This window comes from Podarcis gaigeae (genome assembly GCF_964106915.1).
Source record: "Podarcis gaigeae genome assembly, chromosome: 8".
Taxonomy (NCBI): domain Eukaryota; kingdom Metazoa; phylum Chordata; class Lepidosauria; order Squamata; family Lacertidae; genus Podarcis; species Podarcis gaigeae.
This window is the reverse complement of record NC_139684.1, coordinates 58,862,996-59,128,808: the sequence shown is the minus strand read 5'-3', so window position 1 is coordinate 59,128,808 and position 265,813 is coordinate 58,862,996. Positions and strand designations below refer to the sequence as shown.

At 45.6% G+C, this 265,813-nt stretch overlaps 1 protein-coding gene and 3 long non-coding RNA genes across 15 annotated transcripts; 3 read left to right on the top strand and 1 right to left on the bottom strand.

The window, feature by feature from the left end:
- The first annotated feature begins 23,510 nt into the window (after nucleotides 1–23,510).
- LOC310851321 lies at nucleotides 23,511–27,434 on the top strand. The gene is made up of 2 exons (XR_014567708.1): nucleotides 23,511–23,608; nucleotides 26,910–27,434. It is a non-coding gene; the product is annotated as an uncharacterized lncRNA (long non-coding RNA).
- Nucleotides 27,435–82,438: 55,004 nt separating this feature from the next.
- Nucleotides 82,439–92,386, top strand: LOC310850443. 2 transcript variants are annotated; one of them, XR_014567317.1, is made up of 3 exons: nucleotides 82,439–82,710; nucleotides 89,452–89,543; nucleotides 91,234–92,386. It is a non-coding gene; the product is annotated as an uncharacterized lncRNA (long non-coding RNA). The 2 variants fall into 2 exon arrangements; XR_014567318.1 differs by lacking the exon at nucleotides 82,439–82,710 and adding an exon at nucleotides 88,316–88,455.
- On the bottom strand, nucleotides 87,315–251,093 carry ADGRB2 (adhesion G protein-coupled receptor B2). 11 transcript variants are annotated; one of them, XM_083751606.1, is made up of 31 exons: nucleotides 250,817–251,093; nucleotides 205,235–206,033; nucleotides 180,146–180,229; nucleotides 170,775–170,939; nucleotides 155,495–155,659; nucleotides 148,535–148,699; nucleotides 146,973–147,074; nucleotides 144,072–144,178; nucleotides 143,023–143,217; nucleotides 141,839–141,907; nucleotides 141,652–141,760; nucleotides 140,908–141,054; nucleotides 139,866–139,941; nucleotides 139,293–139,395; nucleotides 138,327–138,370; nucleotides 126,561–126,687; nucleotides 121,121–121,224; nucleotides 120,434–120,536; nucleotides 112,771–112,921; nucleotides 109,277–109,346; nucleotides 108,475–108,541; nucleotides 108,018–108,103; nucleotides 105,301–105,399; nucleotides 99,196–99,367; nucleotides 97,041–97,136; nucleotides 96,084–96,123; nucleotides 94,509–95,173; nucleotides 92,393–92,428; nucleotides 89,979–90,083; nucleotides 88,710–88,763; nucleotides 87,315–88,309 (listed from the first exon to the last, which is right to left on the bottom strand). In XM_083751606.1, exons 2-31 carry the CDS (start codon nucleotides 206,016–206,018, stop codon nucleotides 88,127–88,129), a joined length of 4,473 nt encoding a protein of 1,490 aa, XP_083607732.1. In that variant the 5' UTR covers nucleotides 206,019–206,033; nucleotides 250,817–251,093; the 3' UTR covers nucleotides 87,315–88,126. The 11 variants fall into 11 exon arrangements, with proteins under 11 accessions (XP_083607732.1, XP_083607733.1, XP_083607731.1 ...); XM_083751607.1 differs by lacking the exon at nucleotides 250,817–251,093 and adding an exon at nucleotides 249,322–249,806; XM_083751605.1 differs by lacking the exon at nucleotides 250,817–251,093 and adding an exon at nucleotides 247,965–248,150 and having other exon boundaries at nucleotides 94,524–95,173.
- Nucleotides 99,214–105,294, top strand: LOC310850457. The gene is made up of 3 exons (XR_014567335.1): nucleotides 99,214–99,319; nucleotides 101,755–101,887; nucleotides 105,176–105,294. It is a non-coding gene; the product is annotated as an uncharacterized lncRNA (long non-coding RNA).
- Nucleotides 251,094–265,813: the final 14,720 nt, after the last annotated feature.

Below are 265,813 nucleotides of genomic sequence, written 5' to 3'. Positions count from 1 at the left end.
CAGAAGGGTAGGGGAAAGCCCCTAGCTTAGTGGTAGAGCATCTGCTTTGGGCACAGAAGGTTCCAGGTTCAATCCCCGGCCTCTCCAGGTAGGGCTGGGAATGTCCCCTTTGAGAAATCCTGGAGAACCACTCCAGCTCTGTGTAGCAGCATTGCTCTGGACTTGCTCCCTATCCTGGGTGCAAAGGGAAGTCTAAGCTTGACTGGCCTGTATCTCACTAGGTCCAGCACCAACATATTCCTGGGATCTTGTACCCCTGTAGCAGCAGGACCTGGACCTGATCTGAGAGAACTTGGGGTCAGGGAACTAGGAGTAAGATCAGGACTATGCAATTTTAATGAGGGACCACGAAGGACACTCAAGGATTTCACTTGGTCTGCATTTTTATAGCAGACTTGATTCACACTTCCCAGGTCAACAAATGCATCAGAACTCTTTCTGAATTGTCATTTTGGTTTGGGGCTCTAAATACATACCAAATATTTAAAAATGGATTATTGATTCAAACACATACCCCCCAAAAGTGGGTTGTGGATAAAACATATAACTCTAGGGAAAGATGCATCTATTTATTTATTTTATTTTTATTTTTATTTTTTTAAACATTTTTTTATTGCTTTTCAAAAATACAGAAATACAGAAAAAAGAATAAAGAGTGGTTATAAGAAAAAAAGATATAAATAACAAATTTCCATATTCTTTTTTCATCTAACCTATAGGACTTCCCCACATCCTCCGAACCCTGCGTTCTCTGTCTTATAAAGCATCAGCAATTTGTTAACTTATTTCAAAACTTATTGTAACTTCCATTTTATCATGTTCCCTATTTTCAATTTTACTATCGCTCAATTCTTATATGTTTTATATTAAACACAATAAAGTTATTTCATTATTTTACCTCTGAATTCTTGTGTCTTAATTTTCATTTCATTAACTTACATTTGCTGAAGCTAGAATTTCCTGAAAGGTGCATTTTTTTTTAACATTCATACAGCTTATAGTGTTTTTTCAAATAGTCCTTAAACTTTTCCCAGTCCTCCTCAGTTGTTTCTTCTCCCACGTCTCGGATTCTGCCAGTCATTTCAGCCAGTTCCATATAGTCCATCAACTGCGATTGCCATTCCTCCAGCGTGGGTAAATCTTGTGTCTTCCAGTATTTTGCAATCAGGATCCTTGCTGCTGTGGTAGCATACATGAAAAAGGTTCTGTCCTTCTTAAGCACTCTCTGGTCCACCATGCCCAGAAGGAAGGCCTCTGGTTTTTTAGGTAAGGTAAATCTCAATACCTTTTTTAGTTCATTATGGATCATTTCCCAGAAGGCCTTCACTTTCGGGCAGGTCCACCAGAGATGAAAGAATGTCCCTTCCGCCTCTCCACATTTCCAACATTTGTTGTCAGACAGATGATATATTTTGGCTAACTTGACTGGGGTCATGTACCACCGGTATACCATTTTCATAATATTTTCCTTCAAGGCAGTGCATGCCGTGAATTTCAAACCGGTGTTCCATAACCTTTCCCAGTCTACAAACATAATGTTATGCCCCACATCCTGAGCCCATTTTATCATAGCGGATTTGACTGTCTCATCCTGTGTATTCCACTTGAGCAGCAAGTTATACATTCTCGAAAGTAGTTTACTTTTTGGCTCTAACAATTCAGTCTCTAGTTTCGATTTTTCCACCTGGAATCCAACTTTTTTATCTATTTTAAATACCTCTTGAATTTGCGCATAGTGCAGCCAATCTCGTACCTTAGTTTTCAATTTCTCCAAGCTTAGCAACCTCCAATTGTCTCCAGTTTTTTCAATTATTTCCCAATAGTTAGGCCAATGGGCCTCCATGTTGGGTCTCTTACGTGCCTTGGCCTCCACCGGTGAGAGCCACCTCGGAGTTTTACTCTCCAATAAGTCTTTGTATTTTATCCAGACCCTCCAAATTGCTCTTCTGACAATATGGTTTTTAAACAATTTGTGCACTTTAGCCTTGTCATACCACAAATATGCATGCCACCCAAACGCATTGTCAAACCCTTCCAGATCCAGGACGTCAGTGTTCTCCAATAAAATCCAATCTTTCAACCAGCAGAAGGCTGCAGATTCATAATATAGCCTCAAGTCTGGCAGGGCAAATCCCCCTCTTTCTTTCGCATCAGTTAATATTTTAAACTTTATTCGGGGCTTTTTGCCCTGCCAAACAAACTTAGAAATATCCTTCTGCCACTTTCCAAAACATTCCACCTTGTCCACGATCTGTAGGGCCTGAAACAAAAATAACATTTTCGGCAATACATTCATCTTTACAGCAGCTATTCGGCCTAACAAGGAAAGTTTCAATCTTGACCATATTTCCAAGTCTCTTTTGATTTCTGACCAGCATTTCTCATAATTATCTTTAAACAAATTCAAATTTTTGGAGGTCAAGTACACCCCTAGGTATTTTACTTTTTTAACCACATTCAGCTCCGTTTCTTTGGAGAACTCATCTGTTTCTGTAACTGTCAAATTTTTTGCTAAAACCTTGGTTTTTTGCTTATTTAACTTAAACCCCGCCACCCGACCAAAATCAGAAATTAATTCTAACACTCTTTTAGTGCTGGAGACTGGTTCCTGAAGTGTTAATACCAAGTCATCTGCAAATGCTTTCAATTTATATTGTTTCACTCCGACCTCAATTCCCTGGACCAACCGGTCCTTTCTAATCATATTTAGCAACACCTCCAGAACTGAAATGAACAATAGGGGGGATAGAGGGCACCCCTGGCGTGTCCCTTTTTCAATTTTAAACTCCTCTGTCACCACATTGTTTACTATCAGTTTAGCTTTTTGTTCTGTGTAGATTGCTTCTATACCATTTTCGAACCCCCGCCCCACTCCCATCCCTTCCAAATTTTTCTTCATAAACATCCAAGAAATATTATCAAAGGCCTTCTCTGCATCAACAAAAATCAAAACCGCTCTGGTGTTCAGATTTGTTTGTAGAAGTTCCAAAATGTCAATAATGTTTCTTGTGTTATCAAACAAATGCCTACCAGGGAGAAAGCCAGCCTGGTCCTTGTGAATCACTTCATTTAGTACTTTTTTAAGTCTATTTGCCAAAATATCTGCAAAAATTTTATAATCCACATTTAGGAGTGAAATGGGGCGGTAGTTCTTAAGTTGGGTCTTTTCAGTCTCTGATTTAGGTATCAATGTGATGAAAGCTTCTTTCCACGTTTCCGGTGCCCTCCTTCCCTCCATTATCTGGTTGCAAACCTCCATCAAAGGTTGTATCAAATAGTCCTTTAAAACTTTATAATATTTGGAGGTTAGGCCGTCCGGGCCTGGGGACTTGCCAAGTTGAAGATTTTGAATGGCACTTTCAATTTCTTGCTGTGTAATATTACAGTTCAGGTTTGTTCTCATTTCCAGGGGTATTTTTTGTAATCCATTAGTTTTAAGAAATTGATCCACCTCTGAGGCTTTTTGCGGCCCTTGTGTATAAAGTTCTTTGAAGTACCTCTGGAAGCACTTTCTGATTTCCTCGGGTTTCTGAACCATTCTCCCTTCGATCTCTAGATTTGTAACCGTATTAAGCTTTTGTCTCTTTTTCAACTGCCAAGCTAGCAGTTTCCCACACTTATTCGCCGATTCGAAGGATCTTTGTTTCATTTGTTTAATTTTCCATTCCACCTCTTGGTTTATCAGTTTTGAATATTGCGCCTGGAAGAATTTCACTTCTCTTAACACGTCCTTCGACTTAGGCCTAGATCTTAATTTTTTCTCTCCTTCTCTTATTTTCTCCAATATCTTCTCCTTCTTTTCATTCCAGAGCCTTTTCTTAATCGTGTTTTGTTGTATTAGAAACCCCCTCATAACTGCCTTACTTGCGTCCCAGATTGTTCTTTTTTCCACAGTAGTATTCAAATTTATCTCAAAATAGTCCTTTAAAGTTTTTTGGGCCTTCTTCACAATCTCCTGATCTCTTAATAAAGTGTCATTCATTTTCCATCTAAAAGAACCGGTTGTGTTAAGTCTCAATTCCACTTTCAAAGCACTATGGTCGGAGCAGGTTTTTGGGCAGATTTCCACTTTTCTAGTCTTAGGTGCCAGTCCTCTAGTTGTCCAGATTTGGTCGATTCGTGTCCATGTCAGATGAGCTTCAGAAAAGAAAGTCCCTTCTTTCCCTAGAGGGTTCTTAACCCTCCAAATGTCTACTAAGTCCATATTGTCTGTCATTTCAAAAAAAGTTTTAGGTAGTCTGCCGTCTTTCGATATGTTGGCACTTTGTGACTTATCCATATTTACAGACACAACCCCATTCATATCACCCAGCATAATGATGTTACTATAGTCCAGATAATCCAGCATAGTCTCATGCAGCTTCCTGAAGAATTCCGACTTTCCCTCATTTGGAGCATATATTCCTAATATCAAAATTTTTTCTCCTTGCGTCTGTATTTCAATCGCCAAAATTCGGCCATATTCATCTTTGAATAAAAATTTCGGTGACAGGCTCTCCTTTGCGTAAATCACCACTCCTCTCTTCTTAACTTTGTCCGAAGAAATAAATTCTTGGCCTAGTCTTTTGTTAATTAACACTTTTCTATGGAGCCTTGTCACATGTGTTTCCTGTAGGCAGATAACGTCCAGTTGTTCCTTTTTCAAAATGTGAAAGACTTTCCTTCTTTTTTCCGGGGAGTTTCCGCCATTTATGTTCCAACTAAGAAGCTGTAGAGACATCCTGAATCAATTGACGGGTTCTACAATGGGGTATCTAAGCTTCCTCCCGATCCCGGGGGAGGTAATGCTGGTCCTGATCCTGGTGGTATAACTCTTGGAGATGGTCCCGGTGGTGGTGGAGGCCAAGAAGCTGCAGCTCCTTTTTGCAGGTCCTCCTCGTGGTCGTGTAGGAACTTCTGCTGGTCTTCAGGTGATTTAATCTTTATTTTCCTTCCTTTGTAAGTAAATGAAAGTCCTTGTGGAAACTCCCACCTGTAAGGAATTCCGTTGTGTCTCAACAATTTGGTCAAATCTATATAGGTAGTCCTAAGTTCCAAGAGATATTTGGGTATATCTCTGTAAATTTCGGCCCTTTTGCCTTCTACCTCCAAAGATTTCTTAAAATGTAGGCCTAATATCTTATCCCTTTCTTCTCTTGATCTCAGAGCAACCAAACAGTCTCTGGGCTTGTCTTTCTTTACTGATTTTCCCAGTCTAAAGGCTGTCACAATTTTAAAGTCCTTTTCTTCCTCAATTCCCCAGAATTTGGAGAACAAAAGTGTCAAAAATCCCTCTAAATTATTTTGTTCCAATTCCGGGATAGCCCTTATCCTGAGATTACTATCTTTACTTTTCAATTCAACCAATGCCAGGTAGGCTTGTTGTTCCCCTACCTGCCTTCTCAAAGGTCTTACCTCTCCTTTAATTTCATCCACCTTTAAATTCGCCTGTTCTGCTTTTTGGTTGGCTTCCACAGCTAATTTATAGTTTTCTGCCGTAGCTCCTTGCAATTTCTCAATTGCCTGAGTGTGCTGCGAAACCTGTTCAGTTAATTTGCCAATAGAGGATGTAGCTTGGTCAATCTTTGATGTTTGATTGTCCACTTTTTGGTTTAAAACTGCCAATTGTTCCAAAATTTGTTTTAAAACTGTTTCAGATCCTCCAGTTGCCATGTCTTCTGCAGCAGGCTGCACTAGTTCCACCTCCTGTGCTGTCAGCACAGTTGGGACAGATGATCTGCGGTGATGAGTTAAAGTTGTTTGCAAAAGTTGCCCAGATTTTTTCTCTTTTTCTTTATCTTTAGCTTTAGCTGCTCTTGTTCTCCCTGTGCCGCTCATTCCACACCTGCCTCTGTTCAAGGTCAAATGGTCTTTTGTCCCATGGGAAAAACAAGTCCCAAATATAAATAAAAAGAACCACAAAAAGTTTCAATAAAGCTCAGTTCCCATGCAACTATATTTCCACAGTCCTATAGGGGGAGTATTTCAAAGTTTCAAAAAAGAAAGGAACTATTTTCCGCCATTGAAGTTCCTCAATTCCCCATATTGAGTTTTGTAATTCCCAAACACAAAAGGAAGGTTTCCAGAACTTCTAATCTCTTAAAATCCAGCCATAAAGTATCGATACAGGTCCATGCAACAATGTTTAATGTTAGTATCTCAGTCTATGCAACAATTTCGATCTCTGCAACAATGTCGTCAGTTTGACAGCAGTTTGACAGTTCTTTTTCTATGCACTGGCAGCCCGGTGACGGGGTTATCTCTTTCAGCCCCGTTTAGCCCAGAAATTGGAGGATAGTTCTAAAGAATAAAAGTCTATACAACCCACAGTTCTTTCCTTTTTATCTTCAAAATGCAGAGTCTCTCAATGCACCCTTTCTTCCACTTTTACAATCCCTTTTTAAATACTTCAGCTCGTTTCCGAGCCCTTGCTTTGATCTAATTAGCAGAGTCGGGAGGCGGACTTCCTGTTACTCGCCTCCCGCTTTCAGCCGAATTTCTTCAATTTAAGTTAGAAAATTTAGGTCCCTTACTCACGGGTATGTTGCTCCAATTCCGATAATTTCAAGAAGAAAGGTCAGCGCTCATCAGCAGCAGCAGCGCGGCTTTGCTTCCACGAAAAGAGCGATGAACTCACAGCGCCGCTCCCCCTTTCACGTTCCGGAGCCTCTTACGAGGCTCCTTCCCCGCTTCTGGGGGGGCTCCAGGCGCCCGCCGAGTCCCACGGCCGCAGGCTCACTCTGCCTGCGGTTTTTCTTAATGGGTCTCCACTTTGCCGCAGCGGACGACCCTTTTTCGCGGAGCCCCTCTTCACAACGCAAAGAGGACCGCCATTGCTGTTTCGCGCCGCCTCCGGAAGTCTTATTTATTTAATTTTTAAAAAGTAATGTGAGCTTTTCAGTTTTTAAAAGATTCACAGATTGTTTTGGAAATGGAATGGACTTAGAAATGAACAGCTGTGAAACAGACAGGAACCACAAATAAGGCTCATCTGTCCCTCCCTGAGGACCACTTTGAAATATCAGTGATGAATGTTTGCCAGGTGAAGATGTGGATCCCAACTGGGTTTGCCCACTAGACTGAGGATGTGGGGAGAAAGTCTGTTTTCCTGGGGTTCCATTCCCAGTGAGCACACGAAGGGCACAGACACCAAATCGGGAGCAACCCCCCCCAAGCATCTCTAGTTTCCATTTTGCTCCTGTTGTTGTTGTCTCTAGAGCCACAATGGGCACAGAAGGCCTCTCTGCAGCCTGAGCCCTTGCAGACCTGGAGAGGAGCCTCCCTGTCATTCTCCACCAGATCTCTTACCAGAGGCTCAAGAGCAGAGTGGGGGGAGCATCTAGGTTGCAAGGCTTGCAAGGAGCAGGGAGAACCATGCATTTCCTATACAACCATGCATTCATTCACCATGACATTATAGGGTTACCATACATCCAGAATATCCCAGACATATCTGGAATTCTGTGGTTGGAAGCAGTGTCCAGGCGGAAATCAGCAAAATGTCAGGGGAAATCCATGGCAACCCATGTTGACAGTGTTGTTTTTGCCAATTTTCCTTAAAAATAGTTCAAAGGTTTTGCCCCCAAATCTCAACAACTTTGGGCAACTTTTTTGAAATATTTCAACTTATTTGAAATATGGCAACCCTAGTACAGCAGGACAAAAAAAATATTACTAAACTGCAGTTCATTAGTTTGAAAAAGACAGATTACATATTTTGGGGCAAATGCCCTCTTAATCAAACAGTTCTGAATACACTGGTTTTGATTCCGACTGGCGGGTGATATGCTCATTGCGAGTCTTTAAAACTGAGAGCGCTGCAGACAAAAGGGTTTCAGTGGCCCCTCATCTTCCCACTGCAACATCTTTCTCCACACTCTGCCATGGCTTGCTGAGCATACAAGTCACGAACTAGCAAATCAAACGAGCGCCAGTTCCTTACCCACGGTGCGGTTCCAAATGCAGCTCCCATGCCAACCAAACACCTACACACACACATGCACACACACATATGCACACACACACACTTCCAGCCACCCTCTGCAATATGTCCTGAGATAGAGGCCAAGTTCCTGTTCTCAGAGAGAACCCACTCAGTGCAAGAGGGGGCTGTGATCTTCCACCAACACAAGGTGCCATTTCATTTGCCAGGTCCCATCTTATCCTCCCACACACTTACTTGCTTGCTTGCTTGCTTGCTTGCTTGCTCGGCTGCCTGCCTGGGCGCTTTCCAGGTCCTTGAGGGGCTCCAAAGCTCATCTCTTGGCTGGAGCAGTTGCTGCTTCAGTGCTACATGCCAACAGCAGAGCTCCCCCCCCCCCAAAGCCACTCACTCGGGAGAATTCTTCTTAGGTCATTAGAGAGGAGCCCCACATGGGAACACATAGGAAGTGCCACCAGGCCCACTTCCGCAGAAGGGGGCATGTTGCAAAAATGTTCAAGCTTGGAGGAGAATGTGGTTGCTCCACATGATTTGCATCTGGAAGCAAAATGAGGCTTGCCTCAAGCAGCCATGGAAGGAGATCACAAGTTTTCCTGGAATCCCCATCATGTTTCGCTGGATCGCCAAGCTCAGCGGTGAATGAAATGCTTCTCCGGAATATTGTAAAGTTTTGCCAGTATTCCATATTGTCAGCATCAGACAAGCCAAAACAGAGCCAAGATCGGGGTCGATGTAGCAATGGAGCTCTAGGGACCATTGACTAAAAGGCTAAATGTGGTTTCCAAAGGCCCACTGGACAGGGTCAGTGCTGACAGCCTGAGTAGGACCCAAGATAGTAGCAAAGCAGAAGGCCGTTTGGAAGGAGATGGAAAGCCAGGCAGGAAAGGCCTAAACAGGGCTTTTGTTGACCGTGAAGCATTTCTAGCTGGGCCAGGTTTAAAAGGGGATCACACAAGGGCTACTAGCTGAAATGGCTGGCAGGGACAGACCTTGGTAAGCTGTGATGAGGGGGTTCTTGATACAACAGAACGCTGTAAAGAAAAGGACACAAAATGAAAGGAAAGATAAGATTTTGCAGAAAATCAAAGAACTGGAGAAGAAGTTAAGATTAAATCCGAAGTCACAGCCGATTCTGAGAGAAATTAAACTTCACCCAGCACAATATTCTAAATTGATAAACCAGGAAATAGAGTGGAAGATTAAACTAATGAAACAAAAAACTTTTGAATCGGCAAATAAATGTGGGAAACTGCTAGCATGGCAGTTGAAGAAGAGACAAAAACTAAACACAGTTACAAATCTAGAAATTGAAGGAAGAAATATTCAGAACCCCATGGAAATCAGAAAGTGCTTCCAGAGATATTTCAAAAAATTATATATTCAAGGGCCGCAAGACGAGGCTGAGATTAAACAATTTTTAGAAAAAAATGGACTAACAAAATTGTCACAAGAAAACAGATCAATCCTGAATAACAAAATAACACGACAAGAGATTGAACAAGCCATTCAGAACATGCAACTGGGCAAATCTCCAGGGCCAGACGGCCTGACCGCCAAGTATTATAAGACATTAAAAGACTATTTGATTCAACCAATGATGGAGGTCAGCAACGAAATCATGGGGGGGAAGAGGGCGCCGGAATCGTGGAAGGAAGCTTTCATCACATTGATACCAAAATCGGAAACTGAAAAGACACAACTCAAGAACTATTGTCCCATCTCCCTTTTAAATGTGGATTACAAAATATTTGCAGATGTCTTGGCAAGCAGACTTAAAAGAGTTTTAAATGAAGTAATCCATAAAGACCAGGCAGGCTTTCTCCCAGGTAGACACATGTTTGCCAACACAAGGAACATTATTGACAACTTGGAACTTTTGCAAACAGACATAAATACAAAAGCAGTGTTAATTTTTATAGATGCGGAGAAGGCATTTGATAATATCTCTTGGAAATTTATGAAGGGAAATCTAAAAGAAATGGGAGTGGGACGGGGTTTTGAGAATGGGATTGATGCAATATATTCAGAACAAAAGGCTAAATTGATAGTTAACAATGTGGTTACAGAAGAGTTTAAAATTGAAAAAGGAACACGACAAGGCTGCCCGATTTCCCCTCTGCTATTTATATCGGTTCTGGAGGTGCTCTTGAATATGATCAGAGGGGACCGGTTGGTGGAAGGGATCCAGGTCGGAGCGAAACAATATAAACTTAAAGCCTTTGCAGATGACCTAGTTTTGACTTTGCAGGAGCCAGAATCTAGTACAAAAAGAGTATTGCAACTGATACAAGACTTTGGTCGGGTAGCGGGATTTAAATTAAATAAACAGAAAACCAAGGTGTTGGGGAAAAATTTGACAGATACAGAGTCAGAACGGTTTCAGAGAGAAACAGAACTAACTGTGGTTAAAAAAGTAAAGTACCTAGGGGTAAACATAACAGCAAAAAATCTGAGTCTATTTAAGGATAACTATGAAAAATGTTGGTCTGAAATTAAGAGAGATTTGGACAGTTGGACAAAATTGAAGCTTTCTTTGCTAGGCCGAATTGCTGCTATTAAGATGAATGTATTGCCAAAAATGTTGTTTTTGTTTCAAACACTACAGATTGTGGACAAGACGGAGTGCTTCCGGAAGTGGCAGAGAGATATCTCTAAATTTGTCTGGCAGGGCAAAAAGCCCAGAATTAAGTTTAAGATATTAACTGATGCGAAAGAAAGAGGGGGCTTTGCCCTGCCAGACCTAAAGTTGTACTATGAAGCCGCAGCTTTCTGCTGGCTAAAAGACTGGCTACTTCTCGAAGACACTGATGTACTGGACCTGGAAGGTTTTAACAATGCTTTTGGTTGGCATGCATACTTATGGTATGATAAGGTTAAGAGCAATAAGGCCTTTAAGAACCATATTGTCAGGAAAGCAGTGTTTAATGTCTGGACAAAATACAAAGACTTATTGGAAAACAAAACTCCAAGGTGGCTTTCACCTCTGGAAGCTAAGGCCAGAAAAAGACCCAATATGGAGGCCAAATGGCCAAAATATTGGGAAATATTAGAAAAAGATGGAGACAATTGGAAATTGCAGAGTTTGGAGAAAATGAAGGATAAAGTGCGAGACTGGTTACATTATGCTCAGATTAAAGAAGTCTTTAAAAACGACAAAAAGCTAGGGTTCCAGGTGGAGAAATCGAAGTTGGAAACAGAATTGTTAGAACCAAAGACTAAGGTACTCTCAAGAATGTATAACTTGCTGTTAAAATGGAACACACAAGATGAAATGGTTAAATCAGCTATGATAAAGTGGGCACAGGACATTGGGTATAATATCATGTTTGAGGACTGGGAAAGGTTGTGGACCACTGGGTTGAACTTCACTGCATGTAACGCTTTGAAGGAAAATGTAATGAAAATGATATATAGATGGTACATGACCCCAGTTAAACTTGCCAAGATATACCATTTGTCTGATAATAAATGTTGGAAATGTAAAGAAAATGAAGGAACATTCTTTCACCTCTGGTGGACCTGCCCTAGGGTGAAGGCCTTCTGGGAAATGATATATAATGAGCTGAAAAAGGTATTTAAGTATACCTTCACTAAGAAACCAGAGGCCTTCCTTTTGGGCATTGTCGGTCAGAAGGTGTTAAAGAAGGACCGAACATTTTTCATGTATGCAATAACGGCAGCAAGGATACTCATCGCTAAGAATTGGAAAACTCAAGATCTACCCATGCTGGAAGAGTGGCAGATGCAACTGATGGACTATATGGAACTAGCTGAGATGACTGGCAGAATCCGAGACCTGGGAGAGGAGAGGGTCGAAGAAGATTGGAAGAAATTCAAGACTTATTTAAAAAAACATTGTAATTTGGTTGAATGTTAAGAAAGGATGCTAGATCATAAATAATTGTGCACCACTAAACTAGATGGAATTAAGATGATAAGTAAGTTTGAGGAAAAATTATAAACCTATTGGAGAACTAACAGATTATATTTAAATGAACCTGACACAAGAGTGTAAACAAGATGATAAATTGCGGGCAAGAATTGACAATGATGCAAATGGGAGCGGGAGGTGTGAGGGAGTCCAAAGATGTTAAGAAAGTATGTTATGATATATGTTATACTGTTTTTTATCTTTGCATTTTTATTCAAAAATCTTAATAAAATATTTATATATATATATAAAAAAAATGGTGCCCTGTGAAAAAGCCAGAATTTGATACACCCACACTCCTTGCACGGCCTTCCCAAAGCCAGGTAAGAGAGGTGCTGGGCTTTGGAAAGAAGGTCCAAGGAACAAATTGCTGGGATTCACAAGTGGCAAGAGCGCTGCGGTGCTCAGGGCGGGCTTCCCAGAGGCTGCTGTGAGAACAGGATGCTGTTCTTATGTTCTTATTGTAGATCAGTACAGTAGCCCTGAACTCAGTTACTGGATCCTTCTCAACCTTCACCAGCTCCATCCCCAGACCACTTGTGGCATCACTTCAAAGCCTTAAAATGGTATTTACTAACAGGTGCATTATGAAACCCTCAGTGCTGCTCCTTTCTCTCTTCCTTCTCTTCTGTCTTTCATGACCCCATTCGCTGCCCAATCTTTTCCTGTTCAGCCTGTGAAAGACATTTTGGAGGAATCTGAGGCCACACAGAGAAGATGACATACGAATGCTCCACCCCATTCTCTGGGTGCATCAGTGGAGGGGATTCCCTTCCACTTTGTTTAGAATTAGCAGAAATGCTGGAAATTTCCTAGAAGCTTCTTGGTTCAGACCACATGACAGAAGAACAGGAAGCCATGGAAGTTCTTTTTTTCCAGTGCCAGAGGTTCAGACATGAGTGATAGAAGAGTACCTCTGAACATGTACAGAGCACCTTTCCTGCGCTATTGAAAACAACATTCAGGACGCAACATCCACACGGCTGTCTAAATAGGGACAGCTGGGATACAGGCAGCTTGGGGGGTAGGCAAGGGTCACTTTTGTACTCTCAGGCCCAAAGGAGGCCGGACGTTTGACAAACAGGCAGAGGCTGCTCTTCAGCACAAGACACCCAAGCAAGGATTGCAAGTAAAAGAGGAATGGGGAACTGGAGCGGGAAAGTTTTATTAGGAACAAAAAGCTAGTAATGGGCCCAAAATAGCTAGGACCTGCTACTGCTAGTGCTGCTTTGCGGAGGAGACTGGCTCCAGGCTGTGCCTGGCTTGGTCTCCCTGTGTGAAGAGAGGGTGGGGGGAGCCAGACTCACGAGACAGGCTCCCATCTGCAGCCAAGATCCACAACTCCCCAGCAAAAGGCCACAGTCTGGCCAAGGACATTAAGAAGCAGAAGGCCCAGTGTTGCTGACGTTTGGCTCCTGGAGTTTTTTGTAGCCAAACTGGCACACTTGCAAGCCGATACTCGTGTGCCAAGATGCTCACCCTGACATGCCCAGCCTTCAGAACTTGCCAACACTGCCCCCCTTTCCTCCTGCCCAGGGCACCCCATGTCCCTCCCCTCCTCACACAGGCTGCCTGACTCATGCACGCATGCACACACACCCTCTCTCTCTTCTCGTGCGCGAAATGTTTGAGTTGTTGCTGCTTTTTCAAAGGCCAATTCCCGTATGCAAGAAGAGAGGCAGCAGAGAGGGGAAATTCCTGGAAGCTGATCTGAAGAAGGCATCCATATAACGAAGAAAAGATGAAGATTAAACGCTAACGTCCCCCAGCGGGGCTGTGAGGATGCCATGCCGAGTCACAGCGCTAATGCGGCAAAGTCTGGGACAAAATGTAAATTGTACACGAATGCCGTGCGTGGGTGGCAGGGACCATTTCCGTGGACGATGCAGGCTGGAACTGTTCCGAAACTCCCTTTCGCATGTCCTCAACCACCCCGTGTTGGAAGGTGACAAACAACAACCAAACACTTCAGCCCAGGCCCAAAGTATGAAAAAGGTATGGAAGAGGGAAGAGGTCTTGTGGCCTCACAGCACATGCCTGCTGTCTCTCCAGCTCGCCTGCTGTCTCTCAGCCCCAGTTTGCCACTTCCTTCCAGTGTAGCAGAACCAGGGATAGGAAGCTTGAGCCCCCCACCCATGTTCTTACACACCCACTCCCACCAGTCCCAGCCAGTGGTCATAGATGATGGGAGCTGGGAATCCAACATGGCCCCCGAGTTATGCAGGACGGCTAGCGGTTCACAGTAGTTTGGTTTCCAGAGAAGAGCTTTCCCTCGAGCCAAGACTCAAATCCAGGAGGGCCTGGGTGCTGATGGCAATCTCCCAACCAGGTTTGCATGCAGAAAGTTGAATCCCCCATCGCTCTATTATCAATTGAGAAATTTTCCAAAATACTGCAAAAGACCTATGAATTATATATAAAGTTTAAAATATTATTTCTGAGCAGTATGCTGCAATTTACCAGCATTAATAATATAAAATAACACCGCAGCCAAGCCTACCCACCCAACCAACCCCCTAAGGAACAACATACAAAATACTAGCAATATTTACCGCTAGATGATTTATTCAATTGCATACATTTTGGATACCCAGAGAAGTGGAGAGGAAAACTAATAGGGAGAGAAAGAAAAGAGAGGCCTCTCTGGTTAAAACTGGGGGGGGGGGGGGGAGAAACCTCAGGCCTGTGGGCCAGATGTGACCCTCCAAGCCACTATGTGTGGCCCTTGGGACTGTCTCCAGGCCATTCCCCTCACAGACCCTATTTTGCAGTCTCCTGGAGCATTTCTGCCTGGCTGGAATGTATCCTAGACCTCTGAAGATGCCTCTTGCATGCCTGGATAAAGGAGAGACAGGGAGATACGAGTGTGTGAGGAAACTGGCTTATGGGCGATATTTGCCTCTGGCAGTGTCCACCTCTGGCATGTGGACCCTGGAAGGTTGCTCAGAAGGGAGTATGGCCCTTGACCCCATCCCAGGTAAAAGCTCAGGGAGTAAGACTAGGGGAGAAATGCTGGATTAGGCGCTCTCCTAGGTGTGGTGCAGGTTTCAGGTACATACCTACAATTGCTGGGACAAAGAAACTCACACAAGGGCAAGGAGATGCTGGGGAGAGACAGTGAAAACAGAAATGGGAGCGGAAATTGCCAGAGTTTGCCAATTCATCCCATGTCCAAAATGGATCTCAATCCAGCAAACATGATTAATATTCATTGCTGTTGTTTTCAGCCTGCAAATGATCTGTAACAATATATAATTGATGTCTCCTCCTCCAATTTGCATACTGGTTCCTTTGCATTGAAGCAAATGGTGTGAAACATAGCATAACTATTTAAAATTTCACCATAGCAAAAATGACATAGTCCCCCCCCCCCCCCGAACTGCAGCGGAATGGAAACAGCACTGCATGTGACGAATAAAGGACAAAATTCACAGCCTTCTGATATCCCTCCCCAAGGACTGAGTCCCTGTTTATGAGAACGTAAAGCTTTAGCAGGGGAATTTTACACAGCCAAAAACAAAGCACACTCAATCCTTGCCAACACAACCCTTCTTAAGTGGAGAGAGCTGGTGGCATTGGCATTCCAGAGATTATCTCTGCATCAGGAAACCACCATCATTTTAAACACTTAGTACCCAAAGGGACGCGGGTGGCACTGTGGGTTAAACCACAGAGCCTAGGACTTGCCGATCAGAAGGTTGGCGGTTCGAATCCCCGCGACAGGGTGAGCTCCTGTTGTTCGGTCCTAGCTTCTGCCAACCTAGCAGTTCGAAAGCACGTCAGAGTGCAAGTAGATAAATAGGTACCGCTCTGGCAGGAAGGTAAATGGTGTTTCCATGCGCTGCTCTGGTTTGCCAGAAGCGGCTTAGTCATGCTGGCCACATGACTCGGAAGCTGTGCACCAGCTCCCTTGGCCAATAAAGCGAGATGAGTGCCGCAACCCCAGAGTCGGTCACAACTGGACCTAATGGTCAGGGTTCCCTTTACCTTTACCTTTTACCCAAAGAGAGGCATTTGCTGACCATTAACCAGGCATCCTGGCCCCTTAGCAGCCTTTTATCCAAAGCCCAACTGCATTCACAGCAAACAGAGAGCAAATTGAGAAGCATGGAGCCTGGACAGGGCTGGTACATTCACCTAGTCTGCCCTTTGCTGGTCTCCAAAGATTTCAGCTGGACTATGACAGCTCAAATGTAGACCTGTGATCCTCTTTTCTGAGTTGTTGTTTTTTCTTTTTCTAAATACTAAGCAACCTGAATGGGTTGCAAATCTGAATGGCAGACAGAGGCCCTCACGCACATAGACAGACAGTCTCTTCAAATCTTTCCCTCCCTCTCCCTTTCCAGCTGAAGATCACCCACCTTATGACGTTTTTAACCTCATAGTGGCAGCGAGGTGAGAGAGGGACATGCTGAACCCCATGGGCAAATGACTGGTTTTTCTTGGGGGGGGGGTTTAATTTTTATCTGGAGGCTAGTGGTGGAAATGACCAGGCAGGGGAAAGCCTCTGCATGTTGATGCAGCCTGCTCTAGGTTGCTCTGAAATGAACCTGCAGCTGTATGAATGATGGAAGCCCATTGAATCAGTCGTCTGAGCCGAGGGTCTTCTCCCTGTGCAAGCGGCTGCATTTGCCCCTAAGAGCCACTAGGGGGCAGCAGCAGATTACTGATTTACATCAAGGTGGGAGGATGGAGAAATGTGGGGGGAGGGGGAGCCTTATCGTTTCCTTCTCTCTCCATCTCTGCAATTGAGCTGGAGAGGCAATTTCTGGAAGGCAGTGGACCAGGTGTGCCTCATACCTGGCCAATAGGCCGAGGCTGACGATGTCCCCCAAAAGTGCCAGTGCTTAGCTGGATATGCTAAGGATGGTGGCAGCAAGAGAAGCCACAGAAGAGATGAAACCTCCTACTTTGAAAATGAATGCTCGGGCAGCTGTCAGATGCCAGTATTTACAACAAAGAAAATTTTAATAGGTTAGCTCCAAGCCAGTGCTTATCCAGGATAGGCAAGGAGCATTTTGTGGGAGCCTGGCCTGGCCTGGATAGTCTGGCCTGTGACACATCCCAGGTGACCAAGATGACTGTCCATCAACTCATATCTAGCCTTTAACAAGGACAATCAGAGGAACACCATTTCGACGTCCCTTCATGGACTAGTAACCAGTGTGAATCTCGTAGGAATCCCTGAAAAGGGTATTGTAGAATTGGGAAAGGTGCAGAAAAGGGGTGGTCAGAATTATCACGGGGAAGGAGTGACTTCCTTATGAGGACTTTTTAGTTGAAAGAGACGTGAATTTTATAAAATTCTGCATGGCGTGGATAAAATTGTTCTCCCTCTTTCAAAATACTAGAACTCATGGACATCCAATGAAACTGATCTTTCTTTCCTTTCCCCTCCCCCTTTTCATTTTTCTCTTGCTTTCTCCTTTTTTAAGATTTCTCTGTTTCTTGTATTTTCTTCCTTGTGGCATTGTCCTTTTTTATGATTAAGAAGCTGTTTTATCTCCGTATTTTATATAAAAAGTTAGTTTTCCACAAACAGGCATATGTTTCTGTATATCCGAATAAGTATCAACAAATTAAAAAAAGAAGCTGAATGTTGGAAGACCCAAGAAAGTACTTCTTCACGCATTGCATAGTTAAACTATGGAACTGGTTCTTGCAAGATGTAGCAATGGCCACCAACTTGAATGGCTTTCAAAGAGGAGTGTCCGGATTCATGGAAGAGGCTGCTATCAATGCCTGCAAACCTTGACAGCTGTGTTCTACCATCACAGTTGGAGGAAATATTTGCCTCTGAATACAAGTACAGTCATAACTCGGGTTGAATGTGCTTCAGGTTGAGCGCTTTTGGGTTGCACTCTGCAGCAACCCGGAAGTAACGGAGCATATTACTTCCAGGTTTCGCTGCTCACGCATGCACAGACATTCATGCACATGCGCAGAAGCGGCAAAACGTGACCAGAGACACGCAGAGACATGCCGTCGCGTCTTACGTTCCATTCAGGATGCGAACGGGGCTCCGGAACAGATCCCGTTCGCATCCCAAGGTACCACTGTAGCTGGGAATCACACGTGGGTGGGGATCAGTGCTATTGCACTCAGGTCCTGCTCGCAGGCTTCCCAGAGGAGCATCTGGGCGGCTACTGTGAGAACAGGATACTGGACTTGGTGGGCCATGAAAAATGCGAAGAGCCAATGAGTTCTTTGAAGCAGCCGCTCAGCCAGAGCCTGTTGACAGGCCTTATATGGTATCAAAGGCAGGATTTTCTCCCGCGAATTGTACCTGAAGCAAACATATGCACGAAAACGTGCCCTTTGTTGCATTTGCAGTCGGCAGTCTTTAAGTGCACACGCAAGACAAGAGTATCACATGTGAAGTGGCCATAAGTGGCTTGAAGGTTGAAATCTTACATGCAGTTCCTTGGGGGTGAGCCCCCTTGAGCTCAGAGGACCTCACTCGCCTTGAATAAGATAGAGGATAAATTCAGTTTTGACAAATTCTGCCTCACTATGCGCTTCCTGAAATGACACAGGCTAGAATACCACTCTCTGTTGGAAACTGTGCTCCCCTGAACTTCGTTGCACAGTTCTTCAACCAAAGAAAGGTGAAGGAAAATGCATGGATTAGGAGAAAGTGTGCATAAATATCCATATCCATATCAGTGACAATATCAATATCCATATCAGTGACAAGAACACACACAAAAGCTGCATTTGTCTGTCTACCTCAGTAGCATCCACACTGACTGACAGTGCCTCTCCTGGATTTCAAGCAGGGAATCTTTCCCAGCCCTGTCTGGCAGTACCAGGATTTGAACTCAGACCTTCTGCATTCAAAGAAGATGCTCCACCACTGAGCCACATCACTTCTCAAGAGAAAGGTGTTTGTAATTTGTATATATATTGGGTAAAAGTATATTGGGCTGAATTTTTTCTTCTTGAGGACTTCTCTCTTTTTTTGGAACATAAAGTGCAATGTGGTGAACTGTGTTTAAGATTGGGGGGAAATGAGAAACAGAGAGAATCTGAAGCAGATGCTTTCATCCATCCCTAAAGGTAAAGGTAAAGGTACCCCTGCCCGTACGGGCCAGTCTTGACAGACTCTGGGGTTGGTGCGCCCATCTTACTCAAGAGGCCAGGGGCCAGCGCTGTCCGGAGACACTTCCGGGTCACGTGGCCAGCGTGACATCGCTGCTCTGGCGAGCCAGAGCCGCACACGGAAACGCCGTTTACCTTCCCACTGGTAAGCGGTCCCTATTTATCTACTTGCACCCGGAGGTGCTTTTGAACTGCTAGGTTGGCAGGCGCAGGGACCGAGCAGCGGGAGCGCACCCCGCCGCAGGGATTCGAACCGCCAACCTTTCGATCGGCAAGTCCTAGGCGCTGAGGCTTTAACCCACAGCGCCACCTGCGTCCCTCATCCATCCCTACTCCTGAGTAAATCCGCTTAGGGTGGTGCTGCGTGACTGCCTTGTAGAGGAATCAGATCCACCTGCCTGCTCCCCGCTTGCCTTCCCCCTTCCCGTGTCTCCCTCCCTCTTTGAGGAGGCGCTATCAGACCACACACACCAACTCAAATCTTTCCACAGCAATTTCTGGGTGACACGCGGAGCCCAGAGGGATGTATTATTTCCAATCAACTCCAAACCAGGCCCCCTCAGCATGGAAATGAACCAAATAGGGAGACAATATGTTCAAATGACAAAACCTGATTGAGTTTTCAGCATGGACCTCGTGCGCAGAACCGCCGTGCTGTCAAATTGCCGCCCGGATTTCTCTCCAGTTTATTTCATGTTCCGATCTAGGAGAGGAAATTGCGCCTGATTAATTTCTGTGTGTGTTTCTGTGAATTAAAGAGCTAAAACAGTTGCACGGCTGCAAAATGCTGCTGTAGGCGCAGAGCGTATGAGAAACAGACCGAAACAGCACTCTTGTACACACAGGTCCTGCTGAACTCGATAGGACATAGAATACAGTCGTATCTTGGGTTAATTCGTTCCGGAGGTCCGTTCTTAACCTGAAACTGTTCTTAACCTGGGGTACCACTTTAGCTAATGGGGCCTCCCGATTTCTGTTCTCATCCTGAAGCAAAGTTCTTAACCCGAGGTACTATTTCTGGGTTAGCAGAGTCTGTAACCTGAAGCGGCTGAAACCCAAGGTACTGCTGCAATAGACAAATAGAATAGAGTTGGAAGGGACCCAGAGGGTCATCCAGCCCAAACCCCTGCAATGCAGGAATCACAGCTACTTCTGTGTAAACATGCATAAGAGTACAACTATGAATGATAAAACTGGGGCACCCCCCCTCCATTGAAACTCAGTGTCACAGGTGCTCTAGCTCAGGGGTCAGCAAACTTTTTCAGCAGGGGGCCAGTCCACTGTCCCTCAGACCTTGTGGGGGGCCAGACTATATTTTGAAGGAAAAGAAATGAACAAATTCCTATGCCCCACAAATAACCCAGAGATGCATTTTAAATAAAAGAACACATTCTACTCATGTAAAAACATACTGATTCCTGGAATGTCCGCGGGCCGGATTTAGAAGACTATTGGGTCAGATCCAGCCCCCGGGCCTTAATTTGCCTACCCATGCTCTAGGTCAGGGGTGGGGAAGTTTTCCAGCCTGAGGGCCACATTCACTTCTAGACCACCTTCTGGGGGCCACATGCCAGTAGTGGGCAGGGTCCAGAGGCCAAAATGGGTAGAGCAACAAATGTTTTTCTTACTTTTGTGCTGCAGGCTTGTTGCCACCCCTCTCTGTCCTCCGGCAAGGCAAGAAGTAGTTTCAGCCACTCAAAGAGTGTGCACTGCAGGGAGGATGGGGGGGGGGCTGGGGCTGCATAGAGAGGTCTGGAGGGCCACTCTCTCTTAGCCTCAGTTTCCTGTCTGCAGCATGGGTATAATGCCCACCCAACTTGCAGGGCTGATGTAAAGATCATGGCAGGATAATAAGGGTATGTGCTCAGAACAGCCAAATTCCAAGTGTTACAGTATGGAGCAACGGAGTGGCTTTTCCAAAGTGGAATCTTCCTGCTCCAGTCCCACCACAGGAATGTCTGCATTCTGCTTCTAGGGTTGCCACCTTTTAACTGACCCTGCTCTTGTGCTCTCAAGAGCAACCTCAAATGCCCTCAAGATGCAGAAATGTAAGATGTCATTGCACAGGCCATAAGAGAAGTGTGTGACATTTGTGAGAACTATGCGGGTGTAAGGCTTGCCATTCATTGTCCCCCCCCCCCCAGAGAATGTTCAGAAATTTTAGTTCCAGAGTGAGTGGAACAAGATTATGATCTGAACCCTTGGTTCAGGGTTCATACTTGAAGCCCTCAGAAGTCCCAAGTCAAAACTGGCCATGCGAGCAGAGTGCTTCTGGCCAAGCTTGAAATGTGGCACTCGTAATAACCTGAATAATCCCTTTTTAAGCCCACACACCCTCGCCATAAATTGTTAAAACCTTGTCAATAGCTGATTAGACACACTATAGCAGCCTGCCAAGGTGTGACCGCCTAGTGATTTATGGCCAATGCATTTTATATTATGCATTATAAAAAGTTATTAGAGAAAGTGGCTCAGACTCCCGACCCATTCCTGAAATATTAATAAAGCGTTAATAAATGTGAGCTGCAATTCCTAGCACTGCCACCAAGGCAACATCTCTGTGGGCCTGATCCAAACAACCCAAACAATAGCAGCCTGCCTACAATGGAACAAGGCTATTATTCTTCTCACCGCTGGAGAAGGGAACAGGACTCAGTCTGGTGTGCTTTCAACAGCAGCAGTGCATGGTCACAAGACAGAACTCTGCCTCTTTAAATTCATTGCATCATCACTAAAGGAAGGAAGCTCTGGCTGTCAACATACCCTGCTTTGGGATGTGAGGGTCAAGTCTGGTTAGATTCCTCCAATTTGGTGCCCCCCAGATGTTTTGGGCTACATCTCCCATCAACCTCAGGCAGACCAGCCAGAGGGCACCCAGCTGGGGGAATCTAACCAACACGTTAGAGTTTGTTGGAGCAACTCCAGTCTCCAGGAGCTCTCCCAACCCTTGCATTGCCAACTGCCTTTTAAATGCATCCCGGTTATCAGTTCCCTGCTACTGTGAATAGCTTGAGGTGAATTAAAGGCAATTGTTATATTAAAGGGTCTTGTTTTATGGGGATGCAGTAAAATTCCTGCATTTAGAGATGGGAGGACATCTCTTTTTCTCTTCTTTTATTGCTCCCCTGGTTCGCTCTGCCCTGTGCTTTGCTCCTCTTGAATTCTGGTTTAACTAGGATGTCTAAGATTAATTCTAAAATTAGAGCATCGACCGTTTGCTGCAGAGCTGCCGCCTCCCTTGTTCATTTGCATCTTTCCTGCACCTCCACATTACTGTTGCTAGAAAGCCAGCAGTGATGCAATCCTCCTATGAGAGCATCAAGATCCTTTGTGTGTTTAACTCGGTGCTTTTTTTGGTTTAAAAAAACAAATCACAAGCTGCTGGTACTTATATCTTGATCAAGTACCATGGGTGCCAGCATTTAATGGCTGTCAAGAGCAGCAAAAAAATAAATAAATTAAAGAAGTGAAGCACTTCATGCCAGAGAGTATCATCACAAATAAAGCACTGGGATGCATACATTTGCTTCTGCATTTTGGTGGAAACCAAACACAATTAGAATCTTGAAAAATCTGTAGGTACAATCACATCAAATTGGGTTTAATTTTTTCCCCTGTGGTGCCTTACCAAGGCACCATAAGGACTCCTGGCACACATATTGGTGAAACACCACAACAAAGGAATCTTGAATCATACCAAAGGATGCATTAAGGTAGCTGCCTCCGCAATTTTTTGCAGCGGTTTTTTTTTGTCTTCAGTCGAGGATTAACTCAAATGAGTAAAATGTCAAGGAAGAACTAGAAGCAGGCACAGTGGCTTCTTCCACTTGTTCGCATGACGTGAGCACGTTGTGTGGCTTGAGTGCACGTCGCTGAACAATATTGAGGGGGCCGGCCCCCACCTTGAAAATTTTGGCAGGCCCTTGGCCCCTCCCCCCTCCAAGATGGCACCCCTGACTAGAAGCAAATGAAAAATGCAAACAATTTCCCAGGCACAATGCTGTGTGCGAAATTCAGACGTATTATTATTATCATTTTAAATGGGAAATTCTTAAAGTATTGGTTGCACCATGGAAACAAGAACATTTGGCCATCCAAGGCAGGCAAGTGGGATTGGTGGGGCACTGGCACCATCTGCCCTAACAGGCCAGCTTCCTTTGTGCTATTTATTTGGTCTGCCAACCAGGCTTGGGTTGAGTGGCCACAGAGATAGACAGTTTCTGTCCAGGCTAGTTCCCATCATCCATGCTGAGTAGATATGGCAATGAGGAGCCCAAGGGACACTCAAGGGGTGGGAGAGATTTCCCTCATGGCTTCTTCCTCCCATGCCTGGCCAGAGCGATGTGGGTAGGAGCTACAGGGAAGTGTCGCCCACGCCACTCTGTTTACATGCGAATCGAGCTATAGGCAGTAATAGAAATGCAGGAGGCTTCTCTTCTTAAAAGAACGGAGAAGCTGGAGGCTGATGCCAAGTATGATAGGAAGCCAATTTTTAAAAAAGAAGATGAACTCAAGAAGGGGGTGGTGATGAGTTCATTGTGACAGGAGAGTAGGAGAGTTTTCCGGAAGGCAATGTGTCAAGGAGAGCCAGGGAGGGGGAAGCCGAGAATACTGAACTGCTCAGGGAGGAAAGGGGTCCCATTTTCACTGCAAAGGTCAACATCCACAAGTTGGTTGGGTTTTATTCTTTCTCCTTGCATCATCGGCTAAACGAATCTCTCCCCCCAGGGCAGGAAGAGGGCTAAATATGACTTCTGCAGCCTGGATCTGATGACTGGGCCCAGGTGGGCTCTGCCCAATCCCATCAGGGATGCAGAAGCCAGCCGTCAGTTCTCTTAATTAGGCTCCCGCCAGCAGTAGCAAGAGGCTGGCACATTCTTCTGTCACGGTTTGACGTGCTTAAGGAAAGGTGATGCATCAGATCTGATAAATCCTCATTTGGCTGCTGACAGGATTTTCCCCAATGCATTTGTTGAAGTAGGGAAAAAACGACTTCATTAGGCGGCCATGTTGGTTTGCTCCTTCAATCCAACAGGCCGAAGCACCACACCAAAACCATCTGTTAGACTCCTCTTTGGCGAGGAGGTGGCTACTCTTCTCTAGCCATTCAACAACCTCCATTCCCCCCCCCCATCCCCTCAGATGGATAAATGTGCTTTTCTGAGGGGAATTTGAGGGGTGGGAAATGGTGCATCAGCCACCATTATGAATGTCAGTAAGCTGTGATGGCTTTCCTTCCCACATACCTCCAAACCACCAAAATTATACCCCGTCCCTCAACTTTGCTACCTTCAAATAGGGTGACAAGATTAGATGGCCCCTAGCTAGCCCCTGCTGTCCTGGTATATATAGTACAGTATGCAGTGATTGTTGCTTTTCAGTATTCACGGCAGTTGTACAACGTATTATTCCATCGGACGGTATTCAGTGCTTGTTGTTTGAACAGTTTGTGCTGTACAAGGCCAGTAACAAATGTTTATTATACTGACATGTTTCTCAGTAGCCCATAATTCAAGTTAGCTTCCCCCACCCCATGCCCACCCCCAGGCAACTGCACGGCCTAATTAAACCTCCGCATCTTTTCTTGCCTCTGCAAAGTTTCCCTGCCAGAAAACACTCCCCGAATCTACCTCACCCCTCTGCTACCCCAAGCATGAATCAATGATATTTCACAGGCTGGCAGAAATTAAATATTGACTTTCTCCGGGTTTGAACTTCTCTGTGCATCCCTGAGGCCTTGCTGGCTCCGTTCGCTTGGGGGTTACAGAGACCCGCACTGAGTTAAGGGAAGTGACGTCCAGTCCCCTTGGAAACGCGCGAGGGAGCAATGGCTTGATGGGCCTGGGATGGTGGGCTCTCAGAGGAGTTATAGCCTGAGTGTTCTGCTCCTAGAAAAACAACAACTCTCAGTTCTCCTCTCTGCATCCGACACACCCACAGGTGTTTCCATCCTTCCAGTGGAGTGAATGACAAAGTGAAGACTGACTGGTTGGTTTCTATACTGCTTGTTCCATCCTGAGACAGGACATAGCTTAATATATTAAAAATATATCTAAGCGGTGTACAAAAACCTGAAGCAACAATAGCCAACAAAACATTACAAAAATACAGAGTTACATATTAAAATGTTACAGGGTGTGTCAGAAGAAAAATGCATTGATTAGATAGATGATAGCTAGCTAGATATGAGGATAGATAGATGTATTTTTCTTCTGACATACCCGCCATCTCAGTCTCCGGGTTCTCACCCACAAAAATCTCACAGTGAGAAGAGTTCATGGAAACAGCAGACATCAACCTAGTCTGTCCCCCTAGTCTTGCTTTTTTATGGTCAGGCAAAAGATAAACTGTGCAAGTCCTGAGCTGTGACTTAAATGACTGAGAATCTACAAAGAGAGTAGAGATCTTTACTGTAACTATTTTGTAAGTGGTTGCCACTGAAATTGGTGGGAGTCAGGTCTCCTGGAGCCAGGACTTTTGCTTAGAAAATTGTGTGTGTGCATTCGTTAACTTTGGCAAATATTTATATGTTTCTGTCACACATGACTGTGAGCTCACGGTTTTCCTACACAAAAGTCATAGGTTTACAGGAAAATAGTTGTGTGTAGTACAGTGCTGAGCTTTGCTGAATTCCATGTGGGAATAAATTACCAATGTGCATCGGGCATGCAAAGAAGGGGGGGGGGGGATAGTGCAAATGAACAGAAGGGATTGAAAGCTGCAGGAAAGTGCACATGCTGCTGTTCCAGAATTAATTTTAGAGATTCTTCTAGTTCAGCGAGAATTCCAGAGAAGTGGGGCAAGAGGCAGAGCAGGAAATGCACAAAGCAATCAAAAAATGAAATGGGGGGGGGGGGACCTGCTCATCTCGACTTCCTCCCTAAATCCATCAGGTGGTGAGTCAGAAGGAAAAGTCTCTGCTGGGAGGAATTCAAATCAGTTCACATTTAAAGGCAAACCTACCTCATCTGCACCTTCCAAAACAATATGCAAACCAAAACATGGTCATCCTTGGGAATTCACACTTCTCTGGATTCTGCAGTGCAGTTCTCCAGCCAAGTTATGTGTACATAAATGTATATACTAGGCTTAGGTTTGCCATGTAAATGCAAATACCAGGGACAACAGCATACAAAAGCTAATTACGTTAGGGGGAAATGCTTTGTGAAGGTACGCGTAGTTGGCTAAATTGCATGGAAAAACATGTATCTTATAAGAAATTCGCAGCAAAATGCTAGTGAATTTTTACAAGGTTTTCAAAAATAAGTAAATCATAAACTGATGTGGACATGGGGAGAACTGAACTAAGGGCTGGCAAACTGAAAGGACCTGAAATTGACAGCCTTCTCCATTGCTCATTAGACCTCCCTCCTTCCCCTTCTGTTTTCTCTCCAGCATCAAGCAGTGTAGGTCTGGGATACATCCCCCCTACCCATCTGCAGGTGACTTGGGCGCTTGTGAAGGTCACATCCTACAATCAAAGGCACTAAGTGCACAGTTCAAAGTGTTGGTGCTGACCTTTAAAGTCCTAAACGGCCTCAGTCCTGTATACCTGAAGGAGCGTCTCCACCCCCTTCATTCAGCTACTGAGATCCAGCGCTGAGGGCCTTCTGGCAGTTCCCTCATTGTGAGAAGTGAGGTTACAGGCAGAGGGCCTTCTCGGTAGTGGCACCCGCCCTGGGGAACACCCTCTCATCAGATGTCAAGGAAATAAGCAGCTATCCTGTTTTTAAATGACAGCTGAAGGCAGCCCTGTTCAGGGAAGTTTTTAATATTTAATGCTGTATTGTTTTTAACACTTGATTGGGAGCTGCCCAGAGTGGCTGGGGAAACTCAGCCAGAAGGGCGGGGTATAAATAAATTATTATTATTATTATTATTATTATTATTATTATTATTATTATTATTCAGTTTTCTAATTATTATTTTTAAACCCCTTCTTCCCCTTCTGCACAGACCCTTCTGCAACAATACGAAACCTGCAGGGTCCTGAGGACTGCGGCCCAGGATGGGAGGGACGATCACTTGCTGGATGATGAGCCACTTCTGGACCGCAAGCCTTTTCATCCCTGGGACAGATGTTCTCTCCAGCTGCAGGCAGATTCTGACGAGGCCTCTCTCCCCCTCTCTCCATGGGCTGTCTCCCAGAAAATAATGGCTCTTTTTATCATTTTTAAATTTCATGCCTATTCTTGTAATTATTTATACATGTCCCTAGGCTGTGTCGCTGAGTCACTGTGCTGAGTTAGACTAATTAACGGAAAGGCGGAGAAGGCGGCAGTGAGCTGGGTCAGCGGCAGGCTTCTGTGCTCATTAGATGGGCAGGCAAATGCGCAGAGAGAGAGGGACGGGCAACCTCGCCGGCTGGTTGCTAGTTTTGCCGTTGATCGCCGAAACCTTCATTTCAGGGGGCCTCAGGAAGATGATTGTTAATTATTAAACACAAATAAACTGCCCTGTGTTGTGGTCGTGGAGTTCCAACAGCAACAACTGATGCATCATTGAGGAGGGAGGAAATCCAGGTGTGTCTGAGACAGGAATGAGACAAGGCTGTCAGGAGTTCAGCCTACACCTGAGTAGAACCCTGGCAGAGACACATGCCCGACTGGCATGTTCCCTCCCTCCTGGTTGATCGTTCAGGAGCTTCATAAGCTTTCTTCAGCCCGAACATCACAGCGACTGATGCCAACTGACACTGGCACACTTAGGGATCCACAGAGTTTGCGCATCATGCGTGACAGAACTCAGCATTTTGGCCAATCTACTCTATTTACATATAAACACACACAGAGCACTGCAACATGGCTCCCTCTCTCACTAGCATCAGACAACAAAGAGAAAAAACAAATGACAATAGTCCCACTTTATGGAATACAGGAACACAAACATCTTGTCTCCATCACTTCCCATTTTGTGGAGACAAAACATATACCATCATGTGATAGACAAAAATCCCATGACTGCAATCATGGAGCAGGAATTCTAACAAAGACTACATGTAGTGGTGGTAGTGGGAGTAATGGTTCATATTTATGTATTTATTTAAGAAATTTACATCATACCCCCTTTTTTCAAAAGACCACAGAACTTTTTATAATATTGCAGCATAATAAACAACACAATGTATGTAAGTACATAACGTAGTATAACAAAGAAATCAGAACAGTTGGATAATTCATAATAGGCATCATCTTCAAATAATTCATCATTATTTCATTCATTTCATCCAAAAGGCTACTGGAAGAGGTATGTTTTTGCTTGTTTCTTAAAAGAAAACATTGACATTGCTAGACTCACCTCCATGGGAAGAACCTTCCACAGACATGGAGCCACCACTAAAAAGGCCCTTCCGTGGATTCTGGTGCTTTGTACTTCCTCTCGCACAGGGGCAAGCAGTCACTCCTCCTCTGATGATCTCAAGGTACAGGCAGATTGGCATGTGAGAAGGTGTTCTCTCTCCACCTTGTTCACTGCTTTATGAAGTCTTGTTGGCCCTTTGACACGACTGTTGAGGACTATGCTCCATTACTAATACATCTGATCCTCAAATTCACTATAAAATAAATAAATATTGCTATCTGTTCCTGCTTTGGAATATCCTTCTTGTCTTCCAACTCCTCTCAGGGGACCGTTCAGCAACTAATTTTCCAGGAGGGCCACTTTGAGAAGCCAATGAAGTTTGATGGGCCGCTCAGTGTCATAGCCCCCCTCCCCACTGCTTCTAAGTCAGGGTGGGGAACTGGTGGCCCTCCAGATATTGTTTCACTCCAGCTTCCATCAGCCCCAGCCAGCACAGCCAGTGGTCAAGGATGGGGGGAAATGGAAGCCCACATTTGTCCTATCCTTGTGACTGGTTACCTTATTAAGATACCTTATAGTATCTTATTTTTGCCATGGGTTCCATATCACCAAACCTGTAACTAAAAGAGCATTGGGGTGGGGTAGTGGGAGGTGTGTATTTCACCAATGATTTCTGCTTCTTATGTAAGCCCTTAAAAAAGGCTTACCACCTCCCCTCCTGGCAAGCACTGGGATTATCACTTGTGCCAAGCTGAAGATGGTCCTGAGGCAAATGGGATAGTTGGTTAGCTCACTTGATACTTGAATCGAGTCACACAGGTGCTCCACTTACAACAGCACAGCTGAAGCAAAGTATTACATCAGTTGGACATGTCTGTACCAGCAGGTGTTACAACAGGGGAAGAGCCTAAATAAATGAGCGAGGTGAAGAAATTTAAAGTGGCAAGTGTGCTAATGTTCAACTTGGAAAGCCGCCGCAAATGCAAAGCGAGGTTTCTGCTGAGGAATGGCAAAGAGGAAGCATAAATTATATCAGGGGGTGAGTACAGGCGGGTGTCCTTGACAGCGCTTGTGATACATGTGGCAAGGCCCACTGTGTGATTGAGATGTGCCTGCAAAGGATGGAGAGGCGGAGAGGAGGAGCCCCAAATGGATGACTCCCAAGGCTCTGTGGCCAGTTGGATCAATACAGCAAAAAGCATCTTCCTTGTAGTGCCATTAGCAAAAGACACTGGAGCCTTGTCAGGTGGTTAAACAAACAGCTTCCCCCACTTAACTGTGCGTCTCCTGGTACAAGCGCAGAGTTCATAAAGCAGAAGAGAAAGCAAACATTTCCAGCAAGCTTCATAGAGAAGAAGAGGTGCAGGGAAAGGAACAAGGTTGGTTTTTAAGAATTTATTTTTTAAAAAACCAAAACATTCTTACCCAGTACATGCACACATTAATGCACCTTCCTTTCTTGGGCGACGGGAATTGACTACAACACATGGCACATACCACCTGCTGCACATCTGCATAGCTAGCTAGATCACGTTGGTACCTTTCAGAGAGTTTACTGCAGATTGCTGAAGTCAGTTGTAAAGGTAAGCTGCTGACACCAGGGGAGGAGATAAAAGGGACGCAGCTCCGTTTTCTGGCAGCTGTCCAAACAACAGCCCTGTGAGGTAGGTTAGGCTGAGAGGAAGAGCAGCCGCCCTTAGGCCACCCAGTGTGTTCCATGGGCAAGTATAGATTCGAACTTTGGCAGGCCTACCTACTCCTGGTCCAGCCTGCTAACAACTATGCCCACACTAGCTGACTCTCCAAATTTATCCTAATGTACACATTTTTGTAGGCAATTTCCCCTAACAGATACATTTCTACAAAGCAATTTCTCCTAATGTAATGCATTCCTAAATCATATTTTCATCAATATATGCCTTTTTAAAGGCACACTTTCCCCTAGTATATGCATTTTTAGACGCAGTTGGCTGAAAAACTGCATTGCAAAATTTCGGTAAGTGTGATTTTGAAGGATTGTCTGAAGGATTGTTGTTTCAGAAGGTACAAATTATGTCAGACGCCGTAGTACAGAGGTGCTGCTTGGTTAGATTTCGGTTCTCCAGCTCTTCCATCACCTGCACTGGCAACCAGTGTAAGACTTTTAAAAAGTAAAAATGAGCAGACTGGTAAAACAGCAGGCAGGCTGTGACCCTATTACACGGTGGTTCACCTCGCTTGTTTGAAATGAGAGATTTGCCTGCTTGCTTCAAATCAATATATGAAATTCAGCCCTCCTCACCTTTCTCTTCTCCCCTTAGGCTCAGTGGGAGCCCCTCTGCCCCCAGCCATCTTAGCTCATTAGCCCCAGAGCCTCCGTACAATGCACAGTTCTGTGCAAATAATTCTCCTCTCTCCGCTGCTTCCTTCTCTGTGACTGCCTCTTTGGTTTCCTGAATCAGCTTCCTGAATTCATCCAAAGACTTAAGGCTCTGCTCAGCTTTCCCTCTTCCCATATAGTCTGGTCCCTAGTCTGTATGAAGCGTTTCTCCCATACTGATCTTCCCTACACCTCTCAAAAGGTATTCCTGCTTTATCAACACACTGTAACTGACCTGAAGCAGTTAACATGTTTGTGAACATTCCACAACGTCACAGAACCTCAGCCAGTAGCTGAGAGGGGCTTGCAGAGAAATGTGGGGAGGAAGAGCACAACCACACTGATTGGTCTCACCTCACTGCCACATCCCCACTGCCCCTGTCCCATTCTCCACATGTTGGGGGACATGTCTCTAGAGTTGAGTTTGCTCTGGACTCTTGTTTTGGCAGGGCTCCATAGGAGTGGTAGAGCCTATTTGCAAAGAATATGCTCTTTAATTTAGACTTGCCCTTCAATGTGTGGGACAGGGCCAACAATGGGGACAAGTTGGTAGGGTGGGGCCAGGAAAGCAGTCGTGCTCCCCGTGATGGTTATTTGCAAGGATAAGACTATAGTGGATGAGTCATCCAGTTTGTAGACACACAGAGACACTCATATACTATACTGTACTGTACTATAATAATATCATCACTAGCTTTTCTCACACATACCTGGCAAATGCCATTTCCACACATATAAATAAAGCAAGCAGTTAAAATCCTGTTAACAGCATTAGTCAAATTAAATTTCACGAGTTATCAGTTACTACAGATTTATTTACAGACGCTTACCATAATGAAAAATGTACGTGCATTTGATAAACCACTGGCCATAATCCAAATGACAAGCAAAATATATCTTTTTAAAAATAGCACTCTTGGTTTAAAAATAAAACTGCCCCTCCCATTCTCTTTCCTTTTTCTTTCACTCTCCTTTTCGCCTCCCTGAAGGCAATGTCTAGGATGCAATTTTACTCAGGGAGTTCAGCAGATAACTGAGTCCCTGACAAAGTTTAAAAAATTAGGGGCACAAATGGATGGGTTTTGTATTTCTGATTTCCAACGGTGCTAGTTTCCCTCACATGGTACAAATTGCATGAGGAGGAATGGGGATGAGCGCCCTTAGTCCACTCCCTGCTGTGCCTGCTCCCACATGTTAGAGGGCAACCACCTGCAGCAAGGAGCAGCACCTCAAAAGAAGGGCAGGTAGCTCAGTGGCAGAGTGTTTGCTCTGCGTGCAGAAGGGTTCAGCTTCAGTCCTTGGCATTTCCACTTGGGGTTCGAAAAGTTCCTTGTCAAAAACTCCAGAGAACTCACTGACTCAGCATAAGACAGCTTCTTACCATGCAAAAGTTGTTATGTCATCCATTCTGGGGACGGGAATAGAGCTCACTAGTAGAACACACATCTGCTTCCTGCAGAAGGTCTCAGGTTCAAACCACAGGTAGTGTGGGTGTCCACAAAAATAATTCTAAGGGCAGCTTACAACTACCCCCCCCCCCCCGAAGGGAAGCAACAAGAAATGATGGTGGGGTGGTTTGCAGTATTTGGGGGAAAATACTATTGCATGCCACTGCAATCTCCAAGCGGTGTAAGCTTCCAGGGTTCCAGGTGCTCACCCAGGGTTCATGCTTCTTTTGAGAATGAGGCACAGAGGACCCCGTGGTGCCTTTATGATCTATGGCTGATTTACAAGTGTATACCACCTGAGCCTACGATGGAGGAAATCACAGCACGGACACCCCAAGAGGGTCTTGCTTCTCCCCACAGCCACAGCCCTGGATTCAAACAGAAATCAAGCATGCTTCTCCCTCACGGGCTCCAGCCTGCTTCTTCCTCCAGCTTCAGGCCACACATACACACAACTCTGGCCTTTCCCTTTTCTAACTGCCTAACCTGAGGAAACCATCTTCTAACAATTTGTTGTTGTTGATTTAATAATAACCAAGCAAAGCACTAGAAAGACATACAGCTTTAATTTGTTAATTGAACAATAATACTGTAGGGCTTTAAACCAAACTTTTAAAACCCTAAGGCTGAATTTCACCTTTTATGCAAAATCTACCTTGGCTGTGGTGAATACCAGACATAAGGTATGAAACCAGTCAGACTTTTGGTTGTTTGTTAATTCTTGTGCTATATAAAGGAAAATATAATACAAAATGTATCACTCTTTAAACAAAAACTGGAGCTTTCAAGGATCTTGGCCAAAACAGTCAATGACTTCTTTCTCCTTGGAATAAGTCTTCAAATTTTTCAATGTACACTCAACAAACACAAGGCAGATACTTGATCTTCACTCATTGTCAAATGTAGCCTTGTCTTCATCTTGTGCAAAAGTACGTTATCAGCAATATGCTGATGACACACAGCTCTACTTCTCCTTTACATTTGCAGGCGAGGTAGTGGATGTTCTGGACCAAAGCTTTGCCTTGGTAATGGACTGGAGGAGAGCTCAATCCAGGTAAGACTGAGGCCCTGCTAGTGAAACTTTCCCCTAGATTAGATGGATGGGAGGTAAAGGTAAAGGGACCCCTGACCATTAGGTCCAGTCGTGACCGACTCTGGGGTTGTGGTGCTGGGATTAAACTCCTTCTGAGGAAGCAGGTACGTAGCTTGGGGGTACTTCTGGATCCATAACTATCACATGAAGTTCAGGTGGCCTTGTTCGCATGGAGTTCCATCCATCAGCTTTGGCTGGCACCCCAGCTGCGCCCCATCTGTACAGGCATAGCCTAACTTCTGTTGTCTATGCTCTGGTAATCTTTTTGTTAGATTGCTGCAATGTGTTATATATGGGGCTGTCTTTGAAGGCCATTTGGAAACTGCAGCTGGTGCAGAATTGAGTGGCTAGGCTGCCACTCCATCACTGGGGCAAAATGGACAGAGCACAAAACGTCAATCCTGGCCCAACTGCATTGGCTACCAATTAGTTTTCAGATGCAATTCAAAGAGCTCGTTTTAACCTATAAAGCCTCTTTGGCTCAGGACTCCCAAACCTCAAGAACTGCCTCTCTCCATATGAACCAGCCTGGACCCTGCAATGGTCATCTGAGGCCCTTCTTTGGGAGAGCCAGAGGTTGGCAACATGAGAAGGGGCCTTTTCAGTTGTGGCTCCCTGCTTGTCCCATAGGAGCCTCGCCTGGTGCCATCATTACATATCTTTCGACACCAGGCAAAAGCTTTCTTTTTCTCCAGGCCTTTGGCTTTTCATTATCTGTGGCCTCCTTAAGTGGGTGTGTTGTTTTAATCCTACCTTTTAAAAATAAGATTGTCTTCTGGATTGTTTTTATTTATGCTGTTTTAATGTATGTTTGTTTGTTTATAGATTTTCAGGCACTTTGAGTCATCTTGGTAAAAAAAAAAAAGTGCCCTGTGAATTTAATTAATAAGTAAAGGATTCCTCAGTTGTGCATGTTGGAACCAGGAGGGAAAGTGCTCTAAGGCAGTGTTTCCCAACCTTGTGCCTCCAGCTGTTTTTGAACTACAACTCCCATCATCCCTGACTAGCAAGACCAGTGGCAAGGGATGATGGGAATTGTAGTCCAAAAACAGCTGGAGGCACAAGGTTGGGAAACACTGCTCTAAGGTGTGACCTAATAATTCATTTAGGCTCATGTTGTTCACACGATGTTGGGTATATTTCTTTGGTAGGTCTGTTTGCCCAAAACTCATACCAAGTAACAGATTCACCCCAAAACTTAGTTTCAGCACACTGTAAGCAGGTTACTTCTCATCGCTGAAATAAGTCCTCAGTGAAGTAATAAGCAAATCCAGGTAGAGAATATAGATGGACCACTGGTAGAAGTCTTCTGAGGAGTAGCTAGGATGATTGGCAGAGTTCTTCTGTTGCACCGCTTGTTAGGTAAGACAGTTTCACTTCTCTCTTACTGTGCTAAGGGTCTCCTCACTAGCTTCTCTGTTTCGTTCTACTATTCCCAACAGCTCTCGTATATGTGCTTTCATTTCCATTAGACCTAACTGCACAGATTGCAGAGCTTGGGTTACCGGTCCCATTAACAAAGAACATTTGCTTCTGATCGCAAGGAAAGCAAGTTGATATCCATGATGCACACAACACCTGGTACGAAAATTGTCTTGGTGTAGCTTGATCCTGCTAATTACTTCCGTTGCGAGACAATACTGGGGGGAAATTTTCTGCAGGCATTCAGATACTCCTGTATTTTTGAGCCAACCCACAACATAGCTTTACACGTAGCCAGCCGTGTGTGTGTGTATGTGTTCCTACAATGTGCTCAGCTAGCTGCCGCCTCTCTCCAGACAAGCCTTGGAGGAAATGCCTTATAATGAATATCGGGAAGGCAGGCGTGCGACACCAGTAGGAAGGAGATCAAGGTTAGTTTATCAGAGGGTTCCAGAGAGCTGCCATCGTGCCAACAACATGCAGGCAGGCCAATGAATCATGACTGCAATTTTTTATTTTAGTGCTCCACTGCTTCAGAGGATGCCAGGAGTAAATTAAACCTGCCACTCTTTGTTTTTCTGGTTGCTGCCAATATTAATTACAGGGAGGCTCAAAATCCAGGCTCCATGTAAGCCCAGGCCATGCTGTAACCCTGGGCTACACATTAAAAGGTACTGACCAGCATGAACATGTATGTACCTGAGTCCCCCGACTGCAGGCCACTTGGAAGATGGAAAGCAGCAGGGCAGTCTGAGCATCGCCAGCCTTGGCTGCTGGAATCTGTGCACCTTGGAGATAGTCAAGGAAGGGCCAACGCCTTCACAACGTTGTGCTTGTAAGCTTCCACTCCACTGCTAGAAACAGGATACTGAACTAGATGGATCGTCAGGAGCAGGGCTCGAGGAAGGCATTGTTTTTTCGTTTTGCCCTGTGTTCATTGTACACAGTGCTGCAGTTCACTTTCCACCAAACATTACACAATTGGCAAAATGAAATAACTTACATAATTAAATAGTAGTAATGGTAGTAGCAGCAGTAGTAGTAGTAATAGTAATAGCAAAAATAATAATAAAAATATTTATTATTTATACCCTGCCCATCTGGCTGGGTTTCCCCAGTCACTTACCGTAATTAGGCAAGTTATGTAAGTATATCATGTTGTTCCACCCCATTCATTTCAATGCAAAGGAAATGCAATACAAATTGGGGGGAGGGGGGAGGACCCACAGACAGACAGACACACACACACACACACACACACACACACACACACAATTTACAGACCAAAAGCAACAACAGCAAAAACCACTGTATTTGCTGGTTTGATTTCCATTCTGGACTTGGGATGAATAAGCACTCCTGTTTCCATTATTGTTGCAGTTTTGTGACATCCCTATTCAGGAGGGCTCTTATTATGTATCTATATCTACATCTAAACCTATATATCCTACTCTTGGCTGATTGGTACCATGTTGGCTAAGTAAGGGTTGGCACTTGAATCCCAAGTTCAGCTTTTCACTTATTTATTTAAAATATTTCTGTGCTACCATGGAGAGCAAACTGTTTCAAGGTAGCTTGCAATACAATGTGGTTTTTTTAATTGCCACGAATTTGAAAAGTACCATAAAAAGAAAAGGTAGAGTATACAGATTTGTTAATGCACCTGTATGAAACAGTGGCTTGTAGGGAAATAGCACATTTCTAGACATCTAAAGAGGATTTTTCAATTCAGCAAGGGTACTACAGGATATGGCAAACAGCATTAGCTGAAATGTTGACAGGCAGATGTAGAATGGCCCCCGGGGGGTGGGGGGTGGGATATACAGCCGGATAAATTTCATGAAATCTGGTTCCCATTTGTGTTTGTATGTAAATCATCACGAAGAAGAAATGCATCCCTTGGCTTCCCAGTACTCTTTCGAGAGAGATACGCTTGTATAACCTGGTAATAGGGTCTGGCTTCTGTTGTGGCTGCGTCACACTGTTGGAGGCATTGATTGTACAGTGTACATTTTGCAGACTTGACGCAAACAATTGTTGCTGTTGTTGATATTGTTTTTAAATAGTTTTATTGATCTGTTAATGAAACAAAACAAAAAGTGCGAACGTAACAAAAAGAAAGAAAACAGAGAATCAGAAATATATACCATAAAGCAACACAGCCTAAAAGGACAAAGACACAGCACAAAAGGATAATAAAGAATTAACTCATACAAAGGTTCCCTTTACAAGTAATAAAGATATATGAAAATAAAGGTTTTCTCCATCTGTGAGTTATATCATTATTAAGAATAAAGGTTCTGTACAGTCTTAAATGAGTGAGACATTTACATATACTGGCCATGTGCTTCAATATCTGGGTAAGAAATAAAATCATGCCTTATGTAAAAATTAAAATAAAATTGTCATTTGAGCTCTTCCCTTTAGATACTTATAGTTTGTGAGATACCTTCTCAAGAAGGGCCATTTTCCAAACCCTAGAGTACCAGAAACCCAAATAATCATTGTTGTTTATTTTTGTTTTTAAAATTCCAGTAAAATATAATTGCAAAACAACACTGGGTGGGCAGCCCAGAACTAACACACACACACACACCTTACCCAGTTTTCTGCATGCTAGTATACACACATTTCCATATTGATGGGGAACGAGGTGAAGGGAATATTCATTTCTGCCGTATGCTACTGTTACTCCATTTGCACAGGCATGAACAGCTTATGAAATTATGGTGTGTGTGAGCAGAATTGAGTAGGTACTGGAGTTTCCTGCCTGCCTGCCTGCAGAATAGAAGACTTTGATTGGGAACAGGAGATGCTTCCTTGTCCATGAAGGAGATACTATCGGAAACGACCGCCAATAATAAGAGTTCAAATACGACTTTTCCCAATTTGATTACTAAGTCACTGTGCTCTTAATGCCACATTAATTGGATATAGGTGACAGTGGTGCAAAATGCTGGTTGAATTTTAATGCATGAGGCCACTGCTGGAGCACATTTATTTAACACACAGTAATTGACTTACAAGACCCAAAGAGATAATCTGCTTCTCCCCCCCCCCCCTCTGATTGTTAAATATGTATCTAATAATGACCCTTCTGGCTCTCCAGAGAAACAAGCAGGGAAGAATCTATAGCAGCTCTTTGCATCTTTGAAAATGTAAGCAACATCTTATGGGGAGAGGCATCCAAGGAGACATTAAGGGAGCAGGAATTGCTAAGTTGTTTAAAGAGGTATGTTTTTGGAGATCTCCACTCTGGTGAAACAAAAACAGCACAGCTTGAACAGGAAGAACTTTTGTTCAACACAAGAAGTGCACAACCCCAGCAGCTCAATGCTTTCCCCCAGACCCCTCTATCTGGACCTTGGGGTGCTCTCCAGCCCTGCTCCTTGCCCTCCTTGAGTGCTTTTTTCCTGGCTAGAGTGTGCACTTGAACTGTGAAAATGCTGCCCCCCTGCTTGCCTGGACAAAGGATGGAGTGATGTGTCTGTGCTGAAACCTGTATTGAATGTAGTTGGTTGTACAAGTATAAGCCAAACCTGTAGCTCCACCCACATCAAGATGGAGGAAGGTTGCCCATGGGAGAATGTGGCCTGGAAAAAGGTTCTCCACCTGTGCTGAACACTCTTCTGATTCAGCAATAGAAGAAGTTGGTCTCCTGCTATCAAAACAATGGACTGTAGCCTTGGCTTGCTATTTCAAGGGGAAATGGATCAAAGGGAGATGGCTCTTTGTGTGCTCTTATGGGCAACATTTAGGTCAGGCTCTTTCTTGCCTTCATGCCAGTGGACTTCGTGGATGAATCTGATTGGCCACTGTGTGAACAGGATGCTGGACTAGTTGAGGCATTGTCCTCATCCAGCAGTAAGGTTTTTCTTGTATTCTTATGAACTGGGTTTCCCCAGGACTCAGGCACAACTAGGAGGGCATTGAAAAGCCCTGCAAAACCTGTTTGACTGGGCCCTACAGCAGGATAAAAGAAACAAAGGTTAGCAACTGGAGCCACCTTGGCTCCATCATAGTACCACCAACACTCTGAAAATGTTCTGCTTGTTTCCACACAGTGTCAGGGAAGCTGCCATTTTGGGGCACCCTTAGGTCCAGTAAAATGCCGCCACTGTGACTGTGTTTAAGCAATATGCAAACAGCAACTTGGTTGCTGTGGAGAAATAACTGACATAAAACGCTCTGAATCTGCCATGCTACAGATCCTCAGGGAAGCCTTATCTAGCTCGCAGCTCCTCGTCAAATGCATATTTTGTGCTTCTGAAGGCAATCGCTCTGTTAAATAGCATTTTGTTTCACTTTACACATTATAGCATGAAATCTGGTACAAGGAATGAGGCAGGGCAGCTAGTGCTGTTGCATATATAAGGAATGTCACCCCGGGGTTTGAGCCCAGCTGTGTGTGTCCTTACAATGTTGCTATGGCAGCCTAAAGGATCACTGGATCAATTAGCTAAATTGATTGCTGTAAATTATCACACACAGTGCGCTAGGGTTGAAATAATGTTTGGTTGGGTATGCAGATTTCCTTGCATACATTGAAAAGGGTATGGAAGACATATTGGACCACAAAAAGCTGTCACATTCACTAACCCATGTGCACATCTTCCTAAAGCTTTTCTGTATCTCTGAGGACTAGCACCTTGTTCATTTTGAAGTCCAGGGGAACTCCAGTGGGGCTTTTTTCAGATAATTGTGGACAGCCTGGGAGGCTGCAGGGAGATTGTTGTAAAGAGACATCCACATCAACAGCACTGTATAAGCAAATGTTAAATGTGAGCTGTAACAGAATGTGGAAATCTCTTCTCAGAAAATCTGCACATTAGTAAAATAAACACTTGGGACATCTATCAAAATTCTTGCTGTTGTTTTGCCCGAGTAGTTCCCTCCAAATTTCCCATTATTATTATTATTATTATTATTATTATTATTATTATTATTATTAAATTCAGTGTCAACTCTAATGATAGATGATTCTGCTTGTTCCCCTCCCCTAGGAATGGTGCTGATCTTATAAAAATGCTTGTGGTGCCTGTCAAAACTCCTGCTAATGTTTCACCTGAATTCTGCAACACAGTTTTCCCACCAAAAACCATGTACAAAAATGCACATAGTAGGGAAAGAGTGCACAAACATGCATAAACAAGTGGCGATAATGCACAGAAGAATTCTGTATTAGGATAAATTGCTTGGAAAAATGTACCACATGTCTCTCGTGTGTGTGTGTGTGTGTGTGTGTGTGTGTTTGTGTGTGTGTACACCCACCCACCCATTAAAATGCTGATGAATTTTCACGAGGGCTTAAAAGAGAAAATTTGCAAACTGAAATGAGGCGAACTCAACTTAAGGTTGGGGAAATGAGAAACGGAACCAGATTTGTTCATCCCTACTTCTGAGTAAGCCTGCACAGGATTGCATGACAAGACAATAATTCCACTAAATTCAAGAGCTGCATCTGAAGAGGCTACAGTTGCGCACACACAAATGCACTCTGTCTTGCTCTTTGCAGCTTAGATGCTAGCATTAAACCCTGAACCTGAAGCTCCAAAGCCTGTTACTTGAAGCATTGCCTCGGCTAACTCATCACAATCTATCAGCATCCAGCCAGGCACTTGGGGATTCAAGGCCTAGACCTGAAGAGGCCTTTCAAGACAATGAAGTTAACAAAACCACTCAAACTTGCGGCTGACGGGGAGCTGCCGCAGCTGCTGAAATATAGAAGCCGGGTTTAATTAAGTCAGCGTTCTCCTTCTTGAGGAGAAATGCATTTCAGCGAGGCGGAGATGAGCCATCTCTGCCCTGCTTCTCTGAGTGGGAAGAGTGTTACATCTGACTGGATTCAGATGGCCCCCACTCTTGCAGAATTGCTTCCTTAGCACAGCACAGCACTGCATCTGTCTTCATTAACATGTATTTATTTAAATAACCCATCAAGAAAACCCCAGTAATGAAGACAGGGAACCTGAGCCACCTGGTTTCTCAGCCTGCAAAATCTTCCTCCTCTCTCTCTTGCAATGCCTCACTTCTAACGAATTTAGTTTGCACAAACCAAAGGAGTGCCAAGATCCGATGGGATGCTTTTGAACTCAGCACAGGGTGGCTGTGTGTGTCCTACTTTATGGCAGGAAGCCTTCTTGAAAGGCTGGCACAAGACAGTCCTCTGCTTCGGGCTTGGCCTTCCATGATGCTGGACTCCAAATCCCATCAGCCCCATACACAGTGGTGCAGTTATGGAGTTTTAGACCAGGGGTTGCCAACATAGTGCCCATGGCCATGCATGCCTGCCAGCGCCTCCTGCAGCACCCAGAAGGTTCTTAGTAAATATCCCCTCAAAAATGCACAGTGCACCCAGGGCGGGGTGTTGCTACATGTCACGCATGTGCGACGTTGCTACGTATGACGCATGCGCCGTCTGTAGCAAAGCTGCACATGTGCTGTACATAGCGGTTTGCCAGCGGCAGTGCTCCAGCGCCATACAAACAGTGCCAGGATCCTCTGCTCGCAGTTGCAGCCATGAACGGAGGATCCTCTACATGCGGCTGTAGCAGCGACAGAGGGATCCCACCACCGTCTGTACAGCGCTCGAGTGGCGCCAGCAGCAAACTGCTATGTAAAGTGCATGTGCATGTGTGCGATGTCACACTGTTCGTGGCTGCAGCTTCAAACGGAGGATCCTCCACATGCGGCTGTGGTGGTTTGATGCCTGCTCACCTCGCCGGGGCAGGGCGAGCCCCTGTGGGTTGCCTTCTTGCCATCCCCCCAGACATGGCATCCGAGGTGCACCACACACACCCCCACACCCCCGTTGCAACGCCATTGCATGAAAGATGGTTTGCTCTTCCTGCTCAGTTCCTGTTTGCAGAAGTTTGGCCTCTCCTCCACTGAGCTTGCCCATGTTCCTTTCGAAGTCAGAATTGGACACACACTCTCGTCCCATTCAGAACAGAGGGAAGGTAGAAAGAGCTCTCAGAGAATTAGCACAGCAGTAGCTGATGCAGACCTCCACACAATTTTGTGGTCTTGTTCCTTTGTCATATCTTTTAGATGTGGCAGCCATTTTATGTTAAGCCATGCCCCCATAGCAGCCATTTTGTGACTTGCACCTTGAAATTATTGTGTTTGTCACTCTCCTTTGTTCTGTGCTTGAATTACCTTTATGGATTGTTATATTTGCCCTGTGAACACTTTCAGTGCTTTATCTGTCACTTAGAAAATCCTGCTCCTTCCTCTCCTCCTCTGAGCATGATCTTTGCGCAAGATCTCTTGGCTGAGCATCCATTTTGCATGCAGGAGGTACCAGGTTCAATCTGTTGCACTCCCAGGTAGGACTGGGAGATGACTCGGTCTAAAACCCTACAGAGCCACTGCCAATCAGGGTAGACAATACTGAGCTCGGTGGATCAGTGGTCTGACTCTGTATAAGGCAGCTTCCTATGTTCCTATGGAGACAAAATTCATGGAGTTGGAGAGTTTTTCTTTGGTCAGATGTTGTTGTTTTTTTTTTTTTGAATAACAGAAGCTCGAGGGTTGGGCTTGTTGCCTTCATGCTTTGCTTATGGTCTTCCTAGAGGCATCTGCCAAGCTATTCCCCAGTAGTTGAAGAAGCTGAGAGATGAAAGGCCTATGCACCAGCCACAACCATTGCAGGCAGGAAACAACAGACCAAAAGAGGGTGGTGGTGAGCCATCTGGAAAGGATTAGAGGAGGAATGGCTGAGAGATTGCTAAAGAAAGTGCAGCCGGGCAGGTGGTTTGGCTGGCCGCTGACTTTCATATCACAAGTGTTTTAATGTGCTCTTTGCAGAATGAAACCTGATGTCCAGCTGCTTCTGTCCATCTAGCATGTTGGGTGGACAACCTGTATCTGCTGCCCTGGGTCAAACTGTTCCCATGTGCAACTAAGGAGCTGTTTTAGTCACTGACAAACATGGCAGCTGTCCTCCTCAGTGAAGTCCTGCTTGCTGTGGAAGGAGAAAGGCTGTCATAAACAAGAACCTCCAACTCCCTCTCTGAGCTGTGGTGCTGAATGTAAGACAACGGTGTCAAATGTTTCGCAGTCTGCGCATTGATGCATCAACAGTGCTCCACCCTCTTGCCCTGGCCCCAGAGAGAATGGGGGGCTGGAGAAGGAAGAGCTCTTCCTAGGCACTTGGTGATCTTGTGGAACAGCTCCTGGTCCCCCACCAGAAGGTGGCCTCCCACTGTATGAGAAATGCTGGTCGAGAGTATCACTCTTGTGCTCTTCCGGGCAGTCCTGTTAAGTATTTATTAATCAAGCATTGATACCAAACCTCATATCTTTGACCCAGGAAGTGGAAGTGTTTAGGGAAGCTTTTAATGTTTAACAGACCACTGTATTTTAATACTTGTTTGGAAGCCGCCCAAAGCGGCTGGGGAAATCCTGCCAGAAGGGCGGGGTATAAATAATAAATTCATTTATCATCATTGTCATCATTTTTTCTTCATGTGATCTCCACCTCCCCTTCCAGCCACCATTTTATCCTCCAGTCCCAATCACTTTCTAGTGTGATGGCTGCAGCTTCTTTTTCTTTGTGAGCTTTGCTAAGTCTGGCTGCACTGATCTTGTTGCCACTCTCAGCTGCCTTTCGAAGTTGTCATCTGTCAGTCTGGCACAAGATGCATTTTGGCCTGAGTCAGCTTTGAAAACAATGCCTCACAGCAGGAGATTGTCCCAAACAGAGATGCTATTTTTGGTACTCATCTCCCGTTTGCAACATATTCTTCCACAGACACAAACAGTTTGAAGAATTTCAACATAGTTATTCTGGAATTATTTTTTCACCAGTTCAGTGTCACTTTGCAGTTTTATCAGCTCAAGCTGAATTTCAGGTGGTGCATCTGCTGTTTTGAAATGGAAAGGCTTCTGAAATAGGTCTAGTTGCTGATTCAGTTTTGTTAAATATTTATTAATTGCATATTTTATTCAAAGGTCTTACAAAAAAATGGAAGTTTTTGCTTTGTGTGGCCTCCATCTCCCCTTCCAGACACCCCTAACTGCCATTCATCAAGGACACATTTCACTCCAATTTCAAAGCAACAAAATAAAATCAAACATCACCCCTGTACCTTGAACACTACCATCTCAGAAATCCTCCTTGTATAATCTAGCAAGATATAAGGTTGATGGCCACATCCTGCCCAAACCCACTATGCCTCTAGGGGGCCTAAGTGTGTTATGCTGTAAACTGCTTTGATATTTTTATTAAAAATATAAAGCAATAAATAAGTAAGTAAGTAAGGCAGTCAGGAACTGGATAAGCATTACCTGTCAACACTGCCTCTTCCCTGCAAGATTACAGCTGTGCAGCTAAGGGGAAAGCCTCCACATGCTTGGCCTACAGAAAAGTCCTGGTTGAACCCCTGACTTTGCTCTGTGTAATAGGATCTTGGGCCTTGGGGCCTTGGAGAGCTGCTGACAACCAGAAGTGAATAATACTGGTCTGAATGGACCAGTGGTCTGACTCAGGATAAGGCACATAGATGCTCACAGGAATCCTGCACTTCTGGTCGCTAGGTAGCTGGCCTGAGAGGGACCATCCATGAGGTTTTAAGCACTCCTGATACCAGATTTACTGTATTATTTTCCCCACAACCTCTCCTTGCACAGTGGGAGTCTAGAAGGTTTGAAGTGCTACGAGCAACATCAGACCCTTCAGCTCGTTTCCCAATGGGCTCAGAACATTGTTGCCTCAGCAATCACGTAACCACACAGAGCCTGGAACCCAGAGCCATACCCACCACTTTTGGAATCCATACTAATTTAGTTGCTCTCTTCTGGCCCTATTTTAGCTAAGCAGGCCAGGTTGCCAATTGTCCTCCAAGCCCTGCTCCTATGCTTTTTCAAGCAGCCACACATCCAAAAATTATGCATAAGATGGTCACATGTGCTTTACACATGAGTGAAAAAGAAGGGATTTTGGCAGATTTCTGGTATGCACCTGCCAAATTCCCTCTATTAATAATAAGATTAAGAATGTCACCACCCCCACCTGCTCTGCCCCAAAGACAGTGTTGAAGCAAGGTGGAACTACATCAAAGAATGCCATCAACTTTCAGGCATGTGGCAAAGCCCCAGGACAGAACGGAATCACAACAAAAGTGCTGAAAGCCAGCCTCCATTCCTCCCTCATGATGCACCTCCACAGCCTTCTCCTGCAATGTTGGGGAAAAGGATATGTGCCATAAGACTGTGTGACCCCAGCATTATGACCCTCTATAAGAACAAAGGTGACTGCCACAATTGTAAGAACTACTGTGGAATCTTCTTGCTGAGCACTGTGGGGAAAAGCCTTTGCCTGTGTACTTCTCAACAGATTACAGTTATTCGCTGACAGGGTCTGTCCCAAGTCACAATGCAGCTTTAGAGCTCAGAGGTCAACAGTTGACATGTTTTTCTCACTGTGCCAGCTGCAGGAGAAATGACAAGAGCAGATACGCCCCTTGCCTTCATAGACCTGGTTAAGGCCTTTGCCCTCGTCAGCCAAGAAGGCTGCTCAACAAGATAAGGGTATCCACCTAAGCTCCACAAGAGCATAGAATTGTAGCGTTAGAAGAGACCACGAGGGTTATCTAGTCCAAACCTCTCACAATGCAGGAATCTTTTGCCCAATATGGGGCTCAAACCGATGACCCTGAGATTAAGAGTCTCATGCTTTACAATCTGAGCTATCCTTCCAGGAGAACATGCGTGGCACCCTCCAATATGACTGTTCATCCTCAGATGCCAGTGTGAAACAGGGCTGTGTTCTCACCCCAACTCTCTTTGGCATATTCTTCTCCCTGTTGTTCTCCTGTGCCTTCAGCTCAACTGTGTGTACTGGTTTTGACCTATAAAGCCTGTAACTGCTCAAGACTGCAATATCTCAAGGATGTCCTCTCTCCATATGAACCAACCTGGGCAATGCAATCATCTGCTAATGACCAATAACAAAATGAAGGTCTACCAGGCTTGTGTATTGTGCTTTATGGTGTGGCATTTGAATATAGACTGCATTTTTAATCAAGACTTATATTGGCTTATATCTTGATCAGGTTCCTAAATTAAATGGGCTTAGATTTTCAAATGTTTCATGCCAGGCAGAAAGAACCTTGGCAAGAGGTTTTTCTCCTAAGACAAGGGGGCCCCATTGATTTATAGTAGAAAAACAATTCTCAAAGTCATAAAAAAGGGAGAATTACATATGCTGCCCCAAGGCTGAGAAAACACAATTAAAGGCAAGGGTAAATAGTAAAATAATACCAATGTGCCTCTCAGTAAAATGAGCCAGATCTTCTTTCCAAGGTTGAAAGGCCAAGAGCAGTGAAAAAGGCAACTGGCTTGGCTAGAAGAAAAAAGAGCATTTTTGGGAAATTTTCTAAAGCTGTTGGGAAGAGCTAATGGGAGAAGCATCTAGCTGGCTGGGAAAGGAGGGGGAAAGGGGGGAGGTGTAAACTGAAGAGGCTTCTTTTTAAAAGCTGTTTTTTACTGAGTTCCTTTTTACTTTACAAAGGCTTTATTCTTTTAAAAGGCTACCTATGATAAGTGAATGAAATATATTAGCTTAAATATATTGGCTTAAATGTAATTATGCAAAGGATTTAAGGAATGCTAGATTCTTATTTCATATGGTTGTAAGAGTTGTATTTATCCTGAAATTAAGTCAGCCACCAGCCTAGCCCCCCTGCTAGACAGAAGACGCCATCCAAGCACTCTTGATATATATATGGTTGTCAGGCATTTGTTTAGAAACTTTCAAATGAAGGAAATCTTTCAATATTGATGTGAAACTCAAGATCCTTGACATCTGTTGAACATAAAAATGTAAGATTAAACATTTGTTTTAGAAGGCAATAGGGCAAGGAGGGCAAGGAGGGCAAGAGGTGAGCTGGTAATTAAGATTCCATGTAAGATATATTATTACTTATTTGTCATTTATATATAGCTCTTTGTCTCCCTTATAAGGGCAAGGAAGTGGGTGTATCTTTTGTGGGTGTATCTTTTGTGATTGGTTCTACCAAACAGCCAATAGGAATTTCAACCAGGCTGATTGGACAGAGGCAGCCACAGGAGGAGCAAAGGGGGCTGGATTAAGGGAATATAAGTGCTGGCCAGGATGGCAAGAGGCCAGGCCAGAGCTTGGTAACCATATACCACTGAGCCTCTCATTTATTTGTCTGACAAATAAATTATTATTTTAATTTCTCTATTGCTGCGTTGAATATTTCATTCCAGCTAAGCGTTAACCACAAGCAGGGTGCTACATTTTATGGTGCCACTGTGACTCGGATAAGTGGTCTGCTGGAACGCAGCCCCTTCGCCCTACTGGGCAGGGTACAAGAGAGAGGACCACTGCTTACCCAGCGCGCACTGGTAAATTTTTCCAGGGGGAACGCAGAAGACTCGTCTGTCTGATACCCTGCTCACTGGCGGCGACGGACCGGGGGAAACAGGGAACCAACCAAGGGTAAGTGCACAAAGGGATTTTTGGCCCTCCAATTAATTGGGAGGAAGAGAAGTCTTGATCAAACTTCTGCGTCTCAGTAAGGGGAAACTGAGTACGCTAGGTGGTTGGGTACATCAGATGTTGGTCTGGTGGAGGAAAAGGGAAAATTGGGAGGTAGAGTGTGGTGAAGTATCTAGCGCATTGTATGTGTGAGAAAGTACAGAGCAATCTGTAGCTGACCTGAGTGTGGAGTGGGCAGTACTTCGGTTCTTAGTAAGGCGACTTCACTAGGCAAGGAAACCCACAAAGCGTGTGTGTGAGTGACTGAGTGGATACTTCACAGGGCCATACAATGGGAGTTGGAGGTTCAAAGGGGGAAAATACACCTCTTGAGTGTATGTTAAATAATTTTAAGAAAGCCTTCTCAGGGGCATATGGAGTCAAAATGACGCCAGAGCGCTTGAGAACGTTATGTGAACTAGAATGGCCGAAACAAAATACTGAATGGCCATCTCAGGGAACTTTTGATATAAATTTAGTAAGCAAACTTTGGTCTAATATCGCCAAAGAAACTGGAGGGTGCCCAGAACAATTTCCATATATAGATTCCTGGCTGAGCACATTAAATAAAAATCCTCCATGGATAAGGGAATGCAAAGTCAAACGATGCAAATTATTGGCTGTAAAAGCTGAAGCTAGGAAAGGAATCTTGCCAAATAAACTCAAACCCATTTTTGAGGGACCAGAGGAAGAGGTGCTTCCACCTCCACCCTATGCTCCACATCGAAGGGAGCTTAATTCAAACACTCCGCCAGTTGTAACCCCAAGGCAAGAAAGTGGAATGAATAATGGGAGTGGAGTCACAGAGCTTGATTCCTTGATAGATTATGATAAATATCTTCAGGAGGCATTGGAGTCCTATAATAAAGCCCAAGCAGAAGTGGTTATTCCACCTGTGACTCCTAATAGACCTGCATCTACAGTCTCCTTTAGTGGAACAACTGATTGCCCACCCCAAACCCCTGTACATCCAAGTCCCAGAGAAATATTACAGAAGTTACAGGGAGACCTTAATCGGTCAGCAAGCAATACAGCCAGGCGTATAAAGCTGCTAAAAGAACGCCTTGGGACAAATACCATCCCCTATGATTTGAGGCCCCTGGAGCAAAGCGAAGAGAAAGATCACGTAGTAGCCCCTCTTAGAAGAGTATTTGATGCACTTGAGGAGCCTGCGCTGGTTAACGGGCAACCCGGACCACGGCCACCTCGAACTTCGACCCTGCAATATATTCCATTCACAACTACAGATCTGATGAATTGGAAAACACACACCCCATCTTTTGCAGAAAAACCTCAGGCTATGATGGACTTGGTGACTTCAATAGTAAATACTCATAGCCCTACTTGGACAGATTGTCGCCAGCTCCTAAATACTCTTTTCACCACTGAGGAAAGGAGAGACATAATTGAAAAGGCACAGATATATTTGCGTGAGCAGGCCAGAGTGGGAAATATTTTTAATATTGACCGTCATCTCCAAGATAACTTTCCCTTGGAAGATCCTAATTGGGATCCAAACAATGGAATTCACCTGGCCAGACTTACCACCTACCGCCAGACACTTGTGCAAGGTATCCGCAGGGCATGCCAGAAGCCCACTAATATGTCTAAAGTCTCAGAAGTAGAACAGAAACCAAATGAGAGTCCAGGAGACTTTTTAGAGAGGCTGCAAGAAGCCTATCGTATATGGACTCCTTTTGACCCTGAAGCCCCTGAAAACAGCAGAATGATTACTGCTACATTTGTGGCCCAGTGCGCTTCTGATATTCGTAAGAAAATTCAGAAATCAGAAGGATGGGAAGGGATGCTGATGAGCCAAATTATGGCCATTGCACGCCGAGTTTATCGGAATAGGGATGAGGCTGAGAAGCAAGAGAAGAAGAAGTGGCAGAAGGAAAAGATGGTAATGCTAGCCACAGCAGTGAAGCAAGACCACCGCCCCTTAAATGGAGGGAGAGGGCGAGGAAGGAATCCACCACTGGGAAGGAATCAATGTGCAAATTGCAAGAAGGAGGGTCATTGGAAGCGGGAGTGTCCTGAACCCCTGAGGTTGGAAGAAGTACGCCCAGGCCCAGGCCCAGGCCCAGGCCCAGGCTCCGGCCCAAGAAACCAGGGACGGGGACGGGGAATGATCCGAAATGGAAGATATCAGAGACCAGGACAAGGACAGAATAGAGACAATTTCATTGGACTGGCAGAAGAGGATTTTACTCAAGACTAGGAACGACCGGACTCCATAAAGTTAGGCTTCCAGGAGCCCACGGTCACGATTCAATTAGGGAGCCATTTAATAGACTTTATGATTGATACTGGGGCTGAATACTCAGTACTCCCAGAACTATTGCAGAAAAAGGCATCCAAAAGTGTAGTCATTAAAAGTGCCACTGGACAGTCAGCTAAGAGGTCTTTCCTCCAACCTTTGGAATGCCAGATTGGGGGACATCGTTTAACCCATCAGTTTTTGTATATACCTGAGTGTCCAATACCTCTCTTAGGCAGAGATATGCTGTCCAAATTGCAGGCCCAAATCACCTTCACTCCTCGAGGTCCAGAAATGAAACTGCCATCAAAAGCAGCAGGAATAATTACCCTCTCAGTACCTAAGGAACAATCATGGCGCCTAATGTCAGCCCTGCAAGTCCAACCCACATTGGATACAGAATTAAACAAGCTCCTCCGAACTCTACAGGTGCCACCAGGAGTATGGGCCGAAAATAGCCCACCAGGAATGGCTAAGAATATAGCTCCAATTGTAGTAACCCTAAAACCTATGGCTACCCCCGTATCTGTAAAGCAATATCCCTTACCCCGGCGAGCAGCAGAGGGCATCCAGAAACATTTGGACCGCCTATTAAAATATGGTCTGCTTAAGCCTTGCCAATCAGAATGGAACACACCCCTTTTGCCTGTTCGAAAACCTGGGACAGATGAATACAGGCCAGTGCAGGACTTGAGGCTCGTAAACCAGGCTATCGAGACCTTGCACCCAAATGTACCAAACCCATATACCTTGTTGAGTTTGATCCCACCAGAAGCAACATTTTTTACTGTATTGGACTTGAAAGATGCATTCTTCTGTTGCCGGCTGGCACCACAGAGCCAACCTATATTTGCCTTCCAGTGGGAAGACCCTTTGACAGGAACAAAAGGCCAGCTAACCTGGACAAGATTGCCCCAGGGATTTAAAAATTCCCCAACTTTATTTGGCACTGCCTTGGCGAGGGATCTAACAAGTTACCCCTCAATACCGGGAGAAAAGGTGGTTCTGCAATATGTAGATGATCTTATACTAGCGGCAAAGGATTTTAATACCTGTAAAGAAGGGACAGAGGAACTGCTCCACTTGCTCTGGGAAGCTGGCTACCGAGTTTCCCAGAAAAAGGCACAGTTATGTTTAGAAAAGGTCAAATATTTGGGCTTTGACATCTCACACCAACAACGAGCATTGAGACCAGAGAGGAAAGAAGCTATTTGCCTTATCAAGGAACCTACCACAAGAAAACAACTTAGAGGATTCCTGGGAACAGCAGGGTTTTGTAGACTATGGATACCTGATTTCAGCAGTCTGGCCAAGCCCTTACATGAAAGCACTCGAGGTGCAGAAAAGGACCCATTCGTATGGGGACCTGAGCAGAAACAAGCCTTTTTAGTTATCAAACAACGACTTATGGAGGCCCCAGCCCTTGGATTGCCTAATTCGGAAAAACCCTTTCAGCTGTATGTACATGAACAGAATGGGATTGCAGCTGCAGTCCTGACCCAGAGATTAGGAAGTTGGAACCGCCCAGTAGCTTATTTGTCTAAACAATTGGACTCAGTAGCAAAAGGATGGCCTCCATGCCTAAGGGCAGTAGCGGCCACTGCAAGCCTTGTCAAAGAAGCTGATAAATTTACCTTCGGCCAGACGATGTATGTGAATGTACCTCATGCTGTTCTGACACTCATGGAATATAAGGGTAGTTATTGGCTAACGAACCCAAGGATGGCTAGATACCAAGGCCTATTGTGTGAAAATCCCAGGATTCATCTACGAGTAGTGAATATGCTCAATCCAGCGACTTTGCTGCCCCTACCAGAGGTAGATGATGAAGAATCACATGATTGTCTCCAAGTAATGGATGAAGTTTATTCCAGTAGACCTGATCTGAAAGATGAACCATTGAAAAATCCAGATGTTGTATATTATACGGATGGTAGCAGTTACCTGCATGAAGGTGCCAGACGAGCAGGATATGCTGTGGTCACCAATGAGGAAGTTGTGGAAGCTGAAGCTTTGCCTGCTGGCACATCAGCACAAAAGGCTGAACTTATAGGCTTAACTAGAGCTCTGCAATTGGCAGCTGGATGTAAGGCAAACATCTATACTGATTCTAAATATGCCTTCTTAACCCTGCATGCACATGGAGCTCTATGGAAAGAAAGAGGTCTAATAGGAGCCCACGGGAAGGCCTTGAAATATGGACCTGAAGTAGAAATCCTGTTAGAAGCAGTATGGGCTCCAGAACAGATTGCTGTAATGCACTGTAAAGGTCATGGACGAGGAAGGGATCCAATAACCAGAGGAAATCATGCTGCTGACAAAGCAGCCCGAGAGGCAGCCCAAAAGCCTGTGGGAGGATTTATAGCAGCCCTCATACCAGAGGTAGTTCCAGAAGAAGTTAAACCTCACTATACCCCAGAAGAGAGGAAGTGGGCTGAACAGGAAGGAGCGGTTGTGAAGGACGGTTGGATGATCCTGCCGGACAATAGGATTTATGTACCTCATCATCTAGCAGGCACAATTGTAAGAAATTATCATGAATCTACTCACCTTGGCGGTACTGCAACCAGAGAGAGTCTCAGTCGGAAGTTGTATATTATTAATCTATCACAATTAGCAACTTGCATTTCACAGAAATGTGTTCTTTGTGCTAAAAACAATCCCAGGCAGGGACCAGTACAACCTCCTGGAATTCAACATGTGGGATATGTCCCCATGGAAAGTCTAATTGTGGACTTCACAGAGCTGGTCCCTTCTAAGGGATTCAAGTATCTCCTTGTGTTTGTAGATACTCTTACCGGATGGGTTGAAGCTTTTCCCACCCGAACTGAAAAGGCACGAGAGGTAACTAAGAGACTCCTCACTGAATTGATCCCAAGGTTTGGATTACCTAGATGCATTGGAAGTGATAATGGGCCAGCGTTCATTGATCAAGTAGTACAAGATGTATGTCGAGTCCTACAAGTAAAATGGAGACTGCATGCAGCATATAGGCCTCAGAGTTCAGGGAAAACTGAAAGAATGAATCGGACTCTGAAAACCCAATTGGCAAAATTAACCCAGGAAACGGGATTGGGATGGGTAGATGTGTTACCCATAACACTGTTTCGTGTTCGGTGTGCACCCACAAAAAGACTTAAGTTGTCACCTTTTGAGCTCCTGTATGGGAGACCGCCCTCCTTTGTTCAGGATATTCCAGCTGACCTTAAACAAATAGGAGATCATGTGACACAGGGACAAGTGCAATCTCTCTCCCGTGTTTTTGTTTCTCTTAACAGGTGGGCCCTCGAACGCACGCCGTGCAGCATTGCCGAGCCGATTCATCAGTTCCAGGCTGGCGATAGCGTATGGGTGAAAGAGTGGAAACGTGATCCACTTGCACCAAAGTGGCGTGGACCTTACACCGTCTTGCTCTCTACTCCAACAGCGGTGAAGGTAGCTGAGGTGACCCCCTGGATTCATCACTCTCGTTTGAAGAAGTCCGAAGGCAGTTGGACGTGCAAAGGTGACCCCTCTAATCCTTTAAAACTAACTCTCTCCAAAAACCCCTGTATCTAGCCCTACCGGGAACGGGCTAGGTCACGGGCAACATTTGACGACCGGCCTGCTGCAGCCACAACCTGGAAGCTGGCTGACCTGCGCACGCCTGAAGCTTGAGGAGCGTCTGAACCAGCGACTGTGAACGGAAAGATTCTCTAATACAATTGATTGACTGCCCCCTTGTGGAACAATTATCAGAGATATTACTCATTGGGGATCCTCGGGATATATGTTTTGGTCTTGGTGGTACCCCATTTCTGTCACTGGGGGAATTATATTGGGGCTAATAATTATTTGCTATCACAATAAGGTAATCTTTTGTGGAAGGAATGCATATACTAGACATCAACATGATTTTATTATTAATCCTGATCCCTTGGGAAGGGGAAGGGTCCTTGAATCTGACCAAATTGGCTAAATATGGATTCAGCCATGACCACAATATGTGGGTAGGCTTAGCTGAGATGGTAGCCAATGTTGCAAATAGGACCAATTGCCTTGTTTGCTCTCTTGGGCCAGATGATTCAGAGGGAGGTATGCCCTTATTACCGATACCATTAGATGCCATTGGTATGGTAAGCGAAATGCCACACCAAACAGAAATACAGAATTTCCCCGGATGGAACTCAACTAAACCATTACGAGTTATACCTGTACAAGGGGAATTCTGTGTACATAAATCATCAGATGCAGCTGATTCTCCCATGATAGGCTCTTCTCATTGTCACTATACTTGGGATTATATTAAGAATAGTCATACCTGGGCACACGGTACTACCTATCGAACTCGGAATACCTTGCCCTGTGCACCTCCTTTTATTCACGCATGGAAAGTGGTGTGGAACATAACTGTGACAGAAAAAGGCAATCTAACATACTGCACTGTGAACTCTCTACCTCTTTTGGTATTTCGCCTTCTGTACTCCACGTACCAAAAACCTCAGACCCGATGGTTGTGGTGGATATGTGGAGAATGGGCATACAAAAAGCTCCCTTCCAAATGGAGTGGGACTTGTTTCTTGGGTTGGGTATTACCACCAATGTGGATTATGCCCACTAGTTCGGCCAGGCGAACACGAAGGAATGCTGATATTTCTCATATAGCAGGAGGAAGTACCCAAAGTTGGAGCGGTACTGATGATTGGCCGCCAGAGCGCATTATAGCCTATTATGATCCTGCCTCCTGGAATCCTGGTGAGCTCATACAAGGGGCACGGGATCCTATTTATAATCTAAACAGAATAATTCGATTGCAAGCAGTAGTGGAACTTGTAACCAATGCAACGGCCCAGAGTTTGAGACTTATTGCACAACAGTTGGATGAAAGTAGAGCCGCCATTTTGCAGCTGAAAATGGGAATGGATTATGTACTTGCCAGGCAGGGAGGCCTATGTGGAGTCTTGAACTTGACAGGGAATGCCTGTTGCTTTAACATTTCAGATAATGGTGAGGCAATCCGTGTGTTGGCCACAAAGATGGAGAATATAGCACATGTCCCAGTACAAACATGGGAAGGATGGGATATGGGATGGCTCACCAATTGGTTACCTAATGTCACAGGACTCAAAGGGATACTATTGTCTTGCTTGTTTTTCTTGACAGTAGTGGTAATGGTTTTGTGTATGATGCCATGTATCATTTCATGTTTTAGAAGTACAATTAGCAAGATGGTTTCAAATGAAACTCTACCTCATATCATGGCCCTATACAGAGCTTTACCTCAGGAATATGATGAAGGTCAAGCTATCAAGGACACTTGGGATGAAGGTCCTTGAGCTTGAAAGGGGGGAATGTGGCATTTGAATATAGACTGCATTTTTAATCAAGACTTATATTGGCTTATATCTTGATCAGGTTCCTAAATTAAATGGGCTTAGATTTTCAAATGTTTCATGCCAGGCAGAAAGAACCTTGGCAAGAGGTTTTTCTCCTAAGACAAGGGGGCCCCATTGATTTATAGTAGAAAAACAATTCTCAAAGTCATAAAAAAGGGAGAATTACATATGCTGCCCCAAGGCTGAGAAAACACAATTAAAGGCAAGGGTAAATAGTAAAATAATACCAATGTGCCTCTCAGTAAAATGAGCCAGATCTTCTTTCCAAGGTTGAAAGGCCAAGAGCAGTGAAAAAGGCAACTGGCTTGGCTAGAAGAAAAAAGAGCATTTTTGGGAAATTTTCTAAAGCTGTTGGGAAGAGCTAATGGGAGAAGCATCTAGCTGGCTGGGAAAGGAGGGGGAAAGGGGGGAGGTGTAAACTGAAGAGGCTTCTTTTTAAAAGCTGTTTTTTACTGAGTTCCTTTTTACTTTACAAAGGCTTTATTCTTTTAAAAGGCTACCTATGATAAGTGAATGAAATATATTAGCTTAAATATATTGGCTTAAATGTAATTATGCAAAGGATTTAAGGAATGCTAGATTCTTATTTCATATGGTTGTAAGAGTTGTATTTATCCTGAAATTAAGTCAGCCACCAGCCTAGCCCCCCTGCTAGACAGAAGACGCCATCCAAGCACTCTTGATATATATATGGTTGTCAGGCATTTGTTTAGAAACTTTCAAATGAAGGAAATCTTTCAATATTGATGTGAAACTCAAGATCCTTGACATCTGTTGAACATAAAAATGTAAGATTAAACATTTGTTTTAGAAGGCAATAGGGCAAGGAGGGCAAGGAGGGCAAGAGGTGAGCTGGTAATTAAGATTCCATGTAAGATATATTATTACTTATTTGTCATTTATATATAGCTCTTTGTCTCCCTTATAAGGGCAAGGAAGTGGGTGTATCTTTTGTGGGTGTATCTTTTGTGATTGGTTCTACCAAACAGCCAATAGGAATTTCAACCAGGCTGATTGGACAGAGGCAGCCACAGGAGGAGCAAAGGGGGCTGGATTAAGGGAATATAAGTGCTGGCCAGGATGGCAAGAGGCCAGGCCAGAGCTTGGTAACCATATACCACTGAGCCTCTCATTTATTTGTCTGACAAATAAATTATTATTTTAATTTCTCTATTGCTGCGTTGAATATTTCATTCCAGCTAAGCGTTAACCACAAGCAGGGTGCTACAATGGAAGTGAGTTGTGGGCAACTTGCACCCTCCAGAAGCAATGCCTGAATGCCTTAAATATACACTGTGTTAGGAAGATTTGGGGCGGAGTCTCAAATATAGATGTGCTCTCCCAAGCCCACATTCCCAGCATGTTCACACAATTCTGTCTCAGTGATGTCTATGCTGGTTTGGTCATGTACACAGAATGGAAGCTGGCAGGATCCCCAAGGATGTGCTCTGCAGGGAGCTGGCTTCAGGCACCAGGCCTGCTGGGAGACCAACTCTGAGGTACAAAGATGTCTGCAGATGTTCATAGTACCTGGAGGCATTCAGGTTGTGTATCCACAGCAGTGACCAGAGGAGGAATGACCGCTGGGAGAAGTGCAGAGAGAAGAAACATCATGGTGCATCTGCAGCAGCAAAACCAGATGCCTTCATCTGACCCACCAACAATAAAACATGTCTCTCCCATATCAGTCTTTACAGTCACAGCAGGTTCTGTAACTCTCCAATGGTTTGACTTTACCCCAGAAAATGCACTCTTCCATTGTCTCCTGAGACAGATGTATGCCAACAACTCACTGCACACAAATTTGCTGAATTATGAAAGATTTTCCGCTTGGATCAGAACTGTCAAAGTAAGAAATGCACCACTGCCAAGTGTGGGCCAAAGAACATGCCCATCAATGTTCACACTCCATATGGCCTGTTTCCTGACAGCCGTGTGTGCAGGAGAAGGAGGAGGAGATGGCTTCTCTCTCTCTCTCTCTCTCATTCTCAGATCATATTAGAATATTGACACCCTGCAGACAAGTCCTACCCATGGCTAGAAGCACGGAGCTGGAAAAGTTGATTTTCTGTATTCAGATGCGGTGTCTGAATATCAGATGCTTGAGGAGCTTCCTGGTGACATCTGGCCTAGCCACTCTTGCAAACAGCTCAGAATGCACCTTTGCTCTGATCAAGCCTCTCAGAGTCATTCCCCAGGCCTGCTTTCCTCTGGCTAACAGCCAGAGGTTGATGATGCTGAAGGAAAAGAGGCCACTGCTCCAGCCGCTACCATTGTAGGCAGGAAACAACAGACAGGGAGGCAGCAAGCCATCTGTAAATGGTTACATGAGGAACTGCAAGTGAGCATAAGCACAAAGGGATTTCTGCAGAAGGTGTGACTGAGCAGGTGCTTTGGCTAGCTACTGCCTTTCATATCACAAGTGTTTGATGTTCTCTGTACAGTAGGAAACCGGGCTCACAGCTGCTTCTGTCCATCTAGCATGCTGGGTGCTTTTGAAAAATCTGTGTCTGCCCTCCCTGGGTCAAACTGATCCGGCATGCAACTCTGCCATTTCTGTCCATGCCTAAGGAGTTCTCTTTCCTCTGGTGGACTGAAGACTGCATCTAGTTGCCTTCATTTTGGCTTCAAAGGACCAATGTTTTCAAAAGAGCACAAGCGTCAGGGTTTCAGAGGCACAGCCCTGAAGAATACTGGAGGATTTGTAAGGAGACCTCAGGAAGCTCAAAAATAACCTGAAGCAGTCTGCATTTAAAACTGGTCGTGGAAGACTCCTGACTTGGGTAATTGTGCAATGTGGATCATGTGGATGGAGGTGGATTTATATTTATTGCAAGGCTTTGGTATGCCATTTTCCTCAGGTGGCGGTAGCTAGGCAACACACCCCACCTATGTTGCTAAGCTGTGGTGCTGGAACGTGGGTGGCGCTGTGGGTTAAACCACAGAGCCTAGGGCTTGCTGATCAGAAGATTGGCAGTTCGAATCCCCGTGAAGGGGTGAGCTCTCATTGCTCAGTCCCTGCTCCTGCCAACCTAGCAGTTTGAAAGCACGTCAAAGTGCAAGTAGATAAATAGGTACCGCTCCGGCAGGAAGGTAAATGGCGTTTCCGTGCTCTGCTCTGGTTTGCTACCTTTGAAGGTGACCCGGAAACTGCAATTAATCCAGAATGCAGCAGCTAGACTGGTGACTGGGAGTGGCTGCCGGGACCACATAACACCGGTTATGAGAGATCTGCACTGGCTCCCAGTACGTTTCCGAGCACGATTCAAAGTGTTGGTGCTGACCTTTAAAGCCCTAAACGGCCTCGGTCCTGTATACCTGAAGGAGCGTCTCCACCCCCATCGTTCAGCCCGGACACTGAGATCCAGCGCCGAGGGCCTTCTGGCGGTTCCCTCATTGCGAGAAGTGAGGCTACAGGGAACCAGACAGAGGGCCTTCTCGGTAGTGGCGCCCGCCCTGTGGAACGCCCTCCCATCAGATGTCAAAGAGATAAAGAATTACCTGACATTCAGAAGACATCTTAAGGCAGCCCTGTTCAGGGAAGTTTTTAATATGTAATGCTGTACTGTTTTTAACACTGATTGGGAGCCGCCCAGAGTGGCTGGGGAAACTCAGCCAGATGGGCGGGGTATAAATAATAAATTATTATTATTATTATTATTATTATTATTATTATTATTATTATTTGCCAGAAGCGGCTTAGTCATACTGGCCACATGACCCGGAAGTTGTATGCCAGCTCCCTCGGCCAGTAAAGCGAGATAAGCGCCGCAACCCCAGAGTCGTCCACGACTGGACCTAATGGTTAGGGGTCCCTTTACCTTAAGCTGTGGTGCTGTCTCCTCTAGTGGTGCTGAATAAGGAGTGCCTCCTCCTTAGATAGCTATTTATTACTTCTTTATTCAATATGTGTCTATACTACCCTTTGTCATAAAACTGCACCACCACCTTAGAACTGCTTACCGATATAAAAGCATTAAAACTATAAAACACAGTAACGTGTTATATATAAAATAGAAATGATGACATTTGTGAACTTGGGGTTGAATATCAGCTAAAAGGACAGGGGAATCAGTGAGTTTTATCAATAAGGGGGGCGGTTCTGTCATATTGTGGGCCCCTGCTATCTCCCCTCCACAGCAGCTGCCAATTCTACTCTGTAACAATATTAGGAAAGGGCTGAGATGTTGGCAGGAGATCTACTGTGAGAACAAGATGTGGGAGCTATAGTTTGATACAGTGATGGCTTCATCAACAGGAAGGTTAAGATTAGGTTCAAAGATAGGAAGAACCCACTATGTTTAAACTGCCATTCCGTTATGAAATACACTGTTTTTGGGCACTTGGGGAGGCTGTGAGTAGAGATACCCAACAGAGGATAGAGTAGGCCCCTGTGAGAGATATACAGCCTTTTGGAGAAGGGGTAGATGGGCTGACCGGGTTCCCTTTCTGAATCTCTCATCCTATGTGATATAATTGTGGGTCGTAACAGATACAAAGCGGGGGGTGGGGAGAGAAGAGATGATTATTACAAACCTCCAGGGCTTAATTTGAAGCAGGGCTCAGCCCCAGAATCTGTTTTCAGTGCCAGAGCTTAACTTGTAGTCAGTGCTATTTTTCTAGAAAAGAGGTGCCAGAACTCACCACGAACAGCTCCCTTATTCTCTTATAATAGCAATGGTGCCCACCTGAGAAGTGCCAGAACTGAGTTCCGACTGGAAAAAAGCTCTGCTTGTAGTAGTAATAGAAGAAAATTCCCATCAGCTGGTGCAAAGTGCATTTTCCTTACACATATATAGGGAGGGGGCACAGCACAGTGGTAGAGGGCATTCTATGCATGCAGAAAGCCTCAGGTTCAGTCCTCAGCAACATCTCCAGTTTAAAAAGTATCAGGTGATGAGAAAGTGAGACCTCTCTCTGCCTGAAACCTTAGCCAGCCAGAGTAGACAGGACTGGACTGGACAGGACAAATCTTGTACTCCCATGAGTTGGCATTTTCCATTAGAGGAAGCATAGCGTAGTGGTTAAGAGTCTTGGATTAGGCTCAGAGAGACCCAAGTTCCAATCCCTCCCAGAGTCCTGAAATGCACCAGTCACTGTATCTCAGCCTAGCCTACTTCACACAATTGTTGCAAGGATGAAATGTGGTGGGATCTCCCTCTTAAAAAGAAAAATGGGGCAAAAGTGTAGAATAAATAAAAGCAACGCAGAAGGGATTGCCTTCCTGGGGAACCTCAAACTGCACCACCAAGCCCAATCCTGTCATACCTCTCCTGCCAACCAAGTTTCCAGAAACCCAAATCTCCATTTCCCTAGTTTAAAAAAAAGATAAAACCAAAGTAACTTCCATTTTGCAAATAAAATCAGCACATCCATATAAAAATAATTTTGTGTGCATGCTTATTGAACTTGCCAGTTTTATTACAGCAGTACAATTTGGTGCCATTTTCAATCACAGAATCATTAACACGAGAGCCTAGCTGAAATTCTTCAGAAGGCACTTTATCAGAGAAATCTAAAAGGAGTTTTGTTTTCTTTTTCAGACCCTTAGAAGAAGACAGCCGCTTTACAGAACTTTCTCTAAATATTCTTCACTGTATTTGTGGGGGTGGGGGGAGGTGCCAGTAGTGCCAGCATCATGCCTTAAAACAGGAGCGGGGAACCACAAACCTTGGGGCCAAATGCAGTTCTCCCAGCCTCTCTTACCAAACCACACCCTCTCACTGGCCCTGCTTTGTACCCATCAGTGAGAGTTTTTGCCTAGCTGTAATGTGCCCGGGACGCGGGTGGCGCTGTGGGTAAAACCTCAGTGCCTAGGACTTGCCGATCGCATGGTCAGTGGTTCGAATCCCTGCGGCGGGGTGAACTCCCATCGTTCGGTCCCAGCGCCTGCCAACCTAGCAGTTCAAAAGCACCTCCGGGTGCAAGTAGATAAATAGGGACTGCTTACCAAGCGGGAAGGTAAACGGTGTTCCGTGTGCTACGCTGGCTCGCCAGATGCAGCTTGTCACGCTGGCCATGTGACCCAGAATGTCTGCAGACAGCGCTGGCTCCCGGCTTATAGAGTGAGATGAGCGCACAACCCTAGAGTCTGGTAAGACTGGCCCGAACGGGCAGGGGTACCTTTACCTTTAATGTGCCCTTGAACTCCGATAATGCCCTTTGCATGCTCGGATGGAAGATGGGGCAGTGGTGGCTCCAGAAATTAGTTTACTTCAGCTCTAGCATGTTCTGACCTCTGTTTTATAAAGTCAGGTTCATACAACATTAGCCACAATTCATCTGCAGCCTGTTGCTTTTCAAGAAATACTGCTCTTTGATGTGCTTTCCCTCAAACCAGCTTCTGTGCAAACTGAAGACGGAAACTCCCATTGCATTGTGGTGTGAACAATTTAGGCAGCTTTTTTAAAATTATTATAATATTTTTATTGGTTTTACATAATTTTATACATTTCAACTTCAACCATTTCAAACATTAAAATAAAAGGTTCTTTTGAATCTTCAGACCTCCCTCCCTCCCTGTGTTCCATAATTAAAGTTTTCTGCGTCTTTTACCATTATCCATCTGTTATAAATCCATAGTTACCCTAATAAATTCAGGTGGCTTTTTTGCATGCGCAGATGGAAGCTTCACCAACTTGGAGGAAGAAATCACCGGGCAGTAACATCCCAGCCCCCATTCTGATGTGAACAGTAGTGGGAGAAAGTGACTTGGACATGTAGCTCCAGGAAGCAACCTCACGACATTTCAAGATGCTAATATGAACGTAGCCAGAAATTCCTATGATGCAGTGTGAGGCCTGCTTTGGCTGGTGGATGGGTGTGGACAACTTGTTGGGACAACTTCTCCATTATTGTGCCATTTTGAGCTTGTACTTGGACCCAGAACTTGAGAGCCTTGGTCTTGTTCATAGATCTGGGACAGGAGTAGCCAATTCCCTGCTGCCGAGTCTATTCTGTTACTCTGCCTTAATAAAATTTTAGATCTAACTTGGATTTTAGAGCATCCTCTGTTGTGATCTGGGACAGGAGACAAGACACCTTAGGACAAAAAGACGAAGCTATGCTGCTGTCACTATTAATGGTGACCCCTACCTTTGAGAAACTGTTGGAGAATTTATACTTCAGTGAAATCGTCCCTTCAATTTCTCAGTGTGCAAATAAAGGTGGAAGATTTCAAGAAGCCATCCAAGCATAGATCTAACTGACACACATGCAAAGCTGCAGGAGTTTCTAATATGTAGTGTAGGTGATACAACACACTGTACAGCCTCTTGCAGCAATGGAAACGACCACATAAAGGATGGAGTATATAAAATGTGCAATGAGGTTTCACAGGGCCAAGAGAAGCTGGGAAGTGAGATGGAATCCTAAAGTAACCATCAAAGAGTGTGGGGGGACTGGTGGTCACCCACCATCAGTCAGCAAGAACTTTAATGGTTGAGCAAAGCTGAACTGTTGGCAACCTCCAATGTTTTAAAGCACTTTCTTAAAAGGAGAATGGAAGCCTTCATCCAGGTTGCACAGTGTGCATAACAGACTTTGGGTTTCTTCACAAGAGGAGAGACAAAAAAGAGATTGAGAAGTGGAAGGTCACAAAGAGAGATGAGAGGGTTTCTTTGTTAAGCAGTGGCAGGGGTTTGCAAGCAGATGTGGCCCAGTAGCAGGAAACAGTGCACAAGAGAGAACGAATACTTTTGGGCCAAGCAGGAATTCTGAGCGTTGGGACAGAAATAAGAGGTGGTGGGAAGGCAAAGGAGGAAGGGTATCTCTTGGGGAAGAGCTGCAGGTCAGTGGTGGAGCATCTGCCTTGCACACAGAAGATTCCAAGTGCAATCCCTGACATCACCTTGCAGTGCTGGGAAAGATGCCCTGCCAGAAACCCTGGAGAGTTGCTGCCAGTCAATGTGGACAGTGCTGAGCAAGATGGACCAATGGTCTGACTCAGTATAAGACAGCTCACCGTTGGCCAGGGCTGCCCCTGCTGCCATCCAGGGAGCGTAGTGAGCTGAGTGAGGTGCGAGCAAGCACTGGTTGGGCGGCCATTTAGCAAGGGAGCCGGCCTCGGCATGGCCTGGCTTGGAGACTGAAGGGTGGCCTGGCCTCAGGAATGTGCCCTTGGCAGTGCAAGGAAGGTAGGCCTACTTTCATGTAACTTGATTCCATTGGTTTGGGTCCTTCCCTCCAGAGCAAGAGAGAAGTAGCTTGTTCCATCCTCCATGTGATAGCCCTTTAGATATTTGAAGATGGCTATCATATCTCATCTCAGTCTCTTCTTCAAGCTAAACATATCCAACTCCCTCAACCGTTCCTCACAAGACTTGGTTTCCAGACCCTTGATTATCTTGATTGCTCTCCTCAGCACACATTACAGCTCATCAATATCCTTTCTTAAATTGTGATGCACAGAACTGGACACAGTATTCCAGGTGTGGTCTGACCAAGGCAGAATAGAGTGGTATGATTACTTCCCTTGATCAAGACAGTATACTTCTGTTGATGCAACCTAGAATAGTATTAGCTTTTTTGCTGCTGCATCACACTGTGGACTCATGTTAAACTTGTGGTCCACTAAGACCTTAAACTTTTCACATGTTCTAGCGGCAAACCAGGTTTTCCCCATCTTATAATTGTGCAGGTGGCTATTCCTGCCTAAGTGTAGAACCTTATATTTGTCCCTATTGAAATTCATTTTCTTAGTTTTGGCCCAGTTCTCCAATCTGTTAAGGTCATCTTGAATCCTGATTCTGTCTTCTGCAGCATTAGCTGCTGTTTGGTGTCATCTACAAATTTGATGAACATCCCCTCAATTCCTTTATCCAAGCCATTTATAGAGACATTGAACAACAACAGGCCCAGGACAGAACTCTGTGGCACCCCACTTGTCACTTTTTTCCAGAATGATGAGGAACCATTAAGCAACCTCTTTGAGTTCAAGCAGTCAACCAGCTCCAAATTTACCTGACAGTTATCTCACTCAGCCCACGTTCTATCAGCTTCTCCACAATAATATCATGGGGGACTTTGTAAAAAGAGTTACTGAAATCAAGATACACTACACTAGCATTCCCCTGATCCACCAAGCTTGTAACTATAACAAAGAAGAAGAAAGAAATGAGATTCATCTGGCATGTAAAATGTGGCTAGGGCTAGTGATCAAGACATCTGGGTCAACAAGGCCCAAACTGCAGACAAATCCCATGCATTGCAGAATCATAGGATTGTAGCCAACTAAATCAATGGGCCCAAGTTAGTCAGTGGGTCTATCATTAGATAAAACCCAGTGAATTGGAAGGAGTTTTCAAAACCATCTAGACCACCCACTGCTCAGTGCAATCCATCCCTGACAAATGGTTCTCCTGCCTCTTCTTCCAGAGGGAAGCAGGGAAGGAAGAATGCCCCTCTCATTGCCTCCTGAGGGAAGGACCCCCCTACTTTGTAAAGCACCTCCTACCATGATGAATTTTCTTCTTGTCAACCACAATCCACTTTATATCCATTTCCACCTCTTGGTCCTTGTCTTGTTCCTCTGGAGCGACAGAGAACAAGCTTGCTCCCTCTTGTGTGATGTGCCAGCCCTTCAGACATTGGAGCAGAAGGCCTTTGTAGACATTTAATAAATCACGAAATTAAAATCCATTTCCATATTACCGAAACCTCCATATTTGGCGCCTTGGAGATATTGAAGGATGTGTAAGACAGCTTGAAATGAAATGGATTATTGAATTTTATGCTAATTGCTAATTGCTAAATTGTTTGGGCTTTTTAAGTTATCATTTTAATGGCGACTTATTTTCATTTGACTGAACAAGATGTGATTTTGTTGTTGTTGTATATTTTGTCATTTCTATGGGTTGTAAACAGCCTCGAGTATTACAATATAGAAAAGTGGTGTGGAAATTAAAAGTTTTATACATGTACGTGTATATGTGTGTGTGAACGTGCTGGGCATTGAAGCAAAAGAAGGGAAGGGCACCTCTCATTTTCTTTCCCATTCACTATTAGTTATGCACTAGAAACAAAATAACCCAAGACGCCAAACAAATGTGATCTTAACTTGAATTTAACATTTGCCCTCTGCAATTAATACTGGCCAAGCAACTTGAGCTTTTGTTGCTTGATTAAAATGATTAAGCCTCCATAAAGCACTTCTAGCCCAAATCAGCTCCAAAGGCAGGTTCTGCTGAACAGCTCCTAAACCCTGCTCCATGGTGACCTTGATTGCAAAACGCATTCTAGAATTCCCTATTGCAACCTAGTGTTTTCCACACAAGTGTAATAAATGACAGCTCAACAATTAAGGGTAAATTTGTTGAGTCCCTCTGACAATTAAGGCTATCTGAAGAGTCTGCCACCCCTCATGTAGATCTCTTCATTTTTATTGCTTTATAGCTTTGTGGGCCTCATGGGTGAAAAAGTAGGGTTGTTTTTAAACAAACAAGCAAATACACAAAATATCTGTGTTGATATTTGGCTGCTGTTTACCCTTGCTACAGCTAAAAAATATATTACAGTACTGTGAACAGTTCACTTCCCCCAGCTGCATTTGGAACCTGCCCAGGAGAACTTCCTCTGATGTTCAGAACTGGAGATCTGTAATGGAAAACTCAAAAAATCACTCATTATGAGGTAAGGCCACCACACCCAAAGCTTAAAAGGTAAAGGGACCCCTGACCATTAGGTCCAGTCATGAACTACTCTGGAGTTGTGGTGCTCATCTCACTTTATTGGCCAAGGGAGCCGGTGTACAGCTTCCGGGTCATGTGGCCAGCATGACTGATCCACTTCAGGCGAACCGGAGCAGCGCACAGAAATGCCGTTTACCTTCCTGCCAGAGTGGTACCTATTTATCTACTTGCACTTTGATGTGCTTTCGAACTGCTAGGTTGGCAGGAGTCCCAAAGCTTAGGCCCACATTATAATGGGCTCACCACCAGCCATTACTTGATGCCTATGTCCCCCACCCAACATATTGATGCAGTGATTAACCACTGTAAGAACAGGTCTATGGGCCTGATTCAGCAGGCTGCTTTTATGTTCTTGTGTAACAGCAGAAACCTTATCCTGTGTATCCTTGGTGCACCCATTATTGGAGTTTCCGGTTCCATGAAGTGCTTCCCAGAGACAACAGGTGTGTCAAGGTCTTGAAGATGGAACAAACAGGCTATTGCCATCACTAACCAGCTCCCCCACTACCAAGAGATTACATTGGTTCGAGGAGGAGTGGGACTTGGAAGGAGGTCTGAAAGGAAGCCCCCTCCCCAGTGAATCAACCTCTAACTTCTTTGAGAGCTTGTTGCATTTTTAACATTCCCCTGTTCCCTTAGAAAACCTGGAGAAAACAAGCAAATTAATGAGGTGAGTTGGAGAGAGCTTGACAAGTGCTATCAGATGAGAGGCAGCTCCACAAGAATATTGGGGGGGGCAGGTGAAGCCCTGGGTTTATGGCTTCACTCAGAGCCTAAGGGCAGCTGGTAGCTCCTTGGCGTGCGGCTGCACAGACCGAGCAAGCTTTTTTGTTCCATTAGGGTGGCAGAGGCCTTTTGCTCTGCGGCTTCCTCTCCCTGCCCCATCCTCCCTCGGGCTCTTCTTACTGTACTTTTGCCTCTTATTTGTAAATCAAACTGCAGCAGGGAAAAAAGCAGGAAAGAAACAGGCTCCGTCAAGAGCAATCAGTCCTTGTAAGCTCTAAATGGTGTTTTACTGACCCAGAACTAATCATGAGAGAAAAAGAAAATTTCCATTAAGTGCTAAGTGCTCAGTTATTAAGCATATTTATGCACCTCGATTCTGTTTGGAATCCAGGGGGGGAAATAAGGCATGTATGTGTTAGTATTCCACCTCCCCTCTTTTTTCCGTTAAAGTTTCCATCCCACGGCCCCAGGAGAATTTAAAGAAAGTTCAGAACGGAGAACACGTGTTGATCATCAGCTCAACAATGGTTTCTTTCTAGGCGCCTCCATGAAAATAACCTCATTCTTTCTTAGTTCTGAGATGACCTGGGAACAGGAACCAGGAGCCACTGGTCAGAGTTCAATTATCAAGCCAGGAGCTGGGACTGAAGGCCAGGAGAAGGCCATTCACATTTTTGCAATGCAATTTCCCGATATAATGCATTTTTATACGTTCATATGTTATAGGTTGGGTGGCCATCTGCCTGGTATTCTTCAGTTGTGGTTCTGGCATTGCAGGGGATTGGACTAGTTACCCTGTGATGCCCCTTACAGCTCTACAATTCCATGATTATATGATATACAACATTGTACAAAATATTTGGCTGGAGAATTACATTGCAGAATTCAGACAAATGTGAATTTGAGAGAACTGCCATGAATCAGTTCATGTATTGTTCAGGAAAGTACAAATTAGGAAGGTTCACCTTTAAATATGGATGGAGTGGAATTCCTTCCCCATCTCTTCTCCAATCCCTTGAATAATTTCACCCTCCTTTTTAAACCTCTTAACGAGCTCCCTGCTGCTTTCTGTATTGATTTCAGACTCAGAAGACCTAATGCTGTTACGGAGCTGGGTGATATTGTGACCCCAAGAAACTGTGCTAGATATTGAAATTCTGGTAGCGTTCCCTCAAAATCTTGCTCCAGAGTCACACTGAGATTTTGCCGTGGGCACAATCTGGCAATATCCTACGGCTGTGCAAAGTCTCCCTTGCAGTGCTGTTAATCTCGTCAAAATTTATCTGCCCGTGGCATTCCTCAGCTGTTTCGCCTGAGGATGGTGCCCACCCCACACCCACAAAAAACTCACTTTGAATTTGACTTCAGGTGAAATGTTGGCATTAACGTCAATTAAGATTATTCAAGCACTCTGATAAAACATACCCAATCTAAAGCAACAATAACAATGTAGTAAAGCAAAATTACCTTTAAGATGCTAGTGGGAAAAGAACAGATATGAAAAGTGGGACATAACAAAGCAACTTGGGCTGCTATTCCATTGGGTTTTCTGAAATGCCTGTGGGTTGCATACAATGTTAGTCATACTAAGAGTAGACCCACTGAAATTAACAGGGACAAGTGACTTAGGCCCATTGATTTGAATGGGTCTACTCTGGGCAAAGCTTAACTGGATACAACCCTGTGTCATGTTTATTTGGAAATGGGTGCCATTTACTACCAGGTAAGTGCACAGAGGGTTCCTACCTTATTCAACCTGTTAAAAGCCCAACGTAAAGATATTTAGAGTCACTCATAGATCTTGCAATAGTATTATTGAACAAACGATCTTGAGGCACCTTAAGGTCTAGCAGAATAGCTGTGTGGCTGGTGCTTTTGGGGACCCACTTCATGCACTTGCTAAAATTTTATACTATGATTGTCTTTAAGTGCCACAAGATTCTGTGTTACTTTTGGTGGAAAATACTAATATACAACTATCCTTCCTCTCCCTTCTGCCACCCTCATCTGTTTGGTTTTGTGCTTTTGTTTTGCTTCTGTAGAAATTCTACAGTAATTCCTTGAAATTCCTAGGCAAAATTTATGGGTGGAGTGTGGGCCTGACTGGCTTCCCTGGGTGGGGGGGGGGGGATACAGAGGGTACCACCACCAAAGAAGGCCCTGTTCCCTGTGCACACCAACTTAAATGCAGATTGGCATGGTAGCCAGAGCAGGGATTCATCAGCAAACAAACATACAACTCTCTCTCTCTCTCTCTCTCTCTCTCTCTCTCTCTCTCTCTCTGTGTGTGTGTGTGTGTGTGTGTGTGAGAGAGAGAGAGAGAGAGAGAGAGAGAGAGAGAGAGAGAGAGAGAGAGAGAATGGGGGATACAGAGGGAAATACAAAGATGCACAAATGAATGACAAAGAAAAAATGGTGCAAGAGAAAGAGCTAGGAATATGTAGCAGAAAATGGTGCTGCTCCATTTCCACACACACCTCTGCATTCTGCTACCTGTTTGGAGATGGGTTCCTAGGTAGAGATGGCTTGCCAGGAGCACTGAGGTGTAACAGGGAGGCTTTCAGATCAACAGCGCCTGCACCCCTGCAGAGTCCTCTTGTAATTAAAAAGCTCCCTTCGGCGATGCGGTGCTGCTAAGGCACTCATCAATCAAACCTATCCAAAACCCAGCTTAGCTGATGCTCCAGCCCAACTGCACAGCTGGTTAACAGTGGGTCCAGCAACACGTAGAAATGGAATGGCAGCTCTCTGGTTTACAGGTGGAGCCAACCATGGATCTGTTTTAACTTTTGGATTTGCAACATATATACTCAATGCAGTCTTCAATCATTTTCTGTCTAGGGTTATTTGAATTTTAATAATGAATTCTAGTATTACTGATTTAGCATTTGGGACTTTTTAGTTTAGAGGAAAGACAACCTAGAGGTGATATGATAGAAGTTTATAAAATGATGTATCAGATGGAGAGTGTGGATAGAGAAAAGCTTTTCTCCTTCACTCATAATACTAAAACTCCTTGACATCCAGTGAAGCTGAATATTGGAAGATTCGGGACAGATAAAAGAAGATGATGAAGAAGAAGAGTTTGGACTTGATATCCCGCCTCTCACTCCCCTTTAAGGAGTCTCAAAGCGGCTAACAATCTCCTTTCCCTTCCTTCCCCACAGCAAACATTCTGTGAGGTGAGTGAGGCTGAAACACTTCAGAGAAGTGAGACTAGCCCAAGGTCACCCAGCAGCTGCATGTGGAGGAGCGGGGAAGTGAACCCGGTTCACCAGATTACGAGTCTACCACTCTTAACCACTATGCTAGTCTGTCACACAGTTAAACTATGGAACTCAGTCCCACAGGAGGCAGTGATGGCCACCAGCTTCAATGGTATCAAATAAGGACTGGACAAATTCATTGCGGAGATCTGTGGCTACTATCCATGACGACTATGTTCTACCTCCACAGACAGAGGCAGTAATGCTTCCAGTTCCTGGAAACCACAGGGAGGCAGAGTGCCCTTGTGCCCAGATCCTGCTTGTGTGTTTCCCTTGAGGGCATCTGATCAGCCATTGTGAGACTAAGATGGGCCATTGGCCTGATCCAGTAGGCTCTTCTTTTGTCCTTAGATGGGGCCAACCAATTGTAGTTTTGTCCCCATTGCTGTCTTGTACAGGGGCAAAGCAGAGACTGGGGAGGAGGAACTGCGCAACCAGGGCCTTCCCATGAACTGCTGGTAATTGAGAAGCCAGGCAGGTAATTGAGAAGGGAAGAGCAGTGCACCAGTCCCCAATGAACCAGCCTCCCCCTGATGGCATGCACAAGACCCCAGGCTCAATCTATGGCATCCTGAGGCCAATTAGGCTGGCTTTTGTAGTTCCAGCAGCCTGTTTACCTCATCTCCCATCACTGCCATTGCTGTGGCTTCCCAAGAGGCCAAGGGGCAAAATGGAAGTGAGGTCCATGCAGGGCAAATGCACCTTCTGACCCCTGCTGGTGCAATTGCACTGTTCTGACTGGGTGGTGGGAGAGGTTTGGTAAGTCACCCCACCAGATGCTACTGGTTTTTGCAATTGTTAACCAACTGAGAAGCTGAAATCCTTTCAGATGAAAGGCAAATTATCTGGAAACCTACCTGTAGATTCCTATCTACCTCTGTGATAAACCCATGGGGTCTCTGGGTATAATCTAGCTTTCTGGAGCTCTGTGTTATCTCAAAGGCCAATCCTTGCATTTGCAGAAGAACTTGGGAAGCATTTTCCAGATCACACGTTGACAACCATCCCTGAATATTCTGTTGGCTGGGGTGGGGGAAGTTTCTACTTTCCAAGTGTGATCTCCGAGTTAGGAAACATTCACTTCACAGCTCAGCCAGCGGCTCACTCATTGGCCTTAAGGAATCTCCTACTACTCAGCCTCAGTGCCCCTATCCGCAATATGAGGATAACATAGGTCTACCCCACAGGACTGCTATAGGGATTTCGGCTGAAATGCCTGTGAAGCATTTAGAATCCTTCAAATGCAGTTTCTAAGTCATACATATTTAGATTGTAACCCTGTTACTTCTAATTACTGCTTTGCAGCCTCTTGTACCTGTAAGCCTCCCTTTAAAAAATAAACAAAACAAAAAATGTTGATTTATTTAGCACGTCCCCACTAACACACACTGTACAAAAGGGTGAAGCAGAGGGCCCGGAAAACAAGCACTAATTCTTCCTAAGATTCACGTGCATGCATGATGAATGATGCAGTTCCCAAGTATTTGTATTTTTAAGTTTTGTCTGGTTAAGGTACAGATGATCTGGCAGAGTTGGAGGATGTGAACCTTTCTGCGGCAATAAAGCTGCACTTTCCTCCAAATCAAATCCTCCTGTGGAAGGAGCATGGAGCAGTGGGGGGGGGGGGGAATGGCATGCTTGGGAAATCTCCTACCCGCAGAGAAAGCCCTACTCACATATGCACAGGTAGGCGAATTCCCTCCGGATGGCCATACATTATTTAACTGGTTACATTCTAATTACGCAGGCCCTCCAAGTGAAAGCGTGAGCTGGCAAATAAACAGCATTTCTCACCCTCGTTAGCACCTCCTCCACTCCCTCAGCAGAGATGCACGTACACCAATATACAACTTTTATATATATAAAAAAAATTCACTTTCACTAAAATAAGCTATCCATTTATTCTCGTTCTTGGCCTCCTTTGAGGTTCAGGGATTTCTTCCCCCGACTTCCCGAACTGCTGATGGTTGCAAACTAAATATTTCTGTTGCAAAGCGTTGGCAAAGAGAGAGCCATCAGGAAAGGCAAGGAAGAAAAAGATGGATGGCTTCGTCAGAGGAAATTAGCCAGGCAGCTGGGCCCATCAGGGGCCGTTCCAGACGCCCTGTTTATGGTGTATTTATAATGACTTGGGCCCATGATGTTTCCAGGGTGGTCATATGTGACCTCTGTCTTAATACTCAGTACAGAAGACATCTGAAGGCAGCCCTGTTTAGGGAAGTTTTTAAATGACTGATGTTTTAATGTATTTTTAATATTTTGTTGGAAGCCGCTCAGAGTGGCTGGGGAAACCCAGCCAGATGGGCAGGGTATAAATAATTTATTATTATTATTATTATTATTATTATTATTATTATTATGCCTGCAAAATTTTCAGGGCAGACATACTGCTTTGCTTCCAACTAGTGCATGTCCTGTCATTTCCTGGAGGAGAGGGCTATTAGCCATGATACCTATGCTCTGCCTACACAGCTGAAGGCAGGAATGCATCCGAATACTGGTTGCTGGAAAACACAGCAAGGGAGAACGCACTTGTGCTCAAATCCTGGTTGTGGGTTTCCCACAGGCATCTGGTTGGCCACTGTTAGAACAGGATGCTGGACTAGATGGGCCACTGGCCTGATCCAGCAGCAGGGCTCTTATTATGTTCTTAGGTTCCTGCTTAAATCCTGTCCTTCTAGATGGCAATCATGTAAATTGGGGAAGAATCACAGAACAACTAATAAAGTCAAATGATGAGTAGACAGTCCAGTATAAACTCACCACTAATGCATTAGAGGCCACTGTCACACCCAATCCAGCATGCTCCTGCCATCTCCCTTCTGGCCAATTAGCTGGTATCTTCAGAGAAAGGCTGTAGCTCAGTGGTGGAGCATCTGCTTTGCACACAAAGGTCCCAGGTTCAATCCCCAGTATCCCCAGAAAGAGCTGGGAATGCCCCTTGTCTGAAACCCTGCGTACCACTGCCACTTACCCCATGTGCTGAGCCACTGAACTGCTGGCAGTTGCCTTCTTCAAAACCCTCTGGATTGACTCTGGATTGACGCAGGCTGACCACTGGCTTTCTCTCAGCAGGCAAGTGTATAAACAGTTTCCTTTGGCAGCTGAGTCATACATGAACAATAAGGTGTCCCGAATCCCTGGACTATCTGGCAGCAATTCCATATATCATGTTCCCAGTCAGTCCAAAGTCCAGACTGAAGCATAGTCCCACAGAGATCCTAGAACATCCAAGCTGAGGTCCAGTTGAGCAGGCACAGATCTGTTGCCCTTCTATACTTTGCATGCTGATTGCAGCATCTGGGCTTGACGAGGCAAGGGACCCTCACCTGTTCCTACTCCAGCTGAAGAATCACATCCCTCATCCCAGAGCTAGTGAGCCCCACCTGGCCAGCTAGGGAGCTGGGCTGTGGGCCTTTGCCTGACTCAGCCTCCTGGAACACCTCTCCTGCTGCTGCTCCCTATGCCTCAGAGCCCACCGTGTTAACGGAGACAGTGGTCCCTTTGGCTCTGGTGATGGGTCCTGCTGCTGTGATTCCTGCTCACTGATGCCCATCCCTTTGCCATCCTTCATCACCCTGTGAGTACTTACTTCCCCATCCCCTGCTTGCCCCGGTGTGTCCCAGCCCCAGCTACACCCCTCACTGGGATCCTCTTCCTCCTCCCCATTGTCCTGCCAGTTCATGGCATCAGGTCTCCCTAAGCTCTGGTTTGTTCCTGTGCCCTGTTGTCCTTTGGCCCTCCTTTTAAGGAAGGGCCATAGCTCAGGAACAGATCACCTGCCTTGCATGCAGAAGGTCCAAGCTTCAATCCCCAGTAGAATCTGCAGGTAGGGCTAGAATTCCCTGCCTAAGTGCTGCTGCCAGTCAGTAGAGACAACACTGAGGCAGATGAACCAAGGGTCTGACTATAAGGCCGTTTCCTTCCTTTGGGTATTCAGTGCTAATTCTACTCAGAGGAAACCCACTGGCATCAGTAGCCACAGCTAGTTTAGGTTTCAATGGGTCTAACTTTGAGTAGGACTGACTGCAACACTGTATTCCTACACCCCTTGCTTTTTGCTCCTGACTCCTGGCTTGCTCTTGCCCTCTAGTCTGTTATCTCGTCATAAAACCATGGAACTGTGCAGTTGGAAGGGATCTCAAGGTTCATCTAGTTGAACCCCCTGGAAAGCAGGAATCACAGTTAAAGAATCCCTGGCAGATGGCTCTCCAACCTCTGTTTAGAACAGGGGTCTGCAAACTTACTGTGCCTTGGGCCAGTATCTCCAGTGCTGATTGCGCGGCGGGCCGGAGGGCGGGGGAGCACATGCCCACATGCGTGTGCATACACTATTTCCAGCGCACTTTCGGGTTGGAGGAGCACCGGAAATAGCTTGTGCGCATGTGCACGGGCCTCCTCCAACCTGGATGTGCACTGGAAATAATTCTTGCGCGACCCGGAAGTGGGCAACTGCACAGTGCAGCACCAGTAAGAGTGGGTGGCAGCAGCGGGCAGCAGGGGTTGCCGTGGGCCAGATAAATGAGTCCCTCGGGCCTTATCCAGCCCATAGGCCTTAGTTTGGGGACCCTGGGTTTAGAAACCTCCACAGCCTGGCTTGTTGATTCCGACCACTGGCTAGTCATGCCTAGCTCCTGGCTCAAAACTCATGGCCCACGACCCAACTCTGAGGCCACGCCACCCCCAGAAACGTCACTGTCACCCCCGCAACACAACAGATACCCAGCAGGTAGGGCTGATTGGGCCGAGGGCTACTGCAAACAGCTAGCGACATGCAGGACCAGCGGTGGTTTAAGGATGATGGATCGGGGAGCTAAGCCCACCTGACAACTTAATTAATGCTGCTCAAACCACTACACAGCACTGTCTCGCTGTCATTGGGTTTAGAGGGATGATTTAGCAGGATGTTCTTACGAAAAAAATCATTCTCTATCAATCCTATTTCCTTGTGGAGTTAGCAATCTGCAGCCCTTCGGCCTCTGATCCATTAGTGTTTGTTTCTTGGGAGTTTATTTGAGGGATAAATCTTATAAGCAGGGGGTGGCAGCTCTTTGGCAGCGCTTCTCCCTGCCCCCACACTTGTACACACAGTTCACTGTGTGTTGCTGTGAACGGTAACAATGCACCAGCTTCGGAGAGTCACCTCTGCAAAGACAGTGAGCGCCAACTGGCCCTGACCTCTGGGTGGTCATTAAAGAAAGCCACAGCAACATTCATAAATGCTAAAAGGCAGCAGGCTCTGCAGCCTGGCCAAGCGCCAAAGAGGGTAATTGACTTCAGCATCCCTAGATCTACCGGCAGCCTCAGCCGGAGACAGGATCCATAAAACTTCCCATGTTGTATGAGAAGCAGCAAGGCGTTGGAGAGCCTTGAACTGTTTCCTAGCAAACCCCTGGGTATCGGCATCATACAAGTGGCAGACAATCTCTGTTTCTGACCTCAGGGCTCGAAGGCTCCACTGGGGACCACTAAGGCACTGTTGCACAGGATCAGGTGAAGAATTGCAGTGCAGCTCAGGGATCAGCCAGTAGCTTGGTCAGAGAGCTGATGCCAGCTGTATTTAGTGGGATTGGACCTTGCTTCCGTAATCCAGGAAAAAGTAGTCATGTATTCTACATGGGGCTGCCCAGTGGAGCAGAATTCTGCTCGTGCATGCACAGTGACTGGTGCATATGGCCCCAGTCAAAGGAGCCCAACTCAAAGTATTGGCTTTGACCTTTAAATCAGGGGTGGGGAATCTTTGGCACTTGAGATGTCCCCGTTGTGGGGAACCCCATTGCTCTGCCCTTTTTCCTGCAATATTTCTGTTCCTGCTAGAGCGCTGGCCTCTTGCCCTCCCCACTATCATGTCAGCCAGATGAAATAGGTGAACAACAATGCAGCAACAGCAGCAGGAGGAGACATAATTTAGAGGGATTGGTTTTTCCCCAGAGCACCAGCTCCCTGGCCCAATGAGGGATGAGAGGAGCTGTAATGGGAAGGTAATGAACCTGCAGAAGATGAAGGGGCTTTTCATTCACAACACAAAGGCAACAGAGGGCAGGGTGATCTCTGCAATCCAACCCCCACCCACAAACCATCACATTCTGCTCAAGGGATTTTGCAGAGGGCTTCACAAAGCTTTGCCCCAGAACCTGTTGAGTCAGTCCCAGAATGCACTTGCAGAGTGTTTTGGTCACTTTCCGATAAATGCCAATCAAAGTGATGCATAATAATAATAAAAAAGAGGGCAAGGCTGGTGGCTTCAGGTACAAGGAGCCCAGTGGCAAATTGCCCTCCGTCGGCCCCTCACAGCACTGGCAGCCCCTCCCCAAGTTGACTTGCAAGCAGATGCCATGATCTGCAACAGGTGCCTGTGAACCACCCACCGTTTTGACATTCCCACAACCCTCTGGTGTAGCAGAATGTAGTTGGAAAGCAAAAATGGCAGCAGTTCCAACACCTGCTGTTGATTCAATTTGGCAAAATGGAGGGTGGAATGTGGGCAGGGTGAGAAGGGGACCACACAGGACAGGTGCTGCCACCAGTCATAGAAAACTCCTGGCAATCTATAGAAGCAATTAGTTATAACTAAAAGTAGGTGAGATCACCAAGGCGACGACAACAACAACAACAGGAAAAAGCCCATCATCCTGTGGCTCCTTTTATCTCCCTATAACATAGTTTTCTAACATTTTGGTAGAAAACTAATTTGTGACCATTGGCCCTGGCAGTGCACATGAAATCATTTAAAGTGCATTATATTTAGTTAAAGAGCACTGAAATTGTTGAAGGGCATTGCATAGTGATTTCCCCAGTTTTCCATAAGAAAAACTACTGCTTTGCATAGCATGGATGACAGAAACACTATGGTTAAAGAGGTGGGGATACTGAAATGTTGTAGCAAGTAGAGCACATAGTGAGTCTGGCCTTGTTTTTTGTTTGTTTACTCTTGAAGAAACCAGCTTGGCTGTAATACTTGAGGTACAACAGTAAAAACTGGCAATCTATACTGCCCGAAAGCTAAATTTGAGATGTATGTGAAGAATTCTGCCCAGGCAAAACAACTCTAGGATTATTAGTTTTTGCAGGGTAGGAATGGAATTTCAATAAAATTGGCTGTGTGAGTTCCACACAGCTTGAGGTTGTGAAATTTGAAGTGCATTTAGATGGTCCAGTGCAGGCAAGAAATCCACAGAAATTATGTTAAGACTGTGGGTAAGATAAGCAAAACTTCTCTAAGGGAGTTTTGTACATCTCTAGAATACTGGTCTTCATCTAGTGGGTCAAGATCCACTGGTGGGACATGACCTGATCCAAGGTGGATCACAACAGGAGCACTACCACCATGTGGTAAAAGGTTACAAAATGGTTTGCCAAATGCATGTTTGGGTTAGAAGTGGGACCTGGGTCTGAGAAGGTTGAAATTACCAGCTCTAGAAGATGTAAGACATTTATCACCAAATAGCCTACTGTAGCTGGAACTGCATTGGGGGTGTGGTGGGAAGAGAAAGAGACCCCCACAATTCTGTTCTCAGAAATGGCTCCAAAGGAGAGTTGATCTGATTGTGGTGCTTTTCTCTTTTTTTTACTCCACTGTTCCCTTCTCCTGCATTCCAAACGCATCTCTTTCTGCATCCGAGAGCAATTAGACCAGCATCTCTCTCCTTTAAAAGAATGAGTCCATTTGCAGTCGGGTGGTGTTTCCTGTTTTTTGCTTTTCAGTTCCCTAATGGGGCTGAAATGAATAAACTGGCACTGGAGGAGAATAACAGAGAAGACAGCAGAGGGAGGAAGAAGGAAGGAGCCTCCATAATGAGGAGGGAAGGCAAGTGGAAGAGGGGAGGCACCCCGGTGGTGTTCATAGTGTGCAGGACCGGTCCTGCCATGAGGCACAGTAAGGCAACCACCTCAGGTGGCATATGCCAGGGAAGTTATTGGTGGTAGCTTCCCCCTGCCCACCTCCAGCCAGTCTTCCTGAGCTGGTGCCCTAGTGATAGGGATGCTTCTTATTGGCCAGGCCTGGCTGTATGCCTCACCTGGGATGGAGAATATTAGACTCAGGGACCAAATGTAACTCTCCACTCCTGTCTACCTGGCCCTCAGGACTCTCCCCAAACACATCCAAAATGGGGTGGGGTGGGGAGATTTCATCTAATATTCTCTGAGTTGGGGGATGGGGGTGAGGGAAATTATATGGTTAGTTTATATGGATAGATGAAGGAAGTGCTGAGCTAAAAGAGGAGACTGGAATGAACAGGGGGATCAAGCAGCCCATTACTTTTTGTAAAAATAACTTTCAATAATAATAAAACTGGATCCATGATTATGTCCAAAAATCTTATTTAGGGATGTTGATATTGAGGAGTCATGTGTTTGTGTGGGTGTGGGCGTGTTTAAATTCTACAACAGTTAGGGGGTGGGGTGGGGGGTTGAAAAAAGGAATTTTCCAGAAAATTTTGAGAGATCATCTCTTGGGCTGTGACAAGTCAATCTGTTTCCTATTTCTTCACCGGTGCTCTCTTGACATATCTATTTTCATTTAAAACTGTGACATTGTGGTGGACTTGTATTATTCTAGTTAAGGGTGGGGAGCCTGAGGCCGCTTCCCCTCATCTGGAGCCTTCTAGGTGCTCACATGCCAGCGGTGGATGTGAAAAATGGCAAAGGAGGCAGAGCAACGGATGAGACTTTTGTACAGTTGTGCCCCATTCCAGCCACGCAGCAGTGGGGTATTTCTGCACACCTCTCAGCTTCCCCTCCCCCCAGAAAACCCTCTCAGTCCAGGAAAGGAAGACGCTGTCCCAGTTCAAGGACACATTCCAAGCAGGCAAAAGATGCCAGTGCACACAAACCTGGCCGGCCCACTGGAAGGAGTGCCCATTTCCTTGCCCAGTCATGGGATTCCAGCTGTTAAATGCTGTGCCAACCCTCTCTTTCAAAGAAAGGTACAGGGGCCAGGGGCCATGTCACCGGTTGGCTCATCATCTGAGTTTGTTCCTTTGACTCCTCGTGCAATCACTCAGGGACTTGCCTTATGTCCTATTCTAATCTGAAAATGGATGGGGTTTTGTTTTGTTTGCAAAACTGCTGTCATGAGTTCCAGTTCATCAGATGGGGAGAGCCAGGACAGGTGGTCCTGTTCCAAAAAAGACAGGTGTCCAAGGGGCAGGGAAGGGAGACCTTCTTATCTGTCTCTATATGCTTAGCAGCCAGAGTTGCACCAACCAAATGGCCAAGCCTCAGTCAACAGTTAGGCTGGGTCGTTTGCCATTGGCTCTTCAGATCACCTGGTCCGGCTGGGCTGATAAGATGCAGTACCCCTCCGGGGGGAGGGGGGTGCTGTAGTGGACTATTCTCTCCTTCCGCCTACAGACTGCCCCAGTGGAGCAGGGAGTTAAACCACCTGCCCCCTGTTGCCAGGTTCTCTGGTTCAAGCTCCCTGGTGCATTATGCTAGAGCTGGCTCCAGGATGGGTAGGGCATTAGGCAAGTTCTTTTCATCAGGTGCCCCCTCCCTCAGTAAGCTGGCCACCTCTGCTGTTACTGCTGTCTAGCTGGCCTCCTCTTTCTCTGAGCCCACCACCTACTTGAGGGAGAGGATGAGGTGCGAGTGGCAGATTCTTTTCATACTCCAGGAATTGGGTCCCTCAGGACCAGAGGCCAATTACAGCCCTCTGGGTCTCTGCAGGCTGCTCCCCCCAATGGACTTACTTTGTAAATGCCTTGAGTGTGTTTGCCTGACTGGGAGGTGTCCTGGAACTCCGACCATGCTTCTTCCTTGAGTGGATGGAGGATATGTGAGTGCATGTCGAAACTAGCCCATTGTACCAAGAGTACAGTTATATCCATTGCTTAGATTGCAGATGTGTTTCTTTTTAGAAGCCTTTGGCCCACCAAGCTGAATGCAGCCCATGTGCCCCATTTTGTGGCCTGATGGGTACTTGGCAGGTTTTAGGTTTATTTATTCCTTTCTGAAGACCCAGGCCAGCAGCAACCAGCAGTTTTATTTGAGCAGTTGTTCTAGCAAACCTAGGTGGGCTCATCGAGCTTCGGGTGGACCACTGTGCACAGCTGTTGTGCTGCATCCCGCCTGGTGGGCTGTTTGTTGCAGGAGACAGCTTTCGTGTGCCCTGGGACTCTGGCAGAAGAGTGAGCATCAGGCAGCATCATGTTAAGCACTACAAACCCCCAACCATGGAGATGGAGCTCAAGGTACAAAGGTGCCAAAAGTGGTTCCAACAGCACACAAACACACACATTCACTCCTGTCTTCGTGTTCAAGGGCAGTCCTCTTATTCAAAAGAAATATAAAGCCACGAATGTCTGTGTGGGTGATTTGTTCCATTCTATTCCTGAGCCATCTGAAATATTAAAAAATTGAATTGTAACTCAAGGCACAAAGCACACTTACACGTGCCTGCATGTGCGTGCTCTCGATTAAGAGCCAAGACTGGTCCCTGGCCCTAGAGCCAAGCCATCCATTATGTGGCTGAGTGATGGGAGCCTCACACCCTCCTTTCCTTTCTTCCTTCAGAAAAAGGGGTCAGCTCCCTCCCTAGGTAATGGCCCGCCTTTTCGTTCTCCAGGAGGAAAATGAAAATGCATTTGCCCGAATCCGCGGGGGCAACTGCCTGACTCCCTGCCAAGTGAATGGAAGAACCGACATGCAACCTTTCTGCCATGCCAGCTCAATCTCTTGGTGCTTGTGACGAGAGGAGAAAGGCAGGAGGGAGGAAGTGGCAAGGCGAATGAACGCAAGAAGACATGGGAGAAAAGAGGGTTACTAAGAGGGTCACCCACTCCAGAGGAGTTGGGAGCCAGGAGCTCTTTCTCACACAAATATGCATTGCTTGGTTATTTGTTTAATCCGTTATACCCAGATCTTCCACCAAGAAATTGGTGAGTGTGTGATCCCTGCCTCTTCTGCTGCTCCAATTTCTCCCAACAATAACCCGTCAGGGTAGGCTAGGTTAAGAAACAGTGCTGAGTCCAGTGAACTTTGTGGCTGCGCAGAGATTTGAACCCAACTCTCCACCAGTCCAAATTCAGAGTCCCTTCCATGTTAGCTGACTACCACCATAGCTGATTGTGTCAAAGGAAAGATGTTGCAAATAATTGCTTGTGAGGCAGTGCAATGCTGTACAGGACTTTGATCCTGAATCACCTATTCAAGGGCATCTGTCAAATGAAGACTGTGTTTGTAGGAATGTCTCAAACCTATCTAAGAAAAACTCACAAGTTGTATTGAAATGCTTTTTTTGCTTCCCTCAGGGTGCATTAGATAGGCCTTCCACAACCTGGTGTCCTCTGGATGTTTTGAACCAGAATTCCAAATTCTAGTGGATCTAGAGGGCACCAGTTTGGAGAAGGCTGCATTAGATTTGGGAATGTCCAAATTCACCTGGAAATTTCACGTTGGACATATCTGGTGGCAACTTCTGCCCTTGGCCTTGTCAACTTCCGTCTCTGGGTGGGGGTCTTTTCCTCCAGCTCCCGTCTCCCAAGGGTTTGATGGTCAGAGGCAGTGGTGGCACCAACTGTCTCCAGCCGCATTTGCCTCAATCTACATTCATGTCCTCTCTGCATCTCAGGCAGGGTTGTATGACAGCCTGCCTGAGAAATTTCATTCTTATCAACATTCTTTTTGCCCCACTCCAAATTCCTTGGATGGTTTAACTGAGGAAATAATTCAGCTTTGGCCAAACTTTAGTGGCACCTCTACATACCCATGGATGAACCAGTCTCAAATGGAGGCTGAAAACAAGGAGGCTTTCCTTTCAGCCTTGCAACTCAGGAGGCAATAATAACAATAGTAAACAAGAGCATTCCCCTGACACCCACCCAACATATCTCTCTCTCTCTCTCTCTCTCTCTCTCTCTCTCTCTCTCTCTCTCACACACACACACACACACACACACACACACACTGACATGCAGCTTCCGGGCTTTTGGCTGAAAGAGTGACAAATAACTAGCACAGACCAGCAGACAGGCAGGTGGCCCACAGCAGTACAGAGGGGGGAGCTTGGGACTTACCTCAGCAACCAGTTGCCCTGACTGAACACAGGAACCCTATGCACTTTAGAACAGGAGTGGGGAACCTCATGCCTAGGGGTCAAATGTGGCCTCCCGGTCTCCCTCTTTGGCCCTCAGGACTCTCCTTGGGCTACACCTCCTCCTCCTCAGCCACACCCCTCTGCTTCGTTCCCTGCCAGTATTTTGGTGTCTGGCTGCAAACGTATCCTTGAACTCTGAATATGTTTCTTGCTTGCCTGGATGGATGACAGAGAGGGGGTGTGTGTAAAAACAAAAGTCACATTTTCATCTTTTGCTCTAACCGATGGGTAGGCAAACTAAGGCCCGGGGGCTGGATCCGGTCCAATCACCTTCTAAATCCAACCTGTGGATGGTCTGGGAATCAGCGTGTTTTTACATGAGTAGAATGTGTCCTTTTATTTAAAATGCATCTCTGGGTTATTTGTGGGGCATAGGAATTCGTCCTCCCCACCCCTTCAAAAGATAGTCTGGCACCCCACAAGGTCTGAGGGACAGTGGACCAGCCCCCTGCTGAAAACGTTTGCTGACCCCTGCCTAACCATTTCTCCCTCTGGCCCTGACCACCACTGGCCTGTGGCCCCAGAAGGTTCCCCAGAAAGGAATGTGGCCCTCGGGCAGAAAAGCAACCCTCCCCCACTGCTTTATAGCAAGGCTCTTCTTGGATAGGCTGCTGCTTCTCTCTTTGCCTAGTCAACTGTAGGACAATGTTTCAGTCAATCCAACAATTCATGTTTTGCCAGGTAGGCACATGAAGGAGCTGAGGCTCACAGAGATGTCCTGTAAAATTTGCTAGAGAGAACTCTGTGAGATCACTTGCTTTGTCTGCCTAGACAGGAAGCTGTAGCCCTATATACTTCCTGCTTGCCCAGGCATTTTTCTCTTTCTTCATCATGCTTCCATGCTGCTCACTTGTACATGTCTGAGTTCTGCAGCTCAGACCCATTTTTAAACTTACATTTTGTACTTTTGTAACAGTACAGTGGTACCTCGGGTTACAGATGCTTCAGGTTACAGACACTTCAGGTTACAGACTCTGCTACAGAAATAGTACCTTGGATTAAGAACTTTGCTTCAGGATGAGAACAGAAATCGTGCAGCGGTGGCGCGGCGGCAGCGGGAGGCCCCATTAGCTAAAGTGGTACCTCAGGTTAAGAACAGTTTCAGGTTAAGAACAGACCTCCAGAATGAATTAAGTTCTTAACCCGAGGTACCACTGTAGTTATAAACCTGCCTTCATTTTACTACTATAGGTGATGTTTCAAGACCTAGATTATGTAAGTAAATACTACTTTTATTTCTTCACAAAACGTCTTTGTGGTTGATGTTTTTAAGGAGGAAAATGGGGTAATATCTATTCGGGTTTTCCTATATAAAAAAATCAACCCTAGTAATACCAGAAAAATCCAGTTTGCCTTAAAGCATCCTGGATTATTGTTTCTAGAAGGTTAAATCAACTTTGTTTTAGCGTCTAAATTTAAGCTGCAAAGAGTGGTACTCTACTAATCTTACTCACATGAGCAAGGATAATAACTTAACAATATATATCCTCTCCTAGTGCTTAAACCCATTCCTACATGAACAGCTGCCCTAATCACACCTGCCCCCCAATCTCTCCATCTTCCATTCAGGTGAGCCAGAGGCATCACTACAGAACACATTTGAGGACACATTCCAGGCTGGCTCAGACACTCCAGGAGCAGGAGTCACTGAGAAGCCTGGCCTGGTCAGAGTCCTGAAGACTGCATTTATCCCCTGGCCTGAGCAGGAACTTCATAATGAAGGAACAGAGGGTAACAAGAAACTGAACACTCCCTTTGTATAAAGCTCTGGTGTCTCTGCTTTTGGCAGTGTGGTCCCTTATTACTAACCTGTCTGCCCATTATAGACTTGGATTAAATCTTACTCTCACACATCAAACCTGTTTTTAAAAGTCTGCAGTTCTCAGGAACTGTCTAGGGTCAGTCTCATTAGAAACCCAGCCAGATGCTTCAGCACCACATGGTCAGCTGTTACAAGAGACAGCAAATTAGCAGTGTCCCAGGAAAGCCAAGAGGCACACAGTGGATTGGGGGATGCAGACAAAATTGGTGGGACTGGTGTTAATGGGTGAGTGCGCTGTGTTTAGGACTTTTTCTTGTTCATGGCCTCATAGAGCAGGAATTAATCAACTCCAGAACTCTGTTCCAGGACAGAATCCTCCATATATCAACTTCCCATGGACCTGGTTCCAGGAACTCAGAATTATTATTTTTCTTTGGCCCAGGCCCTTTAAAAATTCCATATTTTATTTTTTTTAATGGAAGGGCATAAAGAGGCAGCCCTATTATGGAATTAGAGAATTACATCCTCCCTTTCTTTGGGCTTTTAAATGCCTTTGCCAGATACACAGATTCTGTTCTAAACATGTGTTTGTGTGTGTGGTGGCCTGCACTGCTGGCAGCTTTCAAATCAAGGAAGAGGATCCTGTGGCTCTTCAGACATTGCAGAACTGCCACTGCATTTCTGATCACTGGACAATGGTGACTGGGGTGAATGGGAGTTGGGATCTCACAGTGGTGCACCCTGTTGGGCAACTCATAATCTCCTGCACTGAATGACCTGTCTTGGTTGCCAATCAGTAACCAAACTAGGTTTAAAGTGTTAGTCTTGTTGTCTGAGAGGCGATGTTATCTGAGAGACTGTTCTCTGGTCTGTGGTTGGGGTCCTCCCGGCCATACAATACCCTTCAGACACCCATCTGGTAGGGGCACACAGGAGGGGCTTCTCCATGGTAGCACTTACCATTAGGAATACTCTTCCTTATTGAGATCTGGTGAACACCAACCATGTCTCACCAGAGTAGTACATGGTTTGGTTATCTTCCACTTGAACTACTGCAATGCGCTCTACATGGTTACCTTTGAAGGTGACTCAGAAACTACAACTAATCCAGAATGCGACAGTTAGACTGGTGACTGGGAGCAGCTGCTGGGACCATATAACACTGGTTTTAAAAGATCCATGTTGCCTTGCGGTATGTTTCTAAGCACAATTCAAAGTGTTGGTGTTGACCTTTAAATCCCTAAATGGCTTCGGCCCTGTATACCTGAAGGAGTGCCTCCACCCTCATTGTTCAGCCCGTACACTGATGCCCAGCTCAGAGGGCCTTCTGGAAGTTTCCCCATTGTGAGAAGTGAAATTACAAGGCACCACCCTGTGGAACACCTTCCCAGCAGATGTCAAAAAGTTAAACAACTATATAACTTTTTGTAGACATCTGAAGGAAGCCCTGCTTGGGGAAGTTTTTAAGGCTTGATGGTTTGGTTAGGTTAGGTTTTCCTTATCCTTCTTCTTTCCCTCTGTATTTTTGTTGGAAGCTGCCTAGAGTGGTTGGGGCAGTCAGATGGGTGGGGTATAAGAATTTTGTCATTGTTGTTGTTGTTAAAGACCTACCTGTTCACTTGGGCCTCAGGTAGCCAGCACATGCCCCTTCAGAACTCCCATCAGCCCCAGTCATCATAGCCAATGGTAGCTGAGGATGGGAGCTGCTATTCAGAACCCTGAGCCAGGCTTTCTCTGATCCGTAATATTGTTAATAACCACTTACCTTGGTTATTGTGTTAACTTTATTGATTATTTTTTTATTGGATAGTCTTACATTTTATTATTGTCTGAACTGCTTCAGAATTTCTTTTGTGAATGAAAACCAAGATAGAAACCTTTTGCTAAATTGCAAACACCTGAAGGTCAATAAAAAGAAACAAGGGGGGCACTACCACCAGTAAGATCTCCCCAAACCCAGACAAGCCAGTTTAAAGGGTGCCCCCACCAAATAATAACGGAAAGAGCCTTCTAGATTCATCAGTTGTAATTGGGAGGCATGTGAGTTGTTTCACTTCAGCCCCATCTGAAGGACTGATTGGAGGGCAGGGTGGTGGTGTGGACAGATGGGGCATGTGGGGCATGCCACAGATTGTGTTTCGTGCCTCCCCTCATTTCAGAAAACACCATTTCCCAACCAAATCTGCAAACTCTGAACTGCAGCTGGGTTGGAAATTGCCAGCAGTTCTAGACTCCTCCTCCTCTTTGTGGGCAAGGAAGGATCAATAATCGCCGCTCTTCCCTTCTTCCTTTTGTGTTGCGCTGGAACAGCTGCCAAGCAGAGCCTGCACTTGGCAGTAGAGCCCTCCCAAGGAACCAGTCCAATGTGGCTGCTTCCCATCTGTTCTAACAAGGTGACTCAGGATGAAGGTGTTCTCCAAACTCCCCGCTGGCTGTATTTATTGTCAAACAGTTTTTGCTTTCCCTGCTGCCTCTGGAAACATGTGGAGCAGCTGAAGATGCACAGTCATTTTGTCATTTTCCTTTCAGGGTACTCTGGAGCCCAGCAGAAATAAACAGTGCCTGCCCAGGGGTGTGCAAAACCTCACTCAGATACATTGTCACTGTGATATACATGACCTAAGTAGTGTGTAGCCAGAGTTCCCCTGTGTTCAAGGAATCCAGGTTCTGTGATGTGCAAAAATCCTGAGACTTGCATCCGTCCCAAGTTTGATCCCTTGCATCTCTGAATAGGGCTGGGAAAGTCCCATCTGAAACTCTAGATACCCACAACCAACAGTGTACAGATCAAGGGAAGTAATAGCACTACTCTGTTCAGTCTTGGTCATACCACACCCTGAGTCCTGTGCCCAGTTCTGAGCACCACAATTGAAGGATATTGACAAGCTGGAACGTGTGCAGAGGAGGGTGACCAAGATGGTTAAGGGTCTGGAAACCAAGCCTTCTGAGGAACAGTTCAGGGTTGTGGGTTCAAGTCCCGCATTGGGCAAAAGATTGCAAGTGGTTGGAACAGATGACCCTCTTGGTCCTTTCCACCTCTATGATTTTATGATTCTAAGTAAAATACAGTCCATTAGCCAGGTATGGTGACGCAGCTAAGGTTCAGTTAATATTTTGGTTTTACTGTCTGGTCAGAAGCCTGCATTTCAAGCATCTGGAAGGACCCCAGAGCAAGCTGGTGGGCTACATTTGGCTTAGCAGGTCCCAAACTGGGGAGGTCAGATCAAAATCGCACATGATATCACCTCCCCCTTTTTAAGGGAGAACAAGCCTACCCAACCTGTGCTACCTTCCAGGCTGAAGACAGCCCAATAATATCCATTATGGAGGCTTGTTAGGGGTTTAGTAAGCCCTCAGATTTTGCTATTTCACGGTCAATGCAAAAAACAAGGACAGCGGCTCAAGCATGAGCCAGCTTTGCTCTCTTTGAAAAGAGTGTCTTCTCAAGGCTGAAGTTCCATTTCGGGCCGACCAGAAGAAGATTTATGAAACAAAGATTGATATTAAGTTATCTTGTTGCTGGAGTTCCATTGGAATCGCATCAGCAACAAATATAGAAATAGAGAGTTATTCTCTTGGACTCAGTGCTTTTTTCTAAAAAAAATGTTTAGGGGTACTCTCATTTTCCTACTCATATTGAAATACTGCCCTTCAATGAGGCCAAACTTAGATTCACAAAATGTTTAGGGGTATGTGTCCCCCCTGTGCCGCCCTCCAAGCACTGCTTGGACTTATTGCAAGAATATTGAACTGCTTGGCTTTGAAATATTGAGTTGGGTATGTTATTTTGGCATTGTAAATAGCATTTAAGACTCTTAAGTATTAGAACGTGTTGAATTTTGGTACATTACTGTTAATGAATTTTCGTCAGCCATATACTGACTTGGTATAAGGCAGGGCGTCCTGTGCTTGTTCTTACATCATTGGTCAATGATGTAACAGGGCGTCGTGTGCTTGTTCTTACATCATTGGTCAATGATGTAACAGGGCGTCGTGTGCTTGTTCTTACATCATTGGTCAAAGAGCAGTAAAACCAAGAATGAAACAGCAGCAAAAGTTCCACAGAGTGAATGTTTTATTTCCAACAAACATAGCGCCCGCCCGGCCTGGGATAGAGCAGGTGAGGATGGGGAAGGAAGACGTAGGGAGGGTGTTCCAGGTAGGGAGGGAGACTCAGATTCAACCTGGGGCAGAATGGGGCAGAGAAGGAGCCAGGTCTTCTCCCCCGCTGCCCAGTCAGGGAGATCTGGTGCTGGAGGGAGGACGGTGCAAGGAGCCGAGTCTCAAATGGGGAGACGCAGGGCAGTGGCGACAGCTATCCCAGACTGCTGGCCATGCACACAGTGCATGGCGTGAGGAAAGGTCCAGATAGAAAAGAGTTAAGGTTGGTTCTCTTGCCCCCAAGTGGGGGGAAACCTGCCCCTGCCCCTCCAAGTCCTGAGGCCGGAACAGCCGCTGGCGTGATTGTGTGAGCGCTTTTGGATCCTGGCGGTGAATCACTGCACGGGGAAAAAGAGGGGCTGGCAGAAGGCGTGTGTCTTTCTCTCTGTGTGTGAATGCCTCCCCGCCTCCTCATGACCTCCAAGTGGAGCAAGTGCTTATGTGGGGTGTGTGCATGGCTGTGCCTTTGTGACACTTGGGGAGGGTGCAGCTCCTGCTATCCCGCCCCCTCTCCTCCTCCTCCTCCTCTTGAGGACCATCTAAAGAGGTGGCCACTGTTTCCAAAACTGCCCCCCTCCTCAGTAAAACCGCTGGAAGGGGATGGAGCTGTCTTTTCTTTTTGTCTTCTTTTTCCAAAGTGTCAGTGTGAAAATATATATATATATTTATATATATTTATAGATCAATAAATCCCAGAGTTCACGTGGCTCACACTTCTGTCTGGAAGTCCCCCTCGGATAGATCCAGGCTCATGCAATGCTTCTCCCAGTCGGCGGAGTGCAGCTCCAGTTTCTCCCGGTGCTTGGAGGGCAGGGAGCTCAGCGTCATGGCCTTGAAGGTGCTCCAAGACTTCTGCTTCTGCTGCCGGCTCTCTGGGCTGGTGACTTCCTGCTGGGGAAAGAAGAGAGAGAAAAGGGGAGGGGTGCTGTTAGGCTACAGAGTGAAAAATAAACTGCACAAGATACACAGAGCGGCTTCCACTGAAAATAGCTGGCCCAGAAATGACTGTAACAGAGCACATACAAGGATGCCTCTAGGTGAGACTGGAATCCTGTCCAAAACCCTTCGTAGCATGACTGTGGTATTCTCTACATATAGCAATTGCCTTTGCCAAGGCTCTCTGGTGTCCTGTGGACTCAGCAATAGCTTTAGAAGCTACAGATGCTCTTCTTGATGGCTTTGGCCTGTTTCCTACTTTGTATATTAGGTGGCCAGCACCAGCAAATCCTCTCCCATAATGCATCTCTCTTCTTCCTTCCTCTCCCGTTATCAAAGGATAACAAAAACTTACGGCAGGCATATTCTTTTCCCCACTCCCTGAAGAGACGCTCCACCGCTTTTCTCTCTGTGTGAGAACAACAAGAAGAATTAAGCCCATAGACTATGCCTCCCCTCCCACTCTGTGATCCAACTCAACCTGGGCCCAAACTGTGGTATTTCTTGGTGTGGAATTCAGCAGAGTTTACACTAAGGATGGGTGAATCGGAGAATTCCTAGTCTATGTCACTTTGTAGTGCATTTTCTTCTTGTCTCCACATTTAATCTGCATTTTAAACATCCTCAGTTGCAGGCACAGCTTAGCTATGCACATGGTTGTAACAGGGGTGGAATTGTAAGCAGCGTGGATGGTTGGGGTTGGTCAGGGGGAAACAATAGAAAAAGTACAGATAGTGACAGTTCAGTTAGAGCCAGAATACATGTAAGAGAAGCACAGTGACCCTTTTCCGATAGCAGTGATAAGTGGCAAACAATTTGGCAATGTGGGGTTAATTATTTATTGTTTTATTTATTAAAATACATTCAAGGACCCCAAAGTGGTTTATAGAACAAAATTCATCATTCAAGTGTTAAGAGCATAAAATCTAAATAAAATCAACAGCAAACTCTAAACAATGTTGGGGATATGTACATTATCTAAAATTGGCCAATAATGTGGTTGCAGAAAAGCCCAAGTAAACAAATGGGTTGGATGCGCTGCTAGTCCTGTTTGGAGTTAATGGACATGACTAACTTAAGTTCTTTAACTTCAGCAGGTCAACTCTGAGTAAACCTTAGTTGGATACAACCCAATGTCCTCTTAGCTGCCTTCAGAAACACCCTACTGTGGATGCCTCCTATATAGCAGGTGAGTATAGTATTGGGAAAGAAAACCATTGTCTCTATTCAGACCCAAAGAAATTCAATTCTGTTCATCAAGAAGTGGACTCTATTGGTCCATAATAAGATTCCTAGTTTTTAAGGTGTCATGAGACTCTTTTTTATCTTTCATAGTTAAATGCAACTTTCTTTAAAAAAAAATCAGTGATCATCCTGTCCAAACAAACCCCAAATGTGAAATCTGTGTTGCACCAATTAAATTATTTCATCTGCCCTGACTTCTGCATATGCTCAGGAGCATTATGATGTCACATGTTCCAGAGGCATTCAAAACAGGTGCTGAGTTTGAACCACACACCCCACCCCTGCCAATCAGATTAAGCCCTGCTCAGTACTATTGCCAGATGCTCTCCGAGCCTTAATGAGGAAGGATTTTGTTCCTTTGCTTTCCTCCCATTCTTACCTTTGCTGCGTTGGTAGCTGGAGCCCGATACCGGTCCAGTGTGTGGAACTTTTGATTCAGCTCGTGGTAAAGTTCTGAGTGGCGCTTTCTTGTATGCATGACTTTCTGCAGATTTTTAAACCAACAAGTCCCGAGAGGGGAGGGAGAGAGAGCAGAGAAAGAGCAGAGAAGTCAGTGGGCACAGGAGCTCATCTCCCCAAAGCAACTCTGGATGGTTCAAAGCACATGAAATGTGAGGAGTCCCCTGCCCATCCCAGCCTGAGCCTTGGACTCCCTTGGCAGCCTTAAGCCAGCACTTGCTTGTGCAGCAGGAGTGGAGAACCTCATGTGGACTTCCGCAGATTCCTCCTCTGTTCACATCCCTCCTGCACACCCTCCTCCCCAAGCACTTTTGCTTGCAACGCAGGAAGATGCTGCATTAGACCATTGGTCCTCCTAGCTCTGAACTGTGATAATGCCTTTTGTGTATGTGTGTGTAAGCTCTGACATTTGCAAAAAAGAGAGAAGAAGAGTCACCTCCATTGCTCCACCCACTTTTTTGCCTTTCACCCTGGCAGGTTCCCCTCACCCCAGAAGGTTTTCCAGAAGGGAATGCAGCCCTCAGACTGAAAAATGCCCGGCATCCTTGTTGCAGATGATGAGGATGATCAGTACTGGTCAACATTGCAGGGCTGTTCTGAAGATTTTTGAACGGGAAGAGTTTTGTGCTATTAAGAGAAAATCTCTTTATTTCCCCAGATCAGGTGAGCTGGGATGGCCAATAATATACTAACAATAAATATATTATCCTGATTAGTGTTGCACAAGGAGTAGCCACTTAGATAACAAGCATGAAGCAAACTCCCTCAAAAACTGTAAAGTTGGAAGGGACCTAGAGGGTCATCTACTCTAACCTCTGCAATATATCCTTTTAGTTTTTGAAGGGGAAATTCAAAAGCATTGTTGAACTTCCACTCACAAAGAACCGGGGCTGGCTGGAGGCAGGAAGTAGTTTTTAAGAGAGCTTTAGGCGGTCTGAAAGAGGCATTGTTCCCTGTGGTTTTCTCATTCCTTGTGTCCTGTTGTGGTCTCAGGCTGTTGCAGGCTCCTGAAGCACTACAAAGCCTAGCAAATTCTGTTCACAGGATGAGGTGGGTGCAGCCTGGAAGGTCCTTATCATACCTTGTGTCAATGCTCCAGAAAGCTATTGCCTCTCCCCTGCTGGATGTTAAGTGGCTGGCAGGATGGCCCAGAGTGTTGTTTTTCTTTTCCTCAGATCAAGGACCAGAGAGTCTGTCAGGTCAACGTTTATGGGCGGAAATCAGTTGATGATGAGCCTTTAAGGCTGGCTGGAGCTGCACCCCACTATCAAACCTTTCGCAGTAAGTGGAAGGATATTACCTCTTCCCCCATAAACTCAGCTAAAATACTCGCATCTCTGGCTCCGGCATTTTAATCAACTGCTAACGCTCTTTATTGCCCGTTATAAAACTTGGGGGCCTATTTCATCAGATTATGCTTAAATCAGAACCAGGAAAAGAGGCTTGAGAGAGGAAATAAACAAAATGGGTATTGCGGTGCTTACTCCCTTCCTCATGCATGACATATGAGACTCTCCAGAAACTGACTGGGCTTCTGAGAAGAGAGCCTTAAGTAAAGGGGTGGGGTGGGGGTTCTCTCCCCTATCCTGTTTTGTCTCCTTACATACCCACACACCAGCTGGCTAAAACCTTCTCTAACTTGTCACATGATTACGTGCTCATGATTGCATTGGGGTGGTTACACATGGTGCTGCTTTCTACTGTTTGTGTGGTTTGGGGATGGAGATACTGCTTTGTTTCCCATCAGTGCATGTCCCATAACTTCCTGCCCAAATCCTGTAACTTGCTATGAGACACACATTCCATTTTGCTTGTTTTGCTCTGCTTTTCTGGCACTATAGTGCAAGAGATCCCCCTCCAGATTAGCAACAATGCGATAACATTAGGGAAGCATTGCAGAATAAAGTGGAATGACGTGTGGATGGTCCAGTATAAATCCACCACTAACAAACTATTGCAGTAGTAAGGACAGCTTGCAAAATATACCCAACAACAACAAGAGTCTGGAGGGGCATGCCGTATATCCAGACTACAAACCTAACTGGTTTGAGACAAGTATCACTGACTCCAAAGAATCCTGGGAACTCTTGCATGACATGAATATCTAGAAATTCATAGGCCTCCTGGGCTCAGAACTACACTTCCTGAGGTTCTGTGGGGCAAGTGTTGGAGATGGAATTATTTTTAAACCAGTTTAAGTCTGTAACAAACTGAAGCTGATAGAGATCTGTATCATATAGACATCTGCTGTGCAGAGCACAAGAATAATCTTGTTGGGGCAAAGGAGGTCTCTTTGAGACATCAGGAAGAAGAGAAGACTGGGCAGGCACTTACCTCGAAATCCAGGTCAGAGTACCGCAGTCTTTTTCTCTGGGGAGGGATGTAGGCATATCACAAAGGAAACGGATGCAAAAAAGGGGGGGAAGGAAGGGAGGGAAAGAAGCCTTTACTAATTTGTTCAGCATTTAGAGAGCATGTGTATGGGAGGAGGGTGGGCCCCCAAAACCTAACAGCACATAAAGGAGGCCCATCAACATGACTTGGGATGGGAGGATTGGAGTAGAAGTCTGTCAAAGTATTTTAGGAGGAAGAGGAGAAAGGAAGACCCAAGCCATTATGGCAGCAGCACAAAAGCAACGAGAGGCAAGGGTCCCAACCCCAAATTCCTGAGGCAGTTTGACTGGCACTTCCTGTTTCCAGCTGACTAGAGAGATTTAGGTAGCAACCAAATGGGAATTGACCCATGCAATGGTTACAACGTTTAGGACTTTTCTGTTTGGAAAAAAAAGATGAGTAAGAAGAGGCATGATAGGGCAGTATATAATTTGCTTGGTGTGGCTAAAGGGTTTCCCCCCTCCCTATTTCATAATTGTAGAGTTTGGGCCCATCCAATGAAGCTCAATGCTGGAAGGCACAGGGTAGATAGACAAAACAAAAGTATTTCTTCACACAGTACATAGTTTAAATCACAATTGGGGGGATCGCCAATGCACCCACGTCCTGCTTTCAGCTTCACATAGGCTCCTGGTTGACCACTGTGAGATCAGTATATAGATGGATTAGATGGGCCATTGGCCTGATGCTGCAGCCAGGTTCTTCTTAGGTTCTTATTGGAAGCTGAGAAACTCTTCCGCTCCCCCAGAAAGCCACATTTCTCTTCCCAGCTTGGAAAAGCTGCTGCCTGTGGCTTTGCACAAAAACTGTGGGTGCACATATGTGTGTTCATTAGCAACTGCTGGTGAGCTGAAGCCAGCTCTTAATTAATGGGAGGTTATTCCCACAATCAGCTTTGTCTGCAGTGACTTCTTTTCTCCTTTGAAAGGCCAGACTTGAGGGTGGAAACCCCCCAAAATCTGCCTTTTCACAGCTGCAGGGAATCTGTTTTGCAAACAAAGTGGGGGGGTGGGTGGGAAAGGACACTGAGCAAATGCCACATTTGGTGAAGAGTGGAGAAAAAGAGGTGAAGCAAAACCCAGCTGGTCTCCACACTGATCTGTAGGGTCCTTTGGAGGATAGAAATGAGTGCCAAAATGGGATGGGGAAAGGCACCTTCCATGCTTATGATGAAAGTCTGAATGGGTACTTCTGCCTACTGCAGTAGCCTTTGGCAACCCAATGCCCTCCAGGTGTTTGGACTACAACTCCCATCAGCCACATTCCAAAGCATCTGTAGGGAACCAGGATGGTGAAGGCTGCACTACAGAAAGAACGTTCTCCCTCCTCACAATTCTTAACCCTTTCTGCTTGGTGCCGGCACCTCAACTTTCAATGGGTGTAGTGATGCTACAAACTTAAAAATAACGTCACAATTGCTCACCTGTGGAACCCTGGGGACTGTAGCTGTGCAAGAACTAGGCTTGTGTACCAGCACTTTCATCATATTGCTGTTCCCAGGATTCTTTTTTTGGAGCTGGGGAGCTATGTTGCTATAAACTGATATAATTCAGGATTCTTTGCTGCAGATTGGCCTTTGTATCCTTTGGAATATTCCTCAGCTATTGCATTAATTCATGCACACTCCCCTCTTTTGTGGCACCCTGTATTCATGCTCAAGCCATCCTTCTATAGATTTACCTGCACAGACATAGATATTGCCTACGCACCCTCTCTTCTAGCGGGTGCATAATTAAATAATTTTGTAAACTGCTTTGAGGTTTTATTACAATCAAGTGGTATATACATCTTTTCAAACAAATAAATCAATAAAGTGGTGACCTGCAGATAAATACAGATGTAGGCATGCAGACTCGATGCCCATTCCCACTTTGAGAAAGCACTGTCTACACCAGCCTTGCTCCCATCAGCTACAGACAGCACAGAGCTGATGGAAGTTGCTGTCCAACATACTTGGTAGGTGCTACATTGGGGGAGGCTGACCTACATGTCATCGACTGCCTCTGCATGTCATCAAACAGGCTCCCGGCCCGCTCCCGCCCAGTGCCGCTCTTACCTCCAGGGAGCCCACCTTCATGGCAGAGCCAGGCACAGTGCGTGGCATGGTGCGGCTGCGCTCCGACAGCTCTGAGGCCAAGATCTGCCGTACTGTCGGGTGCTGCTTGAACTGGAGGCCGTAGGGGTGCTTGACCGTCCCGTACGGCTGGTTCAGGTTCACGTTGATGTGGTCCATGGAGGCAAAGCTGGGGTAGGCTTCGGCTTCCATGGGGTGGCGGCCCTTGGCCAGGCCCGGCGCATCATCCAGTTTAATGTTGAGCTTGCCCTCCTCCCTGGTGAAGGGCTTAAGGCTCACTGTCCGCCGTGGCAGCACCATGTAGTTGCTCTCCAGGGTGGCCTCCTGTGGCCGCAGCCACCCATAGTCCAACTGCCGCAGGCTGCTGTCGCCACACAGGTACACCGCCCCCCGAGCTGGATCCAGGTTGACGTCCTTCTTCGCAGGAGGGTCGTTGAGCTCGTTGAGCCCTTTCACAACGTTGTGTGTCATTTTGGGCACCTGGACCAGGATGGAAGTGGGTGGGATATTCCCAGGAAGGGTGGAGAAGCCCAGGCTGCCCTCGGAGCTGGTGTTGAGCTTCGGATCCTCGTCCCCGTCCAGGGAGATGCGCGACAAGGTGCTCGTGATGGTGGCTGGGTTGCACGTGTTAACCTCTTTGAAGAGGACTGGGAGGGAAGTGGACAGTCAAATGGAACATGAAACAGTTTCTGGGAGAATTAAGGGGAGCACTTGCACTTAGGGAATGCTTCAGTCTGCGGATTTGGGGCTGGGTGGGAAGGAAGAAAGGTGGAAAAGTCCCTTTGGTGGGAGCACTTCTCAGTCTGAAGAGCACACCAGGGGAAGGTGTTAGCTGGTGCTGTTGTCATAAATGGAGGTAACAGGAGCGGTTTTTCCAGGAACCTGGAGATCCAGGTATGCTTAAAGAACATCCCAGAAGAACCTGGAAGATGAGGTGGAACTGTCTCTGGGCACCTCTGGGCATGCAAATGCTGCGAGCTGGCATTTGCTAGCCTGGTGCCCTCCCAATGTTTTGGTTTTCACTTCTCGTCAGCCCGAGACAACATAGCTATACAATGCTGGGAGAGATGACAGCATGGGCATGCTGGCTGGGGCTGATGGGAACTGGCTGTGCAAAATATCTGTAGGGGACCAGGTTGGCAAAGACCACGGAATTGAAATTGTGAGCTAGGTAGATGACATGGCACAGGGGAGTTCCTTGTGGCCAGTTGTGAATACTGGGTGTGGGTGATTAATCGGAAGCCCGCTGAGCCTTAAGCTGGAAACTCATGGGACTGACAGCTAGTCTCTTTTGTCACCAGCTTGACCTAGCCCTTCCTATTTCTTTCCTGCCTGTGGGATGTGCTGTTCCTGGGGGGCTCAGGGGCTGGTTGCCTAGCATAGGACCATCCTTGCTAAAAACTATGCTCCTGATCCCTCTTCCCTATGGAGGCCCATGTTCTGCAATGTCCTCAGAAAGAACTTTAACTGGCCCCTTCCCTATTCAATGATAAGCTCTTCCCAAAGCCTCCCTGGCTGACCCATACGAGTGCCAGAGAGAAAGGAAGAGGGACTCACCTGTCTGACACGCCAGGTCAACATCCTTTTCAAAATCTGTCTATAAAAACACAGAAAGAGGGGTAGAAAGGGAGAGAACGAAAGAGAGACGAGAGAGGAAGCGAGAGGAAGAGACAGAGAGAAGGTGGGAGTGGAGAAATGAATGCATCTTGGGCAACAAAGGTGGCTCAGTGATGTTCCTTAGCCAGCTTTGAGCCTTTCAAGAGGCATAAATATTACGCTGGAGAAGGGAGACTGAGTGCTTTTTGAACATTTTTAGGGAGTTACAGCCAACTACATTCTACTCAGAGCACTCAAGGAAATCAGTGGGCTAAGTTAGTCAATGCCTCTACTCTGCGTAGGCCTAGGATTGACTAAAACACTTTCTTTTGGAGATGCCACATAAAACCCACCCACCCACCCAAGCTCAAATGATTGTGCTGTATTTTCCTGTTCATATGCAACATGGTGGTGTTAAAATCTGACAACTGATTGACTATACACACACACACACACACACAGGCTAAAACATAGTGGCCAAGGGCTTGAGCTATGCAAGCCAGTGATTTAAGTCTCAGTAAACATAACCTCCCTAGATCAGTATTCCCTAACCTGGTGCCCTACAGATGTTTTGGCCTAGGACACCCATCAGCCCCAGTCCCCCTTTGTGCCTCCTCTGTAATAAAAATATCATTAGCTTAGGCCACAGAGCACTTGTAAGAATCACTGACAGCATATGTGAAAACACTTGTGGGAAGCACTATATAAGCACAGACCATTCCTTACTGTGTGTGCCCAGAAAGGTTCTAGATCATGTCAGCATCAGCTCTGCGAATATCCCATCAAGGAGGACTCAGCCAAAACAAGCTTGTGAAGGCATAGAAGGGGATGCGGGGGGAGGGGAGTGCAACACCCTTTGTGCACATGCGACCGGTTCTCCCTCCCCCACCCTACAACATGGGCCCCACACTCACTCACCATGATCTGGACTTGCCCATTCTTGCAGGAGTCAGGGGAGTTCTCATTCTCGTCACTCTTGCACACTCCGATCTGGCACTTCACCACATCTTGTACCTGGGAGAGGTACAGACAGGCAATGTGGTCTCAAGTCTCTGGAGGCCTCAGACCTTCTCCCTCACTCTGGCTCCTGTTCTGTTGCTACTTCCCCCACCAACCAGAGCCAACACTGGTGGTAGAGAGGATCAAGTTCCATCTCCACCTGTTGGCTAGACCAGGGGTGGGGAACCTTTTCAAACACCGAGGGTCACATTCCCTCGTAGGCAACCTTTCGGGAGCTGCATGCCAGTGACTGCGGGAGGGGGGAAAGGGGAGAGATGCAGAAGTGGGCGGAGCAAAATGGAGGTGCATGAGCTGTGGGCGGCATGTGCTTGGGGAGGGCTTTGCATCAGTTTCTGCAACAAATTTCCTACTGCTGCTTATACACTGTTACCTTGGGAGTATTTGTGAGCTAGCATCAAGCCTCCCTTCAACCCCTCCACCCCCCCCCAATGCTTTTGTTTATTAGTCTGCATAAATTGTGACTTGCTCAGCTTGCGTGCCTAAAGCATACCAGCCATTTCGGAGGAGCTTCTTAGCACCCCGGTGCCAGCCTTAATGCCACTGAGCGACCAAATCTATGGCAAGGACATGGCTGTTACTAGCTCCTCGCTCCTGACAGGAGAGTGAGGGATGTGGAAAGCAGCTGGCAGCAGCGGGCGTTGCATGGGCCACCTCTGCGGGGCCTGTGCTTTATGTTTATGGAGCAGTCGCTCACCAACCATTGGGCGAAGATAAATGAGGGAGTGTAAAAAGTCAAGGGTAGGGAGAAAAACTCTGGCCTGCAGTGTGCATATGGATGAAATACGAAGAAGGTTGTCTCCATGTAGGCTGAGGGAAATGTAGCCAATTCTCCACCCATGTCCCAGGCAGCCATTAATTGGACTGACTGATTTAGAACCTGAGCAAATGAAAGTGGGTTGGGATGGCAAAGGCCATTTATTTATTTTTTGCTTCATAAAAATTATATACTGCTTGATAGTAGGAAAAAACCTCAAAGCTTTGAAGGGTGGGGGTGTGTGGAATAAATAAATTGGGGGATTCTCCTTCTCTGTGTCCCATCAAAAAGACTGCCCCCTCTGTGTAGGCCAGGGGTGGGGAACCTCAGGCCCAGGGTCCAAATGTGGCCCTCCAGGCCTCTCCATCAGGTCCATGGACCCCCAGGCCACACCCCTCTATGACTCTGTTTGCCTGCCAGGTGTGCAGGTGTAAAATTCTGGACTGTGCATGCCTTGCATGTAGGCTATGTTGCTGCTATTTCCCCCACTTTTTACCTCTGGCTACATCTACCACTGGTATGTGGCCCCTGGAAGGCTGCCCCTGAGGGAATGTGGCCTATGGCCTTCAAGAGGTTGGGTTCACCTCAGTGCAGAACAGTGATTCCCAAATGCTAGACAGGAGAGGTCGACTTATTATCTAAATGAAAACTGGAAAAACCTGCTGTTCTTAAAGCTGAGCTGAAATGGGAGCACCAGCAGGGGCAGACTTAAGTGGTTTTTATTTGGAGGGGATGTCAAAAAGTTTTCTGTATATGAATTTATTGTCAGAGAAGGAAAAAGGCTTGAGGTTGTTGTTTTTTAGATGCCTGTTAAACCAGCCTAATTTTGAGAGGCTACAAATTGGAGAAATGTATTATTACACCCCACTTTTTTATTTCAAGGCGTGCATGGCTCCCCCCCCCCCATTTTATCATCACAAGAACCCTGTGAGGTACATTAGGCGGAGGAATGATGACTGGCCCTGGTCACCCAATGAGATTCAAAACCCTGGTATGCCGTGTCCTAGCCCAATGCCCTAACCACTACACAACAACAGCTCTTGGAGTTCGTTATCAGTTCAGTTATCATCAGTTTGTTAGAGCGTGGTGCTGATAATGCCAAGGTTGCAGGTTCAATCCCCATAGGGTCTACCTGCATCTTGGTACTGCATCAAAGGATCCGCTACAATTCTATGATTCTGTGATCTCTCCTTCATGTGTTTTGTGTTTGTCTGTTAAAATAATGACTCAGGAAAGAGAAAGCACAGCAGGAGGACACCCAATGAAAGTCCCAGCACATTGGCAGTGCATGTCGCCCACCTCTCTGCGCAGAAAGCAGTGGACTGTGATGATGACGAAGCCCTGGACCGAGTTGAAGACTGCAAAGAGGACCTGGAAGAGGATGGAGCGCCGGTCGGTCATGGCGAGCACAGCTGACATCCAGGTGAGCGCCAGCAGGGGAAGGACCACGCAGGAGCTCCATAGCGATGCCCTGGGAGGGGGGCGGGAGGGGAGAAGGTGTGAGAGAGAGGTGCAGGAGCCAATCACAAAGGAGAAGGGGAATGCACACAGGCCGGGTCACCCATGCCACCCGACAAGAGCCCCTTTGCATACGATTGGTAGGTGACCAAAGGAGTTTGGGAGGGGGCAGAAGGTGATGGCAGGAAGCAGTTTAGTGCTGGCAGATGAGCATACATTAAGCAACATCGCAGAGGGTGGAGGGTTCCAGGAACATACGGATCTGTTCAGTTATGCTTATATATCTAGAGAGATGTTTGGGCTCTGTGCAGACACCATGGAAAATGTATGGGCTCCCTGCTTCCTTCAGTGAAGCAACACACTCTGCACCTGGTCAGAGGCATTGCCCACTTGTCCCTTAAGGCTCTATGTCGGAGCATGGCTGTTAGATACACCCTCCCATGTCTAGTGGATTCTGGTGGCCTTTAATGATGAGGACCATGAGGGAGACCAAGATTCCCCTGCATCTAGCAGCTCAGTTATTTTCCTTTTCTTCATTTTTTAACGACCTCAGCCTTGTCTTAGCTGCATCTCAGCTTCTTACCTCAGTCCCCCAACCCACCCTAACTTATCTGCCACATAGCTTTGCCTGTCAGGGCAACAGGTACATGGCTTCTGCACCTTTTCCTTGCAAATACACCAGAGGATGCTAAACCCCAGTTCAAGGAGCCTGATCTGCCACACTGCCTGCCGTTTTTTCTGCCGCACCCTCTGCAGCACCTACCAATTGTGGGGGTGGCAACAACAACAGAAATCAGATCTGTGGAAAAATCGGCTCCTTCATGCATACCAATTCCTGATGGGGACGCAAACCACCTCCCTCCCTTGTCATCAGAGTGATCATTTGATGACAATGGAGGGTGCAATAACCCATGTCCTCAGCTGATCTTCCTGAGTTAGATGAGAAACGGGGGCTGTGTGCACCCTGTAAGAGTTAGGGGTGTCCAAACTGACTTCTGGCATGTGGCCCCTGGAGGGTGGGCCAAAGGTAAATGTGGCCCTTAGGTCACAAATTGTTAGCCACCCCTGTAAATTAAAGATAAAGGGACCCCTGGCCATTAGGTCCAGTCATGACCGACTCTGGGGTTGCGGCACTCATCTCGCTTTATTGGCCAAGGGAGCCGGTGTACAGCTTCCGGGTCATGTGGCAAGCATGACTAAGCTGCTTCTGGCGAACCAGAGCAGCGCACGGAAACGTCGTTTACCTTCCCGCCGGAGCGGTACCTATTTATCTACTTCCACTTTGACGTGCTTTCGAACTGCTAGGTTGGCAGGAGCAGGGACCGAGCAATGGGAGCTCACCCCATCGCAGGGATTCGAACCGCCAACCTTCTGATCAGCAAATCCTTTGCTCTGTGGTTTAACCCACAGTGTCACCCACATCCCAGCCACCCCTGTAGTAAGCAATAAATAAATGTAATTGCAGCCTTGGCATTGGCAGGGTCCCAGTATCCAAGAACTGGGGTGAAAGAGGCAGTTGACCTGGGATTTGAATTTCTGTGAGGCCTATGCATTAGCTCCCAGCTTTGTCTACACCGACTGGGCACCCTCCTGAGGTTTATTTCTTCAGTGACACCATTGGTAAGTTTGTGGGTCAAACTAGACAAGCTGCTCCATAAGCAGCTTTTTCAATAGGATGTAGGCTTCACAGAAGCCCAGAAAGCGACTGGGGACTGGGTAGGCCAGGAGGTTAAGGAATAACTGCATCCTTTGCCCTCACCATGCCCCATCCCACAATCCAATGAGTGTGGTACCCAGTGCTCCCCCCCCAAAAAAATGTTTAGGGGTACTCTCATTTTGACTCAAGAAAATCACAATTTTATAGTTTAAATTGGATAAAAGAAGTACAGTAAATGGACAAATGTACAAAGTTTCACAAAATATTTAGGGGGTATGCGTCCACTTGCATCGCCCCAGAAAAAAAAGCACTGGCTGCAACCACATTTTCTCTAGAGGTATCCTAATTGTTAAGAAGGGGTTGTCTTGCAACGCGATTGCACTTTTTTTTTTTAAGATGAGAACTGTCCATATCAAAACAGCTCTAGCAGAGACATAGCACCTCCTCCCCAAATTCCACATCTGGTCACATTTGGGTGGGGTGAGGAGAAATGTAAAAATAAAATCCATTTTAGAGCTGCTGTTTAACTCCATGCACATTGCCCTCTTTGCCTTTCCAGATCAAAATGGAAACTTTTCCCAGATGTGATGGATTCCCTTCATTTTCTCTCTGTCATGCAGAGAGAGAAAGAGAAAGAGAGAGATGAGAAAAGGGAGGCAGCCGCAGCTCATGCATGTGATTAATTAGACCTAACTATCTTTTAATTCTAACGTCTCCTCTTGTGCTTCGCTCGGCTGTTAAAGGCTCATTATAGGAAATGCAAGGAAACAGGGAGAATGTTCCTGGCAACATAATCGGGAGAAGACACTGTGAAGGAAGGAGAAGCGGATGGAACCAAGTGGCGCCTATTGCCAGTTTGCCAAACATCACCTGAAGGTTTGTTTCCCCAAATTGTTGAGGGTCCTGATTTTGATCTTGCAAGAAAGCGCAGCCCACCAGGCAAGGCTCCTGCACAAGCCTTGTCAAGGGCAGGACAGACAGAACTATAAGTAAGGATGCCAGAGAATCCAGTCGTAACTGGAAATGGGGACAGAAACTTCCGTAATTCACATGTTTTGTGCAAGGTCTGAAACAGAAACCATGCAAGCGAATACAAGCGGAAGCGGGTATTGTTCTTTCTTTAGCCCTCAAACGTTATGTAAAAAATTACATTCTTTTCTGTAGTGTTTGTGACATTTCCCTTCCGTTGAAATGCATCAGAATTAATTATGTCAGTTTTGGCTAACGCTGATAGTGAGAAACATAATGTAGGTTTTAGTGGAAGCCAAACTGTAGAGGAATGGAAATGGAGCTGATTGCAATGGACAGAGTCAGTCACTGACATTGGCTGTGACTTTAAGAACTTCTGCTTGGGATATTTCCTCCTCCCTCCCCGTTCCCCCTTTTTCATGTGACATGATGTCTTTTCAGTCTGCGAGCTGAAGGGCTGGAACCCCCTTAGAACTGATTTTTGCCTACCACTCTGGGAGCCTCTCTGGCTATAATGGGCAGGGCATAAATGCTTTAAAAAGATAAATAAGCATAAGGCTCATTAAGATAAATGCAGCTGTGCTGGAATGTGAGAGTGCTCTAGGTGCTCAGTTTCTCAGTTTTACTACATTTAATTTGTCCCATTTCCACATAGGCTGGTTGTTTAAATTTTAAGAAAGTCCATGTGAAAATATGTGTGCATTTTCATGCATGTTAATCTTGACATGTTCCCTATGCAACCTATGTCTAGAATATGCATTTTTTGCAACCAAATCCCACCTGAATATGGGAAACTGGTGGTCTTCCAGGTGTTGGTGGGCTCTTAACTCCCATCATCCATGACCACTGGCCATACTTGCTGGAGCTGATGGGAGTTGGAGTCCAACAACATCTGGAGGGCCACCAGTTTCCTAATACATTTGCTTGTCTGTCCTCCCCCCCCCCCTTCTCTTTCATTCAGAGAAGAGCAAATTCTGAAGCAGAGCTGTGTTTCAGTTTGTGTACTGTTTCAGGAAGTGCAAATGTGGTAGGTTCACATTAAAATGCAAACAGAATGGATTTCTGTCCCATCCCTGGTGGGTGCCAACCGGGCCTAATTCTAGAGGCTTATAAGAATAATCAATTTGCAAGAGGAGATGGAGGAACTCCATGCTGTCCAACTCTCCCCTCCTCCCAGGTAGGTTGGACAAGCTGGTACATGGTTTCTGCCCTACTGCCAAAATAATTTCCATCTGAAGCAATTCACACATAAGGGGATTTTTCAAAAAGTGCTTCTTCAGCAAGGTGTTTTTTTGTGTGTCTGTGTGTGTGTGTGTTTTTACTGCCTTTAAAAATTAAAAAACCCTTAAGCCACAGTCACTTCGCTTCCCTGCTCATCTCCCTGGAGCAAGCCCAGATGCCGCTGGCAACAGACCTGGGAACAGAAGAGCAACTGATGGCAGCGGAGTCAGTGTGTGTGTTGGGGGGGTGTAGTTTAGCCTCAGGGCCTTGCAGGTACTGAGGAAGAGCAGGTGGCTCACAGTCCTTCCTGGTGGAGAGAGCAGAAAAGAGCAGAGTGACATTCTATGGCTCTACTACTGCAGCTGTTCTATTGAAGAGCTTGGCCCAAATGTAATGCAGCGTCTGGGATTGCCTTGTGGGCACCCTAAAAGGACAGTAAACAAACAGTTCTTCAATTCATTAGATTTTTAAAAAATAGTTTTTGAAAGTGTCTTTTTTTAAAAAAAAATGACCTAAAGGAGTTTTGACAGTTCAGTAGAGAGAAGATTCTGAGGTGATAAATTCAACTGCACAAGCATCCCTCTCGACTGCCATTTGGGTGAAGGCCAGACCTACTGGCTGCTTCTTGCAAATAGTTTTGGCAGTGCTGAAAAACATCTTCCATTTCAAAAAAATAAAATAAAAATATGATGTTGATTTTTCAGCACTACTGGCAAATGAAGTGTTTCCTCTGTTCTTTAAACTGCCCTCTCTTAAGAACGTCCTCCATGACACCATGGAGCTAAATTCTGCATCATCAACATAATGACATCTCATTTGCTGCATGATCTAGGTCTGCAGCCTGGTGTCCTCCAGATGTTTTGGCCTACAACTCCCATCAGATGTGCTGGCTAGGGCTGATGAGAGTTATGGTCCAAAACATCAGAAGGACACCAGGCTGCGGGATGCTTATCTAGGTGACAGATTCAGGAAGGAGGAGGTAGTTGAAGCATCCTAGAAAAGGCAGCACAGTGGCAAAAAACAGCCATGTGAAGGAACCATGGCGGTGCCACACAGAGCCTCAGTGCTTTGGGGGATAAAGTTCCACCCCACTGAAATGGCAGCTTCCAGGCTGAAACCAAGAAGCCCTGGTTTGGCAAGGAAAGAAGAGGTTTCAGTGGTGGAAAAACATATGTGCTCTGCATTCAAAGGTCCAAAGTTCAATCTATCACCACTGGTGGAGGAATGGGAGTGCAGAGGAGTGGCCCACCCCTGGCACCACTATTCCGGTAGGGTGCCATCGTGGCGCCCCCCACCCCGGACATGTGCCGCGCATCCCCAACACACGCCAAGCGCCACGCCCCCAGAACACGTGCCATTGTCTATGACATCTCAGAGATTGAGGATCACAGGAATTCAAAAAACAGAGACCCTGGGAATTGGTTGCCAGCCAGAGCAGACAATAGTATGTGGTGGGGGTGGGGAATTGAATCTGGCCCATGAGCTGCATGTCCTTACCTCCCCCAGCCCCAGAGGGGCCAAGCTAAACAGGTAGATGGGGTCCCCCCCTCCCTGCCATCTGACAGCAGATCCATTTCCCTTGGCCTAATCACAGCAGTGCTTGTGAAGGTGCAGCACTTCCAAAGTACCAACAAGCAGCTGATTGTTGTTGCTCAGGGCTTTCTTTGTAGGTAACTGTGCTAGCCCTACTTTTGACATCAGCCACATCTTTACCTGCCCCTTACCCGGTGTCACATAGGAGCAGGTGGGTGTGACTTGGCTGAAACAGCCTTGTGGGCTGAATGGGGAGGCCTGGTGGAGCTAATGAGATTCGGAGGCTGGAGGTTCCCCATCATTGCTCCATGGTATCCATCAACCGGCACTATAAAGAGGCTCCACAGCATCAAAAGTAATTGCTAGCTAAGGAATTGCGCCTTAAGTAAACGTTAGCAGTTCCCGTGAGAGCAGGTGACATTTCTAACTGTAAAATTACAGAGCCCAGCCGAGTGAAAGAAAAATTTAGCACCCATCAACATGCACTGTCAACAAAGCAGCCAGAGAGAGAGAAGGCAGCCAGCAGAGCAAGTCTGTGAGGAGGACAGAGAGAGAGAGAGACTAACATGGCGCTGTTGGCAGTGGCGGTGAGCAGGGCTGTGCTGGAGACCACACCGCACTTGGTACATTTCAAGAGCAGGCTGCCACACGGGGGATCCTTGAAGCTGAGGGTGATCCCAGTTCCACACCGACCAACATGCATTATGTTACACCCACCAGCCCATCAAGGTGTGGAAGGAAAGAGGCACAGCAAGAAGACAAAGTAGCCAGAAGGAAAAGGAGGCGACAAGACCGACAGGAGGAGGAATGGGGAGAAAGCAGTTGAGGAGGGGGAAAGAGAAGAGAGAAAGAAAGAGAGAGCCGGGTTAGTTGCAGGAAGCACGGCTTGTTAATGGCCAGCATGAAGCAAGGCAGGCAAAAATTCCAAGGGCAGGATTTAGCCCCTTTGGCAGGTGCTGAAGAGGAGAGGAAAGCCTGCCTTTTTGGGAGAGAGGGTGGGACTTGGCATTGTCCCTCTTCTATCTCAAGCTGTGCCATACATACTGGCATTCCAGGCAACAGGCAGAGGCTGAGTCCTCCTCCCTGCCACTCCACCATCAACTGGAGCTCTGCTGCCCCAGAAGCTTTGAATGAGGTGTTCTTAAAATGAGGGTTTGAGCTTCTTGCCACTGTGTGTGTGAGACAGAGGCTGTACGATCAGGGCAGGAACACTCTACACAGTGGGCCACTGATGTCTGCCCATGGCAAAAATGGCACTTTGAGGGTGAGCAGAGCTCTGACTCTCAATGTAGACCTGGGCAATTTGGGCACCCAACCCTCTAAGATTGGCTTGTACAGCTGAGCCCTGCTGATGACAGGAATGCTGCTTGCCCCAATGTCTCGTCCCGAAAATAAATTTGGATTTTTGAGTGTTTATTACTTAATAAGCTTTTCAATGGATTGATTCGCTCAAAAATCCCATTTAGGGGCTGCTCCCCATTTCCTTGAAGGCCTTATTCTGGAGAAGGACAAGCAGATAATGAGTTCCCATCAACATGCAGCCAATGCACAGTGGGCCTTTTCCCACTGGGGATTGTGGGGCTGTTGATCCTGAGCAGGAAATGCCATTCCCTGGGAGGGTTTCTGTTCAAGGGAGCCCTTCAGTGCATGTTACCCTCCTCCCTTCTTCATGGTAAGGGGCTGGCAGGGAAATACAGTGCTGGGATATTAGTCAGTTCCACTCTGAGTCAGACTCTATTCAAAGTAGGGCCTTGGATGATTTAAAGTGGCCCGCCTCATTCAAGTTGGGGGGGTGTTCTTTCAAATCTCCCCCATTTCTAAAAGTAATTTTATGCACACACATTTATGCATGCATGCACACAGACTCACATACGTGCACACTCCCATTCATTATTTTAATCTCTCTGGGACTCAAAATAGGAAGGGAAAGTGGAGTAGATGTTTTATTGCCATCATTAACTCTGAGCAAAGCCGCCATGGGGTGACTTTAGCGGTGCATTTTTTCAGGCCTCACTTTCTCAACCTAAACCCACTGTTCTCAGCTGAGCCAGCCAGTGTTTCCAGCAGCTATTGCAGCTGCCTGTGGAGAACCCCCTCGCAACCCTTCATCCCAGCACTGCTGATGTGTTCCAGCTTGCTCACCCTCCCTCCCATAGAGCCTAGCTTCTTCTTGGGTTTGAAGCTGCATCGGAGAACAAGCAGGCTCTCAGCAGGCGGTTGTAGCAGCTGTTGGAACAGCTAGCTGCTACAGGCACCTGGAGGCTTCACACCATGTGGCACTCTGTTCGCAAGCGCTTGTGTGAAAGAGGGCTTGGAGGAGTTGATGCTCTTTTCCCTAAAGTAACAAAAAACTGGTAACTAAGTAAAGTCTGAGCAACCACACAGGCAGCATGCAAACCTACCTTAGGAACTCAGCGTTATACCTTGTCTTTCTGAGATAGTAAAAGTGCATTTCCGATGCATTATAAAAGCTTTCCCCAAAATGGCACCCTCCAGATGCATTGGACTATACCGTCCATCAGCTCCAGCTAGCATGACTGCTGGATGGGACTGCTGGGAGTTGTAGTCCAATACATCTGGAGGGTGTCAGTTTGGGGAAGGCTGTATTGCATCCAAAAAAGCTAAGGTCACATTGGATTCAGAAGGAGCAGTATGTGTATGCATATGCCTGTGACATCAAGGGACGTTACTTTCCAATACGACTAGCAAAGCAGACTGCATGGGGGGGGGGGGGTTGTGCGTCTGTAAGTTGCCACCAAATTTTCAGCTGAACTTGGTGAACTTGGAGGACCCTGCTTAGAAAACATAAAAGCCCTTCCACATTGGAACAAATGCCCATTTAGTCCAGCATTCTGTACTCACAGTGGGAAGCCCACAAGCAGGACCTGAGGGCAACAGCAATCTCTCCACTCAAGCTCCCCAGTGAGTGATATTCAGAGGGATACCACCTGCAATACTGTTGCTTACTGGGAGAGTGTCCCTTCTATATATAGCCAACATGGTAGCCAAATATCCATATTAATTATTTTCAGAATCAGCTATAAGAATCAGATTACTGGGATTTCTCCCTATGGAAGGGTAGTGGGGTGGGCTCCCCCCCCAAAAAATATATTTTGCTCAGCAGGAGACAAGCACCCTTCCTTCCTATATCATTGCCCCACCACATATATGGCACCTTGTTCTCCTGGCAGGTATGACAGCTTCAGCATTTTGTTAGAAAAAAGAGTGTCTGGAACTGGTGTGTGCAGTGTGGGTTTCTGGGGGTGTGTGTGTGTGGCCTTACCCAGCTCGCTGCTTTTTCGACTTATCTGAGATGCCATCTCGAGACATGAGCTTGTTGAAGACGATGATTCCAATCAGCATGTTGACCTGACAGTGGAGAGAGAGAGAGAGATCCACAATCAGCAGCATCCACAGGGCTATCTAATTTCTAGGCCCCTTAAAATTCACATTGCAGGAGACAGCTGTTAAATTAAAAAAAATGCCTCAAAGTGACTTACAATTCCATAAAATGCAAAAACAGCCCCTTTAAAAGCAAACAAAGAACCCCAACAACAATGAAAGCAAAGGGCATATCAACAAAATTCCTTAAAGTGCTTAACCTAAAAGGAAGAAAATGACGTGTCTCCTAAAGGCCTTTTGCTCACCGGCATGGAAAGCGATGAAATGGCAGCACAATAAATGATCCGCAGAACAAGCTAATGGCCACCAACACCACTGGGCAGCATTTGAGTACCTACCAGAACAATCACAGCAGCGGGGCCAACAAAGGCGTAGAGCAGCCCTCCTTCAAGGGACAGCCAGCAGCTGGGGAGAGAAGCCAAGAAAGAGGAGGAAGGGTCAAGAAAGTCTCAGAGTTTAAGGCTCCTGGATTCCAAATTTTTAAACAGGGGCAGGAGAAACAGTCAATTTTGGTTTCTCAGTTTCTCACTTTTCCAATTTTAAGTTCAGTTCTCCATGTTTCATATTAGTTTGATATTTTATATTTTTTTAATTAAAAAAACCTCATGAAAATTCATCAGCATTTTTGTGTGAATTGCTTCTTACATAAACACATTTTTTTATGGAAGCCACCCAGAGTGGATGGGGCAACCCACTCAGATGGGCAGGATACTACTAACATTAAGCAAATTTGTCTAATGTGCACATTTTTTTCCAAAGCAATTTCCCCTAATACATGGCATTTTTGCATGAAGTTTTAATGTATGCATGCATTTAAATGCAAACATTACCCTAGTATATGCATTTTTTCCAAGCATTATTTGGCTGGAGATCTGCATTACAATATTTGGAAAAATGTGAACTTTGAGGGTTGACTATGTTTCAGTTCACTTGTTGTTTTAGAAAGTGTGAATTAGGCTCACTGACCTTTGAATGCAAACTGATTTAAATCCTCCCTCCCTATCTATATCTGCACAGCCTGCTCCCATCTCAGACGCATTGAGGGTTCTTAGGTTCTCCTTAGATGTTTCAATTCTCCTCCCCCCTCCCCATTTTATTTTAAGAAGATGAGGCCAGAAAGTCCCCTCTTATGGAACCTACTAGCTGGACGTTCCGTATCCTTTGGTCCGAGTAAAGCCGACGGAGACTGCAACTACCAAGGCTGGCAACCCTAGATGGGAAATATAGAGTCGAAAATGCAGGTAAAACCACAAAAGAATTCTGCATCTGAAGCACTTTGTGGAGAACCAGCTACCAGGGATGGGTGAACTGGGTCCAAGGGATGGGAAAAGGACCCCGCCCCTTAAAACATACACATTCCCCCCCCCAAGCATTTGCATCATTAACTGCATTGCAAAATTCAGAGGGCTATGAGATTCTGACTGATAGCTGTGTTCTGCATGTTGTTCGGCAGTTCTGAAGTTGGACTGTTGAACTAGGTTGATTCACTTTAAAATGCAACCTGAATAAAATCCCCATCCATTCCTACATCTGACCATCTCACAAACCATCTTCGTTTCTATGAGCAGTCCTTTGGCATAGTCCCAAAATCCCCAGGGGGGTTGAGAGCACTTGCAAAGAATGCTCACAAAACCCAGCACGATATATTTTTAATGCATCCTTGGAATGGAGGGGGAGAGGTAACGGGCAGCAGGAGAGAGTTCTGCTTACTACCAGTGAAGCATGCAGGCCTGCTAAGCTCCTGACCTTGAAGTGACAGTTCTGACCATGCTCAGACCCACCATTTTCTGCTGGGACCAATTGGGCTGTTCTGAGTAAACTGCAGGTCCCTTGATCCCACAAGGAAATTATGTTTCTGAGCATGCTCACCCTGCTTGATAGTGACCTCGGCGTGCTTCCAGCGTCAGTTACTTCCCCATTTTGCAATAGTAAGGGTTATTTTTCTTTTCTTCCAAAGCAATGGGGAACTGGCAGGGGAGGTCATTAATGACTTATTCTGAGGATTGACCCAAAAAGGTGTGTAGGTTTGCATGAATCAGGTTTCCCTCCCCCCTCCCCCCACCACAAGCAGTGTTTTGTTTTTTTTGCTTCTTTTGCATTTTGAGTTCCCCTGCCCACAAGTTTTTGCCCCGTTCCTGGCACTTGATTCATACAAACCCCTGTAACCAAGTGGTTAGAGTGTAAAGTTGCCACACACAGATTTTGAATTGTACTGATTAGTTACAGGTGGAATGTCCCTATCTTGATCTACAACTAGCCCACCTTTTGTCTCAGAGAGCAAATGGAGGAACATTCGACTTTCTACCAATAATTATTTGATTGTGTGGCCCAGTCTAACCTTTCTCTCCCTCCCTACCCACAAGGTTAAGTTTGGGAAAGGGGGGGAGTGAAATGAATAGCAAGCAAAGTTGGCATAGAGGTGAGCTAACTACAGACTGAACTGCTGGTTACAAAATGAGCCAAGCCAATCTGCAGAGAGGGGTTTGGCTCACCTTGCAATGGCTCACCTCATAAGCTGGCCTAAGTTTTCCAACCTGCAGGAGTTATTTTCTGAACATTCCCAATTCTGGACATCTGGGGTGCTTCCTGACTATTGCTGTTTGCAGGCAGGAGGTAGTCACCTACCAGCAAATTCAGGTTGCACTATTAAAGCTGACTGGGAGCTCTTGTGCTACAAAACTACTTCCCCGAAAAGATATGAGATAGCGATAAGGAAAATGACAGGGAAATGCACTGGAAAGTGTTGGGTAATAACACTTGCTTTGACACAACAACATCTAACCTACCCACAAACGAATCAGAATGAACACTCATTAAATAATCAGTGCATCTCCCTGCAAAAAGTAAGGATGCTCAATAAACTGGTCTGGAAACCCCCTTGATGCCATGCCAAGTTCTGATTTTGTTGCACGTTAGGTGAAGCTTTCATTCTCCTCTCACTCCCCAGTTTGTGAAACTCCTCCTTCCAAAAGCAATTGGGTGCAAACTGTGTTTTGCCGAGATCAAAGACTGGCTTGCAATAAGCATGCACATCCCTTGACTGCTCTGCACCTTACTGATTGCCTTCATCACCAAAGCATTGTGCTGGTGATGACAGCAGGTGCTGAAAGAATTCCATTTGTGGTGTTAGAAGCTGGCAGTGAGGAAAGGCTGGAGGAAGCTCCGCCTGCAGAAGAGAAGACTGAAAGAGCACATGGCAGTATCCTTTATACAACTGAGAGGGGTTTCACACAGAAGGTGAGAAAGACTTGCTGCCTGCTGCCCTACAAGGCAGGACTAGATCCAATGGGCTGAAGTGACAGGAGGGTAGGTTTTGGCTGAACATTCGGAAAATAAACTTCATTAACAGTAAGAGCAATTTGACAATGGAGCCAATTGCCCAGGGGGGTGAAGGGCTCTTCCTTAAGGGTGCTGGGACTGTTCTAGTTCTGGATTCCTTGCACAGAGCAGGAGTTGATCAGCCTTCCCCAATCAAAAGCCCTTCAGATGCTTTGACTACAACTCTCATTCGCCTCAGCTAGCACAGGGCTGATGGCAGCTGTAGTCCAAAATACCTGGAGAGCACCAGGCTAGCAAAGGCTGGTCTAAGTGGCCTAGAAGGCCCCCTCCAACTCTAGGATTCTGCTGGTTAAGTCACTTGCACCTTCAAGCCACTTCTTGGATGCTATTGCTGCAGTCAGTAAGGTTTGTATCTGATGCACAGGTTCACCTTGAAGCTTTATTATTGTTTATTGCCAGTGGCCACGACAATAAAACACACGTGTAAAGAAAGATAATCATCAAACCAATAAGACAGGGATGAACCCTGACAATACAATAAAAGAGATTTAAAACATTCATTTATTAAAAACTCTTCCCTTAACATTTAGCACTGATCCAATTCAGAAAGGCCTCTACAGCTAGTGAAAATAAAGTGACCCTATAGCCGATGGATTCTCCTAGATCAGCTAGCAGCCATCTTATTTTAAAATCAGCTGGTTGGGCTTGTAAGCAGGACTGAATGGGGAGATTAAACTTAACCTCCCATGAATTATATAAAGAACAATGTAAGATATAGTGCACCATATTCAATTTCACCTGTTCTGCAGACACAAAAACATTCCTTTTCTAGCCAATCAGAAAATCTAACAGGCAAATACTCAGTTTGGAATCTAAACTGAGTAAAAGCATGCCTCTCGGGCAAAAAAAGTTAATTCCCAGAAGTAGGTGGCCCTTTTATCGTCCAGTTTTATTATACGAAATGACAAGCTTACAATTCTTAATGTGCTCAAGATCCAATGTAGTGTGAAAGTCACCAAGCAGTATATTTGTTGCACTGGCAGAACGTTGCTGCACAAGATAAAACACAAGCACTTTACCCAAGATTGTTATGCAACAAGTTGCACCAGAAGAAATAGTTGTTGCACAACCTGCTTCTGCTAGCACAGCTCTTGTGTTGGATTTCTTTGTTGAGCAACCTTTAAACTCCTGTACTAGTGGACTGAGAATGTTGGATATGCCCGCGAGCAACAAATGTTCCTGCACGAACCACGAAATTCCCCTTTCCCTGTGTGATGCCTCCCTGATCCTCCCCACCCCCACACCGCAATCAGGGAGACAACACTTTGGTTCCAGAAGAGAAGATGCCCTCTTACCCCATCCGAGGCAGAGGAAGCGTTTACGAACTAGGCGTGTCCGGATCCTGCCAATCACAGCCAAGTAGGATTGCCAGGCCTCTGTCAGCACCCAGCAAAAGGAAGAGAGGAAGAAGAAGTGGAGGAATGCAGCAGTCATGGTGCACACGCCCTAGAGATTGGGGAGGAGAAGAAAGAAAAGGGAGTGAATGAGAGTCATCAGAATGCAGGAGCGTCCTACATAAATGAGTTGGGCTGTATTCTAGAACAAATGGCATGCATGCACACCCCTTGCAATTGAACCCCTTTCCTTGGAGATTCACTTTCCAAATCTAACTAATAATGCTTTTTAGCATTTGCATATTTCAGGAATCAAAAGCAGGGGTGAGTGGAAGGCAGACTGGGATGCTGTGATGCATTATTGCATGCTGGCTGTTCAGGAATTTAGTGTGAGCTTCTGTACTTGAACCTTAGTGGGGAATTTCCTCCCATACTGGCAGATTTCTGTGTAACTTGCAGTAGATCAGAAAAGGCTTGTGACGTGCAACTGTTTAACAACAAGAAAATGACCTAAATTAGGCTGCTGAAATAAAGAAAGCTAACCTCAGGAGTGGACTTTTTGTGTGTGAAAGGACTGTGAGCTCAATTCAGTTCTGGCACTGAAAACAAATTCGCGGGCTCAAATATGCCTCAGAGACACCCTGCTCTTTCCTTCTAACTGTATGTCTTTTGCACCTGGCTCTGGTTGACAAGAGCATGAAGTCCTACTAAAAATCAAAGTTGATACAGCAAACTGGGAAGTCTGGCCCAGAAACCCACAACCAAGCAAAGGGATTTCCTGTCTCCTGTAGCATATTGTGTGACTCTGCTTTTCCATGACATTGTCATCACTGATACACTGCTGTGATGTCATCGACCCAAATCACATGGGTCACCTTGACAATCAACTGGATTAAAACAACAGTGTGGGGAAATGAGGCCGATGATTGCAAAGGGAAGGAGCAGGATGGGGGAAATTGCATGAAGGAGAACAGTATGGAAACAAACTGAAGGTGGGATGTGCTTTTTGACACTCCTGAAAAAGTTGTACTGTGAAGAAGGAGGCCTTTAAGCCTCTGTGCTTGCTGCAATGAGCATATTCTAAATTGTGAAGCCATCTGGTGCATGAATGCACACACATGTGCATACAGCTCCTGAAACACAACACTGATCACAGGGCCCCACTAGGGATGGGAAAATCTGTTGATTTCAGTTTCTCTCAGTTCCTCATTTTTCCAGTTTTATGCTCAGTTTTCCACATCACTTTGCAAATTCCTTTTTGAAAAAAAGCCCTGATGAAAATTCGCCAGCAATTTAGGGCTAATTTCTCCTAAGAGATACATATTTGCAGTGTTTTTTTTCTGGGGGGACGCAGGGGGACATATACCCCTAAACATTTTGTGAATCTTTGCACTTCAGTCCATTTACTGTATTTATTTTCCCCGATTTGAACTATAAAATGGTGGTTTTCTTGAGTCAAAATGAGGGTACCCCTAAACATTTTTTTTAGAAAAAAGCACTGCATATTTGTATGCATTTTTGCCTAATACACACATTTTTGCACAGTGATTTCCCCTATCATGATGCATTTTAATGCTGTTTTCACTAATACAGTCGTACCTCGGGTTATAGACACTTCAGATTGCGTTTTTTGGGTTGTGGACTGCCAAAACCCGGAAGTACTGGAATGGGTTACTTCTGGGTTTCGGTGGTCGTGCATGCGCAGAAGTGCCGAATTGCAACCCACGCGTGCCCAAACGTGGGTTGTGAATGCTGCGGGTTGCGAACGTGCATCCCGCATGGATCACGTTCGCAACCCGAGTGTCCACTGTATATGCACTTTTATGTGAATTTTACCCTAGCATATGAATTTCAGGTCACCTTACATGACCAGGGAACTGTACTGCTAGTTTTAAAGTATGGCTATGTTTCAGAAAGCGTGAATTAGGTAGGTTTCCTTTAAATGTGAACTAAATCAAAGTTCTCCCCCACCCAGGGGCAGAGGAAGGGGGGCGGTGGGGGCGGTCCATCCCAGGTTTCAGTACTGAGGGGGGGTGACATTTAGCATGCCGCCTGTCCGCAACTCCAAAGCCTACCCTGAGCTGTTGGGGGAAGGGGCGGAGCTGTGCTGCCTTGCCGGCAGCCTTCCCCCCTTCCCCCTTCGTTTTGACAGCTCAGGGGAGGCTTGGGAGTCGCTGGTGGGTGGTGCGCCGATGCCTCCCACTCCCCGGCTGCTTCCTGGGGGGGGGAGCCTCCCCCGAGCTGTCAAAAGGAAGAGGGAAGGGAGGAAGGCTGCTGGCAAAGCAACGCAGCTCTCTCCCCCTGCCCCTGCCCAGGAACCAGCCCACCATGGGTGACTCGCTCCACCCCCCCCCCATGCATGGCTCACTCCACGCCACTGGGCATCTCACCCCCTGGGACACTCGCCCCGTCCCCATGGCCCTGCCCCCGGGTGCATAGCATGTGTCGCCTTGGGTGCCAAAGCAGCTAGCTTAGCCTCTGCCCCCACTTCTGGGTTCATTCGCATATGGAAATTTATTCAAAATAAAACGGGCCCTGTACTTGAAAGACACTGCAAGCCCTGCGCTGTATCATTGTGGGGCTGGATTTCAAAGCCTAAGGCAAGCGACACAACCGTCCCTTCCCGGATGCTGGATAAAAACTGGCAGAAGTGGCTGTTGTCCCCACCAGCCTCCACCTTCACTCTCCCACCGACTTTAATCAGTCAATGGCTGCATTAGGTTTACTGGCATTGTAACAAAGAGACAAGTGCTAATAGGGCATGCCTGGCTCTGGTCCACAGGCTGGAGAAGGAGCTAAGCATGGAGAAGGGACACAAAACACCAGCAATGCACAAGCATAATTTGGGCCATGGAACATAGGAGATTCCCAACGCTGCAACAAACGGCAAAGGGATGGTCCACCAGCAGCATCAGCTAACGGGCTCTGCATTTAGCCTAAGCCAGGCCTGCACAACGTGGGACTAGGGACAGAGAAGAAATCCATTTTAAATGGATTTAAACATGGAATTTGGCAGTTCGAAACCACCCCTTGATTTGAGTGCCTGCTTTTGTGCATGTCTCCCATGCCTTGTTTTCGTAAGAGCCTGACTATGCATATAAACACATACAATAAGAGTCAAGTTCCAGACTGTAATATATTCCTGCAGCATAATGTCACAAGTATATTCATATACACTAATATCAAGCAGGTGCCTTCACTGTACTCTTTTCAGGGCCTGCTAAAAACATTCTTCTTTAGTCAAGCTTAGAAAGTTTAGGTATTTTTACTGTTTCGTATTGTAACTTCTAAATCATGAGTTTTTCCACGATTTTGTTATTTTATCTTTTTGTAAACTGCTTTGAGGGTTGTTGTTTTTTTATACAAAAAAACCCCAAATCAAGTAGTGTATACATTTTATGATAAACAAACAAGCACATACAACCCATTAGGTACATTTTGTATGTATTTACTTCTCTGCTGGTTAATTTAGGAAACCTGCATATTTGTATAATATGTGATTAGCCTTAGATGTTTCAGCTTCTTATGGAGATTTAGCGATGGACAAATATGTCACTTCACCCCATGTTTGTGAATTTCTGTATGCATTACTTGGTGGGAGAACTGCACTGCAGAAGTGTGAATCTTGAGGGATTGCTGTACTTTGGCTTGCATTTTGTTTTGGAATTAGGTATGTTCACCTTTAAAGGTGAACTGTATCAGACTTCTCCATCACCCCTATGGCGATTAAGGAGCGAGACAGGAATTAGGACAACTGATGTGGGTAAGGTAGACAGCGAGAGCCTGCCTGTGGCCCATGAAGCTGAACACAGCCCACCAGCTGTGCATTAAGGCCTTTCAGGGGCTTGGCAGCTGCCCTATGTTTGGACCTAGCATGGCCTGAAGATTTAGAAGCAGAGTGGCAGATGGGATACCTGAAGGCGGGGGTGTGTGTGTGGATATTTGCACATGCATTTATTCCCCTCTAGCAGCTCATGTTGATCTTATGGTATTTTAGATATACTTTAATTTCTCTCTCAGAAACTTCAAATTGTAAGCAGGGTATAAACACGAAAGAAAGAAAGAAAGAAAGAAAGAAAGAAAGAAAGAAAGAAAGAAAGAAAGGAAGGAAGGAAGGAAGGAAGGAAGGAAGGAAGGAAGACTATCCTCCTGTGCCCCATTACAATCACATCTAGTATCTTTTTCTTTTTGGGATGGAAACCTAACTAGGCCAGTGTGCCAGAGGTTCCCTACCACTGACTCATAGGGTAGAGTGGCTGGGGAAACCCCGCCAGATGGGCAGGGTATAAATACAGTGGTACCTCAGGTTAAGTACTTAATTTGTTCCAGAGGTACGTTCTTAACCTGAAATTGTTCTTAACCTGAAGCACCACTTTAGCTAATGGGGCCTCCTGCTGCTGCCGCGCCGCCAGAGCATGATTTCTGTTCTCATCCTGAAGCAAAGTTCTTAACCTGAGGTACTATTTCTGGGTTAGCGGAGTCTGTAACCTGAAGCGTATGTAACCTGAAGCATATGTAACCCGAGGTACCACTGTAATAAATTATTATTATTATTATTATTATTATTATTATTATTATTATTATCACATGCTAAGCAGTGAGAAATTTACAAGATACTTTTCATTCCCATTGTTGATTACCAATGAGATTTTTTAAAAAATCAAAGCAATTGGGAAACTTTACAATCTGATAGTCTGCAGTGCTGAAAATTGGTATGTTTCAACTTACTTTGCAATGCAGTGGTACCTCAAGTTAAGAACTTAATTCGTTCTAGAGGTCCATTCTTAACCTGAAACTGTTCTTAACCTGAGGTACCACTTTAGCTAATGGGGCCTCCCGCTGCCACTGTGCCGCCGCTGCACGATTTCTGTACTCATCCTGAAGCAAAGTTCTTAACCCGAGGTACTATTTCTGGGTTAGCGGTGTCTGTAACCTGAAGCGTGTGTAACCCAAGGTACCACTGTAGTTTTGTTTGTTTGTTTTGCAATTCATGCTGGCAATAGTCGCTCAATCGCAATACGATTCTCTCTTTTGAAAACCAAGCAACTCCTAATTGCCTGTCTCCAGCTGCAGTCCAGAAGCAGCAACTCCCCCGACCATTTCATTAACAAGGGTTTCATCCAGCGAGGCCCAGACGTGCTAGCAGCTCCTCTGGCATACATGTGCCCCTCCTTGTACTACTCATGCCTGCAACATGCTTTCCGAGCTCCTCGATGTCTCTAGTACATCAAGAGGAAATGCTGCAGGGTGGTGATCTATTATGCACGAGGTCCCTTGCACAGCAATGGATGGGCTGCCTGGGGGCTGAGAGGGAGGCTGCAGCCACCTTTGATCTCCCTGGGCTGAAATTCACATGTCAGTTCTGGAGGATTTGCACTGGAGAAAGGATAGGTGTGGAGGGGAGAAGGGATGAAGATATGCTGCTCCCCAGATTGTATCACAGCAAATGGAACCAGAGCCTGACAGAGTTGTTTCCCCCCCAGAGAGTCAAATATGGCATAAAAGAACAATTGTTGTTTTAGATGGGCACATTCTTTTCTTCCCTATCCCACTGGTTAAAGAGATGCTACAGGTTTTGGAGTGTCCTGAAACCTGCAAAACCCGTGTCACCAGGGATAACAGCTGGACACAAGAAATGAGAGTGTACACCATAACACTTTTGTGTATAAAGTTCTGACTAGTACAAACATTTTTGCAAGCAAACTCCTCTAAATCAATCAACTTCTGTATGTTATTTTCACTGTCATATGGATCCACACAAATTTCCCCCTAACATATGCATTGGTGTGCATTCTGTGAAGTGCATCGCAACATTTGGAGAAGTGTGAAATTAGGCAGTTTCTCGGTAAAATGCAAAGTGAAATTTCTCCCCCATCACTAGTGGTGGCTGCTCTGCCCACCAGAGCTTTGGGTCCAAAGGGACCAGGCAGGCTGGAGCAGCTCCTCTGAGATTACAGTGGTGGTGGAGTGGAGCAGGGACCACAAGGGTGAGATGACTTTAGTTGGCACTATGGGAAGGGTGGGCAGTGAGAATGGTACAGTCCTCACCCCTTACATTTTAAGGGAGCTCGCTGAGGGCATCTTCTCCTGGACTCCTCTCCTCCCCTGTAAAACTGCTCCCCCCTACCTGCAACTGATGCCCATGTTCTTTCAAGCCAACAAGAAACAGACATTCTCAGGCACTGAATTCTGTGCCCAAGCACTGCTTCTGTCTCTCTTAAATAAGAAACATTTTCCAGCACACAGTACTTCTTTACTCGGCTATGTAGCATTGCCCCCTTTTCTTCCTGGGTGTGCTGGCTGCAGATAACCAAATATTGCAATTTCCTTCATGCAGACAAGCACTAGGGCAGGCTCTCTCACTCAGTATGACTCATCTCCCAAACAGCTGCTGCCTCCTTCCTTCCCTCTCAGTGACAATGATGTAGCTAGAGAGAGTTGGGGGCGATGGGAGGGGGGAGAAGTGACTGGGAAAGCTCCTCAAACTCTTTTGAGGTGGAACATATAAAGAGTTCCGGGTGGGGTGGGAGCTTCTCTAGGCCACAGTTCTGTTCCCAGCTGCATTCAGCTTGCCTCTGGGAATCTGTGCCTTAAGGCACAGATAGTCTCTATACCTTCAAATATCAGGTTCCAAAGACAAACGAAAGGAAAACACACAATCTGAAGCATAACCTTGAGAGAGAAGGGCGGGGGAGGTACACATTATGTGAAAAGCTGTAGAGAGGATCCTCTCAATATGAATTTAGAAGTCAAAATTAAATAGATATTCTTTATGAGCTCAACTGTGTTTAAATATTTAAAAACAAGGTATAAAATACTCCATCTGCTGGGTTAATATTTAACATTATATTATTTCATGCACCCCGACTAGGTTGATAAAGTACTTTTTAGGTGCTTACATGATACTATTAATATTATTTAGCACCCGATCTCGCCCAACTTTAAACTTTTAAATCCCACTGATCTCAGTGGGGATACTTAAGCTCATCTTTAAATTAAAGCTGGTCTGAAAGTTCTCCAATGGGATGGTTCAGCCTAATGTTGGTAGTTTGTGGGGGCACTGAAACCAGTGCCACCTTTGCACACCTGTTGTCGCCACTTCTGCTATTTCACAGCAGCGGCAGCAAATGCCAGCAGTGACTACTATTTTCCCATATAACCCTTATCAGGGCCATGTTACATCATGATACAGCACTGCTTGGTAGACACCCTCAAAGGCCACTGAGCTCCTCCTCCTGTCACTTTTGCAGTCTGCAGATGGGGCCAAGAAAGCGGTGGGAGAGCCCATTGGCTTAAACCTCCCCACTGAAATCAAAGAGAGGTTCACGATTGCTTAACTTTAAAATACACCATTTCCCTAGTGTTCCATTCAAATCTCCATCTTAATCAAACTGTAAAATCAAGTTATCACGCATTTCGAAAAGGTGGCCTTTTTATTCATATTTTGAATATCTGGCCCAAATTTTGAAAGTTTCCCTTTAGCTTTATAGAGAAGATGCGTTTTAAAAAGTGGAAGGTGGACAGATAGAAATCTATGTCAGAATCAGCATGGAGCCACGCTCTCAAAGGCTGAAACAAAGTGGCATGACCTGCAGATCTCTTGCAAAGGAGTAACTTTTTTCACCTTACTGAGCATCTGGGACTGCCCCACCAGGATCAACACATTGGAGGCCAGAATGGAGACACAGAAGTTCAGGAGAATGATGGAGCGTTCCGACTTGATAAACCTGCAAGAAAGAAGGTGACGGGGTGAGCAGCTTTGAGAGATACTTGGAGCACAGGGGCCAAGTTGCACCCAACATTGGGGCGGCTGACGTTATGCGCATGATATCATGTATGCAATTACAATAAAAGTGTGTAAATGTAGTATTCATTATAGAACATAATTCAAAACGACTTGGTGAAGTAATGGATGGGTCTTCCTGGATTCAGCAGTACCTTCTCTATGCCTTCCCCACTCCCTTTAGGATGCTGATTTTACCGAGGGTCCCCCCCCTCCTGATTCTATGGCCACACCTATTTTGTTGCAGGCTTTTAAATGGTGCCCTAGTCCAGCAGTTCCCAATTAGCAGAACCCCTGTTTTTCAAAAGCCAAGCCATAGACCTGCTACTTATCAATGCCCCAAATTTCTAATGTGTGCAAGATTTTATTTCAGCTCAAATTCAGAATGCCATTCCCACCTCCCACCCTCCCCCATCACTCCATTCAGAGAAATCTGTCACATTTCTACCAGGATTTTGGTTAACTAGAGCTAGCTCAAAGAGCAGTTCTTGAGTCTACTTCTAGCCATGAACAGCTGAGCCAACCTACCTCCAAAAGGCAGCGTAGATCACCAGGAGGGTCAACAAAGCCATACAAGAAACAGCACAACCAATCATAAGTGGGACAGAGGGGGAGCTGCCAGATTCCATGGCCTGCAAAAGAAGAAGAAGAAAATGGAGAGTGAGAGAGTCCCCACCCCTCACACAAGGTGAGCTAAGTCTGGCAGGACAGCTTACTCTATGGACTTAACCATTTGTTATATGAGGCTGGTTGTCCCACAGTGCCAGGCAAATGTTACCCACTCTTTCAAGTGCATCTTCTTTATTGCAAAAAGTCTAATCTTTGAAGAAAGTGAGTTTGTGGCACAAGGGCTCCAGCTCAACTCTAATTGCCTAAATCTGAATTTGCCACTTTGTGATTGAACCACACCTGAAAATAGCAACAATATGGAAGCACCCTAAAATGTTTTCCTTTCAATATGCAGTTCCTCCACTAAGGACCTGCTTCCCAGCAGAAGCTCAGCATGTAAGGAAGTCAGAGCTGGTTGCTGAAGCTCTGACCTCATGGTTCTCACAAGCTACTCTTGAGTTCCTGTACCAATAATTTAGGAAGTTTCATCACTGTAACTAAACCAAGTTTTACTGCCTGTGCAAGTTTTTTTTTTTTATAAATGCTGTATGGAAAAGCACATGAATCGGACCTTAAGAGAGTTTGTAAGCAAATCATTTTTAGCTTACCAAATGTGTGGTCTTTTTCTAGGCTGGGGAAAAGTAAAGATTTGGAACCCACAAAGGCATATTTAAAAATCTAACTGCCTACATTTCCATGCTTAATTTTGCTGCATATTTTGTGATTTTTAATCTCTGTTGGGGTTCTCTCACCAAAGAATACTAGCTCCAAACTTAGATCTTGGCACCCAGGAATTCTACTTTACATCTATATTTATTTATTTTTCTTGCACCAACAAGCACAACTTCATCTAACCACCCCATAAGCAAATAAAAATGAATGCTCATTGAATAACTGCCGTTGTCTAAGCCCCTGGAAACAAATCAGTATAACTGCTCAGCAGAAAGGTCATCTGGAAATGACCAGAGGTGTAATAGGAAGCTGCAATACCAGTTTAACACCCTCCTCCCTCTTAGAAAGCAAAGAGTGGTTTGCAAACTGACTGGCAGGAGTAAAAGTGGCTAGATTAAAGATCTGGCTCCAAGATTCTTCTCACCACATTTGTTAATAACTTGGGACCAAAGTTTCATGCAGAAAGCATTATGTACATGCACATACACACAAATGTGGTAATTGCAGCTTAGTGATGGCCCTGGGAATTCTTGTTCCACAAACTACAACTCTTACGGCATTCCTATAAGAATCTGGTTGGCCCCTTTGAGAGCAAGTTGCTGAACTAGATGGGTCTTTGGCCTGACCTGACAGCAATGCTGTTCCTATGTTCTTCCAGTTCCCAGGATTGGGTTGGGTTGGGGGGAGTAGCACCAGAGAAGAATCCTTACAAAACCAGTTTGTGCCTGGTCTTTGGTCCCTGTTGAGAAGGGGGAGACATGGGACAGCTTGAGGGCCCCTTTGGCAGGCATGTGGCTAAAGCCTGCTCCCTTCTCTGAAGTACAGCCCCTTCTCTGACAAGCAAGAAACTCTGCATCTCTGAATAACCCAATCTCTCCCTGCCACCTTCTTCTGTTTTGCTTCCTGTGGCACATGGCTTGAGGTCTTGGGTGAGGGAGGGAAAGGGGAGAGAATCCGTTGCCGCTTCTCTGCATTCCTCAAGGGTGGCTCTCCATCTCCTTGCCAATAGGGCATGCTTCCGGAATACCAATGACCCCGCCTGGGTAGGGGAGCATGAAAGAGGCCTGTGACCAAAGGATGCAAGCAAAGCTCCTCTCTCTCTCCCCTGCCTTCAGCGGCATCGCCAGCGTGGCAGAGGATTCCCAAGCACGCCCCCAAGATGGTTGCCCATTTGCTTCTGGCACGGGCTCTCTATTCCTCCTCCCCATCGCTAAGCATATTAATGCTTTGAAGGCTCGCTAATAACTCTTATAAATTTCAACCACTCTAGCAACGGGCGAGCGTGGGGGGTGAGAAACGCTGCAGAGAATAGATCCACATTATCTACGGCATTATCTACTTAAAGGCGTCTGGAAGTGGGAAGAGTTCAGAGAGAAAGTAGGAGGGTGGAAACAATGGGAAGGGTGAAGGGGGCTGCTGAAGAGGAGAGCGGAGGAGGTAGGCACAGAGAGGAGACAAAGGGAGCAGATGCTGGGGAGTGGGGGAGGTGAGGAGTGGGAGAGAACAGTCACTGCCATAGGAAAGAGTTGGCGATTCAAGTCTTTCTAAACAGAAAACCTACGCCCTTGAAGTGTTTTGCAAATGTGTGTGGGAAGCTGGCTCTCACCGTTCACTATTCAGGGAAAAGGTAACCTGCACTTTGCACATGTGCTGAAGCACTTTTTCAAATGTCCTCCTTCTCGGTGGTGGCAGACATCCTGATGATGGTATTGCCCCCCCCCCCCCGAAGTAGCAGCCTTGGCATGTTAAACCATATCTGTTTGCCTGGACATTTGCTGCAGTTGTTTCTTTTATACTGCAAAAGAATTTAATTCTTTTTCTTTTCCCTGCTTTTATTTGCTGGATTATTTTTGTTGTATTAAAAACTATGGCAACCTGCCCTGGGATCGATCAACTGATGAACAGTGGGTTAAAAATGCCTGTGATATGGAATGAATTTATTTTAGGTATTTATAATCCAGCCTTCACTCAGAAGTCCCAGGATGGCAAACAATAACATTAGCATCACAATTACCAGTAATTACTTGATTACCACTGTTTTTTATATTTTCAAATATGAACCAACCAATTAAATAAATCTGAAGCCTGCATAATAGCACCAAACAGAGCTTTGTTTAAATGTCTGCCACCTCCTGCCCATTCCCTCTCAAGACATTGACTGGACACAGACTCTTGCGTTTTCCCCATCAGCCAAGCCACTTTTGTCTCATAGCACTTGTCTGATTAGCCCTTGGTCCAGTCTTTGCCAACCTGGTCCCTTCCTTTGTTTTACGCTACAAATTCCATCAGTGGGTTGTGGTCCAAAACATAGGAAAGGAATCAGATTAGCAAAGGGTGATTTAGCCTGATGAAGAGTTCTGGAGAACTTGAAACCTTGTCACATTTTGTTAAACCTTGTTAAACCTTGTCACATTTTGATTGAGCTATAAAGGAAACCCTCTATTATGGACGCTGTGATTTTTCTTATGGGTCCAAATGGCTACCTTTACTCCCCACCAACTTAAATATTATTTTGCATCTCCTTAGATCAATGAGAAGAGGGATACAAGACTCTGAGTGGGATACAACAGCAGTGGGAAGGGATGGCAGAAAAACTGGGGAGGGGAGCTTGTTGATATACATTTGCAAATTACCACCCCACCCTCCCCAACTACAGCTTGAGGCTTAGCTATCTCTGTTCTTTTGCATACTGAATGTGGTTATGTGTGTGCAGAGTGTGTGTATCACTGTCCCTTAATGCAAGCCCATCGCTGGCAGGGGCCTAATGGTTGCCATGGAAATGATATAGGTTTAGATCAGGCTGCAAATAGTTATTGTAAGGCCAGCATGAAACAGCCTTCCAAAATTCTCCACCCTATTTATGGATGGCACAAATAGTGTGGGTGTGATTTTACCAAATATTTTTGGGTGAGGGGACAAAATTATTATTATCGATTATTATTTATTGGACTTATTAGTCACTAATTGACGAGGTGGGAGAAAGAAAAATCAGAAAATGGTCTTCTGTGACATTTCACTTCTGTTAACATTGACCAAAACTGCATTGTTAGCTCACACTGATGACCAGAGGAAGCGATGGGCTATGAAAGAGTGACCGGTACTCATAAAGTCCAGCTTGTTGCCTTTCTTCAATAATATTTGGTTTGTTTTCTGAGAAATTTCAGCCTACCTCTGGGTTTAGGCCTAGCTGGGAGGCTGTGTCTTCCCCTCAGGCATGAGCCACAGGCCTTGCTTTCACAGCCTGCCCTGTGAAAGCAAGGCATTCCCTTCCTCTCCACTCCTTCAGTACTGTTTCTTCTAACTTTGGCTCAAAAAACATTTTCAAAAGGTAGGGGTGGTAACATCACAGAGGTGACTGCTTATTTGCAAAAGGAAAAGAAAATTAAGTGGTGTCAAAGTAAGACATTTGTGAAGTTTCTGGGTATGTATGCACAAGCACATGAAAGAAAAGGCACCCAGGGAGAATTTAGGGATGCTTCAGGGATATGATCTTGGTCAGTTCTGATAAAATCTGATATGTTCCATATCTCTATACTAGAGTGTGGATGAGAACTTGGTTATCCACTGGTTTTTGAACATCCCAAATGTCCCAATACAGCTCTCATAGTTTTTTTTTTTTAAAAAGTATCAAAAACTCATTTTTAAATGTGTACTTTTGAGGGATGATGTTTAAAAATGCATTCTTTGAGAGGAATTGTGTTTAACACAGACTATTTGAGACAGACTGATCCATCTATATCCCTAGGAGAAATGAGTACATCTGCTATTTTAACAATAATGGTAACACTAACAACAACAACACACAATAACACTACTAATAAAAACGGGGTATTTATATCAACACTTTGATGTGTGAAAAATATTCCACATAATAATACCTCAATAATCCTTTCAATAACATTTTAAGGCAACTCAGTGTAAGACATAATAAACAACATTTCATTATTCTCAAATTGTGAGATTGAGGTATTGTGTATAGCTACCTCATGAATTCACAGTGGCGAAGATTTAAACCAGGTAACATTTGAACCAGGGAACTTTCCACACTTTTAAACCTTACCTCAGTAATCCTTATGGCAACACTTTAAGGCAGGTCAGAATTCTTATCCCCCAAATTGCAGATTGGAAACTGAGGCTGACAGCTACCTAGTGAATTTACAGTGGGCGGAGGTAAGATTCGAACCAGGAGACATTCCAGCTCACACGGCCCATACTATCAGACTTTGCAAAGAGCTCTCAGGGACAAAGGTAAAGGGAGAGAGAGGTGGTAGACAAGAACATGCACGGGGAATCTGGGTAAGTGTTCAACAAAGTTGTGGGTGTGCACATGCAACTAAGCCTAACCACCCTGCAGGGATGCAACCTTGCAAAGTCCCTTTGGGTCCAGATCAATAGTAGGCTTGTTGAAAATTTCTCATCCCTTAACAACAGTAGACCTCCATAAAGCACACAGTACCTCTTGCAAACTCACAACTTCTTCCCTTAGCACACATGCAAAGCTGAATCATGAGCTTGTGTCCTGTGGGCCAGAGATGACATTACTCTTGCCTGGCTCCTTACCCTGCCACCTTTAATTTGGCTATCAGGCCCTCCTGTCTCAGGGTTGGGCCACCTCTGTTGGTGGGAGGCAGGAATGTGGCGCTGGCCGAGAGCCCAGCCTGCTCTCCCTCATTCTGTCAAAACTTACCAGGTCTTTGGGCAGTTGGGCGATCACAGCAAAGGTGGAGAGCTGGCTGCAATGGCACTTGGTGTGAGCCGAGAGAGTTTCCACCGTCTGGCAGCTTTCGGTCTCCCAGTTCCCAGCGCCAACCTCCCTGATTGATGGAATGCGAAGGAGAAAGGAGAGAGAAGGAGAGATTTCAAATGATCAAACACTCACACAGCCCACATCCCTTCAGCGCATTGCCTGCATTAACCCTTTGCATGGCACGGCCCTAGTGATGCACTGGGTGAAGCAGGCTCTCTCGCTGTGTGTGTGTGTGCAAGGCTGGCACCAAGGTTCTGTCTGAGCGGCTTGCTTTATCTCCTGACCCAGTTGTTGGGGTGAAACGTCTCCACTCCCTCCCCATCCTCCAGCAGAGATCTCAGCCCAATGCCCCCCCCCCGCCAATCCGCTCCCGGCATAGCCCTATGTTGCTACAGACTCATTTCCCTGGTGGGGAAGATTGGGGGACGGGGTTGTTTGTTGCTATTGCAGTAAGCATTGATTTAATTTGAAGGTTGATGCCGACAGGGATTTGGGAGAGCGAGAGACTGAGATGGGCATGGATTCTGGACAAAGGGGTGTGTGTGTGTGTGTGTGTGTGTGTGTGTGTGTGTGTGTGTCAGGCAGGGGTTCTCCGGGGTTTAGAGACAGTTAGTTTTCTGGCCTGCTCAGCAAACAGCCAAGGGTTGATACAGGCTGCTCTGGTGGTTTCATGTTTGCATGATAATACAGCACAAAGATGGAAACCTCAAGCAAATTGAGGAATGGAGAGAGAAGCAGGAAGCAAATGTACAAAAGAAGGGGGAAAGGAGGGTATTAGAAGAGAATGAATTTCTGTATTTGAAACTCCCTGATGAAGGATCTCAGGTCTGAAATGCACTGGACATTAAACTTTGTCTGCCAACCCTTTGTGTGAGCATGATAGAGGAGGGGCAAGGCTACCATCCAAGAATTGAGAGGGGCCAGGAAAGCTTCTGAGAACTAAATGGACACAGCTGATCATGATTGGACCCTGTCTCAAACCCGACAGTTAGCAGTACATTCCTCAGTCTGCATCATAAGACAGTAGTGAAGATAGTCATGTATAGCTTTTTTCTTTTTTCTTTTTAAAAAGGTATGTTTATGTGCTAGAGGTCCCCCCCCCAAACAGTGCAATTTTTTCTAATGAAACAGACACTTGATCTTTCACACAAAAGCCTCCAGTGTGCAGAGCTGATGCTTCAGCCGCACATCTGGATGTGTCCTTAATCCCATCCATATTGCAGTATTTATCTGGGCTGCGTCTACGGACACTAATTGTTGCCTGCGACTAGAAGTGGATCAGGGCAATTATGGGCCAATGGTGGGCTGAAAGGGAGGGAGGGAGGGAGGGAGGGAGGGGTGCAAACAGACTGGGGCAAAACCTCCCCTCCCCCATGAAGGGCCATTGACTTCCAGCAGAGGTGGTCAACCTGTGGCCTGTGTGTCCCCTGACGCCTCCTGAAGGTTCCCCATTCTTCCATCACAGTACAGGTTCTTCCTTTCTGTTACATTCATCCTAATTTTTTCCTGGTATGCAAAAATGCCCCACTGCCACACAGCTCTCTATGTAGTTTTAAAACAACTGGAAGGGGAAGTATTCAGGCACCCAGATGTTTCAGAGCAAACTGGTAGGCTCTACAGATATGTGTGCATGTAGCACACTAAAATCAGAACGAAATAATTTTCAGTTGCTTTCCTTAACCCTCTTCACTTTATTCCACCCTGTCTCTTTCGTGGAAGTGCTTCCTCTGAGCAAGAATTTGGGGGGTGCAAGGATGCTCAGGGAATGGTGTACCTGCCTCTGACAATTACATCCACTATTTGTTCACACCTGGGAGACAGGATGTTGGTTGGACAGGATGCTCAAAGACAAACCCTCCTGCACACTCAGAATTTTCAGACACTGTAGTATGCAGGCTCTGCATGAACCATCCAGGCCACCATAGCCTCAACCTCTTCCTCTTCCCTCTGGAGATTCAGCTCTGCTTTGCCCTGTGCATGCTTTGTCTCCTACCTCTCCCTTGTGCGCACAAGCAACGTTCGGGACTGAAGCCCAGGAGCAAAGAGCAGGCCCACAGCACCCTGAAAGCCCAGAGCAGGCCTAGAGGGGCACATAGACTATGTGGGGTAAGGCTGCAGGCCACATCTGGCTTGGGACTTTCCCCAGCCCTTGGCATTATTAGGTGCCCAAAAATAGCCTCTCAAAAATGACTGACATTTAGTTTGCTACACCGTCGGCTCAAATCTCTCTGACATTGTCATCTCCTATTCATGTTTCCATTTCAAGCTTCACATATTGCAGCAGCCTTTGTCAAGGTACTGCCCCCCAGAAGTTTTAAGATGAAACCCCCATCATCCCCAGTCAGTGCACCCACCTAAAAAAAGGATAGTCTCTGTGGCCCTGATGTCACTCCAGCTGACTGGGGTAGTCTTGGGAGAAGCATTGGAGAGGGTGATGGCTCAATGATGAAGTGCATGTATTCTATGAATGGAAGCCCTGCCATGCTCAGCACTCAGCACCTCTAGCCAAAAAGGGCTCTCAGGTAATAGGGCTGAGAATAGCCTCCTTCTACCCAAGGCCTTGGAGAACTGCTGCCAGCCAGAGCAGATAGTATAAAGCTATGGAGATGGAAAGTGGCATCATTCCAGAACAGACTATTTGTCCAGTATTTGCCTATTATGGTGGTTTTCCCAGTAGTGAGGTATGGAAGTGAGAGCTGGAACATAAAGAAGGCTGATCGCCGAAGAATTGATGCTTTTGAATTATGGTGCTGGAGGAGACTCTTTAGAGTTCCATGGACTGCAAGAAGATCAAACGCATCCATTCTTAAGGAAATCAGCCCTGAGTGCTTACTGGAAGGACAGATCCTGAAGCTGAGGTTCCAATACTTTGGCCACCTCATGAGAAGAGAAGACTCCCTGGAAAAGACCCTGATGTTGGGAAAGATGGAGGGCACAAGGAGAAGGGGACGACAGAGGACGAGATGGTTGGATAGTGTTCTCGAAGCTACCAGCATGAGTTTGACCAAACTGCGGGAGGCAGTGGAAGACAGAAGTGCCTGGCGTGCTCTGGTCCATGGGGTCACACAGAGTCAGACACGACTAAATGACTAAACAACAACAACAGCCTATTATGGCTGGAAGTAGCTCTCCAGGATCCTAGGCAGAGAAGACTCTTTCACATCACCTCCTACCTCTTCCTTCCAACTGGAGATCCCAGTGGTTGAATCTGGCATGCAATGCAAGTGCTCTTTGGCAAACAATGCATGTGCTCTACCACTAAGCTACATTCTCTCTCTCAAACTAGAAGCAGCAGTGGTCTGAATCAGTATAATAGAACTTAACGTGTTCAGTGGAAAACAGAGGCATTGACTCCTTTCATTCACAGTGCCAAGACTTTGATCTTGTTTACCTACTCCACACCTGTTGGGGAAGCAGTGGATATTGCTGGCTGAGTAGATTGTAAATTATATGGAGGTTTCAGCATCCTCAATAACCACAGACTGCTGAGGCTGGGACCTCCAATTTCTTTATTTGGCTAAAAGGGAAGCATCTCTGAGCTGGAAGAAGCACTGCAGCAGAAATGCAATTTCGTTTACTTGCAAACTGCACTGAAAGGATATGCATCCTGAGAGGCAGGATGTAATTAATTGTAATAAATAAATACATGGCTATGATGTACGGCAGAGATAGTGGCAACTGCTCTTTCTGATCTCAGATGTGCAGATACATCAGAAGAGCTTCTGCTTCACCAGCACATTTAGCATCTGCTGGCACAGAAAACTCCCCTCTCTGGTCACACATTTCTAAATGATTAAGAAGAACTGAGAAGAGGCCATTTTTTAAGGGTCAGGCACAAAAGGAAGATGCTGTATCTATGCTGTATCCATCAACAAGTCTAAAGGATAAGACAGGAGATATTCTGGATGGGCCAGAAGATGGAGCCAGGTCAAGAGGAGAAGAAGGGGTTAAAAATCAGACACGATGGGTTTTGTAGGATTGCCAAACTTTAGAACTTCAGTTTGTGTTACGATGGAGGCAGGAGATAAATCACAGAATGTAGCTGCACATGGTCTCAAGCTGTGGGACTCCTTGGACTTTTACCATACTGTTCTAGTCCATGTGAATAAACTATAAGACCCAACAGGCCCACCACATAAATCAAGGGTGGACCCTGGAACAATGTCCCATATTCCTATGCAATATACAGGTATGTGCCTATACTTTACATTTAACCAGGTATGGAGGGGTTGCTTGGCAGTCAAGTCAATATGTTTAGGCAGAATGACTCACAACCCTGGAAGTAAAACAAGGAGCTGCTACTATCAAGATTCTGTTAGGTACAACTGGTGCACTGTGTAGAATCTATAAAGGATGCAGCCCATAAGAACATAGGAAGAGTCTTGCTCCTAGATCAGGCCAAGGGCAGAATTCTGCTCTCACAGTGGTGAACCACATGCCTTATGCGGAAAGCCCACCTAAGGGTGAGTGCAGTAGTGCTCTTCCCACTTGAAATTCTCAACAACTGGTATTCAGAGGCACATTGCCTCTGACAGTGGAGGCAGGACATAGCCATCATGGGCTGTAGCCCATACCCAGAAGGCTTGTCAACTGTATTAGACTAGGAAAAATGAGTACAGGAAAAGAGGTGAGGGGTTTGCAAGCAGTAGCAGCAGGGATGCAGTAGAGAGTAGGAGAAGATGCTGTTGCAACACTTGCACCCATCACTCAGCCAAAACGTTCAGCCAACTGCTACTCAGAATGAGTGAGAAGCTTAGAGGATCAGGAGGCAGGAGTGGCACTCAAGAGATGTGGTTCTGCTGTGATGTTAGCATCCATCTGTCTTGGGAGACAATGGAGGGGTTCTCCTTGGGGGGGGGGGGTTGAGGTCAAAATGCTGGATGGTTTCAGTGCCTGCTGAGGCTGTAGAGACCGATGTGGGAGAGACATGCTTTGTTGCAGTTGGGGCAGATGAAGGCGTCCAGTTCTGCTGCTGCAGATGCATCATGGTGTTTCTTCTCTGTGCTCCTCCCAGTGGTAATTCTAGTCACTGCTGTGGATACACAACTAGTTTGCTTGTTTTTGCAGGCACTGCAGTCATCTGTGAGAGATTACCACATGGCAGGGTTGGTGTTGCCAGTCTTCATGTCACCTTTGCAGACACCTTTATAATGCAGAATTTGAGGATGCCCACAGCACCCAGAGACAAAGAATGCCAACTGCTGGGAGGTTACAGTGGGAGTGGGCTATTGCCCTCGAACCCTGCCTGGAGGCTTTCAGAAGCAGCTGATTGGCCATAGTTAAAAGTAGGATGCTCGACTAGAGAGACCTTTTGTCTAATCAGGCAGGGAACCCAAGAAATGTCCTGGCGCACTCTTTGTATCTTTAAGGGACCTTTAAGCTCCGTAATTATTCTGTAGCTAAGCAATACAGCAGCACTGGCAGATAGATGGACAAGCCTCCAAAGAATGGCGACAGAACACTTGAATTCCCAAGGTTTTACTGGAGTAATTTATCAAATGCTATTTATTAGGAAACAAAACACAGAGACTCACAAGCAAAAATGAGATAGTAACACTGAATTATAAAAGCTAACTTATGCTGCAGGATACTGAAAGTGTGTGTGTGTGTGTGTGTGTGTGTGTGTGTGTGTGTATGAGAGAGAGAGAGAGAGAGAGAGAGAGAGAGAGAGAGAGAGAGAGAGAGAGATTGCTTCCCCACTTTTCTTCCACTGTTTCCCCAGTGGTCACCCGTTCAAGTGCTGACCAGATACAGAAAGCTTCAATAAGGTGGTGGCTACATGTGCCTTCAGACCATACCACTGAAAGAAGGGTGGACTCTCAAGTCTTCCTACAGATCAGGCTACTGTAAGTTTTTCACAAAGCACTTCACACTTATGCCGTGCCTAGAAAGCATGGATCTGAGCAGTGTTCTGCTTGACCCACACTTTCTAGGCACAGGTCAGAGTGGTTTTTCCCCTGCCCTGCTCCTTTCCAATGGAAAACCCACTCTTTAGTGATAGATCAGAACAAATGGCACTCCAGAAAACCCCCAATTGCAATTTGCTCCAATTGAACACTAAAGAACAGTTTTCCTTGGTGGAATTGGGTGGGGGGCAAGCAGTAGGACAAGAGGAAGTGTGCATAAGCCCCAAGTCTCTTGTTCCCTAGGCACTGCTTGGGTTGAAGGGAAGTGGTTTGCTATATCAGTTGAAACACAAATATTAACACTTGTTTGGAAAGGAAACAAAATGCCAATAGGAGATGACTGTCTTATAGAGCCATGTGACTTCTGCCCAATGGGGTCTCACAGCTTGGTATATAATAACTAATTTCCTACAAATGTAAACAACTGTGCATCACCCAACATATTAAACCCTACTTCCTTGTAGTTCAAATTCACATTAAAGCATGCAAACGAAGCAACACATGCAGGCATCTGCTTCAGCTGGATATGAGTTCCAGTGATTAACAAGTTCGCAGGGGTTATCACCAAATAACTCTCCATGTTGAATGTCCATTCACTGTTCAGGAACTATCCTCATGAGGTGTGGAAATCTCTCTTCTCACCTAAATTCTTTGATGTGAAGGGAGACCCCACTTCAAAGGAAGGGCGCAATCTTAGTCGCTTTGAATTGCAAGCATCATAGGTAGAGATCAAAGAGTTTTTAAAGGGTTATCTGCTGCAGGAACAAATCCATCATTTGTGGAAGATAACTTTGGTGGCAGAAGAATGTCTAATGGATTTCTTTGAAACTTGCAATCAAACTGACAGAGTTTCGCTTAGAGAAATTAAGAAGGCTCAAATCCACAGGAGAAACAAACATGAGAGCTCTTTTGGCCAGAAGAAGAAAGAAACATAAAACCCATTGAATAGCTTGGATCCAAACCTTATTAGTGCACGGATAGCAGACAATGAGGAGTCCCACCTAAATTACTCTGAACTACTCTAGGAAAAGCATGAGGCCATTATGCAAATAGATACAGACATGATTGCTTCCAACTAAATCATACTCTATGCACTGAACTCATGACAAACTTAAGCCTACTTATATCAATTGGTCTACTCTGAGTATGACTTAGTTGGATATAACCCATATGAAATAAAAAAGATAAGTGATACAGGGGTACAACATTGCTTGTCCTTTTCCATTGTTGCCAGTAAGCAAGGTAAGGGTCAGGATGGTGAGTAAAAGAGCTCAAATAAGGAAACAGATCTACTTAATAAAAGCTGTAAGCCCTATTTTTTTGTGTTACACAGCTGCTCACTGACTAGGCTCCACAATTCATCTAAGAAGGAGGCAGGTGAGATGTAACAACATGGTTACATCTTACCCCTCTTGGGCTGGTTATGTCAGTTTGAAAAGTGCTAGTCCTGTGGAAAGAAGAGATTCTTCTCGTGAGTCCCCATCCCCCTCCCTTACTCAGATTAAAATATGATCCAAATGAGAATTTCCATCTTACCACCACCAACATTCAGTTGCCCATTGGAAAACTATGATTCACAAAGCCTTCAATGCTGTATCCATTTACCTGGTAGTAAATTCCACTGGATTTTCTGCTGAGTAGGCAGCAAAAATTACTATGTAAGAGTGTTGGAGGGGGATGAGAGGGCAAAATCTCCCTCTTCTTATTTTGCAGTGGGAATGCTACCCTAGACCTGTACTTCTTAATGAAAGAGTGAGGAGGGAGTTTTGGGGATGTGATTAGGTGGGATGTACAGAGTCAGAGCGGGTGGGAGAGCTAGCCAATTTGCACTGGCTCAGAAATGAACTGTGTTATTCCCCCCAATTACTATTGGGATAGCTGTGTTCATTTCCAAGCCAAGTCAAGCAGAGCTGGGCAGCTTCCCCAACACTAGGGAAAAGCTATCTCCTTATTTATTGTCCCATGCAGTTTCTCTTTACAGCTAAAGCCAGGAATTAAAGTTATAAAACAAATGGGGGGGGGGGTTGACTCAATGGACAAATGCTTGTTTTGCATGCAAAGGATCCTGGGTTAAATCCCTGTTACTTCCAGGTAGGGCTGGGGGGAAATCACTTCGAAAAACCCTGGAGAGCCACTCCCAGTTAGTGAAAGCAGTAATGAGCTATGTGGAATAACAGTTTGACTTGGCAGAAAGCTGTTCCCTATGTTACTATTAATCAGTCCTTGATGGAGATTAGGGGAATAACTTGGTTAGGAGTCATAAGGAGCCACAGAACAAGAAAACGGAGGAGGAGGCATCAGCAGCAAAAGGGGCTTAAATTTTCAGTGGGTGGGAATGGGCACACAATTCTAAATGCTTTGCCTGCACTAGCTGCCTCACACATAGCTCTTGCTACTGGTTATTCGTGAATGTCTCCGAGAATTAAATTTGCCTCAGCCTACAATTCCAAGGTCTCCTCCAAATTCCATCTGCAACAGGGATGTCTAACATCTGGCCCAGGGGCAGGCTCAATCCCAACTCCTGCCCACCCAAATGCTTCTGTCGTCCCAATTTTGTATACAGAAGTGGTAAATTAAAAAAAAAGAATGAATAAAATGCATTTAGTTCCTGCCCAGCTCAGTGCCCCATTTGGAAGGCAAAGTTCTCCCTCCGCAGACATCAGATTTAGCATTTCACAAGTGCGAGGGTGAGAACCCCCCCATCTCAGCTGAGTTGCTGTGTAGGTGCACGTGTGAATGCGAGAGTATGGGTGGCTGCACTCACTGCTGGTGAATGTGCCCCTTGGGTCAGAAACAGTTAGCTCCTCCCGGTCTAGAAGAACAGCTTCAACTACTGGATTAGCTTGTGGGTGTGCCTCTCTGTTGTTCTGAAGCCCAGCTGGAGGCTTAAGTGCAAACCAAGAGATGAGCACTGCAGCCACTCCTGTTACAATGTGTTTCAGAGGGGAATCTGTCCTATTTTATCCTCTGCCACTGTCCTCCCTCCCGGCCAGCTGATAATGAATTACATCTGGCAAGCAGGAGGCATCCATCTCTAAGCACCCGCTAATCAATAGCTGTTATTAACAAAGTTAACCCACAGTGGGGAGTGCAGAGGGGAGGGGCAGTTGGCCTCGTTAAGGGAGCCTGTCACTCTTGGCACAGGCAGGAAGCGAGAAGAGATATTGTCAGGTTCCTTTTTGATGTATAATAATGAAATGTGCAACTACAATGCTGTGCTGCAAATGAGGGACATTTCAGCACTGAAGGACTGGATAGCTCTCCTTGCCAGCTCCAGGTAGCATTGAGAAAAAGAAAGGAGAAGGATGAGGATCTCACAATCCCTGCTGCTTTGCTTAAGACCTACATTCTGCAATCTTGGGGGAGAGAAGCTTTATCAAAAACCAGTATCTGGGCATTGTGTCTTTGGAGAAGGGATATGGAATAGCTGCATCCTTCATAGCCTGTGTGGGATAGTGGCTGGAGTGCTGGACAAGGACCTGGAAGACCAGAGTTCAAATCCATCCTCAGGCATGAAGCACATTGGATGACCTTGGGTCAGTCACAGTTTCTTAGTCTAACCCTCCTCGCAGGATCATAGTGATGATAAAATGGGGAGAGGCAGTACTAAATACTCCAACTTGAGCTCATTGGAGGAAAGGAAGGCTATAAATGTAAATCATCATCAAGTACAACTGCAGAAAAACAGTGCTGAAAAAAGAAAAAGGAAAATCTTCTTTACACTGAAAAGTTCTTGAAGTAGGTTTCCATAACTGAGAGAGGGAGAGAGGCGTTGCAATGTAAGAATAGCTAACTAGGTGGTCCTCCTCTGCCCAAGCTATCCAAGTATCTACAAGTCAGCTGTGAAACAAGAAACCTGCTTTATTAATTTATTAAGATATACCAGGCATGTCCAACTCCCAAGAGACTGCGATCTATTCCCACTATAAAAAAAAACTGGCAGTGATCTACCATTGGCTTTTTGGGGGGAGGAAGAGAAGACCCAAAGCTGTTGAACAACAAGGTTGAATTAATCCTGAATTGGGCCTGGTCTGAAATGAGCTGAGGTAGTTTCAGATGGGTCCCAAGTAGGTTGAATCATTCTGAAGGGCTTTGTACTGATCCTAGACCTACTAGTAGAGTGGATCCCTTGCACTCTACGAGCTTTTACGAACTCATGTGAAGAAACAACAAGGATGAGAAAGTTATGGTCATTTTACTTTTAATTTTTTCATTTCATTTTTTGAACAAAGCAAATGTTAAAGTGGCCAGCACAGAAAACCTGGATTTTACTGTCTGAAATTTGTAAGGATTAATCCCCTCTTGAGGGAATACCATGACTCCATGCACCTATTGGGGGGGGGCGGGGACTGATATGTCATGGCCATTTTGGTTTCCCAGTGCAGGTTAATGGGAGGACCAAAGGTTTACATTTCTGGACTTGGGGTTTGACTCAATTCAAAGCAAATCAGGGCAACCAATCAAGGTCTGAACTGAATTGGGGGGGGGGGTGCTGCTGCTTGTGCAGCCTTAGCCATCACTAACTCTTATAGTAGCAAACTCCTGATGTTCTTTTTTGGGTCCATTGTGGATCTTCCAGCATTCAGCTTCACTGGCTCCTCCTAAGTTCTTGTATCATGAAAAAGTGAGAGGATCTCTCTGTCTACTGTCTCCTCACAGTGCATAATTTTATACACCTCTATTAAGTCCCACTATACTTGCCTTTCCCCCCTAAACTAAAAAGCCTAAATGAAGGTCACCCTGTGAAAACCACATATGAGCAGAAAATTGAGTCTGGCCAATCTCAACATAACCTTCAAGCTGATGGACTCAGCTAGGGAGTCTATTAGGCAGCATGGCGGGTAGAATGCCGACAGAATTTCTAAACTATTCCAGGCCTCAAATTCTAGGAGCACACCTTCCTTCGTAGGCAAGACAGCCAGCCACTGGGTAATTTTGAAGAGCCAAGATACTTTTACAGATTGCTGCCATTCCACATCCACGGGCAGAGACAATATTGATGGCCCTCCATCCTAAAGTGATACTATTACAAAACATATCTGAGCAAACACAGATACCACAGCCAACCAGGTCTCATTGACGCACAAAGATCCCATCCTAAATGTATTAAGTAAGAGAGGAGAAAGACAGAGACAAAGGGTCTTGCTTCTTGCAGTCTTGAGTTCATAACAATATTCTCACTCCCACCCTCTCAATTCAAACAGGCTCCCCATACATCCGTCCTTCTTTCTCCAAGGTCCAACTACTGTAATCCCTCCAACACATAACATAGGCAAAGAACGACTCTGACCCAACACTTCTAAGATGGCTTTTACAAACCTTCAGTACATGGTCATAGAAAAGCTACAGTGGAAAGATTCAGTAGGATCCAGCTCATAGGGCTAATCTAACACAACATCTGCAACTCAGAAGTGCAATTAGCCACTCGCCTATTCCCTGGATTTGAGTAGCAATGTAGTGCCTAGCCAGGGGTGAGTGTTATTACAATGCTCTCCTGCCAGTTAGTATTCCTTCCTGCCACAGGGGGAGAATCTAGTGTCCAGGAGAGTGGGAATGGCAAAACAGAAATGGAAGAAATAGGATAACATTAACAGTGGGTTAAAAATGACTGTTTGCAAGGGATGACCCGTGTAGATGCATCTTGTAGCTGTCCCCACACAAACTACAATCCTATGCACTAGAGACTTCCCTGCTACCCAAATCAGTCACCCTTCCCCTCTCTTAGTCATATGGGTGTGCCCACCATCTGCATGTGTGCTCTTACACAAACCCACACTATAGCAGGATGAAGTGTACTTACACTTTGGTGTACTCCCAGGTCACACACTGTGGATGCGAGGTGCCCTGTGGACAACGCAAAGAAGGAGAGTGATCAGTTGGGTGTCAGGTGCCAGCAAGGCTAAACTGGGTATTGTGAATACAATGTACATAATTTTCTGGTTTCAGTGGCTACTTATGAGGGGTTTGGTTTTATCCTCAAAAGGGCAAAGCTCTGCCCAGATGTGCAATGTATTTCAGAAGGTTGCATTCTAGAAGGGCTCCCCTAAGACCAATGCTTGAAGGGTGGGATAGAAACACCCTTAATAATGAAAGATCTTCATCATCTGATTCAAAGGAGAATTCTTACTCCTTAATAAATACTTTTTAAAAAGAGGAAGAAGCTGTCATGCTGAGCAAAAATACATTGAACCATGGAATATTTTTCTTTTCTTTTTCAGAGAAGTCTTATTAAAGAGGATTTTCCCTTGACAAAAATATTTTCAGATTGCACAGGGAATAAATACCAGACTGTGTTGCTGTTTCTTTTTGTGCTCGTTTCTCTGTTTATTAATAATTCTTTTTGTTCCACAATTGTTGTTTTTCTCCCTGACCACCAACCCCCCAAAGACAAATGGGGGGGAGCACGTCTCCCCTTACCTTGCCAGACATATATTGTTTTCATTAGGGAAATTCACTTTCCCTTGAAACCCAAGGCTGTTTTCTACTTGAAAATCTGTGATTGTGGGTATTTTGTACCAACTATGTTTGAGGGGAACACAAGTCACCTTCATTATCCAGCTTTTGTTGTATGCTGAAGATACACCTCTTCATGCTGTCTCTTGAAAGACATGTATTTATAGGACACACTCTATTTGTGACTTAAATTCGTTTTAGAGTGTTTTAAATGTTGTATTTCACATTGATGTGATTTTCCCTTGGACCTCACAGTGAAGGGCGGGCAGTAATGGGTATGGGCACTACCGCAGGAGAACCTTATACCACTTACATTGATGATATGGGACAACTCCACCATGATCAAGGGCTCCATGGCCTTGGTTGGGGGCTTCACTGTCACCGTGAGAACTTTGGACATGACAGCCAGGGGACTTCTGTGGGTGGAAGAGAAACAGGTTGTTTGGAGTAAGTAATTTTTTATTTACGGCCATAGGCCCATACAGGTAAAAACGACACATAAATAACAACTTGTGCACGTGGGAAAAACAGCCGCTAAAACACCACTATAACAATAAAATACTATAAGATAGAATGGCATACTACGCCTTAGTTAGCTTGTAGTGCTCCTTGGCGTCGCTTTTGGGTAAGGACAGCGACCAGGAACCTTGCCACTTTCAGGGTCGTATGAGTATCCTTATCCTGCAAGATTTGGGCAAGGTGGAATTTTGGTGGGGTACCCTCTAGTTTCTGTATGATTGATCCCAACAAATTTGCCCATGGCACATTGAACAGGGGGCAAGTGAACATAATGTGCTGGAGGTTGTTTCAAAGCAATCCTTTTGGCATTTGAGTGTGTGATGTCATGCACATACCCCTTCCACATGCCACCTCCACAGCCACTCACCTAGGAGGAGGCAGGATTAATCCCAATGTGCGATACAAGATGGCACCAATGACAAAATAAGATGATTCATCTGTTTCTGCAGAGAAATATGGGGGAGAGAGGAAAGAACAGTACTGATTTTACAGTAGGTTGTGATTAGAGACAGTTCTAGACCAGCTCATACTAGTTGATGGGGGGAGCTCATTTGGGCTTGACCTGGAATGAGCTAGCTCTGGGCAAGGTAATTTGGTTTGCCACGTGCTTGAATTAAGCTGGTTAAGGTTGGCCACATTTTACGCTCGGTTCGGTTATGCTCCCATACTGGGAATATGCCGAGGTCTGCAGGCTGTTATACCCCAACTCTCCTGAGATTCTCATTCTCCTCATACAGATGTAAGGGAAGGGAAGTGCTGAAATGGCTGCTCACACTCCACCCCATTCCAAGTCAGGCCATTGGTTCATCTGACTCTGTAGTCTCCACACTGATTGGCAGCTTTGCAGGGTTTCAGGCAGGGAACATTCCCGGCTTTACCCTGGAATATTTTGCATGCAAATCACATGCTCTAACAGTAAGCTACAGCCATTCCATTGTTACAACAAGGTCAGTATTATTTACACTGACAGGTGGTGGCTCTCTGGGGTATAATCCTGGAGCCTTTTCCTGCCCCACCTGAAGAGGTCATGCATTTAATCTGAGGCTTTTTGTGTACCAAGTGTGTGAGCTTTGCCCCTTTCTCTTCAGGAAGAATCCAGGCTCTCTTAGCTCTCTCTTCAAAGAATGTTTAAAATCCAGAGATAGAACGAGAGATCTAAGAGGCTCCCAAATTCCAGGGTCACAGAACAGTACAGGGGCGTGGGAACATAGGAAGTTGCCTTATACCAAGTCCATCAAGCTCAGTATTGTCTACACTGGCTGCTAGGCTTTTACACAACTCCCCAGTGTTTTAGACAGGAGTCTCTCTCTCAGCCCTACCTGGAGATACCAGGGGCTGAACCTGGGACCTAGATGCATTACCACTGAGCCGTAGCCCTTCCCCAACACACACGGACACAGACCACATACCAGATGAGGAGAGGCTGAGCACTTCCTTGGGGATGAAGATCTTATCCTCAGAGTGGCGGGCCCAGTCTTTCATTCCACGCCGCCCCTTCATGGGGAAGTTGATGTCACTGGAGACAGCAGAAACCGGCTCTCTCTGGATGCTGATTACTGCCAAGGGTGGGAGAAAGAAAGTGGGGAGGGGAGGGTGTCACTACAGGGTATTGTGGGGGGGGGACTCATTTTGCCCCTCTGCCAACACTCCAGACCTCTAGAGCCTCAATGGTGGAGGGACCAAGCCTAGTATGCTAACTGGGACAGTGGGGACAGTGGACTCAGAGCCCCCTTGACTGCAAGTGAATGAGAGTGGTATTCCCTATCCTTTTTTTAAGTCTGTGAACATTACCTAAATAATTACATTGTAGTGCTTTTGACATTCCCCTTCCATTGAAATGCCTGTAAATTAATGATGTAATCAATTACATTAGTTTTGGCCATGGTGGATAGTGAGACAAGATGTGGGTTGTAGTAGAAGCTGAACTGTAGTGGAATGGAGGCAGAGCTGATTGCAACGAATGCAGGACTGGATGGAAGTTGTTGCCTTCTCACCACCATGCTCAAGAAGGCCTAGCAAGTGACCTCAGGGACCCTGGATTGGAGCAGACACAACCTCCAGGACTGTGGACTTGGTGTACAACTACCCTGCCCTGTTCCCTTCCCTACAACCAAGCAAGGAAGCCATCCCTCCATTCTCTTCCAGCCACTCACCCAAGTTGTCCGTGACGATGAGGGAACTCTGGAAGGCCTTGAGTGCGTCTCCGACCAGGTGGATGAAATCCTCCACCACCTTCATCAGGAGCACAGAGCCAGGCATGACCTGTGAGGCAGAAGGAGGTGTTAACACAGGCTGGGGGTCCCCACAGCCTAGCCCCGCACACAAGGCATGTCAGCTCACCTGCTGTGCATCTTCCCACTTCTCCCTGTTTTCCGCATCCACCATGTAACTGACGACTTGGAAGAACCGCTGTGGGAGCAGAGGAGAGGTTGAAGTGCAGGCGCTGGGAAGGCTCCAGCTGTCAACCTTCACTAACCTGGCACCCTGCAGATGCTTTGGACTACAGCTCCAATTAGCTCCAGCACATTGCTGGCTGGAGTTAATCAAAGATGTAGTCCAAAACATCTGGAGAGTATCAGGTTGGTGGAGGATGCTGTATTCAAAATTGATCTTGTGGGTAGGCAAGAGCCCTCTTGAGAAATACTGCTACTCATGAACACTGTTTTTCTTTTGTTTTTCTTTCTGTTAAAATGTTCATATGAAATATTAGCTGATATCACCATGTGTGTATTAAATGATTCAGCTCAGCAGGAACATCCATAACCTCAACATTTTGCAGTTGGTAAATTACATTAGGCAATTCTCCTCAAAATCCAGCTTTTGGCAGGGAGAGGGAAGAAGCCTAAGTGCACAGGGATGAGTATGAAACTCTGCAGGAAGCACCTGGCAAAACCTCAAGGCACAGGGAATAGCTAAACAGAGTTTCTAGTGGTAAGAGGAGGAACACAACTGCCACAAGTCACTTAATGCAAAATAAGCAGATCTCTGCCAGCCTGTTTGATCTGCAAAAGATTATGCAACTCACAGAATATTGCCTTTCTTGTGGAAGAATTTGGTTTTGTTTGAAAGACATTTGGATTCATGGCTTCTTGTTGCTACTACTGCCTATTAGGGATACTGGACTATTTTGCCTGGTCTGCATTTCAGTGGGTCACTGAATTTTCAGTGATTTGACCTAATTTGCATTTCCTAGACTAATATGCAGATTATAACACTGTTACTCTTTTGGCCTGTAAAAATTTTGTGATGAATTTTTTGGCTCAAAATTTGCCTTTTGGGGGGTGGGGAATGCAGACAAAAATGCATTTTTAGGAGAAAATATTTAAATGTGCATTTTTGTGTATTTAATCATAGAAAAAGAGACAGGATGAACTCACAACTGAACACATGGAAAACTGACACTAACAGGAAATTGGCTGATTTGTCCATCCCTGTCATATAACGAGGCAAACAAGCCTCTTTTGTTACAATGGCCCTGCAACACGTGTGCCTTGAAACTGCATCTTTCCCATCCAGAATGGTACCTGAACATCATCTGAGGAAGGGATGTAGGTGGCTCTCTTGTAAGTGTCAGTGACATTGCGCAGGATCTCCACTGAGAAGAGCAGGTCTCCGCTGTAGTACGTCTTCCGGGCTACAAGCTCCAGCAGGCCACGGACCACCTGAGACATTCCCTCACCCGCCAGCATGCGCTGCCCCTTTGCCAAATGCTCTCGGAGCTTTGATCAGATGGGGGAGTGTGGAAAGAGAGAGAAAGAGATGGAGAAAGATAAGGCCAGGGGTGGTGTAGGATCTGAGTGCCATTAGGCTTACAGTGAGAGACCCTGAGTGGAGGATTCTCTAGCCAAGGCCCATTGTAATTCAGTGGAAGAGCAGCACACCTGGTTTGCATGCCCAAGGCTCCTGTTTCAATCCCCAGGAATGCCAGTGAAAAGGGATTTCATGTAACAGGTCCGCCAATGCAGATCAGCTTCCACCCACCCGGTGCCCTCCAGGTGTTTTGGACTTTATAACTTCCATCAGTCCCAGCAAGCATGGCCAGCTGGCTGACTGGGGCTGATGGGATCTGTACCTCAAAACATCTCGGGGGCACAAAGCTGGTGAAAGTTGGTACAGATAATAATACAAAGATAAACGTGTCAACAGACTACATAAGGCAGATCCTGGGACTAAGGGCTTGTTTCTGAGCAGGCACACAAAGGATTGCATCTTCCTGTGATAATTAATTAAATACTTCCCTAACACATTTTGCACTACCTTTGCCAGGGGAGAATGCAAATCCATACAAACATGCTTGCCCACCAACAAGCTCATTGCTGAAAATGCCAGCATCAGTCATAATTGATTTGATCGGTATCAGTGCATTCATCTAAACTGATTTTGCTACTGCATTTTCTGTGCAGTTCGTGCAACCCTCCCTTTCCATGCTTAGCAGCACCTGTCCCACCCCTACACCAACTCCCCTCCCCTTTTATATATAAAAAAGACAAAATAGGGAAGGGTTGAGACCATAGCCAAAAGGGATAAAAAGGGAAGAGAGAAGGTCTGTTTGCCAGCCAGAGTCTGCACCTACTGAGAGATGTAAGTATCGGTACTCGTGGGAGATGCAGCGTGCGAAGCTGGGCGTGCCCCAGAAAGCCACGCCTTGGGAGTTGAGCAAGCACCGGCGGCTGGCAGACCCTAGGAAAGAAGGTAAACCAACAGGTAGCACTTGTGGCTGAAGGTGCCCCAAATGCCCAGCCACCTCCAGGCCAGTCCCCAGGAAGAACCCCAAAACAAGGGGGTGTTTGCAACAGGAAATGGGCTGAACTTTGGAGGAGAAGGGCATCTGGTGGTCCTTTTAGGCTCACAAACTGCCTAGTAAGGCATATTTAATGCATGTACGTTTTGGGATCCCATCCTTCACCACAAATCCATCACAAGGCAAGTCATCATAAGCATATTATGTAAATCCCATCACATCCAGGTGCAACACAATCAAACTAAAAAGCAATCTACCTCTTCCTACCTTTGTCAGAATGACTATCTTAAAACAAACTGAACTTCAGCAGCTCTGGCAAAACAATGAAACACACAAAAAAGAAATGTTTTTGCCTAATACTGAAAGCTCACCAGTTCAGCGACAACCTAAATTAGGGGTGCCATACAGATATATCTGGAATACTGCAGTCGGCAGCAGTGTCCGGGCAGAAATTGCAGGAAATGTCTGGGGAAATCCAAATGTATGGTAGCCCATGTTGGCAGTGCCATTTTTGCCATTTTTCCATAAAAATAGCTTCAAAACATATTTTTTAAAGCAATTTCCCCCAAAAAAGCTCAACAACAACAACAAAAAGCTCAACAACTTTTCTGTCCGGATTTTCACTGTTTGAAATATGGCAACCCTAGTCTAAATCTCCTCCGGAAGTATGTTCCACTATTGGAGGAGGACTCTCCACTGAGAAGGCCCTATGATTCTGACTTTAGCCACAGAGGTTGCCCCAACAGCTCTCAACCCATGAACTAGGGTGTGTATTCTCAAACCGTTTAGGGTTTTATAGACCAGCACTTGGAACTGAGCTTGGCAGCCGGTGCAGTTACAGAAACAAGCAGTTCAGATCTGTCAAGACTGGTACGTGATCTCATGCAATCTCTGGGGCATCTTTAAGAGCAGCCCCACATAGAGCATATTACAATAATCAAATCTGGAGATTATTAGGGGATGGGTTATTATGGCCAAGCTATCAAAGCTTAAGAGCAGCCACAGCTGACCAACTAGATGGCGTTGCAAATAGCCACACAACACTGCAACTGAGCTTCTAGCAAGAAGGTAGACTCAAGAAAGGTACTCAGACTACAAACTTGGCCTTTCAGAAGAAGTGCAACCATATCAAGAAGGGGCTGATCACCCAGTCCTTGGACCCAAGAACCACCAATCCATAGCACCTCCATCTTGTCAGGATTAGACTTCAGTTTATGGTCCTCATCCAGCTCATTATCACCCCAAAATGCAGATTTACCACCTGAAGAGCTTCATCTAATTTTGATGTTAAAGATAGAGCTCCCACCAGCATCCCAGTCATGGAAATCCCCCTGGTGCCCACATTGTTTCTCAGGTGCCAGAAAAGGAGCTTTTGATGTCCCCAGGCTCTACAGCCCTGATCTATTTGAATAGTTGTAAAGACCTGTTGTAAAATGCAAAGGTCTGGTTCTTGAGCTTCTCAGCTATGCCAGCCTGGAGCTGAGACACCTAAAAAAGGAGAAAAACATCTCACTGCCTTTAACCCTAGCATGAGCAACAGGCCTTGGATGCAGGTGTCACTCTGCTCTGCTGCTCCCTAGACGAAGCTTAAGTTTCCTTCAGAGAGCTAGTTTATTTGGGTGAACATTTTGCAAATCCTTACATCCCTCGGCCCTGTCCTGCTCCTCACCATTCATCTTGAAGACTGTTATCTTTAAACACCTCTCCCCACCCAAAAAAACCCCTCTCTTTCCAACTATGTTTGTAAATGTGCTTATTATGGGGCTTGAATAAAAACATTTAAAATATTGTACCTTTAATAGACATTCTCAGCAGACCATGGCACAGACATGATCTCCAGACCCAGAGAGGTCAGGGCCTCTAGTACCATCTAATTATTTTATAGAATATGATGCTCCTGGGTTCCCCATCTGCAGTGCTGAGGACAGGCCTTGCACACTGCATTCTATTTCAGTGTGGGCTTCTTTCTCCCTTAGCAACTGAGCTATTCTTTCAAGTAGTAGTGTTTATTTCCATTAAGAAACCCCAATAATGTAGAAATTGCATGCAGCCAGATCTGTGCCTTTTTCAACGCTGTTAAATTTGCAAGTGCCCACAAATCTGCAAGGGGAGCAGAGGGAATATTCAAAAAGACATATTCATTGGAGGCTTGCAAAATACATGGCTCTGTGAAAATTTTGCAAAGGAAGCTGGAAAGAGGTTTTGGTTTTAATGAGGAGGTAAACGTGTGTGCAATCTGATTTCTTTAATATTAAGGTCAACATGGGTGAGGAATGAAATGCAGGGCAATGCCCAAGAACTGGGGAGTTGCCAAGAGTTATTCATAGACACTTGTACGAAGATAGCCTTGCCAACTTAGTGCCCTCTGAATGCTATTGTACTACAACTCCCATCATCCCCACCCAGTAGCTGGGGCTTATGGGAGTTGTGGTCCGAAACATCTGGAGAGCACTAGGTTGGTGAAGGATTCAGCAAAGAATATCACAGGGGGGGTTAGCAACTACCTTGGGACAGTTCTACTTTGGGGACTGAAGAAGCCAGTCATCTTGCAGTACAAACCAGAGCAGAACCATGTAGCTGAAATCTGCTTAGCTAGTGCAGACATCCCTTATGAAGTGGCAGTGCCTTGAGTTCTCAGCAGGAAACTCATGTTGGCAGGTAGACCTGCAGGTCACCTCCGCAAGGCTTCATTCTGTTTAAAAAATGTGGATCCCCACCCATGCAGCTGCCTACCTGTAGCATTGGATGGGCATTTGTTGTAGACAATCTCACCAGCAGCAGCTTTCTTCCAAGTCATCAACATCACATACTCGTCTTTGCACATTTCATGGTAGGCTGTGGGAGGAACACAAGAAGAGCCTTGATGTTGTTGGATCAGACCAAAGGCCTATCTAGTCTAGCAACCAGATGCCCCCTGGGAAAGTCAAATTTTCCAACTTCCAAATTGCAAAAATGAAGGGTGCTAAAAAGCTGTAACATGACTTGTGAATTCGAAAGATATTTTGGTTAAATTACCGTATTTTTTGCACCATAACACTCACTTTTTTCCTCCTAGAAAGTAAGGGGAAATGTCTGTGCGTGTTATGGAGCGAATGCCTGCAGGTGGCGGGGGGGATCTGCTGCAGTCGTGAGCAGAGGATCCATGGTTCCCCTTCCTTCCCTCCCCTGTGGTTACAAAGCATGGATCCACATGGATCCTCAGGATTTTTGCATTGGGCTACTCCAAACTCACCATCAGATCACATGCCTGTGGCCACAGCATGAACCACAAAAATCATATATCCACTATTTCATTTAGAATATTTTTTTCCCCTGGTTTTCCTCCTCTAAAAACTACGTGCATGTTATGGTCTGGTGCGTGTTATAGAGCGAAAAATACGGTAATAGAATTTAGTTTTGCTTGGTAAGTAAATGTGTGTACAATAGAAACCATTAAAAATGATTACCAATTACTTGCAGTTGTTATTATCATTATTATTATCATAACCATCACCATCGTCATTGTTGTTATTTAGCATTACGTGACATTTTCAGAAGGCAAAATTAAAATTATTTGGTTTTCCAAAAGCAGTTTATGTGTTTCTTAATCAAACATAGACTTAAATGTTGTTTAATCACAAAAATAATAGCAGATTCTTCTGGGACTTGCTCTGTTGACCAGATAGAAGCCAAAAACTATGATCCTAGAATTCATATCAGATCCTGCAAATCTAGGGCCTTCATGATGTCTGTCAATCACAAAACATGAATGTCTTGTCTCTTTATTACCTTCTCTTCCTTAGCAGCCTGGCCCCACACAGTTCTAGGTGGCTTACTAGGTTAATTCATCTCCCCAGAAACCCTAATATAGTAAGGTTACCAGATTTTTTTTCAATGAATCTGGGGTCACTTTTCAACTTCAGTCGGAATGGATGGATATTGTCAGGGGACTGATTTGTAAATCAGGGGACGTCTGGTAACCTGATAATATAGAGCTGTGGGGAGGGGTTGGGGGAAGGGAACTGAGAGATGGGCAACACAAACCAAATGGATAGGTGATATACAAAGATACAAATTGCAGATGGGCAGCACACCCTGTTAGGGGTGGTGGGTGGGCAGAAAAAGTGAAGGACCAATGGAAGGATAGGCTGCTCAAATGACACAATGAGACTGAATCCTTTTAGTATGAATGAATGAATGAATGAATCCTTTTGATAGAGGAAAGGTGAGGACCTCTTGTCACTTTGCAGAATAAACTGGGATGTCTGGTGGAGCGCTGCTTTGGAAGGACTCGGCCAGGCGGCAAGGCCAGTTACCTGGGCATTTCTTCTCGTTGCATGTCTTGACTTCCTCCCCACTGCCCTCGCATGGGTAGCCTTGCACGCCCGTCCCCTCGCACATGCGGAAGCGTCTCTGCCAGCCCGTATCACACGTCTTGGAGCACAAACTCCAGTGGTTCCATGGGCCCCACTTGCTATCAGCTTCAGTTCAGGGGAGCAGAAAGGAAGAATTAGTAGACCTTTCTAAACCATCTCTCACTCTCTCACACACCCTCCCAATTTAGAGTCATATTAGCTGGAGGACTTGACAGAATGGCAAGGAGATAGAAGAAGTCCTTCTTTATCATTGGGATGCAACTGTGCTGGCTGATAATTACTTTAATCAAATATTCCACAGATGATTAAACGCATTTATCAATAATTCAGATCTCATTTAAGCTAAAATGCCCCTCTCCCCTTCCTAACCAGGCCATGACCGCAAGGGTGCCCTTTAACAAATGGGATTCATTTTCATTCCTCAGGAGGCAAGTTTCTTTCAAGGTTCTGAATCCTGCAGATTTCAACCAGCTTGAGTAGCAGGGTTTAATGTGCCTTGCTACCAAATGCAGCAAGAGACAACGCCACATCAAGAACCGAAACCCACCTCAAACCAATAAGCAGCCAGTTGGCCTGATCTGGATCCAAGTTTCCCACATTCAAAGCCAGCACAAAAGCCTCCAATTTCCCAAATTTCTGTTGATAGCAGAGGCACACTTTCCTTGAATTAAAACTGGAAGCACACTTCATCATCTACCACCCAAAAGGCTGTGCAAGAATTGCCCATCCTTGGAGGAGTGGAGCCACACCTTAGTTTCTGTGTGAGTCCTTGCTCTAGGCATGCATCCTCTGAGAGATCATTGCCTCTTGACTGAATGGCCCAGAATCTCCTGCCTCCACTGGAGACTGATTGCTCTGGCCTTGCCTTCTTCCAGTGACTCACTCAGAGAAACAGTGGGAGGCCTCTTCCACAGGTGGGTAATTCTATTGCCTCTCTGCATCAGGGATGATCCAATATTACCTAATATAGAGGTGCGGTAGATTGCTCACGTATGACAGAGGCAGATTGGAAGAAAGCTAGGCTGGCACAGGAAACCCTTCAGAGACACAGTGGGCAGATTCATTTATGGGTATATACTTTGGGCATGGAGGAGCCTTTTCTCATTATTGCAGGGGTTGCCAACCTTTTTGAGCCAGTGGGGGCATTTAAAGTATCATGATAAAGTATGACATAATAGCTCTCATGGAGCGTTGGCATTACACAAAATGACTGCCGTGTCCAAAGAGCAGAAAAGGAGACAGGACCAAAGTTTTTTTTTTTCTAATGAGCAGCTAGACACGTTTTGTGCAATGTCAAAAAAGGGTTCAGGGTGAAATAAGCTTTTGCAGAGTTGAGTATATGGGATTTAACAAGGAGTTGGGTAGATTCTAAAAAAGGTAGATGAGAAAAGATAAAAAGAAGCAGAAAATGAAGATGTATGCTGGTTCCTTTCAAATCTTCATAACCTTGTCTCAATCGTGTATTATGGGACCAATTACCTGACTAGTCAAACACATTTATTGACCCATATTGAACTTTACTTAAACAATATATATAGATATAAAATCATTATATATCACCACAAAACAAACATAGAACAAAAGATCACACAGTTGTGTCATTGGGCCCCCTTTCACATTATGCTCAGTATGATTCTATGTTAAAATTTATTTTGATTCAAGATGGCCAAATTGTCTGGGACTGGAGGATGTGAGTAGTTTTGCTCTGGGGGAAAAAAACCACACCCTTAAACATAGCTACAAAATTTGTGTTGGTAGCACTGGTGGAGGAAGGGGGTGCAATGGGTGCAGCACACCCCAGGTGTCATCCCTGAGGTGGGGTGACATTGCCCCCTGCCCCCTTGGATGCTCGCTGTGGGATGTGCCCCCCCCCCCGATGCTCGCCCTGCCCCTGGGTGCACAGCATGTGCACCGCTCTGGGTGCTGGAGCAGCTAGCTCCACCTCTGGTTGGTAGGTGGTGTATGATGCACAAGGTGGTAAATTGTTGGGTGCCACCAGGAAGTGCTGCATGGGAGCTGGTTTTGCACTAACAGCCTTAGTTGGATATTTCTTCATTCTTGTACAAAGTGCTACCACAGCAGTCTTGGCAAAAGGAAGTTTTATGTTGAAAGCATATACAGAATATCAGCATCTGGGGCGGCTGAATTGAATGCATGGGTTAAAAGAAAGCAGTATAACCAATTTCCCTCCTTTGTCTCTATCTAAACATCCCTACAGACACAAACTATGTGTTTGTCTCAGCCAGCAAGAAACTATTTTCTAGGGAAAAGTGGTGTAAATCAGTGTTCAGCAAACTGTTGTCCCAAAACTGTCTCCATCTGCTGCAGTTCTCCTCAGGCCTTGATGTGACTTCTTGCTGCTCGGTCTTTCAGCAGAACTTAAACCTTGGAGCACAGCTAGTTCTCTATATTTCAACAGGGAGCTTGGCAAGTCCTGCCAGTCTCACATAATCAGACTTGTAGGGTTGGAAGGAACTCAAAGGGTCATTTAGTCCACCCTCCTTCAATACAGAAATCAGAGCTAAAGAATGTCCTTTCAGCTCTTTGTGGAGGCTCCTTGTTCTTCTTTCTCTAACCCCTCCATTTTCTATTGCTGATCGTAACAGTAGATGCAACAGAGGACAGGCCCTGTCCAATGGGTCACACAACAGTTCCTAGGATTCCTGGAGCTTTGTTTCTGTTTGACAGTATTTTGTTCTTCACCTGAACAAATCCTTGAAGATGACTCATCTCTAATACTAAAGACTTCTGGAAAGTTCATTTCACCTTAGAGACTCGCAGACTGACACAAGAAGGCCTCTCTCCCTTCCTCTGCCAGGCCCCACAGACTGCAAGGCTTTACAGGATGGAATAGGTAGGGCAAGAAGCACAAGGCAAACTGAAGCCCCAGACAGACTCAAGGACAGACAGATACATTGATATTAATAGGTTTGTGTCCTGGGCCTTATTCCAGACAGTGTTGTAAATAATACATGGGTTAGAGGTAACAACTTTTCAGTCTTTGAGCAGCCATTTTGTGAAGGTGCTCCATTAACCCTCAGTACAGAATCTCCACCATATTTTACACCTGCTTTGTAATAGGAGGCAAATTCAAGTCATTTCTGGTGAGAGCACAGCTTCAGTTATGCTTTGTGGGGAAAGGGAATCAATACAGGTTAAGGAAGGGAGATAATATCTTCCTCAAAATAACTGGAGGAGGGGATTCTTTTCAAGGCACCTCTTTTTTCTTGCTCCCTCACTATCATTTTCATTTCCCCAAATTTCCTGTTTGTCCTCCATTCTCTGTTATTTATTCTTCTTGTCTCTTTCTCTGTAGATTCTTATGTTCTCTTCCCTCTTTTGCGTTATTATTTCTTTCAGTTACAGAAAGTTTGTGAGTGGGAAGTGTTCTGCCTGCTTATGCAGTGGGGTGGGGGGAGCTTAGAATAAACCCTGGAGAAGACCACAGGGTGGTATGCAAACGTGCCCCTCTGTGGCCACCCCATTAATGGAGGGAGAGGCTCTAACATCCATGTTTGTTCATGGAGAGAAGCTCTTTGCACCTCTCATCTGCTCAGAATGGAAGGATGGACATCCAGTGCAATGTGGACATGTTCAGTGGAGGAGAGGCTGAGCCAGTGCAAACAGCAGGAAAAGCAAACAGTCTCTGGTTCATTGTGAATTTTTGAGAGGGTATTTACTGAGACCTTTATGAAGGTAGCATAGAAGGCACGGGGGGGGCACACTGTTGAGCCCCGCAGATGCATTTATCAGGGACACAATAACAGCTCTCGTCTGGCACAGTTGGGGAACAATTGTTCCAGCCTCCTCTACATGGCACCAGCTTGTCTTTCCTTCTGCCTTTAAATCCCATCTCCTCTGTCAATGCTATTGCCCTCTTCCTAGGCATTTCAGGATTCAGGTGTGGCCCCCCCTCCAATGGAGAGACAAACTCCCAGCACACAGCCTGATAGCACATCATGTTCTGTATGTTCAATGAATTTTGTTTCATTTTTAAAAATGGAAGAACACTTGAACTTGGCAAGCCCACCCCACGATCATGCCTTTAGTGGGCAGAATAAGGTTTTTACCATTGGAACTTGCTGTCAGTCCCTGATTCTCTATATTTAAAACTATGCTTGAGCCTGTCTGGGCTGGGCAAAAGTTTTGCCCACTGGCAAATCCTCTATGAGCCAACCAAACCACCCACCTCAACTGGGTTCCTGTCTTTCTGCATACTGAGATCCTCTTTGGGGCCATCTTTACAGGTCAGCACGAGAAACCGTCCCCAATAGATACAGCCAGGGCTCAAGGTCACAAAGAAGCAACGTATAGATAGCAGCACCCAAGATACTGTTTTACTCTTTTTGGTCCACCTGTCCATCTGAGATGCTCTTATGCAGCATTTAAAGATCAAGAGGCTTTTTGTCCAGTGAAACCTTTTTTGCTTAAAGGCTGAGCCAGTATGAGCAGGAAAGGCAATGTTGAAATTCAAAGGCATAGCAGAACCACTATGCAGAGAGCTTCTCATACTTCTTAATTTCAATGCCCACCTTTCCCCCAAGGAGGTCAAGGCAGTGTAAATGGTTCCGTCCAGCCACCATTTTATTGTCACAACAACCATCTGTGTGCGCTAGCCAACCCATTTCTTGAACTGCAATGAAAATTGCAGTAGATTGGACACAGGATTGATCTCATAGATAGCAAGTCAGAATTAGATCAGGGAGGCCAGAGTTCAAGTCTCACTTCTGTCATATTTACTATGTGAACTATTGCAAACTATGAACATCCCAGAGTCTAAAGCAGGTTTGCAAATTTAAAAACCAATGAATAAGAACAGAAAATGCTTTGGTCACCTGCAAAAAGAAGAAGCCCCAGTCCTGTTGGCTAGGGCTAGGGATGGAAGGATCAGTCAATATTGGTTGACTCAGTTTCTCATTTTTCTTATCTTAAATTCAATTCTCCTCATTTCAGCAGCAGTTTGCAAATTTTGTTTTAAATCCTCATGAAAATTCTTCAGTGTTTTTGTACAAATTTCTCCCAATAAGCGCATGTGGTATACAGTTTTGACTAACGTACACACTTTTGCAAGTGATTTATAATAATATAATGTATTTTTGTATGTTATTTTCACTAATATATTTCTTTTTAGGCACACTTCCCCCTAATATATGTATTTTTTGTAAATACTGCTTGGTTGGAGAACTGCATGGCAAAATTAGGAAAGGTGTGAATTTGATGGATGATGGTGTTTTGGTTCTCATATTGTTTTGGAAAGAGTGAGTTTGATAGATTTACCTTGTGTGTGAGATGTGAGTTTTATAGAATTTCTCCTCTGCCACTAGCTGCCGCTGACGGCAGTTGTACTCCAAAACATCTGGAGGGCACCAACTTGGCATAGGCTGGCTTCAGAGATCTCATGACCCTACAACCAGTTCTGGATGCAGCCACTTGTTGATTTCAGGTCTCCATCACTGGCTGTCACTCCTCAATAAAAACTGACAAATGAAAATTGATGCCAGAGGGGGAAGAGGAGGCAGAAGCCGGAGGCCATCTGTCACTGCCGCTGGATGACTGGCATCTCCGAACCCGCCGTATTAGGAGCAGCGGCTTTATGGAGAGCAGCTGTCGCTCCAGACAGATTGGCAGAGCACGGGGCTGACGTCAATGGCCTGCCTTGCCAAGCTTGAGCTTGTGGAAGTCAGACGAGGAGCTGGGTGGGAGCAATCCCAAGGTCTGCATCACAGTAGCAAGACAGGACTTTAAAGCCAGAGAGCTGAACCTCTTGCTCAAGGGAAGGGCCCAGACCGAGAAGCACCCTCTTTTCTCTTCCTGTTTGTCCTTTGCCATCACCAGAGGCCTTTCACCAGGTGTCCCTGACTTCTGAAATGAGGAAGCTGGTAACTAAGGAGAGGCCTTTCCAGTTGTGGGATGCTCCCTGCAGCAAAGCTCATCTACGCCACCTCTGACGCCTTCCTGGAAATCTTGTTATCTTCGCCCCTGGCACAGCATGTAAATGTTAGCTCAGTTTTGCTGGATTGGCTGTGGTTCCCCTGCCCCCTGCTGTTTTAGCCTGGTTGTTTTAACTATATTGCTGTTATTTTGTTTTATAAATTGCTTCGTGATTGTTTTAAAGATTTTCATTTGATGGAAAGCCAACCTGAGAGCTAAGTTGATGTGCACACAATGATCACAGGGTGGTATTCCTTTTTAAAAAAGAAAGAATAAATATTCCCCTTTCCCCTGACTATGGGCAGCAGAACCCGAAATGAGACTCGGACAGTTTGTGCTTCAGACTGTGGTCCCTGGAGGTCTGTGATGATCAGAGCTGGAGGCTTGGGCTTGAGTTATTTAGAGATAATTGTTCCTTATTTGCTGCACTGATAAAACCACTAACTGTCAGGAGAAACTGTACGCAGGGTGGTGAATTGTAATGAAAATGTTTCAGGCTAAAGCAGCTATAGCCTATGGTGCAGCAGGCAGGGGCTCTGCTGACCAGACAAAGGAGGAGACCAGGCTCAGCCACTCTAGAGACTTACCAATTGCAGATGCTGACTTTGCACACACAGATTCCTGTTCCTACCTGGAGGGGACGCCAAGGCCTTAGTGCACACACTCTTAGGTGACATACAAGCACCAGAGGCCTCCACTTTTCTCATCCTGTGGCTTCCCAGGGAAATGACTTCTTTGGAAGAGTTCCCTGTGATAGCTTGACCTGCCTACTCTCCTGGGATCTGGCTGCAAAAGACCCAAGCTGTGCCCACAAGCCACGGCCACACCCAAGCTGGCCATGTCCATCACTAGCATGCTGGGACTTCTCACTTAGATGTTGCGACTGGCTCTGCAGTCCCTCTGGAGCTACAACTGCAACCTTCCCCTGTCTGCTTGCCAGCTGTGTATGGAGACTCGTGGGTTCCCTACCTGGACATTCGGGGTTGTAACACTCCCTGGCGTCGGCATGAGCCCCTCGGCACTCTGCCCAGCCGTGAGCTGAGACGCTGCATTTGCGGGTGCGCTGCTGAGTCCCATTGGAACAAGACACCGAGCAGCGGCTCCAGGATCCCCAGTCCAGCCACTGGCCTTCCACTATTAGAGAAAAGCACAGGGAAAAGCTCAATTAGTGCATGACAAGGTTGCACAAGAAAATGCCCCATGAAGATGTCCCTCTGTCTCTTTTTTGGCACCCAACCAGTCCTTGTCAGCTTCTCATCCACCTCCTCTAAGGCAGGATCTTCCAACCCACATTTGCCCCACACATTAAACTCTCTTCTAGCTTAACCTTCAGTATTAGTATAAGACTCTCCATCCCACGGCAGCTCACAGGGCCAACTCCAATTGATAACAGGCCAGCTCTCCCACCTACCCACCATGCAGGTCAACTCTGGTGAGGATCACTAGGATTTGGGAAAATAAATCAGCTAACAAACCCCACCCACCCAGTCTACCATGGTGGAAGGGCTTCTGGAACAAGAGTAAAGAGGGAGCAGCAGCTGGAGACTGGAAGCATAAGCAGATGGTGGGGTCGGTGGACATGGCCTTGAGGGTCTGGGCCCAAGGAGCCACCTACCAGCTAAGAGCATGAGAAGAGCCCTGGTGGGTCAAGTCAAAGGCCCATATTGCCCAGCCTCCCACAGGGATCAACTAGATGCCTCTGGAACTTCTGGTCCCCAGAAACCACTATTCAGAGGCCTGTTGCCTCTAACAGTGGAGGTAGAACAGAGACCTTGTGACTAATAGTCACTGATAGCCCCATCCTCCATGAGTTTGTGCTATCCTGCTCTGAAGGTTTAGCATGACTAAACTCTCCCCAGCATGAGCTGATGGCAGGATGGTTGGAAAGCGGAGAGATGCTTTTTGATGCTGGTGTTTCTTTGGAGTTTCTTTGGATTTGTCTAGTCTAATCCTTTTTTAAAAAAATCTGTAAATTTTATTGCTTTAACTTTACTGAGCCTGTAACCTTTTGAGTGTTATCTTCTTGCACATCCCTTTGGTAGCTTTCAGTTGTGAAGCTGTTTATAAATCTGCAAATGAAATAAATATGCAATACATAAAAGCCATGCAAGCTGATGACCATCATCACTACACCCGGTGGAAGCCCATTTGCTAGAAGTCTCTTCCCACAAGGAACAGCTCAGCAACACCACTGAGACGGCTCCAATCAGTAAGCTCAGTCCTGCACCACATGCAGGGCAGGGAAGAAACGAATGGTGAGTCTAAAGGCCGATTGATAAAAATAGACAAAAATATGGTGCCTGTGTATCTAGACTCAAAGGCTCGACATATACATGGACCACATTTGCTTGCAATAATGTCAGGGTGCATTCCTGCTTTGCTCCTCCCTTGGTGCAAGTGGGAGATTCACAACTGAGCTTGGCTTCCCATTGCATCCTAACCATCCTTTGAGGGAGGCAGGCAAAGACAACTTCAGAGTCTGTTCCAGTCCTACTGCCCCCCCCCCCCCATGCACAGGACCATTAGCTTTGTGGGAAGGAAGAAGAGAGCAAGGGAGCCAAGTAGGGAAAATAAAACCAGGACCTTCTTCAGTTGGTCATGACCACGGGGTCACCTTTGGGTTCAAAACTATGTATTTGTTTTAGCGAGTTTAAAATAAAATCACCTTAAGTACCTGAGCAGAAAGGCAGTATATAAATTTAAACAAACAATCACCAGGGATTGTGGTTTCTTGTTCCCTAACAAGCCATGATCTCTAACCAGCTTTAAGCCATAGTTTGTTGAGCCCTTACAGAGCACGAGTTGTTAGGAAGCAACAAACCGCAGTCCTTGGTTCAGGCAGAAAGGGAAGAGAAGGCTTCACCCTGGTTTGTTTATCCAGGGAGGGAACAAGGTGGAAACAACTGGGCAGCCAGCAGCAGGCTACTCATTTCTGGTAAACCATGATAAGACAGAAACCCTTAGTACCCCACCCTCTTCTCCATCCTTGCTGGCTCTGCTTCCCCCACCCCCTCCTGTCTGTGGTTCAGCATGACTTGGAGGCTCAATACAGAATGTCAGAGATGGCTCTGTTGAGATGGTGACCTCATTGGGCATCTTAAGGCTCCAGCCAATGCCAAGCATCAGCCAAGACAGAGATATGGCAGAGGCAGGGGGCAATGACACCTCCGTTCAGCTTTGACTTCTCAGTCTGATGCTGGATGAGCCACTAGGTGTGTTATTGCCCTTGCTAAAGTGCTTTCCTTCCCACCTCCTTTGCCTTACCCTTTCCATTGCAGACCACCTCTCCAGTCTGGGACTCCTCACTCCTTGGCATCTAATCAGCTAGCCAAGTGCAGCTTTGGGCAAGGCCATAGTATAGCATGCTAGAACACATGCTTTGTATGCAGAAGGTCTCAGGTTCAATCCCTGCCATCTCCAGATAGCGCTAGGAATGGAGATGTTCCATCTGAAACCTTGGAGAGCTGCTGCCAGTAAGTGTAGGCAATGCTGAGCTAGATGGACCAGTGGTATAAAGCACTGTCTAGGAGCCACAGCTCAGTGGCAGAGCATTTGTTCTACACAAAGGTCCTAGGTCCAATCCTTGGAATCTCCAAAGAGGGTTGGGAAAGGTCCCTGTCTGAAACCCTGGAGAGCTGCTGCCAGTCAGTGCAGACAATACTGAGCTAGATGGACCACAGGTCTGACACTGAATAAGGCAGCTTCCTATGTTCCTGAAAATTATCCACTGCTTCCAAGGTCTGGTCCTGCCAACAGCCAGAGACCCTGCAGTGTCTGACACATGGATATAATTGCAAAAATCCTCACTCAGCACAGAAGGTTGACAGAGGTCATGTACGAAATCAGTCATTAAGAAGGCCCCTTTGCCCAATGAACCAATCAAACAGGGCTGCATGACACCAGACACTCTTCTCCTTCCCATTTTTGTGGCCCCAGGCACCAGGCAGCTCACAAAAAATTAGATGGTGAGCTGTGTATGGCCAGAGGGGCTCCCTATTGTACAAGCCTGGCCGACAGTCTTGCTCTGAAAAGCACACAACACCCAAAGGACAGGAGCAGCGTGGAGAGGAGGAAAAACAAAAGCATGCGCGAGGCAGCCCTCTTGGTTTCTCTGAAGAGATTTATGGCAACCAGTGAGAGTCGCAGCCTCCTTAGTGGAACTACAGACAGGCTGTGATCTGACGCTACTTGGTTCTGCTTAGAACACAAAACACCTTCTTCTGTAATGCTAAAATACCCAGCAAGCTATATTTCAGAACAATCAGTACTGGAATGCACAGCTAGATCTAATTCCATTTGGCATTCACATTTAAAAATACAAAGACCCCCTGCCATTAATGCAAAGCCATGGTTGTTTTAACCATAGTTTTTCAACAAACCACAGATGTGAGGTGTCACAGATGAAAAAAGAAGACATGGTTTGTTTCCTCTAAACTTGGGTTGTTTTCCAGCTGTTCTTGCCTTGTGCTTTTTGTAGCTTAATGAGAGTGTGGGGTGAACAAACCATGGCTGTTGGGTTTGGAAAGACTGCCAAACAATAGTTAAAACAAGCCACAATTTGTAAAAAACACAGTTAGGCTAAAGAAAACAATGGTTTGCCCAGTGCAATGTAGTGGCTAGAGTGTTGGACTAGGACTGGGTGACCAAGGTTCAAATCCTCAGCCATGAAGCTCATTGAGAGATCTTAGACTAGTCATCATCTTTCATTCCAACCTACCTCACAGGGTTGATGTTCTCCACCTTGGAGAACAGCTGGGATATAAAAGTAATAACAGAATAAATACATTTAAAACGGGTGAAGCATGCTTTTAGATCGAAGGCATACAAACCAGATTTTGCCTTGGAGGGTGGATGAATCGAGACTGATGAGCAGGCTAAGGTAGTTTTCTTTTTAAACAATTTTTTAGTGTGTGTTAATTGTACTCCAAATGCTCTTAAACTGTTGATTAATTATTTGTCACTTTATATCTTAAAGGGTCTTAGGACACCTTTGTGTTTTTATTTCAAATATTTTGTTGTTGTTGCTTCAAAGTAATAGTGAAAGTTACTGGAAGTCTGATTTCTGAGTGCAAAGGTCTTTGAGCCAGCTGGGGGAGAAGTTTGTTTGTGTTCTGTGCTAGTGATGGAAGCTGCAGGCATTGAGTGAAAGCCTGAGCTTCCCTGGGGAGCTAACTCTTTATTCTTTTATTTCCACTACCTGATAAAAGCAGCGGGAGGAAACATTATAGCCAGGAGGGTCTTTAATTCACTTAGACATCCTACTTCCTGACACTGCCTACCACTAATAGTCCGAAGACTTCATAAAGCATGCGTGTATGTGCTGGACAGAGGTTGGGGGAAGGATGGCAAATCTAAGTCAATTCCATACATCAGAAGAGAGATCCCTACTGTACTGGCTCCAGCTAGAGGGTGGAAAGAACAAGGTCTATTTTATCCCCACTCCTTGACCTGTCTTTTTCACTCAAGTGGCACTCCAGTGATTCTGTTCAAAGGCACAGCCCCTCCTTTGTTTACTCTCCCAGGAATGAGACCTTTTTCTGTGGCCAAGTCTAATTCAGGGCTTGGGGTGAACATCAGTATGTGGCGAAATGTTTCCTGGATTATACCATGTGAGAGTTTCAAATCTTTGACTACTCTGTTGTGGGGGGTGGGCAGTGGAAAGAAACCTACTTCCTTCAAAGAGAAAGACAGCTCTTCAGGTGAAAGGACTTACACCCCTTTTCTATGGGAACAAATTGGTTACATTTAGACTTAATGCTAAGCTACGGTTTCTAAGGAGTAACCACAGTTAGTTGGAAACAGAAGTAAAAGCTTCCAGTCTTCACATTGGAAGCTTTCAATTTTGTTTTCCAACTAGCAGAAGCCATGGTTTTCACTATGGTTTAAGAAAACAAGCCACCTTCAAACTGTGCTTAGTGCTAACCATAGTTTAGGGTAAAGCCAGTATGTCTGTGTTTCTGTGTGGTTGCAGCATTCAGCAATGCAGTTTCCCTCTCACCCAGGAGGAATTTTAGCCCCAAAGACCATTTCCAAGGAAAAGGCTACCACAAGCTGATTTTCCCTCTCACACTCCCCACTTCATGTTGAAAAAATCACAAATTACCTAGGCCCTGAAAGGCTAAAAAACAACTTCAACCCCCAGACCATGTTAGTGATATCAGAAGACCATTTTATCATGCTTAGAAATGATTGTGTGACTCTGTCTAGTCAAGGAGCAGAGGACTTGAAGCTCACCAGAGGTTGTAGGACTCCAGCTCCCATAAGCCCTAGTCATTATGGTGAATGGTCAGGGGTGATGGAAGTTGTAGTTCAGCAATGTTTAATGAGCCAAAGGTTTGTGACCTCTGGTCTATTAGTACAGACTGGAGACAAAAGAGAACTTATCTTTTGGGAAAGTAGGTAAACCTCGGCAGGGGTGAAGGAAGGGAGGGGGGAATCCAAGGAGCTAGTTACTAACCAGGGCAGAGAGCGATATTGCAGGATTTATTCTGCACCTCAGGCCCCTTGCAGGCCTTTCCGCCGTGCTGTGGAGCAACGCATTGCCGCATTCTGGTCCGCGACCCTTGCCCACAAGTCATCGAGCACAGACTCCAGGGGGACCAATCCTCCCATAGGCCGTGAACTGCAACACAGCACACAGCAATCATGGCTGGGCCTCCATCTCAGCCAGGGAGGGGAAAGGCATGGGCTTGGGGTAGCAGAGCAGGAAAGGTGTATCGGGGGTACAAAGAAGGTTTGCACAGGGTCAGTGGAGAAAGAATGAAACAGAGAAAAGGAGTAGTGCTTCGCCCTATCTTCTGAGGATAGAACGCAAAGCAACTGGTCTGAGACGTGGGGTGCAGAGGTATAGGCACATCACTATGAGTAACTTTCTACTTATAAGGCTTAACATTATGAAGATCTTTCTGCTTATACATCATTGCAAGAAAGGGCTGGTGAATTAGATGATCTGACAAATCCCATTCAATGCTGGTGTTTTGTTTTGTTTTTGCTTTTTTGAACCCATTACAGTGAATACCCAAAATGTTGCCTGAGGGAATTCAGGAGCGGATTCAACCAGGAACCCCAAGTTCAATTCCCAACATCTCCACATTGGGCTGGGAAAGACCCCTGACTGAAACCCTAGAATGCCAATACTTGGTTGTATAAACCAATGGTGTGACTGGGTAAAAAGGAAGTTATCTTTTCCCTAGGGCAACAAACAAACAAACAGCCAAAGGAAGGACCACAAAGAGACAACATACACCAGCCAAGGAAGCCTCTCAACAACATTCAGCCAGAGTGTACCATGTCACATTGCCTGACCTTATAAAAGCTGCCAGATCAAGCTAATTTATCAGCTTGGGCAAATAGAGTTCAAAGCTGCTCCAGTGTTCCTGTGTGAGACTTTCAGCCCTCTCCCTGGATCTCTAACCATTTCAGGAAATGCTTCTGATCTCAAATGTATCCATGGAATATCCAAACTGTATGAAGTTTCAATGCTAGTCAGCCCTAGTTGACAAGGTCCAGTTGATCAGAGTCCATATTTGCTAGTCTGTCTACTGAGTTTCTCTAGCAAGTCTATCCAGATGGGAGATATGGCCAAGTTGACATCATTCTCTGTGGCAGCTCCTAAGTTGTGGAATTCCCCTCCCCACAGAGGTGTGCTTGACACCTTCATTGCTTCATTGTGCAGCTTCTGTCACATACGGAAGACACACCTCTTTACCCTGGTTTTTGAAATTTGAGATCTTATGCACCAGGTACAGGCCCCCCTGGGTGCTTCAGCCCCCCCCCCAGCATTCCCTATGAAGGCGTCAGGTACCCACAGTTTTTTGTGCCGGGGCCATATGCCTCCAACATCAATATGTCCAATGTCAGCACATCCACTGATGTCTGCATGTGATGTCAGCATGCTGATATCAGGTGCACACACTAGTGGGCTTGCTGACATTGGGCATGCATGACCCTAGGCACCCACAGTCCCGGGGCCAAGCTGGCAGGCCTGCTTGAGATATAGTGATCCAAACTAGATGTGATTGAAATTTGTTTCAAACTTTTGTTAATCTTTTATTTTATATTCCTATGACCCACCCCGGAACCTTCTGGTGAAGAGCATGTAATAATAATTCTGATAAATAAGTAAGAGATACCTTGTCTCTATTGTGTGCTAGGAAACATCTTCCCCAAGGCATTTAGTTGCCTAGTGTCAGAAGGCAGAATGCTGAATTATCTGGACTTTCCACCTGCCCACAAAGACAGTTTTTATCTTCTGTCGCATTCCCCCAAAGTCAAATCAGTACTCCGTCATTTCAAGAGAGCAGCAGAATCCCCATTACTGAAAAATAGAATACATTTTGCTTCCCCTCCTTCCCTGTTATGAAAGTACACAGCTACATAAACAGACATCGAAGCTTTATTACGCCCTCCGTTCTGCTGTCTAGTCCAGCCTGCGTGGAAAGAGGAACAGACAGGCAGTCAAACTCTGTTCTAAAAATGGTCGGCATACATCACGAGCACATCCTCTTCTTGATTTAAGCTTTGCAGAGAGCTGGCTAGAAGTTTCAGTTTTTAAAATGCAACTGGAATTTATCTGCTCTAAAAGAAACTGCAATCTGAAGTGTTCTACCTTTCAGGGATAACATTGCAAGATTGACAAAAATATAAATTTGGCTTTTTTAAAAAAGCTGGCAAAATTAAATCTTTTTTGAGCATAATTGGGTGAAGCATGACAACAAGAAATGTACCAGAAAATGAACCTCTCTACACTTCTGTAGCAGGCTAGATTGTTGTACAATTAAGCCAATTGTGCATGCAATGTGCAACAATTATCCAGATCTGCATAAATGTATAATACAGCCTGTGCTTTTGAATGGGGACAAACATGATGTGGAATTAAGGCAGTTGCACATGCAATCCACAACAGATACTCCTGCCTGCATTCGTTTATGCTCTACTTGATACTTATGAATGAATGGGGAGGGTGATGCACAATGAAAATAAGCTCAGTACTAAAGTACATCCTTTGCATGCAGAAAGTGTTAAGTTCAATCCTTGATGGCATCTCTGGGTAGGCCTGGGAAAGACTCCTGCACAAAACCCTGGAGAGCCATTTCCAGTCAGTGTAGAATAGCTTTTCCCAAGTTGGTGCCCTCCAGATGTTTTGCACTACCACTCTCATCAGCCCCAGCCAGCACGGCAACAGTCAGGGATGGTGGAGGCTGTAGGGGACATTTAGAGGACACCATGCTAGGGGAGGCTGGTGCAAATAATACTGAGCTACAAGAGCCAGTGTGACTTAAGGCAGCTTCCTATGTGTATGCAACAAGTGATAATGATTCATATATGCACTGCTGCTTTTGCTCCTGAATGGACAGCATAATACCTGCAGTTGGCTGCCACAAGGGGATGGAGGGTTTCACCGGCATTGCCCCACACGCTTCATAAGGTGATTGCTTTATGGATATTCTGACAACCTATTAGTAAGCTGTACACTTGCTTAAATGTTAATATATGTTAAATGAATGGTTAATTGTTGATTATTATTGTTGCAAGGTTTTTTTGGGGGGGGGAGTTAGGTTGTATGCCTGCATCCTGAATCCAGCGAGGGTTAAAATCTAATGGCAGATTCAATTCTTGAAATAGCCAGGCCAGCTTCTTGGTAATGGTCCTAAGCATGGGTCGCAGGAGGCAAATGGGTCGGCCCACTCCTGATGGGCCCCCTCCCTCACCTGGCTAGAAGCGAGAAAGACAAAAGGTCTAGCTGAGCATGTGAGCTGGGCTAGAAGCAGGCTCTAGGCAGAACCATGAAAAGGAAAGCCATTCTGGATTTCTACTTGGATCCAAGGCTGTGATGACTGGAGGAGCAAAACCTTCTGGGGTGTTGAGCCCCTCCATCAGAGGCTCAGGTTGTATATATTTGTAAATAAACCATCACAAAGGCACCACAGTCTCCATTGTCCCTCATTCAATGGAAACTGAACCCTTGGTAAGAGCCTGGAACCCCTGGAATCTTGCACCCCTTGGAGATTGGGGTGGTGTACAACAGGATTATTTTAGCAGTTATAAGTCTAATCATGCATTGTTACTGTATTGCTGTATTTAGATTTAGATTTTTCTGCAAACCACATTGAATAGAGTTGTACTTTGGGGTAATGTGGTCTATCAATAAACTGGAAATGACAACATTGACAATTGGCAATCACAATCTGGATCTGCTTTTCAAAAATAAAAAAACGACACAGCCACATTTGCTGACAAGCCTCTCAAATGTGTAATGTTTCTCATGTGGGAAGGAAGAAATACCTTCCAGGGCAAAGGCACCGGTTCGCCACCCCACCCACCCCTGTTACATAATACCAACGTCTGGTTAGAATAATAGAATCACAGAATGACTGAGTTGGAATGTCATCTAGTGCAACCCACTGCAACGAAGAAATCTTGCCCACAGCCACCCCCAGGTGGGTTTGAACTACCAATCCTCTGATCAACAGCCAGATGCATTGACCCATTGTGCCACTGGAGGGGGCTGGCCAAGAAAGAATGGCTCAGCATCAGTGCCCTACAGTGGAGGGTTCATGCATGCACACTCTACATGAACAATACTTCATGCTTGGATGCAGAAATGCCTCTGGAGCACAACATACTAAAATTGGCCACCTGACATTCTAAGAACATAAGAATGTCAACACAGTGGCCAACCAGATGTCTGGGGGAGACCAGCAAGCATGACCTGAGCACTTTCTCTTCCTTTGGTTCCAGCAACTGCTATTCAGAAGCACTACTGCCTCCTAATATGGCAAGTAGCTTTTGATAGCCCTCTCGTTCATGAATTTGTCTAATCCTCTTTTAAAGCCATCCAGATTGGTAACCATCACTGCTTCCTATGGGAGTGAGTTCTGTAGTTTAACTATGCGCTGCATAAAGAACTACTTTCCTTTATTTCTGCTGAATCTTCGAACACTCAGCTTCATTGGATGTCCATGATTTGCATGTTATGAGAGAAGGTTCGCCTCCCCTCCTCTACCCACTTTCTCCGTGCCATGCATAATTTTATAAATTTCTATCATGTCAACTCTTGCTCACCACTCTCTAAAAGATCATTCCAGCAACTGTTCCTGATGGGATCAAGTGAGCTTTGGGCTATGGTGTAATTTTAAAGCACATTCAAAGCACCGTCCTCCACTAAGAATTGTAAGCACTGCAGTTTATCCCTCACAGAGTTACAATCCTCCGCAACCCTTAACAAACTGCCCAGAATTATTGGAGGGTGGAAATGTGCTTGGAATGCATACCCAGCCAAAATTTGTGGTCATTTTGATCTATTTTTCCAGTCCCATTTCTGCCTCTTTCCACAAGCTTTCAAAATAGAGGAAAGTAAGTGTAAAGGTTAAGCTGCCATCGGTTGCTACCAAACCCATGTCTCTTGGATGTGAGATCACAGCAGCCATTACAAATAATATGAAAGAGGGAGAAATTTCCCAAGATAATTTGGGTTTTGCCTTGACAGTGGATGAAGATACACAGAAAACTGATTTCCATCATCCAGTTCCTCCCAAGCTCATAACTCTTTGGAGAACACCTGAACAGCTTCCTGGTCAAACTTAATCAATGCTTCGTTTATCATTAAATCCATTCACAATATCTTACATTCAGACTTGCAGATGTTTTAATGATTGAAATTAGGAATGGAGTATGGTACTTCATTTTCTCTTTGCAAAAACCTGGGGAAACTGTCTTTGAAGTCTGCTGTGTTTTCCAAAAATTAATATTCAGCTTTGCTAATGTAAGAACTAGCAGGTTTTCTTTTTAATTCTGATCTCTCTGCCTTACAAGGGACCCAGGAGTTGTGCTGATTAGCGCTCAAGACAGATATTAATAATTACTGGCTTTTAATATTTTCAAAGGGAGAGAGGACATTGTTTGGTTATACCAGCATACTTTGGGGAAACCTGAGACCTTTTGTGACGTGCAGGAGCCAGTGTAATGGGCTTTTACAAGTAGGGAGTGATAATTGGGCTTGCTTCACATTTCAATTGTAAGCCTGTCTAATTCACACTTCCCATTACAATATGCAAACCAAAACACAGCTACCTCTTGAAATTTGCACTTCTCTAAATTTTGCAATCCTGTTTCCAACCCCAAAATGTATGTATTAGAGAAAGTATGCATAAAATGCATATATTAGTGAAAACAATATGCAAAAATCCAGTTCCATAAATGTGTGTGTTAGGCAAAATTGCATACCAATGTATTAGGAGAAATGTGCAGTAAAATGCTGGTGGATTTTCATAGGATCTTTTTTTAAAATTACCAAAAACATAGTTTGTTCTTCTGATCTTTTTGTTGATACATCCCACTTTTTTCTTGGATTTGGTTAATTTCATGCCTGAGGAAACAAAGCAGCTACTGGACTACTTTCTAATTTCCAGCTAATCCAACGACCATTCCTGTGTAAGTTGTCCCTTGCTCCCCCCCTTTCCCCCCCCCCCCAATATGCCTATTGGATGCCTTTTGCTGTTCTGTGTAATTTTCTCCAGAATCTAAATACGCTTTCTGGATTGTTTATCCATTGAAAGATTCATGAGGTGAAACCTAAAAACAAGATGAGGAATTATCTTTCACCTCCAACAGGCCAACGAGAAATTCAGGAAAAATTCCTTCCAGTAGCACCTTAAAGACCAACTAAGTCAGTTCTTGGTATGAGCTTTCGTGTGCATGCACACTTCTTCAGATACACGGAGTGTGCATGCACACGAAAGCTCATACCAAGAACTAACTTAGTTGGTCTTTAAGGTGCTACTGGAAGGAATTTTGTTTTGTTTTGACTATGGCAGACCAACACGGCTACCTATCTGTAACGAGAAATTCAGGGATATCTAGCCTTTGATGAGTTGAGATTAAACAGAATGATGTGGAGGGGGGAAAACAACTTTTATACAGATATATAAATATTTCTACAATGACCTCCTGAGCTCTCCCGATTCAGCTTTGTTCAGTGTCTTCACGCTGGCGTTAGATTTTTCAAGCAGATAGTGATCCATCATTGATTAGCTGTCATAGGCTCTGAATGCTAATTAATGCATTTCAACTCTTCAACCTCCTTTAAATCAAAGATACTAAAAGCACCACAGTTTTCCAGGGCATGCAAAAGCCAGCATGGCTTGAAAAGAAGAAGGAAGCCCAAGGACACTTTCAAAAGCATGCCTAAAGTAAATATTCTTATTCTAAAAAATGAGCATGTCGATTAAGTATGTATGTAGCAGCAGAGTTCTGAAACTTGCAACTGCAGCATGTCATGCTAGAGATGGCCACTGACTCTGATGGCTTTAAAAGACAATGAGGCAAAGTAACATTAGAAGAATCTTCTGGATCAGGACAATGGTCTATCTAAGCCAGCATCCTATTCTCACAGCAGACAACCAGATACCAGTGTTAGAAATTGAGATATGCAAGCTAAAAGGTAAATGGCACCTTAAACCTAGGTGATGGGCACAACAACGGAATGTCTAGGCACACTTTCTTTAAAACAAGAATACAAAGCTGAAAATGAACGAAATGCAGCTAAAATATTATGTTCATTTTTCACATGGTCTAGTCCTTCCCCTGCCCACCCCCTAATATTCTTAAGAGGGTCTCTTCTCCAGTCTTCAGAGAGTAACTGGAAGTGGGAAGGCAGAAAAAGGTGCTCCTTTCCTTCCACTTTGCAGTTTTAATCTGAAATTTTAGGTGCAGTGCTGCGCCCATAGCTCAGAAACTGCTCACACTAATGAAATTCCCTGCCGCAAAATGAGCCTAGAACAATGGGAGTTTCAAACACTGCCAGATACTTGTGGGAAACCCACAAGCAGGACCTGAGCACAAGAACATTCTCCCCTCCTGCAGTTTTGAGCAACTGGTATTCAGAAATCCTTCTGCCTCCCTCCATGTCTAGTAGCCATTGGTAGCCTTCTCCTCCTGGAATCTGTACAATCCTCTTTTATAGCCATCCAAATTGGTGGCCATCACTGCCTCCTGGAGGAGCAAGTTCCATAATTCAACTATACGCTGCATGAAGAAACACTTTCTTTTAACTGTTGCAAATCTTCTACTATTCAGCTTCATTGGATGTCTGTTAGAGGTAAAACTGGGTGCACCAGGAACTTATCGAGGGAAGAATTTGGATCTGAAGAATTGAAACCTTCCTAGTCCTCTGTCATGCCCACCAAAATGAGGGAGGTGGGGATATACCAGCCATGCAGCTGAAATAAGCACTTTCCTCCCAGTGGAAGCAAGGAGAGGGAGATTGTAAAACAAAGGGGAAACAAAATGCAAGAGAAGACTCCCACCCTCCCTTCCTGTGCCTGGCAATGCTTTTGATATCTTTGATATCCCTTTGGCTCTCTCCCAGCCTAGAGTCAGGATGCCTCCCAGCAGTGGGGCTGCTCCTATATTCCTGGGAATGACCCACATTGAATCTCATGGGAATTGTTTCTGGGTAGGCATGTGTAGGACTGCAGTTCTGGTAAATGTTTCAGGGGTGTGCAGGATGATGAAAGGCAGTTTCTAAGAATTTTCAGGTGGGGGTGGTGAACCTTGTTTACATGATGGCCAAGGGGGCTTCCTCTTCTTTTTGGATTACAACAGTGGCAAGAGCAACAACAGCCTTGGCCCCACACTTTGAAGTGTGGTTTGGCTTGGCTTTCCTCAGCAGCTCAGTTCGATGCCAAACCACCCATTATGAAGGGAAACCCATAATTTTATATTTATTCATTTATTTATGGCTGTATTTATTGCTGAATGAAACAAAAGCAGGCTGGGGAAAGGGAGCAACAATGCCAGGGTCAGATGTTTCACTCTTTCACCTGACAACCCCATAATCTCAAACTCAAACAAATCTCAAACAGCTGCTGCCTACCTTGCATTTTCCCTCACTAGGGTAAAGGCAGGGGAGGGAGGGAGAAGAGAGATTGAGAAAGAGGGGAGAGGGCTAAGCATCCCATCCTCAGCACCACTGCCCCCAATTCAGTATCGTCCTGCCTGCTTTTAAGGCAGCCATCCTATGCATGCTGACTGGGAGTAAGCCCCGTTGAACATCCTTCTGAGTAAACACGCATGGGATTGTGCTGGAAGTAAAATTCTGTATATCAGGGAAAGCCAACACTGTGCTCTTGTTTTGGACCAAAATTCCCATCACCCTTGCCATGCTTGCTGGGGCTGATGGGAGCTGGAGTCCAAGAACATCTGCAGGCCACTGTGGTTGGCTACCCCTGCTGAATCTGTTTGGGAGATGCAATCACCCAGCTCTCAAAATAAGGGTCCATTTAAAGTAAGGTGGTTCAATGCATTGCCCTTTTGTGCCCCCTACCCAAGCCCTCACACTGCCTTCCCAAAGCTGAGTTAGTGAGGTGCTGGGCTTTGGAAAGGAGGTGTGAGGGCTCTGACAGGGTCCTAGAGTCCTCCATGCTCCTTCCCAAAGCTTAGTTAGTGCTTTCCCAGCTTTGGGAAGGAGCTGGGAGAGCTCTAGGACCCTGGGATGTGTGTGTCAAATTTTGGGCTCACTCCCCCACCCTGCAGGACAAGCCCTGCAGGTTCAAAGTACTCTTGTGGCTCACTTGGTAAGGAAAGTTGGGCTGCCCTGAGGTAAAGGATTCCTGAAACACTCACTGGCTCAAAGGAGAATAGATTCAGTTTCTACACAATTTTGCATTACAGTATGTCCTTTTAACGGAATGGGGCATTGATCAGGCAGGAGAGATGCCTTGTTGCAGGATGGATAAAATACTCTTTAATTAAACAGGGCACATTAAAAAACGTGTGGCAAATTTACAGCAAGCTGTTTTAGTCATTTTTATTTCATTAATACTTCACAGTACTTATGGGTTATGGCTGAATTGGCTTTATAACTAATTAAACCTATTAAGTGTCTCATCCTTGCGAACCAGAATTGAACCTGTCCTTGGGAGTGGGGTGGGGCGGGGTGGGGTGCCGAATGGGTTACTAAATCTTCCTTGGGACTGAACTGGAAGCGACAGAGGCAAAGCTAAATCGAAAACAGAACAGAACCAAATATTTCAGAGGATGTTTATTCCTGCTTCTAAGAGTGCAGCCACATTAGCATATGAATGTTAATAATGCCAGTTGGAATGAACATTCTGGGAATACAAAACAAAGCGCGATGACAGACAGGCATCTCTCACGAAAGCAACCTGACACAACGAAGGAAGACGTAACAAAGGGGTGGAAGGAAGGGGAAACAGCAGCAAGCCCCCTCCCCATTTGCCCCGTCTACCTGGGCAGGTGGCGGTATTATTGCATATCCGGGTCTCCCGCAACAACCCGCTACATAGTGTCCCGTAAGGCGATGAGACGCAGGAGCGAGTCCGCACCTGGGTGCCTTGGCCGCAGGTCAGTGAACAGACGCTCCACTGGGACCACTCCTCTGCTGCAGGGTCTCCTGTGGGAAAGAGGGAAACACGCACACAAGCATACAGACACAGAGAAAAACTGGTTCAGCCACCCCCAGAACAGATGGAAGACCTGGAAGTAGCTCTGATGCTGTGGCCATGCACCTAGGGATGGACAAATCAGGCTATTTCTGGTGGGCATAACTTCTGCTGGTGTTTGAGCATCATTCCATTCCATTCTGTTCTCTTTCCACATTAATCTGTGTATGTGTGTGTATGTTTTTTTTAAGAGCACCAAACATTTCATGCAAATGTGTGTTCAAATACTTATAAAATGTATTTTCTCTCAAGATGTGCATTCTCTGTCACACTTCTGGGGTGTGCACTGACAACAAGATGTGGTTCAGAGACCAAATCAGTGCCTGATTTAGAGTAACAGAATCAGAGAATTGTAGAGCTGGAAGGAATCCACAGGGTCATCTAGTCCAACTAGTTGCCCTCGCAGGAATAACAGCTAAAGAATCCCTGGTGCATCTAGGCCAGTACTGATTGATAGCAATAGCTCTCAAGGTTTCAGAGGGTCTCTTCTTGCCCTACCCAGAGGTACTAGGGATTGAACCTACGAGCTTTGGCATGCAAGGCAGCTGCTCTACCACTCAGCTATGGCCATGCAGCCATGTATGTATGAGGTTCAGAGCTGAAGTAGTGCATAGAGCAGCAAGCAAGCAAGCACAGTGTTTGGAGGAGGCTGCCACAGGCAAAATGTCTATCCTAACTGAAACAGCCAACTCAGAAGAGAGAAAACTAGCAAAGCACATAGAACAGACAAGATCAACATCCCTCCTGCAAAGCACTTTGGCCGGAGGGCCTTGGCAAATCCTTTTTGTGTGTGAATGGACTTGTTTTTAAAAATTGCTATATTTGTATTCATTGCACTTTGTATTTATTGTTGCTGTTAAATCACTTCAAGATTTATTTATTTATTGTGGGAAACAATGCACAAAGCCACTAACAGACAAAGATAGAATCCCTTCTGATTAGAAGTAAGATGTGTCAGTCACAAAAACGCACAAACATGCTGCCTCACCCTCTCCCCACCCTGGCAATTTCCATATATTGTATGGGAAAATTGGGGAGAAACATTGCAATTTTTGCAGATCACGTTATCCACAGCTCTCTTTGGTACCAAATTTTCTAATTGCTCACAAAGCTTTGGGGGCCCCCAGTTTTGGTTCAGAGGGATTTGAAGGGAGCTCAGCCTTGGGTAACTCCAAAATAAGCTCAATTTCACATAATCCTAGAATTGTAGAGTTGGAAGGGGCCTCAATGGTCATCTAGTCCAACCCCCTGCAATGCAGAAATTGCAAGTAAAGAATCCCTGGCACATGGCCATCCAACCTCTGCTTAAAAACCTCCAAGAAGGAGACTCCACCAACTTCCAAGGGAGTCCGTTCCACTTTCGAACAGCTCTTACCAGCAGGAAGTTCTTCCTAATTTTAGTCCTATCTTGTAATCTGAATCCATTGGTCTGGATCCTCCCCTCTGGAGCAGCAGAAAACAAGCTTGCTCCATCTTCCACATGGCAACCCATCAGATATTTGAAGGTCACTATCATATCACTTCTCAGTCTTCTTTTCTCTAGGATAAACAGATCCAGCTCCCTCAGCTGCTCCTCATAATGCTTGGTTTCCAGAATATTCATCATCTTGTTTGCCCTCCCCTGCACACATTCCAGCTTGTCAATATTCTTCTTAAATTGTGGTGCCCAGCACTGGACACAGAACACCAGGTGTGGTCTGACCAAGGTTGAAGAGGTACTATCAGTGCTTTTTTCTGGGGGGATGCATACCCCTAAACATTTTGTGAATCTTTGCACTTTTGTCCATTTACTGTATTTATTTTTCCCGATTTTAACTATAAAATGGTGATTTTCTTGAGTCAAAATGAGAGTACCCCTAAACATTTATTTTAGAAAAAAAGCACTGGGTATTATTACTTGCCTTGGTCTGTACACCATACTTCTGGTTCAGGATTCATTAAAATCCAGTGCTCTTCCTTACAAAGTACACTTTTAAAACTGAAAATTGCATTAAAAGCTAGCACTAGGGGTTGCAGTCAACTAACCTTTACTCAGAGTAGACCCATTGACATTAATGGACCTTATTAGCTGAGGTTTCGTTTATTTTAGTGGGTCTACTCTGATTAAAAGTCAGTTGACTACAAACCTTAGTTCCAATATGCATGTTAGTTTAAAAGGTGTGGATTTGTTTTCTGAATCTGCAAAGATCAAATTCCTCACTCATCCCTAACCTGCAATCTGCTGGGGGTGGGTGGCAGCTGGAGTAGTTAGGCATTTAGCTGTTTCCCACAGTGTATCAACATCAAACAATAACCTGAATTGAGACAGAACCGGCTAATCACCACTGATAGAACTTCCTTACCCTATGAATCACCTCAAATGCTCATATTTGCTTTACAAATTAAACATAATGAGGTGGTAGAATTCTGGGCTGCATCATTTCAGGTCTGACATCAGGGTGTGGGTGGGTTTTGATGTTCCACAGACAAAAAGCTCCTTGCCGCAGGGAGAAAACTTGCACACTAGGGAGAGGTTGCATCCAGAACCCATACCCTTCATCTGTTTATTTTTGCACGCCACCCCAATCTTCAAGTAGGGCAAGATTTCAGGGGTCCCAGGAGCTTGCCCAGGGTTCAGGTTTCATTTTGGAAATGAGGCACTGTGGAGACTGTGGTGTTTTTGTGGTTAATTTACACATATATACAATCTGAGCCTATAATGGAGGGGTTCACAACATCCACACACAAAAAGTATCCTCTCTCAAAGCCACAGCCTTGGTTTCCAGCAGAATTCAGCCATGGCACCCCCTCCCTCCCTCTCTCTCTCTCTCTCTGCATTTTCAGCCTGCAGCTATTTGCACCTGGGTCGCATCACACACACACTTTCAACTCTAAACTCTGGCTTTTGTCCATTTCACTATCAGCCTTCTCTCCTTTGCTTTCTTAATGGCCCATCTTGTTTCCTTTGTTCTCTTAATGGCCCATCAATTAATCGTCATCATCACCCCACCCCCCTGGTGATCACCTGAACACAGGAAACTAAGTTATTTAGCTAACTAAAAAGCTAAGTTAATTAGCTTTTAACAGATGCTGGGTCCGGGGGTTAGGTGTTTGGCACCCAGTTTAATACCCCAAGCCTTGATTAAATTCTAAAACTTACTGGATCCAGGAATTTAGAGGGATCTGGCACCTTTGAACTCATGACAGTATACAAAAAAAAAAAAAAATTCCATGGGAGAGGGAGCATACAGAGATATAAGCAAGGGGTACTACAATCAAGAATTCTACCACTTTGTTCTGCAGAAATCAGCCATCAAGTGAGTAATTGAGTGAGAAATGACTATGTGAAATGTATAACTTAGAGAGGAATTAAGGCAGTGTAGTTCAGGGTGCCCAAGAGGTGCTTGTACCCAACCCCATCAGCTTAGAACCCACCCAAAGCCTCCCAACACAGGATTTCAAAAAATCCACCATTTGCTTCTCTAACAAATACCTTTTATCTGTGGCACAAGAATATTTCTACCATCTTGCAGCTGTGTAACTTCCAGAGAGATGACCACACATCCATTCACTGATCCAACCACAGACATTATTCTTCCATTGGGATCCCTTCCAACTCTACAGTTTGATGATTCCATGTTGAGATTCCTGCATTGCAGGGGGTTGTACTAGAGGACCCTTGGGGTCCCTCTCAACTCTACAGTTATATGATTCTATTTTATATATATGGCACACCATATATATTTTTCACCCTTCAGAGCTTTGGGTAACCCTCTCATGTAGGAAAAGTAGGTTTCAGCACTGTTCTTTTGGACAGCTCCCTGGATGGATGGCAAGGACATCTTAATACCTGACAGCTAAGATGAGTCTTCTTTCCCCACTGGAGCCGCTATTGAATTTTCACAGGAACATAAGAATTTCCCTTCATAGAATCATAGAGATGGAAGGAACCCCAAGGGTCATCTAGTTCATTCCCCTGCAATGCAGGAATCACAGCTAAATAATCCAACAGATGGCCATCCAACCTTGCAAGACCGCAGGCTTACCTAGGCTGCAGCTCTCCAGGGTTTCAGCCAGGAGAACATTCCCAGTGTTACTGGGAGATGCCAGGAATTGAACCTAGACCTTCTGCATGCAAAGCAGAAGCTCCATATACCACTGAGCTGCACCCCTTTCTTTCCCTTTTGTTTCACCAAAAAAAATTCAGAGTAATTCTGGAGGCATCGCCTTCAGTGAAAACATCTAAAGAATGGTGAAAAAAGCCTCTTCATCACTACATCACCATCAAGGAAGAAACAAACGAACTTTAAGGACCTCTAATGAAATTTTAGAGAAGGATCCTGCACATTCCTAAGCTACCACCTGTGTGCTCCTAAAATTAAAAGCATTCTAAAGTTTCCAAAGCCCAAAGTTTCTGTAGGGCCAAAGAGAGATTTCTCTGTGGGCTTTTTCACCCTGGCCTAAAAACTGATGTTTCTGTTGTTGAACTCTTGCAAATCTTTTCTTTAATTTTTTTCATTGTGGGCATTGGTGCATCTGAAAAACAGATGGCATGATTGGCCCTCTGCCCTTGAGGGCTCCCCACTTTTTCAGTCATGCATATGCCCTTCAAAAAGCCATGGTTGGCCTGTGGAGAAAATATGTGGACCCGTCATTTGCTGAAATATGAGGCAGTCCACTCCTTGATGACCCCCAGTCAAGGCTGGTGGCTGAGGCACAGACCTGGTTCAACCAGCCTGCCTCTCTTTCCTTCTGCCCTGAGCAGGCAAGGCATTGACATTTACAACAATCTGGCTCTTTATTAGACTTGATGATCTATCTGAAGTTATTGGACGGGCTTGCCGTAGAGGACATCCATTTAAATTACGGAGGAACAGATGGAGGAGGAAGGAGGGAGGTGGGTTACATTTTTCCAAAGAGCAAGAGAGAGAAAGAAAGAGAACGCAAATATTAGCCGAAAGGGGCGTCCATGTGAGAAGTCATTCCTGCAGAACACTGACCTTCAAGTATGAGGGTAAAATGGATATTATTGTGTGTGAGAGGGGGGTGGATGCCTTCTGTTACCAGAATGCCTGGAGTAGACAAAATAAGACTCTGCTAGGAAATAAGAGGCCCAAGCCACAGTTGGTGAAATCCAGTGTATTTCCAAGGACATCAGGAGATGTCAGCCTGGGGAGTATGGCAGCTATCAGCACACTGTGTTTATCTTGATATAGGGCCTTCTTTGCAAGCCAGGAACCAATGGTTTCAGCAGGATATTGAGAATGACTGGCATTAAAAAAAAAAAAAGCATGTAGCTAGTCCGTAAGTCAACCCTTTATCAGCCCAAGGACACAACTGGATTTTTATAATAATTTTTGTAATAACAAAAAAATATTTCTTTGGCTATGTTTGAAACAAGAGGAAGAACTAACAAGTAGGAGGTTCTCTGCGCAGAGAAGCTGGAGGAATGCTACTGGGTGACAGAGAAGATGAAACTGCTCGACACCTATTCACCTCTGTTTTCACCAAAAAGGAAAGCAGTGCTTAACCTGGGAATAACAGAATGAATGATGCAAAGAAGGGAGCTGCAGCCCAAGACAGAAAAGTGGTGGAAAGGGAACGCCTAGCTACTTTAAATGAATTCAAATCTCCAGGGTCTGATGAGCTGCACCCTGATTCCATTCATGACTAAGGGGACAGTGAGTGGGGAGGTTCAGAAGCTTCACCGGCTCTGGAGTGAGACCTTATGGGTGTCATGTAAGCTACAGGCACCACATTGCTGACCCATTCAGTAGCCATTGCACCAAACAAGCTTATTTATCAAGGTCAACAGACTTGCCACTATCTATATTTGCACAACTGGCTCAGCAGATCCCTCTAAATTCTCCAGGATTGTAGCTCCAATTGTCTTCGCAGGCAGTGCACACAATGGCCCAGAGACTATAAATCAAAGGCAAGGAGAAAGGGAGAGGAGAGGGGAAGTGAATGGCGTTCACATTACCCAGACGAATTTGCTAAATAAATACGCAGGAGCTAAACAATTAATACATTTGTTTTCTTTATGGGTCTCCAAGGAAGGTGCTAAGAGAACGCATAAATGGAGCAAATTAAACTCAGTTGCACCAGGGAGGGTGGTGGTGGTGGAAATCGGAAGAAGGGATAAGCGCACATCATCTCAATTCGCTGTCGCCATGAAAATGATGGGGCTCGGGGGATTGGTGGGGATTGAAGATGAGATGCAGGTTTTTCAGTCATTGGAGGCTGCATCTTAATTAAAATGCATGTGACTATTGGAGCTGAAGGAGAAGCTGGTGATGAATAGCTGGTCCCAGCTTAGATGAGCTACTGGTTGTAACATCTGGCAGGCGTCTTCACCCAAAAATTGGTTGCCTTTGAGCAATGCAAGGCTGTTGTGGACATTGTAAGACAATAATAATGCCGTACTGGCAAAAGCACAGGCCAGTCTTTGCCAACCTGGTGCCTTCTAGATATTCAGGACTGCAACTGCCCAGCCCCAGAAAACACAGACTGCGTCTGAACACCAAGAATGCTCTTGTGCTTGGATCCTGTTTGCGGTTTCCCTTTGGGGGATCTGGCTGGCCACTGTGAGAACAGGATGCTGCAACAGATGTCCCCAGAAGGGTTCTCCTTGTGTTCCTATACCATCCTTCATCTAAAATTACTTGAGGATGATTTGCAAACTGGGAGGGAGAAGATTTGCTGAAATGTTTCATGGTGGGACATTCCATGGCAGCGAGCAGCTGTGGTCTCTTATTTCCATCAATCCAACTTACTTTAAATATATACTACACAGTATATATTTAAGTATTCTTGCCACCATCTCTTATTGGCAGTGGAGCTTTATCCATGGGGGCCAGCCTAAAGGTACCATTTCCCCTGTCAGAACAGGACACACAACTCCAAAAATTAAAGGCATTATCACTATGGAGCATCACTTTACGGGCATTCTGGTGTGAGGTGGAGCAGGAGGAATGATGGCATCTCTCCACACAGAAGTGAGAGCAGGTATTATATGCTTTAAAATTGGGGTCCCTCATGTGGGCACCACAGTGCCTTCAGGCATGACCCCCTAGGGGTCCACCAAGGCCACCTGCCACTGAGAGATTTATTTATTTATTTATTTATTTATTTATTTATTTATTTATTTATTTGCTTTTTGGAGAGATTTTTTTAGGGTGGAGTTCTGCTTATTTGTCTGTTTGTTTTTTGTTTTCGTTTTTGCCTGTTGCCGGTGTGTGTGTGTGTGTGTGTGTGTGTGTGTAAGCATCACTAGTTTCCCTTTGTGAAATGGTATATTGGGGGCCCCCTTGGCAGTATTTTGATTTTCAAATGTGTCCCCAGAACCCAAAAGATGAGGGCCCCTGCTTTCAAAAGAGTTTTAAAAAAGAAACAAAAGTAAATCAGAGTCAAAGATATTGAACTGAACGATGGAAAGACCATAATTTCTGTTCATCCCTAGCAGGGAGGCACCTCCAATGAGCAACATCTCAGTCAAAAGCCCTCAGAAATTAGGATATTTCTGCTAAAATGCAGAAGCTGTCTTAAAAAGTTGGTTGTCTCCTTAAAATTAGCGATGATTTCACAAGCCTAATCAATATTCAAAATCAGTGATGTTGCTAGACTGGTTGAGAAACTAACTATGCTTGTGATGCTAATGTTGTAATTTGCAATTCACAACATGGAGGTGTCTGAAAGCTCTTGAGGTCTCAGCATCAGCTGAGGGTTTATGGGCTCCAATTCCCACTGGGCCCAACCACTATGGCCAATGGATAGGGATGATGGGAGCTGTACTAGAGCAACATTGCTTTGAAGCAATGATTCTTCAACTTCGTTGGACTGGTCATGTTGTGCAGATGCCTGATAATTGTCTTCCAAAGCAACTACTCTATTCCGAACTTAAAAATGGAAAGCGTAATTCTGGTGGTTTAAAGAGTCTCTCAAGGCAAATCTTAAGAAAAATGTAGTATAAACAAAGACAACTGAGAAACACTGGCCTGCGAGTGCTCCAACTGGAGAACAGCCTTTACCAAAGGTGTCATGGGCTTTGAAGACACTCAAACTCAGGATGTAAGGGAGAAAGGTGCTAAGAGGAAGGCACACTTGACAAACCCTCACCATGATCAACTCCCACCTGGAAACCTATGTCCCCATTGTGGAAGGACTTATGAATCCAGAATTGGACTCCACAGTCACATATGGACCCACTGTTAAAACTGTGTTTATGGAAGACAATCTTACTCGGCTACGAGTGATCACCAAAGAAAGAAGACTAGAACAACATCTGGAGGGCCACAAATTCCCCATCCCTAAGCTAGTTTAGTTGAAAACATAAAAGGCCTTTGCAAAAGCTATAGGCTGGTCAGGCGGGGGAGCTTCTTAATTCTTGGTCAGTGATTGTACATCTCTCCCTCAAGGCTCTGGAGGTTCTTACTTCAAAATCCTCTTATGGTGACTTTGTTGAGCTCTGTCTGGCCATTAGCACCTGAGACTTGGATGAGGAGCTCTGATTATATTGGAAGATGAAACTTCAATGCAAAATAGCACAACTAGCACCACAATTTAATTTAGGAAATCAGGGCAGGTCGGTGGGGTGATAAGATTCCAAATGTCCCCTAGAGAAGCTAATCCAATTCCAAGTTAAATTGAGGGGAGTTCACACATTAAAATCCTTTCATTTTAATTTTTTCATGCTGCTCATTCTGATGAAGAACCTTAACAATTTGCTTCAAATTTCAGTTTAGGAGAATTCTGGTGAAAATTGCGAGAATACGTGGAACCTCCCCAATGCCCCCTCACCTCTCAGCCACCTCCCATCCTCAGAAACACTGCAAGTCTCATCAAAACTATGCTGTATTCCCTCAAAATTCCTGGTATGTTTCACCTCAGGAGGACGCCCCAAATGTCATTCAAAATGTGTTTGAGGTGAAAAGCTGATAGCAAAACTACCATTGAGTCCTGGTCTGAGACTGTGCTAATAGACTAAGTTGTGGCATGGTTATGCTGACCACAACAACTTCTCCAGTTTGCAAATATGCCCACAGACCCAGTCACACCCCCTGGCACGTAATGAGGAGAAGACTAAAGACTGAACCTGGCTGCAAAGAAGGATTCCCTGAGAATGCCCTGATGAATTTTCTCATTTCCCCATGCTTTCCCCGTCAAGGTCATTCATTACCTGTTTGTGCCATGTACACCCCTGGTTCATCTGCTGACCGCGGCCACTGTGTCTTCACCTTCTGATCTGCTTCCACCCCATCACCTGAAAGAGGGAGGAAACCATGAAAGAGCTATCAGAGCTGGTGAGTGGAGAAAGTCGGGAGGAAGTATCTGCATGCTCTGAAGGGCATGCTCTGTCCTCTGCAAAATACCATCATCGTCGTTGTCGTCATCACGTGCTATCAATGTGCACAATATTTTACCGAGTAAAAGACAAGCTCCTGCCTCAAGGAGTTGCAATCCATTTGAACCTGGAAGGGCCACTGAAAAGATGGAAGGGTCAGTAAAACTGGGGAAGCAAATGGGTGGTCTTTAACTAAGTTTAACTCAGAGTAGACCCACTGAAACCAATAAATGTAGCTCAGTCAGGCCCATACGGTAGTGAGAGAGAGATACTCTGAGGAAATTCTAGGTATAAGTATATAAAGTCAGTACTCATGTATCTTAATAAGGGGGGGAGGTTGGGGTGGGGGAGGTTGACAAAATAGAAATTTATAAAATGATGGAAAGAAGAAAGAAGGTATCACGTGAAACTAACATGCAGTAAGATGAAGAAAGACAATGTGTTATTTATCTGAGTGTTTCATAAGCCACACTTTCTCCTGAAATAAGTGCACTCCAAGGGGCATGCAGGGGAAACTAATCCTGAATCACAAAACGAAAAGTACTTCACACAAATGCACAGTCAACCTAAGGAAGCTGCGTTCCAAAAAGAGACAAGACTGGGGAAGGACAGGCCTGGCAACAATTGTTGGAGTAGAGCTGCTTGCCCACGAGCCACACAACTACTGATTTGGTGAAACAGCAAGAAAATGTAGAACAAATTTATGCACAGTGAAAGCAAAAATGTGCCAGTTCGCCCTAACTGCATAATTCAGACAAATCACAGAATCCAAATTTTCTTGGCAGGAATTTTGCATTCCCTGCACAACATTTTATTTTAATCTTAAAATGCAGACAGAATACACATGATCTAGGACTTAGCTACACTGGCAAAGGAAAAAAAATATGCTTTATATGCATTGTTTATGCATTCTAACACTGTGACACCAGATGGCACTGTGGAGTTCTGTTTTTGCTAACCTGATTTCTCATACAAAGTTTGCAACATGTTTAACTGAAAAAACTTCTTTGATGTGTCTAGATCCAGCCCTGGAGGTTAGGCATAGCAAGTGTGCATGCGCAGGGCAAGAATGGTGGATGGCTCAAGCAGGGTTGCCATATTTCAAAAAGTAAAAACCAGGACACCCTGAAAACTTTTTTTCCGGTTTACTTGTTGAAGATCCCAGACAAACTGGTGCCTTCTGGAAATCCCCCCCCCCCCCGGACATCACTTCCACAGCTGTTTGAGAAGTTATCAGGAGTATGACAATGAGTGGGTGTGGCTGTGAATGAATAGCAGCCTCCCTGGCACACCAACGAATATGCAGCCCACCCACCACCACCAAGGGCTCTTGAGGGCAAATGTTTGCCCACCCATGGTCCAGATGAGCCTAGTTCAGTATTGGGCCACTTCTAATGTTCTCCTGAAGTGGTGTCTTTGTTGCTGCACCAAAGACTCTGCCTTTTGGCTGCTTCCTTCCTTTTGCACACTGTCTATGGAGCTCCTCATCCCCATTGTGGACTTGGTGGGTCTCCATTGTTTTCAAGTCTCCCTCCAGAGACAAAGGAACCAGCAGAGGTTATTTATGTACAGGGCAGCTGTGTGGAGATGAGGATCAGAGAGACTGTAAGGCAGGGAATGTTACCCCATGCATACAAACAAAGGACACAATGAGCAGTCAGGTGTGTGTGTATTCATGAGTGTGCATGAGAGATAAGTGAAACATCCATCTCTGTATTCTACAAAGTGTTAGAGTGTGCAAGCCTTCTTGCCCTCCATCAAGCAGAATGCATGCCTCTGAGCAACAGTTCTGCTTGCCGACCTCCCCTTGGTGGCATCTGGTTCATCACTGTTTCTCAAGCAGAATTTGTTTTTTCCTCTTTGAACTCTCTCAGGGCAAAATTTAAAAAGACCCCAGTTGTTTCCTCCACTAAACATTCTGCAAGAATTCAGTGTGTGTGAATGAATCTGAGATGAGGGGACGGATGTTTGAGGCACAGCTCAGTGGCAGAGCATTTACTTCAATCCCCAATGGCATCTCCAGGTTGTTGTTGTTGTTGTTGCTGCTGCTGTTGTTGTTGTTGTTGTTGTTGTTATTATTTATACCCCACCCACCAGGCTGGGTTCCCCTAGCCACTCTGCGTGGCTTACAGCATACAGTCATACCTCAGGATAAATATGCTTCATGATAAGTATTTTCGGGTTGTGCTCTGCGGTGACCCGGAAGTAACGGAGGGCATTACTTCCAAGTTCCACCGCTCGCGCATGTGCAGACGGTCAAAATGACATCACGCCCATGCGCAGAAGTGGCAAAATATGACCCTCGCATACGCAGATGCACTGTCGCATCTTACGTTCCATTCAGGATGCGAACAGGGCTCTGGAACGGATCCCATTCGCATCCCGAGGTACCACTGTATATAAAAACATAAAAGCATTAAAAACCTCCCAATACAAGGGCTGGGAATGTCCCGGGGCTGAAACCCTGGAGCATCACTGCCAGTCAGTGTGGACAATACTGGGCTAGATGGACCAAGGATCTGACTCAGTATAAGACAACTTCCTATGTTCTTAAGTTTGTCCACCACCACAATAGGGCGGCCCCCACTTTGAGTGGGCAATTTCTATCTTCCAGTTTCCCCTGCCTGCTTGTGGGGGTGGGGTGGGGAGCATTCAGAATTCTCAAAGGTACTTCACCCTTCCAAAGGAAACCAAGAGAGAGGAGCAGAGGGAAGTAATGGGTCAGGTTAGAACTGGGCATGGCAAACTAATCATGTCAAAGAAAATAGTTTTATTCTGATCCCAGTTCAGACCCTGTCACATGGCAGATGGCATTGCAGCACAACAAGGTTGGATTCCACCCCTCATTCTTCAGCCCCAATCCCGATTCCTCAGTGGCATGGAAGATTTCCCAGAATTCCTATCACTCACAGCACAATTACAAAAATGGTTCAGGTGCCAGGGAGGGAGAAGATTAGGGCATAAGAAGGGCCTGGCTGCTGGATCAGAGCAGAGACACATCTAGTCCAGGTTCCTGTCATCACTATGGTCAGTCAGATGATGGTGATAACATTAATTTTCCACCCTTCAGCAGCAAATTCCAGGATAGGTTACAATTTGACAAGGCGACTCCTATTTGGGACATGACAACCCATTACTGCAAAGAGTGCTCTGAGGGAGGGAGCTTGGACTGAATTCCTAACCATGACCTATAATAAATTTGGACGCAGAAGGGAGGCAGAGTAAATGAAGTGTGTGAGGGTGGTGGGGGAGGTGTCACTTAAACTACATTTCTCTTGGCCTCTCCAGAAGAAGTAATTGGCACAACATAGAAGCACCAACCAGGTTTAGGTAGAGTCTCCTGGTCAGTTTCCACTCCAACTCTACCACCTCTGGGAACCAGCATATCTCTCTCTCTCTCTCTCTCTCTCTCTCTCTCTCTCTCTCTCTCTCTGTCTCCATGTGGTATGTAACAGGCACATGCAGACCCACAGAGAGCCCTTCTTCCTCCCCGCCACCCTCAAGATGCACTTAACAGATTGCTACAGTGAGATGTCACAAATTTATGGCTCAGCTCACGAAAAATAACAAGAGATCCATCAAGGGCACTTTGCGTGAAATTAACAGGAACGTATAAAAGCCTGACAAAGATGCATTGTCAGCTGCGAGTCAGGAAGGGGAAGAGAGGGGAAAGGAGAAGGGGCTGTTTGATTCTTTCCTCCTTATCCTACTTTCCCCATCAAAGGTTTTTTAAAAGCCACCCAGGCAGCTTACACACCATAGATCTAAAGGACATCTCCTCTATCTCCCCCCCCAAAAAAAAAATCCTGGGAAATGTGGTTTACCCATCACAGAACTATAATTCTCAGCACCCTTAACAAACTAGAGTGCCCAGGATTCTTTGGGTTTGGGGGGTGGTGGAATGTGCTTTAAATGTATGGTGTATATTTCAGCCCTATCCTGTAGAAGGGGTCTTTCTCGAATACAAAACGAGAAGCAAAAATCATCGTTCATGGCACTTATACCATGCTGGACCAATCAAGAGAATTTGTGCTGGCAAGGGGGTTGAATCGGAAGCCTTGCTTGTTAAGCTGTTTGGCCCTGGGTGCACGAGTGCAGGAGGAGGAGGCATCAGGCCCTGCAATGGCCAGGACTGGTATATGTACCCAGAGCCCATCCCTCTAACCTAGTATGGACAACACAGGTGGGCCTCGACTTCCGGAGGCGGCGCGAAACAGCAATGGCGGTCCTCTTCGCGCTGTGAAGAGGGGCTCCGCGAAAAGGGGTCGTCCGCTACGGCAAAGCGGTGACCCATCAAGAAAAACCGCAGGCAGAGCGAGCCTGCGGCCGTGGGACTCGGCGGGCGCCTTGAGCCCCCCCAGAAGCGGAGAAGGAGCCTCGTAAGAGGCTCCGGAACGTGAAAGGGGGAGCGGCGCTGTGAGTTCATCGCTCTTTTCGTGGATGCAAAGCCGCGCTGCTGCTGCTGATGAGCGCCGACCTTTCTTCCTGAAAACATCGAAATTGGAGCAACATACCCGTGAGTAAAGGGTTTAAATCTTTAACCAAATTGGAGAAATTCGGCTGAAAACGGGAGGCGAGTAACAGGAAGTCCGCCTCCCGACTCTGCTAATTAGATCAAAGCAAGGGCTCTGAAGCGAGCTGAAGTGTTTAAAAGGGACTGTAAAAGTGGAGGAAAGAGTGCATTGATAGACTGTGTATCTTTGAGGAGAAAAGGGAAAGAATTGTGAAATTTATGGACTTTTGCTTTCTGGAACTGTCCCCCTATTTTTGAGCTAAACGGAATTAAAAGGGGTAACCCTGTCATCGGGCTGCCAGTGTATAGAAGAGAACTGTCAAACTGCTGTCAAACTGACGACATTGTAGCAGAGACTTAAACTGTTGCATGGACTGAGATATTAACGTTTAACATTGTTGCCGAGACCTCCTTTGACACCTTGTGGCTGGAGTTTAAGAAACTGGAAGCTTTGGAAACCTTCCTTTTGTGCATTGGAATTACAAAATTTAACATGGGGAATATAGGAACTTCAATGGCAGAAAATAGTTCCTTCCTTTTTTGAAATTTTGAAACACTCCCCCTAGAGGATTGTGGAAGTATAGTGGCCTGGGAATTGAACTTTATTGAAATTCTTTGTGGTTTAATTGTTTATACTTTGGACTTGTCTTTCTCATGGGACAAAAGATCATTTGACCTTGAACAGAGGCAGGTGTGGAATGAGCGGCTCAGGGAGAACAAGAGCAGCTAAAGCCAAAGATAAAGAAAAAGAGAAAAAATCTGGGCAACTTATGCAAACAACTTTAACTCATCATCGCAGATCATCCGTCCCAACTGTGCTGACAGCACAGGAGGTGGAATTTGTACAGCCTGCTACAGAAGATATGGCAACTGGAGGATCTGAAACAGTTTTGAAACAAATTTTGGAACAACTGGCAGTTTTAAATCAAAAAGTGGATAATCAAACATCAAAAATTGACCAAGCTACATCCTCTATTGGCAGATTAACTGAACAGGTTTCGCAGCACACCCAGGCGATTGAAAAACTGCAAGGAGCTACGGCTGAAAACTACAAATTAGCTGTGGAAGCCAACCAAAAAGCAGAACAGGCGAATATAAAGGTTGATGAAATTAAAGGGGAAGTAAGGCCTCTGAAAAGACAGGTAGGGGAACAACAAGCCTACCTGTCATTGGTTGAATTGAAACGTAAAGAAAACAATCTCAGGATAAGGGCTATCCCGGAACTGGAGAAAGACAACCTAGAGGGATTTCTGACACTTTTGTTCTCCAAATTCTGGGGAATTGAGGAAGAAAAGGACTTTAAAATTGTGACAGCCTTTAGACTGGGAAAATCTGTAAAGAAAGACAAGTCCAGAGACTGCTTAGTTATTCTGAGATCAAGAGAAGAGAGGGATAAGATATTAGGCCTACATTTCAAGAAATCTTTGGAGATAGAAGGCAAAAAGGCTGAAATTTACAGAGATATACCCAAATATCTCTTGGAACTTAGGACTACCTATATAGACTTGACCAAATTGTTGAGACACAACGGAATTCCTTATAGGTGGGAGTTTCCACAAGGACTTTCATTTACTTACAAAGGAAGGAAAATAAAAATTAAATCACCTGAAGACCAGCAGAAGTTCCTATACGACCACGAGGAGGACCTGCAAAAAGGAGCTGCAGCCTCTTGGCCTCCACCACCACCGGGACCACCTTCAAGAGTCATACCACCTGGATCTGGACCAGCACTACCTCCTCCGGGATCGGAGGGAAACTTAGACACCCCATTGTAGGACCCGTCAATTGAATCAGGATGTCTCTGCAGCTTCTCAGTTGGAACATAAATGGCAGAAATTCCCCGGAAAAAAGAAGAAAAGTTTTTCACATTTTGAAAAAGGAACAATTGGACGTTATCTGCCTACAAGAAACACATGTGACAAGGCTCCACAGAAAAGTGCTAATTAATAAAAGACTAGGCCAAGAATTTATTTCTTCGGATAAAGTTATGAAAAGAGGAGTGGTGATATATGCAAAGGAGAGCCTGTCACCGAAATTCCTATTCAAAGATGAACATGGCCGAATTTTGGCGATTGAAATACAGACACAAGGAGAAAAATTTTTGATATTAGGAATATATGCTCCAAATGAGGGAAAATCGGAATTTTTCAGGAAGCTGCATGAGACTATGCTGGATTACTTGGACTATAATAACATCATTATGTTGGGTGATATGAATGGGGTTGTGTCTGTAAACATGGATAAGTCACAAAGTGCCAACATATCGAAAGATGGCAGACTACCTAAAACCTTTTTTGAAATGACTGACAATATGGACTTAATCGACATTTGGAGGGTTAAGAACCCTCTAGGGAAAGAAGGAACTTTCTTTTCTGAAGCTCATCTGACATGGACACGAATCGACCAAATATGGACAACTAGAGGACTGGCACCTAAGACTAGAAAAGTGGAAATCTGCCCAAAAACATGCTCCGACCATAATGCGTTGAAAGTGGAATTGAGACTAAATACAACCGGATCCTTTAGATGGAAAATGAATGACACTATATTAAGAGATCAGGAGATTGTTAAGAAGGCCCAAAAAACTTTAAAGGACTATTTTGAGATAAATTTGAATACCACCGTGGAAAAAAGAATAATCTGGGACGCAAGCAAGGCAGTCATGAGAGGGTTTCTAATACAACAAAACACGATTAAGAAAAGGCTCTGGAATGAAAAGAAGGAGAAGATATTGGAGAAAATAAGAGAAGGAGAGAAAAAATTAAGATCTAGGCCTAAGTCGAAGGATGTGCTAAGAGAAGTGAAATTTTTCCAGGCGCAATATTCAAAATTGATAAATGAAGAGGTGGAATGGAAAATTAAACAAATGAAACAAAGATCCTTTGAATCAGCGAATAAGTGTGGGAAACTGCTAGCCTGGCAGTTGAAAAAGAGACAAAAGCTTAATACAGTTACAAATCTAGAGATTGAAGGGAGAATGGTTCAGAAACCTGAGGAAATTAGAAAGTGCTTCCAGAGATATTTCAAAGAACTCTACTCACAAGGGCCGCAAAAAGCTTCCGAGTTGGATCAATTTCTTAAAATTAATGGATTACAAAAAATACCCCAGGAAATGAGAACAAACCTGAATTGCAACATCACACAGCAAGAAATTGAAAGTGCCATTCAGAATCTTCAATTGGGCAAGTCTCCAGGCCCTGATGGTCTAACCTCCAAATATTATAAAGTTTTAAAGGATTATTTGATACAACCCTTGATGGAGGTTTGTAACCAGATTATGGAGGGAAGGAAGGCACCGGAAACGTGGAAAGAAGCTTTCATCACATTGATACCTAAACTAGAAACTGAAAAGACTCAGCTTAAGAATTACCGCCCCATCTCACTCCTAAATGTGGATTACAAAATTTTTGCAGATATTCTGGCAAGTAGATTTTAAAAAGTATTAAATGAAGTGATCCATAAGGACCAGGCTGGCTTTCTCCCTGGTAGGCATTTGTTTGACAACACAAGAAACATTATTGATATTTTGGAACTTCTACAAACAAATCTTAACACTAGAGCGGCCTTAATTTTTATTGATGCAGAGAAGGCCTTTGATAATATTTCTTGGATGTTCATGAAGAAAAACTTGGAAGGGATGGGAGTGGGGCGGGGGTTTGAAAATGGTATAGAAGCAATCTATTCAGAACAAAAAGCTAAATTGATAGTAAACAATGTGGTTACAGAGGAGTTTAAAATTGAAAAAGGGACACGCCAGGGGTGCCCCCTATCCCCCCTATTGTTCATTTCAGTTCTGGAGGTGTTGCTAAACATGATTAGAAAGGACCGGTTGGTCCAAGGAATTGAGGTTGGAGTGAAACAATATAAATTGAAAGCATTTGCAGATGACTTGGTATTAACATTACAGGAACCAGTCTCTAGCACTAAAAGAGTGTTAGAATTAATTTCTGACTTTGGTCGGGTGGTGGGGTTTAAGTTAAATAAGCAAAAAACCAAAGTTTTAGCAAAAAATTTGACAGTCATAGAAACAGATGAGTTCTCTAAAGAAACGGAGCTGAATGTGGTTAAAAAAGTAAAATACCTAGGGGTGTATCTGACCTCTAAAAATTTGAATTTGTTTAAAGATAACTACGAGAAATGTTGGTCAGAAATCAAAAGAGATTTGCAAATATGGTCAAGATTGAAACTTTCCTTGTTAGGCCGAATAGCTGCTGTAAAGATGAATGTGTTGCCGAAAATGTTATTTTTGTTTCAGGCCCTACAGATCGTGGACAAGGTGGAATGTTTTGGAAAGTGGCAGAAGGATATTTCTAAGTTTGTTTGGCAGGGCAAAAAGCCCCGGATAAAGTTTAAAATATTAACTGATGCGAAAGAAAGAGGGGGATTTGCCCTGCCAGACTTGAGGTTATATTATGAATCTGCAGCCTTCTGCTGGTTGAAAGATTGGATTTTACTGGAGAACACTGATGTCCTAGATCTGGAAGGGTTTGACAATGCGTTTGGGTGGCATGCATATTTGTGGTATGACAAGGTTAAAGTGCACAAACTGTTTAAAAATCATATTGTCAGAAGAGCAATTTTGATGGTCTGGACAAAATATAAAGACTTATTGGAGAGTAAGACTCCGAGGTGGCTCTCACCGGTGGAGGCCAAGGCACGTAAGAGACTTAACATGGAGGCCCATTGGCCTAAATATTGGGAAATAATTGAAAAAATTGGAGACAATTGGAGGTTGCTGAGCTTGGAAAAACTGAAAACCAAGGTGCGAGATTGGCTGCACTATGCGCAAATTCAGGAGGTCTTTAAAATAGATAAAAAGGTTGGATTCCAGGTGGAAAAATCGAAACTAGAGACTGAATTGTTAGAGCCAAAAAATAAATTACTTTCGAGAATGTATAACTTGCTGCTTAAGTGGAATACACAGGATGAGACAGTCAAATCCGCCATGATAAAATGGGCGCAGGATGTGGGGCACAACATTATGTTTGTAGACTGGGAAAGGTTATGGAACACCGGTTTGAAATTTACGGCATGCACTGCCTTGAAGGAAAATATTATGAAAATGGTATACCGGTGGTACATGACCCCAGTCAAACTAGCTAAGATACACCATCTGTCTGACAACAAATGTTGGAAATGTAGAGAGGCGGAAGGGACATTCTTTCATCTCTGGTGGACCTGCCCGAAAGTGAAGGCCTTCTGGGAAATGATCCATAATGAACTAAAAAAGGTACTGAGATTTACCTTACCTAAGAAACCAGAGGCCTTCCTTCTGGGCATGGTGGACCAGAGAGTGCTTAAGAAGGACAGAACTTTTTTCATGTATGCTACCACAGCAGCAAGGATCCTGATTGCAAAATATTGGAAGACACAAGATTTACCCACGCTGGAGGAATGGCAATCGCAGTTGATGGACTATATGGAATTGGCTGAAATGACTGGCAGAATCCGAGACTTGGGAGAAGAAACAATTGAGGAGGACTGGAAAAAGTTTAAGGACTATTTGAAAAAACACTATAAGCTGTATGAATGTTAAAAAAAAAATGCATCTTTTAGGAAACTCTAGCTTCAGCAAATGTAAGTTAATGAAATGAAAATTAAGATACAAGAATTTAGAGGTAAAATAATGAAACAACTTTATTGTGTTTAATACAAAGCGTACAAGAATTGGGTAACAGTAAAATTGAAATCAGGGAACATGATAAAATGGAAGATACAATAAGCTTTGAAATAAGTTAACAAACTGCTGATGTTTTATATGACAGAGAATGCAGGGTTTGGAGGATGTGGGGAAGTCCTTTAGATTTGATGAAAAAAGAACATGGAAATTTGTTATTTTTCTATTCTATTCTCTTATATCTATCCTTTATTCTTTTTTCTGTATTTCTTAAAATCAATAAAAAATATTATAAAAAAAAAACCACAGGTGGGCCTCTTTACCTTCAGGCTTTAGGTCAGGGGTACAGTCACATTCCTTCCTAGGCAAGCTTCTCAGGGATGGTAGGGGCACATACAATTTATGTATTATTTATTTCATAAAAGCTATACACAACTTGACTGGTGTGTGTTTTTTTAATAAAAGTCAAAGCATATAAATGTAAATAAATAATAATAATAATAAAGCAAGAAAAGATGATTGAAAGGCACTGTAGGCTAGCTTCCAGGCACCGTCTCACATTCCTCTCTATCCTCCATCCAGGCAAACAAGAAACATTATCAGAATTCAGAATTCCAGGCAAAAACCCTCAAGGACAGTGAGACAGAGGGCCAGCAAAAGGTGTGGCCTGGAGAGAGTTCCAAGGGCCAGGTGGAGAGGAGCAGAGGGCCACATGAAGTCTCCTCTAGTTAACTCTGGCAGGTCGCTTCTCCCTGGCTTGTGTCATGTGACGTTTTCCTTTTTATACTGCAGGTTTTTTATTTTTATCGGCATTTTAAATTGGGTTTTATTATTCTGTGTTTTTTTTATTATTTGATTGTAAATAGCTTTGAATACTTTTAGGAGAAATGCCACTAACACATTTATATATACGGAGATAAAAGCTGCCCAAGATTTTCCCTGTTCAAGAACAAGAGCTTGGGGAGATGCGGTCGGGAGGGCAGCTCAGCTCAAACCAATCTTACAGAATTTTACCCTTTCTTCCCCATTTCGAGGGTTTATTCCACAGAGCACACAGGGTCTCTGGAGGGGGTCCTGATGCCCCTCCCCACATAGGATCCCCATGTGATTACCTTGCCGCAAAGTCTAACCCTCAGGGTAAACCGAGCAGGACTCTCGGCTGTAAACTGGACCAGCTGCCTTCTTTAATGACTCCATAAACTCTCCAGTGCAGGGAAGAGAAAGCCAGGCGCTGGCAGGCTTCCTCCGGCTGCTCCCTGCTGCGGAGAGGGTTTGAAGCAGGCTGGAGGTCCGCATTGCTCTGAACAAGGTGGGGTAGGCAGTTGCAATATTTAAAGAGGGTGCGTCAGAAGGAAAATGAATGGATATTGATTGATACTTATTAGTAACTTCGTATTAATGTAACATTTTTATGTGTGACTGCGTATCTTTGCAACATTTTGTTTTAACTGTCTGCCGCTTGGAAATACATATTTTTAATACATTAAGTGGTATAGAAATTAAATAATCAATGGGCTATCATGGTACCATCTGAGAAGCAAGTCCCACTGGGTTTAGTGGTGCTTGCTACGTAAGAATGTTAAAAGAGCCTGTTGGGTGAGACCTGCTCTCCCAGGGGCCGGCCAGCTGTTCATGCAAAGCCTAGAAGGAGGACATGAGCACAAGGGCACTCTCCTCTCTGGCAGTCTCCAGCAGCTGGTATTCATAAGCATTACTGCCTCCGGCCATGAGCATAGCCATCATGCCAACCAGCCACCCATAGTCTTATCATCCACTGATAGCCTTAACTGCCCTGAATTTGTCTTCAAGCCATCCAAGTGGGTGGCCATCACTATGTTGTGTCCTGCCTCTGGAGTGCTGAAGGCAGTATGCCTCTGATTGCCAGTTCCTGGGAATCGCAAGAGGGCAGGGGCCTTTTGCACTGAGCTTCCCATGGGCATCTGCTTAGCCACTGCACCTGGTCCAGGAAAGTGAATCTCCTGACTCTGGGAGAGTGGCAGGAGAAAGCAGTGAATGGTGATGTGCCAGCTCTGACCACGAGGATGCCTCATCCACAGGTAGGTCTTGGGGCACCCCCTCGGCTCGGCACCCTGTGTGTGGGAATCGCCTGCACTGCCCTACATCCAGCACTGATCCTGCACCCTGCCCTCAATAACAGCCAGAATGCCCCCCCCCACAGTTTAATGGCCTGAAAATGAAGCCAAAAAATTGGGGGCATTATTCTCACCAAGACCCAGAACTGCAAACTCATTTACAAAGTAGCTCACTTATTTTCAAATACAGCCCCAAGGCACTCGCTGTTGCACAACAAGAAATAAATCACATTCAACGTTCCCCAGAGTCAAAGCTCTTTGGTCAAAGAGGGGATCCAACTTTCACTGCCCAGCCTTGGTCCTGCCTCTGCTAAGCAAAGGCAATGCTGCCATCTCTCTACACCAAACACTCCAGATACAAAATCTCAGTAGAGCTGAGAAGAGGGCCTTGTATTTGCTTTTTAAGTGCTCTGTTGGTGCATTTGGGTCCTCATTTGCTGTTCCCTTTTAGATAGACTGTAATAGAATGACACTGCCCTGCCTTTCTTGGGGTTTCCAGTAACAATAAATACAGGAAAGGCAATGTGATGCTCATCTGCTGCAGTAATGGGGGCCAGATTGTGTCATCTGTGATCGACAGAAGAAAAAATGGGCAGCAATGAAGTCGAAAGGAGCCAGGAATAGAGCGGAAAGGGGGTTATCGGGGAGGGTGAAAATTCTATTAGGCAGGAGAGTGAGACTCCCAAGGGAAGCAGCAAAGGATCGCCAGAGAGGGCTTATTTAAAATCGGACCAGGCAATGCCAGTGTGAAAGAATGTGCAGTGATTTAAAAAGAAACAGCAGGCTGGGCTTTTACTGCAACCTGAGACCTCTTCCCAAAACCACACAGCTTATCAGAGGTGCAGGACCCTGGAAACCTCCCCTAGCAGAGGGATGGGGACACAGAAAGAATTATATATGGTTACAATCAAGGCTTTTTTCAGCTGGAACTTACTGGAACTCAGTTCCAATACCTCTCAGGTTGGTGCCATTGCCTTTATAAGAGAACAAAGGAGGTGTTTGTGGTGAGTTCCAGCACCTCTTTTTCTAGAAAAATAGCACTGGATATAATAGGCAACAGCGTAGGGGCAGCCCCAAGACTGAGCCAAAGTCAGCCCCCAAGATGACCAACACCCCACCCACCTTACCACACCACCTGATGGGGGGGGTGCGTGAGCCACCCACCCACATTGGAACTCCCCACAAAGGTGTGTCTGGCACCTTCATTATACAGCTTTGGGGGGGGGAGATTTATATACTGCCCTTTATCCGGAGATCTCAGGGCGGTTCACAAGATAAAAATACAAGTAAATAGTTAAAATAGAAACAATGAAACAGTAATCCACAAACACTTTTAAAAGGCTGTAGAATATTAATCAGCCAAAGACCTGGTTGAAGAAGAACATTTTTTGCCTGGCCTCTAAAAATATATTTGTGCATTCCACAAATGGGGAGCCATTGCAGAAAAGGTCCTTTCTTATGTTGCCACCCTCTGAACGTCATGTGGAGGAGGCACACGAAGAAGGGCCTCAGATAATGAACACAGAGTCCAGGTCGCTTTATACGGGGAGAGGAAGTTCTGAGCAAATGCTGGAGACTCACCTCTTTACCCTGGCCCTTGACACCTGAGATTTATATTGTTGGGACAGATTTTCCATTCCGTACACACCAAATGGGCAACAGGTTTTGCAAATGTAGTCTGATTGTAGCTCATGTGCATTGAACTTAACGCAGTTTCAACCATAGGAGTTTGGCGGGCGGCTGGGCAAAAATTCACATGTTAAATGCAGGTAAGGCAGCCAGGTTTTCCTGGAGCAGAAAGGTCTTTTAAGCTCTCTGCCTTGCTTGAGGGGCATGGCCCACTCAGCCTGCCAGCTCTGGAAGGATAGGGCCACTCGTGTGGGGGCAGTTCCATAGGAATTGTTGGGGTATACATGTTTTCGTGTCTACATGGTACTCTTGGAACTGGACACCCTTGTAAGATGTGGTTGCACTGTAGCGTCCCCATTCTGCACTGACGAAATGCCATCTCTTGGGTTTTCTGCTTGTCACCTCTCCCTCTTGTCCTACCTGAAAAGTCAAGAGGCTTTTCTTTGCAGGAAAGAGAAGGAAACGTCGAGAGGGCTTCCGCACATAGCAACACCAGCAAGCTGCACCCGCAGGCTGCAGCACCAGCCCTAATTAACTCCCTTGCCCTTCAGATGTGACAAGAGGCTTTCCAAGCTCTCCCCTGCTTAGCCATCAGAAGCGGTGCCAGGTTTCCGCCTCCCTTCTTCTCCCCCCTTCTCCTTTTTATTATTATTAGGCACAAGTCAAGTATTGCTGATAACAATCTGTCAATTACACAAAGCAGGGCTATTTGCCACTCCTGATGATAGCTTCCCATCTGGTCACAGTGGGCGAGGGCTGCCACAGACGGCCCACACAGGGCCTGTGCTCATGTCCAGGAAGGAGGGAGGGGGAGGGGGCTGGATGGAGGCTGCTTCCCCTACCCTGCAGACAGTCCCGTTATTGGCCCAGCAGATGCTTCGTGTCACAGGAAAACAAATGGCCACGAATAAAAAGCAAACATGCTAATTGGCTTTAATATCACCAATAACCTCCCTGGACAGAAAAGAGGGAGCGTGGGAAGAGAGGAGCTGCCACCACAGCTCCTGCAGGAGTTCAGGCTCCCAGGGATCAGGCCCACCAATGGCATGGGCCTCCTTGCACCCACCTGGGCTTAAAGAAGCTGCACATGGAATGCAACACAAGGCACTTGATGAGTGGAGGTCATTTAAGGCACACCTTCAGCCTGAATAAAAGAAACTAAAAAAGGTAAAGGTAAAGAACAGTTAAGTCCAGTCGCAGACGACTCTGGGGTTGCGGTGCTTATCTCGCTTTACTGGCCAAGGGAGCCGGCCTTTGTCCGCAGACAGTTTTTCCGGGTCATGTAGCCAGCATGTCTAAGCCGCTTCTGGCAAAACCAGAGCAGTGCACGGAAACCCGTTTACCTTCCCACCGGAGCAGTACCTATTTATCTACATGCACCTTGGGGCATGCTTTCAAACTGTTAGGTTGGCAGGAGCTGGGACAGAGCAATGGGAGCTCACCCCATCATGGGGATTCAAACTGCCGCCAAAATCTCAGCGGGCCAAGCACATTATTTGCATGCAAAAGGTGACTGGGAGAGACCCCTGCCTGATGTTCTGGAAGGTCACTGCCAATTAATGTAGACAATACTGTGCTAGCTGGACCAATGGTCTGATTAAGGGAAAGGGGCGTAGCTCAGTGGTAGAGCATCTGCTTTGCAGGTTCAGTCTCTGGCATCTCCAAGAATGTCCACTGTCTGAAACCCTGGATAGCTGATGCCAGTCTGTATCAGTCAGCTTCCTATGTTTACCTGATGTGGTCCTGTTGGCAGGCAGCTGGGGAGGGGAGCATTTTAGCAATTTTCAGAACTTGCCATTGCTCCTCTCAGAATATCCCTCTATAGCTTCTGTGGAAGTGAAGAAAGATGGCTGCAACCTCCCCTATCTCATCCCATAGACATGAATGGCAGCCACAGACACCTGCACACAAAATGATTCTCCGCTCCCATGGTGCCTTTTCAACATACCGGCGTCCTCTCCAGACTCACCCCCCTGACAGAATGATAGTTATCTTTCTAGCCAGTTACAACTATGGCTGCCTCCGGGCCCTCACTATTCTGTGACAGGGATCCAAGAGCACACCACAACTTTAGGTTCATGCAGCTGAAGTGCGTTAAAACATTCTGTTGCCTTAGCACAAAAAAATCAACAACAACAGAAGTTCGGCAAGTGGCGAAGAAAGGCATTGAAAAATGCAGAATGGACGAATCAGTAACCCAAAGAAGGGCAATCACCGTGCAAGTACTGTAAATCAGGATGGATGCTCATTGTCATAAACAAACCAGAATGAATGCTCAATAAAGGCCGGACATGGTCTAACCACCACGTAAGCTTTGTGAAAGCAAATCAGGATGAATGCTGAACAAACAGGTCATCTGGAAGGGCGACATGTCTGGAAGGCTTTTAGCAGCGTAATTGGGAGTCCATCATTGCCTCCTTTAGGACTTGGTCCCCGGTGCAATTTATCAGCAATTCTCTCTTCCGTTCCCTCCCAAGCTATCAAAACCTGGGCATTATCCTCTCAGCACACAGGCATGCCACCACCACCATTCCCAAAACCAAACTCCACCAGCCTCTCTGTTTGGGGCCTTTCTTGCTTCCCCTGCTGCTGCTGCTTCTGCTGCACTGATCGCCTTGACACTTATTGGCTCCATAAAATGGGTCCAAATTTACTAACTTTCCCTGCACACTCTATAATCCGTGCTGAAAGCATTCATCGCTGAAAGCATTCATTCCGCTGCATGCAAGCACCATTTTAAAAAATAAAATAAAAATTCCAGCAGGGGGGGAAAACAATCCCCTACCAGCTACAGAGGAAGAAATTTATTCTTCCTTAAAACAAACCTGCTTCTTTACTGCCACCATAGTCCTAGGAAACAGGATCCATGGTCTAAAACGTCAGCATTGCAATGATGTCCTACACACACACACACACACACACACACACACACACACACACAATTATTAGCAATAGAACATAAGAAGAGCCTCCAAAGTCTGATTTAGTCTAGCATCCTGTTCTTGCAATGGCAAAGTAGGTGCCCCGATGGGAAGCCCACAAACATGAGCAAAACAGCCTCACCCTCCAACTGGTATTTAGAGGCATACTGCCTCCCACAGTGGGGACAGAGCAAAGCCAAGGAGTGGAACAAGCAGAGATAATGTACCAATGACAGGGCCACACTAACCCCAGCTTGTCCTCCAATTAGATTGCAACGGGGAGTCACGTGACCCCACACTGTTCCAGATGACACAACCCCTTCAGACCAAGCAGATGCCACCAGGCAAAGGGGTCATATAATCCATTCAGCATTTATACTCTAGGCACGTTGCAACCAAGCAACAGGAATCTGCACCAAGATCCAATGGGTAGTGGGTTGTGTGACTCCTTTACCTCGCTGCTTATGTGACCTTTATTGCTTTTTTTGATTATTTAATATGTATATAGGCCACCTCTCTGCCCCAAGGCCCCCCAAGGCTGTTAACAGATAAAATTACAACCAGCAATTAAATTACTATGGAAAAAACCCAAAACATTCACAGTGAAAACATACCAGTAAAAAACCAAAGAATTTACAGGTAACCACAAGCCTCAAGAGCAACACCCTAACCGAAAGACCAGCAAAATGGTGCAGATCTTGACTGGGGTGGAATCTGTCAATCTCAGTTCTCTCAGTTTCTATTTTTTCCTATTTTAGATCTCGTTTCCCACATTTTGACAGCAATCTGCAGATTTTGTTTTGCTTTTAATCCTCATGAAAATTCATCAGCATTTTGGTGTGCAAAATTTTCCCTAATAAACACATTTTTGCATGCCGTTTTGCCTCATGTACATATTTGCGCATGCAATTTATCCTAGTATAATGCATTTTGGTATGTTATTTTTACTAACACTTTCATATTTAGGCACACATTTACCTCACTTTTGTAAACATTGGTTGGTTGGAGAACTGCACTGCAAAATTCATAGATGTGCAAATTTCAAAGGATCACTGTGTTTTGGTTCTCACATTCTTCTGGAGGGTGCAGATTTGATAAAACTGGATTCATATGTGAACTGAATCAGATTTCTCCCCTATTTCTAGCCGTGATGGTCCAATAGAAATTCTGAAGCATAGGGAGCCTTGTCCAAACCTCCAGGGAGACAGCATTCCATTGCTTGAATACTGCTACCCTATGGAAGGCTGGTCCATTGGGGTGAATGGGGAACTGCCCCACAACCTCAGTTGGGCCCCACCTGCCTGCCTTCTAATTTACAACCAATCCAGAGAGTGGCAGTGACTGGGTGAGCTTAGTCTTACTGTTTACCTCAAAGACCACATCAGGCAAGGAGGATGAGGAGTGAACTAGAATTAGCTGGCTCCACCTGTCATTGGCTCTGACTCTGCCCATCATTCAGTCTGGCTCCACCTACTATAGCCTCCTTGCCTTCCACCATACCAGTCCAAATGGGCATCAGCCACCACAGCACAACACCAAAGGCCCAATCCCCTCTTGCCTGTTCTCGATAGAACCTGGCGACTATGTGAAGCCTGAAGTTCCGCTTCTGATTGGCTGAATAGATTCGAACCCAGAACATCAAAGTGTAACTTTGTGGCGTACCTGCCTTCCAAAGAATAGGCCACCCATCACAGACCCCAACCTACCAGCACTGTTCCTCTTTCTGTGAGCTATTGATTCCCCTCCACCTCATAAAACCAAGCTGAAGATCATACATATTTCTCTCCTCTCCCTAATCATCCTTGCATAAGGCAATTCCCTTCGGCATACCAGTTGCCATGGTGACCTGATGGTTTCCTACGATCTTCATTCTAACCTCCTCAGCAGAGTTGTCTCCAAGGCCGGTGTGGCACATGCCTGAATTGGGGGGGGGGGCATTGGCCTGTGAATTGATTCGTTTCCCAAAGAGCCAGCCAGCCAGCCAGCATGGCACGAGGGGAGGGGGTGCCTCTACAGGCCCATGTTTTAGTGCCACAGAAGGCATATTGGCCCTGCAGGGGTTTTTGGAAGATTCTCTTGCATAGTAAGAAAGGAGCTCTGCGTGCCAGCGAGCTGCACCCGGGCAGCGGAGAAATTGCATGACATCTGTGAGCCACAGTGACAAATGGGCCAGAAGAGATGCCAGCGAGATAGACACACACAGCCCGCAGAAAAGACAGCTGGAAACCATCAAAGCCCAGAACTGCGAATTAAAGATGCGAGAGGTGCCAGCTCTGGCCATGGTGTGAGTCCAGCATGCCCACAGTCCTGACTCTGACAGCAGCCAGAGCAAAGCGACTGAGCGGAGTTTTCCGTCCTCTGTCAATCATCCCCAGATTCCCCAAAAAACACTATTCTGAGCACATTCTCATGCTGTATATTTCACTCACATGCCCAGATGCGCTCATGAGTCTTGGAGGGAACTGTCTAGAGGGCACAACTGGGACCAATTTACACAACCAACAGAACTGGGGAGATTTGACAGAGGGTGGGGGAGAAGGGTAGTTAAAGATTTTCCTGTTATTGTTTCAGGGTGAACTACTTTGGGGAGCTGTCACAATTTTGCCTAATATACAAATCTTTGCAAAGCATTTTTTCCTATTATAATGCAGTTTAGTGTGTTGTTTTCACTAATACTTGCATTTACATTGCACACTTCACCGTCGTATAAGTATTTTTGTGTGCAATATTTGGCTGGAGAATTGCACTGCAAAATTCAGAGAAGTGTGAATTCTGAAGGATGGCTGTTTTTTTCTGTTCTCGCATCTTTTTGGAAAGTGCCACTTAGGCAAGTTTGTCATTAAATGAAAACCAAGTCAAATTTCTCCTCCATCCCTACTGCTGTCACATTACCCATAAATAAGTCATGCTTTGGCTTGCCATTACCTTTGAACTCATGAACCACAAGCATTAAGCCAAGGACAAGCCTTGGATACAGTTCATGGTTTGTAGGGCTTGAGACAAACCGTAAGCCTGTGTTTGGACATAATGCTAACCAAACCATGGTTTAGCTCTGGATGGTGCAGTAGAAGCAGGACCAAAGAAAGAATAAAGCTGCCACAATTTTTACTGTGGGCACCTGCATCCTTGCATGTTCACATTTGGCCATGGTTCGGCTTGGAGTTATGTCCAAACTGGGCTGAAGAGTCAATAGGTTTTCCGCAAAATGGAACCTTAAGGAATAACCATTTTATTGTGGCAAAACAAACTTCCACAAACTACATTCCACTTCATCAGATACATGATGAATCAGGTTTTCTGCAACTTTGTTAGAGCTGAAAAACTGAATGCTTAAAATAACGAAGCTCTGTATTTATATAGCACCGTAGAGTGCTGAATGAGCTTCCCATAATTATGTTAGGGATCCTTACTGCAAAGTAATCGGTACAATAGGCAAGTCGACATTATGGTCTCCATATTTCATGTTGGGAAAGGCAAGGACATCATGGTGTTTTCAGGCAGTGTTGCACCCAGGAAGGCTGCAGAATGCAGATCAGCTGTGAGATGATTTGTAGAATGAAAAAAGGACACCCACATCCACTTGGAAGCTGCCAGTGAAAGAGGTGAGGCACTCCAAGTCTGGTAGCTGTTTCCCTAGCAAAACATGAGACAATGAGACCTACAGTCTGGGGCTCCATCCAGGACTCTTTCTCCTGCCTGCCACTTTTCTTGAACCTACTCAATACAAGTCCACTTTTGCATAATTTCAAATTTCTGCAAGACTGATAGTATGGACTGGCAAATCTGTCAATTTTAGTTAATACTACTACTAAAACTAATGTTAATACTAATAATAATTTATTATTTGTACCCCACTCATCTGACTGGGTTTTCCCAGCCACCTTGGGTATCTTCCAGAATATATAAAAACATAATAAAACATTCAACGTTAACAAGATTACCTATACAGGGCTACCTTCAGATGTCTTCTAAAGGTTATATAGTCACTCATCTCCTTGACATTTGATGGGGGGGGGTGTTCCACAGGGTGAGCTCCACTACTGAGAAGGCCCTCTGCCTGATTTTCTTTACTTTTCTATATCTGTTTGTGATTATTTATTTTTTTAAAAAAAGTATTCATGAATATTCATCCATATTTTCCCCCTAATACATACCTTTTTGCAAAGAACTTTTCCTAATATTTTTCACAAATATGTGTGTTTTTATGCACACTTTACCCTAGTATATGAATCTGTGTGCATATTATTTGGAAAGAGAACTACACTGCAAAATCAAAAGACCTGTGAGTTCTGAAAGATGGCTGAGTTTCAGGCTGTGCATTGTTTAAGAAAGAGAGTACAGTGGTACCTTGGGTTACATACGCTTCAGGTTACAGTCTCCGCTAACCCAGAAATAGTGCTTCAGGTTAAGAACTTTGCTTCAGGATAAGAACAGAAATCATGCTCCGGCAGCACGGCAGCAGCAGGAGGCCCCATTAGCTAAAGTGGTGCTTCAGGTTAAGAACAGTTTCAGGTTAAGAACGGACCTCTGGAACCACTGTACTAGGCAGGTTTGCCTTTGAATCCGTGCAGAACTGAATCTTTCCCCCATCCTTAGCCGAGACACCTTCCTTGAAACTCAGCTCTTGCATGATGCCCAGCCCCAGCCTGGCTCTTTTTCAGCCACCTCTCTTCCCCACCCCCTGCCACCGCCCCACAACTGCAGTCGAGGACAAGTCCAATTCCCTCTGGCCCAGTGTCTGATGACTCTGCAAATAAAATAATGTATAAAAAAACACATTACCCCCGTGACTTTCCAGCTACACTAACGTTTTACGTCCAGGTGCCTCGGGGTTTTAATTGAATGTCAAACATAATTTGAGGAAGGTAACGGAGAGTTCAAGCTACTGCCCTTCGAAAGCAATAGCGGCTCTGGCGATTGCAAATTTATCCACATGCTTGCCGCAGCAGAAGGCTGGGAGATTACTCTCCCCACACTCCACCCCACCCCGAAGATTTCTCCTCGCTGACACTCGGCCCCAGCAGCTCAGCAGAGAAGGCAGAACTCCAAGCTGAGCTTTGGGGTTGAGCAGCTGAGATGAGCGAAGTATGTCTCCCCCACCACAGAAACATGTTATTTGTGTTCACTGCAGCCTGCCAAACAGCTTTTCAGGAGGCTGAGGAGAGCGCAAGTCACTGTAATGAATTTGGCGGCAGGTCAGGTGAGTGAGGTCAGGTCAGAGGGCAGCGGGACAACCTGCGAAGGTCACAGGACACTCCTACACAGGCCACATTCAGCCCAACTCTGTTGTAAAGATCCCCGGGTTCATGTGATGTGATGTGCTTTGAACACTCAACAGCACAACATAAAGGCCTCAAATAATAATTGGGTTCCCCCCCAAAAAAAAATCAAATCAGCTAACAACTATCAGTCAAAAACATGTTGAAAACGAAGGGAAGTGGCAAAACCACAGCCACGCAGCTGCAACAAGTCACAGCAGCCACCAGTTTATGCAATCAAAGAGTATGGATAAAAAGTAGGTGCTTATGGAATCCAGCAAGCTTCCCTGGGGATGGCACTCTGTCCCAGATACACCACCATGTAAAGGAAGGCGTGTCAAGGAAGAAGAGGAGGAGGAGCCACTTTCTTCAAGGCAAAAATGACTACCAGTTATCTCTTCATGGGATTCTTCACTCAAAGGTCCCAGGGCATGTCACAACAATTTTAAAATACACTAATTAGAAGCAGTTTAAAACAAATAATGCCCCCATCTCTCAAAACACATGTTTCAAAATGTATTTTGGTATGTTTTATGAGTCAGGGGCTGTGTTGAAGCATATAGGAAGAACAGAAAACCAGTGGGCAGCTAAGTTATGATTGTCAGTTTAGTCCGGGAGATAAGGATCATATTGGTTTGTATTAGAATCTGCAAAGATCAAATTCCCTCCCAGAAAGGAAGTGAAGTCACTTGAGAGACCCCACCTTGAGGGAGCTGGCACACTTAGGCCAGTGTGCAAGAGAGGGCTCCAGATCAGGCGGGGTGGGGAGTGGAGCTGGAGGAACAACCTTTTCCCAAGGGAATCACTTCACAGGCGGTCGTCCGCTGGACCAGAGAGAAAAGGTTTCATTCCACTTTCAGCTTGCGCTACCGTCTAACAAGCAAATGGCCTCATTCAGCCTGGTTAATAGTCTGCTCGGGCTGAATTGCAGCTCCTTTATATTCCGGCTTGGAATAACAGGCACCTGGGCCATCATAGTCATGGGTAATTTGCCACGGGAAAAGGGGTCATTTTCCCTGTAAATTGTTTTCTATGTCTCTGCCAAGGCAGAGTGACAACAGGGCCTCCTCACACACTTCTGCCTCCTCACCAGCTCAGGGAGTGGAAGGTCAGCGGGGGAGAAGCAAGAGCGGCTCAGCTGGGGCAAAAGACCCGCTTAAGAAGCAACACCTTCCAGCTCGGAAGATATGAGTGCTAGAGAGAGATGTTACTCTCCTTCTCTCATAACATGTTAATTCAGGACCATAAAACACATCTGTAACACACACAAATGAGATACTTCATTCTGACACAGGACATGGTTAACTAATGGCACCGAAGCGGAGGTGGGAAAGTTTTTCCAGTCTGAGGGCCACACACCATTGTGAGAAACTTTCTGGGGGAGGGGGCACATGCTAGTGGTGGGTGGGGCCAGAGGTACCTACAGTCCCAGCCTCCAATACTCACGGAGCTGTCAAGAAAACACCCTTCAGCTCCTTCAGAAGAGGGATTCAAGCCATATTTGCTTCTTGGGCACAGGAGCTCACTGCTTCCCCTTATCCCATTCACACAACACAGAAATATAGGATCTTTGCACAAGTAACAGGTCAAATGTTTAGCTCTTCCATAGGTATGTGCAGTGGCGTAGCGTGGGGGGTGCAGGGGGGGCCGGCCGCACCGGGTGCAACATCTGGGGGTTAGGGTTAGGGGGCGCAAATCCACGGGTTAGGGGGCGCAAATCCATGGGTTAGGGGGCACAAATTACTTGCCTTGCTGACAACCCACGCTACGCCACTGGGTATGTGCACAGGGTTTGCTGGGTGTGCCCTGGCACACCCTGTTCTAAAAACTGTGGATTGTGGCAAGGAGAAGAGGGTAAGGACCAGGGAAGAGGTGACTAGTGAGAGAGGAAGGCAAAAGGCAGCAGGGTTGAGGGAAGCAGCCAGAGAGATGCGGGCAGAATAAAAAGGCTGGAATGGATCTGGAGTGGATCTGCAGCTTCTGCCCGTGTCCATTTCTGGAAGAGGTGGTGGGGTGATTGGCTCCAGTGGCAACAGCAATAAGGGAAGAGGAGGGGCTGCTGCTTCTGTAGCCAATCACCCCACCATCACTTCCAGAGATGGACACAGGCAGAAGTTGCAGATCCATTCCAGTGTTTTTCCTCTGCCTATGGCTGTCTCATGGCTGTCTCCATGTGAGGGCCACTCATCACCTTTTGTGGAGAGAGATGGGTGGGGATGTGGAGCTGCTTTCCTGGTGCACAAGCAAGGAGGAGAAGGAGGAGATACCACCCTGGCCCTGGCCCTCCTGATCTGTCCTGCCTCTGGTCAGCTTGGCACTGGTCTTTTTCTCTGGAGGGAAAATATCTTGTTTTGGCTTTTTGACCTCTTGTGTTGTGGTTGTTTTGTTAGCCTTTTGCCTTTTTACCTTTACCATTTTTTTATCTTCTCATTTCTTGAAATAAATTTTAAAAAATATTCCCTGGATGTGCAGCCCAACAAAATGTGCTGTGCATGTCTGTCAGCCCTTCCGTAGTCTCCATACTTCAGTGTCCACACTTCCTTTTACACAATGCATCACATGACATGGTATAATAAAAAAAAAGTCTTGAATGGTTGACTGGTCAAATATTGTTATATTTTGCTCAAGTATTTTTTAAGAAAATGTTTTTAAAGAAATAGCATTATCACCTAACCCTTTGCAAGGGGTAAATTCTTTTGCAAAATATGTCCCAATCCCATTTCAGCTCATCCCTGACACCAGTCATTACTAGAACCAGTGAGTAATTCAAAATTATTTGAAGCACTCTGAACATACAAAGGGCAGAGACTTCCACAAGTGACCCTTTCTGTGACGTTTACCACAGGACCCATTTCCACAATGCCTGAACCCTGTACCATGCATCCACACTCACCGTATTTAATCTCCGGAGAGTATACATCATTCGCATTCCCAGAATGCAATTCGGTCACGCAGCAATCACTGCTGCTGCTGCTGCTGCTTGTCGAGGGTGGTGTCAGAGCATTGGAGAGCGTCTGGTTGGATTGGGGAGGAGCCGGGAGGGTCTGGGGGGTCTGGCAGGTGCAGCCGGTTTGTGAGAGGCCACAGGATTGGCTGGTGCCCAGGCGAAGGCACTCTTCGAGCCAGCGGCACAAGATGCTGCAGGTGAACTGGCTGGAGTTGTTGTTGTTGATCAGGAGGACTTCCACAAAGCGGAATTCCACAGCCTCGGGGGGCAGGAGCCGGGTGGCCGCTTCGGGCTCCTCCGCCAGGCACAGCTGCACAAAGTTCTTGTCGAAGTGGAAAAAGGTGAAGGGGCCCCCTCCCTGGCACAGCTCCAACCTGATCTCCCCTCCGTCTTCCTCCTCTTCCTCCCGGGTTGAGGCTGTCACTTCTGGCTGGCTGCAGGTGTCGTTGGAGAGGTAATGGTCCAGTGGCAGCACCATGGGCGAGTAGTGGGTGCAGACCTGCTCCTCCCGGTTGAACCTGAGGTACAAGGAGTACTTGGTGGGGTCGGGGTTCTCCAGGGTCCACGAGCAGCCAGTGGAAACGGTGGGGAAGAGGTCCTTCAGTGAGAAGGAGCCGTAGAGAACCCCGGAGGCCAAGGCGGAGCAGGCGCTGGGAGCTGGGTCAAAGCCCCGGGACAGCCACAGGAGACACGATATCACAGACAGTAAGAGTGGTCCAGCAGGGTTCATCCTATGACATTTGCCCTTTAAAAAAAAAAAAAGAAGAGTTTAACTGGGGGAAGAGTCTTAACTTTGGAATCTATTTTCAAAGTTGCAAGTCTAGGGTTGTTCAAATCTGACAATTTTGGTTTCTTCTGCTTAGCAATTTTTCAGTTCAGGTTCTCCATATTTTCATACCAGTTTGCAGATTGTCTGTATATTTCTCCTAATATACATGCCCTTCTATGTAGTTTGGTCATTCATATATATATATATATATATATATATATATATATATATATATATGCTTTCGTAGATTTCGTATATATATATATATATATATATATATATATATATATATATATATACCATATGCAGGTTTTGGTGTCCTCGGTATATATATATATATATATACCATATATACACACACACACACACACACACACACACACACATTTTTGCAAATGAAATTTCACTTATATCATGCATTTGTGGTATGTCATTTTCACATGCATCTTAATGCACACTTGCATATGCAATTTCATACACATTAAGTGGCTGGAGAACCACATTGCAAAATTCAAAAAAAGCATGAATTTTGAAGGATTGCTATGTTTCAGAGAATTTGAATTAGAGAGGGTTGCCCATAAATCCGCAGTGAATGGAATTATCTCCCATCCCAAGGCCTGCAACCCAGCCCTGAAACACAGGAAGCTGAAGGTGCAAAAGGGGGCTAGAGGTGAAAAATAATGGTCAGGGGTGGGCTGTACTTTCTGCTAACCCTGGAGCCACAGCAACGAGCAGGCTGTCCTTAGAGGAAAAAAATCCCAACTCTGAGGAAAGGCTGTGGCTTTGGGGCAAGCTGGAGCCTCGCTGTCTGAAATGTAACAATGGACAGAATTGTCAATTTTGGTTCTTCCTGGCTTGCCATTTTACCAAGCTTAGGTTCAGGTTGCCCAATATGTACATCTGTATGCAATTTTCATTTTTAAAATTCTGCATAAAAATGTGGGCATGCTTTGCATGCATTCCTTCCCGCATACATATTTTTGTACACAACTTTTGCACAATACTTATAATTATTATTGATTGATTCCTAGGCCACTTAATGCCCAGACGGTTTCTAAGCAGTTTAACAAGACATAAATACTGATTGCACAACGTTGTTAAAATACAGAAGAATTGAAAACACAGCATATTTAAAACAATAGAATATACCCATTAAGATATTACTATGAAACTGATCATTATTAAAATGTGTGATAAAACAGCCCCATTAAAGCAACACATAGGGGCTCTGTGGCTATTAGCACTTTTTCTGTTTGTTTGAGGGGTGTGCATTTTGAAGGGCAGTGGTGTTTTGCTTTGTGTTTTGGCTTGGGAAGTGCAAATGAGGCATAATTGCATTAAATGTGAACGAAATGAATTCTCTCCATCCCTCCAGGAATGCAAGGAGCAGGGAGAAAGACCAGAATGTGCCAGCAAGAGCAGGGTCTCTCCCCCCCCCCCCCGCCATATTCAAATATCCAACTCTGTCTCCCTCCTAGATGACTCTGTGTAAAGTCTTGCTGGGCCTAAAATAACAGCATCTTTAGTTCATCATTATTATTGATGAAAAAAACCTCTAAGCATGTGCAAAGTGCATTTTGCTCACAGCTGAGCAACAGAAACCAAACGTCTGCCTCCTTCAGCCCCCATCCCCCAAACACACACACAAATGTATATGGGAACCACATTTCTCACTCACCCCCCCCCATGTATTTTTACACTGCAAAACAGTAAATGCACCCCACCCTCTGAGATAGCTGCCTGTTGTTTCTCTGTACAAGCCTCTTGTCTCTGCTTGCCTCTTTCTGGTCAGGAAATATGTAAAGGACAGTGACTTTTGCAGAGACAGCAAGGAATTTCTCCCTGGGTGCTTTGAATTGGGGTGCCTGCCTATGACTAATTGTTGAGCTATCATAGGGTTGCCATATTTCAAAAAGTGAAAATTCCAGACACAAAAGTTGTTGAGCTGCTTAAGGGGGCTGAATATCGGTTATGTCCAGAAAATCCCAGACATATGGCATCCCTAATATTATCACATAATGATACGTTATGTGGTACTGCCCTTCTGAGGACTGTGCCACTTCAGAAAGCAAGTGAGAGACAGCATGACTGCATACTCTCCAAGGAAGGGGTGAGGGGCACTCAGAAAACTAACATGGCAAAAACAACATGAGGCTAGCTCCTTTCTCCCTGATTTCCTTTAGGGAATGTTTGACCTAGGGAGGGGGAGAATGAGACACATGAAATGCTCCACATCCACCTCCATCTTCTAGAGGTACAATCCCAGGAGCGCTGTACCACATGATATTTTCTTCTAGCTGTGGATCAACCCAATTCCTTGCTAGAGTTTCCTTCTTTGTGGTAGAGGAAGTATGACTTTGCTACCTGCCCAGATGGGTATCATTGCAATCACCTCCTTCCTTGCCACTACTCCAGCATCAAAACTGAAGCATGAAGGAGGTCAGTGTGATCTGAAAGGCATGCAAGACTAGGCTTCTAAACAAACACCAGTTAGCCAAACTGCAGAGACCATAACATAGTTTCTCATACTCCACTCCACCAAACGGTTTGGGGAGTGTCGTCTCTTCTGTACAGAGGAACAACCCATTTACCCTCACCCTCTAGAATTCTCTTCTCTTCTCTCCTCCCCCCACCCCGCCCCACCCCCTTGCCGCATTTTCGTTTTAATCTACCAAGCCGTTAAGTGCGAACAAGCTGGCCACGGGTAAGTGCTGTTTATAGAGTCATAAAGAGCCAGACCTCAGCCTCATAAACCCTGCAGGATGTGGAGTCGGGAAGCTGAGAGGTTTCCCAATCCAGGGAGGGAATGGAAACCCAGCAGAATTCCCAGCTGCACCAAAGAGAGGAAATGGCTGTTGAAAGAAGCATTTCCAGTGCCAGGGCACCAGCATAAAATCATTTCTCAGGAGGAAGCACCAGAGTTGCCTTAAATTCTGAGTACTCAGCTCCTTTGATTTTTCTGCCCTGAGAGTCCGTTTGCAAAGTCCATCAGCTAAAGAACAAAAGAATAGCCTGCTGGATCAGGCCAAACCATCTAGTCCAGCATCCAGTTCTCACAGTGGCCAACCAGACGACTATGGGAAGCCCACAAACAGGACCCAAGCACAAGAGCGCTCTCTCCTCCAATGGTTTCTAGCAAACAAGTTTTCAGAATCATTCCTGTCTTCAGCCATGGATGCAGAAGATACCAATCATGGCTAGTATCTGTTGATACTAGCCTTCTTCTCCATGACTTTGTCTAAAAGTTGGTAGCCTTCACTGCCTCCTGTGGGAGAGAGTTCCATAGTTGCTATGAATAAAAAAGAACTTTCTTTTATTTGTCCTGAAACTTTTCTTTCTCCAAGCCATGTACTTCTCCCATGTCACCTCTCACTTGCCTTGCTCCTCCGAAGAGGGCATGGGGCTCAAGATCAGCAATTCCATCATCTAGGGCCACAACTCATGCTGCCCCCTGTGCGGACACAAAATGAGAGCCAGGCTAGAGTTGCCTCTTCACCCCAAGAAAGATAAAAGGTGAAATCTGCAGGGCCTGCAGGCTTGATGAGATACCCAGCAACTGCAAATTGTGGGAACTGCAAAATTATGGGAAATTCTGGAAGGGAGGGGAAGGGGGGGGGAAGAAAAAAGAATTAATTCCAATGAGGAACAGATGAATTTGATACATTTCACCAAGACACAATACAGACTTCTCACCTTTTAACTGTAATGGAAGATGCATGCATGCAAAAATAACCACTTGAAATTATGGAACTTGTGCGGTGTGATTGAGCCAGAGCATTGCAAATGGGGTGGTGGTAGGGGCAGCAGAGTCTAGAGAGGCAGAGAGGGCAACCCCTATGCCCAAAAGAAGCAGGTAGAGTTGCAAGGAGAGCCAGGCCTATGGAATCCTAAACCCATATCTCAAACCAGAATGATTCATTTGCCAAACAGATTATTGGTCCAACTAGAACGCCTGACTCAGCTTAACACACCCAGACACCAACACGCAACCCCTTTTAGCTCAGCCAGTATGAGTGTGTGACTCTTAAACTGAGGATCATGAGTTTGAGTCCAAGATAAGGCAAAACGATTCCTGAATTGAAAGGAATGGACTAGATGACCCTTGTAGTCCCTTGTAGCTCCACAATTCTATGGTGTCTACATTTGCATCTATGCATACACATGCACATCTTTGGGTCACACTGTGCTTGGGATATCACACAGGTTAGGCCAGCCTCTGCCTCAGTTGGTGTTACAAGCCACTCCAGTAGGTCTGCTACAAATCGAATCCGGTATTGTGTCCAGACCTGAAGGGCTCCAGCTCTGTATTTATTGTTTTATTTGTTTTATTGCCTTTATACCCCACCTTTCATCCAAAGAGCTCAAAGTGCACTGTTCTCTTCAACCCATTTTATGCTCACAACAATCCCATGAGAGCCAGACTAGGCTTGAGAGACTGTGAATGGCCCAAGGTTACGCAATGAACTTCACGGCTGAGCAGGGATTCGAACTCCCAAGACTTATTTTTTTTATATTTTTTCCAAATCCTTTATTATTTTATTCACATAATATACATTCTTTACAGCAAACAACTCCAAAATAAGCAGACAACTCCAAAATAAAATCATATGTAACAAAACCATAAGTCTCATGTTTTCATTTGCACTGATCTCCTCTCCGATACTTTTACTTGATATTTCTTTCTGCTTTCTGCTTTCCTTATAGAATCTTTATAAAAATTTAAGTCTCTTAAATCCTATACCAATCTTTAACAATTTCAATTAATCCCTTCACCTCCCTCCCCCACAACCCAGTACTTCCCTCCACCCATGTGTGAACTCCCAAGTCTTAGTCCAACATTGAAACCACTGCACCACACTACTTTCTTTCCTCACCACTCAACCCACCCAATCAAAATAACCCCCAAAGCAGGATTGAACCAGAGGCTCTGGCAGTCCACTGTCTCTGCGGAGCCCTCGGCTCCCCAACAAACTGTCACGCTCAGCCTGCACCTGCTATGTTGCTACTAGGCAGTGGCGAGCAGAAATAGCCCGGGGAGCGTGAAAGAGGGTGTATCCTGCACACAGGAGCACCACAGAAACAGAAGCACCTCTCCTTCTAAATTTAGAGCCTGAAAGGTAGTTCCTGACACTGAGACAAATGAGCTGCTGTCAAGGAGGCAGCCATGTTGAAAAATGTGCATGCAAGCATGGGAAATAAGCAGTGTGGGAGCAGAGCGGACCTCCCTTGCCTAGCTTAGATGGCCTTCAGGGGGATGGAGGTGAAGTCAGAGCAGGGCTGGGGTACCTGAGGCCCTTCCAGATGTTGTTGGATTCCGACTCCCAGGACAGCCAGTGGGCAGGGATGCTGGGAGTTGGAGCCCAGCGACATCCAGAGAGCCAGACTCCCCATCCTTGAATTAGGGAGAAAGAGAGTCAGGGAACATAGGTCTATTAATGACTATCAGTCATGATGAGAAGTCAATAGAACTTTCATGATCTGAGGCAGTCTACCTCTAAATACAAGAAGAAAGGACTCTTTTCTTCATGGTCTTCCTGGGGCATCTCGAGTAAGTTGTCAGCAGCCAAAGGGCTTTGTGGCCAGATCCAACAGGGCTTTTATTTTGTTCTAGTGCTATGAAGATGGTCCCATCAACAGGACTTGAGCAGAAGGTTATTAGTTCTAGGGCCCCCAACTTGGTTTTGAATGACTGATGCCAGCTTTTAAAACATTAAACAATAAGGGAAATGAAGTAATTGTGAAACATTGTGTCTCCAAGCATGTCCATGGAGCCTGTTCCCTTATGGATTAGAGGAACCATAGCCAGACCTTTTGGACTGGAGGGGAAATGAAATGGTGTGCGTGGAAGGCCCAATTCACCATCCTTCAATGTGGTTCCAAAATTATCCCTCCCACCACAATCCTCTCTAGATTGGTCATTGTGGGACCTGGCAACACATCAAAGAAAGGTGGATTTGTCCAGGATCTGATTCCCTAAACTAAGCTCCTTAGGAAGAGACTGTGATGTTTGTGTTCTTGGAGGAAAAACCATTACACTACTGGCAATGGAACAGATGTGAAATAGCAGCACAGGCTGCCATTGTGTAACCGTTCACATAGCAATCGTACATCTTACATTCTGAGCCTGCTGCAAACTTGCCCTGCCTTGCTCCACATCTTCAAGCACTGACTTTGAATTTTAGATATGTGTCAACAGGGAATTATAAATGTTAAGGGTTGTGATAGAGATTTCCCCTGCTATGCCACCTGTTCCTGCTAAGCATGTAGAGAGAGATATTTCTCTTCTGTGGTCACATCCTGGTCCACCCCTCAACCTGATTTCTCTCTATAGACACAAATTAATGGCTGCATCTTGGTTCAAGGACAGGAGCAAGGGGATCACTTCTCCTTTATTGGTCAGGCAATCTAATTAATCCTTGGAGGGTTTTTTAACGAACACCTTGACTTCAGCTCAGGGGTCAATGGAGCTGTGGCAGGCTTGTTACCCTGAGCTGTGTGCTTCCCCACAATTAATAAGACACAACAGCACAGACACAACAACTTGCTGTCGCAGGAGGCAGCAATGGTCACCAACTTGGGTGGCTTTAAAAGAGGAGAGGACAAATTCATCAATGGCTACTAGCCATGTTGGCTATGCTCTGTCTCCACAGTCAGAGGCAGTAAATACTTCTGAAAACCAGCTGCAGGAAACCACAGAAGGGGAGTAGCTCATGTCCTCAAATCCTGCTTACGGGTTTCCCACAGGCATCTGGTTGGCCACTGTGAGAACAGGATGCTGGGTTAGGTGGGCCACTGGCCTGATCCAGTAAGTTTTCCTAATGAAATAAGAATCAATACATCTAGAACTGGGGTGAAGGGCGTCTGTCCTGAATGCAGCCTTATAGCCGTCAAGGATCTCCGCAGGCCATTGGGAAAAGGCCACAGCTTCGAGGCAGAGCACATGCTTAGCATGCAGAAGTTCTCAGATTCTTGGTGACTCAAAGTACTGATGGGAAAGACTTCTGATTGAAACCCTGGAGAGTTTGATGGACCAATAGCCATCTTGGCTGACTTGGTGGAGGACAGCTTCTTGTGGTCCTATGCCCACTCATCCAGGCTGTCACCCTCACTGGCCCTGCTTCAAGTCCTCTTTGAGCACTTTTGCCTGGTGAGGATTTGTCCTTGACCCTGTCATGATGCCTGCTTGGAAGAAGAGAAGATGCTGAATGTACCATCTACATAGATGGTATATCACACTGGTTAAGCTAGCAAAAATGTTTAAAACATGTAATAAGTGCTGGAAATGTAAAGAAAAAGAAGGATCCTTTTTCTATATGTGGTGGGAATGCAAAAAGGTTCAGGGTTTCTGGGAAATGACATATAACGAGTTGAAAAAGATGTTTAAATATACATTTGTAAAGAAACCAGAAGCCTTTTGGTTAGGAATAACAGGAAGAGAGATTAATAGAAGTGATTACAAACTTTTTCAATATGCAGTAACAGCGGTAAGAATATTAATGGCCCAAAAATGGAAACAAGAGGAACTACCAACTCTGGAAGAGTGGAGAATGAAACTTATGGATTATGCAGAATTGGATAAAAGGACTGGGAAAATTAGATACCAAAAGGATCACAAGTTCATCGAGGACTGGAGAAAGTTTACGAATTACCTGGAAAACATATGTGATGAACAGACAATGCTAGTCGGTTTTAAAGAGGCTTTGTGATGTCAAAGGTGTATTGTAAAAAGAAAGAGAGATGAAAGGATATTACTAACTGGCAATATAATTTATTGAAATTGCGTAACAAATAGAAAATATGGATGATTGATGGAGGAGCTGGTGGAAGTTCAAAAATTGGAAATTTGAGAATATGGTTGTGTTGACTAATTTGTAAAAGAAAATTTAATAAAAAATTATTTTTTTAAAAAAGAGAAGATGCTGAATGTGGGATGTGATCCATGAGAGGCAGTCAAGTACAACATTCCTTGTAATGCTAGAAAAGACATGCAGGGGGAAGTTTGGTTCAGTCAGTCTAAACTTCCTATTCCTCCTGGCTGGAGCCTCCTTCCTTTTGTATGTGATAGAAGGTGGGCATGACCTAACCCGTCCAGGTAACAAAAGGACGAGTCACGCAGCACCTCCTCTTTCTTTTTGACTTTCTTCTTCGTTTGAGCAGCTTTTAGCTAGAACTGCCCTGCTCTCAGCTAGCAGAAACACTGGGATTATTCCCCCATATGGGGTAGGTCCACATGTACATATTTGTAATTAAGTCTGCTTTCAGGGATCCAACTGTGAACTGATGTAAGTAAACTTCTTTTTATTGACTTTGAGTAAGACTGTGGCGTCTTTATTCTTTTAAGAGGGATTCAAGGGAACTTACCAGGAGCATACAATTCAATCTGAGACAGACTGAATTGTATAATAGTGAGAGGCTCACACGAGCCTGCAACCAGCTATCTGCTGTGCATGTAAAAAGGGGAATGTAACTCTGCTAAGTAAAGGAACTTGCTAGCGCAAGTTAGGAAGGATATTAATAAACAATATATCCTCTCCTGCCACCCTGAACATTCCCACACTGAATTGAAAGTGTGATGGGGTAGAGGGGCTTACCTGACTGTTTACCAGGAAAGGCACTACAAAGCTGATGCAGTGCAAATGCACTGGTGCACCAACCAGGCGCTTCTGCTGGTGTGTTGGTACTGCGCACTCCTCCTCACTTGACTCACCCTCCTCCCTCCTGCTAATCAGCAGCAACTCAACGTCTGGGAGGTCAGGTAAGTGTCTCCGCCCCACCATGCCATCAACTACTGGATGTACGTGTATTGAAAATACTAGCGGTTGCATGACTGGGATGTAGCCTACTCTAGAAAGGAAAGAGCCTCATCTGATGCTGTGCTCACTTTTGTCTCTGGCACTGCCCACCACTGGTAAGCACCCCTCAGGAAAAGTGCATGTGGCCCTCAGGATGAAAAATGGTTTCTCACCCCAGATCTTGAGCCAGAGACCAAAATATGTGGTGGATATGGAATGTCTGTGGGTTGCAAAGGATTCTGGGAAGTGCTTGATGAGGAACCCTCTGCTCACAGGGAATATTGGCCAATGCCATGCCACTGTTCTGAGTGAGCAGGGAGTGTGCTGTGAATATTGCCAGAGATACTGTGCGCTGCTATGGGAGATTGGCAGCAGCACATAAACCGTCTTCCAGGGAAGTTCGTCCGCCATTACTGATCCTCTCCTTGAGGAACCCTTGATAAATTTCTGAGGAACCGTCAGGCTCCCTGGAGCGTCATCTGAAAAATCACTGCCTTCCGCCAAGAACTTTCAGTTGTCATTTTTTTACAAAGCACTTTATATCCTAGCAAATGGAGTAAACTATTTCCCAAAGGCATTCGGAAGGAAGGTTTACGGATGTTCTTACTTCTGCCTTTTGAGCATGCTGTTACAGGGAATGCGGCCCTGTTGTGACACAATGCTTCTTGTAATTGTATTTAAATTCATTCTAATTTCCATATGAATGCTCAGGTGTACTCCGAATGCAAAGCTGTTGTCAGGGAAATAAAACATACAGCAGCACCACATTTCTCCTGCTCTCCCAATATATGCACAGCTGGTTTCCAACTTTCCACCAAGCATCATGAATGGAAAAGAACCCAGAATACGGCTGTGCAGATGAAGAGGCGGAGCTTTGGTGATGCTCACAGTGTCAATCATAAATGACCAAGAGAGGGGCATCACCAGGGACTGGAAACTACTTTAGTTTAATTTTGCCAGAAAAACCCTGGCATTTGACTGTGTCAGACTCATTGGCATCTCTTGAGTATGGTGGCCCTGTCAAATATGAAATCTCTGAAGCCTTAAATTGTTACTACTAAAAACGATCACATGCCAGTCATTGAATACCATCGACTCTTGAAAGCCACCGACTATCAGCCCTTCAGTACTGTCAAATATTAAAGGTAAAGGTAAAGGGACCCCCGACCATTAGGTCCAGTCGTGACTGACTCTGGGGTTGCGGCGCTCATCTCGCTTTATTGGCCAAGGGAGCCGGCATACAGCTTCCAGATCATGTGGCCAGCATGACTAAGCCGCTTCTGGCAAACCAGAGCAGCGAATGGAAACGGCGTTTACCTTCCCGCCGGAGTGGTACCTATTTATCTACTTGCACTTTGACGTGCTTTCGAACTGCTAGGTTGGCAGGAGCAGGGACCGAGCAACGGGAGCTCACCCCGTTGCGGGGTTTCGAACCGCCGACCTTCTGATCGGCAAGTCTTAGGCTCTGTGGCTTAACCCAGACTGCAATAAAATAAAAAGAGATCAAATATTTGGCGAATATTCGGACTCATACAGAAATAGTCAGAAAACACCTGATGAATACTAGATTAGACATCAAAATTTGGAGGGATTTTTTGGGAAGCAAATTCATTTCATCTCAAGTACCAGCCTACTTCAGCTAAAGGTTATTTTTAAACACATTCAATGGAATAATCAGATGTTTTTAAGAGAGTTTTGACAGCCCCTGAATTAATCAGGGCCCCATTTCTCACCCCAGCTCATTAGTTTCCGGTGGGCAGGAGGGTATATTAAGTCAGCTGATGCCTTAGACCAGGGTCAAGGAACATGTGATCTTCAGCTGTTGTTGGACTCTGATACCCATCAGCCCCAACCAGCATGACCAACAGTCAGGGATTATGGGAGTTGTAGTCCAGTAACACCTGGAAGGCCAAAGGATTGTCACCCCTGCCTTAGATTTTTTTTAAAAAAAACTGCAAAGGGTGCTGAATAACATGGGAATGAAAACCTCTGAGCACACCCTCCCCACACCGGCACCTACACAAGTAAAAACGCTTCCAAGGCTTTTTTGTTTTTTAAAGCAAGGCTAAAGGATCTTTTTTGGAGGGGATACTTGATTTCTGGAAAATAATCCAACCTGCAGAGCCTTTTAGCCTTCAAACAGCTTTTTGATAACTCATTAATAAAGCAATGAGGCTGGGGCTGCCTTCTGAAGTCAGGGCTCTGAATACATAATGGGTTTAAGGCCACCTTGGAGCCACACAGTTGCAAAGAGACGTGGGGAGAAGGTAAAGCGGTGCCAAGGAGGGGTCGAAGGTCTGCAGAGAGGTGGAGGGAAAGGGCTGGAGGGAGATCCAAAGAGATAAGAAAATCAATTCCCCTCCATTCATGCCTGCTCAGCCCTTGCGCACCAGGGAGATTGGGACTGGTGATCATCCAATACAGCAGAAGGGACCATGGGGGCAATAGAGCAATTATTTGGAGATGCTCCAAGCTCAAGAAGGCAGCCGCCAAAGGCACAGAGGAGCAAAGAAGTATCTACCTGAAACTCTTAAGAGTTAGAGAGATCCAACTATTATTACACTGCAGCTGAGCCCCTCTTGGCTGTGAGTCCTGGAAGACCTGCTCCCTGCCTTGCAGGCCTTTTTGCACCTGGCCTCGGAGGGCAGGGCTCTGACTGAATAGAGAAGCTGTGTCTGGTAATAATTTAATAAAAATATTTTTTTTTATTTATACCCAACCCATCTGGCTGAGTTGTCCCGGCCACTCAGAGCAAATTCCAACACATATAAAAACATAACAGACTCTTCTGTTGGGGTATTGGGTTTTGTTGCTGCTGTTATTAATTTTGTGTATCTCTGTTTTTTAGATCTTACTATTATTTATGTGGAAATCATTCAGTTTGGTCATGCACTTTTTGATGTGATTTATTTATTTATTTATTTATGTCTGCTTTTGTTATTTGTAATTATGTCCTGTCCCCCCGCATATTATAAAACCTCCTTGAGCATGGTTTTAACTATGGTAAAGTGGCACACAGATAAAATGATGTCTGTATGTATGTGTCTCGGCTTTCCTCCAAGGCGAAGAGGGTGACATGCATGCACTGGGTTTCTCCCCTTTAATGCCTGCCCTGTTGGGTAGTTCAGGCTGAGAGATGGTGGCTGGCTCAGGATCATTCAATGAGCTTTATGGCCCCAAAGGGATTTACACCCAGCAATCGCCCAGTCTAGCCCAACTTTCTTCAACCTGGGTGTTCTCCAGTTGTTACTGGACTTCAACTCCCATCAGCTCCAGCCATCATGGCCAATGGTCTAGGAAGATGGGAATTGTAGTTCACAACATATGGCTGGCAAACTTAATTCAAATCACTGGTGGAAACACAGTGGAACAGAGATAGGAACCTACTGCTACACCACACAAACAGAGAGAGAGTAAAATAATTACAGGATTAAATAGATGCAAAAAATAGAGATAGGCTGAGCAGCTAAGTCTGCACTACTAGATTTGACTGTATAGGTGCAATTCTATATATGTCTACTCAGTGAATTCAATGAGGCTTGCACTCAAAGAAATGGGTACAGGGCTGGCGTCTAAAACATTTGTGTTGGTTGCTAAAGATCTACATGATCTATGTGTGTACAAATTGCTGTGGGTTTTAGACAATTACAGAAACTAGTCAAACTAGTCAGCAGATTCATTGCAACAAACAAACAAACACCACCCTCTTCCCTTTCCCATCTTTCTGTAACTCACAGCTGCCTTTCAGAAAAAGAGAGAAGGAAAAGGCAGAACCAAGGATTGAAAACCTGTGACCTTCCAGGTTTTGTTGGAACTGCAACTTCCATCCTCATCCCTGACTGCTGGCCAAGTTGGGGCTTTGGACCACAGGGATACATTAAACGTTCCAGTTGCTTTGAAGTATAATACAGAAATTCAACATCACCACCTTGTGCAGCCTGAACTGGTGCAGGCCATGAAAAGCTTTACCACTTGACTCTCCTAAATTTACAGAGCAGAAAATGGGCAGAGGGAACCACACACACCATTCAGTTTCACTCAGAAACATAGAATTGTAGAGTTGGAAGGGACCTAAAGGGTTAACTAGGGCTTACTCACATTCCCTCTTGTTTCACTGCTTTCCCCCTGGGGAAACTGCCCTTTAGAGCTCAATTGGAGCAAATGGCAATTCAGATTTCTGCTGGATTGATGTTTGCTCCAATTAAGCACTAAAGAGCGGGTTTTTCCCTAGGAAAGGAGCGGGGCAAGGGGGAAACTGCTTTGACCCCTGCTTTCTAGGCATGGGGCAAGTGGAAGTGTGGAAAGCCCCTAATCTAACTGCCTGCAATGCAGAAATCACAACCAAATAACTTGCACTTCTTAGTGCAAAAGCAAACAACACACACATTTATGTTACATCCAGCACTTTTCCCAAGGGGGTTCAAAGGGCTATTGTATTTTATCATCACAACGACCCTATGGGGTATGGCTAAGTGGGGGGAAGGATGCTGCCTGGGTGTGCAGGGCCAAACAATGCGCTGACATCTGCAGAGATTTGAACTCAGGTCTTCTATTCAAGTCTCTGCCTGCTACATCACTCCAGCCCACCCATTGCTTGTTTGGGAGCATTTGTTGAAGTCAGCAAAACTGTATCTGTCCTCCTGAGTAGGGATGGATGGCTCTTTCTGTTCTGGTTTTCTCAGTTTTCCCTTTCTCAATTTCTTCCCCATCTCTAGTCTTGAGAGAATTTCCACTGAACTTCCAGACAATTAACCCTGATGGAGGGCTGGAGATACATAACCATTAGGATTTTCTGAGCAAAGTTCACGTTCGCACCTATTGTGCTGACGTGAAAGCTGATTTGCTGCTCCCAGAGTAAAGTCGAGAGCAGCTCTGAAAGACTAGAAAAACCAATAGTGTTTGCAGTTCAGGGTGGATTGCCGAAGTAGAAAAAAGTAAGTGTGTGTACATGCACATTTTAAACCCTGGATGCTGTTTGCCTAGGGGCTTAAAACAACCATCACTAACAGAGACAGTTTGATGGTTAGGGTTATAGGAAGCAGACTCAGATCACAGGTCCATCTAGCTCAATATTCCCTATACTGACTGGGAAGAGCTCTCCAAGATTTAGGGAACCTGGGGATTGAACCTGGGCTTTTGTACATAATTCTATGGCAGACATGCAGGACTTTCTCAGCAAGGCAGCACAGGAAGCAATGGTGAGCAGCATCAGCTCCTGAAATTTGCTGGCAGTGTGAAACTTCTGGGTTGGCCTGGCTGAGATGGGATCTTGGCTGGTGAACAGAGCAGGATCATTTGCTCGTGGATCTTTGGCCACAGATTGCAGGGGTCCTGGGCTAGGGAAGGCAGAGAAATTTGGCTCTGCTTAGGTTTCATGCAAACCTTCCCAATTCGCACCTCCTGAATCTACCTATAAACTGAAATGCAGCCATCCTTTGAAATTTGCACTTCTCTGAATTTTGCAGTGTAGTTCTCCAATCAAAAATACACAATTATACTAGGAGAAAGTGGGCATAAAGGTACATATATCATTGTATTGGTGGGAAATTACTTGCAAAAATGTGTGCATACAAACATGTGTATCTTACAATTTATTTATTTTAAAAAATGACAAACTAATGCAGAAAATGTGTCCAATGGAACTTAGCTTGGAAAAATGAGAAGTTGAGAGGGTCCACAGCAAAGTGCTTTTGCCTGGTTTTACCTCTGACATCTCCAAGGTAGAGGTGGGAAAAGAGGCTTCCTAAGACCCTGGAGAGCTGCTGCCAGCCAGTGTAGACAATACTGAGCTGAATAGACTGGCTGTATAAGGCAGCTTCCTACATTCCTAAATTGAAATTGACAAATATATCCATCCCTACAGGGCACTGGAAACACCTGTCTTGAGTCTAAATCTGGCCTGGACCCAACACACAGCTGGGGACCCCTCTCTCACCCCACTCCCCCACAATTTGTTCCACGAAGACGGATGTCCTGCCATCTTTCTACTCTGTCGAGCTGGCCTGCATGAAGTGGGGGAAGCGGCAGCAAAATGCTCCCCTAGGGCACTCTTCTCCCAACTTCTTGTCTCTTTGCTTTAATTAGTTCCAACAGAGCAAGCCTCTGACAGTCATTCCTCCTGATGGCTCAGGATCGTTTCTGCCTGCTCTGATCCCTGCTCTGGTCCAGTGAGAGAAGGAGTTGCACAGTGGAGGGGGGAGAAAGAGGTCAAGGAAGAAGACGCAGTGGCCTACCTGACGGTGGTTAGCTGCAGGGAAGAGCCTGACAACTTCCCTGAGGCGGAGGGAAGCATTCGCTGCTAAGTACAGTATCTTCAGTAGGCTGGGAGGCGGAGATGCCCACCAGCTAGCGTGCTATGGATCCCATCAACAAAGCCATGTTTTGTCAGGTAAGCAGAGTTGGAGCAAAGATGCTCTGGGGCTTGGCAAAAAACAACAGCAGCACAGCCAGTGATGGAGAATTTGCTGCCTTTTAATGGGATTCTACAAATCTGGGATACCTCAGCCTTGCAAATGGAAGAACTGGAAGAAAAGCCCATTCATTCCAGATTCTGCCCAGGCTCTGCCCCAACCCACCACATTTTGTCAAGGCCGGGGGGGGGTGGCAACTAGAATAAAATAACTGGGAGCTCAGATAAGCCCCTGCCCCCCTCAAATATTTTATTGGGGTGGGGAAGGATCTCAGCCTCTAGGAGTTGGCTCCTATGGTCCAGGGTCTACCTTCAACATGCCTTTGGGCTGCTTTGGCCAGGTTGGGGGGTGGATATCCAAAGCATGATAGCAGATGGATCCCATAGGGCAGCATTAGGGGAGCCTGTGGCTTTCCCCATGTTGATGGATGACCAGCTCACATAAGCCCCTGCAGTCAGCATGGGCAGTGGTCCAGAAATAATGGGAGTTGTAGACCAGCAACATGCAGGCTACCTTTGCTGTAGAGGAACTGTGTGACAAAGGGCAGCCAAGAGGGTCAGCTAACCCCATGGTGAAAATCCAAGTGAGTCCCAGGACACAGTCCGAAGGCAGGTGATGCAGCCCCCTTGCTGACTCAAAGCAGGGAGGTTCTGTATCTTTTTCAAACAGCATGCTTAACAAGCTGGTTTTTATATGTTTCAAAATGCCTTTAATTGTTTAAAATGTGATAATTGTATCATTTTATCACTTCTGTGTTTACTGCCCTGGGCCCTTTGGGAGGCAGGTCAGAATAGAAATTCCATAAATAAACAAACCAAGCCACTTTATTTTGAAGGGAAAGCAGCAACACAGAGTCCTGGTCCTGGGCTGGGCTGCTGATCCAGAGTGGGCCCCTGTGTGGGATTTTTGCCTCCCAGCTGCTCTTTGCCTCCACGGGTGCAGTTGCAGAAAACAGTACCCACCCATGCACCCCAAAAAGACATCCCAGGGAGAATTATTTGGAAACCAGCACAGGGCCTAATCTGTATCATGCAGCATAGTACCAAACTGGGGTTCTGTGCACCTCCTTGAAAGGGTTGTATCCACCGTGGCATGGGCAAGAGTTCCACTGGTGCAACGCATTCATGTCCTCTCTCCCACTGCCCCCATCTTCTCAGGAGGGTCCTCTCTGGAGCTGCTCAAGTCGGCATACATGTTTCTCCTCCCTCCCACTCTTCATTTTGCCCTCACAACAACCCTGTGAGGTAGGTTAGGTTGAGAGATGGTGGCTGGGCCAAGTCACCCAGTGAGTTTCATGGCTGACTAGGGATTTGAACTCTGGCCTCCAAAATCCTAGCCCAATTCTCTAACCATTATGCCACACTAGCTCAGCCCACTCCTCATAGCTCCTTCTCACATGGTTCTCTGTCTCTGCATGTTTCTTCATCCCAAATAAGCTTTTAAAATCCTTCTTCACTGCAACACACACAACACTGAACACTACATTCTGAATTGTGCAATTCCTCATCACACACTCCCCACAAATTATGCAATGATGTAAATCATTAGATGCGAATTTACGTCACTTGTTTCGAGCACAGAATTCAGGTCTTCTGGTTTCCCCTCTGCAGAATCCCAGGGTCCCTTTGCCAACCAGAGGGAGGAGGATTTGACAGTCCTTCTGTAGCTGCAGAACACAGTCAAGGCAGAGAGAGAGAGAGAGAGAGAGAGAGGTCAACCTGCCCCAGGCGCAAGCAGCTGCCTCATTCCACACTTTCCTCCCAATGACCCGGAATGCCAGAAGGATGCCCAGATCTCTCTCAGCAGCTCTCACCTGAGCGACAGACCCATTAGTGGTGCAGCTGCAGCAGGAGCCAGATATTAAGAGAGCTGTTGACCCCAGTGCAAAAAGCTCAACTTGTGTCAGGTAACAGGGCTGTGTGAAGGAGTTGCAAGCATTTATCCAAGGCTCTGGGAACATCTGGCATGGAACGCTTGGCACTACCTCTAGAATTTATTTATTTTAATGCCAGGATTCCATCAGAGCACAAGCATGGGACCATTAGGCAGCAACTGATTGCACACACACAGATCCCCCAGACAATCCTGAGAACTGGAAGTGAGAGCAAGTAGGTCAGTGGGCTGATCCAGAGAAAGCCACAGGGGTGAGGGATCCAGTGCCTCCCCTTTACTCCCTTGCCATTATTTGCCTCCTCCTAACCAGCTGAGATTAAAACCTACACCAGTGGTGGCTGACATGATGCTCTCCAGAGGTTGGGCAGCTGTCCAGGCTAGGTGGTGCTGAAGTATCTGAATTGTCCAGTTACTGTACACTGTATTTTGAGACAACTTCAGATACTGTATCACCCCAGGGACTCCAAATATTGAATTGTATTATTTTGATTAATTTGTTGCTGTTTGCTTCATTTATACGCTACTGCACTTGATATTATAGTGATTGTAATGTTTGTTGTTTTGTCTGCAACGAAGGCTAAAGCCAGGGTTCGTGCACTCTCTTGTTGAGTCCCATTTGTGCCTCAGGGGACCCAGGGGATCAACAGGCTACTCCCCCAGGATGGGCGCAAGGCACAATCTGGTCGGATGCCAAAATGTCACCTATGCCTGCAATTGCAGCCATGACATTCCTTTATCCCCTTTGCCTTTGATGTCTGGAGCAACGGAACTCTGGGGACTGCATGAGGCAAAAGGCATCTGACACAGCCTGGATCACAAGGAACAATCCCCTTATGCCTGCCCAGGGAGGGATGCAATGCAAGGCTTAGAATACTGATAGACAGCAGCACACTGCACAGGAAAAGGTGCAGGAGGAAGATGCCTTGAGTGAAGCAGCACAGGCATCACCAAGGAGGAAGGCTTGGTGGCTGGAGGTTCGTAAGCATCTTGGCTCCAACACGGGCTCTGAGGATCCCTTGCCACTACAATTAGGGCTGTGCATGGGCCAGGATTCTGTGGACAGAACGTGGCCCTGATACAAAATTCAGCTCCCTAAAGATCTCAGAATCCTTTTAAAAAGCAGGAAAAATGAGTGGGGGTGTTACTGTGATTCCTGCATTGCAAAGGTTGGACTAGATGGCCCTTTGATACCCTTCCAACTCTACAATTCTGTGATTCTTTGCCAGCTAATCTTTCAGGTGGAAGAGAGAAAGGTCAGTTGAGATTTCTGGTGGCCTGATGGGGCCCTGGCCTGTCCCCCAAAACAGGATAATTATTGCTGCATCCCACCCCAATCTCCACCAAATAGCTGCACGAGATCCCAAGGGTTCCAGGTGCTCAACTAGGGTTCTGTTTCCTATGGGAAATCAAGGCACAGTGGAGAGTAGTGCCTTTAAGAAATATGGTTTCTTGTACACATACTTACACCTGGGTCTGCACTGGAGAGAGTTCAGAGCATTACATCTCAAGAGGGGCTTGTTCCCCATAGCAGTGCAACATTGGAGTCCAAGGCATCCTGCACAACTTCTCAGTGCCTCTGTCCCAACCTGCCATGATGGTTCTGCCCTGCATGGCCTCTGCCTTGAGTTGTGGCTCCACCCTTCTCCTTCCCAAAGACCCTTGCCAGAAAAAACTGAAGCCTTGCGTAAAATGACACCTTTTCCCTATAGCCACAGCCCCCATCATGGTTTTCATTGATGGGTTAATGGCTTGCTTCCATTAATGACTTGTCATTCTTATCAACTTCTGTCTCAGACCAGCTCTGGCGTCTTCCCTTCAGTACTCCACATATTATCAAAATTCTACCATGTATTAATTAATGTAGTTATGGGTGCACCCCCAAACTCTGTTACCCTGGATCTGTGACAGTATTTTACCAACACCAGTTATCCATTCAGTATACTCAGGTCCTGCTTTAAGGCCCTGAGAGGTTCGCAAAGTAGCTTACGAAAGAGAGTCTCACAACAAAGTCATGCTCAAATCTAGGAAGAGAAACATTGTTGGTTATATGGCTGTGTGTCACTCCAGGTACATTAAGCAGAAGAGCAGAATAATAAAGAGTAATCATTATTATATTGAAATGGCAGAAACCGGACATTATGCAAAATAAGAGACATCATGCCAAGCTGAACAGCGGTTTCGGAGTTCTACAGAATCCCAGTTCTCCCGGCACGGAAGCTCAATTACCTTGATGCAAAGCTCTCAATCTCCCTTCCCGTTTGCCCAAGACACACACACACACACACACGGCAGGCCGCCAAATGGTGCAGCCGCTCCGAGACAGGCACGTAAGCCCTCTCTGCATGAACCCGCCAAGGGCTGAAGGCAAGCACCCCTCCATCTTGCTCCCCACAGCATCCCCCTCCTATTAATCCCCCATCAGCTCTCAAAGCCAGAGGCAAACAACTACTGCGAGGCGGAGAGAGATCCCAGCCCAGCGCAGCTTTCAGAAAAAAGGCGACTGTTTTGTTGCGATAATGGAGAGCCGGCTGACGAGAAAGAGCAGGAGGGGGGTGCCAAGGACTAATTTCCTGTTGATATTTTTAAAGCCTCCATTAAAGACTCGGCTGCCCTCCGCAGGGGAAGCTTTCTCCATCACACACACCCTCCCTTGCACCCCCAACAGCTGTGAGCTGCACAGCAAAGCGGCAGGTCAGGTGGGGACATCCTATGAAAGGCCGCTCCCAGGCTTCAGAAGCAGTGGCGGAGCGGATAAGTTCTGAAGTGCAGACCCTCTTTGTGACAACAACACGCACCCCCTCCCAGTCGCTTCTAAGAAACAGAAATCAGAGTTTGAACAGGGCAGAGATGATGGCAGGAGTGTACTAAGCCAGCTTCTTGCTGGCTCTCACCTACACATTTTGCTCAACATCCAGCCTGAGAAAGACCCCTGGTGGACTCAAAAGCTTGCTCACACTTTTGTGATCTTTCGGAAGGTCATAATGGTAGGCATTTGCTAAAATAAAATAGTGGCAGCTTAACTCTTAACCATGCATGCTTACAGCCTGGATAGCTCAGATGATTAGAGCGTGATGCTGGTAACACCAAGGTTGTAGGTTCAATTCGTGTATGGGACAGCTGCATATTCCTGCATTGCAGGGGGTTGGACTAGATGATCCTCAGGGTCCCTTTCAGCTCTACAATTCTATGATTCTATGATACTACGTCACCTATACCTTCCTCCACTTAGATTATTTGGTGGGTTTCTGTCTAAAAAGGCAAAGCTTGCTTATTTGGCAGGCACCCCATGAAAGGACATTACTATTCTTATTAAATTTTATCCCACCTTTCTGCTGAGCAGCACATAGCTGGCCCTTGTCCCAGCTGTGAAATAAAGGGGTGGTGCTTTCACCTGGTCTGCATTGCTGCCATTTCACAGTTAGAGTCATCCAATCCCTTCAGAGTCACCATTTCATAGAAAAAGTCAGTCCTGGGCAAAAACTGAGACTGCCTCCCCCAGGGAGACTGCCTCCTCCACCCTTCAACGAGGATGCCTTGCAAGTGTGAAAAGTCATCAAAATGATAAACGCTACTATGAACAATTAGGGATGTCAAATAATTCCAATGCAAGTGAAAACAAGAGTGAAAATTGGGGATGGCCATTTATTTGTCCCATGTCCAGAATGGAAATTAATCCAGCAAGTATGATCAGTATATGCTGCAGTTGCTGCTTTGCTTTGGCAAATGAAGCATAATTAAAATAATAGAATTGTAGAGTTGGAAGGGACCCAAGGGTCATCTAGTCCAACCCCCTGCAATGCAGGAATCTCAGCTAAAGCATCCATGGCAGACGGCCATCCAACCTTTGCTTTAAAACCTTCAAAGAAGTCCACCACCTTCTGATTGATGGTGTTTCCCCTCCATTTGTACTGCTTTTCCTTTGCTATGAAATGAATGGCCTTTGACTTGAAATGCTGTGGAATAACATACGGATAATGTAATTATGCAAATTCTGCCATAGAAGACAGCAAGATGAAGCCAAATTGCAGCAGAACAGAAACAGCACTGCCCATGACGCAGATGGATGGAATGGAGATCAATGCCTTCCTATATTACCACAACTGAAAATTTCCTATCTCCTCACATTGCCTTGAGGCATTGCAGTGGAGTTGCACTCCATTCACACATTCAGCCATGAGTCGTCAAGGGATGATAAATTCGGTGGTTGATATACCTTTGTGGGCCAAGCCTCCCATCCAGAGAATGCCGTGCTTTGTCTTTAAAAAATGGAACTCCATTCACACATTCAGCTGCCAGCCACTAAGGGCTGGTGATCGCATGCCATTGGCAACTTCAGCATCAAAGACTGGTTTATGTGAATGGGCCAGCACAGATTATAATGCCACAGAAAGCACTTATAGGCTGCCTCTCAGGCACCCCACTTGCCAATAGGCTGAGTCCACACATTGGCTGTGCAGTCACCAAGTAAGCCAATGAAGCAGAAGGAACATAAGAAGGTGCTTCATACAGAGTCAGGACATCTCACTCAAAGCTGGGGGATCTCTTGTGCCCCCAAGCCATTTCCAGTGGCCTGCCAGCCCCCTACCACATTTCCTTTCAGCGCTAGAATAATAAAATCAATGAAAAGCACCATCTGTGCAGTAGCCAGTGGCTGCTGAAGTGTGTGGGGTGGAATCCCCTCCCCTCGCCTTCCCCAAGACCATCGAAGTGGAAGTCATTGGTGGCAGAGGCGAACTCCAAGTAGCAGCTGAGCTACTGCGCTCCAGTCTTCCCTGAGTGCTTGGTTATTGTCCTTGGTGCTCAGGAAACATCCGAGCAGATGGGGGTGCTGAGGTGGAAGTAGGCGGCCAAGCGCTCTGCTTTCTCCTAAGCGTGCTCAGCAATCACTACTGTCGCTTGAGAATCACTGGAGCGCTCAACTGCGTGCTTTCCCCTGTGGAGGAGAGGAAGAGGGGCCTCCTCTCCTGGCTATCTCCTACCCTACAGCTGAAGAGAGAGCTGTGTGAGAAGGAGAGAGAGAGAGAGAGAGAGAGAGAGAGAGAGAGAGAGAGAGAGAGAAGGAGGCGACCATGCCACCACTGACAAACAGTTAGCCAAGAGTGAACCCTCAATGAGAAACGGTCCACCACCCTGATCCAGCTCAACATAGTCAACACTGAACCCAGAGGTCATCTACATGCAAAGCATGTCCCCTCCAGCCCTTTCCTAAAGCAGACATTAAGATGGTATTTTGTTTTACTGCAGAGGAATTTCCCTTGTGTTGCTCAGCATTGTCTGCAACTCTGCATTGAACACAAGTGGCTCTGCAGGACCTCAGAAGAGGGTCTTTCTTGGCCCTCCCAGGTGATGGAACCTGAGACCTTCTGCATGCAGTCTGACCCTTCTCCACATGCCTGCTTCAGAAGAGTCCTAACAGGTAAAAACATCCATACCTGAATGGCTTTCACCATGAGATTTCTGTCCAGATCATGGTCAGAATTGGCAAGAGGAGATGCATCACACTTTCCCAATTCTGGTGCTTTCCATATGTTTTGGACTACAGTTCTCATGGTGGCTGGGGCAGATGGAAGTTGTAGTCCAAAGCATCTGCGAAGCACCAAGTTGGTGAGGACAGACATGCAAGAAGCTTCTGGCTGGCTCTGAAGCAGGAGGCAGGAGCAAACTCATAACAAAAGGAACAAAACAAAAGCTGAAGGTGCAAAAGCAATTGGGAACGTTAACTGCTTTCAATACGGCAGCGGTCCTGTGAATTCTTTAAATTCAAAAAGTCAAAGAAAGCACTCATTAATTGTTTCTTCAAAGTCTGCAGCACAGCGCCCCCTTGTGTCACACTGATGCAAGTGATGCTGCCTCACCTTACCAGTTAAGTTCGTGTGTGTGTGTGTGTGTGTGTGTGTGTGTGTGTGTGTGTGCAGCGTCACCTGCCCTCACGAACTCTAGCAGTAAAGTACTTCTTCTTGGTACAGGTGGACCCACAGAAGTAGCTGACTCCCCATTGCATTCTCAGGGTGGGCACTGCAAAACAGAGGTACTTTGCCCCTGCTTGAAAGGGTAGATACAACCCAAATGTTAGAGCTGCCCAGAAGCCTTCAGATGAATTGTGTTTGACTTGTAAAAACTGTTTTACTCTTCCACTGAAATTCCTCAAATGTGACATCCAAGAAGGCAAGGCAAGTTTCTCCTAAACTGGCAAAATTCAGTGGGCAAGTGAGAGAAAGTCCATTTGGTTCCCCTTTTAATGAAAGTTGGCCTAAAATGCAGCTACCCTCTGAAATTCACACTTCTCCAGATCTTGCAAAGAGAGAATATTGCAAAAAGTGTGAATTTTAGGCAATATTGCATACAAAAATTAGAAGAAAAGTGGCCTAAAGTGTTGACAACTTGTTTGAAGATTATGTGAGGAACTGAACCAAAGACTGGAAAAACAAGAAAATGAAGGAAAATGAAATTGACAGATCCATCCGTTCTTAATCCAGGCACGTGCAAAAACACTGGAGAAACAGAGCTAGTCTCATCAAAACCTGTCTATGAACCTGGCTCTATGAAAAATTACAGAATTAGATGAGCTTTACTTCCTTCAAAACCCATAAGTGGTTGAGAGAGCAGCAGAGCTGGGGGAGAGGGGATTTCTTTGTTAGCACTTCATCATAAGCAGGGCAGGGACTTTTAAACTATGCTCAGTCATAACTAGCTAATAATTATCTTGAACAGAGAAAATTATCTTGCTACAGATCTGCAGAGCTCTGGTGGTGCCTGATGGTTCCCACCTTCCCAGTGCCCACTAGGACTCCTCCTCCCCAGAGTCTTTCCCACACAATCAAATTAGTAAGAGTGTGGAGAATGAAGGTCATGATTATCCACTGAGGTGGCTTTCAGCCCCCACCAATGCTACGTATGAAAAAGCAACCACAGGAAAAAGCACCTTCAGGAGCCAAAACTAGAAGATGAGGGCCGGAAATCGTGGCCACCCATGGGTGGCTTTCAACAACCGCCTTTCAAGTTTGCAGCTCAAAGAAGCTTCCTGGCCAGCCAGCATAAACAGAATCTGCCCTTTGATCAGTGAGTCAAACATCAATCCTTCCCTTTGAGGGGCTTCAATATTTTAAGGCAAATGTTCAAAGGGGCCTGATTCCCTTTTTTAAACCCAGCAAAATGATATTCCTGCATCCTTGAAGGCAAAATGATATTCCTGCAACCTTCTGCCTTGCTCAAGTAAGCTCAAAAGCACGATGCTAGTACAGTGGTACCTCGGGTTACATACGCTTCAGGTTACATACGCTTCAGGTTACAGACTCCACTAACCCAGAAATAGTGCTTCAGGTTAAGAACTTTGCTTCAGGATGAGAACAGAAATCGTGCTCTGGCGGTGTGGCGGCAGCAGGAGGCCCATTTGGCTAAAGTGGTGCTTCAGGTTAAGAACAGTTTCAGGTTAAGTACAGACATCCGGAACGAATTAAGTACTTAACCCGAGGTACCACTGTAATTAGGTGAAGTAGGGGGGAGGCCATAAAGAGTTCACCTGTCACTGTTTCCAAAACAGCCAGAAAAGCCTGTGCCATCACTGGGGGAGAAATTCGGTTCAGATCACATTTTAAAGCAAAACCATCCAAAACATAACAGAAACACAGCAATCCTTTGAAATCTGCCCTTCTCAGAATTTTTCCATTTTGAGGGCTGTGCTGCCTCTTCTCTGCCCCTGCTGCCCCCTCCCCTTCCTCCCAGGGTGACGATGGCTGCCTCTGAGAGACGTCCTGCCTGATGGAGGACACGGCCAAAGTACAAGCTCATAAACAGACAGTACAAGCCATGCTTTTTACTGGTTCTATTTTTACGAGGAGACGCCGTGAACTGTAACGAGATAATATTCTGTTCTTGGTCACCCTGTTAAGAAATTATCATGGTCGTCCACTTGAGAAACTCGCCCTAGGCGCCCACTGGGATGATCAGCACGAAAGCACAAGTCGGGGGAGGGGGGCAGAGGGGGAGTAAAGGAGGAAGGGTTGCCTGAAATGTTTCCAAATGATTAAAAAGCCACTTTGCAAAAGGAGCTCCTGCTGTGCGAAAGGCGGGGCAAGAGTAATTCCCATAAGCAGCTGCAGAAGAATTTGCTGCATCCCAAAGTTAGACCTGGAAAAGGCTGTGCCTTTCTGCACACCTGAGTCAAATGCTCACTGATGCTCCAGGGGCCTGCTTCCTTGGAGAGCGTAAGGAATCATCGAATCAAAGACACAGAAACAGAGAGTTGGAAGGAATCACAAGGGTCATCTAGTCCAACCCCCTGCAATGCAGGAATCTCGGCTAAAGAATCCCTGACAAATGGACATCCAACTTCTGTTTTTTAAAAAAGGTATTCAATCCCACTGTCAGAAAGTTCTTCCTAATGTTTAACTGGAAACAAACAGCTGGGGCAAATGCTGACAAGATCCCATATTGAGACTGCAAGACCCATCACCCTCAGCAGGGAAGCAGCTTTGGCTCTCAGTGCCTGTTATTTGTTTCCTTCACCTCTCCAAGGTTAAGGTAACTGGGTCACCTCAAATCTGCTCAGTCACAAGCATTCAACCATTTCTGCACACACAAGTGTCTACAGTCCTCAGGGTTGCAGGGGAGAGTTTGAAAACCTGCAACAGTGATTTGGGGAAAATCCAGAAGCCAGTGGGTGGCTAGTAATAAATAATAATAACAACAACAACCAAATGAATAAGAGGCTGAGGTTCCCTGAGATATAGATATTTCCTGACCTACTATACCCTGATGGTACTGGGCCCTCCTTGTATTCAGACATTCAATATTTTGCCTTCGGAGCAGGAAAAACTTTTACCACTCAGTTCCTCTGAATACATAAACTACATTTAGGGCAACAGAGCAAAGCAGACTGGATTGTTTGGAACACAGGTGCAAAATGCAATTTTTGAAGACTCATGTTTAAAGAGAACACAAGTACTGGTTGTACAGATGGATTTCATGTACTTTTAGTGTTTTAAATTTGGTGTTTGGGTTTTGTTTTTGTTTGTTTTTTTGCTTTGTTTTGGGTGCACCACCTCAATATTTTTGCATGGAAAGAAAAGAAAAGAAAAGAAAAGAAAAGACACCAGGGGAAAGATGCTATCCTACCTTATCCCTTGCTGAATCGTTCTTTTTCTACTAGTAGTGATTTAAAAGAAAACTGCTGGGGTGCATTTAAAAATATGATTCCCCGCCTGCAGTCTGAAGTGGTACAGTCCATTCTATCCTCCACAGGCCTCTACCACCTCATCCCTTTGCATGCATGAACCCGGCCTAAGCCGCCAAGCAAAGTGTTTTACATGGGCTTTTAATCGCTTAACGGCTGGTTAAGATGCTGTAAGCCGTTTAATGTGCTCTGAGCTTCCCCCGTTGTGAAGTTACCCCAAAGGGAAGATGCAGCAAAGAGGGGATCAGAAGCAGGAGGATTTGCTCATCTGCTTACCCCGCAAGAACCCAGGCAAGTAAAGAAGCGGATGTTCTGCATTGCCAGCCACCTTTGTAAAAACGTTTACGCCAGGAAGAACTGGAAAAGGTAGTGGGAACGGAAGCAGGCATCTGACCGCCATGGGCTTCAAAAGCCTCAATTTCACTTAAAAGACTAAAAAGATCCCAACATTTTTCAGGATTGGTGAGGAAACAAAAGTCATGTCACTTCAACAACGCAGCCCCTTGCACCACAGAGCCTTGCTTATTAATCCAGATTTAGGCATATCCACTCACTTACGTTCAGTTGCTCTTGGTAGTGCAGATCAGCTTCTTTCTATTCTGTGTCAGTTTAGCACATGCTCAGACACAGATGTAGTCCATCTTGTTTCCAACGAACAACCCCTAATATCTAATTTTCCACATGCTCTTCCTCTAAAATATGCAGGGTTTTTTAGACATATTCCCTAAAATATGCATTTTTTTATTCCCTAGAAATTGCACATTGGTACATATGCCTGAATGGAGATTCCTGCATTGCAGGGGGTTGAACTAGATGACCCCAGGATCCCTTCCAACTTTACAATTCTATACATGTTTTCCCACCAAACCTGCACCACAGATTTTGGAGAAATAGGTTCCAATCTGCATGTAAGCCAGCCCATGAGGTCAGAGTGCTTTAAGGCAAAGGCGGAGAACCGCTGGCACTCCAGATGTTAGGCAGCTGCTTTGTGATGAATCAGACCATCCAGCTCAGTATTGTCTACACAGACTGACAGCAGCTCTCCAGGGTTTCAGGGAGAAATCTTTAACAGGTCTACCAGGAGATGCCTCCTTCTGCATGCAAGGCAGTTGCTCTACCACTGAGCTACAACCCTTCCTCTTGGAACTCCAATTCCCATGAGCCCCAGTCAACACAGCCAATACTGTAATGGTTAGGGATGATGCGAGCTGAAGCCCAACAACACCATCTGGGATGGCGCTGCTAGTTCCCCCCCCCCGCCCCCGCTCTAAAATACAGTGGTACCTCGGGTTAAGAACTTAATTCGTTCTGGAGGTCCGTTCTTAACCTGAAACTGTTCTTAACCTGAGGTACCACTTTAGCTAATGGGGCCTCCCGCTGCCACCGCACCGCCAGAGCATGATTTCTGTTCTTGTCCTGAAGCAAAGTTCTTAACCTGAAGCACTATTTCTGGGTTAGCGGAGCCTGTAACCTGAAGCATCTGTAACCTAAAGCGTCTGTAACTTGAGGTACCACTGTACAAACTGACAAAACTCTTCCTCCCTCCCTAGTAGCACCAGACAGTTGCATCGCAAGCAGCAGGAGAACTGAGCACCGGGAGACAGTGATGCCCCTCGCTGCCTTTTCCGCAGCCCCAATCCAGTCATTTACCAGGCAGAGGGGAGCCTGTGAAGTCTTTTTCCGCAGCCAAGAGAGGCCGGCGCAGTTATAAGACAATTAGCCTTTGTTTAGAATGTTCATTATCTCACTCAGCAGCAGCCGGCAAGGGGGGGGGGTGAGAATAAGGGAGCGCTCTGCTGCAGAAAAGCTGGCCCACTGCAATCCAGCTTCCCCATCTCATAATCCCAAAGCCAAGCTGCAGATGCCTCCCCAGTTGGGTGGCGGAACCCAGGATTCCTCTGCACAGCCTCCAGGAAAGAGCTATTGGCGGGCCTATCCCACCGACCAGACATTTTCCATCGTGCCAAAAGGCATATTGTTCAATAAAATATTAACTTAGTTCAGGTGCTATCATCCTGGCTGTGCTGGCTTGAGAGCACCAGGTTGGCAATGGGGAATAGCGTGGTGTAGTGGCCTGAAGCAGAGGAAAGGAACCTGCTGCTCTGGAAATGGAGCTGGATTCTATCTCCCACCATCCATGATCATTGGCCAGGCTGGCTAAGACTGATGGGAGATGAACTCCATCAACCTTTTAGAGTATTGGACTCAGATCAGGAAAGCACAGCTCAGTTCTCCATACAGCTATAAAATTCATTAGGCGAGCCTGGGCCAGTCACCATCTGTCAGTCTAACCCACCTCACAAGGCAATTGTGGTGATAAAAATGGTAGGAGGGAACTGTGTTTTCTGCCATGAGTTCCTTGGAGGAGGAGGATCAAAAATAATACAGCAATGTTAACAGATGCAGCTTTTAAAAAGAAGGCTTGGAGGAATTAATGAAAGATGGGTCAAGTCAAAGGCTTTTAACCATAGCAGCTGAACTGAGCCTCTACTTAGGGAGGCAGACTACAAAATGATTAGATGCTGGGAATAAATGGTGTCAGGAGTGTAGCAGAAGTCAGGAGTGTAGCCACCACCTCTTTGTGAGCTTCCAAGGGACTCTTGCTGACCAGCACTAGAAAGCATGTTTTGGCATTATCCAGTTGTTGATGTTTTTAAGGTATTTTTGAAGCTGTTGAATTGGGATGGATCAGCCATCCGGCAAGTTCTGCATTGGCTGGGGATGATGGGAGTTGTTGTCCAAAAAAATTGGAAGGCACCAGGTTGGTGAAAGCTGCTTTAGGGTGTGTTGGGTGCTTAGCTGGGTTCTTCAACGTGCTGTGCTGCTGTTGCCTCCTTCAGGGCAATGTGTTTTTCAAATGTGGAGCTCTCTCCTTGGGGCCCTCTCATGGTCCCCTGAGGAGTCTGTGGATCAGACGTTGGCATTTAGCAGCAGAGATGCCTTCTCAGGTGAGGCTCCTGTGCCCACAGACCTGCACAGGATGGACCAAGAAGTAGATCCAGCTTATCCTTGGAGTTGCAGCTGCCAGAGGACTCTGGCTTCATGGAGTCCTGGTCTGGGGCCACAACACAACTGCTGTTGCTGGATTCCCCTCTGTGGGTGATGTTTTCAGGAAAGGACTGTATGTTTTGCAGAGAAAAAAAGGAGAGTCCCATGTTTTGGCTTTGTGGAAAAGGACATCCCCACAATTTTTACCTTGAAAGCAGAATTTAAGCTCCGTAATACGGCTCCTCCTCTGCTCTTCCATCAGAAGACAGATTTCTTCAAAAGGGTATAGATGTTTTCCTGATAACATCATAGTAGCAACAGGAAGATAGGGCAATTCCTCAAAGACCTGATTATAATTCAGAGAGACTTCACAGAATTTCAATTAAGGGCAGAAAAGAAAGAAAAGAGAAAAGAAAAGCCAGACAAAGCTTCTCATTCCCCAAAGCTAGAAGTGACTGAATGACTTCTGTGAGGGTGTCTCACAGAAGAAAGGAAGGAGCAGCATCAGCTTGGAGGGCAGAGGACAAGAGAGGCAGGCAGAGATTCTGCAGTGCTACGTCAATCTCACCCACACACATTGCGGAGTAAAATGCAATACCCACATGAATTACAGTTCTGTGCCATCTTCTAAGAATGGTCATGGTAAAGACCAGCCTGTCACCATTTTGAGTAATCCATAGGGCCACACAGACCCAAGTTCGCTCATTTGTGGCCAGGGAGTTGGGACAAAGCATTCACAAAGCTTTTGATTCCTGGTCACCTGGGAGACAAAATGTATTTATCGTGGGAGACCAAGCAAGGAGCTATCTAGAAGCCAGGTCTGTCTATATCAGGCACAAGGAAGCTACACTCCTGACTTCTGTGGGATCAGCAAGGAATTGTCGTACCTCCTGAGCAGCAACAAGACCTATCAGCAACTAAGCCTGGTCACTGCTGTCAAATTCAGCTGGATCCAAACCATGGTCTACAATGTTCACCAGGAAGTTTTTAAGACCCCTGGACCTCTTGACTACGGCTGCAGTGAAAAGTGCATAGCAAAAGAGTCAAAATCCTCCTTTCATTCCTTGTGAAGATGCACTAAATTTACAAGACACGCTGGATCACACTGGAGGAGGCATTATACCTGGATGGCCAGCTGGCAACTCCACCCAGGAGTGCTTTTTGGCCAGCTGAAGCTGTTGAGCTAGCTGCACTCATCCATCTTGACCATAGGAACACAAGCCTCCACAGTTACATCCAGGGTGGATGACTGAAACACATTCTCCATGGAAAACCCTCAAAAAGCATCAGCTGTTCCAGTATGCAGATGCAAGGATGTTGGTGATCGCACATGTGTTGCACTAATTCTGCAACAGCTGCCTTGGTGGTTATCCATCTGTTTCAGTGCACAGTTCAAAGTGTTGTTGAGTACCTTTAAAGCTGTACATGGCTTAGATGTAGTATACCTTAAGGCAAGGGCACTAAACCTTGAGCTTGGTGGCTCCACCGTGACCCCACCAATTTCAGTGACCATAGGGGGAAATGAAGTAATTGGGAAGAGTGCAGTGCACTAATTGATGGACCTGCCATCCACTCTCTCCCTGGTCATCAGACTGACTGTTTGATGAAAAGAGAAGGGACAATAACTCCTCCTCCTCCTCAGTTGATCTGCACTTCTTCCTAACATCTTTGGATGTCCCTTTGGGGCTGTTACTATCAAAGTGCAACTGCTCTAGATTCTGAAGTGAGTCTTCCCACCAAGGGAACCTGCACAACTTAAAGAGTATTTGGAAGACACCTGTATGCCCTGGTGGTTAGCAGACTAGAAGCAGGATGTGTTTCCTTTTTTAAGATGATGTGGCCTTACATCATTTTCAGGCTTTGGACTCATTTTTCAGGCCATCCTTAATAGTTTTGCCTCTCTTCTTCCCACAGATGCGAAGAAGAGATGTCCTCACCACCACATTCACTCCTTGTGTTTGGGAAATCTCCATTTTTGCTTTCCACGCTTCAGACTCTGTCTCTCTCTCTCTCTCTCTCAGTGATGCCAAAGCAGCCTAACCGACAGTTAGAAGGGGCCCTTGGCCAACCTCTGTCTGCTCTCGTTGGGGCTAATTGTTGTTAGCAAATGATGCTCCTTTGGGATTTTACTAGACCTCTGGGGCCATTTCTAGCCAAAGTATGCAATAGCTATTGGAGGCAGGGGAGGCATGAGCACAGCGAGATTTTGGTCTAATTTGGCAGTATGCCAGCCCCCTGTTTGCTTGCAAAACTTGAACCTTAGCAGAATAGTATCTGCCTCAAACACAGAGGTATGAGAATTGCAAATTCTGGGCAAAATTCTCCATTTGAAGTTTGGAAGCCAGCTCAAGCCCCAAGAAAGGAGCCAAGAAAGTTGTAGAGCACACTAATACCTCCCTCAAGCAATGAGACATCACAATGAAATTTGGAACTCATAATCCTGTTTTGCATTCAGACATCGGCTTGACACTTGCACCCAATTTCAAAGAAAAAATATGGATTCTCATGACACTGAAACAGGTCGTGCCTTCAGAGAGGAGCTGCAGCTGCTGTGCTCCTCTCTGGTCCCTTCTGCTCCCTGGCCACACTGAGCTAAGCCACACTTTGGCTTAGCAGGTCATCTGAATCCAGGCTTAGGGCTGAGCTCTTCCCTTCTTAACCAAGCCAAGGAGGTCTGGGGAGGAGCAAAGTGGCTGGGATCTCCTCTTTGAGAGCCCCAGTGCTTGCCTGGTAAATGGCAGGCCTTAAACTGAAGAATGGTTTCACAGGAGGCTGCACAAGGGAGACAATCCCAGCAAACTGGCATTCATGTTGCATGCAATGAAAGCTGTCCAGAGTACAGCCCACTGTTGAGGGAGGTTGGTGGGGGAAGGAGAGGGGTTTGCCCAGAAGTGCCTACAGAACATCCCACTGGGCTGGGAGCCAGGGGAAGGCTCCTTTTCTCCCTTCCTGGCCCGCTGCCACTCTCCATTCCAAGGAGCCTGAATGCATCTTTGGCACAATTCACCAAGCTGATGTCGTTAACAGCGATGCTTTTTGCCAATCGCTGGATCAGAGTCGCTATCACTGGCAGCCAGGCGGCCCTTTTTGGGAATTTATTTTACCTTAACTGTCATTAAAAAAAAAATTTTCAAAGGTCTTCCAAATGCGAGTTTGAGTTTAAAAGCTGCTCCAAGATTAAGGATTATTCCCTGCCAGAGAACACTCTGTGCCTGCCTTATAGCCTTGAGTGATTTACAGGACTGCCCATGCCTGGTGGGAGGGGGAGGGAGGAGAGAGAGAGGGAGAGAGAGAGTGAGTGGTGAGATCAGGGAGAGCACTGGGACTAGAGTTGGGGGCAACAGCAGCAACAGAAACATTGAACATCGGTAGTGGCGCCCTCCCTGTGGAATGCCCTCCCACCAGATGTCAAAGAGAACAACAACTACCAGACTTTTAGAAGACATCTGAAGGCAGCCCTGTTTAGGGAAGCTTTTAATGTTTGATGTATTACAGTATTTTAATATTTTTTTGGAAGCCGCCCAGAGTGGCTGGGGAAGCCCAGCCAGATGGGCGGGGTATAAATAATACATTATTATTATTATTATTATTATTATTATTATTATTATTAATTTATTTAAAAAGTGTTTCACCTTACTATACTACTACCCTTACAACCACCCTGCAAGGTAGGCGGGCACTGTTAGTCTCACAGTGCAGACAGATATGGGGCTGACCATTCTAAGACACCCCAGAGAGTTCCTGGAAGAGGCAAAAATCTGAACATGGAATGGACCTCCCAATTCATGCATCAGTCTTTCCACCACTAAGCTAATCCAATGGAATACTGTAATATCCTTTGCTTTGCACCAGTATAAGAGCTGCTGTGACTTGCTTTGCCCCAAGGCACATCTAGCTCAACATTGAACCTTCATAAGTACTACTCCACATGCAGCCATCCTAATAAGGGAACACCTGGATTTAGAGCCTCCTTTTCCCTGTGACCCCAATTTGCAATTAGTTTACACCTCACCTTTCCTGCTATGAACTCAGGTAGATGTAGACTCTTCTCCCTGCCACCCCCATTTTATCTTCATAACAGTCCTGTGAGGTATGTTTAGGCTGAGAGACAGTGACTGGCCTGTGGTCACCCTGGGAGCTCCCTGTCTGAGTGAGGATTTGAACCCTGGACTCCCAGGTCCTAGTCTGACACTCTTCTATACCACATGAACAATTGCAAGAATGGTTTAACAACACACAGGTACATGAGCTGGATCCAGATCAGCTACCTGGCAGAGTAGAGTACAAACTGTGGGGGGCAGGTGATCAGGTCCTATTTTGGGGCTTCCGATTGGGGCATTTGGTTGACCACTATGAGAACAGGAGGGTGGACAAGATGGACCACTGGACTGATCCAGCAGGCTCTGTTTGTGTTCTTAGGAGTAGCAGAAGGGGGCTAAACATTTTCTGTTCCCTGCTGTTGCCCTGATCTGGAGCAGACACATACACAGAGAGACAAACACAGAATTGCTATTTGCACTGGAAAGAAACCTCCCAGCACACCTCCCAGCACATCAGTGGGAGCCTTATTTGGAGATGCAGAAGGGCTGACCTGGATCGAGGCTGCAGCAGGAGGCAAATGGCCCTGGGATACCCAATGGAGGAGTGGACATTAGCAGTAGAACCACGCCAAGAGGTTTTTAGGATCCGCTTACACTGAGTCGACCTTCCTTCCTCCTCTCCTTGCCACATGACCAGTTTTGCACCTGTGACAATCACAGGCAACTCTGGCTTTGTAACTTTGAGAAGCAAAGCACAACCCCGATTTCAGCACAGAACAAAGAAGTGTGTACTGGAAGTTTGAGAAATGTTAACGTAGCATACTCTCCTTAGCTTAGTCTGGGTGCTGGCATTGTAAAGCAGGGAAGAACAGAAAGCAGAACTTGGTTAAGAATGTAAGAGGAGCCCTGCTGTTGAATCAGGCCAATGACACACCTAGTCCACTAGGCTGGGCTCCCAGTGGCCAACCAGACGCCTGTGGGAAACCCAAAGGCAGGACCCACACACAAGAGCCCTCTGCCCTCCTGTGGCTTCCAGCAACTGGTATTCAAAAGCATTGCTGCCTCCAGCCATGGAAGCAGAGCTGTCATGGCTAGTAGCCATTGGTAGCCTTTTCTTCCACGAACAGCCTTCACCAACCTGGTGCCCTCCAGATGTTTATCTGGAGAGCAGCAGCTTGGTGAAAGCCGCTGTAAATCAATGACTACATACAATGGCAAAATCCATGCCCTATTAGGATTGTGTTGCCTGTTCTCTTCCTTTCTCTCTGCCACAGATCCCCTCTTCGTATGTTTCTTATCTGCTGTATTTTGTGTGAGGGGCGGTGGTGGCAGGGGGAGTCCCATGTGATCCGCAGTTGCTGCAGTCTGTCTCCAGACTGGGGTGGGTGGGGGAAGTACCACTCCACTAGCTGTCACGTCTGGCAGTCATGAAGAGGCCCAATCCGAGCGCATTTCTCTAATTTGTTTTTAAAGGCAGTTGAGGCAATGGCCACTCCCAGCATCCCATAGCAATTAATTTCACTGGCTATTTATATGGAGTTCCTTCTCTTCATTTTTTTAAGCTTGCTGCTGTGCTATTTTCACAGATGGGCCCCCGTTTTGCTATGCGGAGGGGATGTAGAAGGGCCTTCACTGCACTGGTGCTCTCCAGGTGCATTCTTCTGGCTGGGGCTGAGGGGAGTTGTATTTCAATAGTGTTAAAATAGGATTGGACAAATATGGAGTTAGATGGGCCAGTGGCCTGATTCAGTATAAGGCAGTTTCCTGTGTTCCTTGGCGCTGCAGTATCACTATGATGCTACTGTGAACAGGGATGGTTTCCCTCAAAGAATCCTGGGATCTGTAGTTTGTTCCAGATGCTGAGAGTTACTGTATTAGGAGACCCCCGCTCCTCTCTCAGAGCTACAGTTCTCAGAGTGGTTTAGTAATAAATCCCTTTACACAAGGAACTTTGGGGGGTTGTAGCTCTTTGAGGGGAAATAGAGGGGATCTACTGACAGCTCTCAGCACCCTTAACAAACTCCCTGTGGGGAGCCATGATGGTTTAATGTGGTATCATAGGTATCATTTAATGTGGTATCATTAAATGTGAGGTGTGGATGTGGCCAGGTCTTAGGTGGGAAGGGAGCCCCCTAGACTGCAGTTCCAGCCTGAAGAAAGTCAACTGACATCCTGCTTGAATATAGTCAGCTGACTCTGCAAGCCAATCAGGAAGCACCAGGCCCTTGCAACCAACCCAGCTCATCCCTCTTAAGCATCCTGTTACCCACTCAGCAGCAGCTGCTGTTTCCTGACTGTTGCATTCAATTGTGAGCCCTCCCTGCCTGCCTTTCAAATTCTGCCCCTCCAACCATCTATTTCTCCTGGGAAGTCAACCCCCGCCTTGCCTCTAGGGATGTAAGGAAACCTTCTCCTCTGTTTCGTTCTGCATTCATCACACAAAGCACTGTGTGCTTTCTGCTGCACTTCGTCTTCTGCCAAAAATGACATTGTTTGTTTCATTATGATGGCAGTGATGGCTACCAACTCAGGTGGCTTTAAAAGAGGACTGGGCAGATTCAAGTTGAAGAAGGCTATCAGTGCCTGATAGCCACAATGGCTACACTCTGTGTCTACAGCTGGATGCAGAAATGCTTCTGAATCTCAGTTGCTGGGATCCACAGGAGAGGAAAGTGCTTATGTGCTCAGGTCTTGCTTGCAGGCCTTCCACATGAGAATAGGACTAGAGAGGCCATTGGCCTAATCCAACAGGCTCTTCTCATGCTGTTATTGTCCACTGTAGCAAAATTATGTAATTCATCACATCACTTAAAGTAAATTACATTGCCATTATATCATTACACCCCATTCATTTCAATGCAAAGGAATCACTCTGCAAATTGGGATGGGGGGAGGACATAATCAATTACATAACATGTGCAGACTGAAAACAACAGCACCAAATACCAATCCTTGAGGCCTGATGACTGTTGCCCTCACACTCTTCTTGTGGCCACAGCTGGAATGTCCCCAGCCTAAACTGGACCATTGGTCTGATCTACTAAGGCAGTCCTTGGGCTCTTAAGACAATGAGTATTTTTATGTCTCTCTCTCTGCTCCTTGTCTAATCACTAATCTCTCCTTGCCTCTCCTTTTCTTATCTTCTCAATCTTGACTTTTATTAGTCAAATCCTGCAAACCTCAAGAGAACAGACTGCTTTGCTCTGCAAGATCTGCTTCTGAGATAGGAGCTGACAGGAGACCCAGATACTTGCTACAATCAAGAGATGCTGACTCTCCTGGGCAGTGGACAGCACTTCCAAGAAAGGCTTCTCTAATGATAGAAGGAGCTGCATCCTGCCAAGCCAGACCAATGGCCTGCTGGTGTCATCCAGCAATGCTGACCCACATTGGCAATAGCCCTCAAACCCAGTCTTTACGGCTGCTTCAGATCCCTGATGCCTCATGGGGTGCAGCTTAATTGGATGGTGTGATGAGCATAATGCAAACCTCCAGAAAAGGAACCAAGTCCCCTGTGGATGAAAAAGACTGGTCTCCAGGCAACCACACTGGAAAACCATGCCAAAGCTGTGTTTCCATTTTGGGGTAAAAAAGAGTTAAACCTATAACATTCTTTGCAGTAGGCTCTGCGTGTAATATATTGTCAGGTATTAAACCGTCTTAAATCACAAAATGGCCTGGTTAGCACATAACACAAAGACAGAGTTTGTCTAGGCAAACTGTGGCTTGCTTGAACATGAGCTAGAATCTAGATCGTCCGACAGCCCAAATTAGTGTAAGGCAGCTCCCCATGTTCCTAGCTGGACTTTCTCACAATCTCCCTGAAAGTGAAAAGGGACCACAGAGGTCTATGAGAAAGCGGGATACCTGCCCTAGTTACAGCATTGGATCATTGACCTTCACTATGACAAACAGGCTTGCCCTAACATTGGGTAATACTCAACTAAGTTTTACTCAGGGCAGATCTATTTAAATTAATGGGTCTAACTCAGAAGGTAGTGAACTCTCCTTCTTTGGAGGTTTGTAAACAGAGGTTGGATGGCCATCTGTCAGGGTTTCTTTAGCTGTGATTCCTGCAGTGTATGGGGTTGGACTAGATGATCCTTGGGGTCCCTTACAACTCTATGATTCTATGAACTCATAGCATGAAATTAGCATTTTCTAATTTCAATGGACCTACTCTAACTTAACATGGCTTCTATCTCTGTTGACAACCAAAATTAAGAAAAGGACAGGTTCCTGCACAGCAGTCACAAAGTTCTCTTATATCACTCAACCCTCTAATAGTCCAAAGATTCCAACCCCCCCCCCAGAAGAAACCTATGGGTCACTCCCACCCTGGTTGGGGAACCAGCCTGAGGTTTCCCAACCCGGGTGGAAGTGACCCATAGGTCCTTCAGGTCTCTTTATCTGGCCAACAGGACTCTCCCCAAGCCATGGTTCTCCTTCTGAGGCTATATCCTTTCCCAGGCCTACCCCTGCAAGTGCAGTTCTGCAGCTGGAAAATCTCTTTGCTTGCTTGGATAGGTGGAAAGATGGGGTGGGGTGGAAGCCTCTGACTTTTTGTGTGTGGCTGGAATGCAGCTGACTACAACAGTGGGAGATGCCTACCCATTGCCCCACCTACTACTTCCTCTGGCCCTGCCTACCCCGGCATGTGACCCCCTGTCTGAAAAAGGTTCCCCAAGTGTAGATCCAACCACAGCCTTACAAACATCTCTGCACAAGGGGCTTCTTTTACAAAAGGGGTTAAGAACAGACAGATCAGTCTATTTCTGGTCTCTGTTCATTCTGCAGGTGCACATTAATTTGTGCTCCCACATTAATTTGTGATTTTTAAAAAAGTATTTTATCTCAATGAATGCATTTCTAAATGTATTTTATTCAAAACTAATTTTTTTAAATAATCGTGACATGTTTTTTGAGCAGAGAACTCCACTGCAAAATTCACAAGTGCAAAATCCAAAGTATAAGTACGTTCTAATCTATGTATTTATCTGGGAGTTGCAAATTGGGTCAGTTTGCTTCAAAATGCACAGCTCCCTTGAGGAAGCAAGAAAACGGGAGTCTTCCAAGGGGCAGGAGGGGAGGAGGGAGCTGTTTTAAGCACAACTTCTCTAACTATGCCATGCGATGTAATTCTGTCATGCAAAACACAGGCGAAGGGACTTGGGAGGAGATGCAAGGAAAAGAGCATTGCAGGATTGCACTGGATTTCAGAGCAATTTCTCCCTGTCCTCCTGGGCAGAAATTAGCTGGCTAGAGTGTCCTTATCAAATGTGACACGTTCCTCGTGCTCTCCCTTGCGCCGTGACAGCTGTCGCATCGGGAGGAATTACAGACTCTGGATGAAACAGAAGCTAAGCACTCTCGCCGAATTACAACTGGATTTCCTGAGTTGATCTTCAAGGGAGGGGCAGCCACAGATGAATGGCCATGCTGGCTGGGGGCTGATAGGAGCTGATCTGGAGGGCACCAGGTTGGGCACAGCTGCAGTAGGAGTTTGGAGACTGTTTCTTATCCTGTCCAGATATCTCCTGTTCTCAGAATTCACAAAATAAAGTCCTAGTCCCTTCCAGTGGTCTGTCTCTTGCTCTGCATGCAGATATTTCTGAGTTCAATCCCTGATGTGGTCTGAAGTGGAGAACTACAAAAGGCTTCCCTCTCCTTAAGACCCTGGAAAACCACTGCCAGCTAGAATAGACGGCAGCATAAGCAGCTTCAGACATTCATCAGTTATGAGTTCTGCTGAAAGCCTGCAGCCAAAGAGTTGGCCATTGGTTGAATGTGAATGGGCCCTTTTATCTTCACCTCTCCACCTCCTGGCTGAGTGAACCTTGTTCCACTGGATAGGTCTTCAAAGCTTCCTTCTTAGAATGCTCAGTTTCTTAGGCAGACTTCTTTCTCTTTTTCCACTCTAGTATGCCCTGCCCCTTCTCCATCATCAGAGCAGCTCAGTCGAATGGCAGCCTGCTTTGTGCTCTTCTGTGATACTCCGGCATCTCAGCCAATCACTGGCAACGATTTCGTGGCCACCACCAAACCTTTTAGCATATTCCAGTGAAGGTGATGAATGTCCAAATTCAGCTCCTTAAAATACAACCCCCCCCCCCCCCACCACTGGAACTTGTCACTTTACTGGGAACGCAGAAGCAACAGCCCACTTAAACACTCCACATTTAGCATGATGGCACCCCAGTCCCCCAGTCCCCCACTCTGCCACAGAAGCTGCTCCATGCACTACCCTTGGTTCCATTTCTCGCTTGCAGCTCCATCCCACAGATGGAAAGACCCTGTGATGACAGATCTGCCTGGGGCCCAACCAGCACTGTCTCCACCGCCATCTGGGGTTAGAGGTTCCATTCACAGCTGTACACTAGAGATGCCCGTTCCGCAACTTCACAATTTCTGCCTTCTTGTGCCTGAATGAGATGCCAAATGGGGCCATCTCAAGAGCGTGTCGCAGAGAGCAAAGCGTTAAGCAGTGGACTAGAAAGGCAAAAGGGGTCACTCAGTGAGAGACATATTTCTAGAGCAGCAGAGGGGGCTGCCATCACTGGCCCTTTCCTGTAAGTGAAGATGCTGCCAATCTCATGGCCAGCTGAGACCAGGACTAAATAAAACCCATCAACCCTCTCCAAGCTGGCTTTCTTGCTGAGTAGGGTGGGGAACACATCCGGTCAACTTGAGGCCCACTTGAGGCCTCCAATCTGCAAAGCTCTCCACAGAGCTGTACAGCAAGAGGGGTGCAAGGATTTCCTAGCTCTGCCTGTCCCCAAGCTGATGCTTTGGACTCCAGCTCTCACCAGCCCTAAGTAGTCATGCTGTGCTGCGGTTGATAGGTGCTGCAATCTAAAACATCTGGAGGGCACCAGATTGGGGGAGGCTGTCCCAGATGGACACACACACACACACACACACACACACACACAATTAATCTCTCCTAGATTGATTGACACAATCCAGATTCTAATGCATCTAAAGGAAGGAGAGCAAGGCAGGCAACTGTACAGAGCAGAGAAATCCTAGCAGTGGTTCATTTCTAGAAAGAGAGAGGCTGATGGGGGTGGGTTTGAGCTTGCATGTAAAATGTGTGATGCATCCTGGAGACCCATGCTTCCCAAACCAAATTTGGGGAGCCTTGCTGCTGTTACTTGGCCATAGGCACTCTGCACATACTCTGGTTATTTGACAGCCTCCAGCCCTGAAGTTCAAACAAGCTCTGGAGCAGAGTCCCAGCTCAAAGCAGTTCAAGAAACTGAGGCAAGGTGCTTTACCTTCCTGGAAAAGGTAAAGAACAGCCCCAGAATCACTAACTAATCTGATGTGGCAGGAAAAAAGAAAATCATTCCCACCTGTAAATCCATAGCATCAAACAATGAGCAAAGGGAAGTAGGTAAACCTACTCACTGCAGATGAGTGACTATTTTATAAGTCTGGCTTAAGAATCTCAGTGATGAGGCAAGTAAACGAACCAGCTCCATAAGGTCTTGTAGCATGCCATGCCAAAAAACGTTTGATATAATACACACAGAGATTTCTCTGCAATCCAGAAATCACGTTTAGGCTGTAATTCAAAACACATTTACTAATGAACATGCCCCATGAACAGCAAGGGGCATGCTTCTCACTAAACATATATTGATTTATGTAACAATATGATCATAAAACATCCTGCAAAACACACACACACAACCACCCAAAACCATAGCACTTAAGCCTGGGCTCAAATTCTTAGCACACTTACTAGAATGTGAGAGCTGTTGGATTCCATAGAACCTACTTCTAGGAAAGCCTACCTAAGATTTAATTGTAAGATTTAAAAAAAAAATAGTATTCTCTACACTGAACAACACTTGAGAATATCTGTAGCACATTTGAGCATGCAAAATGCTCCATGTCTATCTGGGTAATCCTTCCAATGATGCTGTAAGGCAGGTCAGGATTAATATCACCCTCATATGGTTGAGAAGGAGATGAAGCTAAGAGCATAGTCCCCCCACACACACACACACATACACACACAACCCTGCAACCCTCCTGGCAAGTATATCTTCACTGAGGTGTGGGGAGGGGACCAGGAGGACCTCTTGGCTGCCTTACAACAAATGAGATCCTTGATCCTTCTGGCTCTGGAAACTTCAACCAGCAGCAACATTCCAGAGCTTCAGGCAGGGCTCTATCCCAGCCACACCTGGAGATGCTGCTGGGGACTGAACATAGGTCCTTCTGCATGCAAAGCATTTGCTCTGCTCCTCGAACACAGGAAGCTGCCTTATACTGAGTCAGACCATTGGTCTACCTAGCTCAGTATCGCTGACTGGCAGGGGATCCCCACTAGGGCTTAGGCAGGAGTCTCTCCCAGCCCTGCCTGGAGTTGCCATTGGGGACTGAACCTGGAAGCTTCTGCCTGCAGAGCAGGTGCTCCACCTTCCCCAACTCCTAGTGTCTTGCGCTCTGAACCAAACAGAAAAACTGCCCCACTGTTCCATATGCACCCATTAAATAAATAGGGTTTGAAGGGATCACTAGTCTCTAAAGCCGGGACGAGGAACCTGTGGCCCTACAGATGCCACTGGACTACAGCTCCCATCATCCTTGAAGATGCTCACCGGGGCTGATGGAAGTTGGGAGTCTGACATCGTTTGATGGGCAGCCACATGTTCAACACCCCTGTTCTATGGTCCGCAGGAGCTGAAGCCGCCCTTCGTGTCACAGAAGTGTTCCCAGAAATTGCAACAAAATCTGTCCCTCTGAATGCAGTGAGGCGAGTGCATAGAGGAACGGAGCAGAATGTTAACCAACGGTGCAAATGAGGGAAGGGAAGGGGAAAAACAAGGCAGATGCAAAGAAGTGACTCATCTCACTACACCTCCCCACCAGCATCTAAATGCACATTTTCACTCCCTGTCATGTTACACACACATCCTCTTATTCATCGCTCCAAAAAGAATAATGTCAGACTAGCGTCTATAGCAAAAGCTGCTGCAGGTATTTGAATCCAGCCATCACAAAATACTTTATATTGAGACCAGCCTTCAACCTGGTGCTCCCCTCCATATGTTTTGGCTGAGGCTGATAAGAATCATAGTCCAAAACATCTAGCAATGACCAGGCTGGCAAAAGTTGATTTAGATCTATGAAGATATTTAGTTCACACACTAGAAGGGTTAGGAGCAAGTAACCCACATTTTTTATTAAAATATAGACGGAACAGCATGCCCTAAGTGTTCTCTCTCTGACCACAGCTGCTGAAAGACGGTACAAAGAGATAATAAAATAAAGCTCAGATTCTGACTTTGGCGAATCTCCAGGGAAAATTCTGTGCTCCGGAGCTATTTGGAAGGCCTCACTGCCACACTCTTAAGACACTGCCTGAGAACATGGATGGCACAACTTACAAAGGTGCAGAGGTCAGTGAGACATGGGTTGTAAGAATAGAAAATATGTAGGCATGTTGCATTTTACCTCTTGAGAGTTTTACGCCAAGCGATAGCTGGCATGTTTACAAGCCAACCTACAATCAGTGGTAACTCAATGCAACACAAGCAAACAAGAATCTATCGGGAAATAAACTTCAACCCTGCTCCTAGCACCCATAACACAATTTTATTTTAAGATACAACTCAAGAGTCAAAACCCAGCGTCTATGGCATCAAGTGGAAATGGGGTTGTATACATGAGCTATCCAGCTGTCACCACCACTGATAGAATATGCCTGTACCCCAAAACACAAGCCTTTTTAATGGTGTTGGTTCACACATGCACATGTCAGTCATGAGAAAGCAAGGGATTACATACATGTGAGAACCAATCATCATTACCAGGAAAAAGAGTGTGCGTTTTAGACAGAAGGGCACTCTGGCCACCAAGTGTCATTTCTTCCTTCTCCTAGAGTGGGCGCCAGAAAACACTTCTGAACAGAATCACCCACCTTGTAAAAGAAAAAGAAAAAAAGGGCAGTATTACTTTTTTAAAAAACGGGAGTTGGAAGTGAAGCTTCCCTAATGAATCCCGTTTCCTTCTTCGCCTCGCCTTCTGTCATCGACCTTCTCTCTTCAAAGCAGAAGCCTTTCCGTATTCTGGATCTGTTCCTTTTGGGGAAGGGAGGCGGGTGGAGAGTCCTGCATCCTGTTGCCACCCCCCAAAAAAGAAACACTGCGGCTTGCAAGCCAAAGCAATTAAACTGCCGGAGCCGCCGAATCCAATTGCAATTTAGCCAGCTAACGAGACACTCTGTTGCCTTCCGCCGAGGGAAAGAGAATTTTTTCTCCTTCTTTCTTCTTCCTGGCATTAGGTAATGCAACACCAAACGACCACCGATTTTCTCTTCCTCTCCCCCCGCCCCCCGCCGATGCACAGAGACCTCTCCAAAATTTGCAGGCGATGATTCAGATCGGACCCATTTCAGATGCAAACGATGTTGGGAAGTTGCATGCACGAAAGAAAGGAATCCGCTGGGAAAATCTCCTTCCCTCCTTCCCTCCCCCCCCCCCCCCTGGCTCTTTTGCATCAATAAATCCACATACGCATTAAAAAAACTAAAAAAAACCACCTAAAAGCCTCGAATTAGACGTAGCCGATTTACGCTGATTCGCTTTCATGGCGTTAAAAGCTAGCTGCAAAAAGCAGCCGGGGGGGGGGGCGGACAGCTGAATTTGGCGGGGAGGAGGGGAGGGAAGAGAACCTTTCGCGTGAATGCAGCAGCAGAAGGAAGAAGAACCGGACACTTGTATCTTTCGCCTCCCCGGCCAAAGACGAGAGCGAGAAACACATACAAAAAGATATTTATTCTCTCGCCTCTGCCACCCCCACGCCGCCGCAATCTGCCACTATAAATATCAGTCTAAAAAACTTCCAAACCAACTCATCCGTGGGGGGGTGGGGGGGAGTCGTTCTCATTTGCAATCATCATCATCATCATTAGAAAAGCTACCTTTTTATAGTTTATTTATTTAAATGTGCAAGCTCTAAAAAGCAGGAGCAAACTTGCTACCTTAGGCGGAGGGAGAAAATTTTGCGGTGGGGGAGGGCAGGTTGCGATTAGTAGTTGTGCCATTTTGCGAGCGGCGTTCACAAGCGGGGCAATTAGGAATAACAGTAAAATAAAGATACTAATAATTAATTGGCGTTCCATGCCATCAATTTGAAAGAGGAGGAATCGGGATGGAATCCGGTGGGGGGGAGGGGGGAGATAAGAGAGGAGCAGGAAGGTGCTGGATGGAAAGAGGGGGTGAAAAGAGAACTCATCCTGCAATCAATCGCAACCAACTTTACTCCGGAGCCCGGCGGCGGCGGCGGCTTCTCCGCGGGCACTTGATGGGCAAGGCAGGTGGGAGCGATGGCGCGGCGGGGAGCGCCGTTTGCTGGCATTCCGACGAGCGGCTAACGCGTGGCGACCAAGCTCGCCTTTGCCCCCTCTCTCCGTTCCTTCCATCCTCGGACAAAGCCCCGTGCTCCTTACCTGATCTTTGTTCAGCAGGACTTTAAGATCTTCCACGATGAAGCAGCCAGAGAGCTGAAGTTTGCCATCCCTTGCGTTGGGGGTGATTCATTTATATTATTATTTTTAATAAAAGAAAGAAAGAAAGAAAATGATGGGGCGCAAATGCAAGGAAGATTCATTTAAAAAGGCTCCTTTTAACTTGCACTGCGGATGAACCCCGTAGTTGATACAAAAAATGAAAAAGTCTCCACCTTCTTCCAAAAAAAGAAGAAAGAAAATTCTACTCCCTCGGTGCGAAAATTCTACTCCCTCCCTACTCCCTCGGTGCGTCACTTGAACTATTGCACAAGCGTTTCCCAGATCTGGTGGCGGCGGCGGCGGCAGCGGTTGGGCTGCTGCTGCTGCAGACGACGGACCCTTGCGGAGCAAACGCAGCCAGCGGCTCGCATCCTTCCTCCCTCTGGCAGGCGGGCGGGCAGGCAGGCGGGCAGGCACGCGCGCCTGGGCCCGGGGCTGCCGGGCGCCGCCGCCGCTGATCCTCTTGCCTCGCCTCTCCTTGCAACAGCAGCAGCAGCAGCAGCAGCAGCAACAGCAGCAGCAGGGTTGGGCTCGCGCTGCTCCGGCTCCTGCAGGGCTCTCGCTGGAGTGTGTGTGATACCAATGGCAGCGGCGGCGGCAGCGGCGGCAGCAGCAGGCATGGCGAAGAGTTTGCGCGGAAAGGAAGGAGGGAGGGGGGAACCCAAAGAGGAGGAGGAGAGGAGAGAGGGAGAGAAGAGAAGAGAGGAAAAGGACTTCCTGGGCTTTAAGGAAGCCCCGGACAGATCGAGGCTTGGAAATGCGGGCGACCCGCTTTCCGACAGTGCGGGTGGGGAAGTGGCTCGTTCAGACGTCCCCGTAAAGCTACAGTCCTAATGCGGGCTCGCCCGGGAGTAAGGACCTGTTCACACGCGAGGTAGAGGTAAAGCCGAGTTTAGCGCTGGATCGTTGTCTCATATGTCATCGAACTGTACAGTTGGAAGGGATCCTAAGGATCATCTGGTCCAACCTCCTGCAAAGCAGGAGTCACAGCTAAAGCATCCCTCACAGATGCCCACCGAACCTCTGCTTATAAACCTCCAAGGAAGAGGCCACCACCTTGCAAGGGAGTTCATTCCAATGTCAAATGGCCCTTGCTGTCAGAAAGTTCTTCCAAATGTTTCCTTGCTGAATTTCCTTTCTGGTAACTTGAAGCCATTGGTTTAGATCCCACCCTCCAGAGCAGGAGAAAACAAGCTTGTTCCCTCTTCCAGGTGACAGTCCTTGAGATACTTGAAGATGGCTATCATATCTCCTCCTTGTCTCCTCTCTTCCAGGCTAAACATACTCATCTCCTCAACCATTCCTCACAAGGCTTGGAGACCCTTGATCATCTTGGTCGCCCTCCTCTGCATACATTCCAGCCTGTCTTTCCAATACTGGGGTATTGATTGGTTTCCACCCTCGTCCTTCTAAACCCCACTCTGACGAGGGTGTAAACCAATCAATACTCCAGTATTGGAATGACACTTCTATGGAGTACGTTAGAAGTACACAAAGAACACAATGGGTTAAAAAGCGAGGCAAGAAGAAGACAAGCAAGTCCTCTGCCATACCGTCAAGGTGCCTTATGGACTCCCTCATGTCCTGCTTGTGAGCTGCCCACATACATCTAGTTGGCCGCTGTGATGAGCAAATGCAGGACGAGATAAGCCTTTGACCCCATCCACCGGATCTTATGTTCCTAGACAGGCCCCTGCTTCCTGAGATAAATTAAAATAAAAACAATTCAGAACATCTAAAAACATTTCTAAATCGTCAGATACCCTCAGAGTTAATTATTCCAAGATTGCCAAAAGCAGCCTCTTTCAACCATAAAATAAAGGAGTTTCTGATTAAACATTAGCAAGAACTTTCCGATAGGAAGAGCTGTTTGATAGTGGATTGAGCTACCTTAGAAGGTGGTGGACTCCTTCATTGGAGGTTTTTAAATAGAGGTTGGGTGGTCACATGTCAGGGATTATTTATCTGTGATTCCTGTACTGCAGTGGGTTAGTCTAGATCAGGCATAGGTTACCTTCCGCCCTCCAGATGTTTTGGCCTACAACTCCCATGATCCCTAGCTAACAGGACCAGTGGTCAGGGGTGATGGGAATTGTAGTCCAAAACATCAGGAGGGCCGAAGGTTGCCTATGCCTGGTCTAGATGGCTCTCGAGATCCCTTCCAGCTCTACAATTCTATTAAAAAGACTCTTTCACTGCAGAGTAGTGGCACTTTATAACCTTCAAAAATCAAGAAGACACAGTATCTACATATATTTTTTTAAGAAAATATTTTTTTAAAAGAAAATACACATACCTGAGCTTATTTTCATGTGAACTGACTCCTCTCCAGTGATATCCACTTCTGCTTTCATCCACATTGCCACCCAGAAAAGAAATGTTTATGTTAAATTATGTTGCAGCTTAAGTGATGTTTTTCCTTCCATTATCTCTTTTGTCGGTACTTAATTGAAAACCTCAATAAACAATTTATAAAAAAGCAAAATGCATCAGACGCTGGGGAGGGGGGCTCACTTTTAAGAAAATTAATTGAACATTGACTTTGTGCTGAGGAAAATGAAGGGGAAATGCACTATAACGTGTGGGATCCCAGTAGCTTGATGTGATGTCATCTCACCTCCTCAAAAACACATCAGAACAAATGCCCAATGAACCATAGATGCTGTAGAACCTCATCACACACATTGTGCAGACCAACCAGCCTGACTCCTTAAGAAACAGGGTGTCCTATGCAAGGAAGATCCAGCTCCAAACCCAGCTGAGGCACAAAAGCTAGGAGGACAATCACTTTCTCACAGCCCAACCTCAGGCATTTTCAGAACACAACATAAAAAGAGACCTGCAGTTGGATCAAGCCAGTGGCTCATATAATCCTACATCCTGTGGCCAGCCAGATGCCTTTGGGACACCCACAACCAGGAGTTCCAGAGCAGCTTTACTTGAGCGATCTGAATTTACCTGCCTGTGATGGAATCCGTCCTGAAAATAGCAACAGCCTGGAAGAATCACCCATGTGTTGTTGTTGTTGTTGTTGTTTTAAAAAAATAATTAATGGAAAACCAAAATTAGAAATGAAACAAAGGAGCACAATCAAAGTTACAAAACTGGAGCGTTGCAGCAGTTGTATTTTGTTGAGTAAATAAAGAGGTGAAAATATAGAAAAATAAGAGCAGCAAAACACATTAGGAAAGCCAAATTTCACGATTTTCTGAGGGAAGAGAGTTTTTTATATCTAATCTTGACGCATAAGAAATGAAATCCCACCCAACGGAGTAGAAATGTGCTGGGTCTTCATAACCATTAGAAATGCATCATTGGTGAGTTATTTTCTCTGATGCAACCAGAGCCCACATCTTCTGGAAGCACCCACATGTGACAGGGCTGTTGTTGGGTTGAAAGGCAGGAAGAGACATGGGCACACAACTCTGAGGTTTTTTGGAGGAAGGGGAAGACTATGAATGATGATGAAGAGGGTTGGTGGGATGAACGATGGAGTCTCTTCCCTGGCTCCTGTGTGACATGTTGCCACTTTCCTGCCCAGCTCGTCAAGGTGTGGATAGCATGTCCAGCTGGTTGTCCTGCCCATGTAGAGCAGGTGGGGGAGCATTGTCTTCTGGGCAACCTTCTGGGGGCTACATGCCAGTGGTGGGCAGGGCCATTGTGAAAAGAAGGCAGGGCATCAAATGTGAATTTTACCTTTGTGCAGTCAGCTTGTTTCTACACACACCCTTGCATCCCTCTCTGTCATCCATCTAAGAAGGCAAGAGGCATTATTGGAGTTCAGGAACACAATCCAGCCAAGCAGAAGCACTCAAGGTTTGTGAAAGAGGCATGTGACTGGAGGAGAACCTTGAAAGCCAGACTGAGAGGTCTGGAGGGCCACATTTGGACCCAAGTTCTGTGGTTCCCCAGAGGTTCATCCACACATTGATGTTTTGAGGAAAAGAGACACTAACTTCTGAATTATACAGAACTCTGTTTCAGACAATGATAACCACACGTTTGTTCATTTAGGGTGCAGTTCCACATCCCCATGGTGGGCGACCCGTAAGAAATATATGGTCCCCAGTTATTGGACACAGCTCTGGTGTCAGAAAGGGAGATCTGACATCAGGATCCCACTTCCTGATGCTGCAGAAACCTTTGAGACCCTGCCCTAGCCGATGCCTGAGCTCTGATTTCAGCAGGATTCAAAGGAGGCGTAATAGGACAGCAAAACGACACTAAAGGCAGCAAACTAGACAGTGGCCAACAAGAGCAAGTTTTAGAACACTGCAAATATGAAAACCCACATCCTGAAAGGCCTTTGGCGATCTGGTGCCCTCTGTGTGCTTCAGGCTATAAGTCCAATAAGAACAGCTGGGATCTCAGCATCATACGGCTGTGCTGGTTGACTGATGGGAGTTGGAGTCCAGAACAACTGGAGGGCATCATGTTGGCAAAGACTAAAAGAACAAAGACATTTTTACCTGGTTCCTCAATGATGACAAAACTGGTATCATATGAATTTCATTGGGAAAGAATTCCCTTGACATGAAATCATAGCTGAGAACATCCCATTTCTGGTTGCCACCTCAGATACCATGGGCACCTGGAGGAAGTTCATAGCAACTGGGCAAGTTGCCCTGTGATACATGCTATAAGGAATCTCTCATTCTCATTCACTGAGGAGGAAGGTGTGTAGCTCAGTGGTAGAGCATCTTCTTTACATGCAGAAGGTCCCAGGCTTGATCCCAGGAGCATCTCCAGGTTCAGCTGGGAGAGAAGCCTGTCTGAAATTCTGGAGAGGCCCTGCCAGTAGGAAAGTACAGAGCTAGCTGGACCAATGGTCTGACACAGTATAAGGTAGCTTCCTGTGTTCATGCTGATGTCCGTTCCTCATGGATTAGGAAAGTTGTAGTCCAACAACGTCTGGAAGGCCACAACTGCCTTATCTGTGTCCATTGGCCATGCTGGTTATGGAGATGACATACCCTCCAACATGAAAATAGGGACATCCCATTCCATAATGATAATTTTACTATTTATACCCCACACATCTTACTGGGTTGCCCCAGCCACTCTGCGCAGCTTCCAACATATATAAAAACGTAACAACGCATTCAACATTAAAAAAACCTACCTTATACAGGATTGCCTTCAATAACTCCATACCCTCCAACATTTCTCCAATGAAAATAGGGACATCCAAAGGAAAAGTGGGACATTCTAGGATCAAATCAGAAACTAGGATGGCTTACGTGTATCAGGGACATCCCTGGAAAATAGGGACACTTGGAGGGTCTGAGATGATAGCAGCTGAAGTCAAACAATAGCATGTGGGAGGCTACAGCACCCCAATCCTCTTTTTGGGTTTTCTTCAGAAGATACACAACCTTTTATTTGAGGACAGGTCCCAAACTAAAAACAACAACAGTGTAGTCTGAGATTTTGTAGTATCCACAGGAGACTCTGCAGTATTGAATCATAGAATCATAGAATCATAGAATCATAGAATCATAGAATCATAGAGTTGGAAGAGACCACAAGGGCCATCGAGTCCAACCCCCTGCCAAGCAGGAAACACCATCAGAGCACTCCTGACATATGGTTGTCAAGCCTCTGCTTAAAGACCTCCAAAGAAGGAGACTCCACCACACTCCTTGGCAGCAAATTCCACTGTCGAACAGCTCTTACTGTCAGGAAGTTCTTCCTAATGTTTAGGTGGAATCTTTTTTCTTGTAGTTTGGAACCATTGCTCCGTGTCCGCTTCTCTGGAGCAGCAACACTGGCCAACACTGGGCTGCACAAACCCAAACAATTTTGCTGCATGTGGTGTGTGTGTGTTGGTCATGTGACCGTTAGAAGTAAGTATCCAAAGAAGCTGTAAGAGCCAGAAATTAAAATGCAGAAGTTCTTATCAGATCACGTTGGACTTCATAAGTATATTTTAAAAATTGTTCAAAATGGCTGCTGCCTTTCACTAGCAGTGCCAATTTTTAACTGGTTGAGCTACTGTGATGTCATAGACTGTTGTCACACATTCAGACTTCTGAGAGGGAAGGCCAAGGACTGGATGTTGACAACCAGGGCAAAAAGTCACTTTGGATGGAGGAAAAATCTAGGGACAGGAATGACATGCTTTCAGTTGCTGGGAACATATCCAACAGGTCATTGAGATGGGGAAATATGGAGGCAGTAGAAGAAGGTCTGTGTTGCATGTATTCCTTTGATATAAGCAACTAAATTTGGGGGGCAACAGCTGTCTATTGGTGCAGAGAACTGTACATTATTTCCCACCACTTTGATAGCTAAATGGATCATCCAGATTCAGAGGCAGTACACCTCTGAATAACAGGTGTTGAGAACACCTTGCTTGTGAGCTGGATGTTTCCAGTGGTTGCAACAGGATGCTGAACTAGACAGGCCTTTGGTCAAATCCAACTGGCCTTTTCTTGTATGCACTGCTGCCCTCTAGTGGATGATTTTACAGCTGCTTTCTAATATGCCACAGACCTTCTACTGCTTTAAAAGGCTTTGATGCATCAAATAATTACACAAGAAACACTCTTCTCTTTGTTGATGAAGGGCGGGGCGGTGGGGTATAGGAATCATCATTAGTTGAGCTGCCACCCCCTGGTTAAATGTGTGCCACCAATAATGGCAAATTAGTGTCTATGTGGTAATAAACAGGGAGAAAGAAACTGTAATTAAAAGCAATTAGCAGAGAAAGTCTAGGACACAATAATATAGCTATATCCTCATAAATGCAATTAATAAGTGTATAATGCAGGGACTACCCAGGGATTAATATATGCAAATGCTGATATGTTGTAGCTACATTAGAGAAAAATGCCCCGCAGTAACTCTATGTAGATAAGTGGCAACCGAATCTGGCTGTGGTCACCATTAAGGCACAAGCATCTTTTCTCATCAGACAATGGATTTAAACTTGGAAAGATTTATAGGCAGAAGAAAATCCTGCCTTTACTTTCTAGACTAGACAAAGCATGGGGGGTGGGTGTGTGTGTGTGTGTGTGTGTGTGTGTTTGCAAGGGTCATGCAAAGTCCATGCAATGCTTCATCTGATTGTCAGGTGTTTATCCTACCTTCTCACTCTGAATGTTGTGCTCAAAGCAGCTGACATCAGTGAAAAAATAACAATGCATGTGTCTTGGGTGGGAAAACTTGGGCTCAGGTGCCAAATCCAGCCCCCTCCCCAACCTCTCCACCTGGTCCTTGGAACTCTTCCCCCGGCCATGTCCCTCACTGGCCCCACTATGCGCCCTGATTGTCTGTGCTGGTTGTGATGTGTCTTTTGCATGTCTTGATGGAAGACAGGGAGGTGTGTGTAGAAACTAGCCAGCTGCGCAAATGTGAATTTTCCACTGGCTGCTCTGCCCACATTGGCCTCTAGCCCCACCCAGCACTGGCAGGTGGACCCCAGAAGGTTACCCAGATGGGAATGTAGCCCTCTGAGTGAAAAGGGTTCCCCACACATGGTCAAAAATTAAGAGTAAAGCCGGTGGCTAAGTGGGTTGTGTGGCCTGGGGAGGACCCATAGGCCTGGCAGAGATCCCTGGTCACCCACATTTGGCTCACAGGCCTGAGGCTCCCCACGTCTGGCCTACACTGACTAGCAGTATCTCTCCAGAGTTTCTGATGGAGAGCCTTTTCCAACTCTATCTGGAGACACCAGGGATTGAACCTGGAGCTTTTTGCCTGCTCTGATCCCTTCGTGCAGGCAGGCAAATCTTGGCTGCTACCAATTTGGGATGCCTCTGGAACTCATTCCACTCAGAGTCTAAATGAAATTTCATGTAAACTCCAAAACCCAACTATTAAATAAGGTATTTGCAGCAATCTCATTTGGCTTCAGTTTCTTAAAAGGTAGCTAAGATGACTTTCCTTGAATGCCAGATTCCTGTGAGGTCAGTGGGACTTTTAACTACACTTCTGAGGCACTGAAATAGCATTAAGAGGTCAGGGGTTTGTTTTGTTTTTAAGTTTAGGATGTGCCCCCTAGTGGTCATTAGAAAAACATCCATGTCCACTTAAAAACCAAGCCATCCTTTAGAGCACTTATTATCTGTAATGTGGGATTGGATTCACCCAAGTGACTGAAGCCTAACCTCTTCCATGTCCTCTTTCAAGTGATGTTTTTTGTCACCCATAAAGATATTAAAAGTTCCCGGCAGTGCATTATGAACCAATTAATGCAAATTTCCATGGCACTGCAGATCAAATTTAACCGTGGCTGCACACAGAGGTTGCAATTAGAATGGCAGACGCGATTGCAAAGGTTATAAGACCAGGGCATTGTGGGAAAGAGGGGAAATTAGGCCTGTCTTTTGGGGCAATAATAACTAGTAATATTTACATGTCTGTTTTGACAATCAGGCGTATCAGCCTTAATGTTGGTACAAAAGACTCTTAGAGACGGGCTGAAAGGATACTGATTCTGGAGTTATTCAGTGAGACTTCCCCTCATCTTCCTGGAAATGCCACTTGCTCACACCCCAGCCTTCCAGTTGCCATCAAACAAAGTTGGCATGAGGCAATAGTGCAGACGTGGCTGACCTTTGGCCCTACAGATGTTGCTGATTTCACAGGAAATCACAAAAGGGCCAGGTTTCGCTCCACAAATCTCTCAAAGGCCACAAAGAGCTATGTTCCAAATGTCAGTAAGTAATGTTACACCCCAACTGTAGCCACCATGTCCTCACTGACCAATCCTTCCATAAAACTTCACAAAGAAAGAAGGAAAGGAAAGGAAAGGAAGTTTGGGATGGGTCAATATACGTAGCCATAAAAAGGAGGAATTGATTTTCCCGAAGGATCTGTTTTAGTGGGAGATGTAGGGAGCTAGGCCCCCCCCCCATTTCTTCAGGGCATCCCAGTCAGAGTATTATTGTCTACAATATGCCCTACAGTTCAAATGAAATCCCAGTTCAGGGTGGGCAGCATGATGAGAAACTGACCCCATATGGTGCATTTCGTTACATAACTCCAACAACAAAAGTGAAGCTGTGCTGAGTACAATACAGTGGTAACTCGGGTTACATACGCTTCAGGTTACATATGCTTCAGGTTACAGACTCTGCTAACCCAGAAATACTACCTCGGGTTAAGAACTTTGCTTCAGGATGAGAACAGAAATCGTGCTCCGGCGGTGCAAGGCCCCATTAGCTAAAGTGGTGCTTCAGGTTAAGAACAGTTTCAGGTTAAGAATGGACCTCCGGAACAAATTAAATAGTTAACCTGAGGCACCACTGTTAACAGCAGCCACTGAAAGTGCAAGGCCCTGCCAAAATGAATTTTTGCAATCTGAATTTCAACAGTGTGAGAGACGACACAAGGGAAGAGGAAAGGGTGGAAGGCAAAGAAAGCGGGTGGACGTGAGCAAATTGCAGTTTTGTGAACTTAGGATTCATCTCTGCTGGGGATGAAGTCGAAAGCATCGAATCCAACACTTCACGGAAGAGGTGGCTTTTGAGGAGGGATTTGGAGGTAGAGAGAGATAATATAAGGCTGAGTTTAACAGTTGCACTCATGTTAGCTAGAGGATCAGCAATATGAAATGTGTTCAGATGGAGGGCTTTGCTAAGGATCAACGAACCTGGGTGCCTTCTTATAATTTTCACCCACCAATGGGGTGGAAAGAGGAAATGGCCAAACAGGAATCTGAAGAAGGCGGCCATTCTAGCTGGGCTTACAGATTCAGCACCACAGACAGCTCCATAGTAGGCACTTGTGGGGAGATTAATTTGGTTGGCATTTTAAGGAGAACCTGCCCTGATTCACACGTACCCCAAGCAAAAAATGTGAACTGATGCACAGCTATACTTCAAAGCCCACACTTCTCCAAATTCTGCCTTTCAGATATTGAACAAGGAATGTGCATATTAAAGTGCACATGGAAAATCTATAGGTAATATAGCACATTTATGTATTATTTCTTCATCTGTTACATTTCTATTCCACCTTTCCTCCAGGGAGCTCAAGTTGTATGTACATGGTCCCCCACACACTCATTTTACCCTGTGAGGTAGGTTAGGCTGAGAGCCAGCGATTGGCCCAAGGTCTCCCAGTGAACTTTCATGATTGAGTGGGGATTTGAACCCTGGTCTTCCAGATCCTAGTCCAAGACTTTAACCACTGCAACATACTGGCTCTGTTTCCCTAATAAAAGGCATTAAAGAAAATTGCTCACTAAAATGTTCTATCAGGCGACAACACCTACAAATTTTATATATTCAGAAAAATGTGCACTAAATTAATGTGACTTAATGTGACTTAGAATGGAAATGGAGCAAGTTGTGAAAATAGAGCAAATTGAACTCAAGGCTGGAAAGATGGAGAGAAACCAGAGGCAAAACTTTCACATTACAAATACACTGCACACAAACATACAACTTCCTAAAAGCCTTGATGTATAGCATTCCCCAAAAATATCTCTGAACGAGTGGAGGCATGTGCAATTCATAGTTTGCTTGGGATGTGCATGTGCAACAGGATCTCTACAGCCCTCTTCAGGGCCTCTTACTCCCATACATGATGGCTCTTTCATTTATCCCCACCTCCTCTCCATGAGGTAAAGGCTGATTGAGTGAAGAAGGAAGAGAGCTTGCTGTTCTAGGTTCCCCATCTGTTCTTTGGTTTTTCCAGGATCCTACACAACCTCTGCTTCGAATGAATAGAAAAGGCTTCCCAGTTTACAACAGTGCTTGAGTAGGGCTAACAGTCTTGTACCATTTCATTGTCAGGCTATTACTCAGGACCAAACTGCATGTTATGATGGGGCTCTGTGACTGGCACATCTGAGTAGCATTTGTGAGTGTGGCTAATGGAAAGTGCCTTAAACTGAGTAAGACCACTGGTTCTAGTTCAGTATAGTCTGCTCTATGGCTCTCCAGGATTCCAGACATTGTTCTCTCTCAGGGCTACCTGGAGATGCTAGAGATTGATCCTGGAACCTTCCACATGCAAGGCAGATGCTCCAGCACTGAGCCATAGAAGGCTAGCCTGGTTATTGTGTAAGCAAACAACCAGGCTTGATGACAGAGTGGGGTGAATGCATCTCCTCTTTAAAACCCTACCCCCAGGTATTCATTGATTTATTACATTAATATAGCTACCCATCAAAAAAACATCGTAGAGTATTCCTGTAGAGCCCAATCCAGATAGGGAGCACAGTACAAGGAGAGAGGAGAGAGGAATTATTGGGGATGGATTTCCACTGAGAAATTGGCTGGGATGAAGAGTCAGTTGCCCTTCCTTTTGCACTATGGTTGCAACTGAGATCAACCCATCCCTGCTGTTGCTATTTGAAAGACATTTAAAGAGATGGAGATGCATCCACACATCTCCATTGTTATGGCTGGCTTTGCCATGAAACACATTTGTCATATACACCTCACCTGCTGCCCTTCAGATGTTTTGGACTCTAACTCCCATCAGCCCCAACCAATGGCTGATATAGACACCCACAAGCACTAGTCACATTTCACTGTTTCACAAAAACACAACCTAACAGTTGCCCCACAAACAGCATACAGCCCCCATTTGTCCCTGGGCCTGATATTCTGTCAGTTTTTGATAACACTTCTGAGAAGCTGGAATGTTCATACATATTCCATACGACCTCAACACATGTGCCAATAACTGGGGAAAGTTCATTTTAGCTGTAGCCAGAATTCTCACAGCCAATAACAACTTCAGAGACTACCACCTGCATTTACCCCAGAGTGCCCTTTTGATTTTCCTTTGTTGAGTTTCTCCAGTTTGCAGGACCAGTTGACTAAGCCATCTTGCTCATTTAGATGTTCTGAGCTTTAATTTGGTATCTCATCTATTTCTCAACAGCTATAGTAATGTCCTAAAAGGTAGTCCAATACTTTAACAGATGTGTAGATTAAGCAATGTGGAGGGTGGACTATGTTGAAAATATTTAATATGCACGTGTGTGCACATAAGTAACACTGTAGCAGTCTGTGTACTCACCCTAGTGTTTAAATCAATGCAGAGATTCCATTTTTAAAACAAGTCTGGAATGCATCTCTCTGCAATTATAAGTTCAGCTTGGACAAGTTGTTCAGCCTGAATGAAAATATTGACAAGAACACAGATTTATCTAGGCTCTTACCAGGTTGTTCGATGTATTAAGTCAGGAGGTTGCCTCACCTTAAGGCTGATTAGTGATTTTTTTTTAAAAAAAGCAACAACAACAACATTAAACAAAACAAAACGGTAATTTACAGAACAAGAACTGCTTGCATAAAGCACACATTGTGCAGCAGAGATTTAGGAAATAATACATAAATGTGTGCAGGGGTATACCAAAAAGTGACAGGGAAGGGGGAGAGCAAGGGAGATGGTGTTGGTTAACAAATGGCAGGCTCTGGAGGATGGTGAAGGTTGGGCCAGTGGCGGAGCTGAGGGGGAGGCGGTGGGCGTACCATTTGGGGCAGTGCGGAGCCTGTGTGCGCCCAAGCCACTGCATGTCTCCCAGGAGAGACGTGTGGCTCGGGCACGCTGCAGCCCCCCTGGTGAGTGCCGCCTGGCATTTTGTCGCACACCCCCAGTGGTGACACCCAGGGCGGACCACCCCCACCACACCCCCTTCCTCCGCCCCTGGGTTGGGGTCCTGAGGCAGTGCATGGAAGACATTTCAAAGGCACCTCAGGCTCTGTGCTCAGGCCTGCTCCCTTCCCGGATACCTGTATTTCCAGCAGCCATATGCCTGCTGAAGTTATTGGCAAATCTCCCCCTGTTGACTTCTTGTGGGTGGATTTATCATTCTTCTCAAGCCCCCTGGTTACCGTAGCAACTGACACTTACACAACCTTTAACTAACACGGCGGGGCACGTGGAAACAGGTACATGTTAATGAAGGGCAGCCACGGGATTGCTGAAAGATGTGCATATCCATTTGCAACATCTGGGACCTTTCGACAAGGGATTAAATCTCGACAGCTTCAAGGAAAGGCTGCAGAGGGGGGAGTTAGTGAGGCACAGAGAGAGAGAGGAAGGCTCCTTGCTGCTATTCCAGAAAAGACAGCATCAGATCAGCTGATCCAGGTGCCTGAGCTTCTAGGACAGCCCTTTCCCAATCAGAGGCCAGCCAGAAGTGTGGGCATACAATCCCCATCAGGCCCAGTCAGTTGGGGCTAATAGGCATTATAGTCCAATATATCTGGAGGATGTGAGGCTAGGGGAAGTTTGTCCAAAGGCCTGGTTCAGACATTCATGCCTAAAGCAATGGGAAATGACCCTGGGTCACTTCGGGAACACAAGTGTCAGTTGAGGAAAATTTACCACAGTCTGATGTTGTGGTGGTTCCTTCTCCCTTTCCTGGCCCCCTTGGCTTGATTTGTAATTGGGCTCCATTAATATCATAAGAAAGCCAGTTATTACAAGCCAGGTTGTATGCCAGAGATCTGCATCCTATCTCCGTCCTTATGACATAATCCAGAATGCAGCAGGTGGGTCCGTATGGCAGCAGGATGCCCTTTGGCAACCCTAAGTAAGGGGTGGCAAATGAGACTCCAGCTCCCATCAGCGGCAGCCAGCATGGCCAAGAGGGAGGGGTTGAAGGGAGCTGTCCAGCAATATACCTATCCTAGAAACGAGAATTTCTAGCATTAATCCAACTTGGGTCAGCATTTCTGTGGGTGACTGACAGGCTGCTACATCCATCAGGAAAGTCTGGGTGTGAATAAGGTTCACAAGACCATCCAAACCAGGGTGGATAATCGTTTTTTCTATTGAAGGTCACATTCCCGTGGTCGGTAATCTGTCAGGGGCCAGAGTGTCATAGATAGATGTGGGTCATCCCTTTCTCTCTTTCTTTCTGCACCCGTTCTCGCCCCCTCCTCATGAAATTAGCCTTTGGGCCAGCTGTGACCCCAGATCTGCTTCTGATCTAAACTTTAGATTCTAAAACCACACACCCTGGCATATAATGCCACTCTGCTTTTGCTTTATGAACTAACATTGGAAATTAAAAGATTCTACAAGAGCAGGAAGTGCTCTGGAGCAAGAAAGCTGCCATAAATATTCATGGTAATTAATATACATGAGAGCTGCAAAAGACGCTGTCTGAGCTTTTTGTGGGAGTGTTATCTCTTTTTTTGCTCCTTTCCCCACCCGCACCCTGTCGCGAGGCGTTTTATGGGGAAGAAAATACATCCAGCAGCTTTTTTTCAAAGCAGCTAACCAAAGTGTCTTCTCCTTCTAATGTGTGGGAAAATCAGCCTCCCAGCCCCCCACTGTGGAACACACAGCTTAACCGCCTGGCCCCATTTATGCAGCGGGCAGCGGAACACCTTGAAGCAGTGAGCAATGAAAGCCTTTTTCTTTTTCTCAAAAAGGGACCTTCCACAACTATTTCTCAGGGACACAAAAGCTTTAATTTCTATCCTGAGACGCCTCAGCTGTGACTGAATAACTGGTTTCAGAGGAAGCGTGACAGCAGGGCAGAGTGATCCCCACACACCTCCAGCAGCCTTGCTCTCACCTACCCCCATGAGTGATTCCAGTCCTTCTCCTTCAATGTCCCCTTTGCCGGTGGCTCCCTCCTGGAATTCCAGGCGTGTGGAACCTCAAGCCTGGAGGCTGAATGCAGCCCTGTGGTCCTTTCTTTCTGGCCCTTAGAACTACTAGAAGCCCCCACATCATGAACCAGGAGTGGGAATGCTTCCTTGTGGCTGGATTGGGCTGCCTGCCTCATACACTGACCTTCTCCCAGTGCATCACAGCTAGTATGATTGGAAAAGGCTCCTCACTGAGAGAAAGAGCCAACCTAGGCAATGCACCCCAGCAGCCATTACACATGCATTGGTCTACTAACATGATCTAGGCTGACCCCACTGCTGCATTGTGTCATGAAGCCTACAGCGTTGTCAGGATTGGGACCAATTTGGCAGGCTCTGGTTCAGGAAGAGGCAGAAATGGGTG

What these genes read in the sequence shown, in the direction of transcription:
- ADGRB2 (XM_083751601.1), bottom strand. Translation starts at nt 247,994, where the DNA reads ATGTCAGACTCCCAACTTCCATCAGCCCCG. An exon ending in TTACAACCCCGAATGTCCAG is followed by an intron (nt 148,700 to 155,494) that starts GTAGGGAACCCA and finishes CCTGAACTGAAG; the next exon opens with CTGATAGCAAGTGGGGCCCA. An exon ending in CTTCCTCTGCCTCGGATGGG is followed by an intron (nt 109,347 to 112,770) that starts GTAAGAGGGCAT and finishes TTTCCCATCTAG; the next exon opens with GGTTGCCAGCCTTGGTAGTT.